At 35.5% G+C, this 288,358-nt stretch overlaps 4 protein-coding genes across 10 annotated transcripts; 1 reads left to right on the forward strand and 3 right to left on the reverse strand.

Moving 5' to 3' along the window:
- Positions 1–35,768: 35,768 nt before the first annotated feature.
- Positions 35,769–45,719, reverse strand: LOC117330530. The gene is made up of 7 exons (XM_033888907.1): positions 45,621–45,719; positions 43,401–44,656; positions 42,321–42,435; positions 39,177–39,227; positions 38,596–38,787; positions 37,027–38,225; positions 35,769–35,922 (listed from the first exon to the last, which is right to left on the reverse strand). Exons 1-7 carry the CDS (start codon positions 45,682–45,684, stop codon positions 35,794–35,796), a joined length of 3,006 nt encoding a protein of 1,001 aa, XP_033744798.1. The 5' UTR covers positions 45,685–45,719; the 3' UTR covers positions 35,769–35,793.
- Positions 45,720–51,146: 5,427 nt separating this feature from the next.
- Positions 51,147–72,068, reverse strand: LOC117330531. Of its 2 annotated transcripts, none has more exons than XM_033888908.1 (6): positions 71,622–72,068; positions 65,521–65,750; positions 64,114–64,321; positions 63,362–63,594; positions 61,205–61,433; positions 51,147–52,673 (listed from the first exon to the last, which is right to left on the reverse strand). In XM_033888908.1, the coding sequence occupies exons 1-6, from the start codon at positions 71,752–71,754 to the stop codon at positions 52,633–52,635; spliced, it is 1,074 nt and encodes a 357-aa protein (XP_033744799.1). In that variant the 5' UTR covers positions 71,755–72,068; the 3' UTR covers positions 51,147–52,632. The 2 variants fall into 2 exon arrangements, 1 of the variants encoding a protein (XP_033744799.1); XR_004533358.1 differs by having other exon boundaries at positions 51,148–52,673; positions 64,118–64,321.
- A 3,787-nt stretch (positions 72,069–75,855) lies between these two features.
- Positions 75,856–216,972, reverse strand: LOC117330532 (dynein heavy chain 3, axonemal-like). 6 transcript variants are annotated; one of them, XM_033888909.1, is made up of 85 exons: positions 216,798–216,972; positions 213,615–213,713; positions 188,050–188,218; positions 171,716–171,815; positions 171,298–171,485; positions 154,016–154,198; positions 152,232–152,400; positions 151,978–152,116; positions 151,438–151,542; positions 150,981–151,111; positions 150,399–150,597; positions 150,012–150,218; positions 149,464–149,717; positions 148,866–149,070; positions 147,924–148,127; positions 147,461–147,591; positions 146,889–147,084; positions 145,930–146,124; positions 145,514–145,702; positions 145,081–145,209; positions 144,584–144,784; positions 144,127–144,266; positions 143,203–143,293; positions 142,683–142,750; positions 142,112–142,340; positions 141,724–141,876; positions 140,651–140,789; positions 140,130–140,328; positions 139,754–139,862; positions 139,448–139,567; positions 138,275–138,727; positions 137,369–137,533; positions 136,596–136,730; positions 136,141–136,228; positions 135,516–135,646; positions 135,060–135,160; positions 134,641–134,755; positions 133,568–133,701; positions 132,832–133,092; positions 131,565–131,582; positions 129,025–129,169; positions 116,920–117,158; positions 116,425–116,574; positions 115,795–116,011; positions 114,834–114,947; positions 114,368–114,520; positions 112,979–113,167; positions 112,530–112,668; positions 111,771–111,961; positions 111,120–111,215; positions 110,694–110,885; positions 110,179–110,312; positions 109,892–110,054; positions 109,065–109,247; positions 108,462–108,620; positions 108,189–108,260; positions 107,418–107,618; positions 106,791–106,946; positions 106,144–106,239; positions 105,732–105,836; positions 105,285–105,418; positions 104,388–104,559; positions 103,789–103,875; positions 103,267–103,569; positions 102,932–103,069; positions 102,460–102,564; positions 101,972–102,132; positions 101,522–101,693; positions 101,119–101,244; positions 100,808–100,985; positions 97,202–97,321; positions 94,091–94,167; positions 93,762–93,848; positions 93,139–93,345; positions 92,553–92,690; positions 91,707–91,967; positions 91,239–91,331; positions 89,511–89,516; positions 85,699–85,797; positions 84,966–85,148; positions 84,655–84,747; positions 84,308–84,481; positions 82,975–83,085; positions 82,435–82,495; positions 75,856–81,622 (listed from the first exon to the last, which is right to left on the reverse strand). In XM_033888909.1, exons 1-85 carry the CDS (start codon positions 216,810–216,812, stop codon positions 81,477–81,479), a joined length of 12,783 nt encoding a protein of 4,260 aa, XP_033744800.1. In that variant the 5' UTR covers positions 216,813–216,972; the 3' UTR covers positions 75,856–81,476. The 6 variants fall into 6 exon arrangements, with proteins under 6 accessions (XP_033744800.1, XP_033744802.1, XP_033744803.1 ...); XM_033888911.1 differs by lacking the exon at positions 131,565–131,582; XM_033888912.1 differs by lacking the exon at positions 97,202–97,321.
- A 25,552-nt stretch (positions 216,973–242,524) lies between these two features.
- LOC117331163 lies at positions 242,525–284,545 on the forward strand. The gene is made up of 9 exons (XM_033889761.1): positions 242,525–245,900; positions 246,481–246,505; positions 249,134–249,188; positions 261,637–261,804; positions 262,398–262,550; positions 263,041–263,237; positions 266,882–266,994; positions 268,599–268,717; positions 279,004–284,545. Exons 1-9 carry the CDS (start codon positions 244,892–244,894, stop codon positions 279,193–279,195), a joined length of 2,031 nt encoding a protein of 676 aa, XP_033745652.1. The 5' UTR covers positions 242,525–244,891; the 3' UTR covers positions 279,196–284,545.
- Positions 284,546–288,358: the final 3,813 nt, after the last annotated feature.

Genomic DNA, 288,358 nt, shown 5'->3' on the forward strand with positions numbered 1-288,358 from the left:
AAATTAAGTAAATCTAGATGTATGAGGACAAGAGAACTTAATAAATTCCCTTTTTACAAAATGTACCCGCAGACACTATTGAAAGAAAAGAGAAAGAAAAGTATTCCATCAATTGTTTTAAACCTGTTCGTTGCAAGAATTTCCAAACCTACCATAACCAAAATAGAAAAGCTAGCTTAAGAATAAATTTACTTTTTTTTTTTCAACGTGCTTTCTTTTCAAAATTTAAGTTTGGGTGTAAGGTTTAGACTTTAAGTGAAATGCCGCTAATTAATATACAAAAGCATACAATTTCGAAACTGTCGAAGTATTGTAATTGATTACAAATCATAACAAATAATAAGCAAGTTTATTATTTTCAAAATAATTCATTGATAGAAATCGTCATATGTTTTTTAAAATATGAAAAAAACCCAACTACGAACTACTTCAGTACGTTATCGTTTCCGGGACTCCGGGAAGCGGCCTTCAAGCGTTAACCGAAAAAAGGATTGAACGACTTAGTTAAAAAAATAGTCTCGGTCAAAGGTCACCGTGTCAACCTATCAAAACGTACTTTGAGTTTATTCTACATGTGGTATACACTGAATGTAATTCAACATTTGTAATGCATATTTTGAAGAGTTGAATTTCACCCACTTATTGTGGAAATGATAATGTTTCTTGATACATGTACATAGTCTTTTCCAGTAGTAAGCTGGAAAGTAAAGCATGACTTGCATAACCTTACCTTTAAAGTAACATATTAACTTTACACGTTAAATGTCTTATTGGAGCCAATTGGTTTTATATTTGTAATTTTAAATATCTCAACAATTATAATTTAAATTTACCATTATTGTTTACAGATTTACCATTATTGTTTCAGTACATTGCACTATGAACTTGAACTTTACATAAACTGTTACAAATACGAACCTTGGCAACGAAAATAGTTTCTTTGGTCATTTTCTTTTGTTTTCACGGTTCTTCATGTATATTTGCAAATATATTTCGTGGTATTAATTCATAAAAAGATATAGGATAATATGAAACTATCCACCACTTAAAAGCACCCCCCCCCCCCCCCCCCCCCCCCCCCGCCCCAACCGGCCGTCGAATAACGCCAATTTTCAAATCAATGTTTCTTTACTTACTATTATCAGAATTTACATCCCAAAACGCCAGTGCGACAATGAAATCCAATATGTCAAGAACACCATGTACATCACCAGCTAACCTGCGACTAAAATCCACATTGTTACACCTTTTCTCGAGCTCTGAATATCCCGGCTATTAGACTGCATCACATCATTTTTTTTGGCCGCGCCCCTGTGTCTCGAGTGACCAAATCACACACATACTATACTGTCAACACTGCACTTTAAATTCGTATTTATATGGGTATTGCTAAGTTTTTTTTATTATACAATATCATAAATATTTGTTATAAATGAATATTTCACCTTGAAAATATCGTATCTATGTGTAGACTATCAACACCGTAATAGGCCTAATCAAAACGTGTATGGCACTATAGTTTGTGTTGCCTTGGCGACGAGAATAGTTGACTGTCTGCTGTTCCACTACTGTGCACACATGTACGATAAGAATAACAATGTTACAAAGTGACGCACTTACGTCACACTGTTGCGACCGAATTTTGCAATCTGGTGGCGAAGTTTTAAATTTGGTTAACGTAAATATAAGGATTAATTGTCAATTTTGTTGCTTGCATGGACTGATGAAGCAGTTCATGTACCATTTGCACGAGGTTCACTTCCCTTCATCAGTCCATGCAAGCAACAAAGAAGCAGTTCATGTACCATTTGCACGAGGTTCACTTCCCTTCATCAGTCCATGCAAGCAACAAAATTGACAATCAATCTTTTATTGTGTTCAAATCAATAGATAGTATGTATACCTTCAGAAAATCCAGACGAACAACATTATGATAAAAAGACACCTTATTTTACGTATGATCCACTTTGAAAGCAAAATAATGGGCCATCTTCTAAACATATGTCTACAATAGTAATAAAAAAGTCTTATATTGCTTTACATTAAATAAGTATCTGTTGCGCGTCCAGAAGTGACAGGATGGAATAGAAAACAAAACCTTCTTAAATAGCGCCAAAACAACATCCGCGGGTATATGATGTTTGATGTTTTGTAAGGTATTTTAAAAGAAGACACCATTATTTAACAAATTTATCTGCCACCCAGATTGCATTGATATTGACAATAAATACAATCTAACAAGCGTTTAATTGTTATATTTACATTAAGATACGTTAAACTTCACTTTCTCTTTGCTAAATCTGGTGTTTAAGTTCAGCTATTCCCCTGTTTGTTCAATTGAAAGAACGGCACATGTGAAATCGATTTCATTGTAGTGCTTGGTTTGCATTCAAACTGATGTGTGATACAAAGCCTCGGCGTGACTATGATCAACGAAGCACCAAAATGACGTCATAATTACGCGATTGTTGTAAGTCGAAATCGTTGCTAGGTTTGATTCACCCGCAACGCATTGCTAAACTTTTTTTTGACGCTGACGGAAGTGACGTCATGTGATCTGGGCTGCATTTATACGGTGATCAATACCATCTGGTTTAACACAGGAGTAATGGGAGACTGTCACACAGAATGTATATATTCTCTAATAAACAGTTATATTTGTCTTGTGCGTCATGTTTAATGGGCATTTAATGACATTTTAATTGACCAGTATCTATGGCATTATCTGAACAGATCAGTCTCATTTAATTTAATAGCGGAGATTATTCTTGAATCATGAACTTATACTAGTGTCATTGTCACAACTGGGTGTGATATGTGTTTTGTTACTCATATTCTCCACATTCAAAAATTGTACAAATATCACACATGTAATATCACCGTGAAACATGAATCAGATAAAATAAAAGCCTGTTTAACTGAGCAAAATAGTATAATAAAGCAGTATACCTAGGTTTAGTGGTGTTAAAACAAGGAAGACTGTAGCATACTACCGTATACGTAGTCAAAATGAAATACAATCCTTATATTTACATCAAACAAATCGTTTAAATACAGTACGAAGAAAATAAGATCCAAGGTGTGTTGCGACGGTGGTAACTAAGGCAGCCGTGGTTGCTAAGATAATATAGTTCCAGTGAATCTACGTAAAGACACCAGTATTGTTAACAGATTTATAAGAAACAACTCAATATTTTTGTTTAATACCTTTCACGTTTTTAATTAATTAATTTATATTCACAATCCACAATTTCCGTCTCCCATAAACTATCGTTGTCAAGTATAGCGTGTATTGACACAGATTTATTAGATATGGTCAAATGTTCTCTTGGAACTGCACGCTTCAGCGATCTGAGTTAGCTTACCTCATGGAGAAGTTAAATATGCACTCATTTCCGCAATATTCAGTTTAGTTTTTGACAAAGTACTCACTTGACCTTAGCTTATTGTGTAGCGACCATCGGGTAACAGGAGAAAACGCTAAAATATTGCGTTGATCAGTCTTTTCAAAATGGCGCCGTCTAGTTGACGTTCCAGTAACGTCCGTCACAAATGGACAACGTCATAAATATGGTACCGATTCCCGCGCTTATTAATCCACTGAGCATTTTTTTCACTGCGTATATGCTTATTTATTCGCAGTAAGAGTTTACTAAGCCAATGAAGGGAAAGATGTAAAAATATGAAGATGTTGTAATTTTCTAGATGTTGATTTATATATATAATTACCTGCCTTTGACTATATCATTTTTCGTGATTACTTCCCTCCCCCTGTTATATATGTATCATATATCAATGCACGTCATTTTTCTATTTAAACTTGAAATTATTTGTTATATTGTACATATGGAGGAGACCGGTTATACCATCTACCTGTCCTTGGTAACTACTGTTTTGCTTTTGTTTTGTATAATAATGTTTGGTAAGTATAGTATATATGAGTGTAATAAATCTTGTCTAACTTGCTTGATATCTTCCAATAATACATACTAATTTAAAGATTTATCTTTTTGTAATTGAAATACTATTTATTATGTCAGGTAGCATACTTTTAAACTTAGGCCAATGCTTTACCTCTTCTGATAAAAAAATACTGTGATTTATCAATATTGCACTTAAATGTTAGGTCTCTTCGGAATAAAAATTATCTAAATGATAGCGAATTCAGTGATAAATGACATTCTATGTTTAACTGAAACTCACCTTAACTCTGATATATCTAATATTGATTTTCAAATTTCCAGCGAAACTTGTATTGTAGAGATAGACAGCCACATGGGTGGTTGCATTTTGATTTACAATAAAATAATTTTCTTATTACTTGCAAAATCGATCAAGAAGCTGATAATCAACTCTTTAAACAAAAAATAATAATTCTTTGTTTACAGACCCCCAAATACAACAGTAGGATATTGGAGCAATCTTTATGGAAGTATAACAAAATTATTTCAGCCAATGAAAATGCGTGTTTCATACAAAATTAAATTATATAAGATATTAGTCTCACCAATACTAATCATTACACTGTTATTGCTGGTAATCTACTTCTCATCTTTCTAAACTCTAAATGCAAAACTTAAAAACTTCATAAAAATTCCAACACACGTTACAAATACTACTGCTTCATGGATATATGTCTTTATTACTTACATTGTAAATATCTTTAACTCAACAGAGGTACTTTCTCCTCTTTGCAACGATTAATGTCCCATTCTAGGTAATATTTATTACAAAAGCAAACCGTATAAAAACTATCTTCAATTCAAATGAAGCTAAATGGGAGGATTACATTATCTACTGTTGATTTGGATAATATTTTTAATGTCAGTAATGATATCAATAGACTATATTTGATCGACTTAGAACATCACCTCTGCTACTTACATACACATACAATTGTACATATTAAAACAGTAATTGTAGATCTTGAAGACCATGGATCACGGGTGATATTAGGCAGAAATTGATAAAAACAAAAACAAAAAAAACCACATTATTTATAAAAGCTCATGAAATCATAGGGAACAAGATTGGGCTAAGTGTAGAAGTTTTCGGAAGGACACCAATAATTCAATTAGGCAAACTATGAATAGTAATATGAAAAAAAACACAGAATTTTCGTGTTTAGCAAATCCATTAATACACAGAAGTTATGGTAAATAGCTAAGTCTAAGGGTAAAACAACACTTAATCCTATCCTTTGAAAAGTAACAGTGAAATTCCTGTTCGTCCACAAGACAAAGTTGACGCATTAAACAACTTCTTTACTAACATTGCCTCTGTTATTGTAGACACTAACTAACCAGAGTAACCTCCCCTGACCCATTTTGAATTATCTGATATTAATGTAACTGAGTAATATATTGTTGACTAGTTCTATATTCACAATAAAAACAAACCAGCTGGACCTGATGGTATCTTACCAATTATTGTAAAACATATTTCGCTGTCTTTAGTATATCCACTCAAACTGTTGTTTTATAAAACATTATCTAGTGAAGAAATCCCAGATGTCCATGTGATGCACAAAGAGAGGTTACTGTGCATTTTTTCTTTCAATGTCCCCTATATTCATATTATAGACACCACATTACATCTATCAATAGTTTATTAGGTTATAAATCTTCACTTTTAATCATGCGGTATCCTCAGTGCATCTGATCATTTAAATTATTCTTTTCTTCATCGTGTAAAGTTATATATCTAATCTTTTAAGCGTCATCTGATCATTTAAATTATTCTTTTCTTTATCGTGTAAAGTTATATATTTAATCTTTTAAGCGTGTTTTCTATGTCTACATTGTAGATATTTATTGGTTGTAAACATGTTATGCATACAGATATATATACTTCTAGAATATTTTAAAAACTTTGTATATTGTACACGTAGCATCAGGGATCCCAGTTGACCCCTGGCTTTTAGCAGTTTTAGGAGTCAAATCACCATTTCCCAGAAATCTGAAGAGTCCAAATATATGTTAAAATATATGTCCCTTCAAACCAAAGAGTCAAAGCCCATATTGGGGAGTCAAAAATATATTCCGTAAGGGTCTACTGGATGCCCTGAATATTCTAGCATGAATGTGTGAATGAATTTGTGAGTGAATTACTATCATTTTATTACATATAGGTCATCATATAAAGGCCTTACAGAAAGATGCTTTGCTTTCACTTTACCAAAGACCAATGCAACTTTAAGAATGTTTGCATTTCCATGTTTCTCAATATTTTGTTTTTATGTATTTTTGTTTCATTTTTTGTTTTTGTATTTGTTTTTATTTATCATTTTTATATATTATATATAAATTAATGAATGTTGTTTCTCTCCGCTCTACCCTTGTAAAATGTATATACATTTAACTTTTGTAACAAGTATACTTTTAGGATCAAAAGAGGAAACAAGATCTTTCTGTGATGTCTAGCATCTACGTTTTTTCCATAACAAGACTAATATATGATTGTTGTCTAATTCGTTTGGCATTGCTGTACTTGAATACATAAATATTTGTATGTATTATATATATATTGTTAATAAAGTATATTGAAATTGAAAAAAGTAAAATCAACACATATCAAAGTATTTAGGTGAAAGGATATTGAATTTGTCATTTTATGAATTTCATAATTTTTTACTATTTCAACAGAACACAAAGGAAAATGTGTGTTATTCTGAACTACTGTCACTATTCATCATAGCTTTAACAATAAACGAAATATTCTTCCAAACCCATTGTAATGATGTCAATCAGTAGGATCGCTAAGTGATTCCATTTTACTGTTACAAAAGTCTTTCAAAATACGACATGTTATATTCTTTATAAAATTTAAAGTAACACATGTAAAAGCAATGATTCAAGAATAATTCTGATTGGTTTGAGACGGTGTTATGTTTTTTAGTTTTAGAATCATACATAAGAACCGGAATGCTGTTCAGGTTAACAATGTTTTCCCTCCTGTGTTATGTAAATAGCCAGGAAGTACCTGAGGACACAGGTACGTAAAACGGAAGTCAGGAATAAAGAAGCTTTTACAGTTTTAGCCCACCACTCATTGTCGTAACACAGTAGTCTCAATCCAATTGCATATTAATTAAAAACATTCCATAAATGATTGATATTTTATCAGAATGATGTTATGTTGTTAAAGTAGTTATAAATAGATGACTTTAAGCACAAATATAGTATGATACAATATTCATATCTTCATAAATGAAATCGAATACACGATCTATTTGAGAGAAGAATAAATAAAACGATAAGCTGTCATTGATATAAATAGCATCGTTTACAGTAGAGATTTCCTTATTTTAATGAAAAATGATTTGTATTAAATTTAATAACGGTATTTTTATCATTTCCAGTTCAAGTGGTGAATGTGGACGTAATCACCTGTTTCAACCGGATGTACTATGTGGACGAGTTCAAAACAATTCGTGTGGAATGGGATGGACGCAGACTGCCATTTTTTTGTATACTATCCTTCATTGGAATAAGCAGGAATCTTTTGAAAAAATACCAAATTTGTGTGGAAGCCCTGAAATACGACATTTACGAGTGCATGTTTTCATTGAAATATTACAAAGGCACCATTATATCAGCGAAGGTAATTAAGCTTCCAGAGGTTCCTCTATGATCTTTGAAGACCGAATATTTCATTTAATTGATAATAACTTGCAAAAAACTTATCATCGATTGAGGGGATCATTAACACAAACATAACGATACTTGTAGCTTCTAGAGACTCCACTATGGTTCTTGATGACCAAACATTAGTAGCTTACAAAATACTTCATGTGCCTAGTGATGTAACCAGATTTAACGAATGTGTTGTCTTTGATGATTTCATCTGGATATACATGTGTACGTTATCATTTTATCTTTGAAATTAGGGGTTGTACTGGTCTCTCGTCGTTACTTATAATTACGAGCACACACGTATATATATAAATTGATAGGGTATTATATGGTTTGAATAGGTCTTATGACCATCAAGACTAATGTTGTATACAATGTTATTATTCACTGCTTTTTAGAATTATTCATGCTATGACGACCTACCTTCGAAATACTGTGCCAGTTTGGGAAATGTTATCAACATCACTTTCAGAGCAACATTTTCCCCTAGATCTTCACTTGCATTGGAAATTACAGTCACGGAAAAATATCCACACACAAGTATATATATTACATTATAAATAGATGAGAAACAAATTGCGTATTATTCGTAGTGCTTCCAGATAATACTTCTACTAATATTTTCATGATGCTCTTAATTTTCAAAATTTTTAATAAAATTTTCAATGGCAGCGGTTATATGATTATTTGTTATATAGTTATAAAATAAAAATAATTGTACTCTTGTGATATAAGAACTCGACATTTGAAGTGCTCTGTCTCTATATCATTTCTTAACATTACTTTGATTTAATTTATCATCTGAGACATCAATGGAAATAGCTGTAGTATAATTTTGAAACATATCTATGCTTCTATTTGATATAATGTATTGTTGTTATGATCTGATGGAGATCTTACTATGGAGATATTTTTGCAGTTTCCCTTGAATTATTGATTATGTGATTGACAAATGGCTTAAGACGTCGCTAACATTGAAATAGATTATGTTAATCAAACATTTATTATCAACTCTAGAACTATGGAAAGATTATGTGAACAGTATATACAGTATATAATTATTTACGTTTCATATGACGGGAAGAATAGCTCATTAACAGCGCTAAATTAAAGTTATGTATATAATAATATATGTAAATGTTACTTATTTTCACTAGCTGGACTTCTGTCCGCTCGACTTAATATCTCGGAAAAGTTTCAGTGCTGCGGGGTCAAGACCAAGGTCACCGTTATTATATTAGAAAATCCTTGTTCTAATTATGTTTCCTTGCACATCATATGAATTCTCAGATTAATATTATTTTCATTTCAGATGGCACAACATTCGACGCTACAGGTAAAAACCTCTCTTCTAAATTACATATCAATTCACGCTTAATGGATTTCATTCAAAGCAATCAAGATATTAAAAAAAACCCACCTATTGCCACAATTAATAACTTGTATAATAAATACTTAAGTGTGTTCGAATTATTTGATGTAATAGGCGGTATTCATTTCCCCGGTCGCTCTAATTGTTTCCACACCGACAGTATACTAGCATGCGGTCACAATTTAATGACTAGATATCGTACTAAGCATTTTCTGAATAACAGTTAACATTCATGTGTGCCTTTTGTATTCAGTTTTGATATTGGTATCTTATTTTTTTCGGTATTTCTTTTAAAGCGATGGTCTATGTGGGAGTGGGAATAGCTGTCACGGTCTCTATAACACTGGTATGTGTAGTACTGTTGATGTTCTACTGGAGGAGAAAAAATCAAAACATCAGGTCAACGATTGCCAAACCTGACTCGCCAGCCATTCAAAGCCCAAAAATACTGGCTGAAATGGGCAAACCAAACGTACAAACTGGTAAAGTAAGTATTTTGAATTGGAATTATGTTTAGATATTCGATGACATTTTGTTAAAACTTAGTTTCATGATCATATGAATGCTTGAAAATGACTTTTTCGAATGTTTTACTGAAACATTAGGTAATTGAGATTGGACGATAATTTGAGACATTTTTTTTAACGCCTGTCTTTATTTGTGATATTAATATAATCACGGACGGACCAGACCAGATGACAGGGACTTATTATACAATATTGTCAAGAGAGAAATCAAAAACGAAGAAAAAGTTTGATAACCTTTGATATTCTTCAAGTTTCTTATCATGAAATAATGAAAGAAGAGCTCTCAGATATTGTTCATGTTATATTATTCTGATAGTATAAATCCACTTAAATTCAAGTTTTGCGACTGAATGTACCCCTTTTTACATTAATGTTTCTAGTGATAACGATGTCAGCATTAAATCGTCTAGAGTTACATCAATTGTATGGTGTTATACAATTATAGGCCTTTTTTTTGCGTTAAGGAATCATTAACCTTTGAAAATCAACAAAATCCACATGGTATATTTTGCTCGCTAAACAGCAGTGTTAATTTAACACATGGATCAGCCATTAAGTATAAATATGATAAATGCACTACTTTGAAAGATGGACTCCACCATGTTTTTATTTCATTTGTTTGTTGATACCTATTTATTTTTAGAAGTAGTTTGAATTTGCATAAATGATATTTATGAAAATTAATTAGAGGTATCCACCGTACAATGATATGGCGGAGGTAGTTGGGATCTGACCTCCCTATGTCTGTGAAAGCGACGACTATTGTCAGAATTGTGAGCCTTTTCATTTAGTCTCTCTTTGCATCTAGTCCCCTTTACACTCGGGCATCTTCTTGAATTTAAAGCAATTACGTCATGTTGTACATCGTCCATACGAATATTAAGGTGTGAGATGTTTCGGGTAGAATGTACTGATATTTAGGTCTGGGCGGTCTGAAGGGATGTTTATGTCTGAGATGTCTGAGGCGGTCTGTATGGATATTAAGGTCTGAGGTGCCTAGGGCGGTCTGTAGGGATGTTTACATCTGAGATGCCTGGGGCGGTCTGTAGGGATGTTTATGTCTGAGATGCCTGGGGCGGTCTGTAGGGATGTTTATGTCTGAGATGCCTGGGGCGGTCTGTAGGGATGTTCATGTCTGAGATGTCTGGGGCGGTCTGTAGGGATGTTTATATCTGAGATGCCTGGGGCGGTCTGTAGGGATGTTTATATCTGAGATGTCTGAGGCGGTCTGCAGGGATGTATATGTCTGAGATGCCTGGGGCGGTCTGCAGGTATGTATATGTCTGAGATGCCTGGGGCGGTCTGTAGGGAAGTTTATGTCTGAGATGCCTGGGGCGGTCTGTAGGGGTTTTATGTCTGAGATGCCTGGGGCGGTCTGTAGGGATGTTTATGTCTGAGATGCCTGGGGCGGTCTGTACGGAATGTTTATATCTGAGATGCCTGGGGCGGTCTGTAGGGATGTTTATGCCTGAGATGCCTGGGGCGGTCTGTAGGGATGTTTATGTCTGAGATGCCTGGGGCGGTCTGTAGGGATGTTTATATCTGAGATGCAATGGGCCGTCTGTAAGGATGTTTATGTCTGAGATGCCTGGGGCGGTCTGTAGGGATGTTTATGTCTGAGATGCCTGGGGCGGTCTGTAGGGATGTTTATATCTGAGATGCCTGGGGCGGTCTGTAGGGATGTTTATGTCTGAGACGCCTGGGGCGGTCTGTACGGAATGTTTATGTCTGAGATGTCTGAGGCGGTCTGTAGGGATGTTTATGTCTGAGATGCCTGGGGCGGTCTGTAGGGATGTTTATATCTGAGATGCCTGGGGCGGTCTGTAGGGATGTTTATGTCTGAGATGTCTGAGGCGGTCTGTAGGGATGTTTATATCTGAGATGCCTGGGGCGGTCTGTAGGGATGTTTATATCAGAGATGCCTGGGGCGGTCTGTAGGGATGTTTATGTCTGAGATGTCTGGGGCGGTCTGTAGGGATGTTTATGTCTGAGATGCCTGGGGCGGTCTGTAGGGATGTTTATGTCTGAGATGCCTGGGGCGGTCTGTAGGGATGTTTACGTCTGAGATGCCTGGGGCGGTCTGTAGGGATGTTTATGTCTGAGATGCCTGGGGCGGTCTGTAGGGATGTTTATGTCTGAGATGCCTGGGGCGGTCTGTAGGGATGTTTATGTCTGAGATGCCTGGGACGGTCTGTAGGGATGTTTATGTCTGAGATGTCTGGGGCGGTCTGTAGGGATGTTTATGTCTGAGATGCCTGGGGCGGTCTGTAGGGATGTTTATGTCTGAGATGCCTGGGGCGGTCTGTAGGGATGTTTATGTCTGAGATGCCTGGGGCGGTCTGTAGGGATGTTTATGTCTGAGATGCCTGGGGCGGTCTGTAGGGATGTTTATGTCTGAGATGACTGGGGCGGTCTGTAGGGATGTTTATATGTGAGATGCCTGGGGCGGTCTGTAGGGATGTTTATGTCTGAGATGCCTGGGGCGGTCTGTAGGGATGTTTATGTCTGAGATGACTGGGGCGGTCTGTAGGGGTGTTTAAGTCTGAGATGACTTGGGAGGTCTGTAGGGATGTTTATGTCTGAGATGCATAGAAAGTCTTCAAGGGAAGTTTAGGACTAAGATGGCTAGCGAAGTATGTTGTGATGTTTAGGTCTGAAATACCCATGTAGATATGTAGATAAGGAATGGATGATATTCCTAAGAAAGTCTGTGGCATGTTTTTAGATCTGAGATGCCTAGAGAGGTCTGTGAGGATGTTTAAGTTTAAGAGGAGATATTTAAGGATGTTTAGGTCTGAGATGATATGTAGGGATGTTTAGATCTGAGATGTTTAGGGTTAGGGTTGTTTTATATAACATTTAGGGTTTCAATATTCTTCTTGAACAAATAGGACAATTCTAGTGTTCTATAGTAGTGACCGATGTAATCCTCGTGAATACAAAACATATTTATATCTTAATCTATTCCAGACAATATGGCACCGTAAATCCTATATAAGTTTTAAGTACTGTAATTTCTGACGAATGTAGAACGTCTACATCATGTTTAGATCATATTGCTTTTTTGTTTTTGGCAGTAGGGCTTATCACGTGCTGTAATGAGAGTATATCAATGTACAGTTTCGCAGGAATAATGAACTCTTCTATGTATCTATGCATTATTGAGCGCACTGTTTCATTTCTGCGCGTTTACAATCGAACTTTGATTTTTTTTCCAGGTCTAAAAGCAGTACCACAGGTGACAGCGACTTGTACAATATCCCTTATCCGCGCAACCGCTGACATTTCATCTGGAATCCTTCACAGAAGATCCGAAACTCTCTATTGATAGAAAAAGTGTGAACGATCACTTAGTTTACAGTAACTTAAGATTAACATATTTTGCTTACACGTGTTGCTTTACATGTGGCATTTTAACACCAGGAATATATGTCTGTAAACATTTATTTGTGAATCCTGAATCTGTAAATAAGATTATTGTTAAAGTAGTCACAGAACAAAGTTCATTGGATATGTTTATATAAGTAACATCATGGGAAAACGGGAAGAGTTTTCTGGTGTTTGGAATGTGGAAGACGTAGACATTCTGTAATAATTTGGAACTTCATTTCATTTTTATTTGATTTATGTTTTCATATTTTGACATCTTTTAATAATATTTGTCATGACAGTCGTCAGACAGTAGCTGTTCCGATCACGGGGAAATACCGAAGAAAACGTCACAAAGTTTGAAGGTCTCAAAATTTATTTAGATTGCTGAATATCCATGAATGTGGCTTAATATTAGTTTACCATTACATTTTATTTAATCTAACTACAATCAATTGTTGTTTAGGTAGCCTTGTGTCCTGCATTACGCTGTGAGCTGAGTGACTATGTTATTACAATTATTAGTTTAAATCATGCAATTCGTATGTAAGTATATCGGAGGTTGTGAATAATGAGTGGTTTAGCTTCATGTTGTGAAAAATTGTTTGTCATAAAGTACAGTTGTCATCTGCAAATGACATAACACATTTGACGTCAACGGAATAGGAGCGACTTTTGTACTAAATATAAAAATATAAAATTCAAAAGTGAGCAAGGAAAAGAAAACATGTGTTGAGGCTTATGTCAAAGCAAAAATAGTTTTAATATGTTAAAAGTATTTGTAATATATTCTTAAAGCCGTTTTAAAATAGTATGCTGTTTACGTTGTATAATTGTTGTTATTGTTGTTGTTGTTGTTAATACAAGTGGCATTATTGTACTGTTGATTGTTTCCTTGTTATTTGAGAATGGATTACAACTTCATTTAAAACGTAGATTGATATAAACGATGGATGGACAACATACTGTATACTATAGATAGAAATTGTATTGTTGTTAAGGTTAATAATGGAATGTCTGAACGATGTAATAAAGAAAAACACAGTTTTCCCCATTAATTCTAATTTGAAATACGAAAAAATAACAATCAAAGCACAGTGACATTAATCACCAAGTTCTACAGGCTCTACACTTATGAAAAAAAAAAAAAAAAAAAAAAATAAAAAATCCAAAAAAAATCAAAAATGGAAAACCTTCATATTATGCATGAATGGTTAATACTGATTTTTAGTCAAACCCGAAATGAAGTTTTAACAGGATTCTTCTTTACCTTTATTCGTACATTTTTTATATAGACAAACAAACTACCGAATTCCTTCACTACGAAATGATCGTAAGTACTAATTATTGATTATTTTAAACGACCGTCCATTGTTAACATTCGAATTTCTTTAACGTTGGTTTCTCTATAAAATTTAATGTCAGTTACACCAACACACACACACACACACAAACAAAAATGATAATACACTTTAAGGAGGCTGGAGGCAGACAAAATATATTAGAGAGACTGTAAAATACAACTCTCTGATGTTTTCGTGATATGTTTAGAAGTATGTTGATGAATTCCTTGTAATATTTTGGAGAACAGGGGCAGGTTAATTGATACATTAAGACTGCATGTCTTATAAAAACCATCTGCCACTCTGGTAAAATGCTTTGATGAAACGATGGGAATTGATAATCTGAATTATAACACAGCACATCGTAATTAAAAAAATAATTCAGACTGTTCTTTCTGTAATGTATAATAGAAAATGTCATAATGAACGATCAGTTAGTAATATTTACGTCATTTGACGCAAACACATTGAATTCAAGCGCTAACTTAATCACAGTGCCTGCATTGTTTACATGTCATCTGAATTGAAAGGTAATATTGTTACGCCTATATTGTGTAAGATTGGAATAATCTTTCAGTTACAGGCTTTGGTAAACGTCAGTGAAAGTGTTTTATGAGAACATTTGAGTCAATATAGGCGAAATGAGCCAATACAACTACATTTTATCGGAAGTTCGGTTGATACTTAATGATTTGTTTGTGTATAGTTCGTGCATTCCCAATGAATACCGCAATAGCTGCCTCTCGGTGTTGGTTGTTAACATAAGAGCATTATGCTGAGTTCAATACTTAGATTGATCGACACAAGAAAATATTGACAGAAGAATGATTTATCGATACAAGAAAAGTTGATACTTACCAAGGACGAATTCCTCTGTCAATATATACTTTTCTTGGGTAGATATATCAAGGTATAGACTGAAGCGAAAAACTAATTTTTTTTATACATAAACTAATGTAGATATAAAACATGCAGTTTTTTCCATCAACAACCATTTAAAAAATACATGATGTTATTTACTACATTTACCTAGCAGAAGGCCTACCTATGTTATAATTGAAAACAACATTTTGAAAATTGAAGTGGCGATGTATCCTGCCGTCTCTGGCGATTCATCTCCACTTACATTGTTTTGGAGCATTGTACCAGATGTTTATTACACGAAATGTAGCAGTCGCATCGCTTAGTGTAAAAATCATTACATTAAGTATTGTATTGCAATTGCGAGCAATAGCAGAAGTTGATCCACCAAGCAAAGCCGATCCATCTATACGTTTCACCGTTATCTTTTGGATGCCATTGTACATCTACATACAAAATTTCATCAAAATTGGAAAATTTTTGTATTTAGACCAATCCGATGCCAGGAAATAGCAGCCATTTTGTTTATCACAAAATAACCACCTCTATTTTCTTAACAATGTCATACTCGACCTGCATACTAAATTTCATTAAAATCGGACAAATATTTAAATCTCGACTAATCAGAAGACGTTGGCATCCATTTTTATTCGAACCTTGGATATTTTTCATTTAAAAAAAACAAACGCTGTCCCATCATCAGCCAATACACTTAATTTTCGTCGCGATCAATCAAATAGAACAAGCGTTATTAATGGATATAATTTTTGCAAAGCAGAGGCAACGTCTGCCATCTTGGATGGCCTACCTAAAATAAAGAACAAATTACACGAGTACACATCGTACTGATTATGCATGCAAAGAAGAAGAAAAATAAATAAGAAACGGAAGAATAACAATAAGTCAACCGACTTCGTTATGGGTGACTTAATGAGTGTGGTTATTAGAAAATTAACAAGGCATTAATTACAAAATATCTTGAAGTCAGTTTAGTTACTGTAAACGTGGATATTTACGCGAGTGGACTGACGAGGGGAATAGTTGGTCAGGAAAATTCTTCAAAGTTTATGATTTTGTGATATATGTGCTTTTCATGGAACAGGCGCAAAAGGGAAAAAAATGTGGAAATAACCTCAACGCGCATAGTTAACGTATCGAAATCTGTATTATGTTCATCACTTTCCCAAACCGCTCATGTTTTTCAAGGGGTTTATCGTAAATGAGAGTGTCATCAATTATGGCTGCTATGCCATCAAAAACTGACAATAATTATGCCATCTTTCAAATAAAAAAGAGTAGCCAAAGTGACTAATATACTGATTGCCACCTCAGTGGAGATAGATGATACTGTAGACGAGAGAAGACCTATTGATTTGATGATAAGAGATTATTATGACGTTTCGCCTTCCTGCGTTGGCGTTTCCATAGCATTTAAATTGTTCCCGTCATTTTGCATATGATTCACACAGGTTGGAGTATTTAAATGTCAACAGCAGCATCCGGCTTTATTGTTGTGTCTATCATATTTTATGCTTATATAAAGCAAACTACGCAGTTGTACACTACCTGTAGGCATATATGTTCATAGCTGTCTATTGCAGAGATTGGACGTGTTATTTGTCTGTTCTGTTTTTGGAGGTGGACGTATACGTATTTGTCACGTAATTTGTAGAGGTGAGTTTATATAATGGACATTGAATTTTTTTTTCATCTCTCCTGGAAACAGGCGTTGTAATGGATACCTATACCTTTTCTAATCATTTCTTCTTTTAAAAGGCTTTTACGTAACATATGCGGCCTTAAGTGTTGCAAAATCAATTATTTGCTAATGCACGAAGCAAACGAGAATCACAATTATGATTTTAAAAATCAGAAGATCGAATAAACAGGACGAAGCAATCAGAATAGATCATTTTGGTAAATAGAGATGACTATTGAAAATCTACTGTTTACAGAACAACACAAATGCAACGTATTAGTTTTACGATTCTGTAAAATTTTTAAATCAAAGGAACTTTTATAGACTATGGAATTTGTTGTTCAACATAAAACCAGAAAGTATTAAATTGTGTATTCAAGCGCCAAAGACATAAAAAAACCAAGGCCGAAAATAAAATAAAATAAAAATTAGAATTAAAATAGGAACAAGAAAGAAAGGAAAAAGAAAGAAAAAATAGATGATTTCTGTGAAGAAATAGCTAAATACGTATACACTATCAAACTAATAGAAGATTGTGAGCAATTTTGTTCTGGAAAAAAAATATCACTAAAAGTTATAAATAAGTTGAAAAAGAAATCGATCATATAATTAAAGAAACTGATTAAGTTGTGACTTTAATAAAGTAATTCCATGGGAATCTGTATTGCATTGATGAGAATTGAAAAAGTCTACACGATGGATGATTGATAGGTTGTGAGCCTCGTATTGCAGGAGGTACTCAAGAATGTTCTTTTTAAGTCCTACTTTTCTTTGACTATATACGGTTGTATAACCAAGAACTGGTTTCATTTGGTTAGTTGATATCGACGAAGTAGTCCTCTAAAGTAAACAAGACAAGCGGCTTTTGCAAAATAAACACAATCGGTGAAAGAGCAGTGATCCAATATTTGCATGTAAAAGGTTTAACACCTATCCATAGTGATGCGGCGGAATTGAAGTACGGCCGACATAGCCTTGAGGATGATCCCCGTCCTGGAAGGCCTGTCAAGGCTGCAACCCCAGAAATGGACAATAAAGTTCAGGATTTTGTTATGACTGACAGATGAGTCACAGAAAGAGATTTATAGCCAGTAGAGTTGGCATATCACAAGAACGAGTACATTAACTCTTGACCGAGGATCTAGCAATGAGAAACTTTCCGAAGGGTACCAAAACTTCTGGCAGTTGATCAGAAGCACACCAGACACACATAATCGCGTGCTAATCTTAACCATTTTGAGGAAAATCCTGCCTACTTTCATCAGAGATTTAACACTATGGATGAAACATGGGTCCATCATTTTACCCCAGAGACCAAACAACAATCGGAACAATGGAAGCCCCCTGGCTCTCCCCCGCCAAAGAAGACAAAGACTGTTCAATCAGCTGGGACGGTTATGGCCTCGGTTTTCTGGGATGCAGATCGTATTCTGCTGATAGATTATCTCCAAAAGGGACAAACAATCAATGGCAGATACTATGCTTCAATTCTGAGGCAGTTACGGGGAAAATATTAACCTTAACTGCGGCGGAAAGCTCACTAAAGGTGTGTTATTCCATCAGGACAATGCTCCTGTTCACAAGTCTGTAATTGCCATGGCTGCCATTCACGATTGTGGCTTTAAATTGAACATTCACCTTATTCACCGGATCTCGCTCCAAAAGACTTCCATCTATTTCCAAAACTGGAAACAGCTATCTATTTCAGGCACCCACTTTCAGTCCAATGATGACGGCATGCATGCAGTGGATGACTTTCTGAACAGCCTAGAAAAGTAGTTCTATAAAAGTGGCATTGAGGCCCTTAAACACCGCTGTCAAAAGATACTGAATGGGATTATGTTAAAAAACAATACAATATGTCCGGCAAAATTCAAATCCTTCAATATAAGGCTCACAACATATCAATCAGCCCTCGTAAGTAAAAATTGTGAAGGTTTAATTACTAAAAAGTCGATGCCGACATCGTTACTTTATGTTGATGATACGGTAACCCGGCCATTAAAAGCAGGTTTTGGGGTATCCCTCCTCTAATGGGTTAAAACACTAAAAGGGTGTGGAGGTTGGGGTATGTATGGTTGGGTAGTTTGATAATGCTATGGTAGCACACTACAGTAGGACAGTCTGGCCATGGGCAATTTTTTTGTTAAGCAAATAACTCCTGTATTATGATATGCATAAAAAATGAAAAAATTAATGTACACTATAATTGGTATATTCAGTATGAAGAAGTACATACAGGCTTCATATTTGTTAAAACAAAAATTAATAAATTGGTTCCGGATTTTAAATTTCCGATTTTTTCCGCAAGTGTGTTTACACAGGAAATTTAGTTTTGCCTACAGCGAAAAATGGATGCCCACAGTAAAGGTGAGATAGCGGAAAAACTTAATTTACAACATATGTCAAAACAAGATTAATTTTGTCTTTGGGATAGAGATATTTAATTTTAAATAGGTTTCAGAAAAAAAATTGTGTAGAGAATTGTGGTATTTTGGGTCAAATATCATAATATTTTGCAATTTTTGAGCATTTTTTAAGCTGTTACCATGGTATTCACAGCTCTAAAAATCACAGAAAATATCAGTTAACTTATCCCTCAGAGCTGTATTGAAATTGCAAATGTTGTACAGATTACAAATATATATACTTTATTAGAGTTTATATGTAGGGTTAACTGGCAATGTTTACATATCTAAGACATGTGTCATATTTTTCAAAATTGGGCATTTTAACTGTACACTGCTACCTATGTAGATAAAATGATAACAAACTTGAAAATAAACAATCAATTCAGAAACAAACAGAAAAAAATACATTGTTCGGGGAAGTATTAGTTTTACAATAAATATTCCAATCGGGGATTTTACTGCATGGGGGATGCTTCCCCAAACCATTAAATACATCACGTTCAACGCATGTGTCTGAGTGATACAAAAAGAAACTAGACTCACCAATGAACATCACACGCTTCCGGCGATAGTTCCCTAACCTATTTGGGCCATGTCTGCAATTCAATCAAAACGTAATCTCCGCCTACGTGGTGTCAGAGGTGGGACGATAGAAGGTCAGTGCGTGAAGTTGTCCTTTCTTGTGCGGATCGTTTTACGCTAGTAACCGCTCCCGGGACTGACCTAGCAGCAGGAAAACGTTTAAAGAATTGATTATTTGTAAACTTGACAACACCTATGCTTTGCGATATCGGTTTGGCTGCGACCTCCCATTAGCATCGTTTTTTCTCTCTTCCTGATGGATTTATTTGTTAAGAGAAGCAATTGAGTCAAGGCAAAATAAAAGTATGCTCGTGTTACTAAACAACCCGGGTTAGCTTAATCCGGTCCTTGATTTTGTATGAATTTGCTTACAGAGCCAGATACGGACTTTGTTATGCTTGGCTGATTTTAGGTAGATTGTCGAGAAAGGAGGATGTTAAATGTCATTCTTTCTGATTTTCTGTAATTTTTCCTGTTTTGCTGTTTTTCTTTGTCCTTATAACGTTTATTTTCCGGCTATTGCGTGCTTTATTTCGTCATTCAATCCCATTTGACCTCTTCTTCGTGTAACGTTTCGTCGTCTGGACTTTGCTCTTCGTACGTGATTGGACAATTAGACATGGAGCATTTCTACGCAGTACTTGCAGGGCACAATCACATATAATCAGACAAGTAACTTTCCTACGTTACAGAAATATAACAAACTCATTATTTCCTTGGAAACCGCCAACAAAACCCGTATAATCAGTATTAGACCATAACAGCGAATGTATTAATGCGAAGTTTATGCAGGATTATCAACATCATTGAAGATTTTATAGGGAATTCATCAGCATTCTCGGAAAACACCAGGATACATTTTGTCTGGTGCGTCATGTTTAACGGACATTTGATAACATTTAAAGAGACTTGTGTCTGTCTCTTTACCTGAACAGGCCATACTCATTTAATATGACAGTGAAGACAAATCTCGAAACGTGAACTTATTCTCTTGTCATGAAGAAGGAACAGATACTTGATATGTTTACTAGGAATGCAGAGATAACGAATGCGTATATGCACAATGCACATGTCTAACTTGAATGCTTGAATTAATATCCTAACATCTTATGATTCAAAATAGGAATATACACTGACGTATTTTTTTATCCGATAATAATTCATTTTCAATTGTTTGTATGCAGAATGCGGCTTTCTGATTGGTTGATATTTTGTTCATGCCTCAATGAAAAAAAAAAAAAAAATGGCGCGAAAAATGTGATGTCACAATACGGCCATTGACGTTGCGCAGTTATCTTCCTTTTACATACAATTGTTTAGCGCAGTTTTATCTCATCAATTATCAGATGATTACTAATTAATGGAGGGATTGTATAAATTGAAAATGATTCCTAAATATACCTTTATTGATAATAAAGATAGTAAACCAAGTAAAAATGTTTGTATGATAAGATGATACACGGTTTTAGAGCAAAATGTGTAATATGCAAATGAATGGTACTACTGGATCGCCGAATAGCCGGACACATAAATAGCCAGCTACGAAATGTGCTCGAGATAGAATTTGATGCTGAAAAGTCGGCGTGATTGCTACTGAGAAGTCTCTCGTGTAGTGATTGGTGGTCGCTGAATAAGTGCCCATTAGTCGTGAGGTAGGGGGTTGTTGCGGTGTAGGAAGCTGGTGTGCAAGGCATTGCTGGTGCGCTGTTGGAAGCTGGTACGCAAGTCAAGCACTGTGAGGACCCAGTGCCGGGAGCACTTGTATTACTGTTGCGCTGTAGGAAGCTGGTGCGTAAGGTAGACTGTAACGTATCAAGTGCGGGAGCACTTGCATTACTTCTGTGTTGTATAAGCTTGTGCGCAGGTAGCTGGGGCGCTTTGTAATTGCAGGGAGCACTTGTTATAGGCGTGCTTGGCCTGACATTGCCGGTGCGCGAGGTAGCCGGTGCGCTGTGCCAGTGCCGGGAGCACTTGCACTTGGCGAGATCACGCACAGTAGGCGTGTGTGAGCGGCATTGCCTTTCATTGTTATACTTGTATCGTTGTTTTAGAGGTTCCGTGGCAAGTAGCACGGCCATTTTATCTGTTCTTATATATAACATATAAACTAATCCATTGTAAATATTACCGATTATATACCAATTGAGATTAGACCAGTCAAGTGCGCTGAAAGCACAGCTTATACCAGGAGACACTTGTGACGGACCAGGTGCACGTTACACATAAGACATGTTTTAATTAAAAAAATAAATAATTCAAAGATAAATTAGAAGCGTTGATGTCACTTACTTTTTAGTTTCATAGGGTATGAAAAAAATGTTTTCAAATTACGCGGATTCTTAAAAAAGTTTGCAAACAATTTTTTTCATATCCCAATGAACCTAGAAAAATTGATATTAATGCTTAATTGAAAATTACAAAATAAAGTACAGGGCTTTTGCACCTCCCTATTCGGATTTTTACTTTCTGTCGACCTATTTTGGTTTACTTTCATCGCCTCCTAGACATCAAGACGTAACACCCATCGCTGACGAGTACTTGGAAGACGAAACAGCTGTATGGTGCAGTTTAATTCATGGTTGACTTTACTTTATCAACTGTAACACTATAAATTTGTATTGAACCTTGCTAATATCGAGCGTGTCTTTTGTGTTTTCCTCCTCTAATTAACCTTGCTCCTTTAATGCCTAACGCCCCTGTAAATATCGCCTTTCTCATATCCACTGCTTTCAAGGAAATGATATCACACTAAAATATGTCTCAAGATCTCATTGTTCAACCAATAGACCAAACGAAATCCAAAAGTCCTGAGCGGTTTTGCAACAATACACTTCATTTCTCTTGTCATTTTACTTTTTAAATACCGACACAATTCTTGAGGAAGCTTTTTCGGGTTTCAGAAACAAAGTTCCGGAATGCTGCACAGGTTAATGCTGTTTTCCTTCTTAGGTTACATAACTATTCCAGATGTCTCTGGTACCTCAGGTAAGTATACCAATAATATTTTCCACAAGATTTTAACCTGACTTTATGAATAGATATTCTATTTTAAGAATAACATATCGCCTTTAAATCTCGGGCATTTTAAATGATAACCAAAATTATTTTGTTATCCAAAAGTGTGAATGTAAAGAATAAAAAATAAAAGAAATAAATATATTTGGAAAGATACATAGGATATAGATACTTTATTTGTAATTCTACCATGTTTGCTATGCAACGCCAGTTTTGATTGGTTTAAAACCATGTATTATTTTCCAATAACCCACGCTCGTGCCAATAATACACGGTCGGGAGTCACGGCTGTAACAATTTTATATATCTAATATTCACCCATATTATAAAAGGTTACCATAGCCGAGTGGGCTAATGGGTTAGTCTTTCAATAAATTTTTATCACGACGCGAGTTCGAATCCTACGGGAGCCCCCCTTTTTTTCTTCTTTTTTCTTTCTTTTTTTTTTATCCTTTTTTTTGTTTTCAAAATCAATGCTATATGATAGATGCTCTTGATCGTAGTACTGTATTGCCTGTATATTTCATCAACAAATAATGCAATACTCAAGAAATAAATTACAAGGTTTTCTCGGGGTTTCTTTGCTGTTTTTCTGTTAGAAAGAGGTCGATCTCAGAACTAAACAGTACATGGTAGAATAGAAATAATCAACTTTGACACGTGTATTGATGCAGGATATACAACTCGGACTCGGATATTTTGCAATTTTAATTAATAACTCAGGCCTGCGGCCTTCGTTATTAATTCAATTGCAAAATATCCTCGTCCTCGTTGTATATCCTGCAATAATACACGAATCATCGTTAATTATTTCTTAAACATGTATCTTGCTTTTTAACCCAAACTATAAAAATATTTTATTAATTAACTGTCTTTTTGATCTTCTTTGAGTAAAGTTAATCGTACAACATTTGGCCGAATATGGCAGGACTAATTAAACCATCATTTTAAAACGTTCAAGAGGTTTAAGAAAATCCGTCATCCATTATTATTCACAAATATTGACAATGATCGATCTAAGTGAATGTTCAACTCTCTTGATCGTAGTAAATTAGCTAATAGATACATAACAAAGTGAATGGTATTGTTATAGTTGTCGCAATATATAATTTAAACATTACATTTAGAAACCGGGGACAGAACAAACAACTGATTAGGAAGTGTCAAATGAAAAATTAATAAACAAAACAAAACAAAACAAGATAATTTTACCATTTATTTCAATATTTAATTTAGAAGTATTGTTTAATTTACAATAATGATTAATAGATTATATATGCTATACCATGGATGGCATTTTTCAGTTCAGGTGCTGGGTGTGAATGCTTTTACTTGTCGAAACCATGTCTACTTCCTGGACGAGCACAAAACGGTTCGTCTGAATTGGGATGGACGAAACCTACCGTCCCCTTGTAGAATAGGCTTCTCAGGAAGAGGCGCAAATCTTTTTACAAGATACAACATTTGTGCAGAAGTCTTGACATACCAAATTGATACTTGTGACTTTACGATGGAATACTTCAGCGACGTCTCTGACCTTAGCCCAGCGATGGTATTTAATAATCCAAATTTTTTATTAACGTATATGATTGTGAATACTAACATTTTATTTCAAGTTATGGATTTACGAATGCAAAAATACTTTTATCATTATTTTTTAAACGTTTAACGTCCCAAATTGTCCATGAATGTTTGTCGCAAATGAATCTGTATAGATTGTCGAGTGGCACAGAGGTAACACACTTTAGAACTACTAGGTTTCCTACATCTATCGATCGAACACGAAAAGCTATGGGGTCACCTGCCCGACTACATGGGTTTTCCCCGGGTGCTCCGGTTTCCTCCCATAGTAAGACCCAACGCTCGCGTCCATCCGGGCCAACGAGTGTGGTTGATTAAAGGTGATATTATGGTTTTTTCCTGATCCAGTCTAAATATTCTACCAAACCTTATTTATGCTTGGCTTATCACTCAGCAGCTTGGGTCATAAAAAAATGGTTGTCTAGTAGTAGAAACATGTGGTCACCTCACTGAACAACATAAGTAGGCCCTTCGCATGCTATTCGGGGCAATTTGTATAAAATGTCAGGACTCAAGGACTCATCCTTGTCCATATATGATAGTCAGGGATATCTTGAGACGTGGATACCAGCCTGATCAGATACCAAGCAATACACATTATATTTTTTCCAATGCTTCTACTAGTCGGATGCTCTACCTACTGATATTTTGAGGTTTTGTTATCTTCCCTACTTACAAATACATAGACTGATTAACAGTTCTCGCATTTTCATTTCTTTGCTGCTGTTTAGACCCATTCTTGCAATGACGACATACCTACGGAATTCTGTACCGGCGTGGGACATTATTTCAACATCAGATTCAAAGCCGCGTCCCGCGGTAGATCTTCAGTTGTTTTGGCAATTACAGCAAAAGCCAACTCACTTACACGTATGTATATTGTATTTTAAAAATAGGTTTCAAATAACTGGACTACTGATAATGTTGCGATTCACTATCGAATTACATATTACTTCGATGCTTTGGTCATTTGTATGTTCATTGTTTATTTATGATTCCTTATTTTTGCTAATGTCTTGAATGTACCTTGTACAATTATTCAAGGGACTGATCCAGCACCACTTTATATTTATATCTGTAATAGGTGTCCATTGCTGATGGATACATTACATTAGAGGTTTTTAAGAGATGCTGAATGATGAGGATGAAAAGTTTTACAGTCGCTTTGAAGACATTCCTGATATACACTAACAATTCTCTATTCTTGTGTTATATGGCGCTTAGTAATATAATTCTTGTGAAATATATCATTTGAAAATATCATTAGGATTTTCTTTTCTTTTTTCCCAATTTAAAACGTCAATGAAGCTACACGTATTATATATTAAAGCAAATTTTGCATTGTGTGAATGCTTTAAGTCAGACATTGTCGTGTTATCGATTATAGATTCTGATAAACTCTTTGCAATTTTACATAATATCATATCTCGCCCTTTTATATGAGATGGTATGTATCATTAATTTGTGGTATTTTGTATTAACTATGTTTTTCTGCCCTTGCGTTGTGAATACCAAAAGAGCAAACGATGCCACTAATACCGAAACATAATATTCCATTTTAAAAGTTAATATATACAGGGTCAGTTTAATGTATACCTTTATGCATAGAAAAATAAAATATCTGCGTTATTTTATTTCAGCCATACGTGTACCTTATATGCTTTCTCCGATAACAATTGTTTACATTTCAGAAGACGGAAAGAAGAGCAGAATAAACAGTTCAGGTAAGTTGATCTACTAAATTATGACTATTACCTAAATAGCTATATTTGTAAAATAAGTAAATATTAGTGATAGCCAGCATTGAAACCACTGTTTTTCTGACATGATTTAATTATTATTCACCTTACCTGCTCATTTATTAATTCCTCATTACTTATATAAGTAGTAAAATTGCTTTGGATTTTGCATCCAATGAAACTATCTAATTTTCGGTATTTCTTTCGAAGGAATGGTGGATGTAGGAGTGGGTATAGCTATCAGTGCCTTTCTAACACTTGTTTGTGTAGTGTTGTTGATATTGTACCTGAGGAAGTATAATCAAACCATTCCAGTCATTAATATCAAACATATGTCGCCCCAAAACCAAAGATCGTAAATGGACATACAGCAGGAGCAAGACCGACATAGTAAGCATTTTAATCTTATAAAAATAGTTTTGAATATTTGATAACAATTTCAGACCTTATGTTATTGTTTATATAATTTCGCTACATGTCATTGAGTTCAGTCCCATGTAATTGAATAATTGAATATTCGAATCCCAGCTAAGTAGGTTTGAGCACTCAAAATGCAGTGCACAAACCTTATTAAGACATTGGTTCCTAAGTTGATAGTTTGGCGTAACACGTACGTGCTGTAATGGCATAATGTATATCGATGAAAATTCATCATCGGCAGAAAATAATCCATGCTTTATTTGAGTACAAAGATCATGCGAGTTTTCACAACTAAGCGAACACTATGAAATATAATTTCATTTCTTTATTTGCAGGTTCATGTATATAGCGAATTTCGCCGTTATGATATTCCAACAGTCCACATCTGTCGCTCTGCAACTTCGGAGTTGTTCATGGAGGAGCAAACACTAGTGTGTCTCAACGCATTTGGTTGTGAATCCTGGTTGCTTGGTTAATTTTTGTTTTTTTAGTGATTTGAAAGACCAAGGGATATTTATATGTGAGTGTTATGCCTTACAGTTACTGCAATGACTCCAAAAATGATTCCCATGTGTTTAGATATGGAGGACGCCGAAGTGCTATTGTCATTTAAGGACTAACGTTTTGAATAATTTATTTAAGTACAATCGTTTGGATGAAAGGATCTTTCCTACTAACAATGGGAATTTGCCAAAGATCAAATTGAATAAGTCTAGGTGTTATTTTTAGCAATCCTGAAGGCTACTCCAGGCATACATGTATGTTTTAACATTAAAAAATCACTAAAACTTGCTGTTAATATAAAACCTACTTAAAACCTACTTAAGCCTTTGTCAAGAATGTAAGGCAAGGGTCACTAACTTACTCGAACATATAATTAAAGTATGCTATACTTATGTTATTCTTAGATTTTTCTTTTTCTTTGTGTGTATTTCAGATTTTTACCTAAATTCTGTACACATACATTACATGTTGATGATGCTATTTAACTTTTAACTTTAAAAAATTATAATGTAGTAAGGTTTTTGCAGTTTAGCTGTTCTTTATTTAAAGTATACAAACATCATACATACTGTATTGGCCTATCATGGAGGAGAGCCCAGGATAGAGTGTCTGGTGGTCAACTCGCTTATCTGTATAATTTCAGGTTCTTAAATACCTATGTGCAATTTACTACAGATGGACAATTTACTACACGTGATGAACCATTACATCAGACAGTTACCTAATACCTAGACATGGCATTCTCTGTTTACATCAACTTAGATGAGATTGCTAATTAGTACTACATATATATTATTGAATTATCTCGCAGGCCACTAATCTTACATAACATTTCTGGTAAATTGTATGGCAGGTGACCAGCCCTTATACACGATTAAGTACTCTAGCTTAGTAGCTGACACAGTGACACAGCCCGTCTCATAACTGGGCTAATATATTTAATTAAATGTTATTTTTTAAATTATAAATAAAACCATTTTTCGGCACAAAGTTTAAAATTTTGCATCTCCAACGGCACCCGCCATGTAAATTAAAATAAAATCCAGGAAATATCATGTTCTTAGAATGGCAACTTGGGAAGTGACAACGGAACCAGGGGTCATATCAACCAGTATCGAACACGTCTAACTGCACATTGCAGACTTATATCGACTATTTCTTAATCCGAATATCTTCTGGATTAACTTTCCACTGGGCTTCATCGAAATGCATGTCTTGAAACTGTTGTCTTCAGTGTTGGTAATTAACGTCTACGAAAATGATTTTTTCCTCCAGTCCATTAGTTCTTTACTTGGAGCAGTCTGGTTTTAGAACATCCGTATCAATGTTAACTTTCCGGTTCTTCTTAAATATACAGTAATCTGAATACCCTGTTTAAACTGTGTGTTGTGCAATGTATTTACTTTGTTGAATATAGCCCATCAACACTGTTTTCCTGTCCTGTATTTTGAACTTGGGTTCACTTTTGTAATTGTTAGTAGAAGAGTAGATATTTGAAAATAGCTATAACATGCTCTTCTTATTCATTATGTCAACACGATAGCTATATTTGACATAGCGATGACACGATCGGGTATGTACTTTGGAAAAAAGCAATTACACTGTACCTATCGTGGTTGGCGACGGAGGACGTACCTGTGCTTCTGAAAGGTGAGCATATATAATATTCGTGTTTTAGCCAAACATATCACAGATGCAGGTAAAAGGTAAAAATACACATTCTTCCATTATAATATAAATTCTTTTTGTTTTACCTTTACATCTTCGGTAAGCAAAATAAATCCTTGCTGATTCAAGACGCGAACCAGCTATAAGACAAAAGAGATAATGTACAATATAATTCCTTACATTGTATACTTTTTTTTCACAGTCCCTGTTATCAGTGTAATACAATCCATATCTAATTTTACATTTTATCTATTGGCTATATATGTCCAACGTTTCCCTGGTAACGTCATTGTCCTATGTCGTCACATGCATTGTACCGACGTCATCAATAAGAAAGGTACAGAGTGGGAATTTCAGATTTCATGTTAAGTGTGATGATTAATTTCATTAGTTTTCTTTTAAAACTCCACCCGGGTATCGATTTATAGGAAACAAATGGTTAAATTTTCATCAAACTGCAGCAATGAAAAATCATGCTAGAATGTATATTTATTGTTAAAACATACCAGTATAATATGATCGATATCATTAACTTAATTAAACGTTATTGTAAATTATGTTGTAATTGTGCATAAGCAATACAATTGAAATGTGCATAACTACTTATATATTATAAACGTTTTCTAAAAAAATTATTATAAATAAACCATATCAATTATATACAATAAACTGTACATGTGTATTATTATATTCATGCATTATAATCAATACTACAGATAATAACTATAGATGTATATATAGTATGTATGTATATATATATCTATCCGTATTTTCGTAAAAAATATAAATTGATATGAGAAAATGCCAATATTCCAAAAAGACAATTTATTGTAGAACGTTTTCATCTTACGGACTTTGAATACCATATATATTCTATAATATTTTCTATAATAATAGACTTGAAAATTCACCTTGATATATAATCTGATAGATGTGATAAGACTGAATATAAAATTAATACTGTATAAGAAGTGTAGTATACTTGATTGTTAAATTATGACGTTCTTTTATCATATTATTTAAACCTTATATCATACAAAGGTTGAGATAAGCCACTCATATTATTTCCCGTTATAGCGCCTCTAGACGTATGACATGTAGAGCTGTTCGTTTACACATTGGTATCACAGCAGTTATATAAACATATCCGTGTAAACAGAGAAGAGGGGCCAGCAGGTGTCAGTTAATAGTTGTGTCACGAAGCTAGGGCACCTATGATGATTTAATGTTTGCGTTATTTTGAAATGTGTTATACAAGCTAAGATAATTTTCTCTGTTGCTAATAAAAAATATTTTAATAAAAAGCCTAAATTATTGTATAAAAAATGGTATCACGAGCAATTTTCGGTTTTATTTAGGTATCGGTGAAATGCCTACGAAATGTCCAAATTCCCACATCTCACATAAAAGTTAGTTATCTGTGTATATTCTCGACAAGCTCAATAAACCAAATACCAACACGCTTTTCCTGTTGGATAATATTTGCCATTTCGCTATATTATCGTTAACATCATATATTCACTAAAACGCAGGCATTTTTGATAAGGCATGTTGCATATTATTAAACCATTCATCCATGAACTAGGCCCGACTGCGACAACCAGAAAATAACAACCACGTGACATTAACCAACAAATATTAGTTTATATTGGTTTATTACTGACATACCACGGAACCATAGAGAGCAAGTAAAATTCATAAGGGGTGAGGCCGAAGGTCAAACCTTACTGACCCTCTATGGTTTCAAAGTAGGTCAGTTGAAAAACCATATAACGAATTTATCTCACCGAGGACCTTTTTACATACCCTTTTGATACACGTGGAACATACTTTGTCCTTTCCCATCGGTCTTCCCGCCGGTGTTCTGGAGGAAAGGATTAAGGGCTACTTCTAATCTACTGAACTTCTCAAGTTCTGCATCCTGTCTTTTTTTATACTTAATTTGCGGAATAATTGTTACATTCCATCGTCTTCTCTACGTGAATCTTCTTCCTTTTTTTTTTTTATTAATGTCTGCTCGAGTCATTTTCCGAAATCGTGCCACATTTGTCAACAAGCTGAATAAATAAACAAGAAGGTATTTGCTTTGGTGCAATAATTGATTATACCATCTGCAAAGAATAGTGTCGAATTAAAACAATACAAAATAAGCGAAGTATGTAAGAAAAAATATTAAGATTATGTCTATTGCTGTTTCAGAATCAACAACCCAAAATGCTGTATACGTTGATGACAATCATCCTGTTCAGCTATGTAGCTGTAAACACCGTCTCTGGTACTACAAGTACGTACATTATTAGTAGATATTACAAAACAACTCACAGGGTAACGAGTAATTACTCTCAGCTTTAGTGTAATAATGTAACAAACAAATAATAATATTAATGATAACTAGCTAGCAAACAACAAACAAGGAACGAAAATAAAAAAAAAAACCCAGTTTTTCTGAAGTAATACTTTATACATGTTTCTGCAGTTTACATTAGTTTTTTCTTTTCCTTTTCCCCAATGAAACCATTCCGCTTAAACAGAATTCTGTTAATTTTCGCTTATTGCAGATTGTGCATATCTTATTTTTTCTTTGACAAATCAATTCATTATTAGCTATTAGTCTGTCTTAATCAGGAGAGTCTCTGAAATTTGACTGTGCCAAAATAGTGATATATATCCATACTTTCAGTTCATGCTCTCCGTTTGGATAACAGAACTTGTCCATACAAGATCTATGAATTGGATGAGCACAAAACGATTCAGGTGGAATGGGATGGACGTAAACTTCCAGATGTTTGTGAAATGTCCTTTATTGGTAACAGTGAAGCAAAGGTTTTGAATAGATACAAGGTGTGCGTTGTTGCCCGGACATTTGACATTACAAAGTGTGATTTTGCAATGAAATACTTCAATGGATTTACCATTGAACCATCAAAGGTAATTATGACTTAAAATGTATGCTTTAGAAGTTGTGATTATTTAATCATAATACTTATGCGCTATTTTGATGAAGTTCATACGTTTGAACGAATCTTATTGCATGTCATACTGAATGTTCGACCTTTAAAAAGTGCTGGAATATTTTTTAAATACCATTTTAAAGATTTCTTCAACATCAAACTGCTTTATATGTTGTAGTTATAGAAGCATTAAAGGATCATGATATGATATTTATGGTCGATATAAATACCGGAGGTCTACAAATGTCATATTGCGCGCTAGCGCTGACGAGTGTTCCTATGATACTGTATTATTAGACGACTGAAGAGAAGATTTAATGTTGTGTTTCAATAAAAACATCAATGTGCCTAGTCTAGAAATAGTTCGATCATTCAGACATTGAATGGCTGTGTTGCGCATAAATGAAATATATCCATACGCATGGAATGAAGTCACGATTTCGGTGTCAGTTATGCTCTTGAAGACTGCAATTCTGTCTAGTTGTTTTATAATGTTACATGTTTCATTTTAATTGGCAACGTGTGTGTTATTGAAATGGCAGAATATTGATGTAATGATGCAGATATATGAACTGTGTACATGTCCATCAGCGTTATTTTTTTCAAGGTTACACATAAATGCAGTATTTACTTTTGGTATGTGACGTAATGTTAGTTTCCAATGGTATGTGACGTAATGTTAGTTTCCAATGGTATGTGACGTAATGTTAGTTTCCAATGGTATGTGACGTAATGTTAGTTTCCAATGGTATGTGACTTAATCGTAGTGTTCAATGTTATGTAATGTTGTTCGTTGTTATCAATCAGGAATATAACTGCAACAACCGTTTACCTCCTCAAAAGTTTTGTGCCAATGAGAGTAAACATTTCGAAATCAAATTCGAGACAGGACCTTCCTCTTCATCTACATTGAAGCTGGTAGTCACAGCCACATTGACATGTAAGTATAGACTTATTTAAAAGAAATAAAGTAATAAAGCATTTTCCTTTACTGAACATTCTTGGGGATTTTCTCTCATTCAATTCCAAGTATGATATGCACAGGGATCGAAAATGCATATATTAGACGCAAAAGATTTTTTATGATAATATCCTTAGTATCTGGGAGGGTTTATAATGTTTAATCAATAAAAAGTGTTTTCATCAAGCATTAGATAAAATGGATATTTTGTATAGTAAACCTTAAGACAAATGTCAATCATGTGTTTTAAAATATGTGATTTCATTGAAGTATTGTGTTACAAGCGAAATTCATACGATTATCACATGCATTGGTATTTTCTTCGTTTTCTCTTCCTGTAACTGTTTTACAGATGAAGAAAACAATACATTACTGTACGTGGGTCTGTCATTTGGAGGTGTTTCCTCTATAGTGATTGTATGTGTAATACTGTGTATCGTATACCGGAGGAAGAATCAGAAAAGAAACCAAGGGCCGACCACACAACACATCAAGACCTTCACGCAAAGCCATGCAGCAACTCCCTCAGCACCGCCGCACCATCCATATGTACAAACCGGACAAGGTATGCGTTGTTTTAGCATGAATGAGCAGAGAAATAAATGCTACCTATTTTTAGTAAATACATCGACCAAAACCTTCTATCTTAACAGTTTGTTAAATTAGTTTCACCTGTTCTCTTCATGAAAACAATAAAAGCAATATCAAATATTTACTTGAAATCCTCGAATCTCAACAGCATTTGCATGATTAAAACTGGGCTGAGCTTGTCTCGTCCTGGACATTTTGATTCCATGAAAAAGAATAAAACAATGTAACATTGGTAAAATTTACTATTATAATGTTTACGACCCTTTAATAGATCAAAAATAAAATAAATCGAGTTTTTTTTTTTAGTTTAAACATATTTTCTACCACAATACCCTGTGTTATTCAACTCTCAGACCATCAGTTAATCATTACAGCTGTTGATTAACAATCTGTTTATACCACACGTGGTATAAACTCTGTACGCATTTTGATTGGCTAACAAGGTGAACTTTGACCCAAGCTGCAATTCTTATTGACGTCACCAATAATCTAATGACGTCACATCACCGGGTCCCGGACGTCACCGGTACACTTTATTTGCATACGCGAAAGTATACTTGGCCACGTTTCCCTTTGATTCAAGCCGATATTATTGTGGTAGAAACAGGTCACACGACTCGAAATTGTTGGATATGGAATTTATTTCACACTCGTAAGTTATTTTTTAAAAGTTGCAAAAAACACTCGCTAAAGCTCGTGTCTTTTGTAACTTTTAAAAAATAACTTACTCGTGTGAAATAAATTCCATATCCAACAACTTTATTGACATATAATAATGACAAAGGGATTAGTCAGCAAGTTTTTCCAACTTATAAACGACTTCTCCCAATTCTCTGTGCAATAAATCGAGTGGTCCTGTGGTATTGTGTTAACACACTTGCCTTTCACTTAGACGACCGGGGTTCGATATGTCAAGAGTGATATATGTTAGTAGTTGGTAGAATTTGTTTCGCAATATATATATATATATATATAATGAGACTGTTCAGTAAGATCCCTACAGACGAAGTAATACACAAAGAAAAATAAAATGTTGTCGAGTTTTTTTCTTTTTCTTTGTATATATCTATTCTTTTTAAACAAATGCTACTAAATTTTATTTCTTTCAGGAGTATTGCCAGCACATGTGTCTTTGCCGACGTATTCCGAGTCGTTCGCTGGCGAACCGAAGTTTCATCAAATATACTGAACTGCTTTATATTGTGTTAGAATTTGGTTTTCGTATGATCTTTTCCGCTATGACTTTTTAAAAGTAAAAACATCTGAATCTAAAATGAATTTACATTTTATCTTGGCTTTTTGTATGTCTTTCACAAAAGATACGCAAGTGTATGACGAACAATAAGTAGTCCTACTACTCTATGGAACTGCGCCTTATCCCTTTCTGTGACCTTCGCTCTTCCTTGGTATCTTGGTTACCCTTTTTGCTTGATGAATACACAAGGTCATTTTCTTGCTTCAGTGTAAGTATCGGGACATCGCAATGTAATAAAAAATAATGCTTTAGAAGGTGTCCTCAATAATCTTGATATTCTCCTAGTATGAAACTAGCAGTTGCCAAGCAAGTAAATCACAAATAAATAACATAGCATACAATTAAATAGGTGCATATGTTGAATAATAAAACATCAATATAATTTGTGTCACAATATTAAGATTAAATTTTCCAATCATAGACAGTTCTTTTGTTTGTATGTTCCGCAAGAACGGTTTTATTGTCTATGTTCAATTTTCTACTCTAGCCCATTGAATTCGTCTTTAGCCCAACTAAGTTCAAAGTTATAAAATTAACGTATTAACTGCAAATAATATGAATGCGCTTGAAATGTAATTTGAAAGCCATACACAACTAAATATAAAATTTAAGTATCAGCTAACTACATGTGTTACTTAAACCTCAAATCACATTGATATAACAAAAAATAGTATCCCATGCCACGTCAGCGTTGCTATATATGTATTCTTTTGCCAATATTTATCTAAACACATTAAGCATTGTTCATGTCATGTACATTCTATATGCAAAATTAAGTCTTGTCATTCACCAAGCATATGTTCCGTTTTATTTCTTTATACATGCCAATCAAACTCTTGATGTCTATTACCAGAATTCCTATGCCGACCATGACAAGGATCATACACCCCACACAGCCCATAGCTTTAGAGGACGGTCGATTGTCCTTTGCTGAAATCTTGGTACGGAGATAACTGTTGGTGGCATTCCTGTGAATAACAAGCTCAGCACGTAGTTCAGCTATGATTGCCATAAGCTCCTCAGTACTATAGTTAGAGGGAGCGTAACTACTACAGTTATTACAGACACACGGCGATGATATTCGTTCAGTTGTTACTTCAGGGGATCTGGTAGACTCCGCCACATATACAGTTTCTGTTGTTAATTGGGATGTAGGGAGGATAACATCCGTTGGTGATGCTGTATTAGTCTGTGTACCCGACAATGTTGATCCTGGTTCAGTGGCTTCTGTTAATGTAGGACTGATATTTTCCGTCCACGCTACGGTAGATTGAATGGTTTCCGTCATTATTTCTGCATACTGAGTGGCGTCAGGCAAAGTGATTGAGCTTTGAAGAAAAAGTCCCGTAGATGTGGTCAACACTGCCGTAGATGAAACGGTTTGCATTTCTGAAGGTTCCCTCATCACAGGTTCCTAGTAAACTGTCCGTGTCATCTACCTACAAAAGGAACATGTTCTATGTCTATCAATTCATCGTCCATTATTAATGTGGATTTCATGTAAATGCGTGGCTCTCTTCTATCATGTTAAATTTACGAGTTCTTGCAATGAATATTGCTTCAAGATTTAGTAATTGTTTTGTCACCGATCAGGGAGAATATTTCCATTCATCATATTGTAACTGACAACTGAATGTAGCGATACAACGACAACAGCATACCAGCTTAAAATTATCAGCAAAGGGGAAACTAAATAACTACATACCAAAATAATGTTAACAGCGGACTAACTAGAAATATTTAAACAAAGTTACTACCATACAAAAATAAAGTTAACAACGGACTAACTATAGACAATTAAACAAAGTTAACAACCATACCAAAATAAATTTAACAACGGACTAGCTAAACATCAGTTAACAACCATACCAAAATAAATTTAACAACGGACTAGCTAAACATCAGTTAACAACCATACCAAATAATGTTAACAGCGAACTAACTAAAAATAATAAAACAAAGTTAACAACCATACCAAAATAAATTTAACAACGGACTAGCTAAACATCAGTTAACAACCATACCAAAATAAATTTAACAACGGACTAGCTAAACATCAGTTAACAACCATACCAAATAATGTTAACAGCGAACTAACTAAAAATAATAAAACAAAGTTAACAAACATATCAAAATAAATTTAACAACGGACTATGTAGAGATAGCTACTCACAAATAACAATATTACAAAAAAGATGTACTAAAATGATTTTAATGACACTTTTATAAGAGATAGTGTCTCAAAAACAATAACATACACATATAATGTTAACAGCAGACTAATAAAAGACAGTTATGCAAAGAAAACAGCATATCAAAATAATGTTTACAACAGACTTATAAGAGATAGCCACACAAAGAGAATAACATGCTAAATAAGGTTAACGACGGACTAACCTAAGATAATAACATACCAGAATAAGGTCAAAAGCAGAGTACATAGACAAAGTAACACACAATGTAACAAATAATAATAAGATTACAATTCTATTGTTGACTAGGGGCATTTACTGGCTGTAACGATACGTTAAACATTAACTTACCAGCGTGCTGCTAACAATCAATGGGTAGCTGAATGTAAAATGGTTGACCCATCCATGGACATAGCCGGACAAGAGAACAGATCTGCCATTGGTCCGGACGACGTGGATTCCACTATCTAATGATTTACGACCGGAAGTCATACCATCCGCGACTAGCACATTCTCATTTATACTTTCACAATCAACGGTAATATTTCCAAAATGTTTAGTTTCTATTGCAATTACTAACTCCGCTTCTACTAATGTTGGTATGTAAAACACCAGGTTACCACTGACGATTTCCAGCGGTTGCAACATAACCAATGACGGGTTTCCATCAATCCTATTCGTTGTCATAGCAATCATAACGGGATTATTTGAAACAAATGTGCAAGTTTCGCTATCAAATTGTATGCTGGCGTGTTCCCCTTCCGCATTAAGTGATATAGGACTGAAAGAACCAGAAGAACATGTATATTGCACAATAGTAGAAGGCTGCAACGCGACTACCTTGCACTTGTACATTGCATAATTCGGGGATATGGATACAAATTTTGTACCCCAGTCACTAACAGGCGGTAATTGGTCCACCAAATGAGAATCCCGTGAACTACCAACATATTTATTTCCGCTGAATACACTGATTGGTTTCGATGATTTAATCCTCATTCCGGTGAAATCTCCGCTTTCACTTTGAATTTGTAAAGTTTGAAATTCGTTCATGGAGATGTTAAACTCATCGCCATTACCATAAAAGACTTGTTCTATATAGACACCATTTTCACGTCCATTTTGAACATTTATTTGTACGCTTACAAATGTGTTGGAATGTACACCAACAATCAGAACCTGTGGATTTGTAGATTGGCCAATTAAAGCATTTGGTGTTAGTGCATAATACATTTTACCGATCGTGGCGTTGTTTCTCGCAATGAATCCTGCCTTGCATGATGTTGTTGGCTTGCTGTTGAAACCATACACCTGGATATGGTTATCAGACTCTATTCTAATGGCCTTGGAACTAAGCGCTGATTCTTTCACTGTGAATTCGTGATCAAATGTTACATCGTATGTGTCCGTAGTATTAAGGTCAGTTATCATACTTCCAGACTTCGATGTAACATTTATTCTTGCAACATCGTCTCCAAGGTTCACAACAACCAATAGGTGTGAGGCATTGTCACCAGTTCCCATATATCCGATAACATAGTTGAAATTTTCTGAAATACGTTAAAGCATTACACGGGTAAATATGTATTTGGTATAAATCTAATGTATCCATATGTAAAAAAAATAATAATATCCTAAAAGGAGTAATATCACGCGAAGTGGCAATATTTTGCAGATGGACACATATTTGGTAAAATAAGTTTTCATGATAAAAGAGCTTAAACATTAAATTCGGGAATAGCATATTAACCTTGACTGACAGTATACATACTACACAATACCAGAAATATATCATTATCAATTAAAGTAGAACAATACCCTTGACTGTACATATTTTTCTAATTATACACTACACATATTATTTATGAAGTTTCTTACAACCGCCAGCCCGGTAGATAAATCAAAGAACTATATGCTCACTTGGACAATTAGTAGTTGAGTTACAGAAGCGGTACTGTGAGCCTGGTCCTCTGCATGGCATCCCGTCATTGGAAGGTTCCGGATTAGTACAGGCACGTTTCCGTGTTTGTGTGCCATTGTTTGGAATACCAGGTTTCGTACAGGTCACCGAGCAAGTATCGTAATCGCTCCAATCACTCCAGCTACCGTCGACTGATAATCATGTGATTATGAAATCAATTACTAATATGGCAGATATCGATATTTATAATACGTGTTGATTATTCTCTTTTTGCGAGAGTTTATGCCTTACATGTATAACATATACATTGAGGATGTCTACACATACGAATAGATATTGTAAGTTTTAAATTTTGATATAATCTTTTCCTATTTTTATGGAATCACAGTAAAATACTTGTTTACATATCTTTATATTATCGTAATGATGTTTAACTGAGCTAAGCTATTATCAAAATAATTTCCCATGAAATATTTGTATGACGATTCATCAAATTTAATAAAACCAATGACGGTAATTTTACTAACCGTATACTTAACGATACTTCTTGCAATTGAATTCTATTTCATTCGAAACTTACTTGCTGCGAGTTTTGCACAATCTTCGTTTGATAAACCGTCTCCATCATCATCTGCAAAATATGAACACTAGATTATGATGAAATGTCACATACATATTAATATTCCAATAACATAATAAAAAATATATCATATCACAAAGTAACAAATTAAAGTGTTCCTATATATTAATAAATACTATGGGATATAGTCGTAGTGCACATGAAACAAATAAATGTATAATGAGCATGACGTACCGTAAGTATGAAATTCATAATTATATTAGATTGATAAAATAATCCCCAATGATTCACGTTTATGTACCGACACTTTTCAAATATATACTAATAATGAAATATTTACAGGACACTGGATGTGATAACAAAGACAATTGTTACATTTTACCTGTACGGAGAAATATATCATGTGTTACGCAGGTTTTCACAGTGTTTATTTGGACTGTAATTTATGTAAATCTTGACATTCCATGTAACAAAACATCAACATGAAACCCGGCATAGAAACAAAATTTAATCAAAACGTCGATAAGACGAGGAGGAAATATAATAAAAAAAGATATGGAAACATTAAAAACTTCGCGGATTAGACCAGGGGTTTCGGAAGAATAAGAGTATATCGCTTACACACGAATATTTGTTTAGGAATAGAATATCGAACTTTTCCCGTCTGGTCAGGCACTTTATATTATAATGAATCGTCCTCATTTAATATCATAAATTCGAAAGGGGTTTTTGCGGTTGTGATTGATTGGTTGATAATAACATTGACGGCCCATCAACATACACATTCTGTAGTCATACAGGGCATAAGAAAGTATAAAAATCACAACAAACAAGCAAGTTAAGTATCTAGAAAATATACACTTTAAAGAAAAGGGCAACGACAGGTAATCTTTCCATTAACCGCATTCTTTAGCATACTCCGATACGGTGGAATTGTCCACCTTCCAAACAGGACCTTCATATCATTGACGTATTTTTCACGGATATGCTGAAAATCAATACGGCTGTCATTAAGTAACCAGAAAACGGTTCATTGCATACCATTATTCACGTTTATCTTCTTGATATTTGTATTAAGGAAAAAACACTCTAAAGGAAGGAATGTATGAGACATTGGTGAATTTTGTAAAGCTTGATGGTTATTATGCTAAAGCAATATGCAGGTTAATATAAATAGAGGATATCTAACAGTGTCTTCAGTAATACCAAATATATTTCACGTGTGGGGCTAATATTTTGATATTTTTGACGAGTGCGCAGCACGAGCATTTTTATCAACGAAAAACCTACCCCGTATGCTAACTAGGCCTACAGCGAAAGTTTGCATACAAAAAAAGTAGTTATCCCTGTCCAGGTGCTGACATATATGTCGGGCTTTCTGATTGGTCAATTATTTTGGTATTTTCTAATCATTAATTTGATTGGTCAAATCAGCAAAATATGATATTTTCACTAGTGAAAAATATCACTTTTATAGAAAGAATAAGTTTTGATATTTCACTGGTAAAAATGTAATAATATTCTTTATTTATTTGTTTTATGCTCCTAATACAAAAAAAGTTTGACATAAACTCGATGCCATTTCTATCATAAGATATACGTAAAAATGTATTTATGAGAACATTTGATACAGATGCCCGATGTTAACATATTTCTTACTGATGTACTGTAAGAAAGCTCTAGCTGCCAATATTTGTATATCCTAAGGTCAAACAAAGGGTGGAAATCTCCCTAGGTGGACACTTAATGAATGTCCCGTGTAAGTCTACAGTGTTCTAATGATCTGGTTATATCAGAAAGTCATTGCTATGGTTACTATCTAATCTGTTAAGTCTGCAGGAACACAATATCTGTGAATATGTATATATTCTAAGGTCAACCAAAGAGCGAAACCCCAGCGGGTGTCTGCAGTTAGTATTCCAATGGCGTGGTTATATCTGAAAGTTCAATAAAAGTTCAATAAAGTTCGTCCAATTAATATCTAATCCTCAGTATCCTAGCCAGAATAAAATACTAGGAATTTCAAAATGTTGCAAGAAAAGAATAATGGAGAAATGTGTACCTTTCGTCAAATATAAAGATAGGCAATATTGCGTTAATTAATTCTGAAACAGCGATATACTATGTGCATCTGTGATATAGAGGCTCGTTGCCGTCGGGTGTTATTAGCGTTGTAATAGCTAGTACATTACCCGATTTTATTCTCTGCAATATTAATGTAGAACGCCCCAGGATAATACACAATGAGCGACCCTGACTATAATGAGGTCTAATAACTTAATCATGTATGTCTGATATTCGTTCATTTATTTAATAAATAGTAATACTGTTGGATACATACATGTAGTAGATTCGGCAGCTATCGTGTATTTAATGTCTCTTACAGTATTACATCATCATCATCATTCTTTATTTCTTAAACTCTTATTTAAATGTCTCTCTCGATATTATCATATAACTTAAAAACAGTATCTATACATGGCGTCTATATAAGATATTACAGATACATACTTTGACATACATTATAATAAACCAAGAAAACAATGGGTTTTTTGGGGGTTTTTTTAAGGTACAAAAATTGTATTCCCCCAGCTGGTAATATCCTAGATATGTGTATACATTTATGGCTAAGCAGTTATTGTATACACACTTCTGCATTTGACAGACAATGTTTGACACGTACCCTGACTATGCCTCCAGAGTCTCGAAGTATCTACAGCTCTTAATCCTTGCTTCTTAATAAGCTAAAGACATAATTTTTCATCATCAAAACCCTATATATGTTTTATTTATAAAACTGTGCAGGCATGCTTCTCGGTTTATATGAAAAATCGATTATAATCATACATTTAATTTCCCGAAATATAGATTTTTTTTCAAAATTTTTTTATCAATTTCGTAAAAACGTATCATCGAAGGATATTTCATTCAGAATTAACAAATTCGTTGTTTAAAAAGAACTAGATTGTTGAATATTATATACAAGAAGTGATGCTGCCGTCGTTGTTAATGTTGGGTCTTTTTCAATATCAGAAAGCCAATTTGATAAATATCGTTGACAAGCTGTGTTTACACTGACAGCAGTGATTATCAATTTTGAAATTAGATAGTCGACTAACCGTAGCTATACATTAGTGGCCTTACCGTCGATCTGGTCTCTAGAGTATGATTCCACACAGAGTTCCTCGTCAATACGTCCATCACAGTCGTTATCAAGTCCATCACCCGGAATTATGACTGCTAGGTTTACGTTGCACGGCTAATTAGGAAGTAAATCTCACAATATCATAAGGCAAATAGTACTTTTCACTTATAATAATAAATGATAGAATTTATCTAAACTCAAAATATCGAGAAGATACCATCTACATTCCAGGTAATATGCAACTAGGTAAATACTGATAATAAAGATGTGTAATCTTATATCAAAAACAGCAGGTGTCGGATATAGTTTAAGATGAACCATAATGGAACATTGGTTTATGACTATGTGTTTCCCTGTCAATTATATAAATCTGCAAACAAGACTAGATCATACTATAAAAGGCTTTTTAACTCATCGGAGTGAACAAAGTGACAATACTGAAAATCATTTTCATATATGCCTCAATATTGTCACCTAGATAATGTTGAGGCATATATGAAAAAATGATTTGTTATGGATATACCTAAATCTTGGCCGACTCGCTTTTGTTTTTATGAGAGTCTTATATCAATAAAAAGATGATCAGATCAGAAAAGAGAGACCTTGCAAACCATATTATAAATAATGTTTATAGATATATCAACGGTGTATTGTCTCTTAATAACAAAAAACTAAATTGACGACGTCGACTGCATATTCCCTGTACAACTTTAAATCAAGGCCATTTAAGACTGAATATGGAGGTTAGTGCCAGGGACAACAGAGGGACTAAGCTTATGTTAAACGTGATGATGTCAGATTCCTAATTGCTAGATTGTAACATTCCCATGTCGGCGATAAAGCAGAAGACGTTTACCCTTCTGCAACACCTGGCCGTCAGCACCTTGCCATTTTCAAGGATTTCCATACAGAAATATATTTTGTTCGTATTTAACCCTCGTTTAGTCGACATTGAGCTAAAATGATGGTTTGGTTTACATGCCAGAACTTTCGGCTTTTCTAGTAACTAATCATAATCGCTGGCTCCAAACTTTTAACCAGAAGACTGAGAATATGGTCAGGCTTAGAGGACTACTCACCGTATTGATCGGAGCAAATCGTTTACCGGCGGCTGTCACATAGAACTGTCTGGGTGCTGTTCCGTATATGTAAGCACCGAACGTGACAATGGGGGAGATGTGTCGCACGGTGTGGGCACCTTCAGAAACAGGGATATGTCTTATCGCGTAGTGGGATTGAACAATCTGGGTCGAAATTATATCCCCGGTCGAAAATGCATCCCCGTCCAATAGTAGTCCATTTACTTCTGTTACCGGTACAATGACCATCAACATGTTGTTATATAGGCTGTCACTAGGGGTGGTGAATGTATAATCTGCGGCATATTGTTCAATAGGGGTTATAATGATCATACTGAATTTTGTGTTATCCGTGTTGCTCCTACAAAGTTGAGTCAGAAGAATGTGCTTATCCGCTTCTATTGTACAATAGTCGGGCGTAATAAGGTCACGAGTAGTCACATCACCCGCAAACGTTAAAACGAAAGAGCGTTCCCAGCCATCTGTACAGTTTATTTTAACAAATGTTTTGTCAGCACTCGCAACAAATTTTAACAAATTGTCGTCAGCATAGTCGGGAATTGGAGATGCGATGAAGATTTTACCTAGTGACTGGATAGCAGGTACTTGCTCTATCATATGGCCAGCGACATCTCCAGAATTTTGAGCTGTGTTAGCTTTTCCGTTGAACATGGCAATAGCTTTATCTGCTGTAATCAGGGTTCCACTGAGATCTCCCCGACTGGTTAAATGGAAAGTATCAAATCGGTGAAGCATCAATTCTATTGTTTCACCCGAATGGATATCCACTCCTTCGTAGGTTACAGCGTGTTTTGCTAACGCAGTACCCAAAGTTATGACAACGGCCGTTTCATTGTGCAACACAACGAAAAATACCTGGCTTTGAGGTAATGCATTAACAATGTATCCTGAGCTCAAAACATCAATAGGATGTGCTAGAAAAAAATCGCCCGATTCCATCTCAAAATCGAAACCAAAAACATTAATTTCATCATTTGCTGTTATATGGACACCTTTGCTTTCTTGTTTTGTTCCTGACGTTCGTATATCTCCTGATATTCTAATGATTTTGGTTTCAGTAGAAGTTACATTGAATGAAGTCTCGCTGATCACTGCAGGTGAGTACTTTGGTGCATTGACCCGGACGCTAATAGTACTAGACTTTACTGTTGTTATGTACAGCACAACATCTTGGGTATTGCCTGTCATTTCGGTGAATCCTAAAATGAACTCAGTGCCGGCATTGTCAGGTGCACCTGCAAAGATAATATACTAATTATGATGAAGATATTGTTTACGTGCCACACTAATGGAATATATGTACAATTTGTTACGTATTTCATAAAAATAAAACAGCATGCGTATTATTAAAATCATTCAGTTGACATATAATGGTGGGATACAGTATTATCATCTCTCCAATGAATAACCTGCTGTGAATTTAGGACAGAATCTCGTAATTATTGTTGTTTGCATGAATTAAGATAATCAAAAACTAAATATTCTGAAGTGTATATCTTGTTTAAAATATAGTGTATAGTTTATATTCAATATTATCTCATTTATCAAAAGTCCGTCCTGTTTTATAAAGAAATAATCTGATGTTCAATTAAATTAAATCCATTAACATGTCATGAGGTATCTACACCTAAGGCTCTTAGGATCACTGACAGTCCTACATGGGCGAAACAGTTTTATGATTACCCTAGCATCACTGACGAGCCCTAGAAAGACGAATCAGTTTCATAATTTCTCTAGCATCACTGACGAGGCTTAAAAGGACAAAACAGTTCAATTATATAATTTCCCTAACACCACTGAAGATCCCTAGAAGGACGAAACAGTTTCATGATTTCCCTAGCATCGCTGACGAGCCCTAGAAGGACAAAACAGTTCAATTCTATAACTTCCCTAACACCACTGAAGAGCCCTAGAAGGTCGAAACAGTTTCATGATTTCCCTAGTAACACTGACGAAGTCTAGAAGGACGAAACAGTTGTAATATGCACTTAAATATATTTCTGGCAATACCGTATCTAATACTAATTCGTATTACAAAGTTACAACATTTCAACAAATTAATTTATTCTTATTGATAATATAAGTAGCGATTTTTGAACCTTATCCTTATTTTAATATCTCATGCTTTTGCTGTTTACGTGAAGATGTTATAAATATAATTCTATGTTTTGTGTTGATTGTGTATACATAATTACTCACCTACACACAGGCTGTATGTGATAGATACACCATACAGGAGGGTAATCCATTGGCTATGCTTCATGGCGCAGGTATTGGCGTACCTCTGTCACACGTCGATGTGTCAACTAATCTTCGATATCATAATGTATACTTATACTAATGGCTGGCGAGATTAATTATTTACCAGTATTACGTCCACGTGGTCGCTAGAATGATGAAAAGCTTTTCTCATCATCAGAGTGTCTGGTTTTAACAGTGCAATGTAGAGCTTATTCTGATCAGTAAAGTATTGATGTTCCTAACTCTATTGGTATTGAATGGTGCCGATATTGTCAAATATCGATATCTCGAACTCTGAAAACTCGAAGGCCCTGTTTTATTTAAGTTAACATTCAATTCTGACAGTAAAATATATTTATCACATATCTATGTTATATTACAATAGTGATACAACAAATGTCGGTGAATGTTTTCTGTCGGTTTGTATCACACATTTGTATCACCATACTGGCCGGAATTACTTTTAAAGGAATTCCCTTTTCCATGAAACTAAAAATAGACAGTTCATTCGAAGAAATAAAGTGAAGCTGTATCTTACAACATTAATTAAAAATTATGAAAATATTAAAAAAAAAAAAAAATGAATTTAAATACAAATAAAAATCATTTGCTTGAATTTTTTAAATGTACATGTATCTTTAAATATTTTCCTCTGACATTTCTGTCATCTGCTAGGGTCTGTTTGACAGCTCATAGTCTCAGCTCATAGTCTATCATCATAACATGGAACTTTCGGACGTTAAAGAAGGATTTGTAAATGACACATTGTTCCTTCACAGCAGCCCGTACAAATATCTGACCCTCTATTACCTGCGTCTGCTCCCCAAGTTATGCCTGCCCCCCCCCCCCCCCCCCTCCAACGCCCGTCTCCCAAAACAATGACAACACCGACTGTTCACGTGTCTACAACTACTCCCGAGCGTTCGTTCAGGGATAACAGACTTGCGTGATTATATAATGGGTAAAAGAAATCCAAACACAGTAAGAAAAACTGAAGGTGTTATAAGGAAATGTGTTGATTGGATTGCTGAGTCGCCCCGCTCTGCCGTCAGGTCAATGGGTGATATTTTACCCTTTGAAATGGACACAAACATTGGGGAATTCTTATTAGGCGCCAGGAAAAGTGACGGTTCCCAGTATGAACCGAATTCACTGACAGTTTTCATCGCGGAATTGACCGTTACCTACGTGAAATAAACTATCCATACAACATAATGACATCAGAGTTATTTAGCACCAGTCGACTCGACATATCAACACATATTGGTGATTTTGTTTATGTATCTCGCAGTTATATTATCCCATTAACTTAGAGATAATGAAGTTCGACTGTAGCGTGTGCCTTTTGAACACTCCAATAAAGTAAGAAATATTTTCTGCGTTTTATAAAATCGTCAGATATTGACCAGTTTACAGAACAGAACAAAACATTTTCCTTTTTAATGAACTGTTTTAATTAATATGAAAACATACCCCGATTTGATATAGAAATAATCAAATTATTGTAATTGAGAGGAAATAGGGTCTAGAGATACATATGAATTATTTGTTGTACAGCTCATTCCATTACTTATTTTTATTACAACTGGATATTCATAATCATAATGACATACGTTTATAGAATCTCGTCATTCGCTTGAAGGACTACTTCATGTAATGTGCTCTTGTTTGAAACGATCCATTCGATTTGCATTGTATAGCTTCATGCTTTGATTTTAAAGGGGCGTTACTGTAGTCTTGTTTGCAGGTTAATGAAATCAATTAAATTACTGTTGGTTGACACATTTTACTTTGATACTATTTGAAGTTATGATGTCGGATGTCCAAATACATCACAATATGAGTAAATAGATAAAAACAAAAACAAGATTCCAAAACTGTTAGCGTTTCACCTTCGGTATAAGCTGAAAGGCGTTTTCTGATAAAAATGGCATCAACATTTTCAGAGCGACTTTTATGCATGTACTGTGGTTTCTAATATACTGTATATATTTAATGAAATCAGTTGTGTGTGGAGAAAGATAAAAATGAAGTAAACCTATAGTTTTAACAACTAGACAAATTCGAAAATTGACAATATGAACATGGTATTGTTCGGGACTTTCATATCAAATCATAATGTTTTTTTGAATGTTTATTTTCTGGAAAGGCTTCCTAAAACGTATAGGTTTTGATTGGTTTAAAACCATGTATTATTTTCCAATAATACACGCTCGTGTCAATAACACACGCTCGTGTTAATAACACACGCTCGTGAGTCACGGCTGTTACAATGTTATTTATCACATACCTTTATTAATTACAACTTTCCTTAATTATGGAATCCATTTGCGGTTTCATGTGGCGTCACATCACTATGTATTATTTTCGTTTTCAATGAAGAAAAAAAATCGTCATCTCGTCATCATAAGTTCGTCAACTGATAAAAAAGTGTAGGCCTAGTTGACAGATCTAGCCAGTTTACACTTAATCAATATTTTTGTACTGATTATCTCCCTTCTGTTTTGTGCACAGAGTTTTTCGGAGGGATTGGTTGGTCTTTTTTCCAACAAGACCGGCATTGTTTGCCATGGTTTTCATCATATCAGAAAGCTTATTTGTCCCCACTGGCTGATTTTTAAACCAACGTTTACCGTTCTCGTTGTGATTGACAGCAAGATAAAAGTGAGATTCTGCCGTGGCCTGTGTTTCGCGTAAAGTTTAAATGATTTGATTGGACATCTGGATGAATTCTCGGGATTTGCAAAAAGTTTTGATTAAATGACTTCTGGTGAGTTGAATTGCCTCCACGAGTTTTTGTTGATCTTTCATTAAATTCCAAATATTCTTGGCCGTTTTCGTCAGTTTTCAGTTCAAGATCCCCCCATTTTAATTGCCTGTTTTCGTGGCACCCCCTGAACTCCAACAATTTTGTATTATGATACCACACAGTGTTGAGTAGAGACTGCGGATGGTCAAATCCCAGCTGACCACTTTGCCATAGAGCGTTTTCCTCATTTTCACTGACCGGCTCAGCCCTGTTCGGTTTATTTCCCAACCCTCGTTGTTTCAGTTCTTTCCTATGGGACTGTATCACCTGACGACTGGTGCTAAATAACTCTGATGTCATTATGTTGTATGGATAATAGTTTATTTCACGTAGGTAACGGTCAATTCCGCGATGACAACTTGTCAGTGTATCCGGTTCATACTGGGAACCGTCATTTTTCCGGGCGCCTAATAAGAATCCCCCAATGTATGTGTCCATTTCAAATGGTAAAATATCACTCAATGACCTGACGTCAGAGCGGGGCGTTTCAGCAATCCAATCAACAAATTTCCTTATAACACCTTCAGTTTTTCTTACTGTGTTTGGATTTCTTTTACTCATTATGTAATCACGCAAGTCTGTTATCAACGCTCGGGAGCAGTTGTAGATACATGATCAGACGGTGTTGTCATTGTTTGGGGGACGGGCGTTGGAGGGGGGGGGGGGGGGGGGGGGGGGGGGGGGGGGGGGGGCAGGCATAACTTGGAGAGAAGACGCAGGTAATGGGGGGTTACATGTTTGTACGGGCTGCTGTGAAGGAACAATGTGATTTTCTTCGTCATTTACAAACCCTTCCTCGTTATCCACTTCATCAAATATCATATCATGAAGAATTTCAAAGTTAACGTCCGAAAGTTCCATGTTATGATGATAGACTATGAGCTGTCAGACTCTAGCCTAGCAGACGACAGAAATGTCGGAGGACAATATTTATTTAAAAGAAATAAACGTACATTTTAAATATTCAAGTAATTGATTTTTATTTGTAATTAAATGCATTTACTTAAAAAAAAAATGTTTTCATAATTTTAATCAATGTTGTAAGATACAGCTTCACTTTATTTCTTCCAATGAACTGTCTATTTTTAGTTTCATGGAAAAGGGAATTCCCCTTAAAAGTAGTTCCGGCTAGTATGGTGATACAACATCTTGTATCACACATGTGTGATACAAACCGACAGAAAACATTCACCGAATTTGTTGTATCATTATTGTAAGATTACATAGGTATGTGATAAATAAGCAAAACCACCCATATGTGTTGATCTGTCGAGTCGGATCGCCCTCGTTTCTTGCGCGGAGGAAGCACTCGTGATATTTTCCTCCGCACAAGAAACTCGGGCGATCCGACTCGACAGATCAACACATATGGGTGGTTTTGCTTATGTATCTAATATTCACACAGACAAAATACGGTTACTGTAGCCGAGTGGGTTAATGGGTTAGTATTTGCTTATTTTTTTTAATCACGACGCGAGTTCGAATCCTACGAAGGCCGCTTTTTTTCACCCCCCTTTTTTTTAATTTAAAAAAAATCAATGCCATATGATAGATGTTCTTGATTGTAATACTGTAGTGCCTGTAAAGAAATGTATATTTTATCAACAAAATAATGCAATACTCAAGAAATAAATTACAAGCTTTTCCCGGGGTTTCTTTGCCGTTTTTCTATTAGAAAGAGGTAGATCTCAGAACTAAACCAAACCTGCGGCCTTCGTTATTAATTTAATTGCAAAATATCCTCGTCCTCGTTGTATATCCTGCAACAATACACGAATCATCGTTAATTATTTCTTGAATAATTATTAAATGAATAGTAGCGAGTCTGTTATAGAGGATAGCTAGCTCTTACTGAGGCGTCAGTATCACAGTGCATGCCAATTTGCAGATGAAAATAGATATATAGTTACTAAGATATGGCTGAAATTAACGAATGGAAATACTTTCTGCATGTTTCAATAATTCAATATTTAGACAGTTCAGCTGAACAATGTTAAGTGTCCACGTAACTAGAGTCTCAGTTTATGTAAGTTTTCATTTCAAAATAAATAAAAATTGTAGATATACTAAGGAAAGGAAAATTAGCCTTTGTGCGACGCTAACAGTACCAAAGCGAGTCTGTCATGTCATACTTTGAATCTATGTTAGATTCAAGTAGCTGTAGACATTCTTATCATCAAGATAATACATAATTTCAGACCGACATGAATTGTCAATACTGTCAGTTCTACCTATGTTATCAAGACCATCAGGAATTGTCTCCCTTCAATTGTGACAGAACGATCGAGTTTGGAGATATAAAGGAATTCTCTTTGTGTGTGTATGATAGAGATTTTAACATCAGTGTAGAAGTATATTGCTTGGTGTTCGTAGAAAACCAAATAAAGGAAACTGTCAGAGGAGATTTAAAGCCACAACCTCATTTTTGTCAAATAAATTCATATCGATTGAAAATATGCTGGTTCTAGACTGGTACGGTTAGCATTAGTCTCCTGGACTGGAAAACAATAAATTGATCACAGTAGGACTTGTTTTATTTGATATAGGGGACCTAGACAAACGTATATCGCAGGTATTCACACGCAAGCTTTCTCGTAATAAACTTCCTTAATACACCTCCCTTAGGAGCATTAACTACTAGAACATGCCTCGATGTCATAATAACTCACCAGTCAAACGCTCGAAATCACGTGACCACAGAGTCGCATTAGTACGCCACTATATGCCACTTTAAAAAAGACAGAAACACGACATTTTGTGTAAATTTATTAATCTTGTTCATGTTAGTACGTCAACGGTTTCTCATCAGACAGTTGTTAATAAGATATGCATAATAATATCTTGTTGACTTGTAACAAGCGTTTTCATTGGCCAAAATATCAGCCCATAAAACAAGCGTTTTCATTGGCCAAAATATCAGCCCATAAAAATGACGTTGGTGTTTGTAACGTTAGCTGACACTGCGGCGTAACAATTTCTAAAAGAAAAGACGCCATCACTAAAAGTAGATTTCCACAGACACCATGTAAAAAATTATAACGATTTACTTGAATATACGCTTTTTTGTTACGTTTGCCGTTACTACATCTACTGTAATACTCATTTTAAATAGTTATTGCTTTTGCTCTTTAATTGCAATTCAATGTTTATGATATATAAACACAAATGCTAAAACAAAACAATGATTTTCAACAGTTCAAATCGGTGCTATGAAAGGGAACTATTTGATCTGGTAGAGAGGTGGATATCGACCTCGTCTTTCCCCAAGACAGCCGGTACTTAACACTTCGATAAAACGTTCCTCATTTCCTCCAAAATTAAGTCCCCCTGTACACTTCCAACCCGTCAAACATAACGAGTTATATAAGTGATTGTTTTTCACATTTTCATTTCGTGTGAAAGAAGTAATTAAATCATGAAATCATGTTTAAAATAATCAGCTTAGACATTTCTAGACTCCCAACATGGACACAAATATGTACTTTGGTGTAAATATTGACTAGAGGATTACAGCTCCCACCTACACCTACACCTATATCTACACCTACACCTCGCGCCTATCCCCATATTCATCCTGCTCTTCTCTAGTAATGTTCTGTTTTTGTGAATAAGTATAGCCACAAAGCATTTCTAGTTATGAATTGAATAATGGTTATAAAATATGTAGTATAATTACAAAATAGCCTATCCCTAAATCTTCCCTCACCTTTTAAAACTTTTAGATATGCAAAACACTTTCACAACATTTTTGTGGTAAATATGATATTGTCAACATACATGATATTTCAATAGCACAACTATGTATTCTATATATTTATGTAAAAATAACTTCCTTCACATCAACGCCACGGTACAGAACTGTTTTCTTCGATTTTGTTTTTCTTGTCCAAATTGGCATGGATCTGCATATAATCCACAATTTTGAAATTTGCAGAAGAAAAACATTGTCATTTTTGGCACCGTTCATTACTGACAATTAGTATGGAAGAATAAATATGTAGCGACAACTACAAGAGGTCAATCCATGTGGTCCTGGTGACTCGTATCGAAAGTGACTTCAGAGTACAACGACGGAAGAATGAGTATAAGGCACCAGTTCACCGGCGGATGAAGATGTCACGTGACTTAAATTTCAGACAGTAGATGTCCATGGTTGAAGTTTTAGAACAACACGAAGGCAGCTAAAGGCAATAATAACAAACCTGAAAAGAGGGCAAGATATTCTGATTAAAAACAAAATTAAATGACCATAGAGGTTTTGCATTATTCAGAGTATCCTATAATAAGACCACACCCAAAAACCCACACAACATCATTCACACTTATATAAGTCTTCTACAATTACATATTTTTCATCCATATACTATATTGCATTAGATAAATTTCCCGTCATTGTAATTGCGAGAATAATTTTGATTAAAGCAACTCATGGCCTTCCCACCCCTAGTTAATAATGTATAGTGATTGTTTGGAATATATTTAGACTATTTGTTTCTAACGATAATCAATTTATTTGATCATTGTTTTTTAATCATCAGTATTTACCTACGAGTCTTATCTTCAATATCTGCCAACTTATGAAGTGTTCATTGTCTGTGAACATTTAAGTTTTTGCTATTGCAAAGGAAACACGAAAATGAAAAAATAGAATCATGGTACATGTATATACTTTATCAATGTTTGTATTACTTAACATGAAAGTCTTACCTCGGGGCTGTTTAATAGGTTGAAACCACAATGAAACAACCGCCGAACATCTCATGTAATTCATTTCGTAATTATTCAAATTTCAAATCCTTTTCGCTGCATAAAGTTACTTAATGAATCCAGCACAAAAATATCATCTATAACCATACTATATTGATATATACATGATTAACTTTTAGAACGATAAAGAATAATTTAGTCTTTCAGTTCACTATTGTTTCCTGCCGCTCACCGAATTTCCTCGTTTTATACAATAACAACGTTATGTCCCTCAAAGACCTTTTATTTCCTTTATTTTTGAAAGCTTTACATAGTTGAAACACTTTCGTAACTATAGATCCCTTTCTAATCCTTTCTAAAAATGTAAAAATGTAAACACATACTTTTGATAATCGGAACCACCACATACTGATGAGACAATGAACAGTTCTATCGGTTCAAGGACATAGTAGCTATTTCAATATACGGATCCAGTCTTTGTTAGTTTATGAAATAAAGATTACAAGAAATCAGGGATAATGCCTTGTACATTTAAAGGGCAGACGAGCATTTTGTCTGCAATCACCTCGACAATCTATGTAATCGAATTGAAAAAATGCAGAAAGTAATTTAATTGTATGTACTTTATTGATTCTCTGATGCTGCCAAACTACTTTCACACGGTGTTGCTATGGTTGGTAGTGCTGTATATTACTGGACCTTTAATTGCGTTCGGACCATAAATGCATCCTCAGCAAACACACCGGACAATGAATATGTCTGCTATAGGATACATTAGATAAGTCCTTTCTCATGCGGAAATAATCCTATGCATGTTGTTATATTGTAGTAAAGTGGTGCTGTTTGAGTTTGTCAGGAATGTGCAAAGCCATGTTTGTGTGAGGTTGTCGGCAATGTGTATAGTCATGCTTGTGTGAGGTTGTCAGCAAAGTGTGTAGTCATGTTTGTGTGAGGTTGTCAGCAATGTGTATAGTCATGTTTGTGCGAGGTTGTCAGCAAAGTGTGTAGTCATGTTTGTGTGAGGTTGTCGGCAAAGTGTGTAGTCATGTTTGTGTGAGGTTGTCAGCAAAGTGTGTAGTCATGTTTGTGTGAGGTTGTCAGCAAAGTGTGTAGTCATGTTTGTGTGAGGTTGTCAGCAAAGTGTGTAGTCATGTTTGTGTGAGGTTGTCAGCAATGTGTATAGTCATGCTTGTGTGAGGTTGTCAGCAATGTGTGTAGTCATGTTTGTGTGAGGTTGTCAGCAATGTGTATAGTCATGCTTGTGTGAGGTTGTCAGCAACGTGTGTAGTCATGCTTGCGTGAGGTTGTCAGCAATGTGTGTAGTCATGTTTGTATGTTGTTGTCAGCAATGTGTGTAGTCATGTTTGTGTGAGGTTGTTCGCAAAGTGTGTAGTCTTGTTTGTGTGAGGTTGTCAGCAAAGTGTGTAGTCATGTTTGTGTGAGGTTGTCAGCAATATGTATAGTGTAGTCATGTTTGTGTGAGGTTGTCAGCAAAGTGTGTAGTCATGTTTGTGTGAGGTTGTCAGCAAAGTGTGTAGTCATGGTTGTGTGAGGTTGTCAGCAAATTGTGTAGTCATGTTTGTGTGAGGTTGTCGGCAATGTGTGTAGTCATGTTTGTGTGAGGTTGTCGGCAATGTGTGTAGTCATGTTTGTGTGAGGTTGTCGGCATTGTGTATAGTCATGCTTGTGTGAGGTTGTCAGCAACGTGTGTAGTCATGCTTGCGTGAGGTTGTCAGCAATATGTATAGTGTAGTCATGTTTGTGTGAGGTTGTCAGCAATGTGTGTAGTCATGTTTGTATGTTGTTGTCAGCAATGTGTGAAGTCATGTTTGTGTGAGGTTGTCAGCAATGTGTGTAGTCATGTTTGTGTGAGGTTGTCAGCAATATGTGTAGTCATGTGTGCGTGAGGTTGTCAGCAAAGTGTGTAGTCATGTTTGTATGTTGTTGTCAGCAATGTGTGTAGTCATGTTTGTGTGAGGTTGTTCGCAAAGTGTGTAGTCATGTTTGTGTGAGGTTGTCAGCAATATGTGTAGTCATGCTTGTGTGAGGTTGTCAGCAATGTGTATAGTCATGCTTGTGTGAGGTTGTCAGCAATGTGTATAGTCATGTTTGTGTGAGGTTGTCAGCAACGTGTGTAGTCATGTTTTATTGAAGTTTTAAGGAATAATCTAAATTATTCTGTGTGTGGTGAGTATGGTTAATTCGTCATAGTATTTCTACTACAATACACTGTGTTATACCACTCTCAGGCCATTGCATAAATGTGCTGACTGTTGGATATATATGTTATATTCTACTGGTTGGATATAACCTTCCGCTTTTTTGATTGGTCTATAATTCGAACTTTAACCCGAACTGAAATTGCTATTTAGGTCATCAATAATCGAATGACGTCACATCACCGGGTCCGGGCCGTCACTTGTACACCTTATTTGCATACGCGAAATTAGACTTGGCCACGTTTACCTTTGATTCAAGCCGATATTATTGTGGTAGAAACAGGTCACACAACGCGTGATTTTTGGATATGGACTTTATTTCAAACCCGTAAGCTCGTGTTTTTTGTAACTTTAAAAAATAACTTACTCCAGTGAATTGAATTCCATATCCAACAACCTCTGTATGTATAACAATGAGTATATTACGCGGGTATGGTTTGATTGATTCAAACGTGCCGTAGGACATACTGCGTTAAAATACGCTATAAAATAATTCGTACATGACATTGTATTCATTTATTTTACAAAAGGCTTAAAGATCAATAATCTATAAAGTTTCTATCGATCTCAACAACTGTCTATCGACACATGATGTGTGGAGCACATTCCATACTACACGTAGTAACTTATGGTTTGTTTGGTAAACAATAAATATACTGATCGTGTCACCTGGAGTATCTGAAAGTAGTTCCGCTATTTATAACCATTATATCAATGTATCGTCCTTATCAGCCCAACCACTAAAGTAAACAGATTTACTAGAGTATTCACGCGTAGTGATATTTCTTTTTGTCAAACAGATATGTCAAAATTTCAAATTTGAATACACTGCATTAAGAAAAGACTGATAAAAAAAATACCAAACCTCAGTGGACTTTTATCATTACTTCTTCAATATCTACCGACATTTATTCAATTATTGATTACTTCCAAACGTTATGGTTTCTGCAGAGGGTTTCTTTCGGCAGATGTATTCAACAACATAACATACCGCTCAGTCCTAAATAAAACTTACATCAACAACATAACATACCGCTCAGACCTAAATAAAACTTACATCAACAACATAACATACCGCTCAGTCCTAAATAAAACTTACATCAACAACATAACATACCGCTCAGTCCTAAATAACTAAGTATATATACATATGTATTTGTTTGTATGGTAATTTTAAACAGATTCTACATTGTTTCCTTTTCAAATTATCTATTGTCAGTAGGAATAATGTTAACTATCATCCTATGTGTCCATCACGCCGATCTAAGATGCATTAGCGATAATAACGACACACATATCAAACATAGCTAGATGCACCAAATGATCTAATATCAGTCTCCTGTTTTCCATTCACCATAACCATTCGTACTGTGTATCGACAAATCGGCCCTGTCTTGGGAATTCAAATTTCACCGTTATTAGCTATATGAGGGTTACTCGCTGTGGCAACCACATCTAATAAACTGCCGCAAAGATTTTGTTGTGTCCGACTTAATTCATACATTGTAATCAACACTAAGTAAATATCGTAGGAACAGAATAGACTAATGTACTGGTAAATAGATGAAACATTCCATAGAAAACCCTTATGCATAAAGCGAATCATAAGTCATACTTTACACATAGAAAAAATGCCGACAAAACAACTAAAACCAAAATTCCAACTCAATATTTATAAAACAATGGCAAAACATGACCGAAAATATAGATCTTCATGGAGACACATAAGAAAGGAGACCACGTGTTTCGGAAGAGTAAGCGTCCGATCTGCAGTGATTGCTATTGATGTAATACCTGACACGAATTTTCCATTGACTGATAAAAGGAAATATCCATGTTTTTTTTATTATAAATTTTCCCTGATCTCATGAAATATGAAAATCGAACACAACTCCTCCGAAAATAAACCCCAAAAAGAAAAAAAACCCATAACAATTCAACTCCAGCAGGAAAAAAACAACAAAAAAGTGACTACGATTCTCAATAAAGCTATGATGAATATGGTAGTATACTGTTTTACCAACGTGCTATTTGAGAGATTCTGTATTCACAAGCCAGCTTAATTCGTTTTACTGACTCTCAACCTAGTCGGGAGATGCTAGCGCATGCACTTTTGCTTTTAAATGTATCCCTAGCGACCCATACAATCTATCAACCCTAGTGCCTATCTACCGATCACGACCATGGGCATACCTCGTCTAACTCATCCACAGCATAATCATTTGCATCATCGTTGCAAGTTCAAAAACCGCCTTAAATAATTTCGTAATCAAAATGGCAGATTTCCAAAACCACAATAATTTAAAGTAAATTTGAACTTTGATTTCATATAATCTGTTTCAATAATGCAAAATCATCCATAAAAATTGTTCTTCCGATTTTAATACTCTATTATGCAAATGTGACACTTTTGATTATGGGCAATGTCTTTATTACTTCACTTAAGGATTGAATCTTGATTTGGTCGATTTCATGGGGTCATGAATTGAGTTGCTCTTGAGACAAATTTAATGAACTGCGAAGCAGTTCATGTTGAGTTTGTCTCAAGAGCAACTCAATTCATGACCCCATGAAATCGACCAAATCTAGATTCAATCCTTATATTTCAATTGGTTTTTTTTTTTCGAATAAAAAAGTTGGTCTAGATATTAATATCTTGTAGCTTGTGCAAGTCTAAATACGGAAAAGCCCGAGGAGTTCGGGATTGTGCATGTCTAGTCGGTCGAGTAAAATAGTCCGCTATTTTAGGATTGAAAAACAGTATAACTTTTTCAAAATAAAAGTATTTAGCATATCTGGTCTTTCATAAAATACAAGAATACATTATAAATTTGATAATTTTAATAATTATTCGATGCTTATAACAGCAATGTAGAAAAAGTGAAATCGTTCCGCGGAAGGATTTTAACCATGTATTCATACGCACTGATCAGTGTTAATCTGGTCAAATTCATGAGCAAATGAAACAGATTAAGTTTGGTAGTTTCATTGAGTCAAACTTGAGTAGAAATTGAAATATTTTTATTTGTATGTGATATCTTTTCCACTATGATGACGTCACACTACCCTGTGACAAGAGTTCGTCAAATGGATTTTCAATAGCATCTTATTCTCTGATAATGACATCGGGTTGCGTTCGTCCTGTAGAATCAATTTAGTGATGTTTTCATTTACTTTCTCTTCCTAATAGCTTTCCATTATTAAATTATCAAATGAAATCCTTCAATTGAAATATCAATTGCTTCCTACATATAACTGTTAGAATAAAATACAGTGAAGACGCTAATGAGATTTGACACATATATATTTATTTTGGTACGTTCTCATGATCGATTCATATCTCTTGATTTCACGACTGATAAACTAGATATTCAATCATTTGATGTTCGCGTTGCTTCCCACATTGAATGGTCATACATTGTTTATAAGTGATACTGTACAGTATCAAACGTTTATGTCGGGACCCATACAACAAACGATCAGAGTCAAAGAAATTCCACATGCGGTCTATGTACTTCACGATGATAGCATAAGCTATATACAGAAGAACGCTATTACACGCTATATTGAGAGTACGTCTGGAGACCCTGTCCACTGGTATTGTACAGATGTTTAGAGAAACCCCACATATTCAACGAGGTCATGGTATGGTGAACCCGTGTACGCTCGGATAAAAGATAGTAGTATAGACAAAAAGCAAGGAATGCCCACATAATAACGATACCATAATGGCAACTCAAATCGATAAAACATTAGCATCATTTGAAAAATAAGATAGATTTTATGGGAGATCATTGAAAAAATACAATGAGACCAGGTGAGCCGGAGGGTTGAGGGTCGGCTTTACTGACAACAACCGCCATACAAATCTAGGTCCAGTTCGGGTTCAGTCATATTCTCAAAATGAGAACTAGGATGGTTCCTCATTGTGTGATACCTGTCACACTCTAACACTCTGAGGTAACATGAGTAAATCGTACTATCAAAAGGCAATGGTTTACCGAATCCACGTATTCTTGGACAATAGCGACAACCGTCTAGATTACGTGTATAAACTTATATAAATGGACTTCAGTTTCAAGAACCTTCACATGATTAGACAAAGGAACACATCGGGAAATCCTCACACATTCAGACAATTGATATACATGTGGGGAAGAAAATTGAATATCCTTCACGCAGTAAAGCTAAGAGGACAGAGGTCCCTCACATGAAATTAGCCAAAAGACAAAAGGGACTATTACCTGAAGATTAGGAAACATTCAGGCACTTAAACGAAGACGGAATTGACAGCACTATAACCAACACACGCTTACACATGGACAGACGGTTTATGGGGAAAGTTCACATACACATGGACACACGGTATTGTGGAGAAAGTTCACATAGCTAGAAAAAGGGGAAAGTGGTATCAAGAATTCCTTTACAACGACAAATAAAAATAAAATTATTGAGGGCGTGTATTTCCTAAAATAGACACTTATTGATCATACCGACAATATCTCACCACGGACACCGCACTGCGTTGTTATAACACATATTTTAGAAAAGAGAATCGCCATGCACATTCGAGACTCATTTTCCTCTTGCTGAACATAAAGTGGATGCCTTGCCACAAACACCTCACGGCGTTGTTTTGAGACGTTTTGGTCATGCGAAGTCACCACCATAATAAACATCAATGAAATATAACTACCAGCGTAGAATTCTTGAGGGAAGGTATACAATGAGTTATGGCTTTCATCTTCTGTGTATGGAACATATTCAGTTCTTCCAAGTACCAGTTACACTTTATCGCGTGGGCGAATATATTTGATTTTTAGGAGTGTGCATCTTGACTGAAGCTAGCTATGTATATGCATCCCACAAGTAGACTTATAACTGATATTCATGAAGAACGTCCGCTTATATTTCATTATAAAAAGTGTTATACCGATGGATTTAATATAGTTTTTACCAGCACAGAGATCCTGAATTCTGATAATATTGGGGTACTTTAGGGAATGCGAGATATTGATGATGTAGGACCCTTTTGTCGCATTGGAAAACTGTACTGATGGTTTTAGAGTTTCTTTGTATTGTCGTACATATAAAAATGTTTACATAAACAAAATAATATAGGAAACAAACTTTTAAAGACATTGATCTATAGCGTTTGACAATTTAAATATAATTCTTTTTGAAAATCTCGTAATTCATAGCTTACCATACCAGCGTACCAAACTACTGCATATTGACATAATCAATGGCAAATACTGGCTATTCTATAAAAAAACACATCTTAGTAACGAATACTAGTACACTAATGGAAAACAATACGGATGTTATTTTACGACGAAATCCCCCCAACCAACACCCACAGACACACACCTTCACACACAAATAAAAACAACAACAACAACAACAAACATTCCTCCATCCTCGATCACTTTCTTCTGAACAAAAGAAAAATCACATTATTTTTTGCATGTTAACATGGACTATGTCATAAAAAATGGGTTTTGGAAGTGTTTAAGTGATTCGTTGTCTAGAGGCAGCCATCACCAAGGAACAACATCATTATACCAATTACTGTATTAGTTTTGATCTACTTTAAAAAGCGGAAATTCTTTTTATCCCGTTAATTTCATATCGTTTTATCTTGTGTAAAGTTTCTAACAATAGAAACAAAACAGAAGGATAAAAGGCTAGATACAGGCACATTTCAAAGGCCTAATTTACTTGTTGACAGTCTTAATATTCAACGCTACTTTGTGTAAATTTCCCTTTTATCTTATTTAATTGGAAGTTAATGAACTGTAACTTACCTATTTTTATATGAAGAGTCTTTTGTATTGTATCGGAACTATTAATGTATGGCGAATCATCTAAATTCTGTACGTCCGGACACTCATCGGCGACGAATCCGGCTGGAACCTTGTACACGCCGAAGAAGAGTTCATCGTCGTTTGCATATTGTATTACTTCAAACTTAATATTGATTGTATTGACGCTGCAACACCAGCGAGGTTTTATATGTGTATGGCAAGATAATGTCTGAAAATATGAAGGAAAATCATACGTTTTATAAATATGAAATATTGTCATTATCATAGTTTTAAAATTAATGTAATTGATACAACTAGAAAAAGGAAGGCGAAAAAAAGTTCTATATTTGTATGAAAATATGATGTCTTAAACGATAATATCTGAAAAGATGAAGGGAAATCATACGATTAACATGTTTAAATGTAATTGATACAATCTAGAAAAAGGAAGGCGAAACAAAGTTTTGTGAAAAGACAATGTCTGAAAAGATGAAAAATATGATACAGTTTTATTTGCGTATGGCCAGATCATGTCTGAAAAAATATCATATTGTTTTATGTGTATGGCAAAATTATGTCCGAACGTCGTCAGAAATCATACAGTTTTGGTGATAGGAAGACTATCACGGTCCTATATTTTTATCAGTTGTTGACATACTCAAAGAATCTTTTCTGATTTTTATCCAAAAACATTTATTTTTCGGAAAATAATCCCACAGCTCAATGTAGATATTGCTTTTTACGGACAGTTGTGGGAAATAAATATCATTGTGGCGAATACCATACTTATAACTTAAATCAAATACTAGAATACTCGATTGAAACCGTGGTAATCACTTATATATTTAGATCCAGGCCTTACTACAATTTTTGATCGAATCGACGTCATGATTGCGTTTGTATTACAGGGTAAATAGGTCGTAGTTGATTGCTTCACTATGATGTTGTTACGGAATAGTTCTTGTTCTATTCCTCTGAGCAAAACTGTCATTTAGAAACCTAAAGGTTGGGGATTAATGAGTTTATATGCTACAAATATTGTGTTTAAACGTACAATCATCGATTAATGCTATCTCAGAAAGTATAAGCTAGATCAAAGACGTAACCGGATATTGCTATTTCTTGAAGCGGAAGTAAGTTGACTGATTTGTCCCTCGGTCAGCGTTAAGTCGTTTGTCATAGAAGATATCGGCTCTGTAGTGACAGTGTCTTATTACTAGTCTTTTATGGCCGTGACGAATTTGATGGAGAAAGAAAAGCTGAAAATAAAACGTGGCTAAGGAACTTAGACTGGTAACTCTCGTTTGAATCGTGTCTCCATGACATCTACTAATTAAAGGGATCTTTCGCTAAGACATACATGAATTTATGTTGGCTCTGTATGTGTTTTTGTTTAAGAGTTAAAAATCGCCACAACAGCTTAAATCACAAGAAGATATGCAGTCGAAAAGTATAATGGATAGGAAGAATAGAAATTAATGCCTAAAAGAGATTTAGACAGCAGATCATTTTAGGTTTCTTCAACATTACCAAAAGATTTTATCAAAATGGTCATGTACGATTTAAGAATATGCAAAATCAATAGCATAATTTAGTAGAATCACCATCAGTAGGCTACTAATAAGACGATTAAATGAAATGTTAATATTAACAGTAAATGTCAACACAAGGTTAAACCTTAAGAACCCATGGATTTCGAAGTAGTGTCATGTAGTGAAAAGCTAATAATATTAATTTTGAAATATACATATACATACAATGCTTCATAATAATATTTGTAAACTATATATATACAGAAAATCATTAGACAAATGGAGTTACATGTCGACATGCAACAGACTCGACGCAATTCGGTCTGATAATCTACATTGTACACTGAAGGATAAATAACTACTCCTCCTCCTGGCTAACTGACGTGATATGTGGTAGTTCATGTCCATCCCGGTAATTTGTATAACAATGTAATTTATAAGGGATTAATGAAAAACGGTACGACGCATATTCTGCCAAAAATCTTGTTTTGCTAAACTTGCAGTGAGTCAATTAACCAGGGCGATAATTTGTTTAATTAGTTCAATCAGAATAAATAATGCGTTAGAATTGATTACGCTAGTATAAATCACCCTACTTACACATCGATTCAGTTCTTACATTTACCTTAAAGGGTCGACCGGAAGTCGTTAATCCAAAGAACCGGATACGTGTTGAACAGTCGTGGATTGCAATGTTGAGTATCTCAATACAAGTTAAGGAATCACTGTATATATCCGGTTTCTTATGAAATCCAACAGTACAGCTGTTGGCCCACATTCCCTTCCACTTAAAGTATTTAAGCTGTGGTCCAACCATATTTACTCTGTTAGCGTTGCATGCAGGAGTATCTGCCAACACTGGTGAAACAGAAAGCATTATATGTATTATATATATAGTCAAAATATAGATGAACTATCTATAGATTATTATGATAAAAAATATTAATATAGTTTTCATTTGATGTACCATGATATCAGGTCAAGGCTTTAATGACCTTTGGACTTTTAATGTAAAATACTTGAACAATGTTGAGACTTTAATTCTTTGTCCAGAATATAGTTTTTATTTGTGGTTTTCATCAGTTAAGAAACAACAGGAATTAAATCATGCACCTGGTCATTGTACAATGTATCTAAGATACGATAAAATAATCTGAAATGAAAATATCAAGGTTCGCTCTAATTGCCATTTGTCTAAGCACTAAATTAGTTTTAAAAAATACAATGTACGTTAAACCGTCACCGTCTTGTCCAACAACTTTGAAACTTAATATCAACTGAGCAAATTATATTTTAGTCCTATTGTAGTACGCGTATATCCGGTTAGCACCTACATAAATATGTTTATACCTGAAGGTTGTGACGTAACAAACATACCTACAGCGTTGAAAGGGTCTGTGGTGGTTGTCGTTGTCGTTGTTGTGGTGGGCGGAAGGCAGTCGTCATATACACTTCCGGGCGTCATAGCGAAAACCCGGAAGAAGAAGTTACTGTTCGTTGAGCGGTTATTGTGGAGTTTGATTTGTATTGATTCGGTATTGCAGCACCATCTTGGTGAACTAGGTTTTGTATGACAATTGAACGTCTGCAATTGGTAAAAAGGATAGAACCAGTAAGGAACAACTAGTACTGGCATTAGCGACAAGCAAGACTAGAACTCGCCAAACAGATGAATGCCTATGATAAAAAAAACAGAAGGAAGCAACTTTTTATATTTTATAAATGCGTACAGGGATACATATGTGATGTATTCTTTAAAAAGTATATTCATACCATGCCACAGTTTCAGCAATATCCCTTAGTTTAAGATTTTAGGAAAGCATTACAGGTGTTCAAGAAAGATTCTTAACTTAAATGTTTTCTCTATATTAATAATGTTTTCCTATACAAATATCAATTTAATGGATGTTCCTAAGTTAAGGATGAAACCGTTCCAGATACATTGCATGTGATCGAGTGGTATAAGGTGTTCCTTTTGGAATTTTATTGCATTTCTCTAACAGCTATTGTTTTGAAAGTTCTTACTAAAGTTGTTCACTATCCAATCAGATTAAAACAACAATTTAGCAGGTAATCTAGGAAGCCATTGCTAAATGACCATAAGAACAAAATCGGTCACATATCGATCCATGCATCCCATAGTATCAGAATACGAAATTATCATAATTATACAATAATAGGAAATATCATTAGAATATTCTTAATTGGCATCGACTGAAGTGAGTGTTATCACTCTTCCAACTTTACTGGACGCGGTATTCCAATGTTTCTAAGGGAGTAGTTCCTTAGATCATAGCAGCCCGTTCGATTTCGCATGTTTACACCGAGGAACAGCTCCCTCGAGATTGACAGAACTTTGTAGGATCAATGGCACACGAAATACCAGTTCTATATATCTTTGTTTTTCCTTGCTTCCCTACACCAAAGAGGCTTTTACTAAAGTTCACACTATCCGCGGTCAAACCCTGTACGCAATAACTTGCCACGGTGTATCTCAGGAATACTTTGCCATCGGTGGATGTATGTGGGTGTTACGATATTTTGTTAGTTGATAACAATATATCGCCGTGTGATAGTCCTATAGAGCGATTAGTTCTTGAAACAATAAGCAAATTAATCGATATGGTCAAAAAAACTAGCGAAAAGCTATTGCAAAATGGATATGGTTTATTTTTAAGGAACTATGCGGTAATGATCTAAAGGCATTTGAGCCCAGAAGTAGCATTTCCTGATATAATGCCTAGAATTCAATTAAGATCAGACTCACAAATGTTATTTACTCACCCTGGCAGGAGTTGTGAAGTTAATTCCATAGTATTCTATATCTGCTGAACAATCCACAAATTCAAAGCTGAGTATTTCTACACAAATGTAATGCTCTCTTACAGACGTCCGTTTGCTAAATTCTATAACGCAGTTCCGGATACTTGATCCATTCCATCTATAATAGGTTGACTTTTCGTTGGCGAAATTTGATCTATAAGCCGAACATGATTCTCTGTTATGTAATATAGCTGCAATAGAGTGAATAACCAATTTATTTACCATTACACAACACAAGTAATATCTATAAATATTTATAACAGCCATTGATCGAAAAGATAAAGATATAATCTGGGTAAAGTTATTCGTTTAGGATTCAAACCATGTTTAAGGAAATTAACCATACAGTCACAAATACAATATAATATATACTGATGTTTTTGTGAAATATAAACTTCCTACTGATTTCTTAGCTTGATTTTGTTTTTTTAATATTCTGTATGCTACTGCTATAAGTAGCGTTGTCATACACAATTTTGATATATATGCATAATATTTTGTTTAATTATTATCATCACGCAAACCTATTGTCATAACCAACATCTAAAGATACAGAACCGCTAACAATGATTATAAACAATACATGTACTACTTTGTATCAATAACAAAATAACACTATGGAATACAGACAGTGGAAATTAGACTTATCAAAACATTAATTGGATGTGCATTCACATCGAGTTTTCAGATCATTTCGCTGTTTGTAATACGAAATCTTTCACTGGTATAATTCAAAGATAAATAGTTTTGATTCAGCTTTTGAAAATCGTTGTAAACAAATGCGATTTGGATTGTACAAATCAATTCTCATGTGAATACTTTGGTGGGAATATGGCGTCTCATAGATATTGAAACCCAATATATAGGACGCCTGTTGTTATTTGTGATAGGGAGTTGATATGGGTAATACATTGAATGATTTCGCTCTTAAACAAAATTTACGGTCTGAATGAAATTGTCCTTGGGGTAAACACACTTAAAAGATTATTTAAATAGTCGCTCTAAATCTCAAAGTGGGCCATTTCTGCCATAATCAATTAGTGATATTATTTTCTAAGGGGTGAGGAAGGCAAATGGCTAATATCTAAAAAACAAACAGCATTCACTCATGCACTAGTGGCCGATTATGATCATATAACGAGGACCATGATGTGTCAGTATTCGTTAATCTTTCACTTTGTTGAATGTCTGTTATCAAAGATACATGTGATAGACCGCTGAAAAATTTCACAGCATAACACCGCCAAGAGGAAGCAATTTAGAAAAGTAACCTCAAGTCCCACCTCCGATCTTGACCCCATGAATAATCAATCTATAATTGCGAATATGATCGGTTAATAAATACTGGAATCATTTGTCGGAAACACAATTCATTTGTTTTGTTTAGGCATAACGACACCGTTAATTAGCGGTGGCCAGCATCCAATCGATGGTAGTTTTTCCTATGGGATTGTGTTACTGCCAACTCCCAGGCACCGCTCACGATAACATGGCTTCTTCAAACAGCGGCACCGATTTCAACAGAATTTTTTCTATGATGATCAAAGAAGGATTTAAAAAAAAAATCATTACAGATGAATATTTCTCGTTTGTTTTAAAAACGATACAAAACTATAGCCCATCCTACTCGTCAAACCGTCAAGCTCATGAATGATCTAGATTGTAATTTTAATCAGACATTTTCCCACGTTTTCTTCAAAATAGAAACCGTCTTAACCCATGATAAAAGTCACAAAAACGCTTGTAATGTATATATCTCATAAATGTAATATTATCTATATTTAATGCATTGGGTTAGTGTGACCAAAATAGAAAATAACACATTTGAATGTACACTGAGAAGGCGGAGAAGGACGAAACAGTTATATGATGTCCCTACCATCACTGACGAGTCGGAAAAGGACGAAACAGTTGTATGATGTCCCTTACATCACTGACAAGTCTGAAAAGGACGAGTTGTATGATGTCCCTAGCATCACTGACGAGTATAGGGGTTTATATAGACATCGTGTCAATAAGGATCACTCAATGATGTATAGACAGTGTGCCAATAAGGGTAAACTGAATTATATCGACATCATGTCAATAAGGATCACCCAATTCTATATAGACAGTGATTCGATAAGGGTTCATATAGACACTGTGTCAATATAAGCTAATCCTATATAGACATCATGTCAATAAGGATCACCAATTTTTATATAGTAATGTGTCAATAAGGATTAACTATATTATCGACATTGTGTCAATAAGAATCACCCAATTCTATATATAGGTTGTCAATAAGGGTTTATATAACACGTTATTTGTCGGATTTGACCAAGTTTTGTATGCCAGGGTTTGATGGTGACGCAGGAGACGCTCACTCAACTGGAACACCTGGTCCTAACATAATTGGGCTTTTCAGGAACATCCATGTAAATATTTATTTAATGTTTATATTTTGTTCTCGTTAACTCGGTGTTAGTGTGAAATATGGTGTCGTTAGTATGTCGGTATTCTTTGTCAATAATCTACGATTACCACTACATACACTTTGAATTTGAAATTTAGTTTTTTTTCCTACTTTCTATCTACCAATTTGTATTCTTGTACCATGCATAGCATGACTTCAGGTTCAGTCATAACTTTGGGCGTCCGTCTATGTGAGAACAGTAAAGTGTTTTAACCGTAAATCGTGGAGAGGTTGCAAACAAATTAGTCACCAGCAATGTAGAAAGTCATGCTACTGCGTCTCAGATGTGACAATTCAGTGTGATCGCACTGTAGGTTGGCCATTGATTAGATATTTCGTCCATGAGCACCGTCATCAAATTACCTTGGCTAGTGTGATAGTACATAAAATCCTGGCATGAAGGTAATGGAATTGTATCAAGCCATTCACGATATTATTTGCATGTGTAAATAATATCAACAGATTATCCTGTACATTTTCGGTGTAACCGCATTGGGACTGAGGTACACTGTACATGTACACGTGTTTATTATCTATATTATGCACTTTCTACGTGGCTATTTTTATCTACAGTCTTATATAACCAGCCATTACACAGCAAACGTGCACGTGTTTTTTAATATTCAGATTACGCCGAAGTAGGAACAATTGCACGTGTATCACAATCCTAATACGACACGATGTGAGGTACAGTCAGACTCGTCTAGACTAAACAGTGATACACTTGAATTAGACAAACGGTGATACACTTGAATTAGACAAACAGTGATACACTTCAATTAGACAAACAGTGATACACTTCAATTAGACAAACAGTAATACACTTGAATTAGACAAACAGTGATACACTTCAATTAGACAAACAGTGATACACTTCAATTAGACAAACAGTGATACACTTCAATTAGACAAACAGTGATACACTTCAATTCAACAGTGATACAATTTTAATTAGACAACATCATAAATAAGATTAATTCTAAAAACATGATGTACTTATTCAATAAGCCACCTGTAGGCAATGTGATTAGACACTAAATAGTCACCACCTAATTGTATGTAGAAAGTTTGATGATATATCGCCTTGTTGTTTTTAGACATTGTGATTAGTAAATAAGGATAACCTTGTTTTATATAAACAATATGGCTATAGTCAGTAACTCACTTACTTGTATACAAACAATGTAATTAGTAAGTTAGCCACATAATTATATAAAGACAATGTGACAATAAGTCGATTAACTGTATCAATAAGGATAAATTAGTGAAATCTGTGTCAACAAAGGGTGACTGTGTATATAGACAGTGTGTCGACAAAGGGTGACTGTGTATACAGACAGGGTGTCAACAAAGGGTGACTGTGTATATAGACAGTGTGTCGACAAAGGGAGACTGTGTATATAGACAGTGTGTCAACAAAGGGTGACTGTGTATATAGACAGTGTGTCGACAAAGGGTGACTGTGTATATAGACAGTTTGTCAACAAAGGGTGACTGTGTATATAGACAGTTTGTCAACAAAGGGTGACTGTGTATATAGACAGTGTGTCAACAAAGGGTGACTGTGTATATAGACAGTGTGTCAACAAAGGGTGACAGTGTATATAGACAGTGTGTCAACAAAGGGTGACGTGTATATAGACGGTGTGTCAACAAAGGGTGACGTGTATATAGACAGTGTGTCAACAAAGGGTGACTGTGTATATAGACAGTGTGTCAACAAAGGGTGACAGTGTATATAGACAGTGTGCCAACAAAGGGTGACTGTGTATATAGACATCGTGTCAACAAAGGGTGACTGTGTATATAGACAGTGTGTCAACAAAGGGTGACTGTGTATATAGACAGTGTGTCAACAAAGGGTGACTGTGTATATAGACAGTGTGTCAACAAAGGGTGACTGTGTATATAGACATCGTGTCAACAAAGGGTGACCGTGTATATAGACAGTGTGTCAACAAAGGGTGACTGTGTATATAGACAGTGTGTCAACAAAGGGTGCCTGTGTATATAGACAGGGTGTCAACAAAGGGTGACTGTGTATATAGACAGTGTGTCAACAAAGGGTGACCGTGTATATAGACAGTGTGTCAACAAAGGGTGACTGTGTGTATAGACAGTGTGTCAACAAAGGGTGACTGTGTATATAGACAGTGTGTCAACAAAGGGTGACTGTGTATATAGACATCGTGTCAACAAAGGGTGACTGTGTATATAGACATCGTGTCAATAAGGATTACCGAATTATATATAGACATCATATCGATAAGGATCACCCAATTCTATATAGACATGTGTTATTTAGGGTAAACTGAATTATATCGACATCGACTCAATAAGGATCACCTAATTCTATATAGACATCGACTCAATAAGGATAAACTAGTCCTATATAGACACAGTGTCAATAAGGATCACCTAATTCTATATAGACAGTGTCAATAAGGATCACCTAATTTTATATAGACATCATATCAATAAGGATCACCCAATTATATATAGACATAGTGTCAATAAGGATCACCTAATTCTATATAGACATAGTGTCAATAAGGATCACCGAATTATATATAGACATCATATCAATAAGGATCACCCAATTATATATAGACAGTGTGTCAATAAGGATTACCGAATTCTATATAGGCATGTGTCAATAATGATAATCTAGTCCTATATAGACATAGTGTCAATAAGGATCACCCAATTTTATATACGTGTAGGCAGGCGTTATTTAGGGTAAACTAAATTATATCGACATCGACTCAATAAGGATCACCTAATTCTATATAGACATAGTGTCAATAAGGATCACCTAATTCTATATAGACATCATGTCAATAAGGATCACCCAACTATATATTGGTACGTAACAATAAGGGTGATTTTAATTGTATCGACATCTAGTCAATAAGGATCACCCAATTCTATACATATATTGTGTCATTAAGGATCACCCAATTTTATATAGACATGTGCTATTTAGGGTAAACTGAATCATATCGACATCGTGTCAATAAGGATAAACTGATCTATAAAGACAGCCTGTCAATAAGTGTAAGTTAAACTATTTTGGCAGTGCCTCAATAAGGATAAAGTTCTTCCAGTACTTATTAGTAATTATATACAGATCGTCAGTAAGAGTCAACAAAGTCTATAGAGACAATGTGAAAATAAGGATCATCTTATTGCAATACGATTGTTCAACAATTTACTTCCTTCCAAACGGACAATGCAATTATTCAATAAGCCACTTAATTGCACATAGTCAATGTGATTAGTAAATAAACCAATTAATTGTTTATAGACAATAAGTCAATAAAATTTATCAACAAAATAAGAAACATATTAGACCAATACGATAGATGATGATGAGAAATTCCACAAAATACACAAAGCTGCATATCCATTGACAGTTGTGATGTCAGAATAAATTCAGCACACTTCCCTTGAACTTTACATAATAATTACCGTACAAGGAAATACGTCACATACAGGGACTTATCTATATATACAAATACATTTATCGATTAATAATCTCCATTACAGGTTATACTATAAAGACATTAAAAATCATTTATCGTTTTGTCAGTTAAAATACACTCACCTTCGCCAGTGACAAGAATTGGTTGTATGGTCAGTGATATATAAAATATGGCCAAATACAGACACTGGACCAAGTCCATCATTCGCCAAAAGCTTTCTCTTATTACACGCACATCTGCCGAACTACCCATCATTCTCGAGTAAGCATTCACATGCCGTGTTAACGTACGCTTCTCACTCGAACGAAAGCGCGTGGCTCACCATCACAACAGTCCGATACAGAGGCAGTTGCATCACGTGACCCGGGACATAAAATAAGTCCCCAGTCCCCGCCGTTGTTCCTATTTTATTCATTCAATGCCTGAAAATAGAATTAAGATGTTAGAAACATCTACCAGGATTCAATATGGGGAAGTGACATACATCTTTGTCATAAAATATCATCACTGAAGCAAATATGAAATCCTGTTTATAGAATACAATTTTTTGGGAAGTGAATTTCCTACAATCCCTGGCGGGACTCTTTGTCTAAGACCCAAGTCCCGTTATATTGTATACGTAAGCTAACTCAATCTAATATCCCAGTTTATTAGTTTGCATGCATTTTCATCTATCATATGGTGATTAATGAAATAACGGAACTCCCCACAGTGAGCTATCTGCATTAGCGGGGGCCTCCTTAGTCTCTAGTGTCCCGTGCTATCTCGTGAATATATTGACGAAACTCGACATAATGTGTGCTAATGTTCGCCCCACAGTACTCTAGAGGGCGCCATTGATTGTGATGGCTCGCGTATTGCGTCACTTCCTTCCTAGTTTCATCAGCATATGGTCACGTTAGCTTTTAGAATAACCACTAATTGGTATGATAATGTGTGTAATTATTTCGTCGATATAATTTCATTCTTTTCTCTCTTGATATGATTCGGCAAATCAAAGACTTCAGTGTTGTCTTCTTTAAAATTAACATACATGCATATATTATACTATAGAAAATGTTCGCGATGGACTTTCTCTTACCATGGACAGGGATATTCACTATTTTACCGGTGGGAGGTTTTCTTATCTCATCCTAAGGTTGAGACAAGCTATATATATCTACATAAGACGGTAAACAGGATAAGAGAAAAATAATCATTCATCTCATTGGGATTGAAACAGGGGATACTAACCCTTGGGGTAAGATTGTTAAGCTGCCAAACACTCGGCAAGCCTCGTCTTGGGCAGCAGAATCAACCCATCCACCCCTCGGGTTGAGAGCCCCCTGTCGCACTCCAAATATGGTGAAAGATTCTATCATTCTCAACCGTGAAGTGAAACCCAAGTTTATTTTTAAGAGATAGCGAGATCGCGAAGCTTCGAGATAGCTCTAATCTGTCACAATATTTTGGTCGTTTAAACAATGCAATCACTCTTATCATTAATAGCTACAACGAGGGAAAATATGAAGAATGTTGACATGAAACTAAGACTGAAAAGGTACAAGAGTAAAACCAGATGTTCCGCAACGGATGCAAATCTTCTGCTTCATCGTGGGAACCAGCCGTGTAAGTATAAGATAAATCCAAGAAATTTCATGTTCTTAGAATTATAACCAGGGTAGTGAGTACGGTACCACTAGGCATACGAACGAGCATGTAACACTGCCAATATTTCCAATGGGATCCTGATGCAGAAAAAGAAACTGTCTCTTAGTTGTCAACTTGTAATCTCGCAAACCTGCGTAAAGGTTTTTTTCGTCATTATTGGTAAACTTTAATTGCCACAAAGTTAGTGTTAATTCACTTCTTATAGATTTTCTGTCTGAACATGGCAAAGACCGATACAAACATTGCAGTCGATAGAAATCGCATTTACTTGTAAAGCAGTCCAGTGCTAAAAAAAAAGGACAGAGATAATGACATTCCCTGGATAATCAGTTAAAGGTAGAGGTTTTTTGTATAATGCATATTGTCACATATATAGTGACGGGACACCAGTGAGAATTATATGACACGTTTTTTTTTTTTTATTCAAGAAAGAAGATAAGATTATTCCCCAATGTTTAATGTCACCAGGCGATGTTTTGTGTTACAGAAGAATCTGAGACAATCATACATGTATATCATTATCGCTTATTTTTCTTTAGTTACTTACACTCAGAGCTCGGCTACACACAGAATGTATGCGAAACTGTTATCTACTCAGATTCCAAAAATACACTACCAAAGCAATGTTTCTGCGTTATGGCCTTCGCAATGTTTTTATAGTCGATTAATATTCTATTTTTATTTCAAACTGATATATATATACGTATCATTTCCTAAGGCGATTCTTTGAACCTTACTTGTCACCATTCTAGTTCTCGGTTTGAGACCGATATTAACAGGTTCCACCTAGATTTATATCGCGGGACGTCGATAATTAAACAGGAGACGTTTGGCCCCCTGGAGTAGCTGTCTTATTATCATTTTCAATAGTCCCCGTCCCCATTTTTATTTCATTCATAAGTTATCCTAGTTTGTATCGATTTTGAGTAACATTTACAGCCCTGCATTTAAAACAGACTCGGGAATAGCTCAACATCCATACACCATCGGGGCAATCTACTGTTATTACTTAGGAAATGGACATTAATAATTGTAAAATTAAGGTAAATCGTGGTGAGGATGTTTCCAGTCATTGACGATTAAAAATGCCAACTTCTGAGATAGACAGATGTTGGCCTTTATTAAATTACTAGAGAATAAAGCACCGAAACGTTTTTTTGGAATTGTTTCCCGTTAAAAAGAAAAAAATAATAATTTGGAATATTTGAATACGGAATTAAATGTGAATTAAATCATCTTTCTAATCCGAAGTCGTCTAGTATAAACAAGCTCTATAAAAGATTTTGTTCATATTTATATAATCGGCATTCTCTATTATGATATCATTTAGCAACAAGTCGAGGAATCGAGACTAGACTCTGAAATGTTCAACGACCGGCGTATAGGAAAGTCTTGTTATTAAAAGTACAGAAGATCGATCAACTTTTAATCTCGTTATCCAACCTTAACTGGAAAATTATATTTCTACACAAGGTTACGTGTACCCAACGCCAAATTATTCGTTTACGCAAAGAAAGCAAGTGCATATTTTATATAATGTCATTGTTTTTGTGTTTTCAGGGTCAACTAGACACTATCTGATCGACGCCACCATGTCTAGAACAAGGGACCCTTTTCATGCAAACTAGTTTCTGAACTGATCATTTCATAATCATGAACTTGGAACTTCGAAGGAATACTAGTTTATCGTCAACATCCCACATTTCCACGCCAGATTTTAAAACCAAGACCTTCTATAGGATACATCATCGACGTTAGTCCGGCGGCGCCTGCGATTTTATTGTGCAAGTATACCCCCCCCCTTGTTTTTGTGTGTGTTTTTTTAGTTCAAAGCGGTCTGAAACAGGTATGTAATACATCATATTTCTGGACGAGACAGTTTAATTCGCTTTTGGCTTTACTCAAACTAACTAAATTTAGATTAGAAAGGTGTTAAGGCCTTTTATAAAACCCTAAAAAGGAATCATTTTGTAAAATGCAATACCCTGTGCGTGTATCACAAAAACTTGCCCAGCAATGTTTGCGCCAAGTAGTTATCGGATATTTTATCATCATCTTGTGCTACAGACACCCATCATTCAATATTTGTGTTATTGTAGGAAGCCCACATTTACAAAGTGTTAAACGGACTGGAAAACACAATAAGATCACATACGTAATGTTTGTATAGTAATCCTAACGGACCATGATACACAATTCAAACGAACCATAACAAAATATGGCAATATAGACCAGCATGTCGTGTCCATGATCATACGAAATGAAATTGGTAAATAATAAACGTGCAACCGTTCACACGTAAAAAAAATTCCAGAGAGAATTCATTTGAACAGCTGGTTAATTATGCGTTCGTTCGTCATCTTAGACACGCCAATGATGCCAGGATCCTAAAGTGTGGAAATCCAATAGGGAAGTAAGGAATCACTATGGGCTCAAAAAAATCTAAAAGTATAGGCAGTGCGAGCACTGTCTATTTTGATGAACTTGGTGAAGTATTATATATAAGACATTGGATAATTTCAGGATTTAATTGCGAAACAGTGTTTACATTCTGTCCATTATTATTCCTTAGAATTTATACCAAGCATGCAGGATACAAACCTCGGGACTGAAAGTTAATCAGCACGGCTTATCACCTGGTAATCTCATTCAACTTTCATTTTTTCCATGGTAAGAGTACATTGTAGAAATAAAACAAAGACTAGCTACAAATGTATGAAAATAATTTATTTTTCACCGTGTAATATTAAGCCTCAATTTAATATATTCCCTTCCCACCTGTATTATAGAAAGCCACGGTATGATAAATGCTAACATTTACATAATATATGTAGTACTTCATTTTTCACTATGTTCCTCCTTGGTCAAGTCATTTTAGATATATTTCGGCAGATATTGAAATATTTCTATCTTTATGTTATATGCCAATTATGATGAAATATAACCCATATATTTGTTCACCAATTTAATTTCATTAAACATAATTCAAGGACATCTACCATACTGACTTTTGAAGATACTGCCATGCATTATATATGTAAGTATCTATAACATCAAAATGGTCACCATATCACAGACGAAATGTGTCATGTCTTTGTCATAACTAGGTCGCTGTGACCTATAAACGTAATACTAGTAGTACATACAGATAGAAATAATGTAGTATCACATGTCATAGTGCAGAGGTCATATATATATACCCAAGCTATTAATGTAACTTAACTTTAATGAGGTCTCTCTCGCTCTCTTTTTCCTCCCTCTCTTGTTCTCTCTCTCTCTCTTCTCCAATGTAATATTGCCTAATCTATCCGTAATAAATGATGAAAAAATGTGAGTAAACTCTTTCTATTGTAAGTAAAGTTCTAATCCTAAATAATCTATAATGAGCCTATATATGCCGTAATACTAATGTGTGTTTCACGTGCTTCATAAGTTTACCAACATGATATCTCCCTCATTTTTGTCACATTTGAAATTTTGATTTCTGGAAGAAAAGTGCAAAGCATGATTCCTCAACTGATGTGCAGTCTCTAATAATTATAGTGAGGCAACAGTAAAAAATTCTATATACCAAAGATTGGCATTATCATCAAAAACATTAAAACAGGATGTGTTTGAAATTCAAATGACAACATGAAATAAAACGAAGCATTTGATATGTGTGATCAAAATTTGCAACAACAAATGAAGATGAAAAAGTGTTGAATTAAAACGTAACATGACAATGAGGAATATCTCTGTATAAATAAATAAATGAAACAAAGTTTTATAAATACTTTTAGAATTGATATCTACAATTTATAATACTTTTAGAATTGATATCGACAATTTATAATGTACTAAATAATATATATATTAATTACCTGGGTGCAATTGATGTAAGATTAGGTGAAATACTGTACCAATAACAGAAATATTACTAAAAAAAAAACCAAAAACCTTTAAATACAGGCTGTTCACTATTGCGCAGGAAAATATTGTAACATAAATATAGTCAATATCAAATGGATTTTAATGAAAATAAAATAAAAACATGTAAAATAAGCACAATTACGATGTACAAGTAATCAAAGCTTTTTTAAAAGTAATTATCACATAGTATCACAAACATTAAAAAAGATGTAAATTATCACAACAGTTTATCACAGTGCTGTATCTAGAGTGTTTACAATGTAGACACTAACTAATGTGTATATCAGTGAAAATTTTCTTGAACATATTTCAAATATCAAAACCATGGAATTTCATTTTCTCAAATGTTTTATTGTCTAACACCTTTCAAAAGCATTTAATTTTCTCCCAAAGCTTCTATTTTCAGACAATATTTCATTAGATAAATATTTGTTAATTTTCTTCAGAAATGCTTAATCCTTTACTACCGGTTTTATTTCTTTGTGTTGTATATGCAACAGACAATACAAAGATATTGAAAAAAAGTTTATCTATTGATGAAACATGGTCTTCAGGAGTTTCTACAGTTGAGCCTTTCATTTGATTAATTCCCACTTTTGACTGCTTCATAAATCAAATATTTTACACAGCATACACTTTATGAACATGCTTTCTCTAATTTTAATAAATTATGATATGTGCACTGATTTCATCAGTTTGGGGAAAACATAAAAAAAATGTCTTCACCCTTAACAAAACATTTCACATGAACATATCACATATTTATTTATGAAATAAATCACACATTTATAAATCACAAATCAAACAAAGGTCTAAATATGAGATATAACTTAATTCCCTACCAATTTTAAAATGTAAACAATATTACAAAATTCAGGAAGATTTAAGATATTGTGATTTTTTGATTTACTGTCAAACAGACGAGGTAGACTTTCCTAGAATGATCCTGTTACCTCTTCATCCTCAACAAAATAGGTAAATACTTAAACATGTCGATCACTTCCCTGTGGTAGAATAGGGGGTCCTTATATCACATGTCCATTGGAAAGAAGGAGATCATGACTGGGTAGAGTTATATCTGTTTATGTCAGATACATGTGTGTATGTACATGTCAAATAACCTTACTAATATCAGGGACGTATATATAGACTTCCCTGCTGTTATATTAACTTAAATATGATTAAAATAAAAAAATATTTTATGATTCACATAATGTATATACAGATATGGACAAAATACATTGGATAGTAATTTTTTTTTATTTAAAAAAATCTTAGTAAGATTATTTTCAATATTTCAGTAGATTACATGTAATTAATTGATTAGAGTTCCGTTTTGTTGGTGTTTTTATCTCAAATTTGTGGGAATTTTACAGTATAGTAAGGACATCAATATACTAGTTTTATAAAAAGAATTTTAAACTAGGACACGAACATATATTGCCCCAGTATATAAAAAATACATGCCAATAAAAAATAATTTGTACATTTTACACAAACTTATTTCATTAACCATGAATACTTTCTTGATTTTCTTTTCACGTGTAGCAAAAATAAATAATGCAAATATCTGCTATAATTAGCATTTACAAGACAAAATTACTCGTACACATTATTTCATGGTAAAAATTTACCACAAAGTACACATAAAAAGTTCTGCAGGTGGACATTGAATTTGACATGTACATGTATATGTAGGTATAAATATTTAGCTTCATATTACGAATAACACACGTGAAAGACTTGTGTAGGCGGTTTATAATACTAAAACTAATTTATATATCAAATTTTAGACAGCATGAATATACATAATGATGAATATAGATTGACAATTTAAAAAATGAGACAAAATAAATATATTTAACATGTAAATACTGTTTCCTCGACAGATGAAATAATTCATAAACCCCATGCATAAGAACAACTATTTTATACATTTAATACTATCACATGATTTGGTAACAAGATATCAATAAACTGAATATAATTCTAACAGTAGATCAATGACTGTTATTATTCCAATAAATTATTACAATATTACATTTACTCTGTATAAATACCTATCTGATATATTCATACACATAAAATGTGCATGCTCTTATAAAGTAACCACATAAAATACCATTCATCTTCTTAAAACACCTACGTCTTTATATTAAGACCACCTACCTGTGATTTTATCAACTTGTTAACCTCTTTACAAAAACTATCTACGATTAACTTGTCCTACTGTGCTGATGACTTTAAAGATATGTTTGATATATACTTCTTCATTTATATCTAAATATCCTACCAAATATAAACAAATATTAAACCAGTCTATTATCTTGGGACAGGAATAATTAGTTTTCAAAGTTAAAATGCCTGTGCAATCATTTAAAAACCAGATATATACTTGATTTTTGGCAAAATGTATGACACAATAATCATTTCCCTTGTCTGAAATGTAAGGAACATCTCAAAATTGTGAGCAATCTATGTCAAATCCATGAATTTGAGGAAAACTCTAATAAAACATGAGATTTTTTTTTATGAAAATGAGGCCAGTGCTTCATTTTACAACGACATATTGATCACGATTCCAGATATCACCAGTAATAAGTTGCACCAAACCAGATGAATACGACAATGAAAGTGAATTAACATTTAATGACACATGATTGCACTACACATTGTCAAGATCAAGTCAGTCTAAGGAGAGCAGCCTACTAAAATGATACAGAGGCTATTTTAACATGGCCAGCTAATTGTAAAGCTTCTTATTCAATAATAATAATAATAAAAAAGAACTCTGATTTGAAACACCTGGTGTGTCTTAGAATAAGCTGATATTGTAGGATATGCAGTACGTACATGTTATATATAGCACTGTGTCACATGGTAGCACTACGTTTTGTAAACATGCAGCACTGTGTATGATTTCTTACCGTGTTTATCCTGAAGTAAGCCCAACACATGAACACTGACTGAATCAAAAGACTGGTTAAATTACAGGACAATGAACTGACATCTCTAAGTCCAAGAGATATGGGTAGGATTTTAATTAAACATGGACTTATTATGGGATGAACATAATGGGTAGGATTTTCATTAGACATGGGCTTATTGCAGGATAAACACAGTCTGTTATATAAAGTCACATTAACACACCAGAGATCCAGAACATCACCAGTTTTCCCCTTGAACTACTTAATGTAGCAGATAATATCGGCTCCTGTTTAATCCCTTTAGTGACCTTGACCTATAACAACTGCACTCCTATTGCACATCTAAATATAACAGTGTATATTCCTGAACAACATCAGGAATTTAGGATTTCAGGATTCTGAGAAAATCTCCCCTAGACTTTGGACGGACACATAGACATCTCAAAAAAAAAAAAAAAAAAAGTGTTGATGGACAGAGAGATATCAGGAGAACTACAAGGCACCTTCTTCAATATGATGGTCTCATGGTCTTCCTGACACAATATGGTTCGACTTGGAGCTGTCCTTATCAGGCAGACAAATTGGCTTTTGGCCAGTATGAACACACTACACATACTTCCTAATTGTGTAACAAAGCAGTGCCACTCCGCGGTTGATCCAGTTGTCCTCTACATTTGTATGTATGTCTCTAATAGTTACTACCTAATCGTGGAACGGACAGAGCAGTGTCACTCTGCGGTTGATTTGGTGGTTGTCTTCCATGTCTCTATAGTTACTACCTAATCCTGGAAATGACAGCAGTGCCACTCCGCGGCTGATCCAGTGGTCTCTTTGTCTCTACTGTCAATATCTAATCGTCTAACTGACAGAGCAGTGCCACTCCGCAGTTGATCAAGTGGTTGTCCTCCATGTCTCTATAGTTACTACCTAATTGTCTGACAAAGTAGTGCCACTCCACGGTTGATCAAGTGGTTGTCCTCTATGTCTCTAATAGTTACTATCTAATCGTCTAACTGACAGAGCAGTGCCACTCCACGGTTGATCCAGTGGTTGTCCTCTATAGTTACTATCTAATCGTCTAATTGACAGAGCAGTGCCACTCCGCGGTTGATCCAGTGGTTGTCCTCTATAGTTACTACCTAATCGTCTAATTGACAGAGCAGTGCCACTCCACGGTTGATCCAGTGGTTGTCCTCTATAGTTACTATCTAATCGTCTAATTGACAGAGCAGTGCCACTCCGCGGTTGATCCAGTGATTGTCCTCTATAGTTACTATCTAATCGTCTAATTGACAGAGCAGTGCCACTCCACGGTTGATCCAGTGGTTGTCCTCTATATAGTTACTACCTAATCGTCTAATTGACAGAGCAGTGCCACTCCGCGGTTGATCCAGTGGTTGTCCTCTATAGTTACTACCTAATCGTCTAATATTGACAGAGCAGTGCCACTCCACGGTTGATCCAGTGGTTGTCCTCTATAGTTACTATCTAATCGTCTAATTGACAGAGCAGTGCCACTCCACGGTTGATCCAGTGGTTGTCCTCCATGTCTATCGGTAACATAATTGTCAAAACAAAATTGGTGGAATGACCAGTAGTAGATAGGGTCCCTCTTCGAGCACTTGTCTTGTAAGCTACAGAAGAACACAAAAAAACATCCTTAACTCTAGTTAACATTGATTTAGACATTCTTTTATATAGCAAAACTTGATCCTCTCCTATTCATTGACCTATTGTAATTTGATTTCACATAGAAAGATAATATATTTCATTTTTGGTATTATTTGGACATTTCTCCTGCATATACTGCTACTTATATAGAGGTTAAACAACAAGTGGTTGTTGGATATGGAATTTATTTCACTCGAGTAAGTTACTATTTTAAAGTTACAAAAGACACAAGCTTTGGTGAGTGCCTTTTGTAACTTTTAAAAAATAACTTACGAGTGTGAAATAAATTCCATATCCAAAATTCATGAGTTGTATGACCTGTTTCTACCACAATGATATTTGCTTGAATCTAAGGCAGCGTGGCCAAGTCTTTTTTGCATATGCAAATAAGGTGTACAAGTGACGGCTGGGACCTGGAGATGCGACGTCATTTGATTTTTGATGAGGTTTATAACAATTGCAGTTTGAATTCCTGACCAATCATAAGACCGGAAGGCTATATTCCACTAGAGGAATATAACATATATATACAACAGTCAGCACATTCATACAATGGCCTGAGAGTGGAATAACACAGCGTTTTGTGATAGAAATACATTTACATGCTGTCACTGCAGAATGGAACTGATAATAAAACACACAAAGCATATTTTTGCATCATTGTCTTCATTTTCAAATAATACAAATTTCTGAATAAACTACAAACACTCATTTGAGCTTAAGCAATGAAAATCAATAACTTGTAAACAACACAGAAAGAGGTTCTGGCACTTACTGGGACAAGCGTAGGTGTCTCTGAGGTCAAACTCGGCCTTGTTACCAGGCTTCAGCTGGATCTGTGTCGGTTAAGTACCAACAATACCACAGGTTCTAGAGCTCTACAAATCACTTATTACTTCTGATGCAATATTTCAATTTACATTTCATTTTCTTTTTCCAAATGTAGCAAAATTATGTTAGGAACAGATCAACCTGGTTCGCTGAAAGTAGACACTTGAATACTTCACATCTCAAGATATTGATATAACTTGAATACCCTTGAAGATCTTTCTTAAATGCCATAAAAAATTCTACCTCAAATAGCCAGTAACATCAATAACTTAAAATAAATCCCTGAAATAGCTGTAAAAGACCACTGCTAAACTAGAAATTGAGATTCTGGCCCAAATATTGTTAAAAAACAAAAGAAAAGAACACAATGTCATATTGGAAATGCATTACAAGCAGGATTTGCGAACTAATAATATGATCGTAATGGTATTGGTATTGAACTCTGAAGGGTGGAGGGATAATCAATTTGTTGGTGAAAGGATACAATTGGCATAAGGTCATAAAGGATCTTTGGGAGGGACTCAATGATGACTTTCCTTGTCCGACACCAACGGGCTCCTTCCATAAACAGTCCCTTGATATAGGCCCCGTCCGACTGAAGAATAAAGAAAAACAGTACAGTTACATATAGTTGTATTTATCTATTTTCAAGGCTAGCACACATACACTTATATGTATGTATGTAACATAATAGAGACAGGGGGGCATATCAATCAATTTTAATTCCATAGAAATGTACGTTTTGGCTGGAAACTTAACAATACATAGTAAAAAAATCTTCAATGATTATACATAAAGAGCCTAACAAATGGACTACTAAAATAGTTTTCATTTCCCATGTAGTTCTAATTTTCAAGATTCGGTTTATTTTGTTTAACGTCCTATTAACAGCCAGTGTTATTTACGAACATGCCAGGTTTTTTAGGTGGAGGAAAGCCGGAGTACCCAGAGAAAAACCACCGGCCTACCATCAGTACCAGGCAACTGCCCTATGTGGGTTTTGAACTTGCAACCAAGAGATGGAGGGCTAGTGATAAAGTGTCGGGACAACCACTCAGCCCCTCAATTTTCAAGGTAGTGTGAAAGTTTGATGGAACGAAAAAGATGTATACTTCACATAAAATTTGTGAAACATACTATAACTTTCTCTATAGTTTTAACTTTTAAGTATCGATTTTTCTCAATTTCATTCTATCCTTGAACAAAAATGACACCTGTTGTAAATAAAAATCTCTATAGTAGATATATTTAAATTTCATAGATCCAATAAGATCTTTTATTTTTTGTTGTTGGTAATATTGGATTATGATGAAGCAACAAATCTTCCAAATTAATACAACATGAAGATAATAAGTGTATTAACTTTCTAGATATTAAGTGATATGGAATAGCTGAGACTAGCTTTATACATTTTGAGTGACCTTGTAGGTTTTATACATTTTGAGTGACCTTGTAGGCTTTATACATTTTGAGTGACCTTGTAGGTTTTATACATTTTGAGTGACCTTGTAGGCTTTATACATTTTGAGTGACCTTGTAGGCTTTATACATTTTGAGTGACCTTGTAGGCTTTATACATTTTGAGTGACCTTGTAGGTTTTATACATTTTGAGTGACCTTGTAGGCTTTTATACATTTTGAGTGACCTTGTAGGCTTTATACATTTTGAGTGACCTTGTAGGTTTTATACATTTTGAGTGACCTTGTAGGCTTTATACATTTTGAGTGACCTTGTAGGTTTTATACATTTTGAGTGACCTTGTAGGCTTTATACATTTTGAGTGACCTTGTAGCTTTTATACATTTTCTGTACCTACCGGTTTGTTGGACATATTTGTTTCTGACTTTGTCACTTCAAACTCGAAGCCAAGGTGATCGATGGGGATCTTGTACTTGCGGGCGTAGTTCTGCATCACTCCTGTGAGGAATGACTGGGTGAAGTAAAATCCGGAAATCCAGAACACAATGGGTGGTCCTCCGTATATCCAGTCCTGAAAAGGGTAAAGGTTACACTGTCAGGGGGCAAAGGTCACAAAGTCAAGGGTAAAATGTCACACAACTAGGTGCAAAGTTCACACTAAGCACCAGTAGAGATACATCAGAGTTAATATACCAAAAGAGAAAATTCAATTTAATTTCATATCAAAATCTTAAATAGCCATACCTTGAAAAATGTAAGCCTTGCCAGAAGGTCAGTGACGTAGCTCCCTAGGGGCTTTAGGGATGGGTAGGATTTGGCTGCCCACATGGCGGGGACCTGCAGCATAGCATGCGAAAAAATATAATTATGTTGAATTCAATGTAAGTTTAATGTAGAAATATCTTAGTTAAACAGCATATTATTTTAAAAAGCAAAGTTAAAGTATATTTCTAAAATTGCTATTATCATAGAGTACTGTGAATTATACAAATGCCGAAAACCAAACCATTCTTTCCTTAGAAATTAATGCCTGTTTGACATATATAGTGTGTTACCTTGCCGACCATCATGCTATCAAAGACATCCTCCAGTTCTGACGACATGATAACAAGACCCTTGATAGCTTTGCGGATATCCTGTAGGCTGGTCCTAACCACATGGATCAAACGGTTGAACCGGATTAGTTCTTGAACTAACACAGTGTTCATGGACTCTTCGTAGCGTACTGGGTACTTTGTCTGTAAATAAATGATCGTATCTATGAAATTCTAACCTCTATAGAGTGAAAGCCTACAGGTATCTTGATGACAATCCGGGGGTAGTTTGTTAGCCTGCAGGTATCATGATGACAATCCGGGGGTAGTTTGTTAGCCTACAGGTATCTTGATGACAATCTGGGGGTAGTTTGTTAGCCTACAGGTATCTTGATGACAATCCGGGGGTAGTTTGTTAGCCTACAGGTATCTTGATGAGAATCTGGGGGTAGTTTGTTAGCCTACAGGTATCTTGATGACAATCCGGGGGTAGTTTGTATGATAACAATTACCTAGACCACCTCAAGGCTGAAGTTCAAGGTATTTTGGTGAGAATGTCAATCTAACCTTGACCTTATTGGTTCAGTTTTCACCTTCTCAAAGCTGAAATCTGGGGTTAAGTAAGTGAAAATGACACTGACCTTGTTCTTCTCAAGGTTGAAGTCTAGAAAGGTAACTAAGTAAAAAAAATGATAGTGACCTTTACCTCCTCTAGGTTCGAGTCTGTGGTTAACTAAGTAAAAATGATACCGACCTTGACCTCTTCTAGGTTGAAGTCTGGCGGTATCTTGGTGAGAATATCACTTGCAAGTTCCTCTATGATTTCTTGTGAGGACTTTCCAGCTCCACTCGTCTGAAGGACAACAAAGACAGCTAATGAGGACCAAGGATAGTGGTTATCACATAAACACAGTTACCTGGTAATTTCTAGAGAAATTCTCAGGCATTGAACATTCAGTTCCAATTCCATAAACTGTCTCATTTAAAACTATTCAAAATCTGTATACAATTATGATAAGCAAAAATCAAATTAACACAGACAACAGTTTATGGAAATGGAGCTAAAAAGGTTTCACGGTAAAAACTCAAAGAATATAAGCTTTGAATATGACAGACAACTTTGATAGAAGTTATGTTATGAAGACGAGCTGAAGTAACATGATATAAAGCTGTAATATATCTTATGTTAGAGAACCCTCTTGATCACAAGTAAGATATATTATTGAGGATATAACTGTAATATATCTTATGTTAGAGAACCCTCTTGATCACAAGTAAGATATATTATTGAGGATATAACTGTAATATATCTTATGTTAGAGAACCCTCTTGATCACAAGTAAGATATATTATTGAGGATATAACTGTAATATATCTTATGTTAGAGAACCCTCTTGATCACAAGTAAGATATATTATTGAGGATATAACTGTAATATATCTTATGTTAGAGAACCCTCTTGATCACAAGTAAGATATATTATTGAGGATATAACTGTAATATATCTTATGTTAGAGAACCCTCTTGATCACAAGTAAGATATTATTGAGGATATAACTGTAATATATCTTATGTTAGAGAACCCTCTTGATCACAAGTAAGATATATTATTGAGGATATAACTGTAATATATCTTATGTTAGAGAACCCTCTTGATCACAAGTAAGATATATTATTGAGGATATAACTGTAATATATCTTATGTTAGAGAACCCTCTTGATCACAAGTAAGATATTATTGAAGATATAACTGAGGATGGGAACAAACATCACATGACCAAGTATACACTATAACATGTTACCAATATAAGTTATATAGGGATAAGGTTAAGTATTTACATATACACAAATATTCCAATATCATTTTCATATATGAAAATTACAAAAGATTTATCAACATAGATGGTAGAGAATTATGGAATTTGTCTGTGAATATATTTGGTTAATCTATACCAGTTTTGCTAGATATACTAGCAATAACCTTCACCTTGGGTTAGAAGGTACAATGTTTGTTAATCAATAACCTCCTCCATAGGACAAATCTGGTTGTTCACACAAAAACATGCTGAGATATCCCAAACCCAAACAAGGCATGCTCCAATATATCAGTAATATGGATATGAGCGTTTCAGTTCGTTATTTGTTGACCTCTTGGATTCAAACTACATTTCTTATCATTGTCATAATGGGGATCTAAAATATTTGCTTTCTGAAGGTCAAAGGTCAAAACAAATGACACATCACTTTTTCAAGTTATACCAACTTACAAATCTTCAGGGCCATTATGCAAAACAGTATGGTAGATAAACCCTGGAAACAGTTTTTCATTATGAAGGATTATGAAGTTCAAAGTCACAACATGGTCACAGTGACCTACTTCTACAACAACATACTGTTTTCCCTGTAGGCATCTATACACAAATCTTAAGTTGTAGATGTCAGTTGTAGGAGAAATTAGAAGTTGGACAGATAACAAATTGTCACAATACTGCTTAACCTAAACGTAAATGAGAATGGAGTTTAATTCAGTGAACACAAAATAAATTAAGTTATTTCTTTAAGCGTGTGTACAAATTACTTTTAGAATTAAGCAAGATTCAGTATCGTGTACAAACAATCATAAATGTGCAATTGTTATTTATTGTAAAACTGAAATAAATATCTAAATATATTAAAATATCAAAATGTGCAAATTCATAATATACAATGTGATTATTATAAACCATGTTTATTATATTATTAAAAGTATCAAAAATGAAAATATTTTAATAAAATCATGTGACCGCAAAATGTATCTTCTAAATATAATATTAAAAAAAGATGATTAAAAAAAAATACAAAAAAAAAATACAGCACTCACTTTAATGTATTGTTTTTTGGGTTGAATATCAATCTGTACCAAATATGCAGGACATTAACAAGTTGTTATAAGTACACAATGAACATGCATCTAATGTTAATTAAACTCATTACTTTATTTTATTTTAACTAATGTTAAATTTTCCATCAAATTATTGTGTTAGTTTGATATCTGCCTTCTTTAAAATTCACCCACAAACTTGCAAAAATGCCAACCGCTCATTTTTCATCCAGCACTCACTCTAGAGTACATAATGAACTGATTTCTATTTTTAATGACATGGATGACATCTCCAGAAACCTCTTAGCTAATTGTAAATGATCAATTAACATTATACCACTATACCATGTGATGTCTGTATATGGACTAATGAAGGATACAGGTAATTTTTGTATAAATCACCCATACTGTCATATTCTTACATAGGATCGATATCTAAATAAACGGTACCATACAATGATGAAAGACATTCTTCAGAATACCTTTCTGATGTTGTATAAGTTATACAAGGATAAGGCAGTCTACTTCTAAACATAAGGGTCCAAGGACCTTACCTTAGCCAAGTTAAGTACAGTCAATCTGCTGATGATATGTTCAAAGTGCAGAACTTTGATTTAATTATCTAGCACTCCATTTACATGTATGGTATTCAAATCTATATGACAGAAAGTAACCATAGCAATTTGCATATTTTTATATTTTTTTTATATTTATAATCTGTATATTTTAAATAGCAAAATGTTAAATCTTTGGGATCAAAGCTCAACAGAACTCTTCTAATCCTGATAACTTTTACTTCTTAATTCATATAGAATTTAACATTAAGTGAATAATTTTACTATGACAATTCTTGTATTTCGATGAAGTATTCATAAAAAAAGAAAGAAAAAAACCACGAAAAAATTGACAGTGCATGCAGGTTTAACTGCAAATCAAATTGTTCGGCCACTTTCTTAAATTTCTGCATCCATTTCTAAATTTAGTCATCTGTTTCAACAGCACACCCTGTAACAAAGCTCCGTCAAAACACCCATCAACCTGTAAGCTCCAAACTGAAACCAAACAGTAAGTATGAGTAGGATTTCTGTGAGCGGTGATCCAAACAAACCACACTGATATGATGTAATGTCAAACTTGTGGGGGTATAATTGTGATGTTTCTGGGTATATTATATAGCCCCAAGGCCGGCAGTGAGGTATATGTTATATTCTGTTTATCAATACTGTGTCAATATAAAATGTATATTGTTGGAAGTTTAGTCCTCACAATTTTTTCTCTGTAAGAGATGAAATTTTCTACTTCATTTTTTAAGGAATGAATTAAAATGTGTTTAATAAGCAGTAGAAAAAATCCTCCTAAATTATCATCATGCATTATAATGTAAAATCAATTAAGATATTTTGAGAAGAACTTTCCATTCTTAAACAAATGCATTTTTCAATATTTCATTTTTAAGTAATAATCTTGAAAATAATTTTATTAATTTATAAAGTAAGAACATTCAGTCAGCATTTCATACCCATAACCATTTAAAAATAATCTGAATTTTAATTAATCAAACTAAATCAAAACTAAAATTGCACAGATATCTTTTTCCCAAATGTACACACAAAGAGTTAAAGAACACCTTTCTCATGAGACAGATCACAAAATCAAACTTAGGTTACTTCACCCCAACAAATACAACCAATGTCACACCAGTCTACCTCATCCTGAGATGTCAGCAAAGATAGAGGTCAAGCCATGCAAGGTCATCCAAAATCGGAGAAAAAATTCAAATACATCATATTTGAGATATTTTGGTGTAGTCCAGAATACAGTGAAATGTATAAAATAGTAAATTAAATCACATGCAGTAATAATGAGAAAATGCTTTACATGATGGTACAAGTAATGTGATATGTTTAAGGGGATCCAACTCTGAAAAAATGGAAACAACAACACAAATATTTCAGAATAAACAAATACGACAAAACAATGATTGATCCGTGATGTGATTTGATCACTTCTAGCGGTATGTCACAATTCAGGATAATTAAGCTTCCCTTCCTTATCATTACTGACCCTTTATAGTGATTATAGGGTTAAATTAACAACCTTAGTTTCAGGTTTTATATTGATGACTAAAAGGATTTATAGTTTTTTTTTTTTTTGTTAAGCCTATAATTTTTACACATATTATTCAAATAAAGGTATTTTTGGTAAAAAATATAATTCATTTCATACTTTTCTTGTCACTTATGTATTTTTTCACTATATCTTTGAATCCATTAAGAAATTATAGAAAACAGTAAAAGATACTTCATAGTACTTCTCAGGAACAATCATTTATGAAAGATTTATAAATAATAATTTTGTAAAAAAGGATTGAAGAGCAACAGCAAATCTTTAGTTGTCAAATGGGTTATCTCCCCTGTACTAATGTTCTGATGACTTTCAAAACTGAACTAAGATTGATACATATGATAGAGAAATTTCTTTGTATATTGACTCTAATATCTAATAATATTATTTGCTATTAGCCAGTCTTTTTTTATGTAGAATAACAGCCAAAATAACAAGGAAGGGATTAATCTAGACAGAATTTTGGGCTTTGGCAAAATTCTTTCCTGTTTAAAAGCTAAACTAATTCATTCAAGACAATGAGGAGACAGACAAAATAAAGCTGCAAATTCTTGGCAAAACCATGATAAGGAACGATAAGAACATTGATTTACCACAAATTTTAAAATTTTCAACACCACAATATGTATACATTTTTTTACACATCTTTTACGAAAGGAACAAATAATTTACAACTAGAATATTTTCATGTAATCAATATTCATTCATATTGTGGAATTTTTAAGAATATCTAAAATTTATTTCATCCAAAGCATCACATGAACATGCAATTGATGTATTCCGCAATTATTAGAAATAAAAAGGATTAAAGTTGTAATGTGCAAGAAAAAAATATGAAATAATATATTTTTCCTTCAGAAAATTTAAGATAGAATTATGTACCGGTATGTACTGAATTTCAGTTAAATGTAGTTTCTCATAGATAATTAACGTTTAGGTACATGCATTATCTAGCAAATATCATCTACTACTAATGGAAACAAGCATTCTCCTAGCAGCAACATAAAAGCTAAATATCTTACATTGCATAACACTTAACGCTTCACAACAAAATGCATGAGAATTCTACCTAACCCATTGACTCAATGCTACCTGTTCCTAAATCACAATGCATAGTTGCATAGCAACACATATTGCTAAGCTTTAGCAACTAGAGAGCTCTTTCACAGTGCTAGCGTGTTGTAAGACACCTAATTACTAACACAGAGATTTCAAAGCTAAACAAACTTGCTATAATGTCTTTGCTATGGAAATATTTTACTATTCTGATGTAATCTTAAAAACAAAGAGTTTAAGGGGAGATAACTGACCTGTCTTGGAAGTGTCAACAGGATACCATCAAACAGCTGTTGGGTCTCGTGCTGATCCTTGGATATATCAGCGTTCTCATGGAAACCATACACCTGTAACACATATATACTTATATATACTTAAAATTCAAAACAGCTCTTTGTTGCTGTAACATGTTTAACTCTTCATTTCATTATTTCAATATCATTAATATTTAAGTGAAAAAAAAAAAAAAAAAAAAGTCCAAAACATATCAAAATTCAGTTTTGTAAAAGAAATCCATTCCATTGTGCTACATGAACCATACAACCAAAAACTACTCTCATATTAGATATCAGCACTGTAGTTATATACTAGACCATTCATTACAGTCTTCCAGCCAAACTTTTACCTAGCAGGTCTGACACCTACAGACTCCAGGGTGATTCCATTAGCCCCATATTCCTTGAATAGTTGAGGTAAAACAATGTGGTGCAAGTAAAACTTACCTCTGGATGAGGTGTGAGAGGTAGACCCTTGATGTAGCTCACATAACTATTGTACGTCCCCTTGGGTGGGGCGAAGTAGATCCCCGACGGTGACAGTTTGTAATTATCATCAGTGATAATTTCCTTACAGTAGAACGTTTTCAGGATACTCAAGATGAGGCGCCTGTCATTGTCGTCAGTCACCCGTCCGCCATAGTTACATTCTCCAGTTAAGTAGGACAGTGCTTCTAATGGGGGAGCTTTGTAGTCGCTGATAAACATCTGGAATCACCAACAGGTAAAATTTATTTTCATTTATAATGAAACAAACATCATACAGCAAAAGGGAATATGATTGCTGGGTTTGTTGCCCTTTGAACGGCAAGGGTTCATTTTGGGGCAAGGTCTCTTTGTTGCAGCTGGTGGCTACCTCAAAGGAAAACAATCATCACATGTTATCCATGTTGCTGGCAATTAAAATGTCTTCACATAATGACACAACAATGGCAGCACAGAACAGTACATTATATCTCAGCTTCCTGACAAACACAAACAGCCTTGGATCTTCACCAGAGTCGGTATTAATCCAACAGTGTGTTCCAGCTAGGCTGGGTCAGCAGGGTGCTGCACCCTGCCCTTATAATTTAAAGTGCTTGGTACCCTGCCCCTTTAACCCAGTGCTGGCCCCTTTTATCAGCACCCTGCATCTTTTTGTGAGTTAAAGCCAATGCTTCACTCAATGAGCTATTTTGATTACGCGAAAGTTGAAGTAACATTCACTAAAATATATAGGAATGAGTGTCCATTTTAAACAAGCATCATATTTACAAAGCTGAAAAGATATTTTGAGGAATCAAAACTCCTTACCTCCAACTGTCGAACTGATATCCGGAGGTCAGATTCGTTGAACTCGTATGGAATATTCCAGCCAAGTGGTCCGAATTTCCTCCTCTCCTGGACCAGGGCATGGAAGAAACATAGGCCAAACAGCAACTTTTCAAACACCTACAGAAAACCAATATAATTTCATCATAGTTGAATAAAATTGTCAAATGCAAGTCAGAAAGATGATTTTCTGGAATTAAGGAAGCAATCATTCATCCTGGTCCATTGCAAGCGGAATATTTAAGTTATGGTTATTTTTTTCATTGTGTTGTATATCTAAATTCACACTAGACATCAGGGCCCAGTTTTCAAAAGGTGATTAGGCTAATCGCAGTTTAACAACAATTTTAAAATCCTGATAAATTATTTATGGTAAAACTAATTTGACAAAATTTCATGAAACTACAACACTCATCAGTCTCTCCCTACCTGCCTAGTCCAAGGAAAATACAGACATAGATTTTGAAGTAAAGGAGAAATGAGATTTTCACAAATCAAGTGATTAAGCTAATCACCTTTTGAACAACTGAGCCCTGATTGTAATGGTGATGATGAGTGTCGTACTTACATCTGGTTTATTGCACGATTTGAAGAAGGTGGGGTCAGAAATGGGATCGTTGAGGTAGGACCGCAGCAGGTTGGCCCTCAGCCCTTTAGGAGGCTCGTTGGTCATCTTGATCCCATTTTGCAGGACGGACACAGGGAAGTCTGGGGAGGGATAGCTGGTCAGCCAGAGACGGAAGGTAGACTTGGTTTTCGTAGGGTCATTTATCACCTGTAAACAGGTAAATATTACATACATGTAAATAAATATGTTATACTTTCTGTATCAATATGAGATGGGTTACTATCTTAACACTATTTATACAAATATTAATTTAAGAGTGGCCAGGGTATTTGATAAAAAGATTTGAGAAGTTACTTTCATGCAACACTAAACAGCAGAAAATGAATGTTTGTATCATTCTTAATCTGACAAGTTTTTCATACATCTCATGTTTCTAAGTATGATCATTTAAGGCACTGTATTATTCATAAAGATTTAAATTTATGTTCTTTGTCAAATATTTCAGATAAAGTATGTTGAAAAACATGATTGATATGTAGAAAATATATCTCTTGAACATTAAACCTAAATTTGGATTGGTCATTCACAGAGAAATTCTGATTACATATGAATAAGTTACTTACAGTTTCACAAATCCTTTCCATCTCTCCTAGCCAAGAGGCTGCAAGGTGACAGTTCTGCAGCACCACCCATGTACCTGCTTCTATTGCCTGTCAAGGTGAGGTTAAATACATGTATACTAAAGATACCAGCAAATACAAAGGTCAAGGTCAAATTTTGTATATAGGTCAATACATTGTAATAAGGCCAGGAAACAGGTCAAGGTCAAATACTATAGAGATCACCAAATAGTAAACAGATCAAGGTCAAACATTGTTAAGAGGTCAATAAATAGTATACTGGTCAAGGTCAAACATTGTTAATAGGTCAACAATCCCAAAGCCATAATTACCTCATTTATCATCTTTTCAGCAATAGGACCTTGACCTTGACCGAGAGAAATAGTCTTCAGTCCTTTTCCACCAGAACCTGGCAAGAAAATGATCATATGTGTTAAAACTGGTAACAATACGTACAAATGGAGATACTTTAGTTCTTACTTTTTTTTTTTATAAAGTGGACAAACTTATTCATTTTTTATAGAAATATTTTGAACAATCATAAGATAAAAAGTGTATAATACAGATCCCCTAACTCACAATTCTCCTTTTGTCAGACATAATAAACCCTGCGTACTCTAAAGGCAAACAGTGACACCAATCTAAACAACATCTGGCCCTTTATTCAATTTTTGGAGTAAGGAACAAACCAATGTAAGCAATAAGATTTTAATGTTAGAAGATTACAGAGCTAGGTTTCAAGATCTAAACCTTTAGGTAAGTGATTTTTAATTTTTTTTTAGATAGGTGTCACTTTATATGGAACTGCAATTATTATTATTACACTAAATATATAACGATCTAAACCTCACCATTGTTTAAACTGATTTTATCTGCTAGACTAATAAAGCTTAATTGTCATTCAACTTAATAGGAATATTGTAACTATTTAACACTGATTAACTTTTGTAAATAACATATATGACTGATCTATTCTAAAGAATTATGAAAACAACATGAATCACCCATACAGTAGAATGCTGTATATATTTCACTTGAGGGACACTTCATTGTCCAGATATAGCCATTATATGGTACATATATGTACCTGGTACTTCAACAGGGAAAATATCATGTGGGGGAGACATCATGACTTAGGAAAATTTAAAGTCATAGTGACATTTTAATATGTGGATATACAACATTCTACTGTATATATAAAACATATCTATATTCTAAATTCTGCATATACGATAACATACTCTGTTTAACATATACATTAACATACTCTGTTTAACATAGAAGAACTATCAGAGACAAGGTTATACAATACACCTGTCTATAAGTGGCTCACAGTAACAGGTGCAGAAGTGCAAGTAGTGCCAGCCACTTGTGGATTTGAATTGGCAACAAGTACACTTAGAAATCTCATTATAATGCCAAATTTATCATCAACCTATTTCATTGTTTACTTTTTGGAACTATTATTTTATCATTGTGTCTCTAATAATATATAGATATCACAACATCCAGCTCCATTATAATATCAAAATCTGCTGAACAATTACTTGGTAACAACATAAAGAGGGTTGTTACACTGTCTATAAATCACCTTAATAGTCTAAATTTTGTACTCTATATATTAACATCACAAACATCTTGCTCTGAATCCAGGAAAAAAAGCAGCATATTCATTATCAAACTACATTGATAATTAATTAACCAAGTTTCATCTCCTATTACCACAAGTCTAATATATTCTTAGGATTAAAAAAACTCTATAACTTCATAAGAAATTTAAGTTAATCTTTAATGAAAAAAAAACAATAACAAACAAACAAACAAACAAAAAAACACACACACCTAAAATACATGTATGCTGCTGTTATAAAAAGTGATCCTTGTTTTTAATGGCAAATCTTAGTTAAAAGTCAGGTCCACAAACAAATTAGTCTCGCATGGTACACTAGCACTGTATGTGCAAACCCAATACACATGTGAATTTAATATGAAATTTGAAATAACTTTTTATCTTATTTGATTGATAAGTTATCCATGCTAAACAAAGTCCAAATAACATTTCAATTAAGAGGTCCATGCCAGAATAATTTGTCTGAGTAACAGGATATTTTCTGGAATTTTTCATAATTTAAGGAGATTAATTTTCTTCATTTTTTTTTTTCATTTTGCTCATTTATCTTTGTTAAACAGACCATATCAAAGAAAATAGCTTGAAAAGCATCAATATTAAGGGCACATAGTACCATAAAAATGATATTCATATTTATGTAAGAGTATTCTCCCTTGACCACCTTTTTAAATCAAAGTTTTAGAAAATTTACTGTTTTTCCTGCATGATTGCATTATTTTGAACCTGCACTCAAATGTGTCATGCATTTAAGTAAAGTAGTTTACACCCTTAAGACAAAATTCCAGAATAAACCCTCAATAAATAAATAAAACAAATATGGAAATAAATAGCTGTAACATCTTAGAACCCAGGACACCTTGGCAGTCTTACAAGTCTGAGAGGCACATGCAACATGCAGCTTTAAATAAAAATATACATGAAGTCTTGACCAATCAGAGGAAGGAATATATGCTGTAAGAAACAGGGTGAAAGGTCATGCAATGATTTTTTCAAAAGCAACTATAAACATGCATATCATGAATGCATTGATACATATAACATGTGCTGCTAAAAACTTCTACTGTGGAATCATGTGCAACATCTAGCAATACATTACTTGTGAAACATTCATGTAACAGGGGCCCAGATGACTACATATCGTCTAAACATCAATTGGGCATTTGCTTTTAATTTTTTTATCTCAGTTTTAAGGGATTAAAGATGAAATAATTTGCAGATATGCCCTATACAATGTTTTTATTCATAGAAAATCAGATGTCAATAGGAATATATTGTATCAAGTTAATGGAAGTGATTTTCAGTCTTAAGATAATTAATTTGTGCAATACTAAACAAGGAACCAACTTTGGTGATATGATGGTAGATTATAACCTTTTTTCATTACAGGACTACTTTTTGCAACTTCATAGAACTAAATTTTTATCAAATATATTCAAATAAAAAGAAGAGGGGCAACTCCTGAAGCAAGGTTTCAAAACAACAATACATTATGACATCATGAATTTTATAAATTTTTTGAGAACTTTACAGATTATTGTTGTGTGATTTCACTCTTTTAAATTTCATGTTAATAAGAGAAATATGTTTTTAATCATTTTTGTAAAGATAAGAATAACAGAATAGTTGGTGAGGTAAGAATATGTCAGTTTTTCTGAGAAATATTTTTTATTTTTGTGAAGGACAACAGAATGTGAGGTTAGAGGATGATATATCAGTGAAGTTACAGAGCTACTTTGTGGTGTTGTTACTATTTTTAGTGCCGTTACGAACTACTTTTGGTGAGGTTACAGAACTATGACATGTTATGTAACACCTCTCTGTTCGGAGGAGGTACTAGACACCCCCAGGATGGAAGCTATGTTGTGTTTGGGGTCATCTTTCTCCTTGGAACCTGCCAAGGTCGCCTCGCGTGGCAGAGTTCGAGGAATTAAACCTGCATATCCGAGGGTTAGCATGTTAAAACACACCAATGGATATTATTATTGTATCACAACATACTCATTACATCAAGTGATTTTGGCTGATTGTTTTTTGTCCATTTCTCTGACTTTTCTGCTGAATTGTTTTGAAGAAAATAAAAGGATTTAAATGTATTTAATTTTACACTGAGAGAATTACACTGGATTTCTACAGGACCATGAGGTAGATGAGCCTTTGGCTAAACATGTATTTATCCTCAATAAATAAAGTATATCATTACTGTTAATTACAGAGAATGGAACAAAATCAACCAGTCAAAATCTATTTGATATACAATATATTAATATTTCAATCCACAATGTTATTTCAAATTCACAAATGTTCTATTGTATGATTTTCTATCCTTTCATGTTACTACTCGCAAAAATGAAAAATCAATATTTTTCCACAAATATTTTAAAGCTGAATTTATATTTTAGCGAAAAATGGAATTACAATTGTATGAACATTTATAAACAACTACCCACCAATGTCTTATCTATATAAATACCCATCAATGTCTTATCTATATAAATACCCTAACAACATATTAATGGTTAGAAGATTTACTTAGTTGGATGTTATACAGCATTAAGTATTACAGTCCATTGTTGAATGAAACCAGGAGATTAATTAAGACACTGGCCCAATGATAGAGTACTTGTAATATGTAGGAACCAAACAGATATTAAAACAGGTACCACCAGAGAACATGTTAGCCAATATTTCAATTGAAAGAAAAAAGTTTTATTAAGTTAATACAAGAAGGTTAACCAAAGAACCAGAAATTATCCCAAAATGTCTAAAGATGAATATTAAACATCAATATTGTTTTTAAACTGTAAACTGCAGACATTTCAAAACTGTCATATATTATTTCAAGTTAATTTAATAGATTAATCATATTCTTCTAAAGTTATCAATTGAAACTTATTAATATCTCGCTAATGAAAATCTTCAAATAGCCCGACTTGCAAAATGGCTCATTTTAATTTGAGGATATAGTCACTATAAACAGCTGACAGCTGGATACAAAGCCAAATGACAATCGTATCCTTCAGGTAACACTTATCTCACCAAACATTTTCATAATTTTCTTCTACACAAATAACAAGGGCCCAATGGGCCCAAATCGCTCACCTGCAATGCAGTGATCTTTTCATACATGGATCCTTCAGTTATTTGAAAGCATGCTACAGGACCAATATAATGTCTCTCTGCACTTTGGCTTTTCACTAAAAGTCATTTAAAGATTTAAGCATACTTGATCGACGTGACCTTGAATGCGAGTCAGGGTCATTCATTTGAACAAACTTGGTAACCCTTCACCCCAGCATGCTGCAGGCCAAATATTAGGTCTCTGGGACTGTTGGTTATTGAGAAGAAGTTGTTTAAAGATTTTAGCCTTTTTGACTCCTGTGACCTTGAATGAAGGTCAAGGTCATTCATTTGAACAAATTTGGTAGCCCTTTACCGCAGCATGCTACAGACCCAATATCAACTCCCTGGGACTCTTAGTTATTGAGGAGAAGTCATTTAAAGATTTTAGCCTTTTTGGCCCCTGTGACCTTGAATGAAGGTCAAAGTCATTAATTTGAACAAACTTGGTAGTCCTACACCACAGCATGCTACAGACCCAATATCAACTCCCTGGGACTCTTGGTTATTGAGGAGAAGTCATTTAAAGATTTTAGCCTTTTTGACTCCTGTGACCTTGAATGAAGGTCAATGTCATTTATTTGAACAAACTTGGTAGCCCTTTACCCCAGCATGCTACAGACCCAATATCAACTCCCTGGGACTCTTGGTTATTGAGAAGAAGTTGTTTAAAGATTTTAGCCTTTTTGACTCCAGTGACCTTGAATGAAGGTCAAGGTCATTCATTTGAACAAACTTGGGAGCCCTTCACCCTAGCATGCTGCAGGCCAAATATTAGGTCTCTGGAACTGTTGGTTATTGAGAAGAAGTCATTTAAAGATTTTAGCCTTTTTGACTCCTGTGACCTTTAATGAAGGTCAAGGTCATTCATTTGAACAAACTTGGTAGCCCTTTACCCCAGCATGCTACAGACCCAATATCAACTCCCTGGGACTCTTGGTTATTGAGAAGAAGTCGTTTAAAGATCTAAGCCTTTTTGACTCCTGTGACCTTGAATGAAGGTCAAGGTCATTCATTTGAACAAACTTGGGAGCCCTTCACCCCAGTATGCTACAGGCCAAATATTAGGTCTCTGGGACTCTTGGTTATTGAGAAGAAGTCGTTTAAAGATTTTAGCCTTTTTGACTCCTGTGACCTTGAATGAAGGTCAAGGTCATTCATTTGAACAAACTTGGTAGCCCTTCACCCCAGCATGCTGCAGGCCAAATATTAGGTCTCTGGAACTGTTGGTTATTGAGAAGAAGTCGTTTATAGATTTTAGCCTTTTTGACTCCTGTGACCTTGAATGAAGGTCAAGGTCATTCATTTGAACAAACTTGGTAGCCCTTCACCCCAGCATGCTGCAGGCCAAATATTAGGTCTCTGGAACTGTTGGTTATTGAGAAGAAGTCGTTTAAAGAGTTTAGCCTTTTTGACTCCTGTGACCTTGAATGAAGGTCAAGGTCATTCATTCTAACAAACTTGGTAGCCCTTCACCCCAGCATGCTACAGACCCAATATCAAGTCCCTGGGTCTTTTGGCTATTGAGAAGAAGTCGTTAATTTTTTTTTTAGCATATTTGACCCCTGTGACCTTGAATGAAAGTCAAGGTCATTCATTTGAACAAACTTGGTATCCCTTCAGCCCAGCATGCTACAGACCCAATATCAACTCCCTGGGACTCTTGGTTATTGAGAAGAAGTTGTTTAAAGATTTTGGCCTTTTTGACCCCTGTGACCTTGAATGAAGGTCAACGTTATTCATTTGAACAAACTTGGTAGCCCTTCACCCCAGCATGCTACAGGCCCAATATTAGGTCTCTGGGCCTTGTGGTTATTGAGAAGAAGTTGCTTAAATGGAAAGTTGACGCCGGACGGACGGCCGGCCGGCCGGACGGACGACGGACGGACGACGGACGCCGCGCCACGGCATAAGCTCACTTGCCCTTCGGGCAGGTGAGCTAATAACTACTTAATTATCCTGTCAAATATGCGAGTATCAATTTTGTGACAAATGGTTTGAAAGTATAATGATGATTCAAAATTAATGTCATGCAATTTCAAACATTTTGTTTGTAGCATACCTAATTACATATAGTGCAGATCTGTCCATATTGATGCTATACATAATATGAAACCTTTTAGCAGTAGTCTAGCGCATTTATGAATATTCAGCAAAATGACATGTCAATCATATGGAATTCAATGTAGGTATTTATGAAGTCAGTACTGCTCTTAAAGTCTTCATGGACATGCTCAGATCACCAGCAATGTATGATGTTACTATATCAGAAATATTGGTGCCATGTTTAAAGGATTCCTACCTTTTTCTTCTGCAAATTTGTAGAGTCCAGCCATCGGATCTGCTCCAGGTGACAAAACAAAAATCAGTGGTGAAAAATACTGCGAGTCTTGGTAGCAGACAGATAGGTCAAAGGTTGGGGGCTCAATATAGCGCTGGCCCATTTTCTCCACGATGAACATCTGTACTGCTGGCACCATCTGCAGGTAAAATCATGAACAATATTTATGTTTCCAATCCAAGCAAACTACCCAGATCATCATCCAATCAAATTATTTGTAGCATAAGCATATAGCCCAGTTACCCAATTACAAAGCTTGTCACATAACTGACCTTGTCAGGGCGTAGACATCTCAGCATGATAAGTTGCTCCAGATGAGTCAGGTTATCTGACCAAGGTTTAGGAATAGGCTCTGTTTGGGGCGTAGTCGAGTCATACAGTGCCTTCCACAAAGCCAGCTGGGATACAAAAAAAAAAATAAAATAATTGGAATCAAAATCAACAATCATATTTTCTTGCTGAACTTTTCAGGGTTCTTAATGTACCTTTACACAAGTTATTATTATTTCACGACAAATGTTAAAGTGAAATTAAAAGAATCATTTAAAGAGATGTACTTTGCTAAATCTGCAAATGATTTCAAGTTTAATATGTAACATTTCATTTATCAATCCTGTTAATTTGAGTATGTGTTGCACAAAATGTTAAGAATATAAACTAATCTTATAGCAATACCTTCTGTTTGAAATGTTCCATGAAGCCCTTGAAAGCAGGAAGATCTGAACAGCGTACAATCTCGCCCCACGACTTCTCTGGGAGCCAGCTAGAAGCGGGGTTTGGGAATAAGTTCTCCAGGGCAACTCCTCCTGTCAACAGGAATCTCCACTCACGATCGTCAACTTCTCCCCTGTTTGGGTAAAAACAAAGCATATACATCTTAGATAAATATTCATGAATTTTCATCGAAGATTAATTAATATTATACAACTTCATTCATACCATTGAGGTCATTAAGGGCAGAAAAAAAGAAAACAATTATTTAAAAAAATTCCAATCTGGTTATAAACTGTGCTGAATCACAATTAACATGACATATTAGACCATGTTCTGTAACTGTCCAAGATTTACAATTTTTATTTTAAGAAAGAACCACTGACACAAATACAGAAAACCTTGGTAACTTACTGCTGCTTTGCAATGCCAATACACAACAGGAAGGAAAAGAGTAGTTTGTCCTTCTCAAACAGGGATCGACACACATTCCTGTAGATACTATAGGTGAAGTGGTCATTGAGGTTAAAGATACGCTGACTAAGGTCAGATGATGGCGCACTGTTGATGATTGACTGGAAATTAACAAGGAAATATCAGGTGTAATATACTTCATCAACAGATAGTCACAAAAGATAAAAAAGAAGAGTTTCTAATCGTGTAACAATTGTGTAACCAAAACAAAATAAAACTGATTGTTGGCCTTAATCAGAAATGAAAAATATAAAGATACACAAATTTTACTGAAAAATCTAATTTTATTTTTTCTTTAATTCCAGCAATGTACTGCAGTATTTCTTTTAAGCAGAAAGTTGAAAAATGGGTCAATGACATTGACCTTACATATTTAGGTAGGTAAACTAGGAGAATGAGGTCAATGTCACTGATGACCTTGACCTTACCTGTAGATATAGGTTGATGAACCAGGAGAGGGAGTATTGGTACATGGGGTCAATGTTAGCGAGGTCTGATATGACAAAGAACAGGATGCTGCCATGTTTTGCCACCTGTAATTAGAAAAATGTTCACAGGTTAAACACACTGTACACCAGTACCACTGATAGAAAATTTCAACAACCTTTCTAAACTAATGATCCTCCTTAACTAATGAAAATATTTAGTCGTAGCCTTGCAGTGTCAGTAATATACCTGTATACTAAATCTCAATAAACACAATCATAAAATCCACTTTTCATAACACAATTATTATATATTTTCATTTGAAGGGAAATCTAATAAATTAACTATTTTTCTCAACAAGTTAAAAGACAAACCTAACATTGAATATGCAAATTCTAAATTTTCAAAAATTCAAATCATTTCCGAACATAAAATTTAGATAAGGATATAGGCCGATGTAGTGTTAAAACTAACCGGTTTGTATCCATTGCGGACCTCATCTATTTCAGCCTCTGTCTTGGTGGCGGTCACCTGTTTCTCAGAGATTTCCAGCGACAAAACTTTACTGGACGATAGAATCTGTATGGCCGTCTCATCCTCCAAGATGTTACCCTGGGTTAAAATAGGACAAATGTCAAAGCAGTGACGTGAGAATTGTTAATGGTTTAGTCACTAATAACATGACTGGATTATCTAATGGAAATGAAGTTGGTTCAATTATCTGCTGAAAATGATGGAATTCAAATTATCTGCTAGGAATAAAGATAGCTGGAATAATGCAGCTCCACAATATGAATTTTAAAAGATACCTGTGACGACGATAAGACTTCAAGGATTTTGTCCTCGATCTCTTTGAGTTGACGTCTGTTATGGGCACTCTCCAGGATCAGCTGGTTCTTGGTCTCCTCCAACTCTGGCTTCTCTTTGGCTGCAACAATCCCTAGCAACTGGTCGTCAAGACCCAGAAGGGTGATCATGAAGTTGAGGAGTGTGACCTTGACACTGACCTCTGGGAGGTAGTGTGGGTTACGGAGACGGGTTGTGATGTAGAACTTGAAGTCACGACTGTACTCTATGATATGGTCACCTACACGGATGTACTCCATGTTGTTCTGCAAAGTCAAATGTCAAGGTCATTTATTTATTCAAGATATTAATAATCTTTATTGCTAAAATGGCTATCAAAATAAGTATCTATTTTACAACTTATTCTTTACCCATAATACTATTGAAGAGTTTTAGCTTTAAGGTAGTAACCATGAGTATATTTTGAATACCCTAAAGCTTGTTACCTGTTGGAAGGTTTTATTACATTAAATAATTTTACATACCTGTTTGAATGTCTGTTTAAGGAGGATTGGGTCCAGGATAGGGTCTAATTCCTCTCCAACATTTTCCAGCAGACAGGGGTTTCCAAACTGTAAAACATCATACATATATCATTGTCTCTTTTCTTCACCGAGACTTTTTTATTCATTTTGTTTATCATGAGCTACCTCTATACATTGATTGATTCCATTAAAAATTCTAAACAAAAAAGCAATTTTACTTAAAATGATTGAGATAAGAAATCACGAAGATAGTTTTTTCTTCTACCTGAACAGGTATACAAATATTTACTTACATATACATACAGTTTTCCAGATTTTTGCTATAGTCAGGTTAAGAAAGATTTGCCTACATGTATATATGCAAAAAATAGATGACTTAGACCTACATGTACACAGTTCTATGTCTGTAGAAGTTAGGTCGGACTTGCCTGTATATAGATGACCTTGACCTACTTGTGCACAATTCTCTAGCTGTCTGTGATAATTCGGTCAGACTTGCCTATATATAGATAGCCTTGACCTACATGTACACAATTCTCAAGCTGTCAGTGATAATTAGGTCAGACCTACTTGTCTATACTGAGATGACCTTGACCTACCTGTACACAATTCTCTAGCTGTCTGCTGTAGTTAGGGTCGGACAGTTTGATAATCTCGAGTTTGTTGGCCTTTTCCATATTTTTGATCCATTTGTTTGCCTGACCTTGTGGGTCGATCATGAGTGGCCAACGATTAGCACTGGTTACTATGATGGCATTCTCCACAGAGTAACTGGAATGATAATGACCAATAATTATCCAGAGTTCACACAGTACAAAGGATCAAGGCTTAAAGCAAGAAAAATTTGCCTACATTTATATATAGATGAATTTGACCTACATGTACACAGTTTTATGTCTGCAGAAGTTAGGTCAGACTTGCCTGTATATATTTACATTAACATGTTCTGTTTAGTATAATCTGATCCCATGCGATGGTGTGTGTCCTGCTTGCTTTCAATTTTTATCTCCTAGGGGTCATTTATAGTGCCATACCACTCAACTATTTCAGCATTAGTAATGCCCTCCTAAGAGAAACCTTGACCTTGAACAGTAATGATGACCGTGTGCAATATTCCAAGAAAATGTCTGTCATCCATTTTAGAAATCTGCCTTTCTTAAATAAATACTCATCAGACTTCTACTGCTGAACATTCATTGGACTTTGTACCAATTTGTCTTCTGTTGAATATTCATTGGACTTTGTACCAATTTGTCTTCTGTTGAATATTCATTGCACTTTGTACCAATTTGTCTTCTGTTGAATATTCATTGGACTTTGTACCAATTTGTCTTCTGTTGAATATTCATTGGACTTTGTACCAATTTGTCTTCTGTTGAATATTCATTGAACTTTGTAACAATTTGCTTTCTGCTGAATATTCATTGAACTTTGTACCAATTGCCCATTTTCAGTTGAATATTCATTGCTGGTAGTCAATATTTAAATGTACATACTTGTCAACTGGAAGTCCAGCGATTTGCCAATCGCGGATCTTGACAGGGTCACCTAGTGTTGCCTGTAAGGAGAAGACTTCAGAGAGGGGAATCCCCTTCTCCTTACACATTCCATACCACTCCTTCACACATTCCTGTAACAATGGCAGCGATTGGTCAGTACAAATGTAACCTCTCATTTCATTGGATAATCAAGTTATAAAAGATACCAGTCAAATTAAAACAATGCTAAATGTTTATCACACAATCACAAAATAACACGGATTTATAAATGATTAAATGATATTGGGTGTCTTTATGGATTTTCAAAACAAACTTACCAGGGAATGAAAAATTAAGTTCAACCTCATTTATCAAGACAACTGGTCACATAAAGATACAATTAAGGACAGCATATAGGAATTTCTTCCTGACAATAAGTAAATTTTGATGATATATATGTTGTACCTGTCGATAGTCGAGAATGAATGGGCCGAGATACGCCACCACACTGGCTGATAGTAATACATCACCAACAATGTTGTCATACGTCTCAGATAAGTCTTCAACGTTCTGTCAAAAATATCAAACATCCTATTACATCACACAATGAAAATTATAGTTCATAATCATGGAAATCATTTGTTTTTTTATTGAAAATAAAGAACTGTGAACATTACCAGTGTTTATATGTACACAAAGTTTACAAAATTAATATTTTCAGCAATGTTTCCCTGCGAGACATACACTTTGGGACTACATTATACCTATATATTATCTATGCAACAAGATTGATTTTAAAATATGAAAAGATTGGAATTACTATTTTGTAACATTCACAATATAAAAAACCCAGAAGTACATTGTTTTAGTACCGTACCAGTGTCCATCTATCCTTCTCTCCACCCAGTCCGCTGATCAACTTCTCGGCTCTCTCTATCTTTACTTTGGTCAGCTCTATGTTATCCTCAAGGTTCTGGTAGGTATGTAATAGTTTCGGTAACATAGTCACAATATTTTCATGAAATGCACTACCTATTAAGGAATTGTGAGTTATCATCATAGGTTTTGAGCTCAAGATAGAAATCATAAGGGAGTAGTGGGCCACACAAAACAACATTCTGTCATCCCAAGGGGTATCCATTCATAAAATGTGGCATATTGTACATTAAATACATGACCTACAGAGGACAAATGGACATAACTCTGTGTATATTTGGGATGAGATTATCAGATTATGTCCCAAAGCAGTTATCCTGTACATATAAGGGAGAGGCTTGTCTGAATAAAATGTGTTACCAACAAAATTATAATCAAAGGGCCGTAACCCTGTATAATATATATTCCTAGATGGTAATTTGTAATTGCATGAATGCAGTATGTTCCAAACAATATGACTTATAAAGGGCCTTAACTCTGTTTAACTTTGGGGGTGATACTCAAATATAGTACGCCCCAAACAACACCTATGTAACAAATGACCACGACTCTATAAATCAGGTATACATCATAAAAGTTTGTACTGACCTTCATTTCCTCCTGTTTGACCTTGAGGTTATCCAGCAGCATGTTCAGTTTGTCTGTGACCTCTTTCAGCTGAGCCTGTTTTTCATGAAGCTTTGCCAGTTGTGTGGCTAGAATAGCTTCAGCTTCTTCTAGATTTTTCCTCTTTGGATGGACAATCTGAAGTTAAAGCAATAGTTTACAGTAATGTTGCTACAAGGAAGCACCAATTGTCCATTAAATTACTGAGATTTTCTTTTTTAATATCCAATGCACTTGCTCATTCATTTTCCAAGTTTTATTTAATTTCTCCCTAGAAGTTGAAGAACCTAACCAGCATTTTCTATTAACTATTGGCTTATTTATCCATTAACACATGTACATCGCAAATAGATACAGCAAGTCTCAAGCTTTGAAAACTCAAATATTTCAAATCTATCAATTTGGTGGAAAATGTTGTAATGAAAATTACTGTTTCTGCAAACATCATTAATATTAAGTATTTGTTTTAAAATTTACCCAAAATGTTTTTTTTTTTTATTTTCAATAATTCTTTATTCAATTTTATTTTTCATATGCAGAACCAATATTGTACATTAATTTGAAGTGTTTGACACACAAACTTGTACCCCACACATATTGTGACCTTACCTTCCACACACTATCGAACACATCCATGGCTCGGACCCACTTACACAGCCCCTCACAAGCAGACGACACCTTCTTGATGATATTGGGATCAAAGTCTGGGTTGACAACATACTTTTCCCGAATTTTCTTAATGGTGGCTGGTGCAATGTTCTCCTTATCATATTCTTTGAGTGAGTCTAGAAATTTTAAATCTCCAAGCATCTAGAGAAAACACAAGACAAAAATTAATGGTTAAATCACAAAAGTGGAAAATACTATTAACATGTTTATCATTATGAATTCTTCCCTTTGGAGGATAACTTTTACTAGAAGATACTAGAGAAACTACTAGAGGAACCTGTTTATAATGAGGTCCAGTGGAGTGATAGACAAACTACTAGAGGAACCTGTTTATAATGAGGTCCAGTGGAGTGATAGACAAACTACTAGAGGAACCTGTTTATAATGAGGTCCAGTGGAGTGATAGACAAACTACTAGAGGAACCTGTTTATAATGAGGTCCAGTGGAGTGATAGACAAACTACTAGAGGAACCTGTTTATAATGAGGTCCAGTGGAGTGATAGACAAACTACTAGAGGAACCTGTTTATAATGAGGTCCAGTGGAGTGAGTGGTCCACTATAGCTACCAGCATGGTTTTAGAGCTTTCAATACTTTTTCTGAGAAAAGTAAAGCAGCATTTCTATGGTATCGTCTAGTTTAACAATAAGCAATATTGCACTTGTTAATGAAGGCTGCACTTGATCAAAACATCACGAGGTATCATTTTACCTTCTTAGCTGCTGGCCAGTAATCCTCGTAAGCTTTTCCATTTCCGTCTACCTTCCGGTCTGGTTTGATACCCTGAAATAAGTTACACAAGATCAGTTGATGATGAATACAAAATTTTAGAGAAAACAAATATGTAAATGCTGTTTACCAGATTCTGAAAAATGTCTGACCAAATCAGGGTGCATACAAAAGCCTTTCAGGTATTTGCTGATACTTATACTCTAACCTTACCATAGCAGACACTAGTAACAAATCTGGAGACTGATTAGCTACCTTCATAATGCAGACAGACTCCATGACAAGTTTGACGCCCAATGGAGGGTTGTTCATAGTCTTGACTAGGGTGATGTCATTCTGATTGAGGGTGTCCAGGGCAGACACAGCAGCATTGAGGGCCGGCATTGCTATGGCTAGCTTCTCCTCGCATTCAATCTGGAAATCACATATAATACAATTTTGAATTATACTAGAAAGCAAGGCAAAAAACGATCCCATCAGATGAGCTTGTCTACTACAAACTTTGACCTACCCTGACTCTTAATTTAACTATGAAGATGCAACCTTTACCTACTCTGACCCTTGAACTATGAAGAGACAATGTTTGACCTTCTCTGGCATTTGAATAATTTCCTGCAGTGTGCTTCTCCGACTCTTGAACTATGAAGAGACAACCTTTGAGCTACTTTGACCCTTGAACTATTTAGAGATAAACTTTGTCTTATTCTGACCCTTGAACTATGAAGAAACAACCTTTGATCTCTTTGACCTACTCTAAACTTTTAAGCTTTAAAGAGACAATATCACATGACCTTGGCCCTCACATGGCCTTGGCCCTCACATGACCTTGGCCCTCACATGACCTTGGTCCTTACTTACTTTAATAGACTGTGCATCGCTGGCTGCTTCATTAGCTGTTGCCTCATCCTTCTCTACGACAGCCTTTACAGATTCCACCTCGATCCTTTCCTTCTCGATGTACTTAATCAAGTCCTCAGTATCACGACTCGTCTCCTCAAGCTTCGGTTTCAGCTCCACGAGTTCTTGCTGCATGATGTTCACCTGTAACCATGGCAACGTTATAACTTATGTACAATTCATCAAAATATGTTTCCTTCCCACATTATAAAGGAAGGATTATACCATTTTATATCTGACACAGATTCAGTATATTATTATCTCTCCATTTTTTTTACAGGAATTCATTCCATAAAATGGAATGTATCTGATGATCATTCCTTCAAAAGACGCTCTCCAAATTAATTCCATCCGCAGAATTGGTTCACTATAGCTTCATTTATCAGGCATGCCTTTAGCAAAGCAATGAAATTACAAGCAAGTAAAGAACTTGGACTACTAAGTATGATATTGACAAATTTTTCAATAAAGTTATACAGCCATATATATCGCAGTATACTGAATAGATCTGAACTTGATTGCAGACTTAACCATGCAAGTTTCACTTCTGCAGGAAACATAATACAGAAATGTTTTTCTTTTCCTTTTCTTTTTTTTTTAATGTTTCTTCTTATTGAAAATGACGTTAACTTTTTCACTGTGGGCTATATAGAGCCAATAACATTAACATCACTTGACCAGGGCTTCTAACCAAAGTGTACTGTTAATGTAGGTACATGTCAATCTGTGACAACTGAAATTTCCAAACAACTAAATTAGATCATGGTATACCGGATAAGTAACATTACCTGTTGTTCTGAGAAGTTGAGCTTTTCCAAACCAACTTGGTATCTGTTTTTGAGAGTGAGTATTTCAAGTCGTTTCTTGTTCAGTAAATTTTTGAATGTCTTGATAAGCTCTAGGTAGGATGTTGGTGTCACATAGTTTCTTCTCCTTAGAATATCATAGTACCTAAAATAGTAGAAAAACATATTATAATGCGTAAACTCTACTTTGTAATATGATTAAAAATTCCATGACATTTAAGAACCAATAACATGAGCAAAAAGAAAAAAGAGTTTTCCCTGTGACCTACTTTTCTGACAGGGCGCGTACGCTCTCGTGGAAATGTTTACACATGACCACAGTCTCCTCACGCACTTCCTGTGACATTTCCACATCATCTAGGAACTTGTTGGCCACTAATTCTAAGGCATCCTCAGGCCAGGCCTGTAAAACACAGATAATACATTTGTACCCTTAAAAAGGGGAGATAACTCCTTGTACAAGGTAGATAGGAGAGATAATTGTAAATGAGATGATGTCCTAGAATAATGAGTTGAAATTTATGTATCAAATCCTCTTATCAAAGAGATAACACACTTTGTGGGAAAATATCCTATTAGACAAGGAAACAACATCATTGTATAATCAAATCTTTCGAAAGGGAGATAATATACATAAGGGACATAACTCTCTGTATAAGGGAGATAACACTTTTGTATATGAGAGAAATATCTTTCAGGTCAGAAAAAAAGTCCCCATGGAAATGATAACAGTATGAATAAACACTGGATAAGGATGGTAGATAAAACCTAAATAAAAATATACCTTGAACCAATCTATAGTACAACAATTGATGAGAGATGGGAACATGCGGATACGATTACGGAAGGCGTCGCCTATCGGACTGAATGCCAGAACCACATGGAGGTTACGTCTGATGCGCTCTATAAACATGTTGTACATGTTGAGTGGGGTCATTTCCATCACTAGATTCTGCTGCTGACACAGGTTCTGCATCTGTAATATAAAACAAAGCCTGCATATTAAAATATATCCTGTTGAAATATTTATAGTAGAAGCCCTATGATTTGGTAACAAAAATTTGGTTACATTGTATCTTTACTGTCTCATCCATATTAATGCTAATAATTGAATGAGAAAGAAAATCTTAATTATTGATTTAAGTTACAAAACAATTAGGATAAAGTAAAGTTTCCTACAATAGAGGTCAGGAATGACAAACTTATATACCCTTTCAATGATGGCTAGTCTGTCCTCATTCTCGTACAAGTTCGGGATATCTCCAGTATTAAGTATCATATTGACATCCTCCAAGAAAGACTCATCCTGTAACAGAAAAGAAAGGTCAGACATGTAGGTCGGATAATAATACTATCATCAGACATGTAGCTCGAATTATAAAACTGACGTATTTGTCCTACAACAAGGCAAGATACTGCAAGTAATCCATTAATACATGAACCCTCACCTCAGGGGCCGTAACTCTGTATATAGTGACCTGACTAAAACATACTATTCATCCTAATATAACGAAGTTTAATTGCTACTTGTAATGTGAATAGACTACAGATTTCTCTTGGTCATCTGAAGAGGGTACACATGAAATTTGCCTTTACTGGTTCTAGAGGACTAAACTTTCTCCGGGTACTGTAAAATCCTATATATAAGTGGAATTATGACCCTCCACCATGTTCTGTACCAAACTGGGAATTACTCTCTGGTTTCATGCATTATTGTGATTAAGTGCAAATAATTTTTTTAAATATTAAATCTTGGTATGCAACTTTTCAGTATTCCAAAAGGTTATTGCTTTCAAAACTGTGTTGACCTACATTATATGACATTAAGAATTATAATACTTATGGTAATCTGAGTTCTGACCTTGATTTGGTGGTCACCAAACAGGAACACCATGGACACACCCTCGTCACCAGCCCGTCTCATCATGTGCCTTAGGTCCTCTCGCCATTCAGACGTTGTGTAGTTTTTCGTTATCTCAATCTGGAATAGCTCAAAGTCGGACATGAATGCTGATAACTTGGCGGCACTCTGTCGACCACTGCCTCCAATACCTGGAAGGAAAATCAAAATCAAAATAAAATAATAAAAATATTGCTATCACTATCATTGCATAGTAGCAGCAATTTTATTAATCTAATCAATAAACAGGAGTGATAAGACCATATCTTTTGCATTGACGTTACCAAAACAGTCAATAATATGTCAATGCCAGAAGCCTGGACCTGGTCACCCTTCAGTGCTCTGTAACTGGGCAGGTCTGAGAGCATGTGTACCCTACACATCTGCTAGGATGCCATTGGCTGATACCTGCCATGGCTAGATCATTGGCTGACCAAACCAATCCTCTTCCTCCAGATGAGGTTCCTGAAGGTCCCATTTCCCCTACCATGACACGCCACTCTAGATTAGACAAGGCAGGCAGGTAGGTAGCTGGAATAGAAACTGATCCCAATTGCTTTCTAGATATCATCTGTCTCCTTATGCTTAATGTTCAATAAGGTAGCCACCAGCTACTACAAGGATACCCAAACTCAAAATGACCCTCGCTGCTGACAAGGCATGACACCAGCAAACCAACAAACAAACAATGATGGACATTAGCATGACAATGATACTTACCAACGAGTAAACAATGTCCATTCGGCTGTTTGAGGACCCGGCTGATGCGAGATATGTGTTCTATGGCAAACCTGAACATGACTAGACTCATTGGAGCCTTGCTCATCATATTGTACTCCTCCAGGTAGTTTTCTATTGTCTGGAAAACACAAGGTTGTCAAGTACTTAGCGTTAGCAAGCTGAAATATCTACGTAAATATACTATCTATGTAAAGTATCAGAATACATAGTTGTCAGTGAATTCAACAGAAGATTTGGATGATACTTGACTAGATAAGGCAGGCAGGCATCACTTCAAAATTAGTTTTCAGCTTCAAATTGATAAAAAATAGAATCAAAATTTTCCTTTTGTATTTAGGAAATTAAATTTTACTTTCTTTTTGGACATATTAACTGAATAATTAGCATGTGATTCAAAACGTATATAACCACATTTCTTTTGAACTCACCTCTCTTAGATCATCCATGCTGGATATTTCATCATACAGTTTTTCCTCCTTGCCCTTTGAGAGATAATCTCCAAACAGAAGACTGCGAATGTCGTCGTCGACAACTGTGATCCGCTGATCATTCTCCTTTGGTATGAGGTGTTTAAAGAGGATGTTCATCTTCTCCTTGAAGTGAGTCTCTATACAGTGCTGTCAACATGATGTCAAACAGAATGATGTACAAGAAATTAACATAGCACATACTGTATACTTGTTATATTACAAGCTGTTAATATTTCACATTGTCCAGTTGGATCTAGTTCGCTGGTATAAAATTTCATCCAACCACACTTTCTCAACATTCTGAAGTAAACTCTTCTGTACATTTTTGTATATATAAATATTTTCTAAGTATCTATATTTGTGCTATATTCTATGATTGATAATATAGTGAACTTAAATACCCCATGATTGTTTCCAACTTAACAGTAGTCAAACATATTTGAAATAACTTTAAGTCTGAAATCCTTAAAACTTTATGGAGCCGTGTAACTAATACATCATACACTGAAATCTTGATAATCCAGACATATTTCAAAAAACACACTGACTCACCTCAGTGAACTCATGCTCTACTGACTCACCTCAGTGAACTCATGCCCTACTGACTTACCTCAGTGAACTCATGCTCTAATATTTATATTTCCACTCAATTCAGACTCAATGAACCTACCACAGTTAACTCAAGTCATTTTTCAATGAACTATATCAAGTCCGGCATAGGAATACATTTGTCGAGCTTGGACTATATCTTTTTTAATTCCGTTTCCTAAATGATCATATTTATATGAAATAAATTCCTTTAAAACTAATATATGTTTTAATTCGTTCTGTGGTAGACTTGCACAAGTGCCTATTTGTCAAAGACAAAATCTTGTACAAAATATCAAAAAAAATATAAATATAAGGATTGAATAAAGTTATGTTCTTCGCAGTTCATAATAAATTTGTCTCAAGACCTATTGAGGTTTATACCCCCATACACCTCAACATAACATTATTCAATCCTTAACTGACTCACCTCAGTGAACTCATGCTCTACTGACTCACCTCAGTGAACTCATGCTCTACTGACTCACCTCAGTGAACTCATGCTCTACTGACTCACCTCAGTGAACTCATGCTCTAGGCATAAGTTCCAGTAAAAAGTAGTGTAGGAGATAGAGCCATGACAAGATGAGGTGTGAAAGTACATATGGACAGAAAGACGATGGATGAACACAATACAAACGTAGAGTACCCCAGGTTCCTGATGGGAGACTTATAATAATCTCTAATATTACCAGGAAAACTATCCTTCTTAAAGCCTATAGAAATCTATTGTCTTATAACACAGCTAGCAAAACTCACCTTGACAAGACCAAAGTAAACCTCACGGTCAGTTTCGTCCACTAAGCGGTCGTAGAAGACCCGATAGACTTCATGTACCCACAGCCTCATGATTTTCTGTGAGGCCTCGTTTCCCTCAACTGGCATCACATCTGGCTTCAACAGCAAAATACCCTGTAACACAGGTGATTTGTCATTGTATTCTTAGGCAGTCAGAATCCCATTAATGAGCATAAATGCCTGCTACGATAGAGTGTCCATCTTGGAGACAAATATCCTACCACTCTCAACAGAGGTAAAATGCTCTACATTGTAGTCAAAGACATTTATCAGGCACCCATATAGAGCACTTGAGGATAGTAATATTCCAAATCCGAGATCAAATTTCCTGCAAAAATATCAAGGTTTATCGACAACAAAGGTCAAATACCCTAATTTATGTAACAGAAACAACATCCCTTTACATAAATAACACTTGATTTCTTACCTGAACAACCCTTGCAAAATCACGGAGGTTGAAGACGTAGTGCGATCGTGACGGGCTGGGCAGGAACTTGACAATGGCACTGTTATATATCTCCATTGTGCTCACCAGGATAATCTGTCATCAAAATACACTGACAATCAAATACAGGTACATATACTGATCATCAAAATACATCGACAATCAAATACTGGTACATATACTGATCATCTAATAACTTTGTACTTGTATATTTATGTATTATACAATGTATGAACGAAACAATGGATGATATACACACAAGTTTTACTGATCTACTCTATTGGTAGAAATGGAGCTAACTGCCAATCCACAGTGACATGGAAGCCAATCGGACTTATCACAGGTATTCTGTAATCAATTATTACTTACCCGTGTTATCACAGGTATTTCTGTAATCAATTATTACTTACCCGTGTTATCACAGGTATTTCTGTAATCAATTATTACTTACCCGTGTTATCACAGGTATTTCTGTAATCAATTATTACTTACCAGTGTTATCACAGGTATTTCTGTAATCAATTATTACTTACCCGTGTTATCACAGGTATTTCTGTAATCAATTATTACTTACCCGTGTTATCACAGGTATTTCTGTAATCAATTATTACTTACCCGTGTTATCACAGGTATTTCTGTAATCAATAATTACTAACCCGTGTTATCACAGGTATTTCTGTAATCAATTATTGCTTACCCGTGTTATCACAGGTATTTCTGTAATCAATTATTACTAACCCGTGTTATCACAGGTATTTCTGTAATCAATTATTACTAACCCGTGTTATCACAGGTATTTCTGTAATCAATTATTACTTACCCGTGTTATCACAGGTATTTCTGTAATCAATTATTGCTTACCCGTGTTATCACAGGTATTTCTGTAATCAATTATTACTTACCCGTGTTATCACAGGTATTTCTGTAATCAATTATTGCTTACCCGTGAAAACCTACGAAGAGGTGTCTCAAAGAAGTTGAAATGCCAGTCTAAAATGGGAGAGAAAATATTCTTCATGGTTTCTTCATCAAAAGATTCTATGCCAATGACGTTGAAGTGTCTGGTGAAACGGGGAGTGACATTGTTTCGACCTCCACCAGGAGGGCCCATAGCAGACACCATGACAATATCAACCAGCTCCAGAATTGTGGTGTCTTTCCTGTAAGACAAAATGATTTGTTCAGCTATTCATCTAACTGGTGATAGAGTTGTCTCCCTTAAATCAAATAAAGTCGGAAGTGACTATTTCAAATATTTCATAATCATTACCCAAAGAATCAGTTTAAAAAGACCACAGTTTCCCTGGTAGGTGCATACTAGTTAATATATGGGTTATATTGTATTTGGCTCCAAAACAATAGCTAAATATCCAATGACTTTCATTGACATCATCTTTGGATATTGTAGATTTTAAGCTTAATCAATTGTTGCATCTTCTGCAAGGAATTTATTGTGAATGTATAAAATATGTACATTATCTCAGGATTGTTGGTGTACAGATGGAGGTCACACCAAACAACCTGTCGTAAAAATGATATCATTCAGGATTCAAAGTGAATGGTATAATCTTACCTGTCAAACCAATACTTGTGGTCCATCCACTGCCTCAGAATCTCAATAGGAGGCTGAGCTCCATACTTCTCCTTGGCTGGCATGTTTAGGTCATCAACAAACACGCACAGCTTCTTACCCAATGTGGGACCATATATACCCTTCTTCCTCCTGTAATCACAGTTAATGTATTGTCATGTTTCATGTATAGAGATGTATTGTGTAAATTATCATAAGGAATAAAAAATATACAGTTTCGCCAAAACCCGACCTATTTAGTTTGGGTCTGCAAGTTGCATCGATGTAATTATGACAATTTGACCTTAACACTCAGACTTCAGGGCCTGACCCTTATAATTGTTGATTGGTGACCTAACTATTATTACCCTGAGGATCCTCCCACTGTATGGGGTGAACCCTGGTCAAAGTTGAAGGACGGGCAAAAAATGTTTGCACACCACGTAAGCTGATGACTATACCAGTTGAGGTAATAATACTCATCTGGTCTCGCCTCACCTGTCAAGCTTGGAGAAGATAATGTCTTGTGTCTGACTGGCCGAGGTCTGGGCTGAGAAGTTGATGTTGGTGATGATGTATTTATCTTTGGGTAGCTGAAGTAGGAAGCTGTTGGTGATGGCCGACTTGCCGGTACCTGTGGGGCCCACGAATAGTGTGGGGATGTCCAGCATCACGAGACGGTCCAGGAAGTACCGCTGACGTTCTGTCTCCACGGTATTGATAATCAGCTCATTAATCTACCCAGGTAACAAAGACAGGTAACGAGGATAATTAATTACCGAAGATTTGAATGTGATGAAGGTGAAGATGAATGATGAGATATGACTATACGCAGTGGAAATAGGGACTGATGGGGACAGACTTTATCTGTGGTTACCTCACTAAAATAAAAAGTCTTAGCAAAACAAAGCTAGCATCCACCACAACCAAATCAAAACGCTTTAGATTAATATTGATAAACTACATTGGCACAATCAGCTATCCATGCCTGGAGTAGAGCCAAACATCCAGTATATAAGCATGGCATTATTATATAATATATAAACTTTTTTCTTCCACCCTATTCAACGAATTAAAAAAAAAGTTTAATGCAGAGTGAAATTGATAACAGCTAGCGTAATCATAGATTTATTTTTAAGCTTGTAGCAACTTCAGTTTAGATAATATGGAATTTATTTTAAAGATATTTTTATATCAAATAGTGTCATCAATGATATGCAAGTGACCACCAAGACGGATGCAGGTGACATTCAGTACTTGTTATAACATGTAGCCAAGCATGTGACGATCATCATGCAACACTTAGTAAACATGAAATATCTAGTTACCCCTCGTTTTATTTCCTTACTTTTTTTTTATTCAGACGACTGTTCTTGAACCAAAGCAAGAAAAACTGATAATTCATTAACATTTCTTTAATGAAATTTAAAGAAAGTAGTCACTTTATATTTAAAATAATCTTACCATGATGCGGAGTTCTCGATCTCTCTGTATCACACATAAATGGTGAGAAGAAAGAAAACCGGTTAGTAAAATAAACACTGCAAACATCAAACCAACTGGTCATGGGGACAAACTCAGATGTAAATACACCAAGTCAGGTAAAAGGTCACGAGGTCAACCGAAAAAGGTCACAAGAAAATCAGGTAATCAAAATTACCATGCAAGAAACTGCAATTCACTTTTCTGTTGATGTTTTTATCAACATTTTTACTTTGTTTAAAATCATAATATAATGCAAAATTTCTTAATTTCTTCTCGATATAATTGCTTTCCAAGAAGCGTTCTCATTGGTGTATTTAAAAAAAAATAAAAAAAATTCTAAAAGAACATTTCGTTACAATTCCAAAAAAATTCTTTGAATTTTACATTAAAAGGTTCAATTACAATATAACAATACATACAACCAAATACCTTTAACCTAATGAGAATTATATTTTCAAAACTTAAAATACAACAACAGTGACTGGTGTATTTACATCTGAGGTTGGTCAATGACATGTAGATAATCTTCCAGGAAGATATGTTAATGATGAAGTGGATCCTAGATAGGGAAAATCCCAGATGTGCCAGTGGATGAATGGATTGTTGGTAGATTGGGGCAGTGGTTTTGTTGTGGTTATTACAAGATTATTGATAGATTGAAATGTTGATTTGCAGGGGTTATCACAGGAATTTTGATAGACTGGAGAAGTGGATTTGCTGGGATTATTGCAGAGTTGTTGGTGGATTGTGATGGGATTATCGCAGGATTATTAGTGGATTGTCATGGAATAATCTCCGATTTGTAGGTGGATTGTGATTAGATTATAACAGGATTGTGATGGGATTATCTCTGGATTGTTGGTGGATTGTGATTGGATAATCTCTGGATTGTTGATGGATCATGATGGGATTATCTCTGGATTGTGATTGGATTATCTCTGGATTGTTGGTGGATTGTGATGGGATTATCTCAGTTTTGTTGGTGGATTGTGATGGGATTATCTCAGGATTGTTGGATTGTGATGGGATTATCTCAGGATTGTTGGTGGATTGTGATGGGATTATCTCAGGATTGTTTGTGGATCATGATGGGTTTATCTCAGTATTGTTGGTGGATTGTGATGAGATTATCTCTGGATTGTTGGTGGATTGTGATGGCGTTATTACAGGATTGTTGGTGGATTGTGATGGGATTATCTCAGGATTGTTGGTGGATTGTGATGAGATTATCTCTGGATTGTTTGGTGGATTCGGTGGGATTATCTCAGTATTGTTTGTGGATTGTGATGGGATTATCTCAGGATTGCTGGTGGATTCGTGATGGGATTATCTCAGTATTGTTTGTGGATTGTGATGGGATTATCTCAGGATTGCTGGTGGATCGTGATGGGATTATCTCAGTATTGTTTGTGGATTGTGATGGGATTATCTCAGGATTGTTTGTGGATTGTGATGGGATTATCTCAGGATTGCTGGTGGATCGTGATGGGATTATCTCAGTATTGTTTGTGGATTGTGATGGGATTATCTATGGATTGTTGGTGGATTGTGATGCGATTATCTCAGTATTGTTTGTGGATTGTGATGGGATTATCTCAGGATTGTTGGTGGATTGTGATGGGATTATCTCTGGATTGTTGGTGGATCATGATGGGATTATCTCTGGATTGCTGGTGGATCGTGATGGGATTATCTCTGGATTGTTGGTGGATTGTGATGGGATTATCTCAGTATTGTTGGTGGATTGTGATGGGATTATCTCAGGATTGTTGGTGGATTGTGATGGGATTATCTCTGGATTGTTGGTGGATTGTGATGAGATTGTCTCTGGATTGTTTGTGGATTGTGATGGGATTATCTCAGGATTGTTGGTGGATTGTGATGGGATTATCTCAGTATTGTTGGTGGATTGTGATGGGATTATCTCAGGATTGTTGGTGGATTGTGATGGGATTATCTCAGGATTGTTGGTGGATTGTGATGGGATTATCTCAGGATTGTTGGTGGATTGTGATGGGATTATCTCTGGATTGTTGGTAGATTGTGATGGGATTATCTCAGGATTGTTGGTGGATTGTGATGGCGTTATTACAGGATTTTTGGTGGATTGTGATGGGATTATCGCAGGATTGTTGGTGGATTGTGATGGCGTTATTACAGGATTTTTGGTGGATTGTGATGGGATTATCTCTGGATTATTGGTGGATTGTAATATGATTATCTCAGTACTATTGGATTGTGATGGGATTATCTCAGGATTGTTTGTGAATTGTGACGGGATTATACATATATATATTTATTTCTTAAATGGTCTGCAAGATGGGACAGAGTTTGTAATTTCAAGTGTAAGGAATACAGAAAATCGTGTATACCATAGGCATCCTATATGGTATGAATCTGATAAGGTGGAGAAACGAGGGATATGGCATATATAAGGATGGTAAAACACATCTTCCTGGAAACTCAAATTAAGCTGAGTATACAGACTGGTAAAATATCAGGACACACAAATTAAATATGGAATAAGATTAACAGTGAATATTTAAACCTGGGATGTCATGTACATTATCTATGTTACTGAATTAGAATTAATAAGTTTCAAATCCCTGCACAGACCATTGAAAGTCATTTGTTGCCATATGGTTAAACCAAAGTTTCATTTCATTTTTATAGAAATTTTGAAATCAGAGTGATTTTGATAGATTATTAGAGTTTATTCTAAAGCAATCAAATAAATGTGGTGTCAACTTTTCAACAAATACTGTATTCACTCCTAGTACTGTTAGACTTCCACTTAAATGACATCAGTAAATGATTACGAAAAAGAACATTTCATAATACCATAGGGTCTCTCTGTTTGGAATTGACATCACAGGTTAAATAATTCAACACATACAGACGTCCACATTTGATTTAGCAAAAGGATTAGAAAAATGGAAAAAAATAACTTTGATATCAGAATTAAAATGAATCAACAGTCTAGTTGATATGAACCATAAGACGGAAAATTAGGACAATTTTTGGACACTTTTGTGATATTTTACACAGCCTTTTTAAAAAGTATTTTACCCACACCTTGATTAAATTCATCATTTTTAATTACAAGGAAGGTATGGGTAAGATACTATAACTCATAACTTTATCAATGTCTGCAGTTTATACACAAAATGGCTGTAATTCTACGGCAGCACACACTGTACTTCTTATCTATTTAGCTTAAAGCTGGCACTAACAGGTATGGCACGCCAAACTTATATATTCTTCAAAATACCATGAAATGATTTTTGACTATTATAAATGCATATCTACATGTAATATACCTACAAAACAAATGCAAATCAAATGAATTGCTGTTATTTTGATAATCAATAAAATTTCTCTGTCATAAGAAATGTCTTCTAAATGAATTCTAAATATTTATGTAAAACATTAATCCTAAAGACAGGCAAAAGAAAAGTTTTCTGATTAAGTAATTGAAGCTACATGTATGGTGTATTAAGGAATTGAAGCTACATGTATGGTGTAGAACTAACGTAAGAAAGAAATTCTGAATATACACTTAATCTATGACTGATATACCATTTTTATCTTTTGTCTAAGAGATAAATGAACTAATTTTACTTTCTTATTTAAATAATTCCAGATTTTCACTGAAGTATAATTCCAACCATTCTTTGAAGAAAGTAATAAACAATTTGAACAAAATCATCACATCTGAATTGAACTCACATGAAAATTTTTTTTATATTTAAGATAAAATATCTTTCATTTAAATATAAATTCTTTCAACTGAATTCAGAGTTGATGTTTTAGCAGTAAGGATTGAAAATTTTTAAAAATGAATTTTGATTTCAAATAAATATAAAATTACCATGGTTATTTAGAATGAAAAATTACTGGAACATTGTAAAATTGAACATGAAGGTTTAAAATGAGAAACAAATAAGAAGTTAGGCAAGGTATTTTAGGAAGGAGAATCGAGGTTACAGATTTACAGGGTTACTACAAAATAATGGTAGACAGATTGAGAACAACCTAGCTACTCCATTTTAACTCTCTGTTTACAGAAATATATCTAAAGTGCACCCTGGTCCAACATGCTGCTCATCATGCACATGCAATTTCTACAAGAACGGTTTGTTATTTTTTAACTATGTTAGTTGTACTTTTTCCCCAAGGCATATGCAAATTGCTGACATGCAAACCAAGAAAGTGATATAAAAGAACACTAAAGAACTAATTAATTACCAACAGGTTATTCTAACTCATTTAGTAGCACAAAATGGCTTCATTCTTATTTTACAAACAGCATCTATAGCATAATACATTATGGTTGATTAAGAATTACTTAATTAAACAATTTTGGCACAATAATTTTCTATGAAAATTAAGAAAAATTCAATAATTTTAAATGGCATCATCTGTCAACAGGACAGCAGTTATTAAGATCTTCCCATATTTATCCAGCGATTAGCCAAAGTCTTAATAATAGTAATAAACCTGCCCATATAGTATAATTGCCAATGGAAGCAATTTGATTGTCCTGTAATAAGCGGACGCCCATATAATATAAAAAGATCTGTAGAAATACCAATGGAAATGATTTTGTTGTCCAGTAATAAGCCCACTCTATCATCGTGCTTATTGCAGGATAAATACAAAGAGAAAAATCTGTTTAGATAGCTTATCATAGACGTCTCATTGAACAGAATTCCACCTTTGTCAATATCAGGTGTTTAACCCATTAAATTAACACAACATTAACAGAATCATGAAATAAAACTGCAACTCTATTATAACTTTTGTATAACACCTATGCTGTATAAACCTTTTCTTCCTAATTTCGTGCTGGAAATTACTTTGTGGATTCTGAGTGAAGATTTATTATAGTGACATAAAATGTGCTCAAGGATGATATATATTTCCTTCAGGTATATGAATTTGTAACATACAATAATATGTAAAATCCATGCTGAGCCTTTTAAAAATGAAAACTCAAACGTTTAAATAATAAAAAAGGAACACATGCACAAATTCCAGTAGAAATGTAAATCCGTCATTTTTTTCAATGCAACTTTGAAAATAAGTAATACTTTCACTTATTTACCAGAGAAACAATTATGCAGATTATCTCCACCAGCAGTATAATACAGTACTATATCTCTAAATCAGATTTGTGAATCTTGATAATCCTGACTAGAAATCCAGAAATAACTGGCAGTATCTACAGCTGAACGGAATTCAGGAAAAGATAACTCTAAGAATATTTTTTAGCATTAATAGTTGACTACTCTAATTAATTTTACGAGAAAGTTGTGAAACAATAGTGTTGATTTGATTCTGTATAAATATATATGAAAGAGCTACGAAACTGTATTAAGTAAATAGAATAATTTTCTCTTCATTTCTACATCTCCACATTTCTACATGGTATGTTTTAGTTGTTATTATAAACCATACAATTGCATGCATATAAGTCCCATGGCTGTGGATGTATACACAAGATGATATGACAAGTGACTTGTGTATACCGTTGTCTTACCATCTCTTGAGTGGCTAAAACACTCTTGGGTTTTTCCTTATGTTTGCAAAAGGTAATGACAAACCAAAATTAATCAAACATAACATAAGCATTGATTTCGTATATGATGTAATACCATAATTATATGTATGAATATATTTGTTATAATGATGACCTAAAATTGAAAAATATTAATTGAATCTTTTTAATGCAGTTGAAAAATTAACTATGTTTGAAAAAATCTTAATTTAACATCGTTTTAATGTAGTTGAAATATCAACCATGTCATTAAATCTAAGTTTTCATCAGAAGCCAATTAAACCATGAAATAATCAATTCTATGAGTGATTTGTTCATTAAATATCTGGAAATGTTCAGTGAAATGGTTAAAACTTTGACATGGTGGCTGACACTAAGATATAATCTAACACTATATGTGTTCTGAATTACATATATGAAGTTTAAATCAAATAAGTCAAAATTACTTTGATTTATCAAAAAAAATAAGCTTTGCAGTAGAGCATTTAGTGAAGCGTGGTGATTATATAATTATTCGTAAGAACAACATGCTTTGTAACATGAGTGATTATGGAATACTGATATACATACACTGCATATAAATACTGGATTCGGTTGTGAAATTTAATATTTCATAAAACACATGACAATGTCATAAGTGGTAAAAATGTTGAACAATGATTTCAGCTGAAACAAGACATAACCTATACCACATGGTGCATTGTGGAATCAAAACTTCAAGGATAGAAGAGTTATTCCCCTTGATACATAATATTTTGTAACATTCGGAACACCTTGCAAAAATTTCATTATTTTCCATCAAAGTTGATTGCAACATCGAATCAGCCGAGGTGTTCTGAGCTTTAATAAATATATTGTAAATTGAAGAGTTATCCCCCTTTATGTAACAAACCTTGTAAAAACTTTCGATATCAGCATTAGAAATATTTCTATCCTCATATCGATTGTATGAGTGTATATAATCCATAAATTAGGATAAAAAAGAAAATTCCAGACTAGAACGTTACATGCTTTCTTTAGGCAGAACAAGACATTATTTAATCTCAAAGTGAATGATTCTTATAATAATATATTCATGTGACCCATTCCAAAGTCATGTGACCCATTCCAAAGTCATGTGACTCATTCCAAAGTCATGTGACCCATTCCAAAGTCATGTGACTGGATTTCATGCCTCATGTGACATGTAAAGTTGTGTAATTTCCAGTTGCCAAGCTTAAATGCATGACATATAACATTCAAATTGACAAGAAGTGCAACATTTCCGGTCATGTGACTAATATAACAGCTTACCTTCTGTTTAACAGGCCGCTCCCCCATCAAACTGGGGCTCTGGGGCTTTTTTTTGTTGTCCTAATTTTACGAAAGTGTAACACCCTGGTATCCATGATTGGAACTCACACAAGTATTTCATCAATTTAATTTCAACAACTAAACTTTATCAATAATTTATCTCAAGATAATTCAAAAAGTTACATATTTTAAGCATTATTATTATCGTTGATAATTAAAATGTGTAAATAAAAGAATGCTGATCCCAAGTGTGTCTATCTAAAGAAACAAATTCTATCTAGAAATCTAAACGTATTTGACAGTAGAAGCTGAGTAGCTGTATATAGACTTGATGTTAAACAATAAGCTACATCATGAATGACCTTTTTATTGAGACACTAAAACTTTGTGTACCCTCTTTAATTTGCACTCATCAAAATTTTAGAAATGGCATTTTGGTCTTAACTAGAGAAATCCTATAAACAATACCGACCAACCTTTCAAATATAGACCATTCCAGATTTGTTAATCATGATAAAACAAACCTGGAAAAAACTATAGTTCAAAGATTGTATAACAGAGGTCAAAGGGGGAATAGTTCAAAGGTCATGATGTAGACCTGTTACAAAAATTTGAACCAGACCAAATATAGGTGATGTTGATTTCAGTATGTTTATAATAAACCTCTCCATGCTGCCAAAGGTAATATATTCTGTCCTTAAGGTATTAATATTAGGAACAAAAATGACGTCCTCCGGAATGTTGGTCCATGTCTTGACAGAACGAAACGTAAAATAATTCTCTTAGAGAATGTTGTTTGACTGATATGGCATTATCTGATTTGAGTTTCCTTTTTTCTTCCCTTTGAAAAAATATTTTCTCAACTTGCTACAATTTGATATACATTTTTAAAAACCAGGCTGTTCACTGCATGCCATAACTTTTCAGGACTTATATCAAGTTCAATCTAAACCTTCAGGTCACTTAATCTGGATTGTTTAGGATAAACAAGTGCTGAAGTTTAAATTCAAACTTAATTAAAAAGTGATATTCACAGAGCAAACACTTTTTTTTTTTTATTTATGTCGGGAACAAGCAATTTCAAAGGTCAAAGGTCACAGAAATAAAGCAGATAAAATAAGAACTATTTATTCCATTAGCTGTATATTACAGTATGAAAAACAAAGCTTTCTTTCCCTGCATGCATAGGGAACAAGATGGTATTCATTATGTGCATTGTATGAAATCAAAATTATCTGACACCCACAACCAATCTAGACTGCTAAAAGTTGGTATGAGGAAAGAGGACAAAGGTCTTCTGGCAGTTAATGAAAGGTCAGATGAAAGTAAAATGATGATTGAAGTTCATGACTGTACATCTCTAATACAGCAATGTTAAGTACTTGTTACTATAGCAACAAGTGTGTAGACATTACCTGTAGATTCTGTGGTAAAAAATAAACAAACATAACAAAGTAAATAAAACGAAGAAATAATCATATTTCTCCACTATGATTCCTAATTCATTAAATGGAAAAAAATATTTCCCATCATTTAATATAAAGATTGCTATGGAAACTTGTATAATTAATTGTGCAAGGTTCAATTTTGAGCTGAAAATGCTGAAAAAACATCTACTCATATTCTTTGCACATCAAAATGTCCCACCTAAACTGGATGTCTAGAAAACTGTTAAAAATAGCATTCCAAATAATGAATCAACTCTTATATCAAAAAGCAAGCTAAAAAAATCACACACAAAAATATAGAGAGAAGCAAAACAAATTCATAGCAGAACTGTATTATCATTTACAAAATTAATTCTTCAATTGTTGTTTTCCTTACATAAAATTATTTTTGCTGTAATTTTTTTGATGCGAAAAACATTCTGTATTAGCTTTATTTTTTTCCTAGCATTTGAATTTCAATATAATAAAATTTGAACCCTTTCAACAATTTCATTTTTTTTTTTAAATTTAAACACTGGTTCCCTGCATGTTTTACAATGTGTTTTTTACAATTCATTCCTATCATAAAATGTTAAGCAGTTTACAAGCATGTTTTTATCTGTTTAACTAAGGTCAGTGGGTTGATTGGTGGTCAATCATGCCAAGAGGAAAATTAAAAATATTTCTACATATAAATCATGCCAGGTTAATCATTCATGTTGATTTCTAGAAAAACCAATCTGTATTAAAAAACACACCATAAAAGGCTATCTCTTTGTAAAAACTAAACAATGACAAAACTTGATGTAAAATGATAAAGGTTTATATGGAAATTAAATAATTAATTGTTAACTAGGTGTAAATATTTGTTATTGAAATCTACTTAGTTAATAATTAACTGAAAAATATACTTTGTCAATAATGATAAAACAAGACCAAAATAGAAACATATGTCTTATCACAACACTCGAGGAAAAATAACAGATAAATTGAATAATTTCTCACATAATGTAAATCATCTCCCTACATGTCCCATATGTGATATGTGACAAACCTTCTCCCTACATGTCCCATATGTGATATGTGACAAATCATCTCCCTACATGTCCCATATGTGATATGTGACAAACCATCTCCCTACATGTCCCATATGTGACAAACCATCTCCCTACATGTCCCATATGTGATGTGACAAACCATCTCCCTACATGTCCCATATGTGATGTGACAAACCATCTCCCTACATGTCCCATATGTGATGTGACAAACCATCTCCCTGCATGTCCCATATGTGACAAACCATCTCCCTGCATGTCCCATATGTGATGTGACAAACCATTTCCCTACATGTCCCATATGTGATGTGACAAACCATCTCCCTACATGTCCTTCATGTGATGTGACAAACCATCTCCCTACATGTCCCATATGTGACAAACCATCTCTCTACATGTCCCATATGTGATGTAACAAACCATCTCCCTACATGTCCCATATGTGATATGTGACAAACCTTCTCCCTACATGTCCCATATGTAATATGTGACAAACTATCTCCCTACATGTCCCATATGTGATGTGACAAATCATTTCCCTTCATGTCCCATATGTGATATGTGACAAATCATCTTCCTACATGTCCCATATGTGACAAATCATCTCCCTACATGTCCCATATGTGATGTGACAAATCATCTCCCTACATGTCCCATATGTGATGTGACAAACCATCTCCCTACATGTCCCATATGTGACAAATCATCTCTCTACATGTCCCATATGTGATGTGACAAACCTTCTCCCTACATGTCCCATATGTGATGTGACAAACCATCACCCTACATGTCCCATATGTGACAAACCATCTCCCTGCATGTCCCATATGTGATGTGAAAAACCATCTCCCTACATGTCCCATATGTGATGTGACAAATCATCTCCCTACATGTCCCATATGTGATGTGACAAACCATCTCCCTACATGTCCCATATGTGATATGTGACAAATCATCTTCCTACATGTCCCATATGTGATGTGACAAACCTTCTCCCTACATGTCCCATATATGATATGTGACAAATCATCTCCCTACATGTCCCATATATGATATGTGACAAATCATCTCTCTACATGTCCCATATGTGATGTGACAAACCGTCTCCCTACATGTCCCATATGTGACAAATCATCTCCCTACATGTCCCATATGTGATGTGACAAATCATCTCCCTACATGTCCCATATGTGATGTGACAAAACATCTCCCTACATGTCCCATATGTGATGTGACAAACCATCTCCCTACATGTCCCAAATGTGATATGTGACAAATCATCTTCCTACATGTCCCATATGTGATGTGACAAATCATCTCCCTACATGTCCTGTATATGATATGTAGCCATACTAAGTTTGTTTCAATATCTCCAGTTTGTATTTTTCTGAACTTAATCCAATGTGACATTAAAAAGCACAGTTGAGAATCATCATGTCATCCAGAAACTTGACTTCAAAAGAAGGCACAAAAACAAAAAATCAAATAACCAAAAACAAGATTTGTTTTAATGTGAGAAATTATTTCACCCATTTATGACAATGTTTAAACAAACTACATATAATTCTGATGGTGTTGATCAATGGTTTTAATCTAAAATTTACCCTTGATCATCACAGATGAACTCAAAGTACTTTGAAAACACTATCAATGATGGGATAACTGTTAATTCTAAATGATATATACATGTATATATGTAAAAACAAGCACCAAAAAAGATCACACAGCATATATATATATTCAGCCAATCAGAAGAGGCTTAACAAATGTTTTAGTGACCCACCTTAGCTTTGTCGTCGATCTTGAATGGCTGGATGAGGCTACTCCAGGTATACCAGGAGCCGAACTGTTTTCGGATGTACACATGGTCATATACTAGGCCCTTCTTAGGGATCATCAGTCCCCGTGAGAACTTGAGCTCCTTAGGCCTGTTGGTGTGACAGAGGTCAGAGGTCAGTTCAAGGTCAAATAGGGTCACAGAAATCAGTATGGGGTCCAAATAATAATGTTTAACAAAGATGAAAAATGGGGTCAAAAAACAAATGTTAAACAAAGATGCAAATACTGTACTTAGTTTATATACATGAAATAAGATGTCTACTGAAAATATCAGGTAGATCACTATATTACAAACCACTGGTGTCAGGTGCCAGGCTGATAAGATAAAAACATTCTTAATTTATAGCATATTAGAACTAGATATTAGTCACATTTTTATTAAAGATTGTTTCCCTGCTTTATACCAGAAAAAGAAATTCTAATGACATTGGCATAATTTCAAACCAATTGTCTCCCCTACTCATTGTTCTTCATTTACAAAGTAAAGGGGGCGCATAAAAAGACAACAAAACACAACACAGTAAAATGATGGGAAAATGAAAGTAAAGATACTTGGGGTTTATAAATAGGGAAAACAGGTAAAATGTATGAGGAAGGTTGGGAGTTATGGAGAATGATTAATTTGTATTCATTATAAAAGAACAAGAGTCTCCAAGATCAACTCGTTAGGGCAAGATAAACAATATATGGGTTGAAATCAACTTAATAAAACAATAGATGGAATGATAGTTATCTGCTTCAGGTTAAGATGTAAAGCAAGTTAAGCCACTCAAATAATGTTTGTTTTTTTATGATTTCCTTACAAAATGCAGGGCTTTTTCTGGGGGCTTTTTTGGGCCATTAATGAGCCCTATTCCCAATTGAAATTATTTCATATTTAAACTGAATTCCCAAAATTTGCAGTTTACTCATGAAAAAATCTGTCACAATTCACCAATTTTCTTCCCAAAATGAGACTTTAAGGCCCTTTCCCAAACCAGTGAGAAAAAGCCCTGAAATGATAAAGCACATTGCTAATTAGTGGTTTAAAGATATAACTATGAGATTCCGTAATATTTAAGATAAACATTTTTGTCCCATTATTTCATGTTTTACATGGTATCTGGTAAATCATCAGGAGAATATCAAAGGGAAATATGGAAATTTCCAGCTGTATTTAAGGTCCTGTTTCATGTTGAAGTCATGCATGTACATTTAGTTTAATGAGTTATTATTCAATAAAAAGATACCACATTTTATAGTAGATTAGACCTGGATCCAGTTATATAGCTCCATGATTAAATAAACATAGAAATCGAAACCAAAGGAAATATTTAAATGAGTTAACATATTTATAATTGTTAGATTTAAAATCAATACAGTTTCTGTTTTTTCCTCTAATGCATTCATGTGTATTACATAAAACCTGGAACACCCAGACTGTTCACACAGGGTATGCATGGTGATAACAATGTAATGGTCAGTAACATGCCATGCTTTATACAAAGGGCAGATAACTCTATCATGGCGCTCAAGGCCACAAACACTGAAAGCTTCAACATCATTTGCAGTGAAAAGGCAAAGCCAAGAATGAGGTATGAGAATGTCATTTTAAGACTTACATTAACTGATTTGAACAAATATGATACTGCATAATAAATTATACACACAATTCTTAATTTTCAAATTCTTCAACTGAATTATATGCCTCCAATGTGGGGAATTGGCTTCAGAAATAAAATTAGATAAAATATTTAAAAGGTGCATCAATTTGCACAAAATGTTTCATAAATGTGCCAAGCTGTAAGACTGGATGAGACAGAAAGACTTACTATATGATTTTTTTAGATTTGATAATTGATGATCAATTAAAATGTTTATGATTGACATGAAAGGTGTGAACTGATACAAGCATTTTTCAATCAGTTTCTAATAATAAAGCTGGTATTTTGTTGTAAAGGTCATAGAACATTGCTGAAATACAACAGCTATATACAACAACTGGTGAAAAGAAAACATGGCAGCACACCGTTTGTACCCATAACCATAGTAACCATTCCTCCACCACCATCCCACACTCAATTATCACACGTATCCAGGGTGACCACAAAAACAGTTACATTGATTGCTTGATTTTGATGAATACTTTCAACACAAAACTTATATATTAAAGTATTACTTAAGAAAAATGTTTTTAAGAAATATTCAAATAATTTTTTGTTTTGTTAATGCTTTTGCAAATTCTATTTAGTAATAATTGACATAATAATTGACATCATTAAAAAATATACTATGAGATCCAATCACAGTAAGGAACGAAATCAGCATCAACTGAAAACTTTATCAATAATTGTCAACGCTTATGTTTTTTTGTGAGTGCATGTTTTTTTTGGTTATTTTTTTTTTCAGATATATTTGTCGGTAAACAATGGGTCCATTTTTTGTTTGCTGGTCACCCAGATTATACATAACCTGCACCACAGGGACGTGCGTCCTCTGACTTACCGTGTAATATGGCCCAGCCTGAATATTTAAAGTGTAAGTATGTACAAATAAAATATTACAAATACCTGTGCTATATACCTGCTTTACAGTGTAAGTATGCACCGTACAAATCATATATTACAATCACATGTGCTACATATACCTGCACAGCGTAATTATATGATAAATAAAAATAAATATATCTACCCAACGTCCATCTATATATATATATATATATATATATATATGTTATATACAAATAAAGCAGAAGGCATTAAGTGATTATATAAACCATATTTACATAATAAGCGTTATAAGCATTAATACACCAAGTAAGCAAGCTTTAGTATGGCCTCCATGGATCGCCAAGGTTCCATTAAAGAGTGACACTCAGAAGGGAGTACATTACACTCACTTAAAATTCAAACATATATTGTGTTTAATGTAATCTAAATATAGGAATAAGTCTGTGAAAATAAAATATTTACTTAATGAATGAAATTTTAAACAGAAATTGCAAACATGTCAATCATGACAATTTTACTGTAAATAAATGTTTAAGTAGTGCATAACTCATATTTACAAAAGACAAGTGGAATGATATTTTTTCTTTTTAATTTGCATAACTTGAGTGGTCACTGTAGATAGGCCTTACTATTCCAAATTATACATAATTATTTAAAAGCTTAAAATCAGCAACTAACACTAATATTGATGACAACTGGTTATACTGAACGGCTGACATCCCAGACCATTGATCTCACTGGGACCAATATAATTATTGAATTGTCTTAAAGACAAAATTCCTCCATCCAAGGAATTTCAAATTCTCTATGTACATAATGGTTGTCCATAATTGGAGACAAAATTCCTCCATCCAAGGAATTTCAAATTCTCTACATAATGGTTGTTAGTCATTGTGTGTTTGTGATCAGGCCATTAAAAGTATATACGCTTTTTATAATAGTTCCAGATTTCTTTATTCCCTGTTGATGTCAGCTGTGTAAGTTATACAACTATAGCATTGTAAGACTTGATACTGATAAATCCTACATCATATCACAAACATGTATAATACAAAATGTAGCTATTCCCGATTCAATTCAAAGCCTTGTGCTATTTCCTCATGTTGAAAACAACGATCAAGTAATAAACTCAGTGTTATCCTGAGTTAAAATCTATGTTAAATAATGACACATTTTACTAAAAGCTACGTATATTTGTAAGCTAAGAGCTGTGCAAGTTATTAACCAAAGCACTGTATTCTACGAAAAGAGAGACAACTCACTTTGGGTATTTGCTAACCGTCCCTCCAGCTTCTGCGTCACATAAGTTTCGGAAGAATTCATCAAATTTGATACGTGAGTTGGCATCCAGTGCCCCTCCTACAGACCACACGATGGAGAAGAAGAAATAGCTGATCAGCATATTGGTACGTTCTTCAATGATCTTCTGGTCGTTCATCGATACTGGCTTCTCCTTGGCCTCTTCATCTTCATCATCATCCTCTATAATCTCATCATCATCCTCTTCCTCTGCCCCAATGGCCCTGTACAGGGTTAATCAGTATGTTAATTTATGATATGTACACCAATTGCCCTATAAGGCAAAATTGTGGCCAACTTGAAAAAATCCAATCATGCTTATAATACACACTTAATATCTAACTTATCTGGACAGACATACTGTATAGTTTAAACTGGTAAACCTGGAAAAATCTATCTATAACCACTTCAGTTGAGACAGAAATCAATCTTAAGTGCTTAATATTGGTTGGACAGACAAGGAATAGATATCCAGATTCCAGTATATTCGAATGAACCCGTTTACCTGTTTAAATACAAAAATTCAAGGATACAGGTTGATGAATCTGCAAAATATTAATGCTAACTTTGAAAGTATTTCTCAAATCTCAACAGAAACTGAGTTTACAAAGTTTGTCCCTACTTTATAGGGAAAACTAGTTTAGAAACTAAGATTACAACAAACAAAATCTACCTTGACGTTCTAAAGCTGGTACTTACTTGACATCCAACATAAGACAGCCATAGAGGCGGAGTAGACAGGTGGTCAGGTGGAGAGGGTGACAGCTAAGGAGAGCCTTACAGTACTTGGTAACAAACATCACACACGGGGGCAGCAGCCAATCAAAAAGCATCTGTGAAAGGTCAACAACAGGTTCATAAAATGAGTCTCAATATCAGTACAATCTGCTACGAAATGAGTCAACAGAGTATCCTTATAGTGATGGTCGATCACAACTTAATATACTGATAGAATATCAGGGTTTATCTGGAGAAATATCACAACTTAATATACTGATGGTATATCAGGGTTTATCTGGAGAAATATCACAACTTAATATACTGATGGTATATCATGGTTTATCTGGAGAAATATCACAACTTAATATACTGATGGTATATCACGGTTTATCTGGAGAAATATCACAACTTAATATACTGATGGTATATCAGGGTTTATCTGGAGAAATATCACAACTTAATATACTGATGGTATATCACGGTTTATCTGGAGAAATATCACAACTTAATATACTGATTGTATATCACGGTTTATCTGGAGAAATATCACAACTTAATATACTGATGGTATATCATGGTTTACCTGGAGAAATATCACAACTTAATATACTGATGGTATATCACGGTTTATCTGGAGAAATATCACAACTTAATATACTGATTGTATATCACGGTTTATCTGGAGAAATATCACAACTTAATATACTGATGGTATATCATGGTTTACCTGGAGAAATATCACAACTTAATATACTGATGGTATATCATGGTTTATCTGGAGAAATATCACAACTTAATATACTGATTGTATATCACGGTTTATCTGGAGAAATATCACAACTTAATATACTGATGGTATATCAGGGTTTATCTGGAGAAATATCACAACTTAATATACTGATGGTATATCAGGGTTTATCTGGAGAAATATCACAACTTAATATACTGATTGTATATCACGGTTTATCTGGAGAAATATCACAACTTAATATACTGATGGTATATCACGGTTTATCAAGAGTTATATCAATGTTATATGTTTTCTTACTTACTTTAATGATTTCACGTTGCTCTGCATTGAGGTTATCCGGGAGGTCATTCTCCATCCAGGACTGGACGAATGGCTTCCAGCCAAGCTGTAGAGGGTCCATGTAGATCATACCACATCTGTTGAGTTTGTGGAAAAAAGAAAATTTGCAACAATAATAGAAAACATCAGTTGAATGGTAGAACGGCCATATTCCAAGGACAACTTATACCTCTACATTTTAAGACAATAGTGGCCTCTGCTCTATATATAGTTACCACGGCAATGGAATATTTTATGTCATAGTTAGTTCCTCCCATTCTTTTGGCAACGGAACCATTTTCTTCTGATGAAATATTATACCTTACCCCCATAACTATATTACATGTCAGGATGTGGCTTATTTTTTCAATCATGACGACATGTGACAAATTTACGTCATACCTGCTGACTGTGGCGGGGGATGCCTGTTCCAGATCCTGTGGCTCAAATATCATGTTCTGTTTGTTGCTCATTTGAATGATTTCTCCACTCATCAGACACAACTGTGAACAAGAGACAACAAATCTCCTATACTATCTTAACATATTTATCCTGTAACAAGCCCAGGCGGCCAACTGATCATAAACTTTACTCAAAGTAGGGTGTTGGCATGATTGCTAGACAATTCAAAATTGATTTTTAGCATGTTCTACTGAACTGCAAGACACATGGGTGGGCTAATTAACAGGTATGGTGTTTATTGCTAGATGAATTGTATCTATAAAAGCTGGATACTAATTAGTCAGTGACAATTACAGAGGTCATGTGTCAGAATTTTTCTTGACCGATTGGACTCCTCAATTTCAATTGGCAACACAACAAAGATAAGCAAACCCAGACAACTTTTCAGCCATTTACCTTTTTATTGTCATCCAGGACAGTGTTCATGTTTTCGATCCACACAGCATCCACAGGCCCATCAAACACGATCCACTTCCTTAGGTCGGTTGTGCTCGAGGCGTGCTCACGGAACGTATTTGCCAGTACACCTAAACAAGAAGGATCTAAGGTGTACAAGAATTCTCTGTTGGAGTTTTTGAAATAGCAATTAGTCTGTTTTAGACATTTTAACTGTGGAATCTGCCTGAAGATATTTTTATCAAATATATTTCTCAAGTTTGAGCTTTTAGTTCACAACAGGTATCTGTTTATAATACAGTCTACCCTTATTATATCGCCACATTTCGTCCACGACAGTTATGGCAGTCTAACGTAACGGCAATATCGTTGAGGGAAATATATAGCGATTCGGGATGTTTGTATTTTAACAAACATGGCAAGGGTGGCAAACTTAACGAGGGAATAATCTGTTCCAGAGCTTTAGGTGGCGGTATGCGAGGGTTGCGATAGATTCGGGTGGCGATAGGTCAGAGGTAGACTGTATATAATAAGAGTTAATATTCAAGAGCATAATCTATGTTTTTACAGATATCACCTTTATTTAAAAACTTCAATCTTTTAAATTTCATTTATAGCTACTTACCATCAAACCATTCATGAGATACTGGATCAAATCGTCCATATAACTGACCCATCGTAATAGCCTTTGGGTTTATAATTCTATATTGGACCTGAAAAGAAAAGAGATTAAATGAAATTTTATCAAATTATACAAAATATTACCAGAAATGCAAAGCGACCATTATAGTCTTCACATAATGGAGGCCTTTTAAATTTAAATTTCAATGGGGACATTCCACCATCCAAAATTTATTTAAATATAAAATTCATCATTGTCAGGGATGCTCCACCATTCAAAAGTTACTCATATACAAAATTGACCATTGGTAGCTAGTTATAAACGAAAATGAGGTATCTATTTCTTTCAACAAAGCAAAGACTGTTGATTGAAATATCCCCGATTCACTATTTAACTATCCTCAAAAAATGTCCTTGTAAATGTCCGCCAAGTATAAACAGGGGTCACTTGTAACTAACCTTATGTTCGTCCATCTTGCCACTCTTACTCATATCCCCGAGGGTAGCAGCGAGTGCCTTGAAGGCATTTGTCTTCCCGCCGAGGGGATCCCCCACAATCATCAGACCGTGTCTCACGAGGATCATATCGTATATCTGTAACATGTAGCACAAGTTTCAATAATGGTTCATTACATAATTCAAGCTTTCTCAAAGATACTGAAGTTTAGAATACAGGAATAACATCACTTCAATGATATATATTTCAGTACAATCATTTCATTTGTGTGATAAATTATTTACCTCTGTGTAAAAACATTTATTGCATTATTAATATTTACAAGTTCAAAAAATATATACATGCATGATAAAGATATGTTTTCACCTACTGGGTAAAGTATTATCCATAATAAAAGTTCAAATTTTGAAATATTTATCTGTATGGTTAAGTGTTTACTTCTGGTAATCTATTTACCTGTATGGTTAAGTGTTTACATGCGTTAATCTATTTACCTGTACTATGAAATGTTTACTTGTGGTAATCTATTTACCTGTACTATGAAATGTTTACCTGCGGTAATCTATTTACCTGTACTATAAAATTTTTACCTGCGGTAGTCTATTTACCTGTACTATGAACTGTTTACTTGTGGTAATCTATTTACCTATGACATTTTACTCAACTGTATTAAGAATAAATTACCTGTGATAATTTACTTATCTGTATGATGAATTTTTGATCTGTGATATATTTACCTGTATTAAGAATAAATTACCTGTGATAATTTACTTACCTGTATGATTTTATCTAGGTACCAGGGTACAGCCTGGAGTTTACATTTCTTGAGGTTCTCAATAAGAGCTTCCTGCAAGTCTCCGTAGTCCATCGCTGGCAGTTGTATCCCTGGGAACAGATCCGATATGATTCCCTCAAACAGCGGGATGTCTTGGGATAAAAACTAAAAGACAAACAATAATGACATGCTTATCATTAAAGACTTATTGAAACAGATTTATCATTTTAAAATTTTACACAGGAGAAAATGTAAAGTTGGATTTTCTGACATTTCTCTCACACAATCAGTAATATTTTAGATACCTTTTATTCTAAAATAATAAGAACTTGACCTAAAACTAAAGGGACATGGGCTTAATGCAAGGACAATACAATTGTCAGAATACAACATAGCTAACCAAGTTGGTTGAAATTTAGAATTAATTTTTAAATTCAGAATTAATTTTTAAAAGTAGGTCAAGGTCAGGGTAAGGATATCCGCAAATGTAGTATCAATGGTCTTGTCACAAAGAACACCTGTCAGATATGATAGATCTATCTCATACGGATAATATACTGTGGCCAAGGATAAAGTATTTTATAAGTAAGTCAAAGGTCTCGGTCAAGGTCAGCAGGTTCCATCCCAGCGAGCTAATAATAGCATTTGGTAGCATATTCACTGAACTGTAATAGACACTTATTGGTGTCTTACCGAGTCATTGGCTTATTGCCAGGTAAATACTGCTATTGGATCATATCAAACAGATATTGGATAAGTTTCCATGCTCTTGTTACCAAAGAATATAACTGTTCTCTGATACTGTACAGAAAGTATGATAGTTCTTCTCTGTTTCTGTACAGAAAGTATAATAGTTCTTCTCTGTTACGGTACAATATTCTATTATCCTGATATTCAGTGACGTACCTTTGGAAGGTTAATGTCGTTGATTGACTTCAGCACCAATACGTCCTCTCTCTGTTCTGGGTATTTCAGTTTCAGACTCCCAGCAGCCGTCAACACAGACTTCACAGCACGCATCCCGTAGTCGTAGTGGTGCTGTGATGATAACAGTTCTGAGCACAATCTATATGTGGCCACAATTTTTGTTGACATGCTACGCGCATCTACAAATCCCATGGAATAGAGCGATATCTCAGCAATCATGGCGTAGTCGGGCACCATCATGGCAACAGTACGAAACAATACCTTCAAATTGTCTGGCAGTTCTGCACGCCCTGCATACCCAGGGTTCATAGTAATAAATATTGTACATGTTGGGTCAATCGAAATGTTTGTACCCTCAAACATGAACATCTTAACCTGCTCCGCAATGGCTCTCTGTATCGTCTGGACTTGCTGGGCAATGACAGACAACACCTGTAAACGAAACATAAAATCATGTTGCTATAGTAACAGGCACCTTGACCTTGGATCAAATGACAAAGCATCAAGGACACTGGACACAGCTTCTTTGTTATGTGGACAAACTGGTTTGTCAATTTTTGTTACTTTTCAGACATAAATCTTGACAGACCTACAGTTGTTGATTATATATTGAAGGTCACACGGTTCTTCATATTTCAACAACTAATAACTCTAGTCTAATCATGGTCAAAATGAAAGTGGTCTAAAATTCCATTAAGTGACCTTTTTACCAAGAACAGCCTTTGTATAATCTTAGCATGTTGGCCTACTTTCTATGGTAAATGGAGATTTAGTAATGTCTCACAGTCGTCACAGAATAACAGACAATACAACGAATGTAAAATCTTTCTGTGTGAAGAATTAATTCAATTTGTACAAAAAACAAGACATAAGTATATATCTCTATAAGTAAAACCAAAATCTGGAATCTCCTTTAATTAGATAAGAATTCAAAAGTAATTAACAGTGAAGTCTGGTCCTTTCTCTATTTAAATACATTTAAAGACATACGTAAGCTTTCCTGAAATGGATCCACTAGGTAAGTTAAGTCATGAAAGTTTGCCATAATCGCCATATTGTTCATTCACAAGAAATGGATCCACTAGGTAAGTTAAGTCATGAAAGTTTGCCATAATCGCCATATTGTTCATTCACAAGAGGCCGATACATTACCTCTAACTCTATTCTGTTGAATTCATCAAAACACGCCCAGGCTCCAGACTGGGCCAGGCCCTTGAAGAACTTGCCCATGGCTTTGTAGTCAAGTCCGTCCGAGCAGTTAAATACTACACACTGAAATCACAACCAAATCAAATTTCAGGAGCATATTAAGGAAGTAGTGTTGTATGTATTGGGAAATATCAAAATAATATCATCAGGAATCAGACGTAGGAATAGTATAGGGTCGTGACAAGTAGAGACAAACTGGTTCATTGTTCCAGGATAAGCCTGGGTATCTACTGATAATATGTTGAGTACCTGTTTGGCCACGGCCTTGGCGAGATCTTTGGATGTCTCAGTTTTGCCAGTTCCGGCGGGTCCTTCTGGGGCACCGCCCAGATTTAACAGCAATGCTCCCATCAAGGTTCTGTAAAAGTACAGATCACACAATAATGAAATGTTCATCTTCAACTCAATATAAAATATTGGGCACTAATCTGAATATTTAGGCAGTTTTTACCTTTAAGAAAATTCTTAAATAGCTGACTTTCAAAGTATAAACTTTTGTTAAATAAAATTCAGAGAAGATATCAAACTTCTTAAATATGACAAGATTTTGTGACTTTTGCTCTGAATCTTAGAATTTCTCAAAGTATATTTTCATTACCCAGTACTTATTCGAGTTTATACTTACCTGTAACACCTGTCTGTGAGTGGGGTAATGACTAGACGCCCTGTGTTGCCCAGGTACTCGTAGGCATAAGCTACAGTTGTGGTGATCATTTTCACCATGACAGAGTTGTCCTCAAAGTAGTAGCGAAGCTGACTTATCCAGGAGAAATCTACTGGACTACTCATCTCCAGCTTAGCTAGGTTAGCTATGACATCTCGGGCTGTGGGGACACAACAAAGTTAACCACTTATATCATCTCGATGTTTCGTATCATATAATCCAGTCCATTTAGCAAAATTCATCTGTATGTTAACTTATATTCCTACTTATTATCAATGGTGGTATAGACCAAACTTTCTTTGAAATAACTTTCAATTATCTTCTGAAATATCTCCATAATATACCTGCCGTTTTCATAAGTTATGAATTTCTATATGTCATGAAAATATTTGAGACTGGTGAGAATAACTTGATCCAGATGCTACACAAACAGTGTCTAAGTGTACTAAACATAAATATATTGTGGGCCTCCGTCTACTGACCATGGACGTCTATGACGATGAGAGCCTCCAGAGTGATCCTAGCCATCTTGGTGAGTGAGCCTCGTACCATCTGTACGACCTCGTCTATCTGTTTGTTACTCTTAGCCAGGTACGGCCCCAGGTAGTTACTGTTGATAGCCTACAAAACATTAATGTGTAAAACTATCAAAGTTGATCAATTCTATTAACAAAAAGTACAAAATGAATGTAGCAAGAAAATTGAATCAACCATTTGAATAATGAAAAATAATTTTCCTTGCATTTCCTATCCATTTACCTGTATGTCCTCAGTATTAACATGTATGAATTTAATATGAACTTGTATGATAGGTGTATTTACATTTACCTGTATGAATTACTTTTACCTGTATGACCTGTGTATTTACCCGTATGGCCAATACATTTACCTGTATGACCTGTCTATTTACTTGTATGAATTACTATTTACCTGTATGGCTTATACATTTACCTGTATGGCATATACATTTACCTGTATGACCTGTGTATTTACCTGTATGAATTACTATTTACCTGTATGGCAAATACATTTACCTGTATGGCCTATACATTTACCTGTATGACCTGTGTATTTACCAGTATGAATTACTATTTACCTGTATGGCCAATACATTTACCTGTATGGCCAATACATTTACCTGTATGACCTGTCTATTTACCAGTATGAATTACTATTTACCTGTATGGCCAATACATTTACCTGTATGGCCAATACATTTACCTGTATGACCTGTCTATTTACCTGTATGAATTACTATTTACCTGTATGGCCAATACATTTACCTGTATGGCCTATACATTTACCTGTATGACCTGTGTATTTACCAGTAAGAATTATTATTTACCTGTATGACATATGTATTTATTTTGTATGACCTTTACATTTACTTGTATATCCTGTGTATTTACCTGTATGATCTATATACTTACATGTATGACCTTTATAATTACCTGTTTGACTTATGTATTCACTTTATATGAATATAGCATTTACTTGCATGACCTATATATTTGCCTGTATGACCTGTGCGTTTACTTGTATGACCTTTATTTACCTGCGTGACCTCTGTTGTCCAGTGGATCTGACTTGCTGCCAGCACTATCTGTCCTGGCCATTGTAACACCCACTCATGTCTTGGACAATTGGGGTAAGCTTTAACAGCCTTAATTGACACCTCTCTCAGACTGAGTTTCATCACGTCCTCGACCTGCAGCGAATTACCATCATATTTCAATATATTTGTGATCAAACATTTCAACAATAGCATTTGAGTAAGCTATGTAAAAGTAGGCAGACTTCATAATGAGAACAATTGAAGTCATATTAAGATATACCTGATCATTATCATACAGCAGCTTATTTTAAACTCTACTAAAAAAATACTGGTATTACAATATAATGTACACAAAATGTATAATATCCATGACATCTGCATCACCTACCTGTAACAGCCATCGCTCCACCAGGCCACAAGCATCCGCTGGGATGATGGTCTTTGAGAACTGTACGATCTCCTTCTCTGCAGACTCCATGGCGAGGATGACCTTGTCCGGGTCGAAGCTGAGCTGGGCGATACCTTCAAAGCATTTCTTTAGGTGAGGCTGTACCCTCAATGGATCCTTAGTCTCAGAGAGTATCTCCAACAGCTCATCATTAGAGAGGAAGAAAAACCTGGATAAACAATATCAAACATATACTAAATGTTCAAACATATACTAAATGTTTAAACATATACTAAATGTAATGTTTGAAGTCTTTCTTTTTATTATCTAAAACAAAAGAATGAATTTCATTTGGTTGAATCATTTCATTTACCTTTGTCAGATACATCAACATTCCTTTACTTAAGGAAATTCCTTAACATTAAATTTTCAATATCAATGCATTATCATATTTAAGGAAATAATCTCAGTTTAGGAACTATACACAAATTCCTTAATGCTTGACGGCAGTGAATACCCCCTCCCAGCAATCTAAAATCCACATGGTACACATGTATTGAGTTATACAGACCTTGGAAAGAACAGCCTTTTCTTCTCCAGGTAGTCATTGAGTCCCTTCTGGATATCGTCCAACATAGACTGTGAAAACAAAGGAAAGATACAAATTCAAATTATGGATTAGGAAAAGCATTCATTCCATTTCAAACTAAAACGGAGCTAAAAAACAAATGATATGAACTTGGAGGAATAAAAAATGTAAATGTATGTGAAAAGGTAATTAAACATTCAAGATATTTCAGTAATATTTCAGTAATTGCACACAAAGAAAATTACATTTTAACTTGAAATATTAACTTAATGTAATGCTAGCTTCTCATATGTTCCTTAAGAAGAAAAAGTGACCCTGACCTTAAATTATTGAAGCAATTTAAAATTGAAAGTATGGATAGACAGGGATGAACTATCTGGTGGACAGAACACATGCTACACATAAAGAATTAACACCTGCAGGCTCTAGAATTTTAATATTTATATACATTCTTTGTCCCCAATAACTCCACATTTTAAATATGTATACATCGTTAATATACCTCAGATTTCTGTAACTTTTCCAGCATCTGATCTTGTGAGCAAACCACCTGGGCCTTTGTATTAAGTACGGCATGCTCCATAATGGTTTTCCTGTGTGAGACAATAGTTAATATTATATTTATTCATATCAGAAACTTTTGTCTCAATTTCTAATTTCAATTTATTAATGGCATGTTAATCTTTCCAAGATCATTTTTCTAACTCAAGCTCATGTATTTATTAATGCAGAAAAACAATAGCAGTTGTTTATAGACATGTCAACTTTTTGAATTTGAAATCTAGGGGAGAAACCAATCTGTGAGAAAAGAGATACAATATTGCCTGTATCAGCTGTTCTATGGTATTACAATATGGAATCAAGATTCTAGGATGTGTCAAGAGTAAAAGAAACTAATGGCTACAGGATATCTTGATTGATATACTCTCTGCTTCCACAACAAATCATTAAAGGGATAAAGAACTCGGAGAAATGTCATCTGAATGATAAATAAATTGACAGCACTTGACTTAGATACTGACCTGTTGTATAATGTTTCTATTGGTTAAAGGATATTTTGTATCGTAAAACACTTTTTCAGTTTGATAATGTAATTTCCTTACTCGACCGGCAATAAGCCCTGCTCAGCAATAAGCCCCTCTCCTTTCTATCAAGTCTTTTGGAACCAGGCTTACATTTGCCAATAAGCCCCCTACCTTCAAAATCCCTTTATTTCCTTCGAGAGGTGGGGGGACTCTTATCAGTATATATGGTAGCTATAAGTAACCATTTCTGTTTTGGACTAATTGATGTCTAAATTTTTCTATATTTCCTTCTAGAGGTGGGGAACTCTATCAGTATATATGGTAGATATCAGTAACCATTTCTGTTTGTGACTAATTGATGTCTAAATTTTTCTATAAGGATTGTGATCTCGGGGACTTACCAATGTCCATCGACCTCCTCAAACAGCTTGCCCTCTACTGGGATCTGGTTTCTAATGTCCTGTGAGCCAAAGATTGGCTCCAGATACAACCACGCAGCCTGCACCTTGAGCCACGAATCTAGAATGTCTTTCATACGATGCTGTAACATATAAGAATCAAAGAGGTTAAGTCACGGGACAATTCTGGTGTCTACACAGGAATGGTTGTACAGCTGGGAGGAGACAGTACTGTATTTCTCCGACAATAAGCCCATATCCAGAAATGAAGAAATAAGCCCACATATATATTTTACATAAAATGTAATTTCATTTTTCTGTGTATTAAGCCAGCTCCCTGACTTTGTGTCAAAGATATATATAGTAGCTCTGATAATCCATTGTCCAAAATAAGGATATTTGGATTAAACAAACAGCTTATGTTAATTTGTATGTCCAATTATAAGAAAAATAAACTTACAAGTCGGATATCCCATTCATTGATCTGTGTTTCAAACGGACCTATGAATGGGGATCCTTTCATGGTTGTTGTCTTGACGATGTGATCGTCAAGGAGAACCTGTATTTCGTCTGGTGCAGAAAGTATATTTATTCCTGAATCTTTGTAGGGAACAAAGCCGAAATGCATATTCTCCCAATCATCCTTCATCTTAGTCAGAGCCTGCAAAAACAAATCAACGACCATTATAGGGGCATTCACTGAACGTTTTATTTATGCTAGCATGATCACTTGTCATACTATACAACACAGGTAAATATCATCTACACAAATTATGAAGACCTTCCAAATGAAAACCATTTTTTTTCAACAGGTTTTTTCAGTAACATCTTGTCCTTCTCAAATAGGTATAATTATGTGTTCAAATAAATTACTTATAAAATATATCTCCTTAACAGTTCTGTTGTAGTCAACATTTGAAAAAAAACAAAACAATGGCAGTTCTAGTTTTGGTGTACCTTTTCGAGGGCAAACTCTTTGCTGGCTTGTGAGCTGATTTCCATCAGCACATCAAGGTATTTATCCAGCTCCATCTGTAGAACCTCCATAAGAGGTGTTTCCTCTGATGGTGCCATGTTAAACCCAACCTAGGGTATCAACAGTACATAAAATATCATAAAACATTTACATTTTAAACATCATTTTAAACATCAAAATATCCAACTTTTCCTGAAATCTTCCCTGCATTGTGGTTTTGCATTACATAAGGTAAATTGTTCCAATTTAATATTTTAAACACATTTACAGTAAAAACCTGAAATTTGAATATTGCCAAATTGCTGACAAATAAATTCAAACATGAACTTTATTGGTTGCTATACACATATATCTAAGATTATCATTTCAGATTGCTGATATTCATAATTGACAGATTTTGTTGGAGCCCAGTACCTTCTCATTCATCATGTCCCAGTGGCGTTTCTTGATTCCAGGATTGCACAGGGCATTGATCAGGGGCATGTTGATTTTGAACTTTTCAAGCTTTGATTTGATAGAGATTGAAGCTCTCATTGGTCCCTTGAAATCTGGGTGAGCGAACTGCTTGGTGAGTTTGTAGGCAGTTCTCCATAATGTTTGTACCTAGTGACATAGAAGTGTTTATAGTCAAAATTGTATTACATTTTTTTTTAAATTAATTTTTTAAAATTCTCAAAAGAAATAACAATTGTGTTACAAGATGCACTGAAGGAAATCCATTAGACACAAAATAAACATTGCATTGAAAAAAAAGGATTTTCTTCTCACTTTTTTAATGATTTTCACACTTTTTTATCATTTGATTTTAATGACAATTGGCAATAACAAACCTCTTCCTCCACGACCTCAGCGTTGACCTCAAGGAGAGGCCCATTCATCCATTTATCATGTTCCTTATGGAAGGTGACCGCAGTGTTCCAGAGCTTCTCGTATGGCTCGCGGGCCACCATGATGTCCTGTATCTGATTGTATGGTGTAACAGTCTCCAGTTCCAACAACTGTTCCTCGCGGTTAATCTTCGCTTTCTGCCCGAACATAAAATACAAAGAGCATGAAAACCGAAATTTTCATTTTTGATGATTTTTGTATTTTGTTTTCGGAGAGCAGGCGAATATCAATCGTAGGATGATGGGATGAAATGTATGATGTTCCACTCATTGGTTAGAGAGTGAAAATGTTAATAAACAGACAATGACAGACAACAGTACACTAAAACATATGTTTGCTACCACAAAGGGTGTAAATATAAGTTGAATCTATTTCTGAAAAAAAAAGATGTTGCCATAACATAGCAACGATGAACACTGCTCCAGATTACAAATATTTATGTGATTATTTTCAGTGTAAAATTTGGTGATGAATTCAGAGACATTACAGATAATTCTAAATGGCCAGGGGATATCCAACAGCACAAAAAAGTATACCTAACATTTTTATCACAATGGTTAAAGGGTCACAACTCTATATAGTGTAGAACAAGTCCATATTTTTACAAAAGACAATACCTTGACATCCAAAAAGATCTTTTTTGACAATTTTGTTAAATGTAAATGACAGTGCATACATTAAATCTAACTAAAGGGAATGAGGAATTTGGGGTCTCAAGATATCAATATGGATTGTGTCCAGCACCTTCAACTCTAACCAATTAAAAACAAATTAAACAATTAAATATTACATAAGTAAAATTAGTTGAGGATCAAGCTACACAACACCAAACAAATAATTTTTCCTAGTTTAACCTTAGAAAGGATATTTGTGTTAGTACTAATTAACTCCACTGTCTAACCTCCTCCAGGAACCCCTCAAGTCGCTGTTCTATATCTCGGAGGTCCTGTACATAATTCTCCGCCTCCGACATTCGGTCTCGGTGAGCAAAACTTGCCACCTGTTTGGCAGTCTCATCCAACTGATTTTGGAAATTCTTCTTTTTGTCACGTAACTTTTGGCAATAAATATCATGTTCTCGCTGGAGTTTGTTTTCACTGAAAGGAAACATCAACATGATGATTAAGTTAATTCATTCAGAAATGCTTTGTCATCACTTATTGCTTTTAAATGCGTCAATATTTAATTTAGAAATAACAGCTAAACTCAGCTCAACTCACCTTAACTTTGTATATAAGTACAGCAAATTGTATGAAATTCTTGTTATTGGTCATCATTTTCTGACTATGACTTGCATAATGATTGACCTTGATCTCTGACACTGACATTGTGCTGGTGGTGATAATTGTTATTGTTAATGAATTATTAATTTAATTATTCATAAACTCTGATGCTGACTTCTATAATGAATAGGCCTTGATCTATGACCCTGAATTACATGATGAATGACCTTGACCTCTGACCCCGACTTACGTGTTGGTTATGATTGGGACAATACGATCGGCCCAGGAGAAGGTACTGTTGTTGAGGATGATGTCATCTTTGGGTAGATATGTATACTCCAACAGAAACATCAGGTTACCAGCTGCTACCTCCTGTTTGTCCTGAAATATGAAATTGATTCTTCTTATTACTCGGTGGCCGGATATAGTAATATCACACAGGATTATAACTTCTAATACTTCTAATCTACACTTTAGGTACTTTGTACTGAAATATCATTTGTTACCCTTTTTTTCGTTAATATGTATTCTTGTTAAATTTGAACAATGCAGTTGATAAAATATTCAAAAGCGTGACTTTTTGTACATTTTCTTAAGAATGAATACTGTCAAGATTTGACAATTTGTGCATTTTCTTAAGAATGACTACTGTCAAGATTTGACAATTTGTGCATTTTCTTAAGAATGAATTCATCATGATTTAACAAACAGACCTTGAGCTCTAGAAGCTCCCCACACTTGAGACTGTCCACATAGTTCTTCAGTTTGACGAGTTCTTCTGTGTTCTCCGCCTGCATGGCCACACTCTTGACGATTGTGTCGTACTGTTTACATATACCACGGTTAAATTTGTGACTGGTGTCCATGATATTGGTCACTAGAATCTCTATTAGGTACCGGGCTCTGTCAATCAGCCACTGAAAAGATTGTACAAAAGACACGCATTAAGATATCAGCACCTCAAAACTAACTAAACTCACTGTATCACACAGCTTTTCCATACTTATATAGGACTTGTCAACGGATCGGGAGGTGAAAACATAACCATCACTTATACAATAGAGGTGGGAATATAACTGGAAATGATGTTTTGTCATTATTACAAAATGTTTATTTAAATTGTTAACAACATGGATTGCAAGTCCTTTCATTTGTATTTGTAGTAGTTGGTGACAACCTTACTGAACAACATAAAGGGTTGCCCATCACATGCCATCCAGAGTAATTAGGGTGACTTGCCCAAGGATACAACCGCAACAGCACAGACAGACCCACTTCTCAGCTTCCCGAGACACACAAACTGACTTGGGTAGGGAGCATCAAACCATGACATCACAGACCAACCCACTTCTCAGCTTCCCGAGACACACAAACTGACTTGGGTAGGGAGCGTCGGACCACGCACCTCGGATCTTCACCCGAGACTACATGGCCAGTGTTCTGACCAACTGAGCTACCACATCCCCTACTCAGCTAGGTTCATATACAAAGAATTATGTTTCATTTGGAACCAAACCAGGTAGTCTTTATAGACAGTTTTTATAGAGGTGGTCTTTACAAACAGGTTTTAAAATAAAGGTGGCCTTTATAGAGAGGTTTTTGTTATATAGAGGTGGTTTTTGGTGCAGGTGTCCCTAGACCCAGTGGACAATTACCTTATTGATGTGGTTGCAGTCAAGAAGGAAGAAATGCATTGGTATGAACACAGGAAGAGATCCGATCTCCGATGCCTTTTTCTTCAACGTCTCAATCTCTTTGACATATTCCCTTAGGGGTCGTTCACGACCAACAAACTTCTGTATTTTCTGTACCATTTCCACTGACAACAGGTACTTGTAGGGTTCGTACACGGCCTTGTAGCTGTAATGGTAGTGATCAGACTTCTGTTTATATTGGACAGGCATTTTTTGGGAAAGGATTTGGATACTATACCAGATGCAAAACCTATGCATTTCCTCACCAGTCAGAAATTTAAAAATTCCAAAATCAACAGTGATTAAAAAGCAGAGTTTCTAGACATTCTCTGTTAAGTTGGAAACTGTCTGCTGAAATAGTGATCATTGCAGAAATAATTCTGTGAAATTAAATTTCATAAATTGCTGCCATACTAGTTTCATTCTTAAAGCAAAAATCATGGCCCGACAATTTATAGAAGCAAAAATCTTGTTGTTCCAAATTTAATATTTTTTAAGACAAAATCAAGTAAGAGAACACATTTGTATTATACATAGAATATTTGAAAAAGCCTTAAACCTTGTTGGTCCGAACTCATTTGCCTTGATTACTGTCCGAATCCTCTCCTTTGATGTGACCACAATCTCCTCTTCTATTAAAACCGTAGAGATGGTTTGATTTTCGGGATCCTCATATGCCTGGAATAGCAGGTTGTTGATGCAGGGAAGTTCCTGTACGCTGGTCACCATAAGGTCAATGATGAGACAGAAAAAGTCACATACATCTGGGAATGGTGGCTTGAACTTCAGACTAGCCTTGGCCTCATCTTCCTCCTGTTGTGTTAGAGGGGTCCATAATTATATCAAATTCTACACAGCAATTTGTTTTCAATGTGGTTATTATTAGAATATTAACCATGACACATTTTCCCATACCATTTAAATTTTTATGCTAAAAATGTTCTGTTAACATGAAGAAAATTTGATTGGGTGCATTTTTCATTACCATGATGAATTTGATGGGATCCATTTTTCCTTTCCCACAAATGAAAGGTGACTGGATCATTTTGATAGGATACAATTTTCCCACACCAAGGATTCAAGCTTGATGAGTTGAATTTCCCTTACCATGAAGAACTTGACAGGATGCATTTTCTGAGGCAGGGCCAGGCCCTCCATGATGTTGTATACACCCTCATACTTGTTTCCCTCATAATACTCCTCCACAAGGTCAACGAGGTCAAGGATGGAGTTTTTCACACAGGACCTCAGCAGATTGGACATCAGAGAAGATACACTTGCAAAAAAGTGGTCCATCTTCACCATCCGTAGACCCTATAAACACGACAGCCATAACTGTAATTATTTCTGAGACATATCCTGATTTTAAAATAATTTCAAAACTTTGCAGAAGTTGGTCTCCTTTTCTACAATTTTCTCTGTTATATTTCTTATGTTTAAGATTATCAAGACATTCAGGGATCTGATTTGTTCGATATCTCAATATGTATGTACCGGATCATCCTGAGGCATCCATTTTTCCACGTCATCCCGTCGACTATCCACCATGTCACAACATTCTTGTAGCCACTGCTTGCGTAACAAATCAGCCCCTGCACTGCTCGAGTTCTGCACATGCTTCAAGAACGTTTCCATGGTTACTGGCATAATCTGTTTCAGTGCTGGCAGATCAATCAGTCGGAACATTCCATATCTATTAAAGGGAGACAACTCAATTCAATTGTATTAGTCTTAATTAGATTTTGTAAATTGCATTAATTTTATCTGTGTTCTTATTGCTTAAATAAAATTCTATGACATATCTTCCAATAAAAAACCAATCAGTTTATAGAAACATTTTTTTTTAAAACACTGAATTCTTTGTTTGCTCATTTTGTTGAATTTCTTAACAGATAACCAATATGTCAAGTGAATAATCCTTAGTTCGAACAAGCTTTATATATAACCTACATTTTACAGTTTTTCTATAAAACATGAACACTATAAACAATTATAATAGTTATGATATTGTTGTTTTTCAGTCTGTTTTTATCAATACTAAATCCTGTACTGATGAAGAAATGACATGATAGTTACTTAGACTCAAAGTGGTAGAGGATGTTGTACATTATTGGGTGTGTAATGTACAAATCTCTGGTCATGAAATCTCGTCGCTCTAGGACTGTCTGATGCCAGGGAAACACCTCTCTGCCTGCAGAGTTAGATGGCTGTAATATAGAATGTGGTCATTCCTTAAATGAAGGTAACAGCATTATAAAATCTGAAATTTTCTTTTAAAGTGATCAGAATTAATTCAAATACCAAAATAAGAAATCAACAAGTATACATTCCCTTACTGAGAAGTTGAAAGTATTATTACTCTCCACATCAAGAAATTGGTAAAACTGCTTTCTCTTACCGAAAGACAATATACCAAGTTCAATTTCTGAACATTAATAATTTGACATTTTCTGTTTATATTCTCCTCACCAGAAACTTAATGTATTTATTTATGCCCTATGTATACAGAGTTTATTGGTGAGGGAATACCTACTTTCTCTGGCATCCAGACACCAAGTCTCTCCTGTTCTTTATGATCCAACAGGATATAGTCCAGAATGGCTTTCTTTATGGCATACTTCCTGTCCTCGTCCATCTCCTGAAAAGTTAAAAAATAGTATAACAGAATGGTGTACACTAGTCACGTATATCTTAATGTTGGATAACATAAGATTACATCAGATTCTTAACTAGGCATCTGTTATTGTTCAAAACATCATATCTCCACTTCACCAATTGCAAACAGAAAAGATGTTTATATGTTTAAGATTTCATCAAAATATCTTTAAAACTTCAAAAGTTATGCACAAAGCAAGATTGTATTAAAAATTTTGCACTTGACATCTGACTTTGAAATGAAGGACACAGTGACCAAATCTTAGTACACCGCACAGCATCATTTATAGATATCTTAAATGGTTTTAAAGTCGTGCCCCAGACAGGATTGTATTAGAATGACAGGGACGACAGGAAGCAACAGTCTGAGGGTTTGACGTAATAACAGAAAAGTCGACAATGGATCTAGACTGGTTACCTTGAGGAATTGTTTACAAGCGGCCGGTACGGACATACGAAGCTCCTTCGGGACAAAGTTGTAGATACCCTGGATGGTCTCCTTGGATACAGGTGAGACCATGTATGAGTCTATAGCCTTGTCTACCAACTGGTAGTATCTGAAGGAAGGAAATATTTGATGTAGGGACACCTGTCCATCATTTTATATACATACTAGAGATTTTATTACAAAATACAAGACAACTACAATAGAATGTATCGTTACCAACATACCTCGGTTTGTCATCCTCTGTGGGGGTACAGGGCCGTGACAACCCATGGGTGGAGTAGTAAAATGGCGGGAAAACGACCTTCAGGACTGACAAGGTCATGTCATCATATCCTGTTGCCAATCGCAACTCGTCATCATCAACTCCACCCGAGTCATCATCTGATTCATCCTCTACAATTATAAAATGGTTTTTGTGATGTTGCATAATCATTTGACATTTTCTATGTGAAATTAAGGACCTTATTTTTTTGTAAAAGTTCATGAATTGTGTTGAGAAATCCATAAAGTAATTATTGTAAGTGATCAAATGTCTTGTAGGCTATAAGAGTTATTGCCCCTTTTACTCTAAGCTACGTATAGTTGTGAGAACATTAGATCTGAACCATGTCATCATAGAAGACAGAACAGATGAGGGAAGTAGAGGGCAAAGACAGAGAGGGTGTGGAAATGAGAGGGAGAGAGAAGGATGAGTAAGGTTAAGAAAAGATTGATGTACATGGTAGTGTAGGGGGTTGGGAAGGAGAAAGGAGTTTGTCAGAGGGTGATAAGTTTTAGGGTGTGGTAGGGATAATGGGACATGTTCTGACCTCGTATGTGATGTGATGAGAATGATCTGTACAGTTTTAGGGTGTGGTAGGGATGATGGGACATGTTCTGACCTTGTATGTGATGTGAAGAGATGGAGAGGATCTGTACAGTTTTAGGGTGTGGTAGGGATGAGGGGACGAGTTCTGACCTTGTATGTGATGTGAAGAGATGGAGAGGATCTGTACAGTTTTAGGGTGTGTTAGGGATGAGGGGACGAGTTCTGACCTCGTATGTGATGTGAAGAGATGGAGAGGATCTGTACAGTTTTAGGGTGTGTTAGGGATGAGGGGACGAGTTCTGACCTTGTATGTGATGTGAAGAGATGGAGAGGATCTGTATAGTTTTAGAGTGTGTTAGGGATGAGGGGACGAGTTCTGACCTCGTATGTGATGTGAAGAGATGGAGAGGATCTGTGCAGTTTTAGGGAGTGGTAGGGATGAGGGGTCATGTTCTGACCTCGTATGTGATGTGAAGAGATGGAGAGGATCTGTACAGTTTTAGGGTGTGGTAGGGATGAGGGGACATGTTCTGACCTTGTATGTGATGTGAAGAGATGGAGAGGATCTGTACAGTTTTAGGGTGTGGTAGGGATGAGGGGACATGTTCTGACCTTGTATGTGATGTGAAGAGATGGAGAGGATCTGTACAGTTTTAGGGTGTGTTAGGGATGAGGGGACGAGTTCTGACCTTGTATGTGATGTGAAGAGATGGAGAGGATCTGTACAGTTTTAGGGTGTGGTGGGGATAATGGGACATGTTCTGACCTTGTAGGTGATGTGAAGAGACGGAGAGGATCTCGACAGCTTTAGCGAGAGGTAGGGAAGGGGTAAAGGAAGGGGTTCTGACCTTGTAGGTGATGTGAAGAGAATGATCTGGACAGTTTTAGGGTGTGTTAGGGATGATGGGACATGTTCTGACCTTGTAGGTGATGTGAAGAGAATGATCTGGACAGTTTTAGGGTGTGTTAGGGATGATGGGACATGTTCTGACCTTGTAGGTGATGTGAAGAGAATGATCTGGACAGTTTTAGGGTGTGTTAGGGATGAGTTCTGACCTTGTAGGTGATGTGAAGAGAATGATCTGGACAGTTTTAGAGTGTGTTAAGGATGAAGGGACGAGTTCTGACCTCGTATGTGATGTGAAGAGAATGGTCACAACAGTTTTAGGGTGTGTTAGGGATGATGGGACGAGTTCTGACCTTGAGACTGATCCTCCTGAAGTACTGGCATGTCATGTATAAATGGGGGAGAAGAAGGACGGCCACTGTCCACACTGTCATCAACACTGACAGAACTAAACCGGGTCGTCTCCTCTCCACGAGCTCCGCCGGAACTGCTGGTGTGGTGATGGGAACTTCCTGTGTAGCTCTGAGACAGGGTCCCTGGAATAAAATAGATTAAAACATCAATATCACTATATATCTCCTGATTGGACCAGTTTTTCAAGCATATACCATATCAATGCTGTTTGTAAGATGTGTGTTTCAAATAATGGGTGACAAATTGTTACTTGACAAATCGAAAAATAGCCGAATGAAAGTTGACATCTATGCTGACTGATGGACAGTTGAGCATCTAACTCTACGGAAATATAAATATGATGTTCGTGGATGATTTCTTTTTTTAAATTGTACATGATGGAAAACTGTTTTTATGTTTTCTTTCAAATACTAGGGGTTCATCATTATTTCTATTATTTAGTATAAAACTAGAAAAGCCTGTGGTTAGTAATTCTACTGACCAGAAATATATATGGGTGGGCTTATTACCAGGCAAGGGCTTATTACCCCATAAATATTGTAAAGTATCATGCATTTGTTGGTATTTCTTAAGGGCCACAATACATATGGGTGGGCTTTGTTATACTTGGCATGGACTTGTAGACAAATACAGTAACATGTTATATGGTAACAGAGGTATTGAGATGGACTCTCAGGAAATGATTGATAAATACGGTAATATGTTGTATGGTAACAGACTATTGAGATGGACACTCAGGAAATGATTGATAAATACGGTAATATGTTGTATGGTAACAGAGGTATTGAGATGGACACTCGGGAAATGATTGATAAATACGGTAATATGTTGTATGGTAACAGAGGTATTGAGATGGACACTCAGGAAATGATTGATAAATACGGTAATATGTTGTATGGTAACAGAGGTATTGAGATGGACACTCGGGAAATGATTGATAAATACGGTAATATGTTGTATGGTAACAGACTTTTGAGATGGACACTCGGGAAATGATTGATAATTACGGTAATATGTTGTATGGTAACAGAGGAATTGAGATGGACACTCGGGACATGATTGATAAATACGGTAATCAATAAAATATAACAATACAAAACAGAAAAAGAAAGTTGTTTGCAGGATCAGGCAGCCCCGACAGAGAGAAATGATTAATACTATGGCTGGAGGCAATGTTGATCTCCCATATTGGATCAGTATGTTGGATAGAATGCTTTCAAATTTAAAATGGTTAAAAGATTTAAACAAGCTAGAGTGGAATATTTAAAGTCTATTAATCTTAAATGGTTTAAAAGGTTTTTCTGTAACCTAATTCCCAAAGAAAACATGGGATTAAGTCCAACACCGACCAGTTGTAAACACAGTAGAATACAGGTTAACTAGGATCACAGCAGTCAAGTCTAAGATCGACATACCAAACTAATGGTCTTATCACACGGGTACCTCTAACAAAGCATATAATCCAGGAAAAAATATGTGGTACGCATCAACAAGAGTATCATGTACAAGGCAATGCCATAAGTGCTCTCTTTCCCTGGTAAAGTAACATACAGTCTTGTATCAAAAGTTAAGAAATGTATTAAGAAGAATTTTTAAATCAAAATTCTGCTAGACCTCACCAATAAAACTTTGTGTTCAATATTTGGTTTTTAAAAGTACTTGAAAGGTATATTGTACTTTACTTAACCATTTCATCACTGAGCAAGGTCATGAAGTAGCTGGAAGTAGTTTAAACCATAAAGTACACTCCTTTGTTTTTACACCGCCAACACAAATGTGCCAAAAATATACTTAGATATAGTAATACTTTAATCAGTACTTAAATAGTAAGTCTAGGCTCCCTTCTCAGTGAACTCTCAAAATAAACTTCTAAGTCTGATTAACTGCGGAACACAATTGTTTATAATTTCTTGTGATATTGTTAGCTGAAATATTTCATCAAATAATGCTGAGGGGCTTAGTATGACATAGCCCCAGTTTCATCATTTAAAAAAAAGGGGGGGGGAAATATATATATAATTATATGAAAGCATTATTTGATTTAAGAAAAAAGACTTGATTAAGAAATTTTCCATAAGTTTTCGGAAATTGATGAATCTGAAGGGTCAAGACAAGCCTTGCAGTGATTAGTTATGGTCCAGACAAGCATTGCAGTAATAATAAAATATGACCTCTAATCTATTGCTGTGACCTTGACTTTGTGGTTATGTACCTTGTGTGGTGAACAATACTGTCGATCATTACATAAACCTGGGAGGAATTATCAATTAAGTGCTATTAAAAGTTTATATTAAAAGTAATTGGTCCAAATGATATCGCGAAATAGATGAACAGAAAAACTTCCCATGCAAGGGAGATAATAAACAAAGAATACAGTTGGTTATATAACATTATCCCAGTAACAATAACATTGTATTTATGATCTGTTTGTTCAGATATCAAATATCTTGTAACATTATCAGAATTATGAGATCATTTCCCAAAGGTACACAATGCCATTATCTGATAATTGATTTTTCCCAACACCTGTGTAATCCTAAATAGTTCTTTGTACCTCAGATTAATGAGTTTTATATAGAGGAATAATTCTAACTCTCAAAAATTGATTGTAATGATAGCAGGTGCCATGTAGATCTGCACAACATTGCCTTAATTATCTAGTCATCAAAAAATGTGTAACAAATTATAAATCTTTAAATCATTTAAATATTTAACAGGCAGAAATGCTATTAAATTGTAAGTAAAATTTTGAAACTTCTATCCTATAAAGGAATGCATGGAAAGGCACTTTCTTTTCCTTTTCTCTAATTCTTGCTTGATTTTTTTTAATTTGATTTATTTGTTGTTTTTTTGCTATAGCAATCAGCTGAACAATTGTTTTTATGAATACCTTGACAATTTGCATGAATCATACATGAAAGATAGGATAAAGGTATGTAATCAAATAATTAAAGTAGGAAATTAATCTTTATTTTATTAACTGACACAGTGCTGTATATCTACAGTTTTAAACATTTCAGAATTATATACCTGGTAGCCATTGGAGACCTCAGATCATAGTCCTTCACAACAAATATTGACATTTCACTTTTTCACCTGGTTAAAGAATGACCTCTATTATCAGAATTCTGTTAGCTTACTTTCTCTTAAACACAATCCAAATCAATACCTAATACATCTTACTGAATTTATAAAACTGGATTTGTAACAGACTTGATTTGAAATTTTCATGAATTTTAGTTCAGGATTTAAAGAAAATACTTATTGTGGGATTTTAATAAAAAGAATTTACATAAAAGACAAGTTTTAAATAGAAGCTAACCATGTTGTACAAACGGAAGGGTGTCTATGCAGAGTGTTGAATTATGACTGTTATAAATAGCTAATACATACCTGTGTGAATAGGCTTATTACCTTATACTATATCAACATACAGGTGGGGGAATAGCTCATAAACTGATAGGCCTTCAGTTCATATTGGAAATATGATGACATGAGTATTTATATTGGTAGATATAGTGAGTTACTGCATCTGTGTGTTCCATTACAAAGACAATTACAGTTCGTCCTTCAGGTATTGAGTGAAACCTCTGGTCACCAGGAATCAGCAGTAACATAGTTCGTAGTTACACACAGTACCCCTCACCTCACCCACACTGTCCACCTCACCCACACTGTCCACCTCGCCCACACTGTCCACCTCGCCCACACTGTCCACCTCGCCCACACTGTCCACCTCGCCCACACTGTCCACCTCGCCCACACTGTCCACCTTGCCCACACTGTCCACCTCGCCCACACTGTCCACCTCGCCCACACTTTCCACCTCGCCCACACCAACTCACCCACACTGTCCACCTCACCCACACTGTCCACCTCACCCACACTGTCCACCTCACCCACACCAACTCACCCACACTGTCCACCTCACCCACACCACCACCTCACCCACACTGTCCACCTCACCCACACTGTCCACCTCACCCACACTGTCCACCTCACCCACACTGTCCACCTCACCCACTGTCCACCTCACCCACACTGTCCACCTCACCCACACTGTCCACCTCACCCACACCACCACCTCACCCACACTGTCCACCTCACCCACACTGTCCACCTCACCCACATCACCTCGCCCACACTGTCCACCTCACCCACACTGTCCACCTCACCCACACTGTCCACCTCACCCACACTGTCCACCTCACTCACACCACCTCACCCACACTGTCCACCTCACCCACATCACCTCGCCCACACTGTCCACCTCACCCACACTGTCCACCTCACCCACATCACCTCGCCCACACTGTCCACCTCACCCACACTGTCCACCTCACCCACACTGTCCACCTCACCCACACTGTCCACCTCACCCACACTGTCCACCTCACTCACCACCTCACCCACTGTCCACTCACCCACACTGTCCACCTCACTCACATCACCTCGCCCACACTGTCCACCTCACCCCACACTGTCCACCTCACCCACACTGTCCACCTCACTCACACCACCTCACCCACACTGTCCACCCTCACCCACACTGTCCACCTCACTCACACCACCTCACCCACACTGTCCACCTCACCCACATCACCTCGCCCACACTGTCCACCTCACCCACACTGTCCACCTCACTCACACCACCTCACCCACACTGTCCACCTCACCCACACTGTCCACCTCACTCACACCACCTCACCCACACTGTCCACCTCACCCACACTGTCCACCTCACTCACACCAACTCACCCACACTGTCCACCTCACCCACACTGTCCACCTCACCCACACTGTCCACCTCACCCACACCAACTCACCCACACTGTCCACCTCACCCACACCACCACCTCACCCACACTGTCCACCTCACCCACACTGTCCACCTCACCCACACCAACTCACCCACACTGTCCACCTCACCCACACCACCACCTCACCCACACTGTCCACCTCACCCACACTGTCCACCTCACCCACACTGTCCACCTCACCCACACTGTCCACCTCACCCACACTGTCCACCTCACCCACACTGTCCACCTCACCCACACTGTCCACCTCACCCACTGTCCACCTCACCCACACTGTCCACCTCACCCACACTGTCCACCTCACCCACACCACCACCTCACCCACACTGTCCACCTCACCCACACTGTCCACCTCACCCACATCACCTCGCCCACACTGTCCACCTCACCCACACTGTCCACCTCACCCACACTGTCCACCTCACTCACACCACCTCACCCACACTGTCCACCTCACCCACATCACCTCGCCCACACTGTCCACCTCACCCACACTGTCCACCTCACCCACATCACCTCGCCCACACTGTCCACCTCACCCACACTGTCCACCTCACCCACACTGTCCACCTCACCCACACTGTCCACCTCACCCACACTGTCCACCTCACCCACACTGTCCACCTCACCCACACTGTCCACCTCACTCACACCACCTCACCCACACTGTCCACCTCACTCACATCACCTCGCCCACACTGTCCACCTCACCCACACTGTCCACCTCACCCACACTGTCCACCTCACTCACACCACCTCACCCACACTGTCCACCTCACCCACACTGTCCACCTCACTCACACCACCTCACCCACACTGTCCACCTCACCCACATCACCTCGCCCACACTGTCCACCTCACCCACACTGTCCACCTCACTCACACCACCTCACCCACACTGTCCACCTCACCCACACCACTTCGCCCACACTGTCCACCTCACCCACACTGTCCACCTCACTCACACCACCTCACCCACACTGTCAAACTCACCCACACTGTCCACCTCACCCACACTGTCCACCTCACCCACACCACCTCACCCACACTGTCCACCTCACCCACACCACCACCTCACCCACACTGTCCACCTCACCCACACTGTCCACCTCACCCACACTGTCCACCTCACCTACACTGTCCACCTCACTCACACTGTCCACCTCACCCACACCACCTCACCCACACTGTCCACCTCACCCACACTGTCCACCTCACCCACACTGTCCATCTCAACCACACTGTCCACCTCACCCACACTGTCCACCTCACCCACCTCACCCACACTGTCCACCTCACCCACACTGTCCATCTCAACCACACTGTCCACCTCACCCACACTGTCCACCTCACTCACACCACCTCACCCACACTGTCCACCTCACCCACACTGTCCACCTCACCCACACTGTCCACCTCACCCACACTGTCCACCTCACCCACACTGTCCATCTCACCCACACTGTCCACCTCACCCACTGTCCACCTCACCCACACTGTCCACCTCACCCACACCACCACCTCACCCACACCACCACCTCACCCACACTGTCCACCTCACCCACACTGTCCACCTCACCCACACTGTCCACCTCACCCACATCACCTCGCCCACACTGTCCACCTCACCCACACTGTCCACCTCACCCACTGTCCACCTCACTCACACCACCTCACCCACACTGTCCACCTCACCCACATCACCTCGCCCACACTGTCCACCTCACCCACACTGTCCACCTCACCCACATCACCTCGCCCACACTGTCCACCTCACCCACACTGTCCACCTCACCCACACTGTCCACCTCACCCACACTGTCCACCTCACCCACACTGTCCACCTCACCCACACTGTCCACCTCACTCACACCACCTCACCCACACTGTCCACCTCACCCACATCACCTCACCCACACTGTCCACCTCACCCACACTGTCCACCTCACCCACACTGTCCACCTCACTCACACCACCTCACCCACACTGTCCACCTCACCCACACTGTCCACCTCACTCACACCACCTCACCCACACTGTCCACCTCACCCACATCACCTCGCCCACACTGTCCACCTCACCCACACTGTCCACCTCACTCACACCACCTCACCCACACTGTCCACCTCACCCACACCACTTCGCCCACACTGTCCACCTCACCCACACTGTCCACCTCACTCACACCACCTCACCCACACTGTCCAACTCACCCACACTGTCCACCTCACCCACACTGTCCACCTCACCCACACCACCTCACCCACACTGTCCACCTCACCCACACTGTCCACCTCACCCACACTGTCCACCTCACTCACACCACCTCATCCACACTGTCCACCTCACCAACACTGTCCACCTCACCCACACTGTCCACCTCACCCACACCACCACCTCACCCACACTGTCCACCTCACCCACACTGTCCACCTCACCCACACTGTCCACCTCACCTACACTGTCCACCTCACTCACACTGTCCACCTCACCCACACCACCTCACCCACACTGTCCACCTCACCCACACTGTCCATCTCAACCACACTGTCCACCTCACCCACACTGTCCACCTCACCCACCTCACCCACACTGTCCACCTCACCCACACTGTCCATCTCAACCACACTGTCCACCTCACCCACACTGTCCACCTCACTCACACCACCTCACCCACACTGTCCACCTCACCCACACCACCTCACCCACACTGTCCACCTCACTCACACCACCTCACCCACACTGTCCACCTCACCCACACTGTCCACCTCACTCACACCACCTCACCCACACTGTCCACCTCACCCACACTGTCCACCTCACCCACACTGTCCACCTCACCCACACTGTCCACCTCACCCACACTGTCCACCTCACTCACACCACCTCACCCACACTGTCCACCTCACCCACATCACCTTGCCCACACTGTCCACCTCACCCACACTGTCCACCTCACCCACACTGTCCACCTCACCCACACCACTTCGCCCACACTGTCCACCTCACCCACACTGTCCACCTCACTCACACCACCTCACCCACACTGTCCAACTCACCCACACTGTCCACCTCACCCACACCACCTCACCCACACTGTCCACCTCACCCACACTGTCCACCTCACCCACACTGTCCACCTCACTCACACCACCTCACCCACACTGTCCACCTCACCAACACTGTCCACCTCACCCACACTGTCCACCTCACCCACACCACCACCTCACCCACACTGTCCACCTCACCCACACCACCACCTCACCCACACTGTCCACCTCACCCACACTGTCCACCTCACCCACACTGTCCACCTCACCTACACTGTCCACCTCACCCACACTGTCCACCTCACCCACACTGTCCACCTCACCCACACTGTCCATCTCAACCACACTGTCCACCTCACCCACACTGTCCACCTCACCCACACTGTCCACCTCACCCACACTGTCCACCTCACCCACACTGTCCACTTCACCCACACTGTCCACCTCACCTACACTGTCCACCTCACCCACACTGTCCACCTCACCCACACTGTCCACCTCACCCACACTGTCCATCTCAACCACACTGTCCACCTCACCCACACTGTCCACCTCACCCACACTGTCCACCTCACCCACACTGTCCACCTCACCCACACTGTCCATCTCAACCACACTGTCCACCTCACCCACACTGTCCACCTCACTCACACCACCTCACCCACACTGTCCACCTCACCCACACCACCTCACCCACACTGTCCACCTCACTCACACCACCTCACCCACACTGTCCACCTCACTCACACCACCTCACCCACACTGTCCACCTCACCCACACTGTCCACCTCACCCACACTGTCCACCTCACCCACACTGTCCACCTCACCCACACCACCTCACCCACACTGTCCACCTCACTCGCACCACCTCACCCACACTGTCCAACTCACCCACACTGTCCACCTCACCCACACTACCTCACCCACACCACCTTGCCCACACCACCTCACCCACACCACCTCACCCACACCACCTCGCCCACACCACCTCACCCACACTGTCCACCTCACCCACACTGTCCACCTCACTCACACCACCTCACCCACACTGTCCAACTCACCCACACTGTCCACCTCACCCACACTGTCCACCTCACTCACACCACCTCACCCACACTGTCCACCTCACTCACACCACCTCACCCACACTGTCCACCTCACTCACACCACCTCGCCCACACCACCTCGCCCACACCACCTCACCCACACCACCACCTCACCCACATCACCTCCCCCACACCACTTCGCCCACACCACCTCGCCCACACCACCTCACCAAGACACATAAGTTTATATCCCTGTACCCATCAGAATCTGGATTGTCTCACTTCCCTCTCAAATATTTCAGAGGTAGTTTTTTCAATGGTTGAAGCCATTGCATTTTTTTTTAATTCTATAATTCTTCAAATGAATTGTAAAGTAGACCTCTATAGCTTTCAGGTTCAAAGGTTTTTTTTCCACAATTCTTATTCTATCCTAATAAAACTGTGAAAAAAGAACCTCTTAAAACAGTACTTGTTGATTTAACTGGTAATTAAATGATTATTTATTTACTAAAAGTATATACTGTATACTAATTCAATACATTAAATTAGGCCTAATGGATGGTCATAAAGAATCAAAATACAATACAGAGGATGTAAAATATGAAAATATATGACACTACACATCATTTCCTCTGTCTATGCATATTTACAGTCTTCAAAGGTGATTTATTTATATTGATTCAAACTTGTAACACATTATGTATTTCCTACAACATTCCATCAATGAAACATGAAGTGAAGATACTAACACGTCCATTATAAGAACATAAATGACAGAGATAGTTTCCCTGTAGATATTAATGTATGTAACACCTGTACCCCTGATACAAATTTTACCAACGCACGTTTAAATACTGCAGCTAAAATATTTCCTCAGTGAAAATTAATTACTTAACATATTTCAGTAACTTGTCTGAAAAAGTTCCTAGCTAAGAGAAGGACACAGTCGATCAGACCTATGATCAGACAGAATACAGTCCTTTATTGTTACTAATGAATCATTCCCCCTAAAATATATAAAAGTAAAATAGATTGAAAATGATATGCTTCTTTCAAATTTAAGGAGATTAAAATTTATTGATCTGCATAGTAATGGACCTTACCAATTAAAGGTTAACTTAATAACTTGCTGTGCAGCATACTGGTGATCATCCTCAAAATCCAAAATTTCGAAGATGCCTGCTGATGTAATTGTTTGTGATATCAAATGATATCAGAAATAAATTTCAACAAATGAATGATTAAAACCTGGACATACAAAATCTTATAACACCTGGACATACAAAATCTTATAACACCTGGACATACAAAATCTTATACCACCTTGACATACAAAATCTTATAACACCTGGACATACAAAATCTTATAAAACCTGGACATACAAAATCTTATAACACCTTGACAAACAAAATCTTATAACACCTGGACATACAAAATCTTATAACACCTGAACATACAAAATCTTTTAACATCTGGACATACAAAATCTCATACAAAATCTTATAACACCTTGACAAACAAAATCTTATAACACCTGGACATACAAAATCTTATAACACCTGGACATACAAGATCTTTTAACATCTGGACATACAAAATCTTATAACACCTGTACATACAAAATCTTATAACACCTGGACATACAAAATCTTATACCACCTTGACATACAAAATCTTATTACACCTGGACATACCAAATCTTATAACACCTGAACATACAAAATCTTTTAACATCTGGACATACAAAATCTTATAACACCTGTACATACAAAATCTTATAACACCTGCACATACCAAATCTTATAACACCCGCACATACAAAATCTTATACAAAATCTTATAACACCTGTACATACAAAATCGTTTAACACCTGTACATACAAAATCTTATAACACCTGGACATACAAAATCTTATAACACCTGGACATACAAAATCTAACACCCGGACATACAAAATCTTATAACACCTTGACATACCAAATCTTATAACACCTTAACAAACAAATCAGTACGTTCAGACTCATCCATTCAACATATAATTACATCATTCATATTTCATGACTGTGCATACACTGTTAGTGTCCGTGGTAGTCCGAGATGGAGAAAATCAGAAAGGTGTAGACAGCATGTCAACAGATTTCTCACAAAGTACAGGAAACCTAACAAACAGTGCTGGCAAAACATGAATAATTAATGGTACAAAAATGTTGTTGTATTAATATGAATTGGTTAATCCACTACAGGGTACACTGGCTTGAGAGAAGGTACAGGCCGGGCCGATAGTCTTTGTCTACCCTATCTAGAACCATTACATCTTCAGTTAAAAATCATTGCTACATAAATTCATTTTTAATTTTCATCCAGTAATACTCGACCATTTTTACACTTCACTCCTGTCATACATTTTTAGGTGCAGGGTCTGATTGTAGTATCTGGTGGCTACCTCAATGAATATCATAAGTATTGGAGGCCAGTTGTATGCTATCCAGAGCAGTTGTGATCAAGTACATTGTCCTAAGAAACATTCACAACAACACAGGACAATAGCAGTCTCCACCTCCTGAGGAGTACGAACCACCCCAGGCAGGGTTTAAACAACATAGCCCCATCATTACCATATATAGCTTATCACCCTTAGACACAAGGGCATCAGTGCCAACAGACACCAGTGGTTCTATATATCCAGTCAATATTAAAGCTGAATCAAAAAGTAAGTACAGGTGCAAAACCTGAAAGTTTGGTGACTACCTTGACTACTACTATAAAGAATTCAGCTGAGAACATTTTAGGAGTTGTTGTTTTCATGACAAGATTCCTTCAACAGACGAACTGACAACATAATTCGAGATTATCCCCTTTATTTCTGGCCCAAGGTTTCATTAACTTTCCTTTTCTTCAGAAATTCCTTAACTGAAAATTTCCCACAGTAAAGCATTACAGAATTTAAGGAAAGAATCTTAAGTTAAGGAACCTTCCTTAAATTTTAAAATGCTTTCCTATGGAAAATTTTCAAGTTAAAAAATTTCCTGAAGTAAGAAATATTGATGAAACTGGTCCCAGGATATTTTGTGAAAATGGTGAAAAGATCATTATTATTATCAACATTATATTTCCTTGTGTGATAGAATCTACAGAGGTAGATATACTCTTCAGTGGGTAACAATTATCACCACAACACAAACTGTACAAACGTCTGTAACCCTATCCCTAACACCTGTATTACCGCGACAGGTAGGCATGCAACCTCACACCCCAACAGTGCACTGTTTACACGTCATACCAACACCACTCACAAATCGTTCCCACACACCTCTACACCAACAGGGTACAATATTTCATTTACCAAGGAATTGTCATTTTTCTTAACATTTTCTAGCTTGGACCTTTTGTACTTTTTTTTAAAAGTTGGCTGAGTCGCTAAAAATTTTATCTTCAAACTTAATATTTCTACATTAAAAACTATGATTAATTTGCCTTTATGTTAAATTGCTGGGAATGGAAAATCATTTACAGGCAGAGAAACCATCCAAGATATAGCTCCAGTTTTATCAACGTTCCTTAACATGATAAATTTTAATTCTCCATCGGAAAGTGTTATTGGATTTAAGGACAAAATCTATGTTAAGGAACTGTCCACTTTGTGATGCTTTCCTATGGGAAAATTTAGGTAAAGATTTCCTTATGTTCAGAAATGATGATAAAACTGGGGTCTGATTCATTTGTAACATGCTGGTCAGTATATTAATCTTTTTCTGGAAGTCATATACAGAAAGACTTCAAACCGATCAGTTCCAAAATGAAATTTAAACACCCAAAGCTGTTACAATGTCAGCTTCCATTACAACTTGTGAGGTGATGGTAGCTCAGTTGATGGTACGTAAGGTCTACCCCATCTCAAGTGAAGATCTGAAATGTGTGGTTTGAACCCTCCTTTAAATGGTGGTTTGTGTTTTTCAGGAAGCTGAGATCAACGACAATCCTGTACTGTTGTGGTGGTGCCCTTGGGCAGGACACTTTACCCCAATTGTTTTGAATAGCATGAGATAAGCCTCTTGTATGACATTCAGTGAGATAGCCACCAGCTACTACATTGACTCGACCTCAAAATGACCCTGGCTGTTCACAAGGCACTATCAAATGCCACATTCAAACAAACATCCATATGTTATGATGTTTTTTTTGCCTGAATTCATTATACCCACACCCACCAATCTATTCAATTCTTCAGCATTTCATTTTGATGTGTCAAAAAGAAAAGAAAATGTCAAAACATAGTTGTGTCAGAACTGTTTTATGACAGTAATTTGTAATAATATATATCGATCAACATGGATCTTCTGAGGAAGTATAATATGAGATTTAACAGATTATTTTGTAGCCCAAAAAAGATATTTACCTCAACTATTCCTGATAAATACCTGTATCACAACATGAAATCCACACTGATAACAAAGCCAGATTGATATGCCCTAAAAACCTTCTTAACTTTAAACACGTAGGGGACTAAGCAAACCCACAACCATCAATCAACGAGAACATCTATAGTATTGACATTTCATCAATAATTGTCTAAAATCAATCTCCCATCAAAAAGTGTAAAGTTGTCTGACAAGCAGATATAACATCAGACATCTTATGTAATGACAAGGGCCGTGTTGGTTTTGACGAAGATTGCATGTATAGGTAAGCATTTTCTAACCCCATTTAATGATTGTCTTCACCTATGGCTAGCCTATCCCTACTTCAGAATCATTCCTCTGCTGGGGTCACAGCCCTTAACCCTACTTAACCATCGACCTTCACCTATAGCCTAGCCTATCCCTACTTCAGAATAATTCCTCTGTTGGGGTTACAGCCCTTAACCCTACTTAATGATTGACCTTCACCTATGGCTATGGCATAACCTATCTTTACAATCATAATTCTACTCAAGACTTTGTTTGATTGCTGGGGTCATTGTCCAATGAACGCCAGTTGTCGTTTTAAGGTTGGGTCTCCTGGTAGTAGTTGATGGCTACCTCAACGAACAACATACAAGAGGTCTGACACATGGTATCTCAACCACGGAGGAATACTGTGTCATAAACAATGGAGGAATACTATGTCTTGCCTGAGGGCACACCCATCTGAGAAACACAAACTGCCATGAGTAGGGATCCAACCATACACCTTGTAATGTCTGATGCTCGTGTGAATGAGCTGAAGCCTGTATTTACTGGAGCTAGTCCGGAGTCTACTCTGCAATCCCAACCTACACCTTCATGAGTGAAAGTATCCAATTCTCAAAATACTGAAATATCTTGTATTGTCAAAATCTAACATGGACACATATGGCAGATATTATTTCTAAAATACTGAATTCAGTATCAATACTGAACACTTTCACGCTTGCACCTAGCTGTGGCCAGAGTCTACTCTGCAATCCCAACCTACACCATCATGAGTGAAAGTATCCAATTCTCAAAATACTGAAATATCTTGTATTGTCAAAATCTAACATGGACACATATGGCAGATATTATTTCTAAAATACTGAATTCAGTATCAATACTGAACACTTTCACGCTTGCACCTAGCTGTGGCCAGAGTCTACTCTGCAATCCCAACCTACACCATCATGAGCGAAAGTATCCAATTCTCAAAATACTGAAATATCTTGTATTGTCAAAATCTAACATGGACACATACGGCAGAAATTGTTTCTAAAATACTGAACACCTTCACCAATGCACGTAGCTCTCGGACCCTTCTGTCTGATCCACACCCACTTTATACACATAGCCCTGTCTGTCCCATTCTCTAAATATGATTCATTAGGACAATTTTTATCTTGGCTGATCAAGAACACTTTCTGTCCGGTTGGTGGTCTGAAATGGATCACAACAAATCTGTATGATCAAGCTGCACCTACCAAATGCCCACCAGCTTAGAAATGTGTGGTACGTGTTATGTCATATGCCAGTCAGACCTTGAAAATGCTGTGAAGAAGATATATACATTTGGCTTAAACACAACACCTGCCAATTCTCCGCGGAATTGTCACCCAGGTTCTTTAATCCATTGATTCCCAAAAGCCAAGTCGTAATGTATCAGTTGGCATGAAAGAGATAGATTAGACTTTTATTGGTGAGAACTATTTAGATTAGCTACACCAAATCTATAGCATCTATCTATAACAGTTCTTTAACATACAAATGTATACAGCACACCTCAGAATCAATCCTCATAATGATTCCACATATATACCCCAGACTATGTCAGGTGGTTGTCAGGTAGACAGCTGTTAACAACCCACGTAGACAAGGAAATCACTTTCGAGGCAATACTCCTCACCAAACATACCATTTGTCCTCTTACTACTGAACACCAAACATTATATTATTGACTTTAGATATGTAAGTATTTAAACTTCAAAAATCATTTGATGTACAAGTTCCAAAAATCATCTGATCTATGAGTTATAGACGCTTTCATATGCAGATTAAGAACTTTACTTTATAAGGCATTAATTTAAAGAAAAAAAAATCCTGTTATAATTATTTATCCCACAAATCTCTGTGATATTTAAAGTTACCACAGATGTTACATAAAGTGGTTTTTTTATTTCTGAATTTAAATTTCATGATTTAAACCCGAAGAATGTTCAGTAGTCCCTTATGTATGTTTTTAATTTCTCAAAATTAGTTACGACTCTTGTGTTTAAATGGACAGATCTTTTAAAAGCTAAAAGAAAATTTACAAAGATGATTCTGGTGAAAGTAAGATATTGTATATCTATAAAGATAGAGACAGAACCCATTTCTAATACCTAAATTTATTTATAAAGACCAACTTAATCGACCCATTCACAAAAATTTTAAAAAAAGTGTGTGTAATATTAGTGATCTGAACTTCCTGTTGCTGTGTGGTAACATGTTGCATCACCATTGTAATCGATAAAAAAACAATTTCGATGAATTACACTGAGAATAACTGTATACAAGGACACAAGGTCACAACAATAAAAATACTTAATTTCATAGCAAATTGAATCTTTTAGACTTTTAACCTAAAAAAAAATTAAACTTTTTTAGTGTTGTTGAATGTCACTAAAGAAAGTCAATCTATAGACTAGAAGGCCTATACAAATACCAAGGTTTAATCTCAGCGAGCCTGGAACTATAGAACTTTGTGTTTAAGGTCTATGCAGGAAGACTTTGATTTGAGCTTAGGTAAATAAACTTCACCCTACTGTCTATAGAATGTCAATATTTACAACATTTTTCAAAATGTGTGCCTGTTTGAATGTTGAAATATGAGTTTTTAAAAGCAATGCTGTAACAATGGTGTAGTATAGTGTTTTTGTAGTGATAAGATTGTCAGTTATGCTGTACATTATCTTTATACCTGAAATATAACATTGGACAACTTTTGGAGTAACGTACATCACAACATAAACACTAATATATCTTTGTTTAAATAATTATATGGACTATACGGTCTGAATATAGAGGTAATTATGCCTGTGTTCAGAATATACTTAGTTATAAAGACCACAATATCACAGACAGTCCTTTTTGGATCACCACATGTTTCCAGAATTTCAAGAATATTTCAGCCAAGTATGACTAGGACTACTTTCAATGAAGTATGAATGTCTGATCATCACATATTCATTAACCTTAAATGGGGTTTCAACAATGATTACTCAACTCATGAATATGATATCACCTGATGATTTGTTAATTAAGGCAAATAAATCATAAATTCCAACCTAGACATTTCTCTTAAAGTAGGCAATCCTCAGTGTAAAGGGAGGCGATGGTCAGTGTCAAGGGAGACAATCATAAACATCAAGGGAGACAATCATCAACTTCAAGGGAGACAATCATCAATTTCAAGGGAGACAATCATCAAGTTCAAGGAAGGGAATTGTCAGTGTCAAGGGAGACAATAATCAACGTCAAGGGAGACAATCATCAATTTCAAGGGAGATGTCATGGGAGACAATCATTTACTTAAAAGGAGACAATCATCAACTTCAAGGGAGACAATCATCAAGTTCAAGGAAGGGAATTGTCAGTGTCAAGGGAGACAATAATCAACGTCAAGGGAGACAAACATCAATTTCAACGGAGATGTCATGGGAGACAATCATCAATTTCAACGGAGATGTCATGGGAAACAATCATCAACTTCAAGGGAAGTAATCGTCAGTGTCAAGGGAGATAATCTGACATATTTGCAGGTGTATAAAGACGGTTCATAAACAATACGCGGTTTATCACTCAGTTTACGGCCAAACAATTAATTGAAACTCACCGTTGGCATAGCTACTGTAATCTGTGTCACTCTGACCTGTATGGCTTGTGATAGGTGGCAGCACAGTCTGGTAGCCATTTTCTGGGATAGCACCATTCTGAGCTCGGTGGGAAAGTGACCTGTAGTTGTGTGCTGAATGTCTCAACAAGTCACCATTCTGTTTACTAGTATTAAAGTAGTCATGAGATCTGAAGCAAGAAGCAATATTGTTAGGTCTAACAAAACATCGGTCCTAAGATCATTAATTGTACAAAGTTTTGTTCAACTATTATTATATACAAAACTAACATAATAAATCTTTAGCAGAAAAACCAGCCATCAATTAAATTTGTTTGTGAGATGAATCTTGGTTTTGGGTATAAAGAAAATGCTACTCTCGATGGCATTGTCACTTTAAGTGTCTTATATTTATACTTACACATTGCGCGGGGTCGCAAGGGTTGCTAGGCGACGTATGTCACCAGGGGATGACGGTCTGGCTTTCAGAGACAGGAAGAAATTCTCCTCAGTTGTGTAATCTATGTAAAAGATAAATCATGTCAAAAAGACATTCAACTTCAACTTAATCTTAATCTATTTTTTGCTGCTAAAGTAAAAACAATTTTATGCGACCACTATCTGTTTTGTGAACTATTTACAATATAAACAGGCTGAGTGAAAATGAATGTCAACCTTGTTATACTGTCATCTGTCAAAGAATACCGACATTATAAAGAGCTTGCCAATATATTGAGTGATCATAGTTAGGAAAACATAAAGGGGACCTTGATCTATGATGGAGGTAGGACTGTCAGCATGCTGAATAAATCTGTGTTCAAATCAATTCCTCTAAAACCTGGTTGTCCACATAACAGGAGATAGGAAACATACTCAAATCGCCAGCATACTCAATAATATAATAAATATTAGCACTTACCAACTTATTTGTTTTAATATTGTTAGAATCAATTTGCTACTGATATTTCCTTCCCTGTGTAGCCAGAGAGGTAATTAGTGTGGGATCGATATCGCGACACTGTTTGTGGAGTTTGTTTACTGTATCTGATTAATCCATCACTTTGTTTACTCTCACTTGAACTAATATTAGTACAGATCACTAGTGTCTTTATAATTAGGTATTAGGTGAAGTATTAATCTTTACTTAAATCCAGCAGGAGACAGAATCAACAATTAAGATACAGAATCTTTATTTAGATTCAACAAAATACCGAATCTTTTTTCAGATTCAACAAGAGACGGAATCTTTATTTAGAGTCAACAATTAAGATACAGAATCTTTATTTAGATTCAACAATTAAGATACAGAATCTTTATTTAGATTCAACAAGAGATAGAATCTGTTTTTAGATTCAACAAGAGACAGAATCTTTATCTAAATTCAACAACTACAAGAGACAGAATATTTTTTTTTTAGATTCAACAAGATACAGAATCTTTATCTAAATTCAACAACTACAAGAGACAGAATCTTTTTTTAGATTGAACAAGAGACTTTATCTAAATTTAAAAAAAACCAAGAGACAGAATCTTATTTTAGAGTCAATAATATCCTGAATGTTTATTTAGATTCTACCAGATATATATTTTTTTCAGATTCAACAAGATATTGAATCTTTATTTGAATTCAACAACATACTGAATCTTAATTAACATTCAACAAAATACTGAATCTTTATTTAGATTTAACAAGATACAGAATCTTTATTTGAATTCAACAAGATAATGAATCTTTATAGAGATTTAAAAAAGTACTCCAAACCCTGAAATCAAGAAAAACTTGTCAAATGAAATAAAAACTTGCCTATTCCTGGATTGAAGTAGATCATTAAGAAATAGCTTATTTTTCACACATGAATTTTGTAATCTATTTGAAATAATTTTTGAACTATAATCAAAATTGAAAAAAAAATTAACCCTGTTTCTTGTCCTTTGTGCATGTGCAAACTTGTTTCAGAGTCAGATTAACTCTTTTTTATTTAATCTTGACAAGAAATTTCTTTTTTAAACAAGGAGCTAAAATCATTGCATTCTCTTATGGCAACAAGTTTCAAACAGAATATCTCAATGAAGTCCACAACAAAAAATCACCTGTCATCGTTTTCATAAAAGGTAAACAATTATCACATTATAATAGTTTCAAACATTACACAAACAATACATCTCTCTTAAATCAACGAATCAATGCAAAAGTGCTGCAAGAAAACTAAAATGATGTTTAAACTCTGCAACACAAATCATTCAGCAAGAAGATGAGGTTCGAGTTTTGAGAACTTATCCATTTGTTTGTTTTGACAATTAAGTATGTTAAAATCAATTATTTACCCCAAACAATCCATTCTATAACACTCTCTGAACAAGGGTCAGAAATCTAAATATTTTATTAGCACTCATTTCTAGTCAACAAAACTTACCTTATATTAACACTATATCTAGCCCCTGGTAAATAACCCTCCTAAATAAACCCTTAAAGCCCCACACAAATCGTTTAATTCTCCTCAGGGTTTACATAGAAGTCGATGGCAGAAATAAATGTTGTATCATCGTTACACTAGCATTACTAGCATACCTTACTGACAAGCTCCTAAAAATACCCTGGCTCTTAAAAAAACAGATAAAACAGCATGTAAATGTTGACATTGTTTGATGTGATTCACTGTTTTCTACAGTCACAATTAATTAAGCTTCCTCATCTCGAACTCTGATAATTTAAAGACTCTGCTTGACTCAAATTAAAATTTCAGTTCTGACAGTGAAAATTCTATGTAAAATGTACTCGGCTACCTTATATACTTAGGATATCTTGTACTAGGCTACCTTATATACTTAGGATATCTTGTACTCGGCTACATTATATACTTAGGATATCTAGTTTTTCCATGACCCCACCTGCAATTCCAAGATAACGAGGTTTGAATGAATAATTACATTACCTGGATACAGTTTGACATGTCACTGTTCACTGGCCAGGCTATCTACATTACCTGGATACAGTTTGACATGTCACTGTTCACTGGCCATGCTATCTACATTACCTGGATACAGTTTGACATGTCACTGTTCACTGGCCAGGCTATCTACATTACCTGGATACAGTTTGACATGTCACTGTTCACTGGCCAGGCTATCTACATTACCTGGATACAGTTTGACATTCTCATTTGACATGTCACTGTTTACTGGCCAGGCTATCTACATTACCTGGATACAGTTTGACATGTCACTGTTCACTGGCCAGGCTATCTACATTACCTGGATACAGTTTGACATGTCACTGTTCACTGGCAATGCTATCTACATTACCTGGATACAGTTTGACATGTCACTGTTCACTGGCCAGGCTATCTACATTACCTGGATACAGTTTGACAGTCTCATTTGACATGTCACTGTTTACTGGCAAGGCTATCTACATTACCTGGATACAGTTTGACAAGTCACTGTCCACCTACTGTGAATCTCCTACTTACTTACATTTTTTTTTAACTTTTGTTTTGATCAATGTATTGGCAAACCAAATTTCAAGTTATCAAAAATAGAAGTATAACATGGCACAGCTGTATAGAACAATTAGGTTGTCCTTTCCAAAATGAGGAATTTTGTTTATGATTAAAGCATATAAAAATTCTATATATTCCAATTTCTGATTTTTAAATTCTGTGTTCTGATAACATAAGAAAAATTGAAATTAATAAGATGACTACTTTATTCAACATTCAATTGATAAATAAAAACTTAAATATTTGTTTTCAGAGCAGAAACTAGCAAAACCAGGTGTAGTGTCGCAAAGTTCTCTCCTAAGACATAGTGATATCAGCAGCAAAAATATTTAACAAAGGGCTATAACTCTGTATAATTGCTGGGAACCTGATGGGACAGACAGACTGACAGATTAAGTGTGTATAGTATAAAACAAAGAGCCATAACTCTGTAAAATTACTGGGAACCTGATGGGACAGACAGACTGACAGATTAAGGGTGTATAGTATAAAACTGGGACAGACAGACTGACAGATTAAGGGTGTATATAATAAAACAAAGGGCAATAACTCTGTATAATTGCTGGGAACCTGATGGGACATACAGACTGACAGATTAAGGGTGTATATTATAAAACAAAGGGCCATAACTCTGTATAATTTTTGGATGCCTGATGGGACAGGCAAACTGACAGATTAAGGGTGTTTATTATAAAACAAAGGGCAATAACTCTGTATAATTGCTGGGAACCTGATGGGACAGACAGACTGACAGATTAAGGGTGTATAGTATTAAACAAAGAGCCATAACTCTGTAAAATTACTGGGAACCTGATGGGACAGACAGACTGACAGATTAAGGGTGTATAGTATAAAACTGGGACAGACAGACTGACAGATTAAGGGTGTATATTATAAAACAAAGGGCCATAACTCTGTATAATTTTTGGATGCCTGATGGGACAGGCAAACTGACAGATTAAGGGTGTTTATTATAAAACAAAGGGCAATAACTCTGTATAATTGCTGGGAACCTGATGGGACAGACAGACTGACCGATTAAGGGTGTATAGTATAAAACAAAGGGCTATAACTCTGTATAATTGCTGGGAACCTGATGGGACAGACAGACTGACAGATTAAGGGTGTAAAGTATAAAACAAAGGGCAATAACTCTGTATAATTGCTGGGAACCTGGTGGGACAGACAGACTGACAGATTAAGTGTGTATAGTATAAAACAAAGAGCCATAACTCTGTAAAATTACTGGGAACCTGATGGGACAGACAGACTGACAGATTAAGGGTGTATAGTATAAAACTGGGACAGACAGACTGACAGATTAAGGGTGTATATTATAAAACAAAGGGCCATAACTCTGTATAATTTTTGGATGCCTGATGGGGCAGGCAAACTGACAGATTAAGGGTGTTTATTATAAAACAAAGGGCAATAACTCTGTATAATTGCTGGGAACCTGATGGGACAGACAGACTGACCGATTAAGGGTGTATAGTATAAAACAAAGGGCTATAACTCTGTATAATTGCTGGGAACCTGATGGGACATACAGACTGACAGATTAAGGGTGTATATTATAAAACAAAGGGCCATAACTCTGTATAATTTTTGGATGCCTGATGGGACAGGCAAACTGACAGATTAAGGGTGTTTATTATAAAACAAAGGGCTATAACTCTGTTTAATTGCTGGGAACCTGATGGGACAGACAGACTGACAGATTAAGGGTGTATAGTATAAAACAAAGGGCAATAACTCTGTTTAATTGCTGGGAACCTGGTGGGACAGACAGACTGACAGATTAAGTGTGTATAGTATAAAACAAAGAGCCATAACTCTGTAAAATTACTGGGAACCTGATGGGACAGACAGACTGACAGATTAAGGGTGTATAGTATAAAACTGGGACAGACAGACTGACAGATTAAGGGTGTATATTATAAAACAAAGGGCCATAACTCTGTATAGTTTTTGGATGCCTGATGGGACAGGCAAACTGACAGATTAAGGGTGTTTATTATAAAACAAAGGGCAATAACTCTGTATAATTGCTGGGAACCTGATGGGACAGACAGACTGACCGATTAAGGGTAGTATAAAACAAAGGGCTATAACTCTGTATAATTACAGGGAACCTGATGGGACAGACAGACTGACAGATTAAGGGTGTATAGTATAAAACAAAGGGCAATAACTCTGTATAATTGCTCGGAACCTGGTGGGACAGACAGACTGACAAATTAAGGGTGTATAGCATAAAACTGGGACAGACAGACTGACAGATTAAGGGTGTATATTATAAAACAAAGGACAATAACTATGTATAATTGCTGGGAACCTGATGGGACAGACAGACTGACAGATTAAGGGGTATATCATAAAACAAAGGGCCATATCTCTGTATAATTTTTGGATGCCTGATGGGACAGGCAGACTGACAGATTAAGGGTGTATATTATAAAACAAAGGGCAATAACTCTGTATAATTGTTGGGAACCTGATGGGACAGACAGACTGACAGATTAAGTGTGTATATTATAAAACAAAGGGCCATAACTCTTCATAATTTTTGGATGCCTGATGGGATAGGCAGACTGACAGATTAAGTTTGTATAGTATAAAACAAAGGGCTATAACTCTGTATAATTTCTGGATACCAGATGGGACAGACTGACAGATTAAGTGTGTGTGGTATAAAACAAAGGGCCATAACTCTGTATAATTTCTGGATACCAGATGGGACAGGCAGACTGACAGATTAAGGGTGTATAGTATAAAACAAAGGGCTATAACTCTATTAACCATCTTGTATCTGACTTGAAACAGTGTCTGCTTGTACTGTTGGGGCTCAGGACTAATATTAGCTCACTTATAATATAATAGACTAACAGCTATTGTCACACAAATAACATTATATTGTACAATGGTTACAAATAGTATTAGCAGCGATCAATGTTACCTGTACACGTTCTATGTGATACCATCCACAGACCTAGGAGATATTAGAAATGTAAGCTTTAACTTAAAATTGATCAGTGGTAACACATATTGATCAATCAGATAGTATTTAAACTGACAATACCCTCATTTCAATAATATTATTGATCATAAAAAAATCTTTTCCTGGTGAACCTGAAGTGACTCAATGAGTGAAGTCAAGGTGTGATGTCGCCTTTCTGTACATGTAATACAAGTTTCTCATAAATACCCTCAAAATCAGGAAAAAAACCATAATAAATAGCTTGTAACTGTACCCAACAAACCTATTACCGAGATCGAAGACCTCAAAAATTATATCCATATATCTGTGAGTCAATAGATCAGGTATGATATTCCGAGGAACATAACCTTCATAGCACTCTGTTGAATCACTAGCTAATTACCAGTAATAATGGCGAACAAAATTTTTACAATCTGTTTTAATATACAGTATTAATATGGATATTTATCCGATTTGCTAGCGTGAAGTTCAGAAAGGTAGTTATAAACATGAAAGAGAAGGAGATAATAGGTGTAATCTGTACCTCATTAGAAATAGATAATAGGTATTGTGATTTTGTGATATCTACAGCAGAATTTAAGATGAATTACACTGCATGTAGCACCAATAGTACCAACGACTACATTTACATTGAATATTTGCAACAATAAAAGATTTACCCTCAAAAACCAAGATTGTGACAACTTGATCTGATTTTTTCATAATACATATGAAATATAATATTATCTATATCCAAATTTAATATCATAACAAAAAATTCAGAGATTTATCAAACCAAATATTATTTACAAAATATCGAGTCTTTAACACAATGTAAAAGTTGCATTTTTGATGGTCCAAATTTTAAGTTTTATTTAAGTTAAAAAACCAATGGAATAGTTTGGTTGAAACTATAAAGCAGATAAATACTTTTCCTGATAATTTTATTCCAGAGGTAAATCTTCATTTGTATTTTTCCTGATTTAATTCAATCCTTGAGAAAAGCATTAAATACAGTGTACTGTAAAAAAAAAACCTTTTAATTATCAATCCATTCCACAGCAAAAAATAAATCAATTTCCAATCATTGGTGACAGTAAATATTAATATTAATATACAGAAACATCAAAGGGACAAATATCACTAGACATGGATTTTTAACCGAGATTTAAACACAGAAAGTGATATTTAGCACCAGATGATATTACAAGTTTATAAACAGTGTATATGTTTCATTAATTTCAGACAAGAAAGTAAAGAATGGGAGTGACAAATCAATCGGTCCTAATTAAGGGACTTTGATCTGTCCCTTCCAAACCCAAACCAAAGTTCTGATCAACATACTGGCTGTACTTTGTTGTAAGACATAAATTATTTATCCAACCATTAAATCAATGGTGTTCTATCCTTGACAAGATCGATCTTTATTGACAGTTCTGACAGTTTATTTATAATGTCTGTTAGGCTTAATTCCAGTTTGTCCGAGCCTAACACAGGGTACCAATAGATTTAGACTTTCCAATACTGTCTGAACATCAACTTTCTGAAACAGTCTGAACAAGTTTTATAAATGGTATACCTACAAATTCAGGCTATCCAATATTGTCTGAACAAGTTTCATACAGGGTACTATACCTACAGATTTAGGCTTTCCAATACAGTTTGAACAAGTTTCATACAGGGTACTATACCTACAGATTTAGGCTTTCCAATACAGTTGAACAAGTTTTAGGCTTTCCAATACAGTTTGAACAAGTTTTAGGCTTTCCAAGACAGTTTGAACAAGTTTTAATACAGTGTACGTTTAGTATAGACTAAGGCTGTTCAATACAATGTGAACCAGTTTTTTTTTATACAGGGTAACTTCAGATAACTTGGCTTTGCAATACAGTCTGAACCTGAGCTTTCCAATACTTGTGAACTTTTTTTTATATAGGGTACCTTTAGATTTTGGCTTTCTACAGTCTTAACATGTGTTAGTACCTGTCCTTATAGTTGGAGCTTTGTCAGATTTCCACATGCATTCTTTCTATATGACAGTGGGAGATACCTGTGTGACCAAAAGTTAATTGTGGTTGGGTAGTCAGAACCGTTTGGACCATTACTTAGTATATCAAGATTTGGTTTATTGGTTTATTTTGTTTAACGTCCTATTAACAGCCAGGGTCATTTAAGGACGTGCCAGGTTTTGGAGGTGGAGGAAAGCCGGAGTTCCCGGAGAAAAAAACACTGGCCTACGGTTAGTACCTGGCAACTGCCCCACGTAGGTTTCGAACTCGCAACCCAGAGGTGGAGGGCTAGTGATAAAGTGTGGGGACAGCTTAACCACTCGACCACCGCGGCCCCTAGTATAATAGTATATCAAGATGTAGTTTCCGTCTCAACAAGCTTTATACTAGATACTTATTTAATAGCCTTCCCAACAATCTACTTGTTAGGCTGAATGTGGTAATCAAGAAAATTCAAAGTCTAAAGACAACACTTCTAACACTTGTGAGGATCCCTTATGTGTAGTTTTGCTATATATATATATTAGTGCTGTTATTATAATATATAAGCCTGGCATTACATTTGAAAGAAATATTCTTCTAAATTCTATAAAAATCTCCTATGTTTTTCCTATTGATTTTTGCCTATTTGATTTTCTTTATCTTTACTACAAAAGTTCCACTGAAAAGGTGTTAGTCATTAAAATCTTCAAAAACAAGGAACAATTGGTGAAATGCTGCAAAAGATTTGTGATAGAACACATTTTCTTGTGTAAGATGTGACAAACTCCCCACTATAATTACTGCAAGTGAAACAAACATCAACCGTGCCTAATCAATTAAGATGATGAACATGTTATGATAGGGTTAAAACGCCCATGTTATACATGTCAGTGGGGTAAAAACAGCATGTTAGGAACAACCTTTTTACCTGGTGGCTTTTTGCCATCATTTTTGTTTGGTTGGACTTCTGTATTTTAAATAAATGAAATTATCATGTTTAACTAAAAAAAGAAAGACAATGGAAAGAAATGGAACATCAACTAATGCTTTAATGAACAACTTTCTTATGAAATACAAGAGGCCAAATGGACCTGAAATGTTCAGTTACTTCTCTGGGCTTCTTGGTTGCTCGGAATGTGTTAAAGATTTAAGCATATTTGACCCCTGTAACCTTGAAAGTAGGCTCAGTGTCTCATATCAGGTTTCAAGACCTCTTGAATATTGAGAAAAAGTTATTCAAAGACAGACTACAAATGGACGACGCACCACAGCATAATTTCACTTGCCCTTTAAGCATAAGAGCAACTATTAAGAAACGTAATATGCATCTGTGTGCTCTTTCTATTTTAAACCTTACCTGTGAAACCCTTAAAAATTGTCTTGGTGGTTTTTAAAAAATGGAAGTACATTTTGTATATCAAACTGTACAACACCTATGAAGGACTCCTAAAATCACAGCAGGTGGAGATGTAAATGTTTGATAGTATACAATATCATAATGAACAGAAGGATTATCTGGATATGAAATAACCATTACAGTACAAAACACCTTTGTGAGCCAGATCTATAAACATCTAGCTCATTTGAAAAATTCTATTTCCTGTTAAGCCCTAATCCAAATGTAACATTAACATAATTATTGTGCAGTAATAAATTTAAATCTTGATCATATATCCTGTTAATATACATAATGTATGTAACACACTAAACCTAAAAGGATCATATTAAAGCATATGGGTTAAAGACACCGGCCTCAGGGTAACAACTTATTATTTCCTATAGAGATTTACTTCGATTTATTTTAATCTAATTCTTGCATTAAATTTTCCGATGTTGAGCTGTGACATAACTTTTTGTAATGTATAAACCAGTTTATAGATAATTTAAATGAGTTAAGCTGTGAATTTCATTCAATTGGCATTTTTTGTAAATAAAAATGCCACGTAGAAACTTAACTTTAAATTCACTTTGCAGGGTATCAATGCTTAATGGCACTGATATCCATCATGGCATGAAAAACAAAGCTTACCTAAACAATGAATATCATTTGTCAATATCATATGAATATTCATTGTTTCAATATTAGGACAACTTGAGTCTCCAAGAGGGATCATAAATATAGTTTATGGGGAATTAATCTAGAACTATACATTAGGTCTCAGGTGTTACTATGCTACGAGTTACTAGGTATAGTATTTTATGTCAATTTCTTTCGTTGTGAAGACAAAAATTAAAGTATGCTGTCACCAAGTTTACAATGTCAAGTACACAGTGACATACAACTCAACGTCATTTAATCAGGGTACTGGATCGTCACACCAACTTGACTGTGATTAAAAACTCCTTCATTCATTGCTGCCTAAGTGCTATAAGAACCACAGAAACATTAATGATACTGCCATTCTGGTCAGGAAAAATATTCCACTTCAAGAGCTAAGACTTTCAAAATATATCAATTATTTATTAAATGCCATCAGATTTTAAGCTGACAAGAGATTTGTTCATGTTCGGCAATAACGCATGTGGTAAGTAGAAAATTCAAGAGAGGCCAGCTGTTTAAAAAGCAAATTGTTTGAACAAAGTTTTTAGTGTTGAAATTAGTGAAACGTAAAAATAGTGTTTAAAGTACTAGCTATATAATGAACAATGTGTTTGTATGTAGTTTTCCTCGTAATCGTTTTTTATACCCATTTAACAAAAGGCATTGTCTGGTTGTTTGCTCTGTACAGCAATATTCAATAAAACGGCTTTCTCCTCTAATTAATTTCAAAAGCGGATCTGAAACTTAATCTCTAACCAAAACCATCATGACCTTTTAATCTCTAACCAAACCACAGACAGTAATTGTTCAATATTTTAGGGATATGTATTTACAAGGGTACAGATCATTCAATAACTCTGTTGAAGATACACAGTTGGTTAACATGACCATTTAAAAGCAATATTTGGATCAATTATTCCCACAAACACCAAGTATTGTTTTATTTAGAAAAAAAATCAATTCCTGATAATGCCTATTCATACAGTAAATGGATAATAGAATTTAATTAGTTAATTATATTTCCAATATATTCAAACAAATTTTCAATGAATGTTAACTTACATGGTTTTGACAGGTCAACCTTATGTTGGCCATTTCATATACTAGAAGTATTGAAACTGTGAAAAAAGCAGAATCACCACATGTTGTTGTGTAAATAAGATTTTTGAGGAGGCTGTCGAATGTGTAAGATGTTCAGGTGTAAATATCATATCTGAGGAGGCTGTCGAATGTGCAAGATGTTCAGGTGTAAATATTATATCTGAGGTTGTCCAATGTGTAAGATGTTCAGGTGTAAATATCATCTCTGAGGAGGCTGTCCAATGGGTAAGATGTTCAGGTGTAAATATTATATCTGAGGAGGCTGTCGAATGTGTAAGATGTTCAGGTGTAAATATTATATCTGAGGTTGTCCAATGTGTAAGATGTTCAGGTGTAAATATTATATCTGAGGTTGTCCAATGTGTAAGATGTTCAGGTGTAAATAACATCTCTAAGGAGGCTGTCCAACGTGTAAGATGTTCAGGTGTAAATACATCTGAGGCTGTCCAACGTGTAAGATGTTAAGGTGTAAATATTATATCTGAGGAGGCTGTCGAATGTGTAAGATGTTCAGGTGTAAATATTATATCTGAGGAGGTTGTCGAATGTGTAAGATGTTCAGGTGTAAATATTATATCTGAGGAGGCTGTCGAATGTGTAAGATGTTCAGGTGTAAATATTATATCTGAGGTTGTCCAATGTGTAAGATGTTCAGGTGTAAATAACATCTCTAAGGAGGCTGTCCAACGTGTAAGATGTTCAGGTGTAAATACATCTGAGGCTGTCCAACGTGTAAGATGTTAAGGTGTAAATATTATATCTGAGGAGGCTGTCGAATGTGTAAGATGTTCAGGTGTAAATATTATATCTGAGGAGGTTGTCGAATGTGTAAGATGTTCAGGTGTAAATATTATATCTGCGGTTGTCCAATGTGTAAGATGTTCATGGTGTAAATATTATATCTGAAGAGGCTGTCGAATGTGTAAGATGTTCAGGTGTAAATATTATATCTGAGGTTGTCCAATGTGTAAGATGTTCAGGTGTAAATATTATATCTGAGTTTGTCCAATGTGTAAGATGTTCAGGTGTAAATATATCTGAGGCTGTCCAATGTGTAAGATGTTCAGGTGTAAATATTATATCTGAGGAGGTTGTCGAATGTGTAAGATGTTCAGGTGTAAATATTATATCTGAGGAGGCTGTCGAATGTGTAAGATGTTCAGGTGTAAATATTATATCTGAGGCTGTCCAACGTGTAAGATGTTCAGGTGTAAATATTATATCTGAGGTTGTCCAATGTGTAAGATGTTCAGGTGTAAATATTATATCTGAGGAGGCTGTCGAATGTGTAAGATGTTCAGGTGTAAATATTATATCTGAGGTTGTCCAATGTGTAAGATGTTCAGGTGTAAATATTATATCTGAGTTTGTCCAATGTGTAAGATGTTCAGGTGTAAATATTATATCTGAGGAGGCTGTCGAATGTGTAAGATGTTCAGGTGTAAATATTATATCTGAGGTTGTCCAATGTGTAAGATGTTCAGGTGTAAATATCATCTCTGAGGAGGCTGTCCAATGTGTAAGATGTTCAGGTGTAAATATTATATATGAGGAGGCTGTCGAATGTGTAAGATGTTCAGGTGTAAATATTATATCTGAGGTTGTCCAATGTGTAAGATGTTCAGGTGTAAATATTATATCTGAGGTTGTCCAATGTGTAAGATGTTCAGGTGTAAATAACATCTCTAAGGAGGCTGTCCAACGTGTAAGATGTTCAGGTGTAAATACATCTGAGGCTGTCCAACGTGTAAGATGTTAAGGTGTAAATATTATATCTGAGGAGGCTGTCGAATGTGTAAGATGTTCAGGTGTAAATATTATATCTGAGGAGGCTGTCGAATGTGTAAGATGTTCAGGTGTAAATATTATATCTGAGGAGGCTGTCGAATGTGTAAGATGTTCAGGTGTAAATATTATATCTGAGGTTGTCCAATGTGTAAGATGTTCATGGTGTAAATATTATATCTGAGGAGGCTGTCGAATGTGTAAGATGTTCAGGTGTAAATATTATATCTGAGGTTGTCCAATGTGTAAGATGTTCAGGTGTAAATATTATATCCGAGTTTGTCCAATGTGTAAGATGTTCAGGTGTAAATATATCTGAGGCTGTCCAATGTGTAAGATGTTCAGGTGTAAATATTATATCTGAGGAGGTTGTCGAATGTGTAAGATGTTCAGGTGTAAATATTATATCTGAGGAGGCTGTCGAATGTGTAAGATGTTCAGGTGTAAATATTATATCTGAGGCTGTCCAACGTGTAAGATGTTCAGGTGTAAATATTATATCTGAGGTTGTCCAATGTGTAAGATGTTCAGGTGTAAATATTATATCTGAGGAGGCTGTCGAATGTGTAAGATGTTCAGGTGTAAATATTATATCTGAGGTTGTCCAATGTGTAAGATGTTCAGGTGTAAATATTATATCTGAGTTTGTCCAATGTGTAAGATGTTCAGGTGTAAATATTATATCTGAGGAGGCTGTCGAATGTGTAAGATGTTCAGGTGTAAATATTATATCTGAGGAGGCTGTCCAATGTGTAAGATGTCCAGGTGTATATATATTTGAGGCTGTCCAACGTGTAAGATGTTCAGGTGTAAATATTATATCTGAGGGGGCTGTCCAATGTGTAAGATGTTCAGGTGTAAATATCATCTCTGAGGAGGCTGTCCAATGTGTAAGATGTTCAGGTGTAAATACATCTGAGGCTGTCCAACGTGTAAGATGTTCAGGTGTAAATATTATATCTGAGGTTGTCCAATGTTTAAGATGTTCAGGTGTAAATATTATATCTGATGCTGTCCAACGTGTAAGATGTTCAGGTGTAAATATTATATCTGAGGCTGTCCAACGTGTAAGATGTTCAGGTGTAAATATTATATCTGAGGCTGTCCAACGTGTAAGATGTTCAGGTGTAAATATTATATCTGAGGCTGTCCAACGTGTAAGATGTTCAGGTGTAAATCACATCTCTAAGGAGGCTGTCCCAAGTGTAATATGAGATATGTAGTGGTCCCTTAGCAAGGTGGAAATCCTGACTGATCTCTCTGTTATTGACTATCCTTAATTACATTCATTTTCTCTGAAGGAAATTGTACGGATATCGGGGTGTTTACTGCTGATGTTGTACATGTTCTCTTATCAATTGTCAGAACACATCAAAGAAATCAATAATATTAAATTCCCACCTACATCTGGTTTAAAACCTTTAAATAACACTACCGGTATATATGGAAAATTAACAGTTTACATGTGACAATAACATAGATTACTGATTACTACAATCTATATTCAAATGAAAGTCTCTCGTACATAATGTTAAGTGTATTAAAAAGAACTACCGAAAGTCCTGACAACTTCCCTTGGAGGTCACATGGGACAACTGCGTTTGTGTTTGTGTTGTTGACTTATCAACAGGAGGTCCTTATATGTCAAAGTCGACCAATATCTAATTTGTACATAAGAGGGAACGTCATCGTCCGTGTTTGGTCACCTCTCCTATAAGATAAGTGGACTGTTGGTACGTGGTCAATACCTGACCAACACACTGACCATAGAAAGTTTGGCCATATAACATGTTCACCGACTTATAGGAATTAGCTTGACATGTTTACCGAACATTTTTATACGTAGTTATTACGTCGGTTTTCAAATACATTTTATAATTCACACACCGGCTCAATGTTTTACCTTACCCTACAAAGTTGTGTGACGTAAATTTAACAGGTAATCTGCAAACTTAGGGTGTTGCTAAACAATACACCAAATAGCCAGCTCAATTTTTCTTTATTACAATAAAATGATATTTTACAAAAAGATATGGCATGGATCCCCTACAAATTTTTTTGAATGCAAGAAGTCTAAGAATCAGTCGTTGTGTCTCCTTGATATCTCTGATCAATCAATTTTTGAAAGACTGAAGTTAAAAATATACATGTACTCAAAGACTTCAGTTTTTAATTTCCTTCAATAGCGATGTATACATATAAATGCATGTGAATGAGATTTACCGGCTGTGATTCTGTCTAGAGTAATGATATGCTGATGCCATACCGCTCTTTGATCTACTCAGGGCTGAACACTTTAACAAACAAAACTTTACATGAACCTTTTAAAACAATTCAAGCTTCTCGTTGTGTCCTAGCTACATACAACTTGAGCATAACTTAAAACTGAAAAACATCATACTTGAAACCATATAAACATTTCAAATGACAGATTTAATGTCTTCATAACTGTTTTTTAACTCGCTTGATTCTATAATAATTTTTTTACATCTTATGTATATATCTATATGTCACAGCACTGAGTATATATGCTGCTCAGTAAGTGACGTCTTCTTTACAAAGTGTTTAGGGTGTTTTATCTTGAGTAATCAAATAATTATTCTGTTATACATTGAAAAAATATCCTTGGAAAAACACATCATGTAGTTACACACTATTGGTTGTATCTTAGTATTATCCTATTGAAATTTATTCGAAAAGAAAATTTTTACTTAAAGTAAACATATATCTATATATAGGATATAACTTATTGGTGTTTGCTTTGGAGTAAACTAATGATCTCGACACGTCAATACAGCGTCATTAAGGGACCGCTGACCGATAGTCGGTAGATTAATGGAGCCAAATGTTTGATAACCTTGAAATCATTTAAACTCCCAATATACACGAGTGATCAAAACAATTCATCAACTTCTGACAAATCGTAACATTGGATGTTTTTCAAAGCTTCAATAAGACATCAATAACAATTCTCCAGGTCAACCTGTGACAAATCATAAACATTGGATGTTTTTCAAAACTTCAATAAAACATCAATAACAATTCTCCAGGTCAACCTGTGACAAATCGTAAACATTGGATGTTTTTCAAAGCTTCAATAAAACGTCAATAACAATTCTCCGGGTCAACCTGTGACAAATCGTAAACATTGGATGTTTCTCAAAACTTCAATAAAAACATCAATAACAATTCTCCAGGTCAACCTGTGATAATATAAGTTTTCAGACTATGAATTAACCGCAAGTTTTAATTTTGGATCATTTGTCTACAATAGTTAAAATGTTGTAAACTGAACGACTTCTACACTATGGTCACTAATTAAGAGTAGTCAACATTTAAACAAAGAAAGATACTTACCGAACTTTGTTGTCTCATAGATAAATGAGGTCGTGAGATGCCGCGCATCCGGACTGTAATTGTTACCGATTGAGTCGCTAACTTTTCGGAAGTGTTTTTTCTCCTTTATCGGAGCCGCTTGTGTGTAAGATCCTCGTTCTAATATTTTTGGCTTTTCACTATAAGCAGGCTGAAAAAAAATAATGATTTTATAAAGACTTTTTTATTATTGTCATACACATATATATTATATTCCTGTTCCAGATGAACCGCTGCAGACATGGGTGGGCTTATTACCAGTCATGGGTTTATCATAGGTAAATATGGTAGACCAGAAGGTACATCATAACAACACCACCAGACTTCCACCCCCAGGAAAGTAACTCTCATACAGTATAATCTGTGTACACATAAACTGGGGATTAAAGTCGGAGATTTTGAAGATTGCAGCTAAAATGAATAAAATTATCATAATGAATGATTGAAATCAGCTCAACAGCATTAGCTCTACATTAGTTTAATAGACAAATATGACAAATATTTGAAATAGACAAGTTTGATGAATTTCAATATAAGTTTTAAACTGATGAAAGAATGTACTGTTAGCATACACTAATGACCTCAACAACATAACCTTATAATGTACCCAAGATAGCAAAGGTCATGTATTGAAAAGAGGGGCACCTGTCATAATTCAAATGAATTTCATTTCAACCTTATTAATAATATACATGGGTAAACTATTTAAATCATTTTAGCTGGACAATTTGTCATAGTGGACACTTCTGCCATTAAACCCCATGACCATAGTATTAAAAAGGACAGTGCTGGATTTCTTATACGATCAATTGGTGATCCACAAGGGGGCACTACAGTAGATAACATTATATATAAACACAATCTATATCAAGTAAAATTTTAATATGACGTATGTATACAATTTTAAAATCCTAATAACAAGCTGTTCTGTATTATTACAAAGCCTGGTCATGTCCCCAACTACAACATACTGTGTTGTCTTTGCACTTGGAGCTTTTAAGTTTTATTATTGCTTAAGCAATCCGACCTTTGATCTTGTAGTGACCTTTACACTGTACACTGGTCATGAGAGGGAAGACATGCCAAACTATAGGACATACTGTAAAGACGTGACATATCATACAATGAAAATGACAATGGATGGACAGAGAGACAGAGGGACGAATGGACAGGCGGACAAACACAGTACAGTCGAACCTGTCTATAAAGGACACCTAAGGGACAAGACAAAAGTGTCCTTTATAGAGAGGTGTCCTTTATATAGAGGATCAACGAGTTATGTCCCTTATAAACGAAGAAACAAACCAAAGTCTGTTTATAGTACACTATATGTCTCCTGATTTATTATATTTAAACACTTAAACAAATGAATAAAAGACAAATAATTAAAGATAAATGCTTAATTAATTTTCAATCATTCATCTGACACAAAAATTGAAGTTGATATTTTTAATAATTTATATTAAGCCTATAGTTTTTAAACCAATCTTCACAATATCATACTATACTGAATATCTATTCAGACAAATACTCAACATAGTCAAAAACAATTTTCATTAATCCTCAATATTTTGGAAAATAAATATGTTTGAAATATCTTTTCTATTACAACATTAACTCTTTATAAATGAAAGTGCATTTTCCTCTGATAATTATAATCCCTAAGCATTTATTTTGAGACATATTTTCTGAAATCCATGTAGGGATTTAATTAATAAATACCGTTTTCTGGTTCAGTAAATTAGTATAGTGTATACAAAGACACTCGGAACTCTTCGGCTGTTCTTAATAGGTTACGTAGTCATATTCCGAGGAGTTCCGAGTGTGAGAAAATGGCGGCTGACAACCATGTGCCTGTCATGCCCTGTCAGATTTGCATACGGTGGATTTTGTAAGTAAAACAATTATGACAGACATAACTATTGCTTTGTCCCTCTTTTGTTGGTCTTGATAATGATTTAATTACCCCCTGACCATTCTTGTTGTCTAGGCTATGGTTGAATGGCTAAGCTTAGCTGTCACCGATTGAGTAAACAAACACCTCTGCCGATGGCGATCGGTCACTCTCTTGTAATTACTGCCCATTGTTACAGCAACTTACAGGTAACAGGACAATTAGTGACTGATGAAGTGGCTTCCTAAGTTAGCATTGCTGCCAGGGGAGTTGAGTAATTAAGGATTTGCTTGTTATTTAGAAACGTTTTACACACAAATATCAACACGGCTATGGTTTCACGTGTCCGTTATAAGGAATTTTTAACAACTTTACGGACAAAAATAAGTGTCCGCTGTCCGCATTAGGAAGGTGTCCGTTATATACATGATATTTATATAGTGATTTTCATTGGGGATTCCTGGAAGTGTCCGTTATGGACAGGTGTCCGTTATATAAGGGTGTCCGCTATTACAAGTTTGACTGTACATCCCTATGGTTACCGATTCCACCAGTAGGTGGCTAATTACTAGAGCAAATATTTCATACAAATAAACAAAGAAGCTTATGTTGAGCAATCCACAGTCACTGATCTCCAAACAAACATCAGTGTAACATTTGAACAAAGGGCTGTAACTTGGTTAAACAGATATCTTTCAACAAAACGATACTTGGTGAATGATGAAAAAAGGGCTATAACTCTGTAAATAGTGATTGTGGTACAAAATCCGTATGCAGTCTCCAATATTCTGCTTTCCAGGAGGTACATGTATATCAAAGTTAGAAATTGAAGGTGACAGAGTCTTAGATTATGGACACATGACTAAAGAAACATTCAAGTGTAAATCTAATCTGTTCAGCTGGTAGTGGAAATTTAGGGGACACACAGGTGGGCAGAAAGAAGGAGGGGCTAACAGATATTGTATTGTCCCTTAAATATGCTTTATTTTTTGACAGTTGATTAATTCCTAAGTATTGATCTTATATTGGCCTTCAATTACATCTGACAAATGTAAAATTAATTCTTCAAATGAAATCCAACAAACCTCTCTTCAATTCAGATGATGCAAATCAATTAGACAAAAATTTAAATTCCAATCACCTCTACATGAAAAAGGATCTTAAATCTTAAAATCTTATTCATCAATAATTGTCATGACTGTCAGAATTTAAAATCTTCTGTTAATCTGTTTTTCATTTTGAGTTTAAAAGACATACACCTAAAGCTAGTTTTAAATTTCACTTCATGTGTGTAATTCAGTAAGTGTGATATATATATATATATTTCATTTCAACATATTTTATTGATAATCAAATGGATTGAACATCAGGCTAAGCCTATATTAAAGTTCTCTCCATAAATTATTACATTTATTTCAAATAATTAGTATTTGGTTATTAGTCAAGAATGGAAATTACAGTATATATATATAGAAAGAGTATTTGTGAATATATAACGATAATCTTATGTATTTTCTTATAATAATAATTTTGAAATTATTGTTAAATATTTATGAGAACTCGTTTACTATGCAGGAGAGAGACAAGTGCCTGATCAACAACAGAGTTTCTGACTATAATGTATATATATATATAAACAAAATCCATGGTTACACAACTACTAATGATAAATACTTATCTATAAATACCACAGTAAAAATCAAGTCTCAATGAATAAAGTTACTTTAAACCACAAACCTTTTGAAACTCAATTGAATACTTTCATCATAATCTCAAATGACAGTTTGAGAAGTTGGAATTGAATATTAACAAAAGGCAATTGAATTTCATTCATAGTTATACACACCCCCAAGTGAAATAGTTCGCACACAACCATGTATCATTACCTATCGACCCCAATACCACTGACACTTTTCTGTACAGCGTTTCTATAATTATCTCTAAGTGGGTACTGTACAATAGGACTACATGCTCGGAGGGGCAAGCAAATCAGAAAACCTGCGGGAGATAATGACCAGGTCTTTTCTTGAAAAGAAATTAGGCAACAGCTTTAGCAAAGACTTGATCTCGTTAAATATTTAAGTTTTGGTTTTTAGCGTACAACATTACTTTTCTAACTCTTGGCTCTACATTATGTATAACATACACATGTAAATTACCATTCTTGTTTCTTTACGTACATACAGACAGATCAGAAGTTTTTACCGTATAATACTGAGCTATCAATACAAAACAAACATTAGATAGATCGTAGAAATCATGGTCATAGAAATGTTTCCAGTGACAATTGATATATGGTTATGATCAAACAAGCAAAGTTTTTGTCAAACTTTATAAGGATTATAGAACCTATATATATCTAGCATTTCATATTAAAGGCTATTCTTACATTACCAAATTTATCTTGTAATAAGCCCAGGAATCTATTACACAAAACCTTTCACTCAAAGTTAGGCCTATCAAGCTCTGACTCAGGGCTTATTATACTCAGACTCAAGTTAGAGGGCTGGGCTTATTGCAGGACAAACTCCGATTCAAATTAAAGGCTGGGCTTATTGCAGGACAAACTCTGATTCAAATTAAAGGCTGGGCTTATTGCAGGACAAACTCTGATTCAAATTTGAGGACAGACTTATTGCGGGACAAACTCGGATTCAAATTAGAGGCTTGGCCTATTGCAGGACAAACTCTGATTCAAATAAGAGGCTTGGCCTATTGCAGGACAAACTCGGATTCAAATTAGAGGCTTGGCCTATTGCAGGACAAACTCGGATTCAAATAAGAGGCTTGGCCTATTGCAGAACAAAAATCTTAACCAAATTAGAGGGTGGGCATTTTGCAGGACAAAACTCCAACTCAAAGTAGGTGGTTGTCTTATTGCAGGACATAACTCCAACTCAAAGTAGGTGGTTGTCTTATTGCAGGATAAAGAAATAGCCTTTGTTATCATTTTGAATGAACTACAGTAGCTTCTAGATGTAGGTACAATTATGGACTTATTATGGGTGATGGAGACATTTTAAAATTGCTAATTTTTTTTTAAGTGAACAAACAAAGACCTTCTGGGAATATTTTAAAATAAACAAACTTAAGAAATATAAAAAAAACATAGCCAAATAGGTAAAGATTTCCATCACAAAATGAGATTCCATTAGGTATACTAATGAAATATATTTGTGTACAACCAGAATTTCTATAACTGCATGATTTACTTTGAGTCATAACTCTTTCCAATTGGTTTGAAAAGATTTCAGTACAGAAAAGGTCAGGTTAACTTAATCAATGGTCTGTAGAAAATATAATTAACTACTTATGAATAATCTATATTCTTTGCATGACTGGTCCTAATGCCCTGAACTGACAAAATATAGGCCTGCATTGTGTAGCACTTGGCCAAACAAGTCAAAGATTTGTTAGCTTAATCAATCAATTAAGGTAACATATAATTTCACAATTATATTTTTCCCACAAATATTTCTTATATGTTCATATTTCTCATCTTCAAATATCAATTTATGAAATGTTAAATCGCTATGTTATCTAAGTTATCAATTTTAATTCTGAATATTGAAATAATATTTTTATATGAATTTTTTGTGTTGACCAGTAAGCTAACTGGGCGGTAACAATATTGCCCTATTATGCTTTATTTGAAGCCGTACTATAGGAGATTTTCCACTCAATGAATCCCAACGATTTCATTAACTACATATGCATGTTAGTGATGTATAACTTTCAGATATGGTTGATCAAGAATATATTGTCCAGACAAAGTCAGTTTGACTTTCAGACAAGGTTCGTTGAGAATATATTGTTTAGACAATGCCATGTCAATAATTCTAATGACTTGTAGATGTTACACTAGACAAGATTTATTGTCTAAGAGCAAACTTAATCAGAATCTACAGTGAAACTATGAGCTAGGGTCGTTTTGTGGCAGGCTTCCTTGTAGCAGCTGGTGGTTACCTCACCGAACATTACATGGGAAGCCTAAATGTTATTCAGAGCAGAAGAAAGTGTCTTTCCCAAGGACACAAACACAACAGATGGTCCGTGATCTCAGTGTCCCTCAGAGGTCCAAATTTAAAACCTCAACAAGTCAACAAGAAATATCTTTAAAAAAGATAAACGGCATATTTTTAATGCTGGTGGTTATAATGCAAAACTGCTGGTGAAATAAATTAACGAAATAATTAGTAATGCGCAGTTTCAGCACAGATAACAAAATTGTATCAGTTTGAATCATTTTTTGTGATAATAAGACTGCATTTCAATCAGGAATATGATTCTATTAATGTGTCATTTGAATAGATACATCCACTTATTCAGCTTGCATTCAATCTTAATTTTGTTTCGTCTCTAACTGCATATCTGCATTTTGCATTTACCGCTACATTGACCAATCACATACTTCATCTTGACCAGTAACGCCACCTGTCGCGTCATATCCGGGGCCAAAAGAAAATTATACGGCTATGCCAAAAAAATTCTTGCTTACCCACTCAACATTAAAGAGGGTTGTGTATTTACCTCTTAGCTGTTCAGATTATCAATATGTACATTTTCGTAAAAAGAAAAAAATATTGCAATAAATTAAACTGAGATTGACCAGACTTTAATTCAATTGAATCCATTACAGACATTAAACGATTCTAACTATTTCAGTATTGTTAGCCTTGCAATTGTATACAAACGGAAAATGACACACACACCCAGTATTCTAGATTGTCTGAACATCATTGAGTTATGAAATAAATCAAAATGCTTAGCAACACCAAAATAAAAACATTAAAAGTTCACTTGTTCATAAAATTCCTCTATCAAAAACGGTAAACTTCATAGATATACTATCGAGATGTAAGTAAACACAGGTAAATAAACTTGTAGATATACAACTTTCCCTTGATTTATATTAGCATGCATGTGTATATCAAACCTGAACAACACTATAACTGTTATTCCATGTCATTAAATTCAAATCACACAAACATATAATAGCCATTTATTCCTCCGACTGTCGATCACGTCTGTACACATTGGTATACATCCACACATATAACCCTATATATAATGTTACTTTCCTTTTCATGAATCACACATAAGGTTTCAAACTCTCTTAAGGATATCAGCTGCCTTAGAACATTATACCTGTGTAATATATTCAAGTTATCTCCCTTAAAATCATTTCATTATCTCCCTTAAAATCATTTCAGTCAGCATTTTAAAATTTTCTGATTTTATAAAAAAAAGGGGGGGGGGGAGAGGGGGGGGGACTACAGGGGAAATGTTATGTTGGCTTTATGTTTGTTGTTCAATCCTTTGATATTACAAAGTGTGTGATATTTTTAAGCAAACATTATTGAAACAGATAAATAAATGTCAATAAGAAAAAATCTAGATAAAACTTTAAGTATAACATTTTTTAGAAAATCAAGAAAATGAATTAATAGGTAATTCTAAATTTCTCTTAGCACGGTCATAAAAGTAGGTAATTTTGTCATCAAATAGTTTTCAATTTAAATGTTAAATGAATTAAAATATCAAAGCAAGTAATATTTCAACTGAATCTTAACTGTTCCCAGACATGCAAATTCCTTCAGACCAGTTAAGTTATTAAGATAACTATGATCGACTTGATAAAAAAAAAAAATTAAATGATGCAATCTTATTAGACGGATGTCTGGTCACATTACAGATTTGATTACCGCTACATACTTAATACAACCGTCGCTATATAGACTCGCTATCGATATAGGGGGGAAATCATACTTAATACAACCGTCGCTATATAGACTCGCTATCGATATAGGGGGAAAATCCTTTATATCTATGACAAACATTTAAAACCATTCTAACCATTAATAACATTAATTTTTAAACTCATTTAAGATGTTTGCTGATAGATGACATTTAAAATGCAATCTGCAAATAAAATACACATAATTCAGAATCTAGCTGTGACATATCTGCTTATAGCCAGACTTTGCCACAAATACTAAATAAATTTCAAAGAAGATATATTTTACATATATTCATTGCCTTTCCCAACTGTTGTCATTCCTAAACTTAAATTAAGTATTTGATACATTTAGTTCTATAAGAAATCAATGAGGTATACAATTTGTACATAACTTCCTGATTGTAGTGAATTATCCAATTATAGCACTCCTATTAAAAACCTGTCCTAAACAAGTAATACATGTTATCCACATACAACTTCAATGTTTCGTCAGGAGGTGTCATAACAACCTACCACATATAACTTTAATTAGTTACAATATATATCTTTGAACAATTCGTACCGATTTCTTTTCTAGATAAGATATTTTCGTATAAACTCTGGGCCCTGTATGCCAATTTAAGTAAACAAGAAAGTGGGCATTATACAGGTACTTATAATAGGTAAAATCTGCATAACTATATATTGAACAAGTATTATGGAATGTGTAGGTGGCTTAACAGGGTCTTAGTGAAGAGAAGCGTGATTAATCAGTTTAATACATGGGCATTTAAGGACAGCTGAGAGAAAGGAACCATTTCATATCCAAATTAATTTTGAATAAAAAAATTATCCTTTATTGATATGGAGTCTGATTGGCATGTATCGCTCACCTGCTACTTAAACAACTTGATGGATGACCTAAATCATTTAGGTAGATGTTTTTATAGCCTCTTCATTAAAATCATAACAGTAGGTTAAGTTTATTCATACTCATTGCTAATTTAAATGCTTTTGTCTTGGGTCTCTAATGCTTATTCAGTCAATTAATGATGAAACATATTTGATCTCTGTGACCTTTAAAGTAGGTCGAGGTCTTTCATTTGAACAAACTTGACAGACCTTCATCCTGCCATACTACTGGCCCAATATCTTGACCCTTGACCTCTTGGTTATTGAGAAGAAGTTGTTTGAAAACTTTAACACATGTGACACCTGTGAGCTTGAAAAATAGCTAGGTCAAGATCATTCATATGAACAAACTTGGTAGTTCTTTATCCCAACTTCAAGCTACTGGCTGCATATTATGACCAGTGGGCCTCTTGGTTATTGATAAGTTATCTAAAGATTTAAACACAGTCTACCCCTGTGACCTTGAATGTATGTCAAAGAGATTCATTTGAATAAAATTAGTCGTCCTTTATCTCAGCATCTTATTGAAAAAATGTCTTGATCCTGGGCCTCTTGGCAATTCGGAAAGAGAAATAGAAGCTATCTAACATTTGACACTCCTGACCTTGAAAGTAGGTAAAGGTAATTCATTTGAATAACCTTGGCAGCCCTCTACTAATAGCTAAACCCTGGGCCTCTTGGTGATTGAGAAGCAGTCATTAAAAAAACCCATTAAAACATTTGACCAATATGACCTTGAAAGTATGTCAAGGTTGTTCATTTGAACAAACCTGCCTTTTATTCCAGCATGCTACTGGCCCAATATGATTACCCTGGGCTTCTTGGTTACTGAGAAGTTGTTTAAATGGAGATATGATGACGGACAGAGAGACAGAGAGATGAGGACGCTACATCACACCCTTTGTCCAGTTGATCTTATAACTGCATGCCTTAACACAAAACTATTGCTCTTTAGTAAGATTCTGAACAAATTTCATTGTACTGTACTAAGTATGTGTTGGGCCCCTGAGCTTATTGCAGGGTTAATATGGTAAACACAAGCGCCAACTAATGCCATATGAAGCAGGAAAGATAGACAAAATGATCTATATTTGATATGATAGGGTAAATCACTGTTTAACCAAAATATACAGATGACAAGGTTGTCAGACAGAAAGACAGAGACAGAGAGAAATAGACAGCACCACATGTCTTCTCCACTACAATACAGGACATTATAATGTTTAAAGCTCAGTAAGTATGAGAGCCTAGAGTTGTGTGTTCTCTACAAATATTTTAAAGTTGTATTTTTGATAGCAAATAATGCAGTACATCACGTATCATAATAGACATACACTCACACTTCACTAACTTGATTATAATGTATCTTCCTTAGACAATAGGCTATAACCTTATTCTAGCATTCATTCAAAGATGCATGTCAAGCAGAAAGCAAAGCTAGATCAGTTCCTTCCGTGAATAGAACATTCAACATGAAAACAAAAGCAAGGTAATTTACCTTTACTTTTAGGCAATAGGAAACAAAAGATCAGAAAGGACAGAATATCCTGAAGACAAATTGAAACCAAGAAGATTTGGAGGCCGATAGTTTAACAAGTTTGTGTTAAGATCAATGCTGTTGTGTGATATTAAGTGGCATTATATTCAATGGAAAGCAAATCCTCCCTGGAGGAAGAGCTGGGACGTATTCTGACCCTTTAGAGGGACAATCGCGATACTCTGTGGGAGAGTGTGGAGTTGTAATGGAAATATTGTGTGATATCACGTACAAACAGTTTATTCTAGTAATCTCCAGGTTTGTTTGGAGTTTCTATAATCAGTCAACAGTGATGTAATATGTACTTATGGATAATACTTATATAACACGTATCACCCAGTGGTGCACCTGTCTAACTGAGTAACTACGCCGGCTGGTAAATACACCATCCTAGAGGCAACATGGCTCAGGTGGAGAGTTTACCTTTACAAATTCCTCATATATATATCTCTCAAGTACAGCTAAGCTGTCATATACGTAAAGTCATTTCAGTAATTTTCTTATTGGAAACATAAATGCGTTGATTCGCGTCATGTATATACTTTATGGTCCCTCGAGACATTAACAATCATGGTTTGCTAGGATACCAACCTTCTCTGGTACGACTCCAACACAAAGCATGCAAGAAATGATGAAAGAAATGTTTAATTTATTGTTTCAAATACAATAAACTTTAAATGGCTCTAAAGTCAGAGTGTCTGTACATGATCAATTTACGAATTCTAACTTTTAAATCATGTCTTTAAAGTAGAGATATATGTACCTCTAATTTTGTTTCATTTAAAATGATGGACGTTCAATAATAATCGGTACATGTTGCATAAAGTGAAAGTGGGCAATAATTCTTCAAAACTTGCGAGACAATTCTACATTGAGAATAAGTCAAATATGTACTTGAGATGAAGTCTAATTCGGTCATAAAAAATTTTTCCACTAAGAATATTAATGGAACCATTAGTATTTTAGGTAAATTTGAACGATTAAACAGTCAGGTCAATTATGATCTTTGGTGATACCAAATCAAATTATCAGATGTCACCGAGTCAATTTTTAAATTATGGTTGTTTTATGCAATAACCCACTCATTTCAAGTCCCCTTCACGTGTGATGCAAAGAGGGCTTGCCATGTTCATTGTTGAGGTGGGGCTTATTTGCAGGCATTCAAATTAGTCCTATCAGTCTTTCGTTTTTTGTCTGATCCATATGTGTAAATACTACAAGAGGACTTATAATTATTTGTGACTTATTTTCCTTGTGAATGCTGAATCACACCAAATACTTATCAAGTTGGATCAACTCTGACAGATTATACAAGGATGATTTTGCACATATTCTCCAAATACCATAACTTTTCCTGTCAAAGTTGTGTCAAGTGTTAAAAAAAGGAATCCTCAATATCTAATTGGGTATAAATAATTTATATATAAAATATATAATAATATGGCATATGATGATATAATATATATTTCATACAAGAGCACCCTGACCATTGAACTTCAGATATGAATAGACTTATACTTTCTCTAGTTTTCCGTTATTTCCTCTCTTCCTCTTAATCACTTGATAACATTGGAAACCTGTATATGAAATCTAAGAAAGATTTAAGAAGAACTTTCTGAAAATGTATCATTAAAGTTTTCAACCTTCAAAATCCATGATGGCCACCTGTGGGCCATTTTGTTTTCCCAATCAGACCTGAAATTTAATGGGCACAACGTTTACTAGGGACCAAGGGGAACCTACAATAGTGAAGTAAGAGAAATATCCATCCAGTACTTCTCAAGAAATAGTGATAACACAACTTCAACTGTAAAAATCATTTTCCCCATTACGTAGCAGGGTTAAGCTATTTAGAGAGATCGTGAAATACGTTAATAGAGAAGGAAACATGATGAACCTTAAAAACTTCAGCTGTCGGAGATTAATATATTCCATGTATATTGGACCTTGAACAAACTAAATACCGACATGTATGATCATGAAAGGAAAGTGTCAGCATTATCTATAGATAAATTATGTAAAAAATTTAGTGTCCTCTAGTACCTGATTTTGATTTGATTAAACATTATCCCACAGTCGTAACGGAGTATTGTATAAACAAAATTTAGCATTTAACTCAAAACACTTGAATTCAAACCACAATAAACACTGAAATTGGATACTTTAGTTTGATATCAAAAAAATGTCTAGGAATTTTAATAAACATTCCAGTGGAATATAAATTAGAATTAAACGTTGGTCCTTATTCGGACTAATAGGATTTAAAAAATAATTGAAATGCTAGACATTTTCATATCTAGTTCCTCATCTGATCAAAGACAGATTATGTAAATTTACAAACACACTCGGATATCCACCAACATTCTAAGTTAAATTTACAAACACACTGACATCCACCAACAATTCTAAGTAAAGTTTCATCTGCTGGTAAAAAAGATCAACTGGAAATGACACAATGATAAATGTATTGGACACTTAATTGTTCGAAACTTTTTGTTTTAACAAAGAATCCGGACTAATGACGGTAGATAATAGAGAAACAAGAAACAATAACCGGATACTAATGAAGGTAGATAATAGAGAAACAAGAAACAATAACCGGATACTAATGAAGGTAGATAATAGAGAAACAAGAAACAATAACCGGATACTAATGAAGGTAGATAATAGAGAAACAAGAAACAATAACCGGATACTAATGAAGGTAGATAATAGAGAAACAAGAAACAATAACTGGATACTAATGACGGTAGATAATAGAGAAACAAGAAACAATAACCGGATACTAATGAAGGTAGATAATAGAGAAACAAGAAACAATAACCGGATACTAATGAAGGTAGATAATAGAGAAACAAGAAACAATAACCGGATACTAATGAAGGTAGATAATAGAGAAACAAGAAACAATAACCGGATACTAATGAAGGTAGATAATAGAGAAACAAGAAACAATAACCGGATACTAATGAAGGTAGATAATAGAGAAACAAGAAACAATAACCAGATACTATTGAAGGTAGATAATAGAGAAACAAGAAACAATAACCGGATACTAATGAAGGTAGATAATAGAGAAACAAGAAACAATAACCGGATACTAATGAAGGTAGATAATAGAGAAACAAGAAACAATAACTGGATACTAATGAAGGTAGATAATAGAGAAACAAGAAACAATAACCGGATACTAATGAAGGTTGATAATAGAGAAACAAGAAACAATAACCGGATACTAATGAAGGTAGATAATAGAGAAACAAGAAACAATAACCAGATACTAATGAAGGTAGATAATAGAGAAACAAGAAACAATAACCAGATACTAATGAAGGTAGATAATAGAGAAACAAGAAACAATAAGACGAGTTCAGGGATAGTTATAAACACACAGGTGAATATCACCTTTAGAACAGAACAATGACAAATGTCAATGAGATCAAACCTACCCCATATGTAGCAATACATGTAGTCATATAGACTAGAAACACATACTGTGTATACGTAGTTATTTACCATCTACAAACTGTATTTTAAATACAATTAGTTATAATTATAAATATAAAGTGTAAGCCAAATAATGAATATAAAACTGCATCATAAAGAATAAGAGTATTTTAAAATTTCATTATCTGAAATTTGATTACCACAGGTTGTTGTAAAAAAAGTTAATTTCTTTCATTTTTGCTATATAATATATTTGTAGGAAATTCTAAGGCATAAAAATGCAAAACAATTTCTTCTTTATTCTATACATGCAGTCCTGAAACAAATCTATCTTAATATTGATAAAAACTAATAATAAAATTCAGCTGGATTGAATTTCAATTATTACATATCTTGTACTTCAAGAGTAGCAGTGTTTAGTTTAATACAATACTCGGTTTTTATCAGAAGAAACTGTGTTCTTATTATAGTATTATTCAGTAATAAGCACAGGGTACAAACACATAACTTTGAAAGTAGAGGACAGGGTTATTGCTGGACATATGATCAAATAGTCTTTTCAATCCAATAGCAATAGTATGGGTGGGCTTAATTATTACTAGGCATGGGATCATAGCCAGTTAAACATGGTAAAATAAATACCACAAGAGTATGTATATCTATCGGGCACGGGTGTAGTTATTGCCTTTTAAAACTCCATTAACACATAACATACATAGATTAGATTATACAAACTGGTGAAAAGTTGGTCAAGTCTGTCACAATGATTTAACATGAACTGACCATGAAATATACATTTGTCATTACTAATATATACAAACTTTAAGTCACCGACCAAAAGATATATATAAACTTATTAACCTTCTTACAGGATCATAATGTATTGGACTTAACCTATATACAATGTGAGAATATCAACGATTATAGAACCAATATATAGGGATTAAGGGATTATCATATATATATATATATAGGTATCCACACACCTGAGACTTTCTTTGAAAAGTCGCAGTAAGTTTTGTCAATATTGAGTAAGAGATCGCAATAACCACTACTGAACACCACTGTAGGCAGCTCAATATGTATTTGTCTTAAAGCAAAGAAAACTTCAACAGACCAACAATTTCATCCATGTATTATGCTTTAAGAAAGTGTTGTTAAGAAGCTTTGTTAAATAATCTAGCATAAGCCAAATTGTTCCACAATAGCATGCTTCCTGTTCCAATACTTGAGTATTTATACCAGTAAATCCTTCATTTTCCTAGGGTGGTTTGGCTCCTTTTTCCTTATTCCCTCTAAACTTTAAATCTACTTACCTAATTTTCATTGACCTCTCCTTCTCTGCCCTTGACCTACCCCCCCCCCCCCCCCCCCCTTCTGCTAACAACTCTGACTTTTATATCCCCCCTTCCCTTGACAACTCCCTTCTCATAACTCACCTTGACCTGTATATTCCCTGCCCTTGACCTCTCCCTTCTCCTAAATCACCTTGACCTGTATATTCCGTCCTTGACCTCTCTCTCCTCCTAACTCACCTTGACTTGTATATTCCCTGCCCTTGACCTCTCCCTTCTCCTAACTCACCTTGACCTGTATATTCCCTGCCCTTGACCTCTCCCTTCTCCTAAATCACCTTGACCTGTATATTCCGTCCTTGACCTCTCTCTCCTCATAACTCACCTTGACTTCTATATTCCCTGCCCTTGACCTCTCTCTCCTCATAACTCACCTTGACTTGTATATTCCCTGCCCTTGACCTCTCTCTCCTCGACTTGTATATTCCCTGCCCTTGACCTCTCTCTCCTCCTAACTCACCTTGACTTGTATATTCCCTGCCCTTGACCTCTCTCTCCTCCTAACTCACCTTGACCTGTATATCCCCTGTCCTTGACCTCTCCCTTTGCCTAACATCAGTATCCCTGGACCTGTATTTATGTATCTGCTGTCCTTGATCTGTCCTCTTCTCCTAATTCCCTTTGACCTTTGTATGCCACTGTCCTTGACCTTTCCCTTATCTTTACTCCCCTTGACCTAGCTAATCATCTCCCTTTCTACATGTTGTTGTTTTTTTCAAATTTGAAAAAGATTGCTGTAAAATTTTGACTGATAAATGTTTCGCAAATTCAAGAAGTTAATAATGGATCTATATTATACACAGACAGATTTATCCAAATTTTTACTTCATATTGTACATCATAATAAAAATAGAACTTCCACATTTCTCTTTTATGATAACCAATTCTATATTATAACAAGCCAGAGTTTCAACATCAATAGCCAAAACAATCAAATATAGAAATGCAAAAATATTAAATCTGAAACACATAACAATTATATTTCTGAGATATCAGAATCAAACAGGGCTGCTATGTAAATTACTGGGACATCAAAGACACAGTTGCATGCTAGCATGAAGCTCGGCCATCTCTGACTAGGGTGGAACGGAGAAGATAGACATGGAATATTTAATATTAATATGCTACTTCTATACAATCAATGATCTGTGTTTGTCAACAGGAAGACATAATTTTTCAGTGTTGTTGTCTTGCATTAATTTTTCAATAATGTAATTTTGGTTTGGAAAAATAGATAAAATGAAATTCATGTTCAGAGGTTTGACATGAAGGATGAAACTACTGTTTTAATATCATTACTGCCAAATTAACTGTGCACCAAATAAATACAGAATCTCAATTTTCAATTATATCTAACTTTATAAAACAAGCTCAAGATAGTTTCATAAAATTCAGATGGGAATTAATTTGGGATTCTTTTTATATCATAGTTGTAAATGTGTGACATCATGTCCCTTACCTGGAAAAGATGTCAAGATTGATGTCAATCATGTTAAATATCAAATGTTTATGGGATAATGTATAATACTCACTAAGTATTTCACCTTAAAGCACCTGCCCCTATAAGCATCCCCCACCTTTTTCAGGAAAAGGGGATGGGTGTGCTTATTACAATATCTGAAGTTCCTTACCTCACAGATCTTCCAATATAATATTCTGTCTTTATCAAAGACTTTACATTGTTTTCCCTACATAATGTATGTAAATGAAAAAGGAAAGTTGCTATATATTTTTTCAACAGATTTTTCAAAGAAATGTTTCTCCATACATGGTTTCATTAAGCACAAACCTTTTGTGTTTTTGAAAGAGAACAGTGCATTTATCAGGTCAAATATGGTATGTTAGTCATTTCTTATTTTTGAGTTATTTTCAAGACACAATCTATAGCACAAGACACATAAAAGCTTGTGTGTAGGAGGTCCTATATGGTGTTATTGTTGTCTACATCTTAAGCCTTCAAGAAAATCATCTAGGGAAATCATCAATGACATTACAGAGAAACAGAATTGAAAACAAGGAATATCATGGTTTTTTTTCCGTCAATTACCTGATACTGGTACCAAATATATGTAGCAATATTATCTTTTGTATTTACCAAAACTTCTAACATGCATTAAGATTCAGCAAATGCCTTAAACCTTTAATTTTGATCATTTAAATACAGGTACAATAAAGCAGACTTCCACAAAAAATATTAATGGAATGATGTGCACTGATTATTGAGTATTGAGTATGCAAAAACAAACCAATGCTCCTAAAGTATTGAATTCTGGTACTACAATCTTCTGAGGATGTATACGTACAATAAAGATGTTCACTAGAGATTATCGTAAACATGAAATCAAATCAAACCGCATCACCTTGTGTTTATTCTATACCACCAGGTTACAACTGCCTATGTAACTATCATCAACAAATCCTTCATTTGTACAGCCCAATAACCTTTTTATTTAAATTTTTTTAATAATAAAAAAAAATAGATTTTTTTTGGGTTTTTAAAAAGGGGGATTTTTTTTCCGGGATTTTATGAGTTTTTGTTTTTTTGCCCCCAAATTTTTATTTTTTTGATTTACACAGGTGAATATCACCTTTAGAACAGAACAATGACAATTGTCAATGAGATCAAACATACCCCATATGTAGCAATAAATGTAGTCATATAGCTATAGACTAGAAACACATACTGTGTATACGTAGTTATTTACCAACTACAAGCTGTATTTTAAATACAATTTTTGTTATAAATATACAGTGTAAGCCAAATAATGAATATAAAACTGCATCATAAAGAATAAGAGTATTTTAAAATTTCATTACTTGAAATTTGATTACCACAGGTTGTTGTAAAGAAAAGTTAATTTCTTTCATTTTTGCTATATAATATATTTGTAGGAAATTCTAAGGCATAAAAATGCAAAACAATTTCTTCTTTATTCTATACATGCAGTCCTGAAACAAATCTATCTTAATATTGATAAAAACTATTATCCCATAACCACGCTTGTTTCACAACTGATATGCATGGCACGTGATAAAATTCGTAGCAGTGTGTTATTGTTTTTGTTTACACACCGCAGTGTGTAACCACTTTCTAAGCATCCGATTGGTCATTTGTGACCTCCAACGAATCTGATTGGCTAACCTCTGGCCTTTGATCACGGACTATTTTTACTACTCTCACTTATCTTCTCTTTTTTTTGCCGTCTGTCTTCAAAAGATCAGCATGGACACGTTTAATCCGAAGGGTTCTGATGTTAAAGCTGCCTTGTCTACATAGTAAGATCGTCAGAAAATTCGGACTAGGACACGTTTTGTGGATTTTTTGGTGCTCAACATTAGCATATTAAACTAGATGAGAGGGGTCCCCGGGTGTCCTCATGGAAATGTCGATTAATCTGGGGTTTGAGTCGTACGAAATATAATTTGATGATGGTAAAATAGACGACGGAGGCGAGATATTGCATCGGTTATAGGCCTACAAGTAGCGAATTAAAACTGACCCCCCCCCCCCCCCCCTTGATTCTAGATATGCAGCGGATCCTGATAGCAATGAATGCAATTATCAAAACAATGAACAAATGTAATACAAAATGGTTATATCGCTGTCTCTAAATCGTAGTCATTTGAATGAAATGGTCGCACCATCTAACGTAACTGTTTGGCAGCTTCCCTTTTAGTTGGGTGTCATTCGGTACGGAACAGAAAAAAAATCAACGAAAAAACACAAGTTTTTTTATCATTCCACTTACCTTTATTACGAATATATTTATCCCAAACACAAAAATTTAAAAATCATCTTCAAACATTTGTCTCATGTCAGTAAACTGACGAGATTTCGTGTAAACACACTGACAAACGTAAACTACATAACTGTTAGGCTTGCTCAACACTCAAGCTCGGTTTCCGAAATATTTGTTGAAATGCACGATGTCTTGAATGAATAAATCTCAGAATGAGCATTTAACATCACAATAACCAGTAATAGCATACCTACGAAATTCAGGAAAGGACCGATAATTGAATCTGACATGATTAGTCTAATATTCAGCGGTGACGTTCGACTTCGCGATATCGATGACGGTGTCGTCTTCGAATATTTCGAGCGGAGTTATTTAAACAAGTTACCTATTAATAAATTACACAGATACAAGGACTTTCAAACTTATATTTCGTTTTGTAAAATAATATCATTTACAAATATAGTACAGAAGATATGAGTCGTGCATCTAAAATAGATGATAAGCTTTCGTTCATAATGAACTATATTTTGTCCCGTAGTGATTTGGTTCACGGAATTTAGTTGCTACGTTGGGAGAATTTGAACTTGACATGCGTACATTTGTAAGTAAAGAAGTTATATGATAAACAAGTTCCCCTACTCGTGACGATTGTTTATCATTTTTATCCAACTCTCGTTAGTTAATTTTCTAATTTTGAAAAGACACTCGCTAAAGCTCGTGTCTTTTCAAAATTAGAAAATTAACTAACTCGAGTTGTATAAAAATGATAAACAATCTCCACTCGTTGGGGAACCTCTATATAATAAAATTCAGCTGGATTGAATTTCAATTATTACACATCTTGTACTTCAAGAGTAGCAGTGTTTAGTTTAATACATTAACCTTTTAAAATATGTATACTGGGTTTTAAAATCATCAGAAGAAACTGTGTTCTTATTATAGTATTATTCAGTAATAAGGACAGGGTACAAACACATAACTTTGAAAGTAGGGGACAGGGTTATTGCTGGACATATGATCAAATAGTCTTTTCAATCGAATAGCAATAGTATGGGTGGGCTTAATTATTACTAGGCATGGGATCATAGCCAGTTAAACATGGTAAAATAAATACCACAAAAGTATGTATATCTATCGGGCACGGGTGTAGTTATTGCCTTTTAAAACTCCATTAACACATAACATACATAGATTAGATTATACAAACTGGTGAAAAGTTGGTCAAGTCTGTCACAATGATTTAACATGAACTGACCATGAAATATACATTTGTCATTACTAATATATACAAACTTTAAGTCACCGACCAAAAGATATATATAAACTTATTAACCTTCTTATAGGATCATAATGTATTGGACTTAACCTATATACAATGTGAGAATATCAACGATTATAGAACCAATCTATAGGGATTAAGGGATTATCATATATATATATATATATATAGGTATCCACACACCTGAGACTTTCTTTGAAAAGTCGCAGTAAGTTTTGTCAATATTGAGTAAGAGATCGCAATAACCACTACTGAACACCACTGTAGGCAGCTCAATATGTATTTGTCTTAAAGCAAAGAAAACTTCAACAGTCCAACAATTTCATCCATGTATTATGCTTTAAGAAAGTGTTGTTAAGAAGCTTTGTTAAATAATCTAGTATAAGCCAAATTGTTCCACAATAGCATGCTTCCTGTTCCAATACTTGAGTATTTATACCAGTAAATCCTTCATTTTCCTAGGGTGGTCTGGCTCCTTTTTCCTTACTCCCTCTAAACTTTAAATCTACTCTTACCTAATTTTCATTGACCTCTCCTTCTCTGCCCTTGACCTACCCCCTCCCCCCTTCTGCTAACAACTCTGACTTTATATCCCCCTTCCCTTGACAACTCCCTTCTCATAACTCACCTTGACCTGTATATTCCCTGTCCTTGACCTCTCCCTCCTCCTAACTCACCTTGACTTCATTATCTTCCTGCCCTTGACCTCTCCCTTCTCCTAGCTCACCTTGACCTGTATATTCCCTGCCCTTGACCCCTCCCTTCTCCTTAATCACCTTGACCTGTATATTCCATCCTTGACCTCTCCCTCCTCCTAACTCACATTGACTTGTATATTCCCTGCCCTTGACCTCTCTCTCCTCCTAACTCACCTTGACCTGTATATTCCCTGCCCTTGACCTCTCCCTTCTCCTAACTCACCTTGACCTGTATATTCCCTGCCCTTGACCTCTCCCTTCTCCTAAATCACCTTGACCTGTATATTCCGTCCTTGACCTCTCTCTCCTCCTAACTCACCATGACTTGTAAATTCCCTGCCCTTGACCTCTCTCTCCTCCTAACTCACCTTGACTTGTATATTCCCTGCCCTTGACCTCTCCCTTCTCCTAACTCACCTTGACCTGTATATACCCTGTCCTTGACCTCTCCCTTTGCCTAACATCAGTATCCCTGGACCTGTATATCCCCTGTCCTTGACCTCTCCCTTTGCCTAACATCAGTATCCCTGGACCTGTATTTATGTATCTGCTGTCCTTGATCTGTCCTCTTCTCCTAATTCCCTTTGACCTTTGTATGCCACTGTCCTTGACCTTTCCCTTATCTTTACTCCCCTTGACCTAGCTAATCATCTCCCTTTCTACATGTTGTTGTTTTTTTCAAATTTGAAAAAGATTGTTGGAAAATTTTGACTGATAAATGTTTCGCAAATTCAAGAAGTAAATAATGGATCTATATTATACACAGACAGATTTATCCAAATTTTTACTTCATATTGTACATCGTAATAAAAATAGAACTTCCACATTTCTCTTTTATGATAACCAATTCTATATTATAACAAGCCAGAGTTTCAACATCAATAGCCAAAACAATCAAATATAGAAATGCAAAAATATTAAATCTGAAACACATAACAATTATATTTCTGAGATATCAGAATCAAACAGGGCTGCTATGTAAATTACTGGGACATCAAAGAAACAGTTGCATGCTAGCATGAAGCTCGACCATCTCTGACTAGGGTGGAACGGAGAAGATAGACATGGAATATTTAATATTAATATGCTACTTCTATACAATCAATGATCTGTGTTTGTCAACAGGAAGACATTATTTTTCATTGTTGTTGTCTTGCATTAATTTTTCAATAATGTAATTTTGGTTTGGAAAAATAGATAAAATGAAATTCATGTTCAGAGGTTTGACATGAAGGATGAAATTGCTGTTTTAATATCATTACTGCCAAATTAACTGCACACCAAATAAATACAGAATCTCAATTTTCAATTATATCTAACTTTATAAAACAAGCTCAAGATAGTTTCATAAAATTCAGATGGGAATTAATTTGGGATTCTATTTATATCATAGTTGTAAATGTGTGACATCATGTCCCTTACCTGGAAATGATGTCAAGATTGATGTCAATCATGTTAAATATCAAATGTTTATGGGACAATGTTACACTGTATAATACTCACAGTATTTCAATTTTAAAGCACCTGCACCTATAAGCATCCCCGACCCTTTTCAGGAAAATAAAATCAGAAGAGAAAATTCTCCCTAAGGAGAAATTCTCCAAGAACCAACGTCCTGCTGAGTTCAAAAATATGCTTTGTTTCATCGCTGGGTTCCAGGAGGATCCATAGTAGGTACAGAGGCCTCTTAAACAATCCAGGTAAATAATAAAATAAAAAGAAGAGAGCCAACATGTCGGCAACCAGCATTCCTTTTCAATACAACGTTTAGATACCTGGATTCAGGAGTTGGCTCTCTTCTTTTTATTTATTTCGCATGCAAATTGATATATCGTATATAAAACGTCTGAAAATCGTCAGAATTCCAGACGGTCACTTCGCCTCATCTACCGTCCTTTTGCACGAAAAGTAAAAATACTTCGGTGTTATTAAGGCGAAAATGGTTATGTAAGGCATTTTGGAGACTTCTGGTCGCTTATTTGAGAGTTATTTTCATCACGGGAACGAAAAATTGTGGTCGCTGGTCGCGTAAAGAGAGGGTCGCTTAATTGAGTTAAAATATATAGCGAAAACGCTCGGGAGGAATTGAAATGGTCGCTTAGAACAGAGGGTCGCTAAATAGAGATGGTCGTTTGGACAGATTCGACTGTACCTATGAATCTTATATACTACCTTTCTTGAACAAGCAAGATGTTGAAGTATTAAAACCTGTCTCTAGTCTTGACATACTATACCTTTTTATTAAAAAACCCTCCCTACTTTCTTATTTTGTAAACCTTTTTTTGAAAAAAAAAAGACCAAACTTGAACTTTCCTCAAGTCTAACAGTTTTTAATGACCTTGACCTTACAGTAATGTCCTGGGATTCATAATGATCAAACTAACCATCAACTTAATTTATCTCCCTGTTAAACTCAATTTCTCCCTACTTTCTTATTTTTTTAAACCTTTTTTGAAAAAAAAAGACCAAACTTGAACTTTCCTCAAGTCTAACAGTTTTAATGACCTTGACCTTACAGTAAATACAGTCAAACTTCGATGTTTCGAAGTTCAAGGGACTAACAGAAAAACTTCGAAACAGCGGGACTTCGAATTATTCATGGTTGACAATAGATCGATGTTTTCTTGATAATGACTATATCTGTTAACGTTACATGTCCTCAGTGTCTTCGTGTTGATCGTCGCCTGTCAGGCTCACATCGAAAAGTTTAGTTAATTTATACCTCAAACACAACAAAATAAAAATTCTTTTCATTAATTATACCTAAGCATTTTATTAATTAAACAAAATATGTATCGGTTACAAAACACTTATATCGCGTTTAACAGATAAAGCAAAAGAAGTACAATGCACACTTGCGTAAGTCGTTAGGCTTTTCTGCTAAAGACACGTGCGTTTACGTTATGTGCATATAAAATACGGAATGCCGTCGGTTAGAGAATGCATGATTGAATGACAAATAATCGATTTACTTGGATATTTATGTATAAGTTTGAAACGTGACACTTTGAATATGAGTGAAGCCATCGCTAATTGTTTGTATTTAAAATTGGTCCGGTTTTTTTACAGTTCCGTAAAATTTACTCACCGACCGCTGATTTCAATGGCGGCGAGATTATCAGAGACAACTACCGAAATGTTTTACCGGAGTGATTAAATGTCATGGCTTCTAAATACACCTTTTATCTATCAATTTGGTCTGATTATTAATTAACCCCATGATCGGGAGTGACAACACACGCTATCGTTATCCTTATTGTCAGTCAGGGCATTTGGGGGAGAGGTGTGAAATCTTGCCGCAGGGGTCACGACAAACACCTGTCCAGTGGTCAGTACAGGTAAATTTTTTGTTCGAATCATGAGATGTCAATTACCTATAATATCATAGCTAACGGGTCATGAAAAAAGTTTGATACATCGAAAACTTCGATTTATAAAAATTCGAATCATACATAGTTTCGTGAGTAGTGTTATATAGTGAGAAAATTCGGGACCAAGCAAAAAGTTCGATACAGCGAGAAATTCGAATCAACGAAGTTCGAATAATCGAGGTTTGACTGTATATAATGTCCTGGGATTCATAATGATCAAACTCACCATCAACTTAACCTATCTCCCTGTTAATCTCAATTATCCAGGGGGGCTGCATATAAACTGTCAGCCTCAGCACTTTGTAGTACAGTACAATATCATGGTAATGAACAAAGGTAATTGAATCTATTGTTCTAAAATCAATCCTTCAATCAAGGTTTTTCCAGCCCCATCAGACACAAACTATTGTCAGGAGGAAATCAATGGCTCAGTCTCCGGATCATATCATTTCAAAGCATCCGTCTTTCTTTCATGACATAAAGTTCTGGTAAATCCCCACAAACGACCACATGAAACACTTCATAAATACAAATAATACTCGTAACAATTGTCCTGTTGCTATCAATAAAAAGAACGAAAGAAAATAATTATTTTATCACATAGAAACACAACCAAACATCCCATGATAGAAGTTGTTAAAAGCTGTTTGAGAAACCTAAATTCTACATTATATCAAAAGAATTTATTACTCTCCTGTCATTACGATTGCAAAAATCGAAACCTTGCACCCTTGATATTCATTTACATTTTGTCACGGAACCGTCTCATTGTGGCCCAAATCTTTACAATCGATCTTGACAGAGTTTCCTGTTGTTGTGGTCCTAACAGAAGTACAGAAGGAACTACATGCTTATTAAAGTCCTGGATAGCGTAATTATCCTTCATTTACGTATTTTCCCCATTTTTATTACCGGTATTCGAAATGTCACCTGTCTCACAACAATAGCAATAAAATCTATTTAAGAACAGTAGTCATGTATTGTTGGTTTCAAAGGTAAAACAACTTCTGAATTCTGTCCATGTGGAAATATTGTTCCGACTTTTATCACGTGTGGTTTCAATTAAAGACAACAAATATGAAACATGGCTTGATATCTTATGTTAAAAGGTTAATGTTTATTGCTGGCACCGGGTAAATGTAATTTCAGGTAGTCAGCTTGTGTAAACTTATCAATAAAAACATATATGTACTGACTAATTACTTGTTTAATTTGTATACACAATGTATGGACACAAGATACGGGAAGGCGTTTCAGTACATCAAATCTGCATCTTATTTCAAATCTCTATTAAGGCCTTACGCGCATAATGCTTATTCATTATATAGAAACTTCAGAATGGGTGGGTTTTTGATTAATGTACAAATTACTCAATTGAAAACCAACTGACAGGGTTAGATCAAGTTTAACACTATTCTTATGAAAATGAGTTTGCAGGAACCAAAATGAAACCTACCCATTTTTACAGAAAAACATTCAAATACATATCCAATTTTTAGATTGTGACTATCTATAATAAAAACAGAAAACAAATTGGACTATTGAGAACTAAAAATGTAGTGATTGTCTTTTGGTAACCATGCCAATGTACTTACCTCCCTTGCGCTGAGAGGGGGGAGATGGGATATGATTGAAGGCCGAAATTGATTTTCAAAATCATTCTGCTTCGCAATCGTTATCCCATTCTGATGCATCTGTGAAAAAAAAGACACAAATTACATTAACATTAAAAACTTTGCATGTCTCATTCAAGCATAATTTTGAATTTTACAATGTTACCTTGATCTTATTTCAAAGCGTAATTCTGACCTTGGGAAAACAATGTGAAATTGTTATTCTGACCTTGAAAAAAGAAAGTGAAATTGTTATTCTGACCTTGGGAAAACAAGTGAAATTGTTAAACATATCTGATACTGGTTGAATTAAGCAATGAACAGTTTTCAATTGATATGGCATTTATAGTTATAATAATTGCCATTACATATCAGTACAATAGCTACATTACTTTAATATATTGTCTTATATAGTAAACACCATCAACCTGTCAAATGATATGTATAGGAAAAGTCGATCTCTCCAATTAAATCACTATGAAGTTAGGAAAAAGTTAATTCTTAGATATGTTTCTGCAACTATTACATAGTAATGTCTACTATCAGGATTCAATTGAATGACCTATCCATTATATTTAAATTTTTAAAATCATTGATTTGAAATCATGTCCATATATTATCAAAGATTCCATTGGTTAGCTCATACAATGTGTTAGTTTTGACAGCAAGATATTAAAACATTTTGTTTTATTTTGATAAACACTAGACCCTTTCAGCCATTTTGTTTCCAATTAAAGTTGTAAACTCTTTTAAGTGACTCACTTATAGTAAATACAGCATTGCTAAGCTAATCCCTAAATACTAGCAGTTTATTTGAGCTAAAGAAATGAATTATTCTTCATTCACAACACTTCAAATTGGACATGTCCTGCCTGCCACTTTGATGCTAAAAGGTTTTGATCTCTAGTAATAGCGTATTGTGTAAGTGTACATGAACAGAAAGCATTTAAAATCCAACCCCAGGATATTATTGAACTTGTGTTATATTTCAGTGAACCAGAAACCGTCCTTTAACATTTCTGTATTGCATGCTAGGTAGCACCTTTTTAAAATTCCTCAACAGGTTATTGAATAAACTTTCAATCTTATATTACACAGTCCTGAGAACTTGTATGAAATGCACTGGTTTTGAAATGATTTGCCATTTTTGAATACAGCGCCATGCCCTGTTCCTGGACAATAAAGCAATAATATAACAGGGCGTAATGCTGTTACCATATTGATCCGGTACAAAATGTCAAAAGCGTCTTTCAATTATATAACTCGAGCAGTTAGTGTGTTAAAAAGCTGTGTAGAACACTGTAATTTGTTGACTTGCAGTTTAATCCATAATACTCCAATAAATATACAAAAGTAAATAAGAAAATCAATGCTAATTTCCTCCCTTCCTGCTCAACCCATATCGGTCCACAAACCAGGGGCAGCCATGATGTTAACGTTCAGATCAATCTTCCCCTACGAATGAGTTATCATATCACAATACACATTCAAATTTAAGGTTTCTAATTGTATCTTATACAAATCCATGGTTACCGTATCATACATCTTCAAATGCTGGGACTGAAGGCTCAAAAGTTATATCTGTTTGGTTTCAGACATAAAATTGAACTGTAAATTCCTAAACAGAATTATGTTCATTGACGAATACTGAGAACCATTATGTCTAAATCAAAACAAGTGCTTACTGCTACTACACTCAGACAATTTTTAATAATTGGTATCAAAGAGATCACAAGCCATATACAGAATTCTGCAATCTAAAGACAACTTGAATTCTGTCATCACATCTTCCAAATGAAAATAGGTACATATACGATACACGCAAATTTACAGTACAAGGGCAGATCCCTTGGTTTGTTTTGTTGTTTTAGGGGTTTAGTGTCCTCGGGGTCATATGAGAACCGATGTCAAAGAGACATCTATAGATTTTGCTCGTGGTCATCAAGAAGTATACCGAGAACTCTCTGTTTGACAGTTGAACCAAACAACCAGCTACCTGGCGCCATTTTACTTGAGTGAGGGGTGATTTCAAGTAATTCAATGAACTATATAAAAAAAATGGTATTAAAAATAATCAACCAATTAATAGTAATGGCTGCTTTATACAGGTGGTGCCTGAACATGTAGATAAATCAGGATTTTTTACAATAGATTATGTCTTAACGTTTTAAGTTCTTATGATATGTACATAATTTAAGGAATTCAGACTTTACATGTTCTTGGAGATCATCTTGTTTGACAATTTAAAACAGGTATTTGAGTATTTATCAATGTTGTTAAAAATATTAACAGATCTGGACAAAATCCTAACTGTTCAGTCATGATGATGAATGATGCACATTTCCTTTAATAATACATATACCATGTTACATATATCTTCGTTTTATTAAAACACATTTCACTGTATTAAAGGTTAGAATTTAGAATTTGTTTCATACATATTAATTATCATAGTGAAACTGTATGGATTTGAAATCTTTTTCTTCCGGTCATATTGTTCTAAATCTAAATTTGCTACACTGGTCATACTTTAAATTTGAATGTAAGTAATTAATGACATTTTCTTCTGTCAAAAATAGTAATTGGGGGTTTATATGTTCAGACTAAAACACTATCTGCAAATTAACAATTCCTGGTTATAGGTCCTTTGTGAATATATCAAAATTTCTGTGATTGGACTTTCGTCTGATATTCTGACAGCTGAAAGTTGAAAAAGGTTGAAAGACAGATACTCATTTCATAAATCAAAATTAGTGTCACTGAATTTTCATACCCAGCAAAAAAAAATCCTCAAAATTACCTTCATCCCGATGCAAAACAAATTAAATTATGTAATATTGTTAATCTATTACAACAAGCACACATCGACAGCTGAATGAATGATGAGGCGGGAAAGATAGAGTGTTACCATGCCACCAGCATCTCTAGATGATTCAGCAGGGAGCACGTGGATATTTTTACAAACTCTGATAAAACCGTCCACGATCGTACACTCATGGGCATAATGTTATACAAACCTAGACATTTAAAGTTTCTATAAAAGCGTCGTGAAGTCTATCAAACTTGATAGATCTCACCAAAGGTATAAGACACACAACACAGAGAACTGTCAAAACCACTCGTGCGTGAACTGAGTGAAGACATCAACAAGTTTCGATAACTTACCTGTTTCAGTGGCATTTTCAGCGTTTTCGCTGTCCAACTTTATAATATATCCATTAGTTGAATCTTACAAATCCGCACATGAATTTTAAAAACCGACATTGGATAAAGAATTTTGACAAGTCGCTTAACTTTCACTCCTTTCGCCGTCACGATGGCACACTACATTGCTTTAGAAGGAACTCCACTCCGCACGGGTACCATTCATATGCAAATGAGGCGCCTTGGTGACAGTAAACAACATGGCGGGTTTCTCCCTTTCAGAAAAAGCGATCGGGGACAATTGTTTGTTTACTCCCGTTGTGGAAGTATTAGATATAGGCTATAGGAGTGATAAGAAAGGTGCCCAGACATTACGTTTATTGATCGGTATGGGATATATACTTACATACGTATATAACACTATCACAGATTATTTATCACACCTTTGATAACTTTTTTCTCTCACCTCAAAACAGAAAAAAAGTATATTGTCTATATTCTTCTCGATAATTTAATATCATAATATCACGTCTCTGTGGATAGAACTTTAAAAGACGCACGTACTTGATCAATTTATAAAGCACCTGCTGGCTCTGGGGAACTTTGTATTATTCTAAAACAAAAAAAAATGGGTTAAGATACATTTATGACTAACGTTAAGGAAAATGCTCACGGTAAGTCCATAACTTTAGAAAGCTAATGACAACAAAAGCTTACATACACATTTTTTTTAATAGTCAATTAAAGCAGTCTTTGGCGTGGAACTGATTCAGTTGCAATTGTATATTTGTTTTGAATTCCTTGTTTTACCGAATATGTTCCCGTACGTAATCTTGTACAATGTAGATGCATTATAGAGATCATTATTACACTGCAAATTTACCAAGCCACAGTGAACATGTATTACTTCCTATAGCTACTACTACCTATAGATTCATTACTATTAGAGTAAATCTGATACTAATGTATTGCATATTGTCATTAAACAGCACATTTTTCAATGCGTATCCATTTAATGAATTGTTACGTTTTTTTCTGATAAAAGTGTCTGAATTATTATTTCTTCATTTGATCAGAGACATATATATAGATATAGATCTGTATATATGTTTCTGATTTGATTTTTAACTTTTTTTTAGCAGGAATATGCTTGAAATGAAGTATTGGGCTGAGAAGTTGATAAAACATATAAATGAATATATATAGATATATTATGTTATAAGATGTCGCTGAAAAACAAAACATGTTATTTGATAGAAATATCGATTTTTTTTATCATCGCTTTGTATCGTATTTGATCTAGAGTCATTAATTTAAATAGTTTCATTTCCCATAAGGATATACAAGTTATGTCCCTTGATATTTCGGTCCCAGGTGGAAATCAAACTGTTACTTATAAATAAGCTTTTTTTGCACCTGTCACTGAGAATACGTGAAAAGTAACCATTAAAAATGCAAAATGTATATACTTTTGGAGGAGAACGGATACTTGAAATAGATTTAACATGTCAAAATACTACAGTTTTGTGAGGGACGTACATAACTGGTTTTGTGCATAAAACAATCCCTCGATTTTTTTTTTTGCCTTAAGAACCGAATGGGTAGATAATTCGGACATGCTAAACTCTGAATATCCTCTATTTGGGAAGGGAGGGGTGGGGGTGGCTGGTGGGGGTTATAATTCAAAACTGATGATGTTTCGATATGCTTGGTAAATAGAATCGTATTGACCGAAATCTAGCTAAGCTGTCTGACTTTGAATAGGAAGACTACATGTATACCGACAAATGTTTTTTTTTCTTTCTTTTTTCTTTGATGGAAACTTTCTGCAAAGATAAATCATAGACTACCAGAGGTCTTGTATAAGAGGGACGATGTGGTCGTTGCATTTCCCACTCCGAATTTTCTGCCGTATGATCGTCCAACGACAACGGAATTAATCATAGGGCCCTGAGAATTTGTTACAGTCTACGTATATTTTAACCTTTCCTAGTGTGTATAGCACATGTTCAATCGTTTCAGGGACTAAATAAAATTTCGGTAAAAATGACACCCCGGCCGGTGTTTAACACCCGAACCGGGGGTGTCACTTTTACCGAATTTTGATCTAGCTCCCCACACCTGGAATGTGCTACACACACTAGGAATTAGGTCCAAATACACGTAGACTGTAACAGATCCTCAAGTCCCTGTGGAATTAATTGTTTTTATTTTCTAGCTTTGAATCTGTTTAAAATGTAAGGTAGCTTTAATTTTGAAGATGCAAATCCTGTAAGGGAGAAATGAATATGTAAATGAACTCCACTTTTTAATTTTCCACGTTTTAAACTGATATAAATTTAAAATCTGAAGTATGTACACGAACATAAGTCGCTGGAAACACGCAAAATAAAACAGCTATGATGTCGTGAATATTTATTGTGAGAAACGGCTTCGAATAAGTTGTAGAATTGGTGCCTAATTCCGTTGCTATAAAGGCAATCAAATATGTTCAAATAAATATCTATTATTTCGTATTCATCGATATATATACATACATACTACTACTACTACTACTACTGCTACTGCTACTACTACTACTACTACTACTATCGTAAGAGGCGACTAAATTTTGGATCTTATCTTTTCTCTTCTTTCTGAACAACTCTCTTCTTCCTAATGTCTCCCTTGACAATGCCCCACTTTTGGCCTTTAGTTGAGCGTTCGCTGCTGTGAGGAAGGCTTTGGGTTGTGTCCCTTAGCCGAGACATACCAGAGTCTTTAAAAATGTTAGTTGCTGCTCCTGCATAACTTAACCTTAACTTTATTCATTTCACAACATTTGCCAAACAAGTTTTATCAACTTATATTTATCACGCCTAGGTGAACGCCATTACCACTTTATTACCACTGTGCTATTGTTGAATTTGGACCAAAAGTAAAATATATCCTTCTTTCAGTTTGTTTTACATGTTTCGCATCTCTCGTTTCACGGCGGTTGCTGTCGGTTGACGACGTGTAAACCGTTGGTCGAGTCATCTGGTACCTGTACAGTACCCCCCCCCCCCCCCCCTCCCCCTCCCCCTCATCCGGTGAGCCTTGTCCTATCCATCAGGTAGGTCCAGTGTCGAACTCCATGTGATCCTTCCTTCAAGCTCAAACACGCCTTATCTATTGTGTCAATCATAATTTTATGGAACTAACAGATATTAATTAGACTGATTTACCCTTCAGAATCTTTGGTCATGCGTCATACAGGTGAGAGTTTTACAGGTAAGGGACTGATTAGTGGATATATCCGGGTGATATTTAGATATTTGATGATAATAGTGTTAGCTCAGCTTTTTAATGACCTACGTATATACCCTGTATACTGGAAGCTACCCGTACAGGTACACACACCAATTAGCGACTCAGCATGACGCTGCTTGCGCCACCCGTGGCGAATATGTATAAATGCCATGATAGTATTACTTATTAATTTTGATAATCTGTGTTGACGATGCTGTAGTTCAACACTGATGACATTGGCAATGAAACACAGACTCAAAAATGTTTGATCAAAAACCGCCAGCGACACCAAATTCCTTTCATCATTAAAGCATGGACTTAGATATATACCTGTACATCTATATCTAAAACCGTGATTTAGATACTTTCGACCATGGCGTATACGCTTGTCACCAGAGACTCTGTTTGTCACGAATAAATAAATAAATGAGAAAAAAAACACAAAAAAACCAACAACAACAAAAATAAACATACGAAGTATACGGGCGGATTATCCGATGGAATCACCTCGGGATACAGTTAGTCATTTGTTTTCAGATTTAGATGTGAAAAGCCTAAACAGTATGTAACTTTTGACATTGTATAAAAGTATACACCATTCTATTCTGGTTCAATACATACTTATAACTCTTTGTCGGAGATGAATCACCACATTATGTTAAGGAAGTATAAGAAGGATCTTTATTTGTTGAAGAAGCAAAACGATAATACGAAGGGGAAAAAGTATGTACTATACATGTTTATTATTGATAATTTTGTTAACCATGCTGTGATATTTTCCATATGTTTGTCGTAGTAATAGCTCTTCAGGGCTAACGTTCATGTTACCATGTATACGACACAAAATAAAAGTTCTTGTATCTTGTATCTTGCATGTCACTGAGGAATTATGTCGAAAGGACGACGAAAAGTTGCCATTCTGCCTCTACTTTTTATTTATTGCACATTGTTCGTATGTGTATTCGCGTCTTCAATGTCGCACGACGGGATCAATATTTGTCAAATTAGTTGATTATCCCAATATACACCAGGTGTCGTCTGGAGTATCGATATGCCAGGTAGCATATAGCCTTAACCTAATTTTCTGTATTTTCTTAGTGTTCAAAGATGCAAAGTGTTATCAGTATGTCGTTATATTCTTTCATCTGGTTCTTTTTTTTTGTCATCAGGAAATACCACATTCTTGATAACAGAAAACAAAATATTGTATAATTTATGTAAACGACGATAATGGGACTTGTGCAAGTCTATGCGCTGCGTGGACTTCGAAATCTTCTGTCATGGAGGTGAAATTGTGTGGTGATGCAAACAATGGCCGACAAAGGAAAAGTAAAAGGAGCGAAGGTTTGTATCGTTTATCTCTTTCGTGAGTTTAAGTGATCATTGATTAGACAACAAGGTATATATTAAAGAAGTACAGATATTATTAGTATTGATGAATATCAGACTGTTGGTAATTTTGAATCGAAATTCTTCCTTTATACATATGTCACTTGATAACGTGGTTTTCCCCTCGTCGTTCATTCACCGGAAGTTGAGATTGAGGTCGGACTGACTCACTTAATGCTAGCGTGTTCTTTGTGCGATTGGCTGAAAATGAGGAAATTAAAATTAAACAGGTCAGCTTTATAAATGTGCCATCTCGTGTGGAGTGTTGATAGTGCCCCCTGTTACGTCAAAGATGTGTTCCCAGCATCAGCAGTAATGGCCGCCATGTGATGCTGATGAAACTAACCTACTTTATACTTGTGCATCAACTTTCACCGAAGGACTGACATATTGTCATTTACTTACAGGAAATAACAACCTGATGATTTGCTGGCCATGATTGAAGCGGGTTGATTCCACGAATTAAACTTTTTGTCAACAGTACACACTTGACAGAAAACAGTGGGCCAGAATAATACACAAGAAACATGAGGGGCGGTGTGAAGTAAGATAATACATTGATCATATAAACAGTTTGCCTGTATTAACATGTTATAGACATACGTTTAATGTATATGTCACTCGAACAAAAAGATAATGTAATGTTTTGATATTAATTGTAAAAAAAGTACTATTATTTTTCATCTGCGACTATACCTACAAATTAGATGTCATAGTACCAGGGCAACATGGCAAAAAAAAATAATAAAAAATAGGAGTCTTTATGTGTACAAGCTTCAGGCTAAGCAAGATTTGTGATCACTATACCAATGATGTCATTGCTATATTTTGAAAGACTTTTGGTCTGACAGTTTGTATGATTATTGACTGTAGGCCTAGATATCCCATATAAAGCAGGATTATTTATTTCAATCTCAGATACCTTAATTGTTTGCAGATAGAATAAATTGTCTTGGTTTCCCCAGAAAAAAGATACTATATGAATAATTAATCTGAAATTATTTTCTACAATCAATAATGGTTTGACCACAATGAAAACATCAGGAATAATTGAGATTTACAGCACTTGTACAGTGACTAAATTTAATGAACAAAATGCATTAAAACAATATTTTAAAACCGCTAGCAAAGGTACCTTGAAACATATCTACCACATTTAACCCCATTTTGGTGAATGTTTTTGCAGATTTTTTCCATTTCTGTTCATGATCAATTAATAAACCAACATCAGTCATTTGAGAAATTATGAAGATGGATCATGATTCCAACCCAGTCTTCAAACATAGAAATAAAATTGTTATAAGTTTTTTATCATTAGAGTATTGGCTAATGGGTCTGGGATATGTCTTAACAATTAAGATTTTTGAGGTTCATTAATTGATGTACAGTGCATTCCACTTAATCGGGTAACGCTTAATCGGGTATTTCGTTTAATTGGGTAAAATTTTAAAAACCAAAACCATTTTCTCTTAAATCATGTTAAAAAAATTCGTTTAATTGGGTTGGAAAAGTCGTATTTTTCGGTTATTCGAATAGAACAATCGGGACAAAAAATAGAAATGCTCCGATTTTCACGAAAATCATCGCGTATTTCTTTAAGTTTTAGACATTTATCAACAAATAGTGTAATTTTGATGGTTCAAATGTCAAAAAACAGTTAAATATTACCTTAAACGGTAATGTTATGTCGGGGTTTTGTCATGTTCAGAACTGTGTTGTTGTTGATTCTGCCTCGTGTGGTTTTTCCCCAACAGGAAGTCGACTAAGAATTGTGGGTAAAATTAAATGTTATTTTTAGAGTCAGCAGCAGGCAAAACGTAATGGGGTTTTAAAAGCATAATTAAGGGACTAGACAATTAAACTTTTACGTCTGGGATGTAAAATCTTCGAAGCAAAAACCAAAACAATAGGTTTTTACCTGGGTCTGATATTGCTACAGATCGATTGATATCACCGCTTACTGTATGTGGCGAATCCAAAGTGAGGGGTTCGCCACGGGGAAATGTGACGACACCGATACACAGGTGAGTTAAAAATCAGTAGCGAGCAGTAAAATGACAGACGCCCGACGTTAGCTCATAATTCCTATTCAGGTTAGGATTAGAACTGGTTAATAAAAACATTACATTGGATTTCGTGTTGTTTTATCAGTGACTGCCAGTGTCAAGTTCGTATAAATTTATACCACAGGAAACGACCTAAATAAACTCGGTTTCTCCGATCTCTGTGCTTTGGTAATTGGAAATAATATGGAATATTTTAAACTTCAAAGCGAACATAAGAATGTCTCTATGATAAACATAAATGATTTTAGATGTAATTGTCGGCGAGTCCTTAGATCGTATGTCAAATTAGGAACACACGGATGAAACAGGGATGTATGACCCCCCGATTTGAGGTGCTACGATTGTACTGTGCCGCGAATAAGAAAATCATTAAGGTTTTGTTATTTTAATACACACATTTTTATACAATTAGTAATAGTAATCTGACAATTTGACATCAGTAAAAGCACAAACAAAAACACCGTTTATTAACAATAATAACGCAAATATTTTCATCCAAAATCGACCCAAGTCTGACTACCATTACGGACCAAATCCAAGATGACGACGTGCATTTCGGCTTATCGGGTAAGTCGGTTAATCGGGTAAAAAGTCCCCGCAAATAGGCAACCCGATTAAGCGGAATGCACTGTATACCTAAACAATACAGGAACATACAACAAAAAGGCAGCCGATGCTTCACTTTAAAAATGAAACTCTCTCCAATGTTTTCAAGTAATTATTAATGATTAAAATAAATACAAAACTGAAAAAAATACCTGGATGGTAGAGCATTTCTTATCTTCACACCATAATATCCTAGGGTTCCAGCAAGTTTGCAACTTTGCTACCCAAGGTTTCTATGATTACGTTACACTCCACGAACTCTTATAATTAGCAGATATTGTCTTCAGTTCTGGCCATCTAGCATATCGGGATTCGAAATTACCACCCTTCACACATGAAATTTTCAACCTATCAAAACAAGTGTTACCGATGTACTTCATCGGTGCACGTGGTGTTTACAAACACACGTGGAGGCTTGTGTCATTTTGATTAGATATGTGATCAATTACATTTATCAATTGATCAAACACTGTGAATATTTTCCAAAAGATTGTGCGTCATGCCATTATGCCATGACATAATCGACAAGGTAGCTCTGTACTGGGCGCGGCAAATTTTGTTTACTGCAAAACCAAGTCTTAATGTAAAATGCGATTTGATTGGATGCCCTGGGATTCCAGGGCACGACAGTTTAAAGACGACTTTATCTGCCAAGGGTTTGTAGAGTGTAACGTAATCAGAAGTCGTGGCCATCGAAGATGACAAGTTTTGATACCTGAGCAGATTTTGGTGGTCATCAGTTAAGGTTAAAAATATAATGTCAGACCTGATGACGGTTAGAAATAAAAGGTCAGACCTGTCGACAGTTAGTATTAAAAAGTCAGACCTGTTGACGGTTAGAAATAAATGGTCAGACCTGTCAATGGTTTGAAATACAGTGTAAAAGGTCAGACCTGTCAATGGCATGAAATAAAAGGTCAGATCTGTCAATGGCATGAAATAAAAGGTCATACCTGTCGATGGTTAGAAATAAAAGGTCGGACCTGTCAATGGCATGAAATAAAAAGTCAGACGTAGCTAGCTGTCAATGGTTAGAAATAAAAGGTTAGACGTAGCTAGCTGTCAATGGTTTGAAATAAAAGGTTAGACCTGTCGACGGTTAGAAAAAAGATGTCAGACCTGTCGACGGTTAGAAATAAAATATCAGACCTGTCTACTTTCAAAATACAAGTTTGTGTACAGGAGTGAAGTAAACTATCATTATAAGTCATAGTAAAAATAGTTATGAGGATAAATAGTTACATGGAATAATTGTCTGTTTCACATAAAAGAGGCACTTGGAATAATTGTCTTGTTTCATATATTGTATATTACAAAGTAAAGTTTGAAGTTAAAATATGAAACAATTTGTATTATTTTCACTGATTTAGTTACACACATAATATGTAAAATTAACATCATGCACATTAGGTACTTATGTGTGTATATAAATGTGTGTTACAGAAAAGCCGGATGTTGTCCCTACAGTAAGAGGCTCGTGTGATTATCACATGGCAAGGACCTTCATTGAGGAGATATACTTTGACATCATGGAGAAAGTGTCAGCAGCACCTGGTCCAATGACCAACGGTCAGTATAATGATGAAAACTCAACCGATGTTTTCGATGCCATCAAGAGAAAATTTGTCAGTTTGTCAGAGAATTTCCTCATGCAGGGCTTCCTTCCGTTTCGACGGAAGGCCTCTAGCAATGAGTCTACGCCGGAAGATGTCAACTGCTCAAGGCCGGGGTCACTGGGCGGGGAAACTATTGAAATGTCCCGGTTTGGACACCAGAAGGAACTAACGATGAAGGGTCACGATTTCTATCTACAACAGCTGTCTAATCCAACCTGGTGTGACGAGTGTGGGGATTTTATCTGGGGCCTCTACAAGCAGTGTCTACGCTGTCACCGTGAGTAAATTATATAATTTGTCACTTGTGTTTGTACATAGTGGTTTAATTATAGATGTCCTGGTTTGTTATTTTGTAGATGTGATTTCATACAACATCATATCTTGAGTATTGAGATCATTGCTGGCTGTTGATCAGTATTATGGTTCGCTGAAATACAATTTACACACACACATACACACACAAGTACCCTGTAGTAATACACACTTTACTAGTGACTAATTATGGTAATATAGTGGAAAAGTAATAGTAATCTTTTAGCTAAGACGTATGCAGTAGTTTGAGTGTATATATATATATAATACAATTTTGGTTACAGTTTGAATAGAACCTGTAGTCATCCAGTGCTCATTCACAATAAGGGACACATGATATAATAACGTATAAGATATCAAACATTTTGAAAATGATGGTCAGGAGATGGGACTTGACTGGTCTAAAGAATCTTACAAGATTAAAATTTATAGAAATAATGTTTCTGTGAGATGATAGACCAGACAGGAAAGTGTTTTGATATATGATTCAAGTAACAATGTTAAGGTAGATCACAGTAGGTAGAAAACAATAAGGTAAAATTGCCCTAAAGTGCCTGTAAACTAGGGGGAAAATCCGGAAAAATTGGCTGCATTTACGCTTTTGTCTTTTCGATATTTCAAACGTTTGAACAAAAAGCAGTTACAAAAGACCTAGCTAGTTGATTGTAATGGCTGACTATCCCCACGTGGACGATGACTTTGATATGCGTGCACACACAGTGTGCAGATTCGGAAAGGATCAACAATAATACTACCATGGAATATGCTTGAGGGATTTTCAGAAGCTTGTACAATGGCAGAACTTTACACTTCGATATAGGATGGGTCCGTGGCGATTGAGACATGGACGCTTCCTGACAAACTGAAAGAATGCTGTGTTTCTTTTTTTGTGAATATTTTGGTGTTTCTTGTTGAAATCAATGAACACAGAAGTTGCTTCAAAGCATTTATTAAAATATTTCATTTTGATGTGAATGGGAAAAAAAAAATTGCCCTCATCTGTTTTGTATCCAATAAAATGATAAAAAAAATACCTCCCTCCCTCATCTATTTTTTTTAGAGATTGGCCTGAGAACCAAATAATTAATTTTATATGGCCTTGTATGAGTACTTTTCCCCAAGAGCACATCAAAATTCCATTTGAATCGTCATTTCATTTGGACTAATACTTGTATGACATTATTTAAGGATTAAGTGTTTTTCTGGTGGTTTTATCAAAGGAAAAAGTTCAGGTTTTGGAATTTACCATGTAGAACTTGTTTACATTTAAAAAAAAATTATTTGTCAGGTTAGAATTTTGGCAGATGATTATGTGTTTCAACCCATCAGTCATGTGAAACTATAACGATAATCTGTCGTTTCATCACAAGCACTGATAATATCCAATAAAGCACATTTTAGTGTAGATTTCACACAGGGATACCTCTGTAGTTATTATGTTTTACGTCAGCGCTTCGACTTCTTGGATAAGTTTTAATTAATTAGTTTAGATTTTCATTCTGCTGTAAACCATTGTCAATATCTTGTCCATTAAGATAATGACAGTAAAAATATATTACTATACGGTCTTTTTTATTGATTTATTCCCCCGATAGTCTTTTCCCCTGCAAACTGGGTGTCATTTTTACACGAGTATTGTAGATTCTATGACTTAAAGAATGACAATATGCATCTTCGCTAGCCAAGACTTCTGATTGTGTTACACTTCACAAACCCTTGGCAGATATACGGTAGTCTTCAGCTCTGGCCTTCTAGCAGAGATTCAAAATTTTAAATTTCCTTTTCGCATGAAATTTTCAACCAATCAAAACAAGCGTTGCAGATGTACTTCATCTGTGATGTTTACAAACACACATGTAGGTTTGTGCCTTTTGATGAGATATGTTATCAATAACATCTATCATTTGATTGAGCACTCTAAATATTTCCCCAAATTTTATACATCTCTGTTTTTATAGGTAAAATGCCATGACATAGTCAATAAGGTAGCTCTGTACTTGGCGCCGAAATGTTTGTTTACTGCGAAACCAAGCCTGAATGTAAGATCCAATTTGATTGGATGCCTTGTGATTCCAGGGCGTGACAGTTTGAACACGACTATATCTGCCAAGGGTTCGTGGAGTACTGTAACACAGTCAGATGCCTTGGCCAACTAAGATGGACAATATGTTGCAAACCTAGTTTTGAGTATTGATACACTGTCCTATTGTATAACATAGCCTTATATTGATGCTATTTGATACTAATACTATATTTGGGTCAAATATATATTCTTTTGTGTCTTATCACTGGCGATATTGCCAGATGGTTTGGTCATAATTTAAACAAGACAGATTAAAAAGGCATAGATAGATAAAATACATTCTTCAAGTTCATATCTTACAGCTGACAACATTCTTGTGCTATTTCTGTATGTACTGGGAGCTGTTGTAAATGCTACAATAATGGGAATATTATTGTGGTTCTAAACCTTTCATACGTCCTCTGACTGTATTAAAGTCATAGGATCTGTGTGAATGTCACATAAATATCATGTGTGTGTCCACACCCCAGATCTCTGAGAAATTACTGTCAAGTTGAATTAATGAATTTAAAGAATACCTTACATTTTTGTTTCGTAACTAATTAAGACATATTGACAAATGTTTTCCACTCATTATTATGGTTCAGATAATAATTATCTACTGATTTTCAACATATAACAATCATATTTCTTGCATGATATTTAGGTAAAAGGGAAGTTTTATATATTTTTTCATTACACATTAAATAGTTGATAAATTTTTTTATATAAACTTTAAAAATTTCCATCAATGGTAGATTAACATATATACAGTGGAACTTCGTTAACTCGAACTCGGATAACTCGAATACCCCGCTTAACTCGAAGTACCTCGCCGGTCCCGGCCGAATTCTCTCTTTATCTTAGTAAAAAAAACTAGGATAATTCGAATTCGGATAACTCGAAAAACTCGGATAATACAAAGTAAAAATGTGGTCCCAACAATAAAAATCCTACTTGAAATGTTCGAATAACTCGAAGTATAATTTTCGTCGATCGGTGGCAAACGCCGACATTTTTTAAGAGCTAAATTCCGTTTGTAATACTGAACATATCGGCACTACTAACCTACATGCTATTATAAGTGTTTCATAAATTCATAAAAGAAATTGTCAGTTGAATCTTATAACAACAAGTCTTGGTGATAAAAAGTACTGCTTTACTTACATCAGGTAATTTCCCAAGGCGGTCGCCGATATCAGTACACACGATAGTCAACAACTCATCTACCCGTTCGCTCAAGCGGAACTAATCTCTGACACACCGGTAGATCTACCCGGCTGATGTTTTTACAGGTGTAGAAATGACCCCTTCACCGGCGCCTATTAAATCTTTAAACTGCTGAAACAATAGCGTAATTACTGCCGAGGTGTTCAGAGTACAACTGTAACGGCAGTGCTGTCTATTAAATCGGATAAAACGACAACTCAGTTACAGTAACATTTTATACGCACATGCGCAGCCCAACTTCCGGTGCTAATACACATGGAAATGGCGTGGTTATCAATATAAAGTAAGTAGGCCGATCAAACAGTATTTTATATATGTCCAATAAAAGGTAATGGTTCTGTTACGTTTTGTATACAATCTGTGTTAAACTTAAACAGTTATTTGTTTTGACATTAATAACTTGTTATTTTGTCGAATTCCGTTTTATCGTTTACCTTTTGCAAACATGACTTGCACATCAGATCGTTATTGAAGTGACTAAGTGAAAGAAACTTTATCGTGACTGTATATCGGCAAAACTACACCAAATTACAAGTGACATAACGAAACATTACATATATATTTACATGTATTGACCAGTCTTCACACTAAACTGATGAGCGACAGAGCGAAGTTATAATGATTATATAATGTTGACAAATATTGACCAAACTTTTCACCAAAAACGATAACTCGCTTAATTCGAACACTCGGATAACTCGAAGTTTTTTCGTGGTCCCGTCGACTTCGAGTTAACGAAGTTCCACTGTATATGAAATATAACAGTAAATTTTATGTTTAATGTCCTCTATATGTGAGAATTTTGTTAATTCATATCAGGTTATCCGAGAAAATGTACATTCATTGTGCTATGAATATGTATATAATATTTTCAATTTGTTTTCTGAAGGCCATCATTGACAGTCTTTCTTGTCCTTCACAATTTAGCCCCAACACAGATGGCTTATCAAATGCACTGGTAACTTACAAGATATTTAATACTGGAAGAGAAAAAGTCATTGTGATATATTTGCCTTCATATATTGTAGTAGTCTGAGGATATTTATCGACTGTAAGGTAAAATAAGATGTCTTATTCTGATCTGGAAGAAAAGTCTCTGTGTTTCTGACTTATTCATGTGAAGAAGATTGTGACAGTGATTCCTAATGGTGATTCCTAACTCCCTGAATACGTTAATTAATATTACTATGATAATCAATGTACCCTTTTAAATACACAGTAAGATGTACTTATACAGTAGAAATTTACCAAGATCACTACATATTACAGAGGAGCCCACTTATTTGCATATCGGTTATTTGAATATCCCGCTTATTTGCATAAAATTCTCAGGTCCCGATTTTCTTCCTCTTTATCTTTGTATTTCAATCCCGTGTATTTGCATCGACTAAAACACCGACTCCCGCTTATATGCATATAAAAATTCCAAAAAATAGAAATATTTTAATTGATTTTAGGGTATTTTTGTGATTTTCCCGTAATAAAAGTTTTATGAAATGTGTTTTAACTTACATATTGATTCGACACGATATACAACGTTATCTAATCATTGGTTCACACTCCGTCATTACAGGTTATGTTCGATGCATCGAAATCGACATTTAGTTATTATCCAGACCATATCAGTAGCATTGTGCAGAAGAATTACTGAATATAATTGTATATGCCTCATCTTTTGATGATCTTGTTTATTTATTATAGCATCGATCCAAACCTGTGTTCTGTGCACTTGAACACTCGCTGAGACAGGTTGCGATCGCCATGATTGTTTACTAGGCGCGTTGCATTGTGGGGGCATATGTGTAATGAACGACAACTCTTTTTGTGTGTGCGCCATTTTCCAAAACAAACCCAAACAGCAATACACATGTCACGGTCATTTAAGACAGTCTATTGCTTCAGCAGTTCATCATCTATGATCAAACAACTAATATACTCATAGCAGGAACACAACGCATCTCGAGACGATAATGAATGTTAATTGAAACGATGACATTGTACATCGTAGTGCCAACCCACGTGTGTATGACCGATATCGGACCCAGAGTGACAAGTAGTAAATAATGAAGTGTATGCAAATATTTTTATGTGTACATTTATAAAGAATAACAACCCATGTATTTCGTATTTACTCTTATATTTTATATTTTTAATGCAAATAACGTAAACAATCATATAGCGCCCGTTTTGAGTACCTACCTGACGATCTACACGTGTATAAGAGGGGCCAAAACCCAACTCCGCCTATACGAATACTCCGGTTATTTGCATATTTTGTCATGGAAAAAGGGCTATGTAAATAAGCGGGTTGCTCTGTAGTATGTTACTAAAAATAAATACACGTTAGTCTATTGAACAGGAAGTATAGGATTATTTCCCTGGACTTCCTGTAGTAGAGCATGTTGTGGTATTATCAGACCAATTATCTGGTTATAGATGTAGCACACACAGGAAAATATAGAGGTCCAGATAACATTGTTTAAAATTAAAGTGATTGCTGTGATCCATGTTCTGTAAAAATGTCGGTCACCACACATCAGGATCGCTGTGATCCATGTCCTGTAAAAATGTAGGTCACCACACATCAGAATTGATGTGATCCATGTTCTGTAAAAATGTAGGTCACCACACATCAGAATTGATGTGATCCATGTTCTGTAAAAATGTCGGTCACCACACATCAGGATTGCTGTGATCCATGTTCTGTAAAAATGTAGGTCACCACACATCAGAATTGATGTGATCCATGTTCTGTAAAAATGTCGGTCACCACACATCAGGATTGCTGTGATCCATGTTCTGTAAAAATGTCGGTCACCACATATCAGAATTGATGTGATCCATGTTCTGTAAAAATGTCGGTCACCACACATCAGGATTGATGTGATCCATGTCCTGTAAAAATGTAGGTCACCACACATCAGGATTGCTGTGATCCATGTCCTGTAAAAATGTAGGTCACCACACATCAGGATCGCTGTGATCAATGTCCTGTAAAACTGTTGGTCTCCATGAATAATTGAAGGTACCAATTTGTATGAGAAAATACCTGAAGTTAACCAAACTGAAAGATTCAGAAATTCCAAGACAACATTATGGTTTCTGTGACAACCCAAATGTAGACCATCATACCAAACATAATTTACACTGGAAGTCATAAAAAATGACTTAACTTAAGCAAAGGTGAAGGCCACAACATTATATTGTAAACACGGGTATATAAGGCAAAGGTGAAGGTCACAACATCATATTGTAAACAAGGGTATGTAAGGCAAAGGTGAAGGTCACAACATCATATTGTAAACATGTGTATGTAAGGCAAAGGTGAAGGTCACAACATCATATTGTAAACAAGGGTATGTGAGGTAAAGGTGAAGGTCACAACATCATATTGTAAACAAGGGTATGTGAGGTAAAGGTGAAGGTCACAACATCATATTGTAAACACGGGTATGTAAGCCTCAGCATAGCGTCCAGTTGACCCTTGAGAGTATGTTTTTGACTCCCGAAAATGAGATTTGAGGTTTGAAGGAACATGTCTATTTGACATTTGTTTTGAGCCTTCATATTTCTGAGAAGTATTGATTTGACTTCTGAAATTGCTAAATCTCAAGTGTCAACTGGATTCCCTTACTAAGGCAAAGGTGAAGAAAATTTTTTATGTAAAAACTGTAATCACTGAAAGCAAAGGTAAAGTACTGGTATAACATTGTTTGCACCTAAAAGGGTGAAGGTCATGTGAGTGATGAGGTTTAGGGTGAATTTAACCACTCGAATCAAACACAACCCTTTTTACCTGTAAGTGTTTGCATTGGTCAGTAATAAAATTATTGGTCTGAACATGTCTTTTCAGACTAAATGAGAATGAAAACCAAATATTTCCCTTTATTATTCAAAACCAAATATTTCCCTATATTTTACAAAGTTTCTTACACACTAATTTATGTCTTCTTCCTTATGTTTCTACACTATCGTACTGTATCATTTTGTGAGGCCAACTGGGTGTGAATCCAATCGTGAGGTCATCTGATATTTCACTAGTTTAATAACTAAATTTGCCCTGTAGTACCAGCACCAAGTGTATATTTAAATGTGAAAGTTACACAAAATGTAGTAAGAGTGAACGTTTCTTATGACAGAGCTATTTATAACTGCCAGATAGTTCGGCTCTACTGCCATGTAGCTGAAGAGGATAGTTGTCTGTCTGTTTTCACACATGTAGATTTAACGTATACAAGTGATAGTGTGATTTTGATAAAAACTTCTATCTGGTTCTGAGGGTTTCCTGTGTTTTGGCTTACACCCATCACAGTCCTACTCAGTATAGGACAGAATAGTGAACATAAATCACACAAATTCTGTGTATTATACAGGATCATTTATATTTATTAAGGCAGCGTCATTACTGATAATATTGTTTTGGGATTCCTTTGCTGTTATTTTTCTTATATAATGCTGACTAAAAATGGGACATTGTTTTGTCAGAAGAAGGGTCTAATGAATGCTTTCCAGTCACTACATGATATTTTAAAGTTTAATGGGTAGATATACATATGTAGTGGAACTGGACCGGGTCGATCATCGGCGACCAGGTAGCTCAATCGATAGAGCATCCGGCTAGTGTTCGGAGGTCCCGGGTTCGAACACCGGTCTGGCTGTGCATTTTTCCCACTCCTACTACACATATACAGTTTTAAATTCCAAGAATATACCTAATGTCATTTTCAGGTGTACAGTTGAGCTTCTCTAAACTGATCATGCACAGAACATGAATATTTAGCTGGTTCAGAGAGAGTTCGATTTAGAGAAGTGATGCCATTTTGACCGGTCAGGATCCGGGGATAATATTGATTGGATGATGCTTTGAAGTAGTGTTAATATTATGGCGGTTAATGAATACATAAAATTTAGAATTGATAAAAATTAACTAAATAAATAAGTTCTAATACTGATTGCGAACTTATCCCATAATTACATCATTTCACTTATATAAGATATCATTTTACAGCACTGTTATTGGCATTGACCTGTAACAAGCCTGTCACTATATCTTTGTACGTATGAGGCATGTCTAGGGTATTTCATTCCAAACCAGAATGGTTTTAGAAATAGAAATAAGAAAATTAATTTCAAACATTAACCAGTTCCTTCCAACCTTATTGAGGACATTGATATTGCATTATAAAAATGAATCCTGATCTACAGTTAGCTAATTCCTTGTTGTATGCGTATATGTGAATTTGTCTACAGCAAAAATAACCTACTCAGGGCCTCATGCAAATCAGATGCAAAACTCCGGCTTTCTAGCTCCACTTGTTTTCCAATGCCAAACAGACTACCGTTTTGATGATGCATGGTGATTTGGTTTCATCTTGATAGTTTTGATTGATACACAATTTTAAAAATCATAATGCTCCTAGTCTTAGATGTTTTGTACCAATTTACCTACTACTTACCTATACTTGCATATGCCCCAAGGTGTTGTTTTCATGGTCAGTTGGCCGAACACTTATCATGTTAGCTCAGGTAAGGTGGGTTTACAGAAGAAATTTTGGGTGTTATTTAACCGTTGTGGACACAAAATCGGTTTGGTATTCGGAATTCAGAAGGGTCTATATTGCAAAGTTTTTTTTACTATGATAAAGAAGGATCAATTTCGTTACATTGCCGTTTCGATCAGTATCAAAAGGTGATCGGTTTTGAGAAAGATTGGTTTTTGAAAGTTGCATTGTATATAGCTATCTGCAGGGTGAGAAAAATATTTTTGAAAGCACTCGTCCAAGGGGACGGGACAAGTGCCTTTTGAGAACCACTCATCCCTGAACTAGAATCACTCGTCCTTCTGACTTCTAATTTTCAATTTAAGAAAACACACAAAACCTGTGTAAATATTTTATCAAAAAAATGTTTTGATCATTAATTTGAACTGCATTTTTGTGAACATTTCATAAAAAAAACGAGTCGGCAAGACAACATGCACTCATCCCCAGCCAAATTTAACTCATCCAGGACGAGTGCTTTTTTCGCACCCTGGCTATGGATACACGTAGGGTAGACGAACCTGAATCTTTATTTGTTCTTTCTTTGAGCTCATTAACTAGGCTTGACTTCATTAGTTACATAGGTCATCTAACTAGAAACAATTAACATCCCTGTACAGTATGTCTGTAGACTCTCCTCCCTATAATATAACACACTTCACAGTGCCAAGGCTGTACATATAGGGTCTCCAAGTGCTTGTTTTATCACTTCTTGTGAACACTGTGATGGGTCAGACAGTGCCTGGGGCTGGTGCTGTATCATTAGCTAGGACAGTCTACATCTGTGTTTATGTCAAGGTCAAAGAAAATGTCTGTGCTTTATATGCAAACACTTAATTTATAAAAAAAAAACGTTTGGGTATACATATCATTTCTAGAATTCCAGAGCAAAGACCTTGTAATTTAGATTTTGACGATTTAGAATTTGTTTTTCTGGATGTTTGTATGATGTCGTATTCATTGTTAATTAATTTACTTAACTGTTCATCAAGATATACTTGTTTCCATTAGGCATGTTGGGGATGTTGGAAGCCTATATGTTGTAAGTGTGCCAGAAACTAATTAAGTATGGGAGATAACTCTACCTGTCTTTAGAGAAATGTTAGAAATTAAAGTTTTAAATGTAGCACGATATATATCAATGGATGTTCTTTGAACAAAAAACTTCATTTTTATGGAAAATAAAGGGGAAATGGTTTTCATTATGAATTTTACTTCTTTGGTAGCCTTTAAACAATTGATATCCGTTTTCTTTCTGAGGTTATTTGTGTATTTAAAAAAAACATATTTGTAAACAGAAAATGAAAGAATTGTATGTGCACAATGTAGGAAAAGAACTGTCACATTATTAAAGTTTAAAACAATTATTATGTTTAAGTGATATTTTGTAGTGTATTCAGAAAAGATTACCAAATAAAAAAGGCAATATCATTTGGACATCTTTTTGTCAGTGGAAGGGGAGTAACTCTGCTGTGTCTTAGCTGTTTTGCTAGACCTGGTCATAATGAAATATAATAGAAAGGAGAGAAAATTCAAAAGATGTTTTTAATGAAAGAAAAATGTGTTTCACTGATAGATATGCCTCTGTTGAATTATAATTGCTTGGGACATTTAAATATCATCATGATTTTATATGTCTGAACTTCTGATCTCTTTAGATATATTACAATATTATTGAGATGTTCTAAGTTTTTTTGATATGTGCTGTGCGGATATAAGTTTGGGGGAAATCCTATTGTGAGTGTTCACTGTCTTCTAATGAAGATTTCTCATTTATTCTCTTCACAACAAGGCTAGATAGTGATGCAGATAGGGTCACTGTACTGAATGGATGATGCTGATGCAGTAGGTTTGCTCTGCATTATCGATCTTTGTGTTCATGTCTGAGGAAGTAGAGAAGAACCAACTGGTTGAAATATGCTCTCTATATAAAACAATCTTTAAGATTATCTTTAGTTTTTAGCTCCTATTTACTGCAGTCATCAGGGTTACCTTTAGTTTTAGTTTTTAGCTCCAATTTACCCCCAGTCAGGGTTACCTTTAGTTTCTAGCTCCCTATTTACCCCCAGTCGTCAGGGTTACCTTTAGTTGTTAGCTCCCTATTTACACCCAGTCACCAGGGTTACCTTTAGTTTTCAGCTCCAATTTACCCCCAGTCAGGGTTACCTTTAGTTTTTAGCTCCCTATTTACCACCAGTCGTCAGGGTTACCTTTAGTTTTTAGCTCACTATTTACCCCAAGTCGTCGGGGTTACCTTTAGCTTCTAGCTCCCTATTTACCCCCAGTCGTCAGGGTTACCTTAGTTTCTAGCTCCCTATTTACTCCCAGTCACCAGGGTTACCTTTAGTTTCTAGCTCCCTATTTACCACCAGTCGTCAGGGTTACCTTTAGTTTCTAGCTCCCTATTTACCATCAGTCACCAGGGTTACCTTTAGTTTCTAGCTCCCTATTTACTCCCAGTCACCAGGGTTACCTTTAGTTTCTAGCTCCCTATTTACCACCAGTCATAAGGGTTACCTTTAGTTTCTAGCTCACTATTTACCCCCAGTCGTCAGGGTTACCTTTAGTTTCTAGCTCCCTATTTATACCCCCACTCGTCAGGGTTACCTTTAGTTTTAGCTCCCTATTTATACCCCCACTCGTCAGGGTTACCTTTAGTTTTAGCTCCCTATTTATACCCCCACTCGTCAGGGTTACCTTTAGTTTCTAGCTCCCTATTTATACCCCCACTCATCAGGGTTACCTTTAGTTTCTAGCTCCCTATTTATACCCCCACTCATCAGGGTTACCTTTAGTTTTAGCTCCCTATTTATACCCCCACTCGTCAGGGTTACCTTTAGTTTCTAGCTCCCTATTTATACCCCCACTCGTCAGGGTTACCTTTAGTTTTAGCTCCCTATTTATACCCCCACTCGTCAGGGTTACCTTTAGTTTCTAGCCTCCTATTTATACCCCCACTTGTCAGGGTTACCTTTAGTTTCTAGCTCCCTATTTACCACCAGTCATAAGGGTTACCTTCAGTTTCTAGCTCCCTATTTACCCAGTCTTCAGGGGTTATCTTTAAACTGTTTATTATGTAGTAAGTTATCCTTTTTCTGTAGATAATATATAGGTGTCTTGTGATACCTTCAGTCGGTTAAAACTGTAATTAAAATGATTTAAAGGTCAGGAAGTTAATCTGTAGTGGGAACAGATTGCTTTGAGATTTGTAATCCTCCGAGATTATATTATCTTTAGTTGGAAGTATCACTTTCATTATTAACTTGGAAGATTAATAGGAGGATAGACAGAGTGTTTGTAAAGGAACCCGAGAAACTTGTAATAAATTGTTGACCTACAAACAAGATAGTTTGTACAGGTGTGTCAAAGGTAATTCTATATTCTCAAGTATCGGTGACTCACCTACCATAACAATGGATGTCCAATCATTTCACACTCATTTTCTTCAGATATTAGAGGAAGAAAATCCTATATGAAGAAACAGATTCCTTTCCTATTTAAGTCTTTCATTATTGCCATCTTTTTTTTTTGTAGACTTAATAAAATTAGTCTAAAATGATACATCTGTGGTCAATATGTTTCAGTATATATCTGAATAAATTTGGTTGGATCATCTAAGGACTCTGGAAAGCCTTTAGACTCGTATTGACCCCTGGCCTTTGTGAATTTGTTTTTTTAGACTCCGCTGTAACTGCAAGCAAATGTCGTTGATTTGTTTATTTGCTTAGTTTGTTTTTAATTATTGCATCATCAACATTTAGGGTCATCAACACATTTTGAGGCAGGATTTCCTTGTAGTATCTGGTGGCTACCTTATAGAGCATCATAAGAGTAACTGAGGTGATGTGTTTGTTTGAGGACACAACCACCTAAGTACAGAACAGTCTGCTACCTAAGCTTCTGGAGACATTTTCAAACTATAGTGCCCCAAGTAGGCATCGTACCACACCTCGGATCGTCACCTGAGATTGTATAGTCAGACTAAGCTAATATGTTCACTTTCTTTCAATTCTTTGGTAGTGAAAATGTCTTGTTTGCTATAAATATTTTGTTTGTGTATAAAGTAATCAAATCGACAAACTTTGTTTGTGTATAAAGTAATCAAATCGAAAAACTTCATGTGGTCAAAAAGCTATCATTTTGTAATATGACTGACTGCAGGATGCACCAATTTTCCTTGGACATTGCTCCCTAGTGGTGTCATGGTAAAGAATTGATGTGTGTAGTGCCATTGTTTTGTCATTTAAAAGAATTATTGAGTATAAATACAATTTTATTGCCAGATTTCTTTGTCTTCAGGTATTTCATTTTAGTTGTCATCAATCTTCATCAGCTTAAGGTGTTCTGTTAGCGACAAAAGTCATTGGTAGGGGTCAGTATGTCTCCAGACAGACGATCAGGTATTTTCTTTGTTACAGAAATCAATATAGTGTTGTGTGTATAGTATGGTCAGGCTGTGATTGTATCATGGTCAGTATTGTATAATATTACTTACAACATGTAGTAATAGATTTAATCTTCCTGCTGGCTAGACATGGTGTAAACTTATAGTGAGATGTTACACTTCAGATTTGGTTTGATAAGTAAATTAATGCAATTATTAAGCTAATTAATAAAGCTGCCAATTCTTTTTTTCATTTTTAATTAGGCAAGCATCCCATTCTCAAACGTAAGCTGATATTTTTTGGAGAACTTAAATGAAGGTTTCTCAACAGGGAGATTAGGATCAGTGATTTTGTACGTATAGCTATCAATGACATGTGTCGGCTCTGTCGGCTCTGTCGAGGGTTAGTGGGGAGATCGATACATCAGTACCACCCTATGTGTCTGTGATCACCAGATCAGAACACTACAGTCACTTGAGGTAACAAATTACCTGCACAACTTAACCTATCAACTTCACCTGTAGCTGATCAGCCAACAATACAGCCTTATACAGGTATCAAGTAAAATCTGGCACAACCTGTAAACCCCTTCCCCCTCCCATAGCACTATTTTGATAACAATTTGTATATTGTATCCCCTAAACTACTGTTGTGAGGTCTGTATCCTGATATTAATTTTGAAATGTCTCGTAAATAAATCAACTTTAGGTCAAATGTAACTGTGTTAGCTTTATGAAATAGTTAAAATCTAAAATTTTATTTTTCTAAACTTATTTCTTTCAAGAATTAAGGATCATCATAGCTTATTCATGGATGTGATATATTGTTGTGACAAAATTGACACTTGTTAAATTTATAATTAAAATATAAAATACTTTTTTTATATGTAAATATTGGTAAGACATTGGCTATCAATACAATTTGACAATGCTTAATAAACACAGGTTTGACGTAATGTATGGAATGTGAAATGTCTAATTTACTGGAAAATCTAAAAATATCCTCTTATACATATGTTCATATACAGTGCATTCCACTTAATCGGGTAACGCTTAATCGGGTATTTCGTTTAATTGGGTAAAATTTCAAAAACCAAAACCATTTTCTCTTAAATCATGTTAAAAAAATTCGTTTAATTGGGTTGGAAAAGTCGTATTTTTCGGTTATTCGAATAGAACAATCGGGACAAAAAATAGAAATGCTCCAATTTTCACGAAAGTCATCGCGTATTTCTTTAAGTTTTAGACATTTATCAACAAATAGTGTAATTTTGATGGTTCAAATGTCAAAAAAAAGTTAAATATTACCTTAAACGGTAATGTTATGTCGGGGTTTTGTCATGTTCAGAACTGTGTTGTTGTTGATTCTGCCTCGTGTGGTTTTTCCCCAACAGGAAGTCGACTAAGAATTGTGGGTAAAATTAAATGTTATTTTTAGAGTCAGCAGCAGGCAAAACGTAATGGGGTTTTAAAAGCATAATTAAGCGACTAGACAATTAAACTTTTACGTCTGGGATGTAAAATCTTCGAAGCAAAAACCAAAACAATAGGTTTTTACCTGGGTCTGATATTGCTACAGATCGATCGATATCACCGCTTACTGTATGTGGCGAATCCAAAGTGAGGGGTTCGCCACGGGGAAATGTGACGACACCGATACACAGGTGAGTTAAAAATCAGTAGCGAGCAGTAAAAGGACAGACGCCCGACGTTAGCTCATAATTCCTATTCAGGTTAGGATTAGAACTGGTTAATAAAAAACATTACATTGGATTTCGTGTTGTTTTATCAGTGACTGCCAGTGTCAAGTTCGTATAAATTTATACCACAGGAAACGACCTAAATAAACTCGGTTTCTCCGATCTCTGTGCTTTGGTAATTGGAAATAATATGGAATATTTTAAACTTCAAAGCGAACATAAGAATGTCTCTATGATAAACATAAATGATTTTAGATGTAATTGTCGGCGAGTCCTTAGATCGTATGTCAAATTAGGAACACACGGATGAAACAGGGATGTATGACCCCCCGATTTGAGGTGCTACGATTGTACTGTGCCGCGAATAAGAAAATCATTAAGGTTTTGTTATTTTAATACACACATTTTTATACAATTAGTAATAGTAATCTGACAATTTGACATCAGTAAAAGCACAAACAAAAACACCGTTTATTAACAATAATAACGCAAATATTTTCATCCAAAATCGACCCAAGTCTGACTACCATTACGGACCAAATCCAAGATGGCGACGTGCATTTCGGCTTATCGGGTAAGTCGGTTAATCGGGTAAAAAGTCCCCGCAAATAGGCAACCCGATTAAGCGGAATGCACTGTACTTTACATATAATTAAGCAAGAATGATGTCAAACTGAAAGTTTATACCTTTCATATATAATCATCTCCCAAAAATAAATATGGGTGCTGCAAAAAGTATTTCTCCACTTAGTCATTACATTGACAGGTATGACACAGGTATGACACGGGTGTTATTTATACAGGTAAAGTATTCAAGTGATAGCACAAATATTATCACCTGTGTACCCTCTGAACTCAAAGAATGTGCTCAAAGGTAAATACGATTATCAAAATTTATTTGCACACACACGAACAACAGGAAATTTAAATTCACCTACCCACCCTTTATGTATATCATCAATTAACAATTAGGTATCAGTTTCCTGGACTTTTGTTTACTGTACAATAGAAATACATGTTTATCCTGGGGTAGGGGGGATCTGATCCTCCTACTGATAAGATCCATGGCCTAATTGTACTTGTGTACATATAATTATCTTTATATCAAATGTAACTGGTTGTGTACTGTATAACTATCAGTTAGTACAGGCAATGGCTGAGTTAATGTATTCGTGATTTAATTCACAGAAATTTACCCAGGTGTAACATTGCTTGTGTATGAAATGTCCTAATACTTGTTCTATAGACACAACTTGTTTACATGTGTTTAGATTTTAAAATACCATGTTTCTGATGTCATTTTGGTTTTCTGTGTTTTTGGAGAAGTGTGGATACCATGTGACGAGTTTGTATACAAATGCAGACATGCCACAACTTAATTCTCAGTATAATTATCGCTATCAGGCTGCCATCAAATTCACGCTCGAGTTGTTATGAAAGTGAAGAATAACAGCTAATGGTTTTTCCTGTATTTTAAATGAGTCGATCGGCTGTTAAGTAAGAGGGATAACTCTTCCTACCACTGACAACCATTATGATGACCTGATCGCTCGGCTGATCACAACAATGGCAGCGTAGGAGTGTTAGTCATGGAGAGTGGGCAGTAATGTTTTGTCAACAGAGCCGGTCTAACTGTGACGTGTGTACCTGTGCTGTTCTCTGACCATGAAAACAAGCCGAGGAAGTGATGAACTCGCACCAGCTGAACGATAGACTGACCCTCGAGTTCCGGAGATTGGAGATTGGGACCGATGTTTGAATAATGGTTAATCTTGTCATCGTTTTATGTGAAACTGATATTTGTAACAAAGAACTAATGTTGATATGGAACCTGGTTGACATCCTGTTACAGTGGATCTAGGACCTGTACAGGTCAATATGACTCTTGTTTACAAAAGTATAGAAATATTGTTTACAGAAAATAACAGAGAAGGAAAATTGATATATACATTTTGTGTTGTGTGACAAGCACATGAATACATGGAGATCAGATGTTTATTGACAGTACAACTGACAGAGAAATTAACAATGTGAAAAATGTTTTGGAAATTGAAAAAAAAATAGTGGAAAAAAATACCCCAGGATCAGATTTTGACTTTCTGCCTGTATGGATGTTTTTAACCAAGGATAAAAATATTGGTGTTAGAACAAGGAAGCTCATGTAGATGATTATCACTTTCAATGATATTTCCCTGTGGAAATCAAATATATATGGTAAAGTGTGGCTGATGATGTCAGGGCATGACCATTAAGGAAAGGAGATTTTGAATTATTCAATACCAGACTCAGTTCTACTCTTGATGTGTTGGCCAGAACCCTGGTTGTCAAGTGAATACAGCTCATCAAATCTTTAGAGCTGATTGGTCAGGGTGTCTGGACACTGGACAGCACATGTAACCTTGGACTGATTGACAGAGCAAGTCCCTAAGCCCATTAACACAGATATACAGTAAGATAGCCTGCCAAATGATTACTCTTGATCCCAAGTGAATTAGCACAGGGCCAAGTATAATCCTGGTATGGAAACCAGAGTACCGACATGTGTCTTCAATTAGCAGTTATCTGAAACTTTTATGAGATAATTTTATTATTAATTATACCTCAACACACATATATATAATCAATTTAAACAGTTTCTGTGTCAAAGGAGCAGACGTAATTCTATAGATATATGTGAGTAATAAACACAAGTTACTTAAGAGTGATAACACTTGTGACCAGAGTATCATTGGATACATGTACAAAGTGCTGTGATTGGCTGGTATTACAACAGGGACATCATCACAGGGAATATTACACCAGTCAGCCAAGAGATTTTCTCAGAGAACATTTGATTCACAATCCTCACAGCAGACATTTATATATATATCAACAAGCATGTGTTCACAAAATGCCATCTGGCTGGGTTTCCCCCTGTGTGTAGACAGCTACACAAGAAAGCTTGCATTGATTTGAGTCTGACTGACTGCACATGTACAACACAGTGCTCGTCTCACCCAAGCCATATGGTACTATATTATACTTTGTAAATCTGGAAACAGGACTCTATAAAGATTTGATGACTGAAAGTCTTCATACAGGTAAAAGTGGACTTGTGGTTAAATGAGAGGATTGTCTTTCGTACCTTTACACTAGACATACCAGTAATTGGATGTTATTATGTGACGTGGAGAACCTATAAACACTATTGATATTATTGAGTATTTCCACACAGACTTATTGTACTGGATCGTTGTCAGCGTGGAATTATGATGTAGTGTGACCAGGGTACTGTCGATATATTACCATTAACGGGATGTATTTACTGACGTAATATTAGTTTGTGGTACGATTCATATATAGACATAGTCAGTGTGCTCATCAATTAAATACCTAATTAAAGTGTCAGTTTATATATGTGTGTTGAGACTGGTACTGATAACCAAATGTTCGGTGGTGTTCAGTGGTATAATCGTGATTTGGTTCACATGTTCACCTTGATAACAGTTTTATTTACCCTGGCAGCACTTAGGAAAAGTTATTTTTAGACTTTTCTACCTTCTTATAAAGCTAGTGCTTTACAGAGGTTGTGTAAATAAGAACAACTTCAAAGAAAGAGGAACTGTTATTTCTTTTTGGTGAGCTGCAGATTTTTGTACCAGCGTTTTACCTGGAGAGGAGAGAATGTGTATTGGGGTGGTTTAGGCGTAAGGTCAGAGTTCATGGTATCAGGTTGGAGTGTACCTACCGGTGTGTAACAACATTAGTGGGTATTTGTTGAGGAGCAGTTTGCTGGCAGTGTTGTCCCATCCTCCTGCCAGCGTGCCTGTGTGGCTCTACTCTATTCACTAACTGAATTGATGAAAAGTGGATGTATATTAGAGGCCTAACACAAATTTGTGTATGTTAGGATGTGAACATAGAGTGATCTCATCCCTATTATATTATAGTATAGCGAGGTATGGAAGATAGTCGAAAGCGGTCTGGTATATCGTATAGCCGCCTTCGACATCAACGCTCCTCTAGTCCATCAGCCAAAGTAAGCACCAGGTCCCGTAGATCTCACAGGAATACTGCTGCCAATCGGATCTGTAACCAAAGCATATTTGATCTTCAGTACTGTGATATACAGAGGGATTCATCACCACATAGTCATCTCAAATATGGATTCGTCGATGAGGAAGATTTTGAGGATTTTAAACAGGATTTGAAAAATTTCAGTCATCTGAAGGAGGAGTTATTTGAGGACTTTAGCCTGTTTAAAGGTGATTCTAAGCCCAAACTTCTCACAACGGCAGAGGCTCGCAAAAGTAGCCATCTACCTGCCGATCCACTCATGGAGTTCCTCAACAGTGATGAGCACTTCCAGGAGTTTGAAAGAGTGTTTGAAACGTTTAAAAGTAATAAGTTTTCTGATAGTCTGGACAAGCTTCGGTGGTCATTAAACAGGTATGGCGATGAGGACGAAGAAGAGGAGGAACCAGATCACGAGGAAATTGATGATAAGTGTGATGTGTTTGAAGATGAATTAGATGATTCTCAAATTGAGGATTCTTTTACGGATTTCTTTGACCATGATGAAGATTTCATGGCATTCGAACGTGAATTTCAAAATCTTAAAAAAGTGAAACGACGTTCTAAGGTGCTACAACGAATAAATCGTAATTCAGGCTGTGATATAGTTCAGGAGTTAAAGGCGTTCTGTGATAATGACCCCTCCCTCAAATATGATGTTAATCCCGGGGAGGAAAGGGTGTGGAACTCGGGTGGGGAGTGGGATTATATATTCAATAAATTAAAAAGTGACAATCAGGTGTCGTTGCCGCCAAGTGCGTCGGGAAGTTTACGCACATGCACCAGTATTAAGGAGGACAGTGTAGCTGACTTTGATACAGGATTTTACTCTAGTGCTAAAAATCAAGACCTCAATACTTGCTCAACGCTTACAGATTTGCCAAATTTAGAAAACAGTAAGTATATTTATGTTACAGTACAATTGTATGTTCTATATGGATACAGATTTGCCAAATTTAGAAAACAGTAAGTATATTTATATTACAGTACAATTGTATGTTCTATATGGATATATTACAGCATCATAAATCTCACTGGTGGAGAAAACTTTCACTCCTCTGCCAAAAATTATTTTAGCCTTGCCAATTTTACAAAATAAGGGCAAACAATTAGGGCTGTATTCCACTGCTTGAGAACCTTCTATAGTGGGTGCTGATCAAATTGCATTTCCCAAAGGCCAGGCACATTATATCAATTATCCTGCGGTTGTAACATAATATACTATTAGCTTGGTTATGAGAGATTATGATGTTGATCTTGGGCTTCTGTTCAGGCTATATGGCTGGTATAGCTCCCCTGATCTTGTCCAATGTGGATATATAGGCCCTGGTGGACTATCATACCTTGTTTACATTTGTACTAAGTACTTTTCAATTTGTGATCAGTTATCTCCCCTTAAGATAAATATCTTTGGTTACATTGTATACCGCCATTGTAATCCTAATGTCTGCCTACCAGATAAATGAATTATTTCAGATTATGTCCTGTTGATGGAGTATCTGTCAGTCGATGTGAACATTAATAGTTAAACTTATGATCCAGGTAATTTCCTATCGGAAATTCCTATTTCTGATAATATCCCCCTTAGAGTAATATTTTTGGGAAAGCATGTAAAAATGCAGATGTCAGCCTGCAAGAAAACATACCTATTACTGATTGTCTCCCTTTTGATAAAGACATGTTTTGGTCAGTATGTAAATTTATCGGGTATGCATATAATCTGATAATCAAAAGAAAATTTATTTATATTTCTGATTGTCTCCCTTTGAAAATGTAATATGTTTACCATGCATTGAGTAGGTAATCACTGCTTTTACTGAAAAGTATCCAAGGTTTCCATTTGAGACTTTAGACACAAAAAAAGAATCTGGTCAGAAATGTATGCTTGTCTATTTATGATTTTGTCTGAAATAAACCAGTTTGTTTTGTACCAGTCGATCTACCAGTCTGTAATCCCAGAACTCAGTCTACTGGACGTAAGAATGAAATGGTTATATAATTATGTTCATTGTGGTGAAAAGATTCACAGTTTATGGGTGTCCCTTAGAGGTTATACATATGGGATTCATTTTCCTGGGACCAGTTTCACACAGATCATGACTAAATATATTTATATTTTATTACAACTACACATATCTTCTTCCCATTATATGTTGAGAATCCCTCTATATAATGTCTAAACCTTAACCTTGTACAAAGGTAATGGGATTCACTCTGGTATATATATAATATATGGCCTTTGCAATAGAGAAGAAGTTGTAGATGTTTCCTCCTTGGTGGCTGATGTATCTCACACCTGTCAGCCTTCATCCATAGTTCTCCCATCTACATCATGTCTATGTACTGGAACAGCCTTAACAGCACTGAGATTTATAAATATAAGCAAGTTAACTGGAGCTCTTCCTGAATCTGTTCAGTATCAATAAATCTATAGATATATTGGAGCACCTAGTTCTAAATGTCCTTCAGGCAATTGAAACTGTGCTCTGCACATGTTGGTATTAGAAAAAATCAATACAAAGGTATTTAATACTATTTCAAAATGATCCTAATTTTATAATTAAACAATACAAATATTGTATGCTTTGTTATATATTACCTCAAACTGATGAGTATCCTAGCATTCTGTCTTCACACATTATATATAATTTTTTTTCTGATGAAAACTATAAAAAAGAGAACATTCAAATATCTAACCTGACCATTAGATATTATGTCCTACAGGGAGGTTGGTTGCCTCTGTTGTACCATATCTTGATTAGACTTTGTGTTAATCTTTGATACAACAAAACTATCAAACTTCACAAACACCTTCTGGGATCAGTCATGTTGAATATAGGTCGCTGTGGCTGATATTTTCCACTTCACTGACTTTATAGGCAGACTTTCCGTTTAGGTTCATTTCCTTCAAAGTGGAAGCCGGGCATGTGTGTGTTTAACAGAACTTTTCGATCTCTCCTGTACCTGATGTGTCTGTTCGGATGCAGTCTAAATATATACAGCCGACCTGCCTGTGAGGAAGATGTTCCTCTATATACTTATCTATTGGTCGTCATTAACTCACTGATAAAGGTCTGGGTGATCCTGTAGCATTGATTATTGAAATTGATTGAGATCTCTGTAGTTCATTGTGGGATAAAGATTAAGTGGAGGAAAATGAGATAAGGAAGATATTTAGGGAGGTTGAAGATAGAGGGATTGACAAAGGATATAGATATCTCTGTGTATAAGGATGCATGCTTCATAAAGTGTTAGGAAATGATAAGGAAAGGGAATGATGCAAAGATAAAGGAAAGGGAAGAGATATGGTAAAGAAAGACAGGAATAAGGTAGAAAGAAAGAAAATAGAAAGATGGAAAGAGAGGGGTCAGGGGCAAATGGATCAAATCATTGATGGTAGGTAATAAGGAGAATTGGTTGAAGGGATGGGATCACAAACAGAAGAAATAATAGAAGTGATGGAATAATATATCAAATAAGGAACTGAAAAAGAGACAAAGGGATTGAAGATAATTGCTGTTCAATGGGGAAAACAATTTGGTTTATTATTATTTTACACCCCATCAACATCTAAGGTCATTGAAGGACAATATCACTGATACAGGGATATGTATGGCCTCCCTTCTGTTCTTCATTGAGGTAGCCACAAGCTACTACAGGATGGCATTTTCAGCCTCAAAATGATCCTGACTGTTCATGGTGCAATAAACCTAGAAAACAAACATTGTTAAGATATAAGCTGATGAAATTGCCATTGCTGTCTGCTCATTTGAAATGTTGGCTACATGTGATATTTTATCTGGATATTCATAATGGAGTTCTGTACTTTGTACACAAATGTAATATGCTCCTTTTTTCTAATAACTTACATAGGAGGCTGATAAAAAGATCTACACACAACCTACAGCTTAGAAATTATTTGACGACCATTATAATTTTTTTGCCAAAACATGTACATGTGCACTTTACTGAAATGCTAGGTAAGTAATTTTGATATTTGAATGAGGTATATTCTGTGTGGAGAAGCAGGTTATTGTTCACGTCATACTGTGAATTGAGTCTTATATTCCCATGATGATGTGCAGTGAGAACAATCATTCATTGTTTTATGGACATTTTTTTGTACCAGGACAAACGATTTGATTGAGTCAGCTAAATTTGCTATGCAGCTTGTAGTAGAAGCTGTCAGGATAGGCATTATATAATTTGTGTGACAACACATGTCTGCCTATAGTTTTTGACACACCAGAGCTTGACAGTAATGTCATTAGGACACTGGGAAACCTGTCAGCAGAATATTTTTACACAATTTAATCTGGAAATATTTTCTCAAGGTATGACATAAATGTTTGCTGTTGAATGATGTAAAGGAGTAATGAAAAATATTCTGCCCACACTGAGCTTCAAGCTAGTGACATCTCTATACCTAACTTTGTACTACCGACAACTATAGGGTAAACTTCAAAGGGAAATTTACACCAATTGGGAAATTTACACCAATTGAAGCTGGTCAGTTGATCTGTACTCCTACCTGTCACAACTGATGTTTAGGACAAGAACTGGTCCTGTCAAGTTTGTGACTTATTCTAGTTTAGCTAAGAGCTTATCCTGTCATTTATTACACTCCTGAGCTTGAGAGCTGTCGGGTAGAGCTCAAGTGTTATACTGCTGAGCTTGAGATCTATCCCAGTGAGGCTAGAGCTCAAGTGATACACTCCCGAGCTTGAGAGCTATCCTGCTATAGCTCAAGTGTTATACTCCTGAGCTTGAGATCTATCCCAGTGAGGCTAGAGCTCAAGTGATACACTCCCGAGCTTGAGAGCTATCCTGCTATAGCTCAAGTGTTATACTCTTGAGCTTGAGAGCTATCCCAGTGAGACTTAGAGAGCTGAAGTCCTACAAATCTAGGAGCTATTCACTGATTCATGAAACTCTTGAGCTTTAGAGCTATAATCCAATCAAATTCAGAACTATTTCTTTGGCTAGAGTCAAACCTAGTTGAGTCACTGTCTCATTAGCTAAATCAGAAACTTGTTGTGAATTTTATGTTCTGTTCATCTAATGTGTCATAATTTGACCATTTATGTAATAGAGACAGATTTTGTGAATTGTGAAGATGAATATCCGAGTTATAAGCTGGTACTTTTTGGCAACAACAATCTGTTTCGTATTTTCATAGGAATATTTATTTTTGCAAAATTTGCTAGTGATTTTGGTATTTTAATTTGAATATTCTTAGATTTGAATGTGTTTGGGTAGTAGTATTAGTTTTTATGGATGTTTATAAGAATGTATCATAGACAGTGAGAACATGGAAGACTGTCCTGAGAGCCACAGAAAGCTTGCTCTATGATCCATGAGACTTGTGGGTAGCTTAGATATGGTGCTATATAAGGTTACAGAAGGAACTTAAATTAAATGTAAGGAGTGTTTTTTCGCACTGCATGCACATGTGCAGTGGAATGTGCACTATCAACACAAATGTGTCTCTGTATTTCACAGCTGACTGCTCGGAACTGTTTTTGTTGGTTTATTACTTAACGAAGGACTGGCATGTAAAACATATCCCATTAGTAAGGCATTCATAAACCATTAGTAAGGCATTTTAGATCTAATTAATATTTACCATAACAGTTAGATTAATTTGTCTTCATACTAAAAAAATGACAAAATTTCAAGTAAAACATGTCCTTTTGAATGCGATTTATTTTTTTACTCTTGGACCTTCGGAATTATCGTGATTGGCTGGTAACAGATAAATTGTAGTTGCTCTGCTGATGAAAAGGATTTCCATGTCAGGAGTGAATTATACAGATTTAAATGTGCTTGATTGCTCAATTAAACTGAGATAATTGATTAAAGTTCATTAAAGTCTGTCTGTACAGGTGGTGTGCGTTAGTGAAGATATCTCACCTATCACATAACCGCATATTGACCGAGTGTTGGGATGCTGAATTTCAGCTTCAAATTTCACATAATTGATTCATTAAATGCAGCTAAATACACATTACTTTCATTTGTATTAACAAAATCATGTTCTTGATGAAAAATATTTTATCAAGTTCATTGAATCGTGTTTCTAATGCTATAACATAGAGATTAATTTAAGGTTAAATTTAATTATTATAGTCCTAGGGATATATTAGCAGTTATTGTATGTATCCTCTAATAAATAAAGTCCCTCCCCTAGTATAAAGTTAGACCAGGTCTTGATGGGGATTATTTTTTATTTTCAGGTTACGTTTTTTTCAATGGATGATTCTGCATAATTGTGAATATTATATACAGTATAATAAGAGTTCAGCTCGGCAATGTTATATTATTTTAGCTGATATTTCCTTGCATTACATACTATAATCATAATAGATGTCTTCAGTGAAAGGTCATGTAGCTATAGTTGCAGACGAGGGGACACATTTCAAACTTTAGGTTTGTAGCATTTTTTGAACGTGTGTTTGTAATCTAATGGTATGGTAACAAAACAAATCATGATGAATATTTTAGAATCATGAAAATATCACAAAGTATAAGTGTTCATCATGAACCATAATCTCTTGGCATTAGAATTTTTTTGGCTCAAGTGTATGTCAAGCTGTTTTTGTTTTCATGTAAACAGATCTTGGTAGCTATCGGAACTCTTGTAAAATTTTTAGTTCAGAAAAAGAGGTGTGCTTATCTTTCTAGTGAGATCATCAATGTTTGGTTGTTTTTGTTTACACAAACCGAGCTGAACATGTTTACTGTATGTGAGCTGTCTACAAGAAGATCTGTGATGACATCTTGTTATCTGAGTATGAAAACAAAAACAATCTGAAATATATCGTGCCTAATGAAACTTTTGTGTTGCATTTGAATTTGCTTTGATCAGCTATATGTGAGTTCCTATACAGCATAAGATCATTATGGTTCCATGATGAATCTACTTATATTTCGTTAGGGTTGATTAGAAATATTTCAACACTATACTGATTGGTATTGAAAAGACATGTTTTCATCGATTTTGTTTACACTATCTGATTAAGAATTGACTTGCTGTATATAAACCAAGGTATAACGGCTGATGTTCGATAATGAAAAACGTCCACATTTCAGAAAAACCTGTCGGATATGTTCTATATTTGAGATGTAGAAAGCAGATTACACATATATATTTAGACTGGGTACTTAGCAACCATTATCAGCCTTTACCATACTGGGTCAGCATAAACTTCCTATAGCAGGAAAGAGATGGGAGGTATGGGGGTCTCTGTCCCACCTATAGATTCATCAGACTACTGGGGGATGAGATCAAAATGGTGCAGCATTAACTATAGGGTATTTAGATGTCGTCTATGAGGATGGATACTAAATTGAGACAGAAAAGGGTGTCAGGGGAGGGGTGTATAGGATTCTATAGGAACAATGGCATTACGCCAAGGTGCTCTTCTTGGGTACTATAGGTAAGAAGGGACTTTAGCTTGTCAAAAAGGAAGTGATGGGGACATTTATGTATGGAACCCAGTGGGTTAAGTTCCAATATTAGGTACAGAGATAGAAGGGATTCAATGGGGAAGGAAGGGTGTGTTGGAGGAGTAAGGGTGAGGTGAAGACTGAAGGTTGGGGGGGGGGGGGGGGGGGTATGGGGTGGAGGCCAAATAGTACTAATTTATCTTGAGGGCCAGTCTGCTCCCCAAGTATGTAGAAGGGGTTGGGAAGGAGGGAGGTTGAGAACCAGGCTGCTCTGTAGAAGGAGGGGTTGGGAAAGAGGGAGGTTAAGGACCAGACTGCTCTGTAGAAGTTGGTGGGGAGGAGGGAGGTTGAGGACCAGCACCTCTGTAGAAGGAGGGGTTGGGGAGGGGGGAGGTTGAGGACCAGGCTGCTCTGTAGAAGGAGGGAGAGATGAGGCTAAGGAAAGGCTACACCCTGGGTATTACCAGGGTACAGTGAGTAGAAGGAGGGAGTGGATAGGTTGAGGACCAGGCTGCCCTCCTCATTTTTAGGTGCAGACTGATATATGTACACAGATCTACATACAGATAATATGAACATGTACAACATGGGGGAAACCAAATCATAAAGGCCTTGTTAGTTTTTATGAACGGGGGAAAAAAACCCCAACAATTTTCAACATTTACAGAAAAGAACCTTAGAACCTTGGACTAGTTTTATTGCAATGATCATTTGTGCTATTGAAGCTAATTTCTTCTGGTCCTTTACAATTTTTGTATATGAAGAAAAGTTTTATCTGGGAAGTGTTAATGTTATTTTGCATTGTAAGTTTACCCTGCAGTGGTTAGGCTCCCTTGGCCATATGTTGAGATACTGGGATGCATGTATGTATACAGAGGGCCCAGCATGCCCCAAGTCTACTGTAGGGGAAGTGGAATAAATCTGTACTGAATTATGTTAGGATGGGGTTTGTTTGGACAATGCTAGTGTTTGGGCTTTTAATTCTCATTACATATACCATCAATTTTCTATAGCTCAAACATAAGTCATCCCATCTCGGTAACTCCCTAAATATTGGGTTGATAAGATTGATGAGAAAACTAGTAAATGTCTAAGTATAGGGCAAGAAAACTCATGATTAATCTGACAGAACTCACTCAAAAGGGGTCTTCTGTGCATATAGCCCACACCCAGATCAAAGGTTCTGGTGATTCTTTAGACTTACTCAAGTCCCTGTGTTCATACAGGCCATGCTTTTTAACGGTTAAGCCCCAATCAATTGCATATGCTGAAAAAAAGGTATATATATACATCTGAACAAGATATATAGATATATATTTGGCAAGAATATTTGGAAATATTTTGATAGTCACAAAAGTTATAGAAAATATAATTATGCACTTTTGAAATGATGAAATTCATTTCATTTAGACATTACTCAAACCATAGATGATATCCACCATGTTTCTGATGAAGTCCTATGTTGGTTGTAATATAAAGCATGATAGGATGAGTTTTGATATGATTTTAAAACACTGGGGAAAAAAAGGGGAAAAAAAGAAGACATTTTTAAGTAAAAAGTAAATTTTCAAAATCAAAGGGAAAGTATACATCACCTGATAATGAGGAGTACTTGAGTAAAATCAAGTTATGGTTCCATGGACCTTTTAGTATACTGTAAGATACTGTAATTGGAAAGGGTCATGAAGCCCAAATTGTAGAAACTCAATTCATAATTAATTGGTCAACAAGAGGAACCTTCCTGAGACATATTTGTGTGATCATATAACCCAGGTCTTCCTGCTGAAAGTGTTCATCCTTAATTACCACACAGGTGAGGCAGAAAATGTAGGTAATTTATTCTTCTACATCAACGCCCAGTTATAACCCTTGTGGTTTCTCTATACTGTATGGGATTTACTTTATAAACACCATATTGACTCACGACACTTGTAATTCACAACATAAACCCTGTTTCTATCATTTAGATACAAAATTGTAGAACATAAAAAATATTTCATCTGAACATCTGATTCGTATTATGTAATAGACATGTTTAATGGAGGTAAATAATTCACCTGAGCTGCTAGGCCTAGCAGTGTACAATGGTAGACAGTGAATGGGGCATCTGTTGTATGATTGATGGAAATTAACAATAAATGATATATATGTAGGTGTGTATGGAAACATGCATCTAAATACAATATCTGGGTCCTCCACAGAGAACCCTGTACCTGGTATGATTAAATGATGTACTACTACAGATAGCCTCAATCTGAGGTATCTCCTTCCTTGATCCAAGGATGTAGCATACTTGTAAAATGAAAATATTTTACTTTACTTTAAAAACTGAAATTTTAGCAAGTTGTATATTTATCATTTGAACTGTGGTAATGTTATATTTATCTAAAAAATGTCCATTTCCTGATACGTATATAAATATTATCTGTTTGGAAATCACTGTAATTTATGAACCATTTATATACATTACATAACTCAATCTGCCACGGGGGTAAAATCCAACACACATGGTTTCAGATTTGACCCATTAAAATTTATACATTTGACCCGTTGTACTATTCATCGATTTATGTCAAATGTTTCATTGTGTTTGAAATCATAAATAAAACACTATTTGTACAAGTCATTATTCCAAAGTATTGTATTGCTTCACTTAATTATTACATATATATAGGTATAGACTTCAGCACCAATGGCTGTAGTCTGTCCATGTTCACCACATGTAAGGTGTAGTACTCCTTGTATATCATTATTTAATTACCATAGTTACCTTGAAATAAGTTCCTGCCAAAAAAAGAATCATCAGCTTTAAAATAGTCTGATAAAAGTGACAAATTAACTTTCCCCAAACTTTGATACTCAAATTTTCCACTAGAATAGGGGGCTTATATGAGGATAAATATTGTACTAAAAGTTTACGCGAGGGGAAGGGATTTATTTGAGTATAAATATGGTATCAAATGTTTACAAAAGGGGTGGGGCTTTTTTGAGGATAAATATGGTACTAAATGTTTACATGAGGGGAGGGGGCTTATTTGAGGAAAAATATGGTTCCAAATATTAATACTCTTGAGTAGGGCGCTTATTAAAGGATAAATATGGTACCGAACTTTTACTCTAGAGGAGGGCACTTAGTGGAGCATAGATGCAATACTTATAAGTTTTTACACTAGAAGAGGGAGAATATGTGATGTCAAATACAGTATATAAATAAAAATGATGATTAATACATCTAAGATGTGTGTGATCAGTGTAAAGCAGGTGAAGCTGAGGATAAGAACATCTGTCATTTGCTGTACCAGCTAATTTGTACATGCCTAGACACATGTGTTTTTCACTCCAGTCTGATGAGGTTTTACCCCTGTGTTATTAGTTTTTTCTCCCAGTCGACATGGTAATTTACAGATAGGTCTGTACATCCCTGGGATAGAACTAATGGCCGGACAGACAGAAGTTTATAGTCCTCAGGAAATACTCTTCCGTGTGATAATGTTACTCAGCTGGCATGGGTAATTTCATTAAAAATACATCTAATAAAAAATTCTAATTAGCTACTGTAATGAGCAGTTAACGAAATAAATATTCAAATTTAGTTCCTGTTGTATTTTATTTACTTTCAAAAATCCAGGAAGTGACAGAAAAAAACATGTTCCTTTCTGTCATATCAACCTTTAACTCAGGTCATTCCAAGAATTAAATCATATTAACTATATGTTTATTATGAATTATGAGTTTATTTCATATTATTATTTTTCACATATTATGCAATATATATGTGTGCATTTTTATTTTCCCCTGGAATATTAACATGCAGAGATGAAGTAAGTCAGTTTTGTAGAATATCAATTCAGTTAAAATTTCTGTACTTGATGCTCATACAAATATGATATGTGAACAACTCCTGATTAGCATGTGTGTGTTTGAGATGAAGATTTTACTGTGAATGTGTGTAGGTCATATAAGTAATATAACACCTGTTACAAATACAGCTTATTGTCGGTTTACTTAATTTCAAAGTCACCTTGAGGACAGCCTGTTAGCCTCGTGTTTTTCACCTGATGTGGAATACCTACCTCATCCAAATTGACTTTGTTCAGAACAGAAATCAAATGCATGGTCCCTCAAAATTAAAATACTGCTTAAAACTGCTGAATTAGCAAATGATGCAGTCTATATATGTAATTTGATCAAATGTAAGTGCTTGAAATTTTTATGAATGAATAAACTTCTAAAGATAAATTAACACAGTTTAAAAGTATTTCATAATTAAATTCATGATAATGTACCATGTTATGAAATAGCTATCTTCTTTTTATTGGACAACCATATGAACAGAAAAACTACTGCTCCAGCAGCTGTACTGACACTTTATAGTGGAAATTGAAGATAATTTACAGAGAAAGATACCCTAAGTTATCACTTAGCTCTGGTTCACCAACACAACGTATCGCAAAAATCATGTTGAAAATCCAACATGGCTTATTACAAAATCGTGCTGAAAATCGGGCTGCAGCTGTCGGCCTTCTGTATTCATTTCATTTTACCAGTCTATACGGAATCTTTGTACAATGCATTAATAGATACACGGCCTTGTTTGATCAGATGATAAGTTTACACATTAAAACTATAAGAATGAAGTGTTTTGTACCCAATGTAACACCTCTTGAATTTAATCCCCGAATTTTAGTTATTAGCAGCAGATTTAGAATGTCAAGTGGTCTGAGATCTAGTTTAGGGTGTTACGTAGGTTGTTGGGGAGTATTTAGGATGTTGACTATACAAGACAACATGGTCACTGAGTCGTAATAATACTTAGTCATTGTTAAATTGGCCTAATACTTATAATTACGGTACGTTATATAATGTTGTACCAGTCCGTCAAAGCTCAACAGGGCTAATTTGGTCAATTACATGGCACCCCACTGTATTACAGAGTACTTACCTGTAGTTCTATATAGTTAGTTGATTTAGTTTTGAAAGTCCCATATATTATGGGGTGGATTAGACAGGCCATTCATAGGGAAAACCTAAATTGAGGAAGTATGACAAATCATGCCAATTGTGGATAATTGTGTCTAGTCGTTAGAATATAGTTTGAGGAAGCAGGTAAATGGAGTGGCTTTAGATTTGTTAGACAGGTAGAGTTTTCAGCACTCGGAGAAACACAACACCATCAGAGATAGCATTATAATGTCTCTCAATTTATAGACTTGCTCATTGTGTCTAGATTCTATAAAGAGTTCTGTTGGCAGGATTACAAAACAGTGTTGTTATTGTTGGTGGTTATTAAATTGTATGAATGATTATATTTTTTAATACTTACAGATCCTGTTATTATGACGGATCCATGTTTAGGATAATAGTATAAGATTATGACTCATTGGTCATGAGGTGGATATTTTGTATAGTTACTCATATTCAGGTATCTGTATATAAAGAGATGGGATAATACGCCAACGCTTTTCTTAGATACCATGGGCTTCTGGAGTTTTATCAATATTCCTTAACTTATTTTTTTTCCCATAGGAAAGCATTAAAACCAAGACTTTTTTTCCCCAAATCTAACAATGATTTCCTATAGAAAATTTTTAATTAAGATATTTCTAAAAGTTGGGAAATATTGATGAAACCAGGGTTTGATGTTGTTTAACTGTAAAAGTCCTTAGGGTTTATTTGACATACCTCTATATTCCTGTTGTAAGTCTTCATACCTAAATATGTGCCATTGTGATCCTGTAATAAGCCAAGGGGGCCAACCCATCAACATTGACTCAAATCAGAGGGCTGGCTTATTGCAAGACAAAACTCTGACTCAAATCAGAGGACAGGCTTATTGCAGGAGAAAACTCTGACTCAAATTAGAGGACAGGCTTATTGCAGGACAGAACTCGGCTCAAATTAACAGGACAGTGAAATACACTTTAAATATTATCATTTATACTGATCTACAATATAGCTATATGGGTGGGCTTTATACCAGGTAGTGGGTAATTACCAGATATAGGTAGGTAATTGATTTTTAGCCTCTAGATGTTGTGGATACTCTAACACTCCCGAGGTCTGCTACCTGTCATTAGTCTCTAGCTAAATTGTGTACCTATTTTAGATTCCTCCGTTTTCTGTCATTAACCATCTGTTACCTACCTCTGTGTGCTGGTATATAGACAATATGGTATATAATAGGCTGGTCCATTGTTAACTTATTGTCAGGTAATAATTCCTACCTGACTGGCTTCTGCTGCTGACAGTAGCTAATATCTCCTTTACTGCTTTTCTACATCAATAATAAGTGATACATGATTGTGTGTGATCAGTTTATCCTTGGGGCTGTGCAGCATGGAATTGTATAATTCATTCACTAGACCTTTCAAATATATGTATACCTGTGTTGGGAATGTATAGAATAGTATTGTGGATTCACCAGTCCTTTGGTACATAATGAGGATTATTCTTCATGATATTAATAGCAAAACCTTAAGTTGTCTCGGAATGATGTCATTTAGAAGCAGAGATGTCCTCAACAGTCGTGCGACAAAGGAATGGATGTTACAATAGTCGTATGGAAAGACATGTGTAAGAGAACATGTTTAAGAAGACCAATCGTCACATGATGCGAGTTGTCCAGACTCTGTGTGCCCAGTGTATGGAGGATACTAATATCGGTTCAACATGTATGTGATTATATCATTACAGTTCTTTTTACCGTTGAAAGTGGGGGAGGGGGGAAGGGACTATATACATTTGTACCTATGAATCAGCGCTCTAGGGGATTCATTCCTTTAACAATTTTGATCAATCTTCAGACAATGATAAAAGGACCATAATATCTTGGACAAATTTAAGTTTCAGGGTTTTTGGGTCAAGGTTACTATAACTAGTTTTAGTGGGGCCGGTAGGAGACTTGTATTGCTTAAGCAATACCCAATAAAGCAATACCCAATATGCTTGTTAGAAGAATTATCTACCAAAAAACAAGAGATTGCACTATACTTTGTGACTCAGCTATACACTCAGGGCAACATGTCCTATTCTTCTACTGATTTTACTGTCAAGTTTTCCTGCTTGCTATACTCTTGATACAGTAGACAGAGGGCTCCTGTGTCCCTTTAGTACCCCTCCACAGAATAACCCTGTATCTTGACATGTTATGCTAGACTAGCTTCTCTCCCCTGATAGTGTTTGTGTCAAAAATTGTCCCTGTGAATTCTAACACTAGCTTATCTCCCCCTAGTTGACATCAATTCTATAGACAAGGGACAGCCTAAACCAGACATGAGAATGTTCAGATAAAAATCTGATTTCAGACATTTTTCTCATGTTGGCTGTAATGTTGATTTTAGTGTTTCATCATAGAAAATCATTATACCAATTGGGATTTCAGACTTTTTTACATTCAGCTGCTCTCATCCCTGCTAAACAGTGCATGTTTTGCTGAATTTCATGAAAATGTTCATCCTGTATGTTTATAGGGCATAGCTGAACTTACCCAGGCTACCAATTAAAATTAATTTTAGGATGTTACTGCAATTGGAGTACCAGTCGGTGAAAACTGGTATTGGACCATGCAGTGTAGTTCTGGGAAAATTTCCACCGGCTTGCTGGACTTTATTATCTGTAATCCTTATAAAAATTTGTGCCGTAAAAAAAGTTATTAAGCTTAAGTTTTACTGTCCTGTCTTTTAGTTAATCATTAAAAAAGAAATATTAAAGAAATAGCTCGCATAGCTTGGTGCTTTTGAGCAGACATAAATTCTTGATATTAATCCTGTTGGCATATGAAGATATTGAAACTGCTGAACTTTAAACTGAAGTTATGAATGATAATGCTAGATGATTACGTTTCGTATCTGGAATGTTACAGCTCTGTATAACAGGGCAGTATGTGGGCTGTCTGTATGCCAACATCATCACCTTAGACTGGTATATGGATAAGTGTTGTGACCTCTCGTCTCACCATAGTGGAAAAGTTTCTTAGCTAGTAAATCATATATATATGTAATCAACTTTTTAAACTGCAATGTCGTAAGAGAATTTATGAATTTTCTTAAGGTGAGAGGGGGACTGTAGAGGAACATACCAAAGGAAAATGCTATTATTTACGTAAACCACTTGAAGCTTGATTGATATATAGTAGTATTGCAGTAAATACATAGTGCAATTTATTGCAGAAGCTTGTTAAAATGTGCTTTCAATGTTTAATAGCAAACTTGTATTTATTTTGCCAAATAAAAATGATGGTACATTAATATGTTTAGTTTAATGTAATTTATTGCTATATATTAATCAAGCTTCAAGTGGTTTACATAAATAATAGCATTTTCCTTTGGTATGTTCCTCTATAAATAAAATGTTGATTAAACATACAATGTTGTGTTGTTTGACGTAACGGTGTCTATAATATATCTGCCACAGACTGGATCCCGGTTATATTGAGAACCGGTTAATTTGAATTATTTTTCCATTCCCCAAGGATTTCATTATAACGGGTTCGACTGTAGTAGTATTGTAATGAATACATACTGCAATTTATTGCAGAAGCTTGTTAAAATGCGTTTTCAGTGTTTGATAGCAAACTCGTATTTATTTTTGCCAAATAAAAATGATTGTACATTAATGTTTAGTTTAATGTAATTGCTGTTTTTAATTAATTTGACAGCAAACAAATTTGAGTCCATTAGAATACACTGTAAAGCTTTATGGTAGCGTATACAGATAAAGGTTAAATAAAAGTTGATAAACAAATGATAGTGTTTAGTCTTTTGTAGGGTACATTATATAAGCACAAACTAAACTATAATTACCCTTATACAGATAACTTGAACTTTCTTGATTAAAAATAAACTGTATGGTCAGGTGTTCCTTATTTCAATGAGTGCAATCAATTGTGGTGATCAAGTAAGAGGGATATTTTACAAATAAAGCCACTTATTAACCACTCTCATATAACAACAACAAAAACAACAAAAACAACAAAAAAACAAACAAACAGCTAAAACAATTGTACATGTGCTTAGTGGCACATTTTGACAATAGATGATTTCATGATTCAACCATGAGATAAAAAGGTATTTTAAGTAAAATATTTGTTAAAATTTTATTTCTATTGACCATTCAGAATTGTCTATTCTTATTGACTGTTGATATTTCAATGGTTATTGATGATTCTGTCTTTGTTCTTTACAGATTGCCAGTTTACGTGTCACCAGAAGTGCGGTCCCCTGGTTAGACTCGGATGTAAAGCATCACCCTGTAGATGAAGGACTACCCCCTGACCCCCTTTCCGTGGAAACATCTCTCACAGACCCACCAGACCAACAGACCACAGCTGATACAGGGTCAGAGGCTACTAATGTAAGTATCAAGGGTTGAGGATAGAAAAAAGTATTCTGATTACTTTGGGAAAAACCTGTTATATATAGATTTTATTGAAGAAAAATGCGGACATTATATATAGATTTTATTGAAGAAAAGTGTGGACATTATATATAGATTTTATTGAAGAAAAGAGCGGACATTATATATAGATTTTATTGAAGAAAAGAGCAGATATTTGTGTTTGGGAAGAAAGGGCATGGCAGGTGAAAGCTCGCTTGATATTATAATAGGCTCATGAACCTTTGGGCTATGTCTTACACCAGAACGTAAGATTGCAGACAGTCCTGTGCTGTCATGGTTATGTCCTTGGCAAATTACTCCAAATTGCTCTATATAAGATACGATAGACTACATACCTATAAGTCTCCAGTTTTGGACTGGATCCTTTTGTTTCTTTAAGTAAATAGGGCAGTCTTAAGTTAAATGGATAGGTTTGAAACTAAAGTGGCTTATTTTCACTTATGCAACAAAAAGGATTAATTTAAGTGACAACCAAAAATTCCAGTTTTGATAGCCCTACCGAATTGAGTCAAAAACATAGCATTAATGTTTGTGCTGTGTATTTACAGGAAAAAGATGAAACAGACAGTGGGTACAGGTCGGGCACAATACCTGATGAGAAGTTGCCACGGAAACCAAGTCAGGCGACCCTTAACCGAGAGGAACTTAAACGCAAGATTGAAGAGTACAATAGTGTCTTTCCTGCTGCTAACGTAGCACTGGTGAGTGGTGTCAACCTTTAAACTCCTGTCTCGCCTGCTACGAAAAGTCACAAGAGCAAGAAAGGTGTCCCTTTTCCATTGGTGACTGTGTTGTCGTCAACATTTCACTTTATAGTTCTGCTTTTAGGTCTGTTGCTCAAAAAGTTCAAGTCCAAACTGTTAAATTTGATATACAGTAATATATCATTAAGTGGACATCTCAACACATATTTGTGGAATATGTTCCAGGGATACTAGTTGCATTAACTGATTTTCTCAGAAGCTATCATGCTTTTCCGACCAAACCTGATATATGTGTACATTGATGTATGAACATCTCATCCCACCTTTATATAGATAATGGGAATTAATGCAAAGGTATAATTTGTCGAAAGGTGTTGTCAAAGGTATTTGAAAAGTGTGAAACTTGCATGAAATTTAACAATGTTCATGTCAATTGTCAATGATCTATAAAACAATGTAGCTTGACCATTGTCTTATCTGTTTACAGAAGGAAGAGAAAGGAGAAGCATTCCAAGGATTTATCAAAGTTGTGTTGAATCTAATAAGACCAATCTGCATGTCCCTCGGTGCACGCCCTCCGTCCATCTATGAAATGCTCACCAAGGAACACATCGTGGAACAAAATACGCTCACAGTGTCTTTCTACATGCCAAGGGACACATGCAAGTCTATACACATCACAAGGTAAGCTTAACATCCTCTCGGTCGACTCCCCTACATTTGCCTCATGCATTTGACAGATCTGGAATATCAAAAATGTTAGACAGTACTGAAATAAGTGTTGGGTGTCAGTAATCTTTCAAGTTAGATTAAATTAGGTTGTTGAAAATGGTTGAAAAACCAAGACTATTGCTTATGTTGAAAAAAGGCATGACAAGCATGTAATAGACCTAGAATGTCACAAACGCACGGCAGACCTGGAATGTAACACAACAAAACTGACCTGGAATGTCAGGCTGTTTGATGTTAGGCTTTTACTGAAGTGCTCCGATTGAAAAACAAGCCTTGATATCCCAGTGCTATCTGATTGAGATCCCACCTAAAGACAAGCCCCCTGTACATATACAGAATTATCTAGGGATCTTAGGTACACCAGTAAAGGGAATAGGGGATCAATACTGGTGTTGGAGTGTGTCAGACATTAAATTTGATATCAAATTTCAATTTGGAAGAATTTATTAAAGCAAGTATTATTGAGAGACCTTGTTTTAGAACATACCTCTTTGCCCGCGGTTTAGTTGTAGCATCAAAACTCCTAAATTGTGACTGTAGATTGAGATGGATAAATCGAAACTTGAACATAATTTTTCAATATTGAAATTTCCAAAAGGTGGAAATGTGTGACAAAAAGTAATATTTAATGATGTTAGTTTATTCCTTTAGACTAGAGCTGTTTTGATTTAGTGGTTGTCTTGTTTAAAAAAGATAGAGCTTTAGTCCCCTACCAGTGAAGCAGAGGTATTTTGATGAAGCTTCAGACAATGGTAAAGGACCATAATATCTCAGACAAGTTTGAATTATAGGGTTTTTAGGTCATGGCCAAGGTCACTGTTTTTTTTTTTGGGGGGGGGGGGGGGGGGGGCAGTAGGGGACATTTATTGCTAAACCCAATATGCTTCAGAAAGTATGCTTCAAAATCACACTCTTTCATTGCTGGTGTGTACTTGGTTGATATAAACTTGTACTGTAGAGAACAATGTACTTACTTGGCTGGTGAATGATAAACTTGTACTGTAGAGAACAATGTACTTACTTGGCTGGTGGGAATGTTTGGGTTGCCCTTGGCTAAGGTATACTTGTCTCTCTTTGTGCTTTCAGTTGTGTAGCTTTAATAAACTTTCAACATACAACAACATACTCTTCTTAGAATCCTTTCAGATGGAGCTATAAACATCATATGATATAAAGTCGGTGAATATCCGATATTGTTAAGAGTATCCTCTAACAAAGAGTTTTATTATACAGTAAAAGTTTAGATGATTCAGACAGGCGTGTGTATCGGTTTCTTTGTTACTTCCCATCCTGTGGGATTACCGTCTCGTTTGATACAGAAGTACACGCTGCCGTTACACAGTCTTCTCATTAGGGGCTGTATGTAATCCCATTCTCCTCAACATCACATACTCCTATCTCTTCCTCAGTTGACGATATGCCCAAATTTTATTTCAGAAGTAAGAAAAAAAGAGATATAAAATTATTTTCTTTGAAATCTACCCTTTATATGTTAGCATCAGTTTTCATTGTTTTTTTCTCGTTAATTTTCTTAATATTTTATGGCAAGTATTTTCACAAACAATATGAAGGTTGGTTGGTGAATTTACATTGATATTGTTCTATACTTAAACAGGTCGTCTTGTATAGGGATAGCTCCCGGTAATTTACTGTTCAGGAAATGCTCATTTTACCTGAATATGTTGATAATTAAAGCAAGTAGATATTTATATGATCTCTTTTCTTACAACATCATAAAAACTGCATCTTTTACAAAACATTGTATTGCAATCTTGTGCAACTTGACAGAATGTGTCTGACAAATCTGATTGGCTAAAATTACACGATGTCACCAAACAATCGCACAAGTATATTATACAATGTTTATCACTCTCGCAGAGTGCATTTCAATGTTAAATGGAATTACTTGCGATCAGATGTAAACCAATCGGCACATGTCTGATACAAAACTAATGTGATTAATATATATATATGTGTGTGTGTTTAAACTGACATGTCAAACCACAGCATGATCTCATAGGAGAATGTTAACATTTTGTTTGTTTAATCTGCAAATGTTGTTGTTTACTTTGAATTGTCAGAGTTATATGTGATACAGGAGTCCCAGGTTTAATGTTAGATAAATATTATCATTCCGATCCACAGTTTGGTTGTCAGGGTTACCGTAACATGACTTGTTTATGGATGATGTAAGGTAAACATGATGATGTGTTTATAGGAACAGAAACTTATCACTCCTCTCTCACTTCTGTATCACTTTTTCATACGGGATAATCTAGCTCTGAGGTTTGTAACTTTTTACGTTCGGAAAAAACTTTAAAATTTTGTAAAATTGCATTTCTGCCCTGAAGTACCTCAACCTGACTTACAAATGTGAGGATGAATCTGAATGTCATTAAAAATTGCTAGGTCGTAATTTTGCTCTCAATGATGATGTCACTAGTTATCAGACACTAAATAGTTGACCCTTGACCTTATGACTTTGAATCTTAAGCAGAATTAACAGAGTTAAAAGTTACTTAACCCTTTCAACCCTTAGCCATGTTAGTGAGCTCAGCCATTCATTCATCATTTGAAGTCCAATATGGTCAGTAGGGGTGAAAGGGTTAAGTGATCATATCTGTTTTACCTCGTACCTTTTATTGTATTTGAAATAATAATAGCCTAGAAAAGTCATTGACCTTTGACCCAAGTACTTAATTTACCTTTGACATTTTGTTAATCCCTGACCCCTCTACAACTGGTGCTTATTACAGTGCAGTATATACATGTGTTTTAAGAGGGCAGATAAGGTTACTATGGTGATCAAACTGCAGGGTTTCGGAGAGAAAGACTTATCTAAAACATGCATGTGGCTATTAGTGCTTTATTCACTAAATGTGAAGAACTTACCAATACTTTATTGGAAACATGCATGTATCCCAACCATGTGGCTAAGTTCCACTCCCCAGTCAAAGTTGTAGCTCTGATCAGGGTCGACTGTGTGCTTTAATGTTACATCAGGGTTGTAAAAACTGTAGAGATTGAGGTAAACAGATGGCTCAGAGAGATGTAAGATGTATGCCTTCCCTCCCTGTAGGAAAATAATCAAACACTTCCATTGCTAATGGCAAAAATATTCAGGGAATTACAGTCACAAACACAGGGTTTTCAGAAAATCTTTATATATGTTGTTATAATCCCTTGTCTATGTTTTTGTGATACCATACAATTATACAGTAAAAACAGACTTGCCTTGAACATGTGGTATTTTTCCACCCCTGTATTCTTGTGATTATACATTGAACATGCAAACAAATTCCGGTGCTCCAGTTTCCTCCTACTTTTAAGACCCCTTGCACACTTCAATCCCGGCCAACAAGAGTGATTTATATAAGTTGGTATAACTTGTTTTGCAATTGTTGTGAAATAAATAAGGTTTACAAATTGTTATGTATGATAAGATAGTTTATGTTCCCAGGCTCCCATCAGAAATTGTATCACATTTGAGGAAGGATGTATTGCGTTACTTGATAAGCTAATTGTTATGAATGGGAATGGGTATGGGATATTTTGGTGAAGAAATACTACAATATTTATGATTTATTTTGTTTCAGTGATACAACAGCCACAGATGTGATTTCGATGTTATTAAAGAAGTTCCACATCCTTGACCATCCCAGAAAGTTTGCCTTGTACGAGCAGGAACACAGCCCGAAGGGTAAAATAGGTAAGAGGAATCACGCAGACTGGGTGTAAATAAAAACCTAAGAAAAACGGGCCTTGGTTTATACTGGGATGCTGTGTGTGTTCTCGCTGGCATGGTTATACACATATATATCTGTTCTCCCTAGATTAAAGGGGATAAGTATACTAAAATTAGAGTTTCTGTCCCTCTGTCTGTTTGGTATACTGAAATCAGAGTTTCTGTCCCTCTGTCTGTTTGGTATACTGAAATCAGAGTTTCTGTTCCTCTGTCTGTTTGGTATACTGAAATCAGAGTTTCTGTCCCTCTGTCTGTTTGGTATACTGAAATCAGAGTTTCTGTCCCTTTGTCTGTTTGGTATACTGAAATCAGAGTTTCTGTCCCTCTGTCTGTTCTCCCTAGATTAAAGGGTATAAGTATACTAAAATCAGAGTTTCTGTCCCTCTGTCTGTTTGGTATACTAAAATCAGAGTTTCTGTCCCTCTGTCTGTTTTCCCTAGATTAAAGGGGCCAAGTATACTGAAATTAGAGTTTCTGTCCCTCTGTCTGTTTGGTATACTGAAATCAGAGTTTCTGTCCCTCTGTCTGTTCTCCCTAGGTTAAAGGGGCCAATTATACTGAAATTAGAGTTTCTATCCCTTTGTCTGTTCTCCCTAGATTAAAGGGGCCAATTATACTGAAATTAGAGTTTCTGTTCCTCTATCTGTTTGGTATACTGAAATAAGATTTTCTGTCCCTCTGTCTGTTTGGTATACTAAAATCAGAGTTTCTGTCCCTCTGTCTGTTTGGTATACTAAAATCAGAGTTTCTGTCCCTTTTTCTGTTTGGTATACTTAAATCAGAGTTTCTGTCCCTTTGTCTGTTCTCCCTAGATTAAAGGGGACAGCTATACTAAAATCAGGGTTTCTGTCTGTTTGGTATACTGAAATTAGAATTTTCGTCCTTCTGTCTGTGTGGTATACTGAAATCAGAGTTTCTGTCCCTCTGTCTGTGTGGTATACTGAAATCAGAGTTTCTGTCCCTCTGTCTGTTTGGTATACTGAAATCAGAGTTTCTGTCCCTCTGTCTGTTTGGTATACTGAAATTAGAGTTTCTGTCCCTCTGTCTATTTGGTAAACTGAAATAAGAGTTTCTGTCCATTTTTCGGTTCCCTCCTTGGTTGAAGGGGCATGATGTATACCAAATGATTCTTGTCTTCTGTCAGTTTGTTTATCAACTTGTGACAAAAGCACTCCATGGCCATTTTCTGGTCTGCATGCAAGGTAGGTGAGAACTTCAAATATTCATTTCATTTCAACAGTTTCTTTGCTTATTTGTTCTCAAAAAATCAATAAAGCATGTCCATGCTTTTCCTACTTTGTACATCTCATCAAACTGTAAGGCAGATTTTTGACAGTAACATGTATTCATTTGTAAACGGTGCATGCAAGTTTGCCTTGTAATGGAAAGGATGATGTTGTACAAAGTGTAGAATAGGTAAAGAACAACATCAAGAGTAGAGGTAAAACTGGTAAAACCCAAAACAAGGCTTTCAGTGGTCAGCAGGCTGAAATTGGTGCAGGGGATTGATATCATTGATACAATTCGTTGGCTTACAACAAACTGTTAACTTGTCCTTGATGTTCCAGTGAAACTGCGGAGACTACCTGGCAATGAGAACCTTTTGTCCACTTGTGTCCACTGGGAAAAGGAAAGACTCTTGTGTACAAGGCTGGTCCTACAGGAGAACGAAACAGGAGAAATTGTGGTAAGTTAGAGAGCTAGAATTGTGGTAAGTTAGAGACTCCGTTAGAACTGTGGTAAGTCAGGAGCTGTTGGCACAGTGATAATCAATGGTAAATGATAAAGGGAAAATCTGGGACCATTAGAATTGGGTAAAACTCTTGGTAGAAAGTAAATGGAAAATATGGGACTGTTGGTCCAGTGGTAATGAATCAACTAAAAGGGGTAGATCCAGATTAGAATTCAGAATCACTTGAGTTCAACTGGAGAAACAGAAGAAACGCAAGTTGTTAGGAGGCAGTTGGGTAGTTTGGAGGTCAATTTAGATTGTGGTAAGTTTGGGTTGGGGTAGTGGTAATGCTTTACCCTTTTCATTCCTATATATTACTTATACAAATCATATTGGAGCTAGTATTGCTGTGTCAGGGATGCCTTGTTCTGTGTAGGTTTTATCTTGCCCTGGGTGTGAAAGTTGCCATCGTAATGGGGGATAAGTGTGCAGTGTTATGACTCCCACCCACCTGGTTTTTATCACGTCTGCCAGTCGGTGTACCGATGGTATGTGATACAAACAGACCCACTACTGAACAATACTACTCACACTTACCAATACACCAGCCACTTATTGCTCTGTAATTGCAATGGGTCAGTTGTTCAGTGATTTTTTTATGACAGACATCTGTCTTATCTCCCAATAATAGTTAGGTAAAGGTCATGTCCAGGTCCAGGTCCACGTGGTGGTAAAGGTCACGTCCAGGTCGTGGTCTGGAACATCTTTATAATGTGTCTCCATAATGATGTTTAACTTCATAATAAATAAAATGCATAAAACTGACCTTTTCATTGTTTAAATATCAGAGCTTTTCCAGGAACATTTAACAGTTATGCAGGTGTTCGGATATTTGATTGCATTACCACTGGTAAACTTATTATTACTACAGGTAAATTTATAATCTGGACGAGATGACAGAAATTCAAACAAATGAAAATATTGATACAGAGTATTCAGATAATGAGCTTCTTCCATACATGTAATCACCCATTATATGGAATATTGTCTCTTCCTGAGACACTCCCTACCCTTGCGGGTTTGTGTTGTTGTGATTATGTCCTTGAACAAGCCTTATTGCTGTGGATGGCATGCGACAGGCCTCCCTTATGTTAATCAGTGTGGTAATCACCAACTACTACAAGGAGACTCCACCTCAAAATGACCCCGACTGTTCACGGGGCAATTAACCCAGCAAACAAACAAACATCCCTGATAGATGTTTATTTAGAACATTTCAGTTTCCTATATGTCATATATGTCTATAACATTAAAAGTTTAAAAAAGAATGAGATCATAACTACCTGGGTTGATGAATAATTTGATAATTGTACTGTAGACTTAGCTTTCCTGTTTGGTGGGTAGCAGTGTATTTAGATGTTGGTGGGAGGTGGTTATTTAGATAGGAGTATGTTACATACAAGTTTATAACAGACTGACTAAGTTACCATTATATAACTCTCCTTTGAAGAAAAATGGCTTGATGCTTGTTTAATTACACAAGTCTTTTATACCGAAACACATGCATCTACTTATACATAGTGTGGCGCCTGGGTCTTGTCAGCAGGTAAAACGATGGGTGGGGAGTCGATAGGAAACAGACTACCAGAATATTAACAGCAGAAATAATGTAGATTATATTTTGATAGAATACATGTTTTTGATTTAGTCCGTCTAATTGTTCTTTTGGTAAAAGTAGAATCCCATTGTCCTGGCAAACTTTGGTTTTATCATGTCAAGACATGTTCAAGTAGTTGAAGATGAGTGAATATTTATTGATGTCCTTTGCTTATCACAAACTGCAGATTATTTTCTGTTATTTCTACCATTAACTGGATTGCTTAAAGGAAAATTGGCATGATTCAAAATTTTCATATAGAATTGAACAGTAATTTTGCTGTATTATGAATGATAAGTGAATTTCACACTTTATCACTATAAATCTCCATTTTCTTACCATCTTGGTTTGCTTGGTTTGTTTTGTTTAACATCCTATTAACAGCCATCTATAACTTTAGTAAAGCTATTTACAGGATTTTTTATAGGGATTTCCGTGATCATTTTTAACAGTGGTACAGTTGAGTGCTGTATGTGATACTGTGATCTGGACCTGTTCCAGTCTCTGTAAACCCATTTCTTGTTCTGTCTCTCCTCTGTGGGGGAGATGTTTTTGCTGGGAGGGGCAGTGCTTGTAGTTCAGCTACTAACGGCATAACTCCTGAGTTATCATTGTTTTTATCTGGCTATATGAAGTGATGAGAAATTGAATAGCATCAAAACCATAATTACCAGCAGGAATGGAGGGTTTTTGGCACATGATGTTGGGGTTGTCGGCATACTTTGAAGTTTTCTAGGGAAGTGTCTGCCAGTTCTATATAGTCCTTGTTTTATCTCCAATGTACCACTGATCGAACTGATGTGTCGACACCGACCTAATTTTTGTTATGTTTCAGTATGACTCTAGTTAACACTTAAAACATTTATCAGAACGTTTAAAGGTACACGTCAGAGATAGTTGTTCTAGACACTGATGTATAGTGACTCCAAAATGTATTTATGGATTGTAGATTTTCACATCAGTGTTGGGTAGGTTTTCTGCTGTAATTTTTTCGTAATGTAATTAACTCACTTGTTGAATTTAAATTAAGTCCGTCCATTTCTGTTGCAATTCCTTAAAAATGCTTGCAAATATTGTTTCATGGTCCTGCAATAAGCCTATACCCCCTTCTTTGAGGTAAGAAGAAATTTCTGTTGGCCCGCTGAACTTATAACAGAATACATATGATAAGTCGGAGAGGGAGCCTAGGGTAATAAAGTTGTTTCAGAATTAAAATATAAGCTGAAAATAAACCTGTCAAGATGCATACATTTCAGTTGAATTATCAGGGCCATTTCTGACTTTGATTTTTGATCAAGTGTAAAACAATAAAATGTGCCTTTAGTTCCTGTCTCTGTTTTGTAACAAATTTCTTGGGATCTTTATATTTCACTATGCATGTAAACTGTATCATTTTCTTATTATTTCTCCGTCAACAGATCACCTAATAAATAGTTTATAGACAAAGATTTAGTGTATTATTATTTCTCCTTCAACAGATCACCTAATAAATAGTTTATAGACAAAGATTTAGTGTATTATTGTTTCTTCGTCAATAGATCACATGATCAGTAGTTATAGACAAAGATTTAGTGTATCATTATTTCTCCGTCAATAGATCACATGATCAGTAGTTATAGACAAAGATTTAGTGTATTATTATTTCTCCGTCAATAGATCACATGATCAGTAGTTTATAGACAAAGATTTAGTGTAAGTTTAGTACCACACTAACTTATCTATGAGTCACTGTTAGTTTTAAACTCAGCTGTCTGGTATCAATACATAAACCATGTAATCTATTAGGTGTGTTGTGTGAAGGTCGATGTTGGTTAATGGTGTGATTTGGAGAGAGATGTTGATGTTTTTAACTGTATAACCATCCCTTGTTTACCATGTGTGGCTGTTATGGTTTTACCATTCTCAACGTATTACACAAGGGATGAAAACACATCTCTCACTCCGGTACTCACAAAATGTCTGGTATTAGAATACCAGCTGATGTTGAGAGGCATTATATTTGTTTACAATATTAAATATTTAGTTAAATTTTGTGGACAAAAAGTCAGTGTTTTAATCAGTTTTGCAAATGGTAAAAATGTACTAAATTTTTCATAAGGTGTTGCAGCCTTTTAAATTCAATCAGTGTAAATTACCATAGCTAATCTTCATAGAGTGAATTGACTATCCTTAACTGTTGGAGAAATGTCATAGAATTTAAGTCATAGTTATAAATACATCTATGTAAACTAAATGACTGCGGAAGAGGACACTGCAGTCTTGTCATTTTGTAAAGGGTGTTGTAGAGGGTGTGGTCTAGAGGGTACTGGGTGTTGTAGAGGGTGCTGGGTGTTGTAGAGGGTGTGGTCTAGAGAGTGCTGGGTGTTGTAGAGGGTGTGGTCTATAGAGTGCTGGGTGTTGTAGAGGGTGTGGTCTAGAGGGTGCTGGTTGTTGTGGAGGGTGTGGTCTAGAGGGTGCTGGGTGTTGTACAGGGTGTGGTCTAGAGAGTGCTGGGTGTTGTAGAGGGTGTGGTCTAGAGAGTGGAGGGTGTTGTAGAGGGTGTGGTCTAGAGGGTACTGGGTGTTGTAGAGGGTGTGGTCTAGAGAGTGGAGGGTGTTGTAGAGGGTGTGGTCTAGAGGGTACTGGGTGTTGTAGAGGGTGTGGTCTAGAGGGTACTGGGTGTTGTAGAGGGTGTGGTCTAGAGGGTACTGGGTGTTGTAGAGGGTGTGGTCTAGAGGGTGCTGGGTGTTGTAGAGAGTGCTGGGTGTTGTAGAGGGTGTGGTCTAGAGAGTGGAGGGTGTTGTAGAGGGTGTGGTCTAGAGAGTGCTGGATGTTGTAGAGGGTGTGGTCTAGAGAGTGGAGGGTGTTGTAGAGGGTGTGGTCTAGAGAGTGGAGGGTGTTGTAGAGGGTGTGGTCTAGAGGGTACTGGGTGTTGTAGAGGGTGTGGTCTAGAGGGTACTGGGTGTTGTAGAGGGTGTGGTCTAGAGAGTGCTGGGTGTTGTAGAGGGTGTGGTCTAGAGAGTGCTGTGTGTTGTAGAGGGTGTGGTCTAGAGAGTGCTGTGTGTTGTAGAGGGTGTGGTCTAGAGGGTACTGGGTGTTGTAGAGGGTGTGGTCTAGAGGGTACTGGGTGTTGTAGAGGGTGTGGTCTAGAGAGTGTGAGGTGTTGTAGAGGGTGTGGCCTAGAGAGTGCTGGGTGTTGTAGAGGGTGTGGTCTAGAGGGTACTGGGTGTTGTAGAGGGTGCTGGGTGTTGTAGAGGGTGTGGTCTAGAGAGTGCTGGGTGGTGTAGAGGGTGTGGTCTAGAGAGTGCTGGGTGTTGTAGAGGGTGTGGTCTAGAGAGTGCTGGGTGTTGTAGAGGGTGTGGGTCTAGTTTCTTTGTTAATAGATCACATGATCAATAGTTTGTAGACAAAGATTTAGTGTACAGTGCAACTTCCGAAAACCGAACCTTCTAAAAACCGAACACCTCTGAATACCGAACGAATTGTCATTGTACGGAATTGGTCCTTCTTTATTATAGTATTAAAAAACTTCCAAATACCGATCCCTCTGAATTCCGAACACCGGACTGATTTTGTGTCCGGTTCCTGTTAAAATATACCAAAAATTACTTCTGAAAACCGGCCTTACCTGAGCGATTATGACACGAGGTCAGGCCAGTCAACCGTGAAACAACAACTGTGACGGGTATTGTGTGAAGCCTTATTGTCTCGGGACTGACGTAGGTGATTTGTACAGGGATCCAATATATACCCCAAGGGGGCATTATGACGGAATTAAAGGCCTAGTTTATAATCAACACGACAATTATGAAACAATGCCACACTTTATTGATGCGCATCGGTTCGTTTATCTTCTCAATGCAAGTAGAGCTAGAAGCCTGAGTTTCGCATTTAATTTAAATGAGGCCCAGAAGGGGTTGTTTTCGTGAAGAAGCCCGTGATGTTTTTTTTAGACAACAGCGATGTCGGAAATACGACCAGTATCATCTGATCAATTGTAATTGATATTGAAACAAAACATCTTCACACCCTTTAATATTATTTGATGTGTAAAATATTCTGTATCGGACTATTGGCCCCATCCACATGACGAGGCTTCACCGGATGTAACAAAATGTAGGCCGATCGTAAAGTGTAGTTGTACATGTGAAAATACTGTTTAAAACTATTGTTATTGTCATTTGCCTTTCTTATATATCCTGCAATATATACATTGATTAACTTTCATAATATGCATATTATTCAGACAATCCAAATTGTCTAAGTATGTACGTGCCGTTTTGTAATCGGGTGCATTCTAATAAAACATCGTACAACCAATTATATCCGGAATTTGACCGGTCATTTTTCGATCAACTTCTCCAAACCGAACCCTCTATAAACCGAACAAATAGTCATGTCCCATGCATGTTCGGTTTATAGAGGTTCCACTGTATTATTATTTCTTCGACAATAGATCACATAATCAGTAGTTTATAGACAAAGATTTAGTGTATCATTGTTTCCTTGTCAATAGATCTCATAATCAGTAGTTTATAGACAAAGATTTAGTGTATTATTGTTTCTCAATCAATAGATCACCTAATCAATAGTTTATAGACAAAGATTTAGTGTATTATTATTTCTTCGACAATAGATCACATGATCAGTAGTTTATAGACAAAGATTTATTGTATTATTGTTTCTTTGTTAATAGATCACATGATCAGTAGTTTATAGACAAAGATTTCGTGTATTATTGTTTCTCCGTCAATAGATCACATGATCAGTAGTTTATAGACAAAGATTTAGTGTATTATTGTTTCTTCGTCAATAGATCACATAATCAGTAGTTTATATACAAAGGTTTAGTGTATTATTATTTCTTTGTCAATAGATCACATAATCAGTAGTTTATAGACAAAGATTTAGTGTAAGTTTAGTACCACACTAACTTATCTATGAGTCATGCTAGTTTTAAACTCAGCTGTCTGGTATCAATACATAAACCATGTAATCTATTAGGTGTGTTGTTTGAAGGTCGATGTTGGTTAATGGTGTGATTTAGAGTGAGCTGTTGGTGTTTTTAACTGTATAACCATCCCTTGTGTACCATGTGTGGCTGTAATGGTTTTACCATTCTCAACGTATTACACAAGGGATGAAAACACATCTCTCACTCCGGTACTCACAAAATGTCTGGTATTAGAATACCAGCTGATGTTGATAGGCATTATATTTGTTTACAATATTAAATATTTAGTTAAATTTTGTGGACAAAAAGTCAGTGTTTTAATCAGTTTTGGAAATGGTAAAAATGTACAAAAGTATTCATGAGGTGTTGCAGCCTGTTAAATTCAATCAGTGTAAATTACCATAGCTAATCTTCATGAGAGTTAATTGACTATCCTTAACTGTAGGAGATAAATCATAGTTATACATACATCTACATAAACTAAATGACTGAGGAAGAGGACCTACATAAACTAAATGACTGAGGAAGAGGACACTGCAGTCTTGTCATTTTGTGAAGGGAACCACATGGTGCTGGGTGTGGTCTAGAGGGTGCTGGGTGTTGTAGAGGGTGCACATGTGGTCTAGAGGGTGCTGGGTGTTGTAGAGGGTGTGGTCTAGAGAGTGCTGGTTGTTGTAGAGGGTGCTAGGTGTTGTAGAGGGTGCTAGGTGTTGTAGAGGGTGTGGTCTAGAGAGTGCTGGGTGTTGTAGAGGGTGCTGGTTGTTGTGGAGGGTGTGGTCTAGAGGGTGCTGGGTGTTGAAGAGGGTGTGGTCTAGAGGATGCTGGGTGTTGTAGAGGGTGTGGTCTAGAGAGTGCTGGGTGTTGAAGAAGGTGTGGTCTAGAGAGTGTTCGGTGTTGTAGAGGGTGTGGCCTAGAGAGTGCTGGGTGTTGTAGAGGGTGTGGTCTAGAGAGTGCTGGGTGTTGTAGAGGGTGTGGTCTAGAGAGTGTTCGGTGTTGTGGAGGGTGTGGTCTAGAGAGTGCTGGGTGTTGAAAAGGGTGTGGTCTAGAAAGAGCTGGTTGTTTTAGAGGGTGTGGTCTAGAGAGTGCTGGGTGTTGTAGAGGGTGTGGTCTAGAGAGTGTTCAGTGTTGAAGAGGGTGTGGTCTAGAGGGTGCTGGGTGTTGTAGAGGGTGTGGTCTAGAGAGTGCTGGCTGTTGTAGAGGGCGTGGTCTAGAGGGTACTGGGTGTTGTAGAGGGTGTGGTCTAGAGAGTGTTCAGTGTTGAAGAGGGTGTGGTCTAGAGAGTGCGGGGTGTTGTAGAGGGTGTGGTCTAGAGAGTGCTGGGTGTTGTAGAGGGTGTGGTCTAGAGAGTGCTGGGTGTGGTCTAGAAAGAGCTGGTTGTTTTAGAGGGTGTGGTCTAGAGGATGCTGGGTGTTGTAGAGGGTGTGGCCTAGAGAGTGCTGGTTGTTGTGGAGGATGTGGTCTAGAGAGTGATTGGTGTTGTAGAGGGTGTGGTCTAGAGGGTGCTGGGTGTTGTAGAGGGTGCTGGTTGTTGTAGAGGGTGCTGGGTGTTGTAGAGGGTGCTGGTTGTTGTAGAGAGTGCTGGGTGTTGTAGAGGGTGTGGTCTAGAGAGTGCTGGGTGTTGTAGAGGGTGCTGGTTGTTGTAGAGGGTGCTGGGTGTTGTAGAGGGTGTGGTCTAGAGAGTGCTGGGTGTTGTAGAGGGTGTGGTCTAGAGAGTGCTGGGTGTTGTAGAGGGTGCTGGTTGTTGTAGAGGGTGTGGCCTAGAGAGTGCTGGTTGTTGTAGAGGGTGCTGGGTGTTGTAGAGGGTGCTGGGTGTTGTAGAGGGTGCTTGGTGGTGTAGAGTGTGCTTGGTGGAGACAAGGGTGTGCTGAGTGATGTAGAGGGTGCTGGGTGTTGTCAAGGAGCTGGATGGTGTAGAGTGTGCTTGGTAGCGACGAGGGTGTGCTGAGTGATGTAGAGGGTGCTGGGTGGTGTAGAAAGTTCTATAATTGGAGCTGAAACTATGATAAATTCTGTGATACTTGTGCACAGTTCCTTTCAGCTCCAATTATAGTGGAAAAACCTCCAGCACAAGATGAAACACAGTATAAAGTAAATACATTATTGTATTTTGAGAAATAAAAGTTGAAATGAATAAAGTTAGTTGCTATGATAACAAATATCTACAAAAAGATTGAATTTGAAAATGAAGACTTGTGTTGTTTATTTTCTCTGCCAGCCTAATGTTTTAAAAGGTGTAAGAACCTGGAACACAAGACTGAAACAGATGGTGTCGAGATAAACAGGGAGTCTCTCTCTCCTTCTCCCTGAACAAATAACAATACACTGCAGGATACTGAAACCTGTACCTAACTGTAGTTTTGTTATCAGGGATCCTCAGAATCTTTATACACAGAAGATTTTCAGACTTAAAATGGGATTTAAGATAATAATGACTTAGGGCACCTAAAGTCCCACTAATTCTTGGCTTGGTTATTAAGGCTTTAGGGTCTGCAGAACATTTAAAACAGTCTGGATAATCTTTGACAGCATCAACTTAGTTATACATATTACAATTACTAGATAAATAGCATCTTATATGTTACATGTTCCATGTTTATTAGACTGGATATGATGACCACAAAAGAATAATCTGGCTGTACTAGCTTTCCTCACTAGTATGAAACTTGGAGAAAATGATCAAAACGGAAAAATTACATCTACAAATGACTTTTCCTTTATCATCAGTTAGCAGTTGCATTTAGATTTCAGTTAATCAAACATGAAATATATAAATGGGTATTTCTTATTCCTTCATTATGACTATTATGATTAATGATGTTTTACCTAGAGACATAACTATATATATATATATGTAGTAATGCTGTAGTTATAATCACAGACTAGCTGTCATTTCCTACACAGTTTAAATAACTGTATCTCATTTGGCTGTATGTTGGTATTTCCTATGATGGATGGAGCTGTAATGTTTTGATGTGTGTTATATGTTCTGTCCGTTTGGGTAGCTACAATGTATCTCATCCATCAGTTGAGGATCCAAATCTCTGAACACCCAGGAAATCAGGTAGCACTGACCTTCTTTATCAGTGATGATTTAATATACAAATGTATCAGATTTCATCTCCTACTTGGACTGTTGGCGTCTGGTATTGGTGATAAGTGATACTCCGGATCCCATTGTCTACGGATCCCATTGTCTACGGATCCCATTGTCTACGGAGGTCCATTGGCAATAAGACAGGGAAAAATAACTATGATGATTCATAAGGGTATATGTATATATCACAAGAGATGTTTCAAGGAAATTATGTCATTGGAAGTGAGATTGTAACCGCCTATTGTGTCTAACAATTTGATATGGTTCTGATGTAGTTTATTGAAGTTCACCAACTGAAACTTCATCATTTACTTAATAACTGGTTTGCAGGCAACATCACTCGGCAATAGGCAGTAACCAATTACTAACTAAATGATGTATTTTTATTATTTTTGATGTATTTACTGTAAAGCTTATAATGTAGTGTGATACATTAATTTCGGTTGGTGAACTTTAGTAAGGTAACCATGTATTTTATGTATTTTCTGTTGGTGAACATTTTTAGGTTAACAATGCTCTTGGATGTATCAATAGACTTCAGAAAGCAAACAGTATATCTTTATGGTTTCATTTGGTTAATTTTAGTGATGTAACAATATATTTTGATTTATTTTCAGTGGGAGAACTTTAGTAAACCAGAGCTGGAGAATTTCCTGTTGGTGCTGGACAGAGAGGAAAATGAATATATTTCACAACTCCAGTACAAATACTGTGTGATGAAGAAAATAATTCATCAACGCTTTAAGGAGCTACGCAAGGAACGCAGGCAGTCTGCATTACTGGAGAAACAAGCGAGCACACAGTCCTGATAGTCTGAGATATCTACGGATGTCTCAGTATCTCGTAAACACACTCAGAAAATTTCCTGGGATTCATCAGGAAATCCAGTTATAATCCTTATTTTGCTAGATGTAATATCTTGTCAAGATTAGTGAAGAATTCAGTGATTTCCAGGATTTTTCGGAGCTAAATATTTGTTCTGTGATGGTTGTGTAAACATTTATCATGGTGCTGTGGTGATTGGGCTGGCCGGGCGACCAATTGTGAGACCTCATGAACTTTTGCTGTGACAAATCCAGAGTGATTTGTAGACGATACGACTGGTGACCCTACAGTCCTCTGGCGGATCATTTACTCTACACAATGAGGTCTCCAGAAGCATTGGACAATCGCCCACTTGTGAGCAGCAGCCTCCTCCAGGAGAGGCTCAAATTGATGCTCACTTCAAGGAAGTAGAGGCTCAAATAGATGCTCACTTCAAGGAAGTAGAGGCTCAAATTGATGCTCACTTCAAGGAAGAAGAGGCTCAAATTGACGCTCACTTCAAGGAATTATCCGCAAGACTTGTGACTTGGTCGTTCTGATGTGCCTTCGACACAGGATGTCTTTGAGACACGTAATGGTCTTATTCCAAATAGACTCTGCAGTCTTAATGATAGACATGTCTTAAGATATGCAATGTTGTCTAACAAAGTACAGACTTATCTTGGAGACATACAATTGTCTGATGACTTATTTGTGGGACAAGTTCCAAGGAGATAGAATCAAGGTGTCATTGGTCCAATAGAATGGCAAGACAGTCATTCTACGCATTTGGGTACAACAGTTTCATTGGTGTCTCTTTTCATAGAGACCATTGCCCAAGAAACAGTTGTCATGACAACAAATCTTTGTCACAAAGACACTTGTCAGGACCACAGATTATGACACAGAAGTATACTATCCCAATAGATATTGTGGTTTGACTATTTTCCCACTCCCAACACTAATCACCTTGATCAGGGTTAGTCACGCTCTTGTAAGAACTGATGTAGTGTGTAATGTAAATTAATAAACAAACACCCTGTTGATGATGATGTTTATGACGTCCTATAGCTACTATTCGGTAGTACCTAATAATTGTACATACTACTTTAGTTTAGTACATATATGGTAGGACTAAGGTTTTGATGGGTACAGGAAATGTATCAGTGTTTTATGAATCTGTATCAGTAAGCTTGTATTGAGGCTACACGGAGGGTATTTACAGCACCGATATCTGTACCATTACGGTACATAATGTGTTTGTTCTGGGAAACTTAAAGGACTTCATGTTCTCACCTATCCTGTAATTATTGACCGTATGTAGAATTTATCAATACGTTATACTACAGGGGCTTGGACGTGTTCCTATGACCTTGAATGAAATAGTTAACCCCAGGGTTCGACTCTCAGATCACTTATAAAACATACAACTTTATGTGATCTGGGAGTTGGACTCTGGGGTTAAATATCTCATTCTGGATGATAGAATCATGTCAAACCCCTGTGCATTATATATAAGGATCTGCAGCTTTACTATTTGCAAACTAGTCATTTACTTTATTGTTGGATCACAACTGGTAAAAGTTCTCATTGAAATTAAAAAAAAATATTGGGGAAAAAAAGTAACAAAATATTAAAAAATGGTTAAAATATTTATATATGTGCATGTTTTGTTGTTGCGGTTTATTAATTAAAATGCTGGGACATTGTTTTCATTGTACATTGTAAATAATGCACAAAACAAGACACTATCTATGTAATTATACAGATTGTAATAAAGCTGTATGTCTACAGATCCCATTCTATACCAATGAGAAATTAATCCCATGTACTCCATACCTTCTGGTCTCATCTTTCCAGCTCATCTTATCTCCCTATTATACTTCCTCACCTCATGCCAACCATGTTGAATGGTACCTGAACAGCATGTGTGAATGTTATCTCTCCAGTAACTTCCCAGTAAGTAAATTGAACTTTTATCTCCAGATGTGATCAGCTTTGGTTGAAAGAAGGGATATAAAATTCTACCAAAACATAGCTTCATCACTCATCCCTTTTCTAAAAGCACAAATTAATCAACCACTTACATGGATCTTCAAGATATAGCCACTTATTTTGAAAATTGGAAATCTATTATTAAGGCCCATCATAAAATGGGCCTCTTTCAATTTTGTATACTGTTAGATTTACAACAGACCATATACTCAATTCTCTATAGGGAAAAGGTTGGGGAAAAGATAATGGATTTGTAGCACCTGTCTGTTCAGGTGCAGCCAATTAAATGTCCCCAAATTAATTTGTACCTAGTTATATAATTACATTCCTGTAATCAGTACTGGATGAGTCTCAGATTATCAGTCTGGGTAACAAGATTATAAAGTCCAACATTTACACTGAAAGCCAAAACAGTCGCTATATTTATCCATAAGATATTACCAGTTTTAAAGCACTGGCATCATGTTCTAGCTGTGTTGATTAGAAATACAGTTTCTGTGTAGAAATGCCGAATACAGTTTCTGTGGTTTACTGACAAGATAGTTTATAGAAAGATAGTTTATAGATAGAAGATCTCAAACTCTGATAAACATGTATTAATCATGATGACTAACTCTGTAAATCTTGTCCAATTCTTGAATTTGGATGAGTTTAGAAAATGGGGCTCCAAAGGGAAAATTTGAGTAAAACATTCAGATAATTTATTCATATCATGTTACAGTTCAAATATATATGTATTAATTTTATCATTTACATATTTTTTTCATAAATATTTAATATACCAAACATGTATGATCAGTAATAAATGATTCTACATTTTACATGTATATATATCAGTTTTTACACAGATTGTCGATACTTAATTCCAAAGAATATCTAACCACTAATTATTTATGGCCTGTATTAGTTAGGTTACGAGTGGAGTTTTTTTGGGTGGATTTTCCAGGTTTTCTGTGGCCTGATGAGCACAGTTACAGTCTCCTTTCAAGGCTGTAGCTATATGTTCAGGTAATGTAAGTGGGCTGGTAGCTGAGGCAAACGGTGCCTGTATCCCCTCTGTGGAGACTAGTGCCCTGTATGTCCGTTCAGTACAGGAACTGCATCTAAGGTGGTCTGACCTGGGTCATCTGGGGCAGTCTTCCTCAGTCTCATGTACCTATCAGGTGGTACCTCTTGTGAGGAGACAAGTCTTTTTTTTATCCTTCCATCCATATAACTTGTATGTCTCAGTCTGTTTTATTTTATTGATTTGGAATATTAACCTCTGATTATTTTCTAATGAAACTTAAAAATCTTCCATCATTTGATAGTTTAAGCAAAACATGATCATCACTTTATGCAAAGGTCAAGGTGAAGATGAAGAGTTGAAAGGTCATATTGTAAGACTAATTCACTTCACAAGACAAGACCATGCTTCAGTGATTTCCAAGATACTAATGTCTTGGCCGACAGAATATATAGAGCCCAAGTGTCAAAATAGGACATATATATGGGTTTTTTTTTCATGACCGTATACACGTATCATATTTCCATAACCTGACAATGCAGATTTGTAATCGTTTACAATATATTGGTTGAGATATGTATTGTTATTTTTAAACAAAGATACCGCTGTAAGTAGACTTACCTTCATCAATCATTCCAGATGTTCTTTGGAGCCCCATTTTCATCTGAGTGAATTCTTGAATTTTAACGACCGGATGATGAATTCTAAAATCATTAATCAGACGACCAACTGTCTCACAATTGTATTCTGACTAAAAGTTTCTGTATATATATATATATATATATAATATCACTGCCAAACTTGTCAACTGTTTAGAGATAGAAAGTATCTGTCATAGATCTGTGTTCATTATCATTATAAACTCAACAGCAATAGAGTATATATTGACTGCCTCAACACTTTGATTTAACATTAGTATGTGTTCAGTTCCTGACTCCATGGAGGGACATAATCTGTACCATGTGACATTTTGGTCCTATTAAAGACTAAAAGGTTGCTATATAAATCTCAAAATGATATAAATTTTATTAAGAGTTAGCTTTCTGTGAATCTCTCACCATTTGTGTACACTATGCAGAAGAACCTCGTTGGTTTGAACTCTTTGTTTAATTCAAATCTAGAGAATAAAGCATTTTCCTAAATGTAAGAGAGCAGAAATTGGATGTCCTGATTACTGAGGTTCTCCTGTGTAAAGGGACTGGATTACAGAATCCATGTTAAAGAGGTCCTCCTGTAGAATAGTACTAAAGGAGGTTATATAAATTCTTGACACGGTTCGTTGATTATATTGTACAGATGTAACTGTCAGTCATGTAGTGTAGAGGTATTTAACATTGACATTGTGTTGTCATCCCATTCATTCAATTTAAATATCAGATATTAAGTGATGATGAAGCCTGGAGCTTAAAGTCCATACTATTGATAAAGTGATTTTTGTATGTACAGTTAAAAATACCTACTAACGTTTTTTATCATCAATTTAAATCAAATTATGACCAAGTGATCTTTACTAGATTTAAGTACAGAGGGAGATAGGAGAGGTTTGTTTGGAGACCAGAAACATTCTCCAGACTTTCCTCGTCCGGGAACCTCTCTGTCCGACAGTCGTCTTACCATGTGATGGAGACGTCAATGTTGAATACTGATGATTTGACCACTAGCAAGGTGTGTGTCCAGGATATTATTTTCCCAACAAATCAGGTTTTAAGGGTTTATTGATTCGATCGTAAGAATTATTTCAGTTGTGTTTTTCATACTGGACTGTAAATATATCATACTTTATATGTATGGTGTTTGGACATTTAAAGATAGAAAAACAAATTCTAATCTTATGGTGTATGTTCCAATATAAATCATGTAGTTGCATGTATAGGGGTATGAAAAAATTAAACAGTAAAAAAAGGTGTTTTAAGATGTAGGTACATGTAAATTATATGTATAGACTTGGTGGTTTGGAATTTGCCCCCCAGCGGTATGTGGCATGCCATTGTTCAGAAAAATTACATTTTGTATTTTACTGTACATAACCTACAGCATATCTATAGATTTACAAAGAATCAATATCTTCAGAGAAATGTTATCAAAGCCTAAAATATTAAACAATGTGAAATTTTATCAAAGTTATCGTTACCATCCTGGTAGTGCCTTACTTGTGAGTTTTAAATTTGACCTTTGCAAGATGCAAAACGTTGTCCAGATCTGGTATATTGTGTATGACCGTGTTCTCTTCCTCTGTAAACCAGGGGAAGACTTGAATTGAATCTTGTCACTGTATTTGAATTTTGTTTCACTGAACATGTATAATAATTTGTTTTATTTTTATCTATAAATTAAATTTAATCAGAAAATATCAATGACCTTGTCTTGTTTTTTTTTGGTTTTTTTCTGTTTTTTTTTCCGAAGTGGTCTGCATGGACCATTGAAATGTTGTCATGTTGTTCAGAAAGATGTTCCCTGAAATGTTTCGATATTCTGGAGAACCTCTTGACATTATTTTTAATGCACCAAATTGTTTGGATGTGATTATCAAGCTTGTAAACAACCATTGTAGATGTCATCTCGCGTTGAGACTAATATTTCAGGCTCCAGTCAAAAGTGGCGGTGTATGATGAGGATGCTGGAGGTTAAGTCTACCTGTCTATTATTTCTCATTAACCAACGTTTTGCTTTTCTTCTTTACATAATGTAATTTGGAAAAGCATTGAAGATAGCCAAACTTTACAGAACTGTGAGACTAGATATACTTTGACATATATCCTGTGATGTGGAGGAATGCGAAATCTCTAATCTTCAAATCTTGATATTCATCCAACTTTCGTCATCAGATTTCGTTTTTTTGATCGTTTCTTGGTGGTTATGATTTTTATCAACAAAACATACACTGAAGTATTTTAGGCCTGTAAAAACAGGTAATTTTGCCCTGTAATCTGTAGGGATAAGTCAGTGGTTGGGAAGGAATCACTTTTGAAGGTATATAGCTTTCTGCTCTCTGTTCTAACTATCCCTGCAGGAGGGGGCTCAGATAACCAGATTTACACGAACACTCCCTTCACAGTTAAGATGCAGGTCGATTTGGTTACCTTATCTTTGTAAAATTTAAGATATATATTTAAAAAACAGGATTGTAGGTGGTTGTCTGTCTGGAAATTTGTCTGGAGAAAGACAAAGTTATTTTTAGTATATTTCAAGACCATCTTCCCCATTTTCAACCTGTAAAAACCACCTGTTCAATGTGCAATGTATTAAAGTACATCAATCGGATTCAATAAAGGAAAAAAAGAAATGTTAGATTAATACACAGCCCCTTGGCAAGAATTTCCATTCCATGGTCCTGTATGTAGATATCAAGGGTAGTAACTCTCCAGAAGTTTGTTTGGTTTGTTTTTGTTTAACGTCCTATTAACAGCCAGGGTCATTTAAGGACGTGCCAGGTTTTGGAGGTGGAGGAAAGCCGGAGTACCCGGAGAAAAAACCACCGGCCTACGGTCAGTACCTGGCAACTGCCCCACGTAGGTTTCGAACTCGCAACCCAGAGGTGGAGGGCTAGTATTAAAGTGTCGGGACACCTTAACCACTCGGCCACCGCGGCCCCCTTTCCAGAAGAGAAAACTAGTATGTACAATTTGTATTTATGAAATTGTACTTTTTATATGTTGTGGGTCCTTAATCCCACTTTATTATATATAATGTAAAGAAAAGTTTTTTATCTTAACAACAAGTGTTCACATGAAGAAATTGACCACGTATTGGACAAAAAGTGATAATAATTGGAAAATATAGATATATATACCTGTACATATTCATGGAATGTGGGTTGGGATTTCATGCAAAATCCCTTTGTAGAATTGTACTCCTCTAAATTCAAGGCTTTTCTTTAGGATATCATATATCTTTTGTAATCTCACACAAAACTACCGGGTATATTCCAGCTAATTAGCTTTCCCACAGCTGGTTGTCTGCATAATTTGTCTCAACTCTACAACTATTGTTTCAATCGATGATCATATTCTATTTCTAATATTTTCAAAGTTTAAATGTAAATTGGAGGAATGAGTATCATCCAATTGGATGTTGTATTCTGATCACACTATGCTGAACAACACGAATACATTGTACATCATTGTGACAAATGGCTGCTCTACATTATTCTGTTGTTTATGCTTTCATTACCAAATAAGTTTTTGGCAAGTTTACAATAAGTGTGTATTTAGACCTCAACAATGGCCAGATCTACAGCTGAGAAGTGGAAAATCAAGGAAATATCTGTACTCATACATTAATTTTCCTGTTATGTTGCCACTTCACTTATCAAAAAATAAAAAAATCCTTATCAGACTCCCTAAAAGCTTTGCCTTTATAAACTCAATAATAATTAAAAAAAACAGACTTGGAACAGATGAACATGTTATTTTGAAGTTTTATTCTCAAATAATTAATGGTTCTCATCATTGACTTACAGCATTCATATGACAATACAAATTTTTCAATCAAAACAGTAACAATTTGGAGTAAACTGCCAGAGCATGTTGTATCAACAGTAAATGTTTCTTTTGACAATAAAATAGTTTTTAAAAAATCTAAAACTTTTCTTTAATTACAAGTCGACAAGTTAAACATGAACACAGTTATACATGCTGGACAAAATATCTGACATATGTATTTTATATTTGTATTAATTTTGAATAGTGGTTATAGAGGACTTTAATGCTGAACTAGCAAGAAACTCATCTAATCTTATTGTATTTTATCTGAAAATGTTTTGGTTATTTTAAAATAATTTAAAAACAGTTATATCTTTGTAGGTGGAATTATTGACCTTGTGGTGTATATCTTAACAATATTCCTCGTAATTTTGGCCTAAATCAAACAACAGTACAGAATTGTTTGAAGATGGAGGGATCGGAGAGATAGTCAAGATACAACCATGGAGTCTGAGAAGATCTGTGCCGATAAAGCAGCCACGTTGACATCATTCCAAGTTAGATATCCAAGTAGAAAGAGCCAATCAACAAAAAAACAAAACATGTTTATCAGGTCCCGAGGGTTATCCTTGGTATTCAACCATCAAATTCCTAGTCTATATAGTATCGGCATTTATTCCAAATCATGATTCTTTCATCAAACTCAATCTTTTTCAGCTTTTGTAATCCCGCACACAGCTATAATCTGTTTCGTGAGCCTTTCCACTGCTGGTTGTCTGTAACTTTTGGCTCAATTCTTCAATTTTTGTTTCATTCATGATATTGTCCTCTATTTACTGAAAACGTTGTAAATGGTTGCTTATAGACTTAATTGAATTTACCAATAATTAAATCAGCACTTAAGAGAGATCCTAGATAATTATCTATAGAAAAGTATTGATAAATACATGTACTTCATAGCTTTTGGTTAAGTACTAAACAGTCCCATCAAAAGGTGTTGCATTATAAGGGACACAACTCTTGTAGATCCTGACAACAGTCTTATTACTTACAACAGTTTAACAGAGTAATGACACTTGGTATTTGTATACAAAAAGGATGAACATTTTGATTTCCATATTATTATAATTTTTATTTTGGTGTTAATTTACATTGAACACAATTTTCAAATATCATACAATTGATATGTATTGTCATTAGACATACACACTAATGACACATGAAATTAACTCATTTGGGACATCATGATTATGAGATATTGAGTATATAGGCTAATAAATGTGTATAACATTAAGTGGAATTATGTACATGATGTATAATGTAATGTTCAAAGTAAGGGACACAGCCTTGGTATCCTTTAGTATTCTTACTTAAATAGTTAGCACCAGTTCAAAAAGTACATTAATAAAGTGAAAAAATAAATACAATGTATATGACATTTTCATTTCACATTCTTTAAACTGACAAAACTTGTTATTTTATATCAATATTCTTAGATAAAACAGATGGTTGACATTTAATCAAAAGCACCTCAAAGCTAGTTAGTACAGGTTGCACTTTCCTGTCCATCCGTTGAGAATGTATAATAAGTTCATTTAGATATCCCTGATGCCTGGAGTCCTATATTAATCAACTGGATATCCCCGATATCTGTTCTAGGTAAGCTCACTTAGACATCCCTGATATCTGTTCTAGGAAAGCTCACTTCAATATCCCTGATATCTGTGCTAGGTAAGCTCACTTCAA

The sequence above is a fragment of the Pecten maximus genome, chromosome 7 (genome assembly GCF_902652985.1).
Source record: "Pecten maximus chromosome 7, xPecMax1.1, whole genome shotgun sequence".
Lineage (NCBI taxonomy): Eukaryota > Metazoa > Mollusca > Bivalvia > Pectinida > Pectinidae > Pecten > Pecten maximus.

Bases quoted from the DNA above. Each gene is read 5' to 3' on its own strand.
- LOC117330531 (XM_033888908.1), bottom strand. From the start codon at position 71,754: ATGATGGGTAGTTCGGCAGATGTGCGTGTAATAAGAGAAAGCTTTTGG. The intron at 64,322-65,520 runs GTGAGTAAATAA...TACCAATTGCAG, and splicing joins ACTTCACAACTCCTGCCAGG to ACGTTCAATTGTCATACAAA. The intron at 61,434-63,361 runs GTAAATGTAAGA...TCATATTTTCAG, and splicing joins CTTCCGGTCGACCCTTTAAG to ACATTATCTTGCCATACACA.
- LOC117330530 (XM_033888907.1), bottom strand. From the start codon at position 45,684: ATGAAGCATAGCCAATGGATTACCCTCCTGTATGGTGTATCTATCACA. The intron at 38,788-39,176 runs GTAAGTTTCGAA...CATGATTATCAG, and splicing joins TTGTGCAAAACTCGCAGCAA to TCGACGGTAGCTGGAGTGAT. The intron at 35,923-37,026 runs GTAAGTTAATGT...TTCCTTTTGTAG, and splicing joins TGATTGTTAGCAGCACGCTG to GTAGATGACACGGACAGTTT.
- LOC117331163 (XM_033889761.1), top strand. From the start codon at position 244,892: ATGGAAGATAGTCGAAAGCGGTCTGGTATATCGTATAGCCGCCTTCGA. The intron at 245,901-246,480 runs GTAAGTATATTT...GAATTATTTCAG, and splicing joins TTTGCCAAATTTAGAAAACA to ATTATGTCCTGTTGATGGAG. The intron at 261,805-262,397 runs GTAAGTATCAAG...GTGTATTTACAG, and splicing joins CAGGGTCAGAGGCTACTAAT to GAAAAAGATGAAACAGACAG.
- LOC117330532 (XM_033888909.1), bottom strand. The intron at 149,071-149,463 runs GTTTAAGGCTTT...CTACCATTACAG, and splicing joins AATGAGTTCGGACCAACAAG to CTACAAGGCCGTGTACGAAC. The intron at 110,055-110,178 runs GTAGGTCACAGG...CTACTATTTTAG, and splicing joins GTACGCGCCCTGTCAGAAAA to GTACTATGATATTCTAAGGA.